This window comes from Rissa tridactyla, chromosome 7 (assembly GCF_028500815.1).
Source record: "Rissa tridactyla isolate bRisTri1 chromosome 7, bRisTri1.patW.cur.20221130, whole genome shotgun sequence".
Classification (NCBI taxonomy): domain Eukaryota; kingdom Metazoa; phylum Chordata; class Aves; order Charadriiformes; family Laridae; genus Rissa; species Rissa tridactyla.
The window spans coordinates 9360060-9648417 of NC_071472.1; the positions used below are offsets into that span (position 1 = coordinate 9360060).

Here is a 288358-nt window from a genome sequence, read left to right on the forward strand (position 1 = left end):
GACCTGTAATCTGAATCATATGTTTTTCTTTTCTTTGTAACCTTCGCATTAACGCAGTAATTACTGGGTGGCTGGCATATAACAGAACAAGAACGGGTCTCATTTTTTTTTTTAGAATTTATGCCCTTTTCTTGCTTGGTATGCTTAAATATTGAAGTTGCAGTCTTAAAATAAATTACCTGACAAAAGCACCGAGGGTTTCTTTCATTGCTTGCTTGCAGGGTTACCTAAATATGCAACTAATAAGCTCAGGGAATGCATAGAAAACGGAAAATAAAACATTCTTACTGCGATGTGTTGCAGTGTGTTGACTACTGACACAGCTAAATTCAGAGAGAGGAGGTCAAGGGGAAGGAGGTACATTTCTTGGTAGAGGCTGAGTGGTGTATAGACAGCTTTTGGGCAGACTGCAATTTTTGATTGCCTCTGGAAGAATGAATATATGTATGTATAACGTATATATTTCTAGTAGCTTCATGTTTCAGAAGCTTACATGTACAACTACTGTTGATGCAGTCGTACTTTGCAAAACTTGTTCATTATTCTCTTGAATCTTTTCAGATGTCTAGTTTTTTAATTCCGTTTCTCTATTCTTTCTTAAAAAACAATCTCGCTTTCTGCTTGTAGTTAAGATATTAATACTCATCATAACTGCACAGGATAAAAATACTCATGTGATAAAATTACCAAGTCCAAAGGTCCCAGTTCAATTTTGTTGCAAAATCCTGCTTGCCGTATGCATTCAAAATTATTTTAATCATATGAAGTATCAAATAAAATAATGTATATATTCCACTCTCCTAGTGGAAATGTTGGAATAATTACCAACAACAACTGCTTTGCTCGGTCAAAAAATGACTGTTATAAAATTGCCCCAGCTTCCTACATTCCAACTGTGTTACATGCAGCCATTTTGATGTATTTTAATTAAGAATAACATCATCAATGTAGATATGTGGTTGTTATTATACTGGATGAGAAACTTCAAATACTTCTCCTGTAAGATGTATTGCCTCAATTTCTTTTGCTGCATCATGTTGAAACATCATGTGATTAAAATATCATGTTGTTTTGCAAATGACTCTCCTGTAGAGAGGTAGTCTTTATGAACCGATGGGATTAATACATTTATTTCCCTTTCAAATGTGTGATAAGCCATGCTTTTTGCCCTGAAGGACTTCTGTAGGAAACGTTGAAGGAAATAGGACTCCAGGTTACTGACTGATTTAATTCTAGAAGCTGATCTTTTTTACTGACACTAGTTTTCATGGAAAAAAAGTCCACTGTGTATTATCCCCATTCACCCCCAAGAAAGTCTAGGGGAAAAGACCATGCACAGAAAAATGCCTTGGGCTGTTCTGTCGCTAAGCGGTATGATGGGGTTATTTGCAAGGCTTGTGGTGACCACTGCAGCCAGGGAGGGGGAATTTCAAGTTTCAAACTAGCTGGTCCATCAGACCAACTTGGGTGAGAGTCAGTTTTGTCAGAGCCAGTTTCATTATTTTTTTTTTGTCCTTTCCCTGTTTTTTTTTTTTTTCTATCTTCCAGCTGCATCGGAGGGGAAGTTAGAAAGGATGATGTTCAGTCTCTGGGCTTTGTTTCCCCACTCAATGTGCTGCACAACAGCCGCTTCAGTCGTTGGTTTGTGTTTTCAATCTGATGTACCCAGCAGAGAGGCACTGGGATTTGGCTGCACATCTCCACAGTCTTTCACTTGAGGAGTTGCTTCCACCAAGGGCCCCTACGGCCAGAAATCATGGGTGCAGGGTGTAGCCCGCTGCTCGCTTTGTCATTTGGTGTGAGCTTCAAGGATCTTTGGGCTAGTTTTAATGTTATTCAAAATTTTGATCCCAGGGGAACAGCTAGAGCTGCCTAAAGTTGTAGCCTCATCAGTTGTAATGTAGCTGCTCCCAGAAAATTTAATAAATTGTTTACGCAAAGGAGACAAGGATATAAAGGATTACTCAGTTATTCAAGAGGGGATAAGGAGCTTGCGGTACTGTGAGCTGTTGAAAACAGGAAGAAAGCCCACAGGTGTAGAATCAACAGAAAATGTGAGGAAGGACGTTTTCCTGCAAAAGTCGGATATTAACTACACCAGTACCTTTGATACCATTCCCTTTTCGTGAAGCAGATAAAAAGTAATTCTTGGCAAGTTTCCACAAATTTGAAAAGACATTTGTTAATCATTGCCACTTATCTGTGAAGAAATCCACACTTAGTTCTGTGGGTGGTTGGTTTGTTTTGGTTCATTTTTTTTCCTGTCTCTGCACTGAAAGTGGTTTGTATTTTATGAACATTCAAGATCAGCTATGAACCCATTTTTGCATGGCATGAATCTGGAAAAACTCTCCTTTTGTAGCTTATTAAATAAGTTATTTAGATTAGTTGTCTATATAGGTCTGGATTCTAACTTCTATTGCCTTGTTTTTGAAGACAGACTGAATATGTTCATTCAGTCTCATTGAAAAATAAGCAACTCCCAGCAAATATTTAGGAAAAAGGAAAATAAAGGCTGATGCTTCTTTAATTATTAATCTAGAGAATCATGGAGTATTCCAAGAATCCGTTACGGTACATCTACAGTAAACCTACAGTACATCTCTGTAAGTATATATAAGAAAGCCGCGGTATTATAGCCTGTTTTGTAGCCCAACACCTTCATTTGAGTCAAATATTGTCCACTGCCTCCAGACATTTCAGTGGGAGTTGTTGAAATGGATCTGAAGGAATTATTTGGCTCTTATATTAAAGCTCAGAGCCAAGGAGAGATTTTGAACTGAGTATCTGTTGTGAGTACTGTATCTGTAGGCAGCAAAGTACCTTCAGTGCATTAATGGAAAAATTCAATGACAAGGCTGTTTTGAACTTTTCATCCAATTTAGTGTAACAGCTCTGCCAACGGCCTGGTACCCACCTTTACGTCGGTCAGATCGCTGTCTACTTTCTCTAGCTTTGTTTAACTGACTTCTAATTATAACTCAAAATGGCAAGAAACCAAAAAGAAATAGATAATATGTATTCTCAAAAAAAAAGTCATTCTTGCCTTATTTGTCATGAGAATCAGCTAGGAAGAAGACATTCAAGGCCAGGCTTGATGAGGCTCTGAGCAACCTGATCTAGTTAAAGAAGTCCCTGCTTACTGCAGGGGGGGTGGACTAGATGACCTTTAAAGGTCCCTTCCAACCTAAGAGATTCTAAGATTCTAAGACGTTACTCTGGAGAAGATGAAAGGTGCCATTCATTTCTTGCTTGAAGCCAAAACTCCTACTTTAGATGGATTTCTGCCAAAATTTCTAAGATATTCAATGATACGCTCTCGCTTTTATTAGTACAAATATTAAAGCATGCATGGAGTGCATGACAGTATCGTTGCTTTTCAGGGCACTGTTATTCTCATGTTAAGAGTAGAACAGAGCCCCTAAGAATATTCTTTGTTTAGTACTGCCCAGTATCCCTTTTAATCACGGTGCTCTTCTGTTACATTGACTTTCCAAAAATACACTAAACCTGATTTCTCTGATTTCTGTTGTTTGCTGTTTGTCATGCCCATGCGGTAACCACTATGCAGGAACGTGTCTCAGAAATGGTTTTGTTCTGGCAGTGATTGCACCTGCATGGATCAGTAAGAAATGAATGTACTACAATATAGGTAACTTTGCTTAAAAAGCTCTGTACACTTCAGAGAAAGCTGTGATTGCTACAGCAATTACTAATGCCATGTTTGTCTTGCCTGTTCTAATCATCTACATTTTTTCCTCCCCAAAAATGTGGTAAAACACAAGTGGAATATTACTTTCCATATTTCCATACCATATAAAAGGTTCATTTGAGTTGTTTCTCAGATTGTCCAAGCTTTGCTAGAGCAGACCTTAATGTATCTACTCATTTCTTTGGCTTTCAATAAAAACAGCACACGGAAAAGCTTGCCAACAGGAGCATCTTGACTCTTAATCCACTCTGTTTCAGAGAGACTGCAGTTTCCTGCTATACTGAGGGTGGTACAAAGTGATCTCATTGAAAGGAAATAAAAGATAATGTGGCAATCATTAAATGTAGATGGCAGAGAGCGTTGTGAGAAGAGGGCATATGAGCCTGTTGTGGGTTGACCCATCCAGCAGCCAGGTACTGCACAGCGGCTTGCTCATTCCCCCCGCAGTCAGACTGGGGAGTGGATAGGAAGAGCAAAAGTGGTCAAGATGAAGACAGTTTGATAAGTGGAGGAAAGAAGTAACAGAACAAGTGATGCAAAGGCCATCATTCACCACCTCCCACAAGCAGACCCAGGCCCAGCCAGTCTCTGAGCAGTGGCCACTTGGAAGACAACCCCTGGTCAACCTCTACCCCCAGCTTGATTGCCGAGCATGGCATTACATGGTATGGAGTATCTCTTTGGCCAGTTTGTTTCACCTGACCCAGCTTCTGTCCTACACGACCCCAGCCTACCTGTTGTGGGGTTAAAAAAAAAACAGAGAGAAAGCCTTGACACCGTGCAAGTGCTGTTCAGCAATATCCAAACTGTTGGTTTGCTATCAACACCGGCTTAGCCGCAGATCCGTATGGTAGCCACATGGCACCATATGGGCTTCTGTGGAGAAAGTTAACTCCATCGCAGCCAGACTCGCTACAGTATGCTGGTCTGAAAATCCCCCTCCATGCATTACCAAGCTGGCAGCAGAGGAGAACCTCGCAGGATCACCGTTTAACACTTCGAAATCTTTCAACTGAAGCAGATGAGATCTGAATCAATACTGAGAAAAATCACGTGGGTAGTTGGAAAATGTGTTGATGAAACAAATCTCAAAACCTGAAGTGATGGACTATTTTAACTTATTCTAGTTGAGCCAAAAATAATGTTTTAAAGATCTTAATGTTTTTTTCCTACTTCCTTTAATGAAGCTTGCCTTAGGCTAGGTGCTGATGGGCATTCCCACGTGGCAGAACTGCCTTAACATCTAGAGAAGAGAGTGCTCTGTCCTACCAAGAGGCATTCCCATTTTCCTTAAATTAGTTGAGAGCTACTAAATTATTGGGTGGCTCACATTTCCCCATGAAACATAATGGATAATGGGCCTTTGAAGTGTTTTATGTACGTAGGGTTAGCTATTAAGGTAAGAAGAGTTTGCAGAGGAAAAAAAAAAGCTGGATTTTTACATTATCTTGAAGGACACTGTTGAAATCAATGAATCCTGTAAAACAGCCAAGAAATTCCTGATATTTTTTTCTTCTCCTACTGCATTTGCTTTTTAATTGAGTGGAGTATATGTAAGGAGGTGATTTGCTGACCCATAGTCTTTCTAGAAATGCTTTTTTATAAACTCTCTGTGTGTGTATGTGTGCGTGAAAAATGTAATGTCGTTAGTGCTGTGAAGACTTGCATTGTTTTTAAGTGAACTGTGATCTTGATTACACTGGTTTATTGTATGTATTATCTCTATATAACACAGTATATAGTGTCCCATCTACAAATTTCCTGATCATCTGTCTGGTCTTTTTCCCCTAACAAAATGTAGGAGAAAACCATATCTTTATTTCTGATGAATTATAGTATTCCTCTGCTTTAAATAAAATTCCACTTTTCAGACAAGCGGGTAACTTAATTATGAAGAGGACTGTGAAAAACTAAATGATAAATTCCTAATCAGAGCCAGGTGATAACGGCCAAATAATTTTGTTTGTTACAGTTTTGTTCACAAATATTTACATAAACAGATGCTGGTTTACCATTCTCATATGACCTTGGGAAACTCATCTGACTTTCTGCTACCTTAGATCCCCCCAAACGCAGAGAGATTACAGTGTTCCCTTTCCTGGTACTGACACTCTTTGGCTTATTTACATTTTAATTTATTTATAGGAATTTTGCCCTGAATAATATTTAGCTGTATATATATTCGGTGATACGTGTATATGTGTACATATATATGTGCACGCAAAGGCTTATTAAGGCACGTTTGGATTTAAATTACTTATTTTATTTGCAAGTAACTGTGTAAATCTGTAAATCTGTGTAAATCTGAAAACAAATAGAAAAATATTGCTGTAAATTTGCAGAATAACCTTTACAAATTTGTTCCATATTTTGACAACTCCTGATTTAATAATGCTGATCCAGAAAAAAAAATTAAAAATGTGTCAAATCCATTCTCCAGGACTCTTAAATGGCATAAAATGAAGCATGTGTACAAGTACCTGAACAATAAGAAACTCCAAAAGGCGATTTTGGTTCTTCTAGTCTAACAGTTGTCTTACTTTAAAGTTATGCTACAGTGCAATGCTTGGTGTTATTCCACTAAATATAGGGGCACTGTATTCAATTTAAATTGTAAAATTATGTGGCATAAACCTGAATTTGCCTTATGTGAGGTTACTGCAGTATGGTAACCTTTCCTGTTTTTCTAACCTTCAGAGATGTGTAATGTTATGTTGTCAAAAAATCCACTCATTAATGCCAAAATTGACTATGTCAGTTTAAAAGTCATCTGTTACAGGACCTTGTAAATATATTGAGAAATAAAAATACATTTAAAAGCTTTTTTCTTTTAAAGAAAATCAGGCAAAGTATAATTTAGTTTCTGAGTAATGAAAAGGACAAATTCTAGCAAACAACTTTGTTGTATCTGTAGAAAGATCTGTAGGTATGCATCATGTATAGCCTGTGTTCCTCCATTTTTGTATGCCTTTTTTTGAGATAAATTATTTTACTTGATTGGGTGATTTTTCTTCAATGTAATAAGAATGGAAGAAACATGTGACGTTTCATTAAAGTTTGGATCAATAGGAATTTGTAAAAATACCTTTTTGGCCATAAATGACTCTGCCAGTATTCATATAGGCGCCTTCCTTTATATCATAGTAACCTGCGATAAAATCATGTTTGTGCCTGCTGCTTTGCTGTCTTTTTCTGTCCTTGGCATTACTTGTTTTAGTAAAATACATTAAGAATTATCTTCAATTATGGCAAATGAATTGTTGATTTCTGCTAGATACTAATGATGCATGGGCTCACTGGAAATGAGCTGCTTGCTTGATTTCCGCGTAATCTTGCAGGCAGTCTTCAAGATACAGAGATTTTCATATTCAGGCAAAAATCTCATTAGCTTCAAGATGAGACTTGTGTGAGGAAGAGAAGATGTAGCACAGTGTGAATATTGGAGCTTTGGTCTGATGAGGACACCGGGAACATAATCTGGAGTCACAGCAGGGCTAGGAGCGAGCCTCAGACCTTCAAAAGGGTGACACCTCTTGACAACCGGCTTTTGAGAGGTGAGGTTTGCAGGGGAGATTGGGTGAGTGTTGCAGATAGACATCTTTAATAAAGCAGGTGTTCTGTAGCTGTTCTACTTAGGAACTTGCAGAAACCCCTGTAGGTGGCTATCTGTAGCCTCCATGTACATAAGTACTTTTGAGTCTCAAGATACTTACTGACAGCTGGCCAGAACATCGTTATTCTCCTTAATTCTCCAAGTATTTCTGCTGGACTGGAAAAAGAGTACGGTATTTTTACTCCTGCAACTTTGTTAGAAACAAACTCTAAAAGATTGTGAACGCAGGGTGAAAAGGGACAGCAACTTCGAAATACTGAGTCTGAATGAAGTTGCCTCTGATGCTGCAACAACTCTACGTGGCGTTACACCACTTGGTAGAAGTGTGTTAACATCCAACTCAGCTCCCAAAAGCCAGAGGAATTCCCTGGCCTGCTGTAGCTTGTCTCTACATCATGCCTGGTTTTTATTTCAAATATGAACCAGTTTTGTCATCCATTGTTATTTTATCTAAATCTCCTTCTGCCCCAGCGACTCAACAGTCCTTATGGCAGTATTTTCCATCACCTGCATTTTACCTATTTTTTTAATATTGTGCACCATGACAGTTTGGTTTTTCCCCCTTGCTTTTCTGTGCTGCAAATGTGAATACTCTTGTGTTCATAAAAAAAAGTGGATGGCCACAAATTTTAACTTGTGCATGTGCCATGCTGTTTTGATCAGTTGTCCTGATCCCATTTTTCTCCCTGCATTTGTATTTATTGCATGCATAAGTAATGACCAAAACTTTAAACTCATCTACCGTGATTAGACCTTGAACAGGGATTTCAGTAGAATGTTTTAGAAGTTAAGCTTTTACTTGTTTGTCTAGTGTAATAGCTAGCTCGTTGTGTTTGAGTAAATGTTAACAAAGTACACTGCAAAATGAGATGGAAGATGTGAAATGTATTCTTAATGCTGGCCGTAATGCATTAAATAGATTCCATAAATGTTTCTGACCTTTTTTTGAGCAGTCAGAACTAAGGATGTTGATGAAGCTCTTCCAGATACCAAAATTTACCAAAATTCAGTTTGTGAATGGGCATTTGCAGGTCCAGGAGAAAAACATCTCTGCTTAGAACAAAAACGATCAATGCTGAAAAAAAGCAAAAATGTTTTGCAAGGTTAAGAAAATGCATAACCAGTGTGGGTGATTAACACTTTTCAGAATGACTTACGTGTGCATGTTTATTCTTTTCGTTCATTTTTACTGAGACAGGGTGGGTTTTGTTTTGTTTTAGTTGTTTTGGATTGGGCTGGGGTTTTTTTTCAGTTTGGCTCTGCAAAAGGAGGGGTCTCTCTTACCAGTGCAGCCCAGAGAAATAAAAATATGAAGACAGATGGTTCCCATATCCAAATCCTGCACCTGTTCTAAGCAGGGTAATTGCTAACAAGCTGCTCTCTTTTTAAAATGCCCGTTATCCACAAAGCTGACGGAGAGTCGTGCATTCCTGTGAAAGTGGCATTTTACAATGACTCTGAAAAGAAGCGCCAACATTTTGATGAATAAAGATATTGACCAGGGAAAGTAATTGTATGACCATAATCATTCAGATAAGAACTGGAGCAATAGGATCTTATAATGCGGCAAATTGTAAAGGGAGCATGAGGGATGAAAACGATAGGTACTTATGCAAATGGATTATAACTGTCCTGTGCTACTTTGCGGATCTGTCTTTTAGTCTCTCTTGATATCCAGGCCATGGGATTACTCAAAAACAGCTGGGAAGGAATGGATGCAATCATTTCATCACAAATTCTAAATACTTCCTGTGGTAATTTTCCTGCAAATTGTACACTGCAAAATCAAGGCAGGTAATATTAAATATCAGTTGCAGGACGAGCTATATAAAGAACTCTGGAACGACTGCAATCTTTTTATTATAAGTATCCTGGGTCCGTCTTTTAAAACACCTGAGATACAACCTGAAGCTGTTTGTCTTTTTACGTTTATCACTTTTTCTTCATGTTTGGGTAATGCAAATGCATAGTGTTTAATGAAGTAGATTCTGGAGGAGTCAATAAGTGATAGTGTCGTGATTACATCTAAACTACAGAGTAAGATTCATTCTCATTCCTACTGCAAAGCAATTACATTTACTTTTCCTACTCTAATGCGCTTTTCCCCTGAAATTCTTGCCAAAATAAGAGAAGACGGTGATTCTTCTTAGAGCTTTCCTCTGTAGGCTTTGTCCTGGTGACACTACAGGAGTTTAAGTAAAAATAATAATAATAAACAAAGACAAAAGAAAGAAGACGATTCATTCAAGGCTTCAGAAGATGCTCTGCTGGCAGAAAATACAACATCCTGTGGCTCTTCTAAGAAAGATCCTTCGTCTGCCCTTAGTGCCCCAACACAAAACCAGGCAACCACCAGCCGCTGCTGCAGCGCAGTGCTGCTGGGTTTCCTGTTTCAAATACCCACAGGCTGGGGGTAAACACCAACGTGCATCTGCACGCTTGTACTATTGAGCATGTCGACCTGGTAAAGTTCACTCCAGACTGCAGAAATAACGGCAGAATCTCCGCTTTAGCTTTGAGCAGTATCCAGCCGCACCCAGTGGAAATCGTTAAAACTGGTGGAATTCTTGTTCTTAATTTTGGTAGATAAATGCATATTTTCTATATTTGGGTCATCGCACCATTTCTCAGCAAGGTCGATTGCAGCACGGGCAGGTAGTTCTATGAGAAAAAGCAGTTTAGCGAAACGCCAGCTCTCAGGGTTAACGTGTCTCTAAGTTTGTTTTTCGTTTCTACTCCCAAAGGGGATGCTGCATTTTAACTAACCTGCCCCTTCTGGAAAAGCCTGGCAGAGGCTTCAGCCAGTGCCCTTCAGTGTGCCTGCTTGTACCTGGCAGTTCCCTACTGCTTCTGTCATTATTTCCATCGTAGAAATTGTACTGTGGTTTACATAAATAGTTTTCCAAGAAATCAGGAAAATGCTATTAAGATAATTCAAAAACCTGACTTATTAATATAGCATTTTACGGAAATATTTGCTGACCTTTTGTTGTCTCCTTAATTGTACATGCTTGCTAGAAAAATTATGTCATAAAGGCTTTTTATCCTCATTGATTAACAATAAAGCTGTGCAACTCAATAAGCTTTAGGAAGGAAGCTGTGATTTTTTTTCTGGTTATGGTGCTTACAAGAAAGATTGCAAGTTTATTCAGGTAAAAATACAGAAATATTTGAGGTATTTGTTTTTAAGGTACCGTATCTATTAATTTAAGTGATTGTTTTTCCCAAATCGATATTCCCAATACTATTTAAAAAGAAACAACACTCTTAAATTATAAGCACTTGCATTTCTGTGTCAAGGCATAAAAAATATTTCTATATGAAATAAATCAAATGTAAATTAGTTTCATGTTGTTATTTCTATTGTAATAGGAACTTGGGTTATATCTTCTTGTTACATTCAGGTGTAACACAGCCATTATGGAAGTAATTTTGTAGGTTTTTTTTTCAATATGAAACATCCATGTCAGACTCTGTATTCCGTCCAAAAACAGAGAACAACTCAGAACTGCTGGATGAGGTTACATGCTGTAGATTTTGAAATTCAAAGCTATGTCCTGCTAGTACTTAAAAGATTTTTATGCTTGTAGTGAATCAGTTCATCATCAGTCAGTAAATTGTGTTTGGAGAGGGAGTATATATTTAGAAATCAGCCTAGAAAAGGAGAGAGAAAAATGCTTCAGTGTATTTGATTTATATTTGCTTTGTGTATTTGCTGGATATAGTTTTTCAGCATTTCCCTCTGAAATATCTCATTTTACAGTGGCGAGTGGGATTTAGCATAGAGGGATGCTGAAGGGTTGAAATGACTCATGCTGTCCTTCGACAACCTCAGCCTGTCATCCCTCTCACATCTCTGCAGATTTTTGTTTTAGCCTTTTTTTTTGGTTACTATTGCAAAATTTTTCTGTGATCACTTAATTACACTATTTGCAAGCTCTGTAATACCTGTTTTTGTAAAACCAGTCTGACAGCAAGTTACAGCTTTTTTTTTAGGGGTCTTTTCAACAGAGATTAAATGGAGACAATCACAGAGCAGAAAGGTCAGGCTCTTAGTCTAGAACCTCCCTTCAGTTGCGTACGTTGAGTTCACGTATGATGGTAGTGATTAAAAGCTCATGGTAAAATGAGGTCTTTAGCATTTGGCAGGAATAGGCCAAAAGTATCACATTGTGTAACACTGGTGTACAGTTTGTTGGGTATGTATGGGTATGTGGCTTTTTCTCTTTGTTGCTGTGTGTTAGTAAGATATTACTCAATCATAAATTACATTCAGAAATATATATTACTTAAGGACCGTTTTTGGCAACAGTACAATTAAACGGTTTGTGAAAAAGGTACTTTAAATAATGAGAATACTTGCAATTGTATTATGCTTTGAGCAGCCATTTTCTGATTCATTAGAGTTAGATTGTAAAATCTATATTAATATTACAGATAGTATTATATATAAAACACCACCTTCAAAAGTTGATATTTTTTCAAACTGCTTTAATAGAAGAGCCTACTTAGAAGATTAGATCCTTAAATCTCCATCTGCCTGTTCATTGTTGTTATGTGCCAGTTAGCAGTTAGTTATGGGGAAACTATATGATGTCAAAAGCTTTTCATTGTGTGGCTCTCTGATGTTTCCTCTTGAATGCCTCTATGTTCTTGTCATACTCAGAAGTGACAGCTTCTGTCTTGCCAATGATACATGGTCTAAAAATCTGTTTTACTGCCTTTTGCTTATGACCATTTTGAAAAGCAGTGCAAGGCTAAAAATATTTTATTGTTGAAGAACAGCAGCTTACTCTATTTTAAAACTTTGTAGATGATAGTCCAAGAGTTGCATTGGTTAACATCAAGAGAGTTGATTTGAGATGTGCATGATACTAGTTGTACTATGAATTAACCTTATTATAGTATTTTTTCTAATATATCATTAAATCTTTTCTGTTAGCGTACATTAACTTCACAAATTTCTTACCACAATGTTGCCACTCAATATCAAAACATCCTCATGACTTTTTAATAATTTCTAATCTAATGATTTGGAGCAACTCATAAATTTTACCAAATTATTAAAACCAAGTACTTTGTTCTTAGTCAGAAATAAGTCCTTTTTATGCCAGTCTCCCAAGACTTTCAACTAGCTGGAAGCCCCCTTCTTTCTTACTGTGGGTATCAGTAAGCTTTGTATGTTCAATACTAGATTCATACATTTGATACTCTCCTTGCAAAAACATGCATAAGTATTTAAAATGGAGCTCTATTTTTAGAAACTGAACAATACTCATGTCTGCAGAGAAAAACCTCCTGAATAATGAGGACTTGGTACATTTTTTTTAGAGGCTTTGGTACAGAAAATATTCATCAAGTTGCCCAGCTTCAGTCGTTTTAAGTGAATCCTTTGGAATAGGGTTTCATGATTCTCTGAGGGTAACTACTGTTTTTTCACCGCCGCTTGTTGGTATAAGCTACTAGTTCTTCTGTTGTTACAATTGGAAAATTCTTGTAAAGAATAAGGCTTATACTGTTACGTTTTGAATAAATTCATATTTTCTAGGCTGTGCTATTAACATTAAAATAATAGCTTAGATCTGAGTTTACATGCAGGACATAAAAGTTCGGTATTCCTGTGAAAAGGCTGGCTATCTTTGCCACATCAGCATGGCCAGGACCGTCCAGAAAGGAGTGAACAATGCAATCCTCATATCCTAGGAACACCAAAGGGGCTTGTGAAGCCATCATGGAGGCCTGGAAGATCAACCAACTTTAAGGCTAGTCAGGAAGTTGCTGTGGTAATTAGTATTTAATGAGGTGGGAGTGAATCGGAAGGAGCCAAAGAAAGCAAGAGGAGCAGGCAGGTTTACAAGGGTTGGGAAACAGGCAATGGAATGGGGAAAGGAGATGGATGCCAGGAGCTCCTGCTTACACTGTTTTTACCCCCTGCCTGTGGAAGACAGGAGTACTGAACTTTAGTTAAAAAAAAAAATGCAGTCATCAAAGATGCGTTGTTGGTTATGGTAATCAGCCTTCTCCTGCATGGCGATCCCCAGGAAAGCCGCACAGTCTGAGGGGTACACCCGCTAACACTGTGCTGCAAATGTCCCCAATAATTTCCTTCAGTGTACCATAATTGAACATCATCCATTATCTGCTATTCAAGGCAGATAACGTATCAACACCAAACAGGATATTTGTGTAATAATAGAGGAGTATGATTACTGTTACAGCCACCAGGAGGGAAGAGCTGAGAGCAGCCCAGGCTGTCTGGCAGCCATTTACTACTAGGCCTGAGTTGGCTTCAGCTGTGGGGAGGGGACAGCGAATGCCTGTCAGGTGAGGGAGCTGATCCCGTGAAGACCAGCTGTGGTGTAGTGTTTACGCTGAGGAGACAGAATGGCTGCTTTTTTTCTCTGGTGAGGCTACCGATCTCTTAAGAGGAGCAAGCTCAGCCAGGCCCAGGCCAGTGAGGAGGATGGGGCTCCATGGGTGGCAGCCATGTCGGGGTGGCAGGGGGCTCCTCGCTGGGAGCTGCGATGGGCTGAGGGCTCCCGTGAGACTTCCCCTGTGAGATTGCTTAGAGACTGTGTAGGGGAATTCCCCTCCTGGAAATGAGACCCAGGAGAGAAACTCTCTTTTACAGGTAGAAATGAACAGATGAAAAAATAATTAGACCCTGTTAGTGTCATTAGAGGTGCGGTTGTGGGTGGTGTGTGGCGGTGAGGTGGGTACAACAACCAAGTAAGCACAAGAACCTTGTCAGTTTCTGTTGTGAAAACATCCTTATTTCTCACTCATTTATAATTCAGAAAATGAATTAATATGTATGTGAAAAAGTATTTATATGCCTTTGGAAGCTTATAAAATATAGCAGGAGGTGCCTTCCTGTGCCATAGTCCTCCCCACAGAATGAGATGGCTGAGTTGCCCCCATCCCTCTGCCCTTCTGTCCAGCTGAGAGGTGAAAGATAAAAGAATATCCTTCCTGTGCACCTGCAAGATTAAGAAACCCAGGATCGCAAATCAAATAGGAGAGACTCCAAGTAATCTCTCGTGTTTCGTGGCAGTCACTCCCCGTGCATTCAGCGGAGCGGCAGCCTTGCAGGGCTGTGCTGGCAGCAGGTCCTGAGGAGAGGCTTTTACGTGGTATTGTTTTCCAGGGCAAGTGTGGGCTAAACCCCATATTTTTTACCCCACCTGGCATTTAGTTGGAGCTTAGTGGAAGTTTGTGCAGGCCATGAAACACATGTGTAATGTAACATAACTTTGTAAGCAGCCTGAAGGGAGATCTTCTCAGAAGTTTTTCCCAGGTTTCTTTTCACAGAGTCTTACCACAGTAATTGAATTTGAGATAGTAAAGGCATGGGTAATTGTGGCAAAGAAACATTCAAGCATGCCTGCTAGAGACAGAAAAAATATTGTTTTCTGTGAGAGAGGGTTAGGATTGTATGAAGCAATTGTCATACTATTATTGTCATTCTATTGTTAGATGTTTACATGTTGTTTGGACTCAAACTGTACCGTGAACACAGGTAATGCATTGCTACAACTGACAAACCTGAAGGGCATCTGGCTGGAGTTAATAGGAGTTAAACATGTAACCACAAAGAATGTAGTTTTAAGTGTACTAGTAGTTACAGAAGCATTCATTTAACGTTTGTTGTAAGTTACTGTTGTTTTTTTATGAGTAATAGGGGAGCAGTTTACAATGGAACTACTGTATAGAGAAGAGTTGTGTAGTTTCGGATGGAATACTTGGAGCCTCAGGCAGTTTTGTAAATGTTTTCTATTACAAATAAGTTTAATAGTGTACATTAAAAAGGATGTGTATTTAAACCTTTATGGTCCATACCAGGTTAGGTGGAATTACAGTAAATTGCTACATTTCATTTCCGTAATGATCTTATAAACTGCTAGTTGATATTGTCCTGGAGTTTATGTTCAGCACATTTGAACACCAGTTGTATTTTGGACAGCTTGTATAAGCTCATTTGATTGTCACTTAGGGGTATGAAATTACATATATATATTTAAAAAAAGAAAGATATCTATTAAAAAAGCTTGAGAGTTACACACCTTTGGATGACTGTGTGTACTATTGAGAGGGGAGGGATCATGATCACCTCCCATGCTGTGATTATGAGTATTCACAGAGCAATGTTCCTATTGCTAATAGTTCTAGAAGTATATGATTATGAAACATGGTCTCTTCCTTTTATTTCATTTTTTTCCATTCCTGTAGGAACTTGGAAGTAACAGCCCTCCGCAGAGGAACTGGAAGGGAATTGCTATTGCGCTGCTGGTGATTCTAGTTGTTTGTTCACTCATCACTATGTCTGTCATTCTTTTAACCCCAGGTAACCTACTTCTTTATTTTATCTTTCTGAAGGTGTATGATTCATAATGCAGTCATTAAAATGACATATAAATGTTAAAGTATCGTTTGCCCTTAAGCATTTTTGTCTTCTGGCAACAATAAATTTGGTGCCTGTAGGGACTCCAGAGTTAGTGGAGGCCTTGGGGAGCAGAAGCGTTTGGCTTTGGCAGTAGGTCCTTAGGATTGTTACAAGAAATTCTCATTAGCCTCAGCAGCTGTGAGCTGACTTTAAGGTTTTGTCAGTCGTGTAATTTCAGATCCACAGATGAGCTAAGAGAAAGCTGTATGTCTTGCAAGACTAATACTGAGAATGAAACTTCTCACTGAACAAGAAGCATGCATCTTTCATATGTACATGCACATGCACAAACTTCTTCCCTTTCACTCAAAAACAAAGAGAGGGGAAATTACTTAACGGTTCAGTTACAAAAAAAAAGGGGGGGGGAGGGAAGTAGTAGACAAAAAAAGCAGTTGAACATATAAAATAATTATGCTTAATTATTTTTTTTTGTGTTCTAATTTGATCTGAATTATTTTGCTAAAGATTTTCTTTTTACTGCTGGGGCAGCAACCATTTAACTATGTCTAGGAGCCTAAGAGAAGGAAACTGTACAGGTTTTAAAGGAAAAAATATCTTTGAATTCTTTTTGTCAGATTTAAATTTATAGTGTAAAATACCTGATTTGGATGGCACGCCTAGATAATAAATATTGGTTTGCAGACGTTCTGCCATGCAAGTGCCCAGTTCGTGTAAACAAAAAGGTTAATGAAATGCTTTTTAGTTAAATAATGGTTCCAGACAATTTGGCCACGGATGAAATCATCAAGGGAAGCTGCGTGGGTCTGTGCATGAGCAAGTACAGTAGTAGACTGCTGCTGCTTGAAAGAAAGGTGGTGAGACTGGATGGAAGAGGGTCAAAAAGCTTTTCTTGTCAGAGGGAACAAGACAGCTGGGGAGAGTAGGTAGGAATACTACGTACTATTCTCCTTCCTCTGATTTGTATAAATGTTTACTACGTATTCATGGTGCTATCCAAGGAATGATAAAAAACTACTGTTTGCTTATTTCACTTAGAACATTTTGAGAAAAATAAAAGCAAAGTTGTGCTGCTGTAGTATCAGTGTATAGGATTTTCTTCAGGGAATAATAAAAAACAGACATTGAGGGCAAATGGTGGTTTATCTTGGTACGCGGTACGACAGAAGACTGGTTTTCTTTTCAAGGAGAGAAAGGTTTTGTTTAAGGCTCGTAAAATCTCAAAAGTGTTATGCTGGAATTCACAATAATAAACATCAGTTCTGGCTCTTATATCTATATAGAATTATTAATGTAAAAACCTAAATTGAAGTCTTTGAAAGCACTTGTGGAAAAAAGAATAAACAACCTAGGGAAATGTTAATTTTTGTAAAAATATGTTAAAAAAGCTCAGTGAATTACATCTCTGAGGCTGTTTCAAAATCCAGAGAGCTTGCTTGAAAACTTTATGTAAGCTGGGACCTACATTTCAGTTCAAGTCATGCGAGTGAAAACTAGTTCTGTCAGCTCAGATGCTCTAAGATATCCCATAGAGACTATAGAGCTTGATATAAATAAAAACCTTTTTCCCAAAATGATCTAGGTCTGGAAAACTGGGATTTCTTGCAGGTTGGAAATGCTTACCAAAGAAAGCTTTGGAAGTACGTTGTAGGACAGCTAGCTACTTTCCCTATTTTGTTCCTAATCGGTGCTGTTCCTCCTTCACTGTCATGATTAATTAATATGTTTTTTGAAGAAAATATTATGCTACTCATCTGGTTTGCTGGCAGGTACTAAGCACTGTAGCTAAAGTTATCTGGTCTTGAATATATGTAAGATCGCTTTGGGATATCTAGAATTCAAGGGGAGGAAAAACTTGGAGACACTTTCACAGGTCTGGCTATTGCAAGGTGCTCAGTTCTAAGGTGCCAGCGATCTGTTACTATAAACACCTGGCTTTGCAAATTCTCCTCATAAAATATAATAGATCTGAATTAAGAACTTTAGTGCAGTAGTCAGAATTTTGTCCTCTCTCATCAACGTCTCATCATCAAGACGTATCTCATCTACTGTTGATCTGTGTTTCAAAACTGGAAAGTACTCAATTGGAAGTACTGGCAACTTAAAGCTTTTATATGAAAAATCACCTAAGAACAGCCTAGGAGTTGTACAGATGTTACCACCCTTGTACAGGTGTTTTGCCACAACACTTCAGGCTGATGTTCATTTTGGGAATGACCGTAGTTCTACCTTCATGTTAACTTACAGTTTCTGAAGGTGTGGCAGACTTGAATACTTTATGTGGGACTCTTTTACTGAGATATTGATGATAGCATTTAAACCATACATGCCGTTCTATGGTAATTACTGTTGAGCAAGTGGCAGAGTAGAGTTTATGAACTCTACTCATAAACTCAGAGTTTGCTTTGCTATCTCTTGCTGAAGGAAAAAAAAAAAAAAAAAGAGACAGCTTTGCAGAAAAATTCCTGTAGGGAACAATTTAGGGCAGCCAAACTGACAGAAAATGCTTTTTTGAAATTGTTTTGAGTAAAATCAAGCTCTAGGAAGAGGATCTGGTTGGATTACGTCCAATACATAAATACTCTCTTTAGAACAGGGTTGGGACCAACCCCTCCACACCTTCTCTCATGCTACTCTTAAATGAATAGAAAGCAAAATAAAAATTATTTTGGCTGAAGTGGAGAGTCATTACCAGAAGATTCAGGTTTCTGTTCAATGCTGTGTAGGACCCCTGTAAATGCTCTAAATAGGCAAACAAGTTTTGATATCGGACTATTTTCTGGCAAGTTGTTTTTCCTTTTTCATGCAAACATAATATTAATTATAGTAATTGCCAGTTATAGCTATACCCGTTAGGTTGCACATAGTTTACTAGTGGTGTTTTTCCACTTTTCAGACTGCATTTAACATCAAGCCTTTATCCTAATTTCTAGTGTTAATTTTTTTTTCCCGCAGAACATTCAGGAAGGAGTTTGCATTAATAAAATACTATACTACATCATTATTAGTTTTATTTGCTAAGTTAGAAGGTAATTTTTATGAGGTGTTTAGACTACTTTTCACTACTAACCTGCAAAAAGAATATCCTATAAAGTAATGAAAAGTAATGAGGCTATTAATTTCTACTTTTGCAGTCTTCTAGTTTAGTAAACACAAACAGGTTTGTGCTTTTGAATAAATACATACCAGTTATTGAACTGTTGTTAGTTTGATATATCATTAAAAAGTAGCCATACCGTTTTTAACATTTAATTTCATTTGTATTGTCTGTAATCTGTGTTCATTTCCTGTACCTAATATATGTAATTTCAGACCAAAATGTAGAAATCCATGGGAAATAGTGTGAGAACATTTGAAATATTATTCCTTCAAGGAGTAATTCAATAATTTAAAACGAAAATGAAAAAGAGATAGTTGGCTATTTGGTAATGTGGTAATAAACATAAAGAGGAAAAAGGCAGTTTTTAAAATAAAGCCGGTATTTTGTGAACTACATACTAATTTGTGTTTGTGCTCAAGAAAGATTAACCTAGTATAGTGTTTTGAAAGTTCATGTCATGTGCAATTTCTCTTGGTATGTATAAACTAAGCATTTTAGAAATTTAAATTACTATTTTTGAGTCTTTGATGTCAAATCAACATTTTTCTTAAAAATTATACAGTATGAGATATTGACAGAGTAGAAAGCTAGTGTCAGAGATTATGAACAAGGCTCTAGTATGGTAATGACTTAGCATTAGAAAAAAAATTACTTTTCAAACACCTAGTAAAGTTGCTTGAAGATGGTGGTTTTTTCAGCTTAGAAATGCTAACATAAATTTAAAAAGTTACTTTAAAATCCAGTTTATATAGAGATTACTTGGCAGGCACGTGAATTAGATAAAAGACAGAAAGAAAAGCCAGTGTACCTTTCTTCTCTAATAGGCTGTCTGTACACAGCTGATGTATTGTTTTAGTGATTTTTATTAAAGCAGTTAATAAAAAAATAATCTGTGAAAACTAAAGTGTCTTGGGTAACACAATTTTTGGCAACATAGCAGCTTGTGAGAGCTTGATTGATAGTTGGCACAGTGGCAGGATATAAGGGGTCACAATAAATAGAAACAGAGTGAAGAAAAGTTAGAAGGGGAATCCTTTCGGGATCAAAACCAGCATCAGGACAAGGGTGTGTTGAATCAAAATAGGTGATGGAAAACAGCTTGTTGAGGGTAGATAGTCAGCGAGGTTGTGGAGAAAGGGCAAAACAGGCATATGAAGAGCCCAGTATTTGATGCTGTTAAGTTAGAAGTAGTGTTTTGAAGACAGGGAACGTATTTGTGGAGCTGAGTTGAGCATATATAACCACATGTGCTTACTTTGAAGATAAAAACTCAATGTGTGGCAGGAGCGAGAGCTAACAAGGTCCCATGATGTGTAAACAGAGGGATTAGGTGTAAATCAAGAGAGAGAATGTTACTCTGCTGTAAAGCTCTGGTAAGACTGCAAGTTGAATATTGTGTCCTATTCTGGACTTGGAGACTTAAAAAAAACCCAAAGAGGCTATTTTGGTCCCTGGAAGATAGGAAGAGGGCAAAAAGCTTATTCAAGGATTAGAATGTTTGTTTTACGAGAGAGGATTCGAACAACTCTGCATGCTTAGGCTTACAAGACATTAAGTGCAAGAAGAGTTGATTACGGTCAGTAAATGCTTACGGGGACCCTGCTGACACCTGGGAGGGAGGCATGTGCAAAATGCAGCATCACCGTGGATTGAGCAACTCTGATGGCCTTGTGTCTATTGTAAATTTATGATGTGCATTAAAAAGGAGTTTCTCTCAGCAAGGATTCATTCTCAGCAAGGATTCACCTTATTAATACTAACGGAAGCGACTGCAGCAGTCAGTGCTGACATTTAAAGGCAACAAAAATCATATTATTGTTGATTGCAGTAAGCTTTCAGCTAGGCCTCTATTTGAGAAATTTGGCTAAATAAAGACCAATAATGAAACTATGATTGACTTTATTCATTGTGAAGGGGCCACATTTTCATCTGAAATGTATTACAGGATACGACATCTTTAAAGCACATCTCTGTATTAAAAATGTGCTGGTAACATATTGGGCTGGCATAAAGATAACAAGATTTCTCCTTGTCTGCTGTGATTCTAAATATTCTTTTCCAATTGGCTGTCATCAGGGATGCTGTTTAATATCGGCAAACTGTAAGGATAAAATCTGACTAACAAAAAGATCCTCTCGTAGAGAAGGTGGATGCCTGACACATTGGAAAGAAAGAGCGGAGAAATACTGTAGTAATCTATGGCAAATAGATGCCCAATAATGATAAAAGGATTAAAAGACCTGACTGGGCATCTGTCTGGTTCATTGTATAGGAAGTGCGTAGGTGCTTATTTATGCTCATGCACAGGCAATGTATAACACAGCTTTTGGCAGCTGCTGTTCTCCTAAATAGCCTAAAGCAGTTAGGAGAAGTGCATAGCTGCTATCAGTGAATATTCATCGGAAACTATGTGTTCTGACAGCAAAACTTTTGCTTTAACAGTACCTCTGATTTCACGTCTTAGTGTGTTAGTTCAGTATTGTGTCTCTGCTACTTATTATTTATTTAAACTACAGCACAATAAAAGTAGAATTTAGCAGAGCTTTTTTTTTTCTTTTCTGAAGCATGGAGATGATTTTAGGAATTGGCAACTTATTTTTTTGTTTTGAAAATCAGTGTTGGCTAATGTTCAGAAGCACAATATTCCTGGGATCTATCATGTTTGGGGAAAAAAACAAGGCTGTTAGCCAAATGTTATGTTTTGCTTATCAGTGGAGAGCAAGCACAGACTATAAAATATGCATATAATTATTTTTTTTTTTTAAAAGATTTTAATTTGTAGAATAGGTGAAATTTGTTCTAAATTTACTTACAGGAGTATTTGCTTAGATTCTGTCTGTCTGAGGTGATCAATATGGCCTACATCCTTTGTCTGTCAGGAAATTTTTGTATTGGTTTGTAATCAGACTTTTCTTGAGGTGTAGGGCTGTGGGAAGAAGGAGCTTTCCCACTATGGCCCCAGTATAATAAATAGCCAAGCACTACATTGTTCTGTTGTCCTGTCCGTAAGATACCAATGCGATGTTTTCTGAAGCTTTACTGAAGAAAAAAGAAATGTCGTCTTGTAGTGAAAAAAAATGAGAGCAAGGTATTGTTGTTGATTTTGACAGGACCTTTAAACTATGTATTCCTGTTCTGTAATTCCAATGGTTTGCAAACTACATTGAAAATATTGTTTTTGATTACTATCTAAAATGATCCTGTTATATTTATTTTAGATGAACTTGCAAATTCATCAGAAACCAGATTGTCCTTGGAAGATCTCTTCAGAAAAGAGTTCATAGTTCATAATCCAGAAGCCAAATGGATTAATGGTAAGTGTATAATTTCTCACGTAATTTGAAACTAGGTAATAATTTTGAATATTGAATGATATCACTATCTAGGCACTGAGGAAGAATCAGTTAAAATTTCAGACCCTCTTGAAATTGGCTAGTGTCCCAGTTTTCCTTGTAGTTCGGCATCATGTCTGTTTCGTTAATTTTTGAAGTGGCTTTCTAATTTTAAAGCTCTGTCTAGTACAAACCCACTAAAATTTTCTGTTTATGCTACTGAATCAGTTGGAAGCAGTGATGTAGAATTATTTTGAAGACCTGGGTCTTGTTTATGGAGTCACAAAAAAGATAAATTCAGAAAATTAAATTGTTCTATTAATATCTGAACTTTGGGATTAGAAGTGGTTCTGACTTTTCACATCTGGAATGGATTCTTAAATATTTCAATATACTTGTACAGCTCTTAGTTATTTTCTGATGTCTACAAATTGTATTTAATGTTCTACTTCATTAAATTATTTACAAATGGTATGCAGATTCCCAAAGAATTATGCAGTTTTAATGTGTAAAAGAAAACAAATTTGAACTCTTTTTTTCAACCGATTGAACTCCTTTTCTCTTGATCACTTGAGTTGCTCACATTCTTTCTGTTGGCAAGAAACGTACAAGTAACACAATAGCGACCATCTGTTTTGTGTCATTATAGTCAGATCTTTGTATTACTCCAGGTGTTATAATCAAAGGAATAACAATAGGCTTTGTGCCAAATAGAGTATTGTTAAGGAGTGCTCTGTGGAAAGTAAGAGTTTGAAAGCCTGGCGAGTGTGTATGTGAATTCAAAAGAACTTCACACAGGAAATAATGATTCAATTATACTGATCAATGTCGGTGTTCAGTAGTAACTAGAACTAGTTTTAATTTGTAGGAAGTTATAAGGTTGAATTGAATTGTTGCTTTATGTTATACTCTGAAGAATGAAATGGGTGTAACAAAGGTAAGTGCATTTTCAAAAAAAGGTGAAGGAGGGAGAAAAGTGTGGTTAAGTCTTTTTTTTCCAGGACCAGCTCTGGTGTTGAGTTATTTGTTGTCCAGTAGTTTAGGGGTAAGAGAGGGGAGGCTCAATTTAGTTTCCTGCCACTCCTTTTCCCCAGCTATTCCAGTGACCGTACAGTTGCTGAAATGCCCTTAGTTTCTTCTTTGGACTGGTTTCTGTCTGCAGTCAGTGCCAAAAACTCTGGTACTGGGTGATGCCAGAACCATACTGTTGACAAGAGGAACAGTTTCTTGTGTTTGGCAGAAAACTTTTTCCCAGTTAAGACTGTTTGGCTAATTAAATCCTGAAGTAGTTTTTGATTCATTTGTTTTTATCTGTTAAGTGCACAAAGCAACTGCCTTTGAAAAATATTGCTCCTTATTATCAAATGAAGTTACTACAGATCCAATATTGTCAATTAAAGTGGTCGCTAAGAGCAGGCCAGTGCATAATGGAAGAAAATCCTTCTGCTAGTTCTGTAGAATGCTCTTGCTACTCAAAAAGTCCATGAGGTTACTCATCTAAGAACATTAGTAGTCATTAATAACGTGCATAATATGACAATATTATTAATTTCGAAACCCAGGACAATAAAACTAAAGGGTTATGAATTGAGTTATATTAAATATTGTTGATACTATAAAACATGTAGTTTATTGTATTTCTTGACTATGTTCTACAAACACTTGCTTGGGTACATCTTTCTTTTGTGGTGTTCAAGTCCATCTTAAGAAACTCATACAACGGAAGGTAATTTTATTAGTATCATGTGAAGAACAGAAATTGTAAGCAATCTGGTCTAAAAGCTGTGAGATTGTACAGTTCTGAACTCTTCCATGTATTGAAAATAATACTAGAAATACTATTTAATAAAGACAGACCCTGTGTTTGATTAGCAGTACTGTTGTACTAATATCCAGTCTTTCTGCAGTGGTGTTTTTCTCAGACAATATGAGAACTCCTAAGCTTGCAGTTAGATGTTTTCCTGTGTTTATTTGACAAAGAAGCAACGAAGTCCAGTGGTACAAAAAAAGGGAAAGAATGGGCTTTTTATCTTCTTATAGTATGTGTGTGTATGGGAATTGAGGAAAAAGCTGGCATAATTAAGGGTTTTACTAATTGTTTAGTATTTCTGATAAACATAGAAAAATTATGTTTAGATTTTTTTTTTTTTTGCATTTTCTTTGAAAATTCCCAGTATGGTCAATGAAATCAATATCTTAGATATAAACAAAATGAGGAGGAAACTTGCAAAGCAACATTTTGCTTCCTGCTTCTATTTTTTAAGACTTAGGGTAAGATTATATTTTCTTTCCTGGCGTGGTAACATTGCAGTGGTGGCATTATATGCATGGAGAATGAAATATATAACTTAATATTCAGCATTCGTTACTGTGGAGCTGGAGGGGAGCATTTGGCACTTTCTTTGGATATTGGCAGGGTAAGTGCTTCTGGCCTCTGCACAGGAAGATTTTAGCGGAAAATAAGTACCTACTTACTACCACTTTTTGCTCCTCGTGGGGTGGAATAATTTGTATCCATCTGAAAGTTTTATCATCTTGACCTCCTGTAAGGGATGGGAACAGAGATTGAAAAAGTGAACCCTGCTGTAAGCCGTTTCTGCAGGGTCTAGAGCATATTTTGTAGAAAAATGTCTGATTTAAGGATTTGGAGTGCTAGATGAATCACTGTGTTCTTAGGTATGGTCTAGTATTTAGCTACTGACATTTAATGAAACTTTCCATACTGATGTTTGAATTTCTCTGGTACTATCTTCCGAACACAATGTTATTTCTTCCTTGTTTGCCAATTCCTCCACTACAAAAATCATCCTCGGGTACTTGTTTCTAGTCTATTCTTTAATAAGAAAAGCTCTTACATACAGAAGTTTTTACAGTCTGTTTCCTTTTCTGCTTGAAACTGACTCCACAATTTTATGTGCTTGCCACCAAAGTTAATAATTATGCAAATGTTTAAAGCTGCAGAAGGAAATGTTGTTCTTTATGTGAGATAATCAGCTCTTGCCAAAGAAAATAAAAGAAAAATTTAGAGCTGGTTTTAAAAGGGACAAAATATATTCACACTTAATGTAATTTGAAGATGTACCTGTGCAGGTACCTTTCAGATTTCTTTCTCCCTTCCTTTTTTTCTTCTTTTTTTGGTTTTACTTCAAAGGCAAATTTTTTTAAGCCTGACTTGGATTTTTGGGGTTTTTTTTTGTAATAATTTACAAAGGAAAGAGAAAGAAAATATGGATAATGACTAGTATTTTTCTTTAAAATAATAACTCAGTAGTTTACTAAGCTTTTTCAATTACAAGTCTGATCACTTCGACTGTATTTAAAATGACATGGTGGAGAGCATATACGCAACCATCAGTCAGTTCAATCCGTGTTACCTGAAAGAGCATTTGATTTCAGAAAGCCTTCCCGTTGCTTGGCATAGTTTCGAAGATGTTAAATGAGAGTACATCTTCCCTTAGCATTATCGATCTTCAGGTTTTCTAATAGGAAGTGAGAATTTAAAATGCTGCCAGTGAATTATAAAAGTACTTAAATCTGACAGCACATTGCTACTGATAAGGGCTTTGCATTAGATGGCAAAACAGCTTGGTTTACTTAAGTCTAAGTACAAAACTGCAATGTAGTTTAAAATATCCAGAGTAATTAAATTTAAGAAAGCACTACAGTAAAACTTCCCCTATGCTTTCCGTTGCCAAAAAACTTGTTAAGAGACTTAATGTTATCTATCATGTTGCTTCTGTCTTGGATTCTAACCATTTTGCAACAGCGACCAATCTCTGTTTCAGGTTGGGCATAGCATCTCATTTCATGACCACGGTTTGCTTTAGGAACATGTCTGCTGGGTGCTGGCACAATACATTTAAGGGAAGGTCATGATACGTGGTGTATTAGGGCATAGTTCTAAAATAGCTGTATCAGTGACAGCAACAACTGTATCATCGCTCTATTAATTGTCCACAAACCAGTGTATGAATCATTGCTTACCTACCAATATCAGCAATCTGCAGCTGGATCTTTGAACCATGCTGAAGCATTATTTTAGGATATTTTCTTCATTTTCATTAACTTAGAATATGTTTGCTGGCCTGTGAGAAACACTGGGGGCTCAAAAGGTTTGCAGTCTAATCACTAGATCTTGTTGTACTTGAATCTCTTATTATCAGGGACTCTGGCTGTACATTTGTACATCTTTTGTCGTAAACCCCTGTTTTTGGACTGAGGTTTATCACTTTGTCCAGCATAAAATCCCAGCAGGTTGTGCCAGCAATCTCACCAGGTATAAGATGTTTGGATTTAATTTCCAAAGCAAAGAATTTTTCATGCATGTTTGTTTTTAAGGCAGAAACTCTTCAACACTTGTTTTTTTTCCCTTTTACAGTTTTAATGTGTTTCTTTGGAGATGTTAGTAATAAACCACTCCATCCCAAGTCACAAATATTTTCCCTCTGCCTTGAAAACAGCATCAAGGCAATAGATGTCTGGTTTTGTTTTAACTCAAGCTCTTGTATTTACTTGTTTTATTTTTGTTTTTATATTGTTTCCAGATTTCCTGTATTACCTTCAGCAGGGGCATGGCTTTCATTTTCTGAGTAATATTTACTAGTTCTGAGGTGGGCATTTTTATGAAGCTTCACACATCAATTTTATCATTATGGAGAAAAAAAGAATGGGTGATGCCTACCCTTTCGAAACGTCAGTGAAACCAAGGGACAGGTTTATGGAAGAAATCCCTCTCCCCGTCCTTTACATTTTATTTTGAAAACATTCATTGTGTTTAGTAGAGTCTCTCTAAAAAGGAAAAAAAAAAGGAAATCTTAAACCACTTTTGCTTTACAGTTGAATGGTCACTTCACTGCAATATTTTGTAGATATTGTATTAAAGTTAGCATGGAAAGGTATTACCTGTTTGAAGAAGTATTATTGCTTGGCATCACGTATTTGGTCTCCTTAGAGAGCAAATGAGACCGTGGCTTCCCATAGATTTATTTGTGGTTGTCCCTAGCACCTTTCCTCTTGGTGTACACTGCCTTTATCACCTGGGGAGTGAAATGTGTAGTCAGTGACCTTTGCTTGAGCTCGTGCTTTTCTTGAGTCTCTTTTGGCTCTTGTCTATCTTGAAAAATTAAATAAAAAGTGAATCTGAGAAACCTGGCATGAAGATGGTTGAAATTGCTTTAAAAATTGTAGATGATAAAAATGGAAGTGGCTTGGGAAGCACAGCACACAGTGATTCCAAAGTACCACCTGTGCCAATTTTGTGCAGGAAACTATGGTTTAAAACATTTGGCACTTTTTAAAGGAAGCTTTTCATGTGCACAGGAGGCAAACATGAACTTTATTTATCAGAGCTGAGCATGTTGTGATGTTTGCCCATGGGTGTGGGTCAAGTGCAAGAAATCAGTCCATCACTGACCAACAAAAGAAGACAGATTCTGCTCCAGAATATTGTTGCTGAGTTGGAATCAATAAACAGACAAATATCTCTATTAGAATTACCTATCAATATATATTGGTATTACTCTTGTAATTTATGATGGATATTATTAAGAGTGAAGTCCTGTATTATTTTTTCCCCTCCCTTAAATGAGGTGAGAGTCTGAAGTGGCCGGGTTGGAACGTAGCCGTTGTGTACAAGTACATTTTCGGTGTAGCAGGAGCTGTGTTTGGCATTCAGATATTTAGGCTGTGACCTGATGCTCTGTCAGGGACTTCAGCAGAAGTGAAGAGAAGTACGTACAGTGGTGCTCTTGCCAGCTCTGCATATAGCTTTCATTATTTATCTGAATCTATCTGTGCAGAGCCTGAAGCTGGAAGCCAGGCCAGGGAGCTGTTTTGTTGCCTGTGGTTCAGTGTGAAGGGTTTATTTCTGAAAGGCAGCAGAGGGTGGTTGCACTTTGATTCCCCATGCAGGGAAAAGCAGCACGTAAAATAAAAAAAATTAAAAAAATCCTAGATAGGGCTCCAATCTTTGGAGGCTTTTAGCTAAAAATCTTCTTTCATAAAACTGTAGTGGTGGTGTGAATTACACACCCAATTTTTGCCAAGTCTGAAGACTTAGTATTGGAAAATCCCCAGAAAATTTGAAAACATACATAGAGTGTCTCCAGGCTAGCTAAAGTTTCTCTCAGAAACTGCTAAAAAGGGGTATAAAAGTTTTTATTGATACCGTTCCACTGATTTATTGAAATACCTTGTTAAACAAAAGAGTTTAAACAATGTTGTGAAATGGATTGAATGATTCAATTCTCTCATTAGGGAATTGAATGGAAGAGTTTAACACTGTATTTGCGCTGATGCTGAAAACTTCCCTACGAGTCAGCAGTAGATGGATAATTGGTCATTCAGGCTATGGCTTTGGAGGTACCACCCCTGGTACCAGGCACAACGTTCCTTGTTGTGTTCCTTGATGCAGGAATTGTGGCTTCTCAAACAACGGCCAATCTTGGTTTAGGAAGAATTTTGATTTTCTCATATTTTTTTTTTTTTGGGGGGTTGTGTGGGTTTTTTTTTTAAGTTTAGATACAGTAGTTCTTTGGTTTGGTTTTCTCTAGGTTTCTGGTCTTACAAAATGAATTTATTCTTAAATATTGCATGTGAAGAATGCATGTAAAGCAGAAGATAAATAATGTAAGGTGCATAAAGGAACAAAACTGTTAATGTGAACAGGTAATAGAAGCTGAAACAAATTACTTTATGAAGTATTGTAGGTAGGATTGCAAATAAGAAAGCATGAACTGATTTGGGTTGCAACTGTGCATGAGTGTAACACGTGCACTTAACAACGATGCGGAAAATCCTATACTTTTTTCTGCACGAAAGTGGCATCTCCTCTCATTTCTGTAGGGATTTATCAGAAAACAGGTGGTCTTTTTCATTAATAATCATTTATCACAAAGCAAATATTCATTTTCTTCTGTGAAGCAGTGATGCTTTTGTGCTTCAGATTGAGACTTGTCCTTGTGAGTGGAACCCACCTGTTTCAATGTTGTGGCTCTGCAGCTGTGGGACACTCACCAGGGTGGCAGCAGAGCTTTCCTCTGTGGGCAGGAGGCCAGAGGATTACTGTTCCTTTCATCCTCTGCTTCTCCACCCTGAGGATGAGCCGTTGTGTAGCCTATTGCTCAGAAAGGCGTTTTGTCCTACTCATTAAAATTCTTTATTTCACTGGTCGTAACACAAGAGAGTTTTTTCCTCAGTTATTTTCTCCTCTGGACTGTATGCAGTCTAGTCTTTAAATAATTTTACTTTGTGGCTATTTTAATGGATCTTCCCTGCCCAACCACACTATTAGGATCTGCTGCATGCACTACTTTCTGCTCTCGTATTATTGATGTCTCTAAGGTGCCACATGACTTGCTTGCTTAGTAGTAGATCTTGGGTAATTTCTGCTCAGATCAACTATGTTAAGCCCCATTGCTACGTCGATACTGGTGCCAGTGTTAATGATTGTTAACAAGCATTAAATAGTGCTATGTATTCAGGGCCATTAACTTGTGTCAACATCGTATTTTGTAAATGGCTTCTTAGCACACCTCTCTAGAAATCTCCCTTCCTTCACCAATATTCTTTGGATGCTAATACAAAATTGTATTAGTCGTGACCTCTACACTGTCTTGTAGCTCTCTTCTTCACTTGAGCATTACCATTATTGATTGCAAAAGTTTTTTCCTGGGCGTTTGTTTTCCGATTGTTAGTTTTTGGTTTTGTTTTTTTCACTAGGCATGTTATACTTCCTCCACAGAGTACCTGAAATTTATTTTCCTGAAGAGTCTTCACTTCTTGTAAAAACTTACTTCTAGTTGTATTCATTAAGATGTAGACTGATTCTGTGCTCGTTGAAATCTATGGGGATGGGATAAAATCCACAGATTGGGACATAAGTTAGGAAAAATGAAATCAAGCATTCCAACTAGTGGAAGATCAAACTACCTTTTGCCACCTTTAGCTAAAAATACAGCTAATCATCACAGTCCTTCTTAAAATTTATGTCTCTATTCATTTTTTACTTATTCCACAACCCAAAGCATTAAGAATTTAACAAAGAGACCAATATACTTACTTATGCTCTACCTATATAAATATTTTGTATCTGTTGTATAACATATTGTATTTTGAAAGAGATTAGCAGAATAGTTCACATTTTCCAAGCAATATTTATAGATAGCAACCTAATGTTGAAGGATTAAGTACAGTAATTCTGTCTGTGAAGCCCTAGGAAAGTGGACCAGACACTTAATAAATCTTGGTTCTCCCTGTTTGTTGAAGCAAAAGTCTCCTGAGTGTAGTGCACATATTAAGGTTACTATTCCAGTTACCATAGCAATGTCCATGAAAGAGGGAGACCTTTTCTCAGTAATACATTTTTGACTAAGAAAGCAGTCCTTAATATGAACGAGTATAAACTGGATGTGCTACATCGTTACTCTTAGGATGCTACCCTCTAGGACAAATATTTTTACTACATGAGCAAACCTGAACAGTGTATTGAGACTTTTGGAATGATAACAGATGGTGGGTGCTATACAACAGGTTTGTGAGTTCCCTCCAGAATGCCACACTTTCTTCTGTCATACATAAAGACTTCAGAGATGTATATACGCATCAGCAGGTTTATATACATGTGAAGTGTATTCTTTTCGTCTTGTGCCTCCTTGTTGCGTTTTCCCCACTTACCATCACTGCTCCTGTGCAGAAATGTACCTGTTGCCCAGCTGGAGCTGGGCAGTCCTTTCCTTATGGTTTGGATTTGTAGTGACCTGTTAACTTTTCCTTTGGAAACTGCTGTTCCTACATGCAGCTGGTTTTACGGTCCTTCTTACAAGCTCATTTAAGTCGGTTCTAATTTACTCATCAGCAATTCAGTTCTCTTCAAAGGAGTGCTGCATGGGAGGGGGATATACCTTCAGTCGTAGCTGCACGCAGCAGCGCTGTTGGCTGATTCTGCCTTATTCCCGTTTACTGAAAACATCCTTTTCATTTTCCTTGGTTTTCTTACTTATTTGTCTTAATAGACAGTCCCTTAACAAGTGCTCAGTTGTATTTTGTCACAGATTAGTAAGCTGTACAGTGTTTAAAATAGTTATCTTTAAACCCCAAAGTTTTACATTTCTAATCCTTATGTTTTATTGTCTGTTTGTTTTTTCCTTGAATTAAGAGGCAGTAAAAGCAGTGCTTTGTATACCATTCTGTATTGATCCATAGAAATTGCATTTTTAAAGCATATATATATATATTACTATGGACATATATATCTGTTTATTACAGCTTTAGTACTTTTTTCTTTGCTGTCTTTAGTTGATTGTGTATTCTCTGATTTATTTATTTTTTCCTGTTGAAATGGCAGATTTCAGAGACACTGACTCATATTCGCCATTCTTTCATCCATTTCCCTGGTCTATTTTGCTTTCTGTACTGTGTGTTCTTTTTCTTAAATGTATGAACTGATCCTCTACCTCCGGCGTGGTTGTTCAGACGCACAAAAATGGCTGCAAGGCCAAGGTTATTCTTCATATGAAAATGTGGTTGGTATTTGAATAATTTTACTTGTTATCTCTTTCAGTGTGATGCAAAAGGACTTTTTGTTTTAGTGTGTTTGGAAAAGTGAATATATCTATATATTTAGGTCATATATTTAGGATTCTTTCAAGTGTTTATTCAGTGCATTAGTTGTGTTAAATTCTCCCAAGAAGTGTTTGTGTTGCGCAGGAGGAGACGGCAGAAGTGTTACATAGTTTTGATCCAAACTGCATCCCGTTGAACCTGTTCCTTTTAGGTACATCAGGATTAGAGGGGAAAGAGGCCGGAGGGAGAAATCTACAGAGTAAAAGCATAAAACAATTAATAACAAAACCACAGTAGGAAAAAAGGAAAACAGCTTGATAAAGAGAAAGCAGAGGCAGGAACAGAGGAGAGAAACGAAGGGACGGTCCAATGGAGAGCACAAAGGCCTGTGTTAGAGCTTCATCGGTGCTGCAGGACACATGAGTTTCCCATTAAGGACATCTCGTTACTCTGTAACTCCAGGCAGCTTCTGGGAGTCTTGCATGAAGGGGTGCTTCTATAGAAGCTTCATGAGAAAGGTTCGAATAGTTCACTTTGGCTTTCTCACATTTTGGATAATGTGATTTTTTTTGTTTGTTTAAATGTTGAAATCTTCTCTTTAGTATAATCGTTTCATTTTGACATTTCTATTTTATTTTAATGTATTTTATATCACTTGTGCACACTATTAATGCAAAAATGCTGTGGTTTTTTATTATCAGAGTGAACAGTTCAATGTTAAAAAACAAGTATTTCCATATATTCTATTTGAAATTCTGAGGAATCTTTTCTTAAAAAAAAGTAGTAATATAAGATTTTCAATTTATTCTAATTTGGAATAAAAATACTTGTACTCTACAGTAGTTTGTTTCCTGGTCATCTCTATGGGCAATTTAGAAAAGGAGGCTATAAGCCATATTATCAATTACAGCTCCAAACCACATTATAAATTACCCAAACTATGCTGTCATGTTCCATTCATGGAAATCAATTGCAGAGTTAATACTATAACGTACAGTATTTCCATTGATTTCTGATTGATTGCAGATATACGGAGATATGGAAACAGGCTCTTGTTATGAGATGATTCAAAGGTGTAACTGCACATGTAAAGATATGTATGCAAGTTATGAATTTTTATCTTTTTTCCATTTTCATACCCAGTGTTGTACCTTGTCCTCTTAGAGGCAAGGAGTCACTGTTCTACCAACTTAGGCCTTTCTTTTTTTAGCAATTTAAAACGAGCAATTTAAAGTGTTACGTAAATGTTCCTCTCTGTTTTAATAATCCGTTCTCTTTTCTAGCTATTTCTTGAGCTCCTATTGTGGTAAATTGTTAGTTGAAAACAATTTGGTCTCAAAATTCTATTTTTGAAGACCTTGATTAGCCCATGCATGTTACTGTAATGGAAATTATAACAATAGTTCTACTGTATTATTTCAGTAGAAGTTATAAAGTTAAATTATATTTTTACCTACTTAGCTAAAGTATGAGGGCAAAGAGCATATGGAAGAAGAACTGAAAGTGAAGATGCACAAATTTTTTACTTCACGTACTGTCATTGTGCCCCCACCCTCCCCATTTGGTATATAGTATATGGAGGTAGAGGCAGACAATGCGTCTTCCAGGACTAAATGCTTTCTGTCTCATTACCATCTTCAGAGTGATCTGCTAATTTTAAGCAAACATTTTTTTAGTCTGGGGTGTATCTATCCTGACTACCACTCACAGCCACTGGTTGCCTCACCACAAGATTAAAATATACTCTGAATTAACAGTAGCTTTTATTCTGTTCCTTGTTATGAAAACGAACAAGTCTGAGTGCTCAGTAAACTGCATTTGTGTGACTGCTTGTGGGTTTTTTGGTTTTTTTTGATTAGGTAAGGATAAACTCTGAGGAAATAAAATTACATTTGAAATATAGTTTGTTTTTATCTGGGAGTAAGATTTCCAGATGACAGCAAGAAAACAGTATTATGAATAGCCTGACTCCTGGCTGGTTTGAGGGAGTTACTGAACACCATGTTGAAGACAGTAGCTTTGTTGAAAACCATTAAACTTCCTAATTCCCAACATTGTTAACGTGTTGGATGAAAGTTATTTTAGTTCTTAGCTGAGGGTATTTGTGGAGATTGACTTTGTGTCCATCTTATTCTCTGCTTCTTGTTTTTGTTTAATAAATATAGAAAGCTTCAGAGCAAAACTTCTCAAACAATTTTATTCAATAACTTGAACCGGGTACGTGAATATATCTGTAGATACTCAGTGAATACCTGTACTTTTAGTAGCTAGTACTGAACTTCAGTACACTAGCATAATGAAATATATTTTAAATTTTTTATGGAGATTCAAAAAAGGATATTACAGTTTAAATGAAGTCAGAATATATGGATATTAATTTTTAATTAGAATTTCAAGAAGGCTTGGGATTTTTTGGTATTTCTAGTAAACGTAATGCCTCTGCTGAATAAAAGTTTATAATGTTTTATTTGTGGAATAAAAAAAATTTTTTGCATGTAACATGAATGGATTTTTTGGGAGTGCTGAGCACCCACAACCCACCGTGATACTCTTTATTTGCAAAATAACATTTGTTCTTTCTTAGGTATAAAAGAGTTTAGGGAGTTCCTTGTTTGGGAGTTGCCGAACTATGCGTTAGTTGATGTTTAGACAAGTGTGAAGAGCTCAGGGCTCAGAAGAAGCATTTGGTCGTCTAGCAAGTAGGGAACCTGATACTGAGAAACTATAAACAGCCACTGATTTTGACAGTGCTACCAAGTACACAATGCTGAGCATAGGGAAACTCTTGATATGTCAGGCAAAGACGGGTTGTTGCATGCCTTTTCAGGAGGGTTTTTTGTTATGTTTGGTCATGTTCTTTTATTTTAAACAGTGGTAGCTTATGCCGGAGTAAGAACTGGGCTCTGATTTTTTTGGCGCTGGTTAATTTTGATGAACAAATAGCATCATAAAAGAGATAGGTATCTATAAGACTTCTTGTGCTTTCCTTGAGGGTTGATCATGCCCTCCTTCTTCACCACTCCTCAAGAAGGGACAAAGCTTACCACTTTGTCAGAGTATTTACTGAGTAAATGAAAACAGTAAATATGAACTTGTTTTTTATTTCAGAAGTGCCATCACTTCACTGTCTTTATTAAGACATGAGTAACTGCATGCTCATAGAATCATAGAATGTATTGGGTTGGAAGGGACCTTTAAAGGTCACTTAGTCCAACCCCCTGCAATAAGCAGGGGCATCTTCAATTAAATGAAGTTGCTCAGAGATTCCTCCAACCTGACCTTGAATGTTTCCAGGGATGAGGCATCTAGCACCTCTCTGGGCAACCTGTTCCAGTGTTTCACCACCCTCATTGTAAAAAAATTTCTTCCTTCTATCTAGTCTAAATCTTTCCTCTTTTAGTTTAAAGCCATTGCCCCTTGTCCTATCTCAACAGGCCCTACTAAAAAGTCTGTCCCCAAGTAGATAATAGAGATATACCAAAACAGTTTGCTGGTGGACGAGATCGTAACGATTACTTGGGAGAGTATTAAATAAAGGAGCATAGACAGGAATAACCTGATTACATCTTTACCAGAACAGCAGTGAAAAGTTCTTTAAATAATGGGATTTTTATAAGCATTTTACAATGACAACCTTTAATTATAAGGGTAATTATTTTTATTGCATTTTGCGGTGTATTTTTTTGACATAATAGCCAACTGATTTCCTGCATTCAGTCCTTCCAGTGAAGAAAAAATCTTTTATAAGTGCATAATTTGAATTTAAATTAATGCAAACCTTTGTACTCAGCTTGCATAGCATGCGAGTGATAACTTAAGAAAAATACAGCTTTGTGACACACTGATTACTTTCGTAAAGATAGAAGTATATTCTCCCTTTGATGACTGTGTCTGACTTCCATTAGTGCTAATGGGAGTTATGCATTAATGCTTTGAAGAATCTACACTCCAGTTAATTATAACACTTTAAAGAAAATGTGAGATGTTACTGAAGGTAGAGTTTCTTTGGTGTTGAAATGTTTTTTTTTTTCTAAATTTCTATCCGGTTTCCTCTCCTTCTGGGAATGCTATTGTGTTGACTGACATATTGTCATGAAATCTTGTAAATACTAGTATCATGTTTAGTTGAAATTACTTTGTGACATATTGATAGTTAAAGTCATCTCACATCTAGTTCTTAGATATCTAGCCTACCTCCTGTTGGTCTTTTTTTCTGTTTACCTTTAGCTGACAGCTGAATAACTGTTCCATTAAGTTATCAATTCCAAGGTTAACCTCAGATCAAGTTTTATCTGACTGAAGTTGAGATAGACAGGTGAGCTGTGTTTCTTGTGCCTTTCCTTAATTTTCCTGTTGTGAGCAGAAACCAATGAGCATCAGAAAACAGCTAAATTGTCCCTGTATTCTGTGCTTCAAATCTGATTGCCAACAGGAAACAGCACTTGAGAAAAGGCTGAATGGCTTTGAGGAAAACAAGGATGAGTTCTTCACGGTAGTCACTCATATTGAAGGTGATGCAGATGCAATAGGTTCATCTGGAAACTAAAAGCAGTTAAGCAATTTACTCTTTAAACAGAAAGGTAAACGTAGATCAGCACAAAGTGAAAGAAGATGAATCAGTTTGACCAAAGAGACGTAATTCTTTTTCCCAAAAGTAGCTTATTAGTATTAGTCTCTGTCGACTCTTAGAGCTGCCCAGGCACCTGACATCCTCTATAAGACTGAAATCTCCCTGTGAGCCACAGAGGTTATTTGGGGGTGGAGGAATAAAAACTGCATTCAAACTCTGATTAATGTATCTCAGACCTGAGCAAGATTGATAAGGATGTAACAGTACTTTTTGTATTTATTATTGTTCACCCACAATGTAAAATTTGCAGCTCAACTTTACCACAAGCTGGAGTTGAGTCATCAGAAGTCTTTTTTGCTCTTGGCCTGAGGAACTGTGTTGGTGTCAAATGCATCACCTACAGTATCTGGTGATAGATAGAGGGAGCAGGTTTATGGCATCTGCAGAGCAGAAGACTAACTGTTGAGTCCAGAATATAGAAATAGACAGAGGATGTACAAAGAAATGCAGACAAGAAAGCAGACTTCTGCTAGGTTTGGAGAAAGAGAGAAAGGCTTTGGATATGGATAAATCATAGCAACTTCACATCAAGCCCAGTAAACTGGGCAACAGAGTGGAAGGGCAAAAAGAAAAAAAAATTCTCCTTGCGCTTTCATTTGATGGAGAATACACATTACTAATTACCTTTTAGTTTGCATATTTGTTTGGGTGCAGCTTCCATTTAGCAGAAGAACAGAATTTATGGATCCAGACTACCCAGAAGTTGTCAGAAATCAGCTCATTTGACAGCTAGAAGAGAAGGCAGTCACTGCCTCCACTGATGTGAAAGGAGCAGACGGAAAGGCTATTATGCACTCCAGAAGCCTCTGATAGCAGCCTCAGTGAAACAGTGCACAGCTGAGGTTAGATGGGACTGATACGTCATGCTTTCCTGAAGTGAAATACGCAGAGCAGGAAAGTTGCCAGTCACACAGGAGAGAGTGACTCTCCTGCGTGGTTTCCTACCTGCTCTTCGTGACCTTTTTGAATATGGCAACTACAGGCAGGTGAATGAGAAGTTACCAAAGATTTGGGATTGAGGATTATGAAATTGCCAGACTGCAAAGTTAGTTTTTGCTGCAAGGGCAAAATCCTCAATCTGTTGAAATGCAAGGAGACACCAGAGTAATCTCCATGACTGACCAAACCTCTGGCCAAAACCAGTTCGAAGCACTGAGGTTTTTCTTCATTATGTTATATACCTAGAACCACAATATTTTATATGTCCTACTGTGACTGTTACTTATTCTTACTTTACATTTAATGCTAAATTTTTATATAGTACCAGAGTTTTCTAAAGAGACTACAGGTTAAAATTATGATGCTTCATTACTAAATTAATTCCGCTTCTTTATTCTAACATTAAATGAGAACTACATTTTGATATTAAACGTTTTGTCTTTTCATGACACATTGAACTCCATTTATGGATACTGTTTCTTTTTGTCTCCAGTATCTCATTATCCAGTACACGTATTTTCTACATTTAGAGAGATGTCTTTCTTTTTTTTTATTTGCTTATTGAGTTTTGTGAGAGAATTGTTTGCTCATATTGGCTCAAGTCAGGCTATTACTTGACTACAGAGTTGATGATGAAAATCCTGACGTCCTTCGCCACAGCAATGTGAATGTGCTGATATGATAGTTTAGTTTGAAAACATGTAATTATGATAATGGCAAAAGAGCAAGTCTCTATGGGGACTTAAATTTCCTTCCATAATGCAAACAAAAGACACTCTCAAAATGTAAGTTCTGTTGTTTCATCTATTATAATGGGCAATTAATCAAGACACAGTGAGAAAACTATGCTGATAACAGTAAAAGCTGGCACGTACTTTTCTAATTTGTGTTGCAACAAATTGAGAGATGTAATCACAACAGAGGAGGATGTTTAAATAAAATTAGAGCTGTGATATGAAATGACAAAGGGAAGAAACTGAGAGTTAAGGATGACATTTTGTCTTATTTTAAAGCAGCTGTGAAATGGAAAAAGACCATCTCAGTGGCATGAGTTCTGCTGAAACAGATGAGCTGTCAGCCCTAACTACAAATTTCTGGCTTGGCATTTGGTTATGATCTATCAATTGCACTAACAGGGTATATAGTTTCTTGCTTTTATTGTGCTTCAACACAACTGGAAAATGGATTAAAATGCTTTTATTTAAAATGGGAACAAGCTGGCAAAGCTTATTTTCTAACCTTCATCGAGTCTGATTTATTAATATACATATAATATATGAATTATTGTCGTATATACCTGTCTTTGCCTACAGATACTGTGTTTGATTTAACTTAAGCCATTTTTGATTTTTGTATCAGAAACCAAGATTGCTACCTATGGTTATGGGTATACTAGGACTGTAACATAAACAGAAATCACTTTTTTCTTCTACAAAATTGACAGTCATGCCTGAGTTTGGAGATAAGCCAGCCTTTTTTCCTGTGCATGTAAACTAAAACTTTCTCTTAAATGAAGAATGAAGCATGAAATAAATCTCTGTTGGGCTCTTCATTGAGTGCCATATGCTACTATAATCCTTAGGCTTTAGAGAGCACTTGGGTGTTAGAGTGCATATTTTCATTAAAAAAAAAAATTATTCTGTGAAACAAAGTTCGTGTGAACTCGTAAGTCATTACCCAGTAGTAGGCTACAGTTCTTCCCTTTGCATCGGTGCAAAAAGAGCTGCTTCCTTTGAGCAGAAGTCTCTTATTTCTGGAACCATGGAAATAATGACCTCAGTGAAGATATGCATCATCTAGATAGCACGTTTTCCTCCATAGATACTCAGGTGCTTTATCAATGAGAAGCACAATCTCTATCCCTGGTCTGACGTGAGGAAATGAAGGAATAGCACTGAAGAAATGAAAACAGCAATTGAAGAGAGAAAATTATAAACTCTTTATTTCCAGGGTTGAAATGGTAAGAGGTGATTGATTTAGTCTGTGCCTGTGTTAGCGAGTAGTGGGGACCTGTAGGAGAGGATTTTCAGAGTGAATCAGCTGGTGCTGAGAGCAACTTCCACCCTATATGCTAGCAGGGATGTTTTATGTCAGACCAGCTGCAGACTGGTCCCATAGATGGAAGGATAACTGATGCTGAAATGCATCAGGTGCTCTTCTGGAGAAGTTCCGTTTCACTGTGCAGGGGTCCAGTTTGTGTGCTCCAAGATTGCTCTGTGATGTGAAACAAAGTATGGTTAAAGGGGGAGAAATTGAATGATGAGACAAGTATCTGCCAGGAATGGTTTAGATATAACTGGTTCTAAGCAGGGCAGGGAAAGTTGAAGGAGGAGGAGATCAGGGGAACAAGGAATTTGAGGGAGGGAAAAAATGCTTTCTTGGCAGCTTTTCTGGTCTATCTTCTCTGAGTTTTAAGTTCAAAGGCTTTTCCTAGCATCAAAGGGGAAGGGCACGTTCCCGGGAAGTGAACTCAGCTTTCTTCACTCCCTGTGTTTTCATTATTGCAGGATGTTCCTCCCCATCAGGAATATTGATTAGCCTACGAAATCCGTCATGAAACTTGTTTTGTTGATTTATCTCTGTATCTCTTGCCATATTATGGTGATGACTACCTTCCAATCCCAAACACTGAAACACATTCCAGTGTTGAAAAGCTTTTCCACAAAACAATAGAATGAATTTACCCAAAGCTCTTGGGTAGCAATTAAGGGTAAAGTTTAATTAAAAAAAATCTGCTGATGTAATTTACATAATATGTATATTAAATCCTAAAGGATATGCTACACTGCTGGTCTGTTTTAATTGGACTGAATTGATTACCAAGAGTAATTGCCAAATGTTTGTGGTATGTCTAGACTAACATTTACAGTTGTGTGCTTAACTCAGCGTAATGGCCATTTAATTAATTCGAATTAAAAGGAGAACTTGTGCTGAATGGTCTTTTCCCATTTCGTCTCATGGTGGCTCAGAGGTGCCGAGGTGTTTAATCTGAAGCCATGCAGTTAATCACACAGTCACCCAGGGTGGGTGGTTTTCATGAAGTGGAATGAAAAATCTGTGCTGCATAACCTTCTCTGATAAAGCCCAAATATTCTGAATTACAGTATGTTGTGGTTTAACTCCAGCCAGCAGCTAGGACCATGCAGCTGCTTGCTCACCCTGCCTTCCTCCCCCAGGAAGGGTAGGAAGAACAGGAAGAAAAAGAGAGGAAAGGAAATAAACCCAAACCTCATGGGTTAAGGTAAAGACAGTTTAATAGAACAATATCAGAAAAGGAAAATAACAATAATAGTAACAACAATAAAAATAATGACGATTATAAAAATAATCAACATCTAGATGTGGCACTTCAGGGCATGCTCTGAAGGGCAGAGATTGTAGGTTGTTTGGTTGGACTCGATGATCTTAAGGGTCCTTTCCAACCATGAAGATTCTGTGATTCTGTGACACAAGTCACTCTCACTGTCTGGTGAATTGGTACCTTCCCGAGCAGCGATTGTGAGTCCCCACCTGCAGCTAACCCCCATTTATATACCAAGCATGACGTCGTAGTACAGAATATTCCATTGGCCCTTCCATCATTCTGTTTAGGTTTCTTCTCAGCTTCTATGGGAACCTGAAAAAACATCCTTGAAAGCTATAAACATCATCTGGCAACAACTAAACCAGTATGTATTATTGATATTCCTTTCAAACCAAATCTGAAACACAACAACCACTAGAAAGAAAATTAATTCTGTCTCAGCTGAAGCCAGGACACAGTACAGGCCACAAAGCATATTTTTCTCTAGGCTGTTTTTTTCAGGATTGGATGCAAAGAAGAGGAACAGGCAATGGCCTAATGACGCTTTGTATCTTGTTGGGGTTTGTTTTTTAGATGCTGAACCCTGTATGTACTTTTTTCATGCGTGTGCCCAACACTGCATGAAACTGATTTTTATTTAATAAGGTTACTTTAAACTATTTTTTAAGTAGAAAGTTATTTTTTAAGTACATAGTAATTGACAGACATTTTTAACTTGAGTTTCTTGAAAAGTGCTGATTATTATGATGCTTTTACAAAGAATGTAGTCTCACAATCATGTTTCTATTGAATGAAGATTAAATACATGTTGCCAGAAGGGAGCCACCTCTTACCCTAGCCTCAATACATTGTAATTTCTTTTTTTGTGTGGCATTTTTAAATAAGCAGTTCCCTAAAAAGCTAAAAGCAAAAAATGTCAAGTCAGTATAAAAAAAATAAAAATCCTGTCATCTTTGAATAATAATAGCTTACAACATCATCTAGACCTGTAATTCTTCTTTGGTATCAAAATATCTTTTCGATGACCAATGACCTTTTTTTCACATACACCTGTCTTTCAGTGTCTGAATGCCAGTATTTAGTACTTAATGCCAAAAAATGTGATTGTGCTCTAACGAATGGCAAAAATATTCAAGGAATTCAAATGAAGCTCTTTGAAGGGAGTTGCTGTAACAAACGAATTTCAGTAGCCTTATTGAGCCTCCATATTTTCCCTTGCCCCAATGTGCTGCCTTAAAAGTGAAATGGTGAAGTTTAGATCCAACATAAAGAAATGTGCCGAAGCTGGAGAAATTAGTAAAAGCCGTAGGGATTCAGAATCCGTGTGTGTTATTCAAGAAAGAGTGTTTCTTCCTGAAAAGCTAGACCTTTCCATGCAGATCAGCACCAAATGAGGGGATCACAAATTAAGAGTAGTCTGATTTTAGATGACAGTGGGTCCACACAGAAACAAGTGCAAATTTAAAACCCAGGGATAAAATATTTTAAATTGGGGTTTCTTTTAGTTTACAACTCTCTGAATAGATTTGCGGGATATGTAAATTTTGCCTCACAGTGATTTCATAGCAGCACATCTCCAGGGATTTTAAGTGTTACGTTATTGTGTGTGGTAGCAATAAACTTAGACTGAAATATTCTTCATCTACAGGCTCAGTCTTGCCTGTTGTTGGTATGATAGTGATCTTAACCAAGTCTGACTGGTATTTTTTAATTACAAAGCTGTGTGAAGAAGTGAAAAATTCAAGAGTCCTGTCTTCCATCATGCAATTGAAACCCTAAGTATGCAGGAATTAGTTTTCTCCAGCAGCTTAAGAGTTAATAATTTAAGTTCTTCAGTTAGAAACTGTGATGTCATCTTATGAATTGGGAAGAAAAGCACAATTTCATTAATCCTGATTTCTTCAAGCAGCATGCGTGAATGGAAATGACCAAAGTCCTATGTTTCTGCAAACAAACTGAGTCCCATTTCTTTCTTTCCTGCAAGCTTTTGTTATCTCTACCTCAAACCTGAGTATAAACTTCCTTCCTTAGGTTTGGCTTTTGTTGGGTTTTCTCTATGGAAAAGTCTCTTTTCCAGTTTGTTCAGGTGTAGGTACCCAAAATGCAGCAGGTGGAAATCCTTGATAGTCGTGTAGAGCTGCAGGGTAAGTGCAGGCAGGTGAAAGAGATGAGAGAGGTCAGCCCTTACAGCTCTTACAACTCATTGCAAGAAGCTTGAATCTGTTCCTCAAAGCATAGTACGACATGCTACATGCTTGCCTATTGAGAACTACTGCGCTGACAGCCTTACTCCATCATATTTAATGTGGCAGGGATAAGTGCGGAAAATCCTTAGGTGAGTATCCTGTTCAGATACAGGATTAGGGATGTGCTTCATGGTTGGTGATTCTCCCAGAGGTTATTTGTTTTATAGGCTTACTCTTTACAATGGGAATCTTTAAGTATTATTTTGCAGGGGAGATAATAGTATTTTTTGACAGAAGCAAACATGTTGATTAAATGGGTAAAGTAAAACCGTTAGTGCAGCGGTAAATTTTTAATTCAGGAATTCATGTGTGCTGCACGTGGCCATGCACTGTAGGGATTTTGGATTCTGTAGGCTCAGATCAGCCACCTCATTTATCTGTTGGTGTCCTAGGATGTTGGTCGTAGCTGGTGAAGAAATTACTGTAAATCAGATTACAAAAATTTATTTGTATTGATTATCTTTCTTTTCCCCATCACATAAAGTGGGGGGAGGTAAACGTAATCTTTGTTTCCTAATGATCTGAGAGCAAAGAAGGATCACCTCCTTACTCACCTGGAAGCCAGGTGGACTGAACGCACATTAACACCAGTTACATGATTGCATCCAAACCAGTAGGCACCCGCACAATCAGCGGTTTCCAAAAAAAAGACAAACTCTTTTTTTTTTTTTTTTTTTTTTTTTTTCCCCCACAGGATAAATTTAGGGAAAATGTATAACACTAAGAAGCATGGAGAGCAGAAGAAAAATCAGTTATTAACTAACACACTTATTTTTGCAGCACCTGTAATGGGCAGCATCTTGCAGAAACACCTGCAAAACCAGACCTCTCATAAACGCCTTGCAGCCTAAATTTAGTTGAAGGTCAGAAGTGATTGATCTGAGGAGCACTAATGAGTAAGACACATGGTTACTTAGGCGGCTGTGGTTAGGAGGGAGAATACCAGGCTGTGCAAAAAAAAATACTGGTAAATAATTCTACATTTGTGAATTACATCAGTCTGAGCATATTTGGAAATGTGACAGGTTGTACAGCTTGGTCTTCTGAACATACTACTCCGTTTTCTGTAGAAGTGCAGCTTCCCTTATTGAGAACAGGTCCTCTGTGACATGAGGTGTAACACATATCTGATAGAGTGTCACTTTCTGTCCTGGGTTTTCATTAGAATTTTTAGCTCTCCATGGACAGATTGTTGAAGGACTTCTGGGCAAGTATTTTTCTATTTCCTCTGAAAGTCTGATGATTATCTCATAAGACATTTGTTAGAAGCCACACATAAATCAGAGTCCTACAAAGGTGTTTGTAGCTTTTGTCGTGATACCTCAGACTTGAAAGTTGTGGTGTTTAGTCCAGACTAAAACCTCTAGTGAAATCTAAAAAGAGCTTAGTTCTAGACTTCTGAAGCACAACAATTGTCTTGCATGGATAGTTAGTACTATAAAAGCCATTGTTAAACAAATGCATTTTATTTGATTTAAAATAGATGTACATCTATTATGTATGGTATTATGAGATATGCATATGTGATATATAATATAAAAGATTATGTAGTATAGCATATATATGAGTTAATGAGGTCACTTAAAATCATGTCACTGGTGTTCCAATACAAATGACTGACAATTATAAGAAGGGAAAGCGCTGGGCTCAGTCTTTCTCCCGCTTTCTCCCACAGACTTGCGGTGTTTATTCCCAGTGGGGTGGAGGATGGTGGCAGTGAAGCTAACGGGCGTCCTGTGCACTTCAAAGCACAGATGTGATAGAACTATGAGCTCTTCCAGAGATGGATATTGTTATCGTTGGAATTATGGACTTTCCACATGATAAATATTTAAAAAGTGTGTACAAAGTGCATGCTGGTGGAAAAAAAAAAAAAAATTACAGAGAGCATAAAGGTAGGCATGTAGTAGTCTGATCTACTAGAATTCCAAAACTAGTTAAGCTCCCCTGTTTCTGGGAAACACTTTTCATTCTGATTTTGAGAATGTTATTATTTATACAGCAGCTGTATTAAAATCAGTAGGACTTCTGCCATTTTACTCAAGGTTATGCTTTCACCATAAATCTAACTTTGCGCTATGAAAGCTTTGCTCAGTCTAATTACCGCTTGCCTCAAGATCTCCTATGACAGCAAGATCAAAAGGTTCATTATATGTTCTGAGAAAATCTTTATTCTATATCCATATTATGTCTCCATTTTAACGTAATCAAGGAAACACTTGTCTACAGAGAAGAAAACAATATAAATGTTGTTCGTTACTCTACTTGAGGCATTATTCCATCATTTTTTTTTCTGAATTGAGTATATTGTCTGTAAATTTTTTTATAAGTGGAAATTTGTGTTTCTAACTGTATTCTTTTGCTTTCCATGGATTCTTTTGTGTCATATGTATAGAAAATGAATTGAAGATGTACCTCTGAAATGGCTATGTTTTAACATGCCTTTCTCAACACATCCCTGTCCTTATGCAGTTTGATTGTCACAGTCGTATCCTGTACAGCATTGAAAACACAATATATTTTGGGTTTTTTTCTGATTTCTTTTCCTAAGAAATTACAGTTAATTCAGAAATCACTTTGGTAAACAATTTTTTAAAAATATTCTTCCCAGCATACACACGCTTACGCTTGTCTCTGCGGATAGTATTTTGTTCCTGTTTTTTGGGGTTATTGCACTTTACTCGAAAATAGAAGGGGGAGCATTGAAATGCACTGTGAATGTTGTAACATAATCCGTTGCCTGGACAGAACTGTCAGGTGGTGGCATATAAAGCTGGTCTTCACAGCACAAACTTGAACTCAGATCTGTGGTTCTGCCTGAAGACCAGCCACAAGCCCAATGCAGATGTAGGACGGGTTGGCTACCTGACACCTATGTAAAGCTTCTGGAATGGTCCCTATTTAAAAGAGAAAGAGGCTGTGATTTTTCCAGAGCTGCTGTGTGAATTGTGTGCTGCAGCAGTTGTGAACTGAAATTGTCTCTTTCCGTACTGTCCTGTATCTACTTTTGGCTTACATTCCCTTCAGTGACAGACGAGTTCCAAGAATCTCTCAGAGACACCAATATCTCTTCATTTGTCTCTACTTTTCTCGTTTTGTCGTGTGAGCTATTAAACTGTTCCTCTAGTCACCTTGAGGGAAGAGGCTTACTATGGTGTAGTCAATGAAAGGATGAACTGTTTTCATCTTAAATGCTCTTCTGATTTTCATGTTTCCCTGCTGGACCTCTTGCTGCTCTTGTGGGGCTAAGCAAACTAACACTGCCGCTTTAACTCTGCTGTCACTGATGCATCTGGCGAAGCACGTTTCTTATTGATACATGTAAACTTTAGTGGTGGCTTAACAGAGGCTTATCGGCACCAAATCATATGCTTTGGATTGGGTGAGAAGGAATCACACTTATGATGGAGTTTTGGGAGTGGATTCAGGCAACTTACTCTCTTCTGTGTATAGAGTAAAGCAGAAGAAATAGATCAGAAATGGGGGTTGAAATAAGGATGGTAACCAGGAAGGTGAGGCAAGTCTTGATGTGATCACCTGTAGCAATCACCTCCCCTGTGCATAGCACTTATATGGTCTGGCACTAAGAGGGAAAACCTTTTACCACATAAGTCTTTTACTTTTTTCTTAAAAAATCCGAATGAAATCCAGTGTGCCCTGGGGGAACTGGTGAATGTCTAACTACCAGATGAACAAAACCAAGGGAATTCTGAAAGCCTGCTAGGGTTTTCTCTATGTCAGACTAATTCAGATTGATATTGAACGTTGCAGTGATGAGAAGAGACACAAAACTCATAAACAGGTGAATTAAGTATTTAGAAAAAAACTTCACAAGTTACATCTCCACGTTAAAAAATGAGATTCAGAAAATCTAGGCTCCGTTCTAGAGCTTAGTGTTGATTTTTTTATTTAATTACTAAAATAATCACTATTACAAAAGACCAAGTGCTGTAATATTGGTAATGATGGACTGTCACCTTGGTTCATCCATCATTAGTCCTTGGAGTTTGACTTTTAAAAATGAAATGTTGTCAGTGGTTAAGTCTGCATAAATATAGTTTGCTAAAGGTGGTAGTCCTAAAAGATCTGAATTAACGAATGTAGGAAGGTCACTTCACTATGATTGTGAAGGTCAGTCTCATCTTTTTAATTACATTAACTTTTATATCTTTCTATCTGCTACTGTATCTGCTTCATTATTTTATTTTGGCAATGTCAGATCTATAACTCCTATTATATACTTTGGATAAATAATTATTATGTTGCAGAATTCAAGATCGGACAGTCCTGACTCTTTGAGCATCCTCTGTCCACAACGATGCAAATAATTTCCATTCATTGTCATTAGCATTAAACTTCTGAATTTATTCCAAGGTTTCTCAGCCCTTACTTCAGCCATTTGTCAGGAGGAAATAGCAGGAGCTTTTGATTAACATTCAGATGACTCCTCTTTTGTTTTATTGATAGTTTCTATGATCACTCACCCTCATCACCTTTGCATAGGCCCAATATCTTGCCCTTCCTTGGAAACTGCAGAATCAATTTGGTTCAAAGTTGCATCTAGTGCTGTGCTGTCCAGAGGTGGAACACTTGCTTGGCATGGAATACACAATGAACGTTTCATTTCATCCTTTACAGTTCTATGCAGAGTTGTTTGGGGTTTTGTTTCCCCCCGGACTCTGATGTGACTGTGATAGCATGAAGGTTGCTGGCATCAGATAGCCAAGGAACCTCTCTTGTTGTTGGGATTTGAAACTGACTTTTGTTTCCCAGTTAAATGACAAAAGTACCACCATCTGGTATGTTCTGGAGCAGGGATTTTTCAGTGCTTTGTGCTGCAGTGGTTTCATTTTGGATAGAATGATTAAATATTCATTGATCCTGAGTGCTGCACAGTTTATAATGGACAAAGTACTTGACTAAGAGTAAGGTATTTAACTCCCAAAATGGATGTCAAAAGTCTGCAATATATTTTATGCAATCTGCTGCTGCATGACACAGAATTATTTAATTATACCATTTCGGCAGGGATTCTAATACCAGTTATTTGATCATCTGAAGTAAGAATTCAGTAAGCATGGATAAGAAGGGATCTTTGAGAGGTTTTTAAAAAGATTGAGAATGATAGTGAAGGTGAGCCTGAGAGCCTGTTTGTTTCCACATTTCAGACAAGTGACATAGAAAAATGCTGTTGAGCTGAAAGAGGAACAAGAGGAAAACAATTCATGAAAAAAAATATTGAAAGAAGAAAAGTCTTCATGATTGCGGCTGTGAAAAAATGCTTTTTTGTCTTTTCTAGTTTCCCTAAATTCTGGTTAGCTAAGTGCCTGCATGCTGTAATGGAAAGTGGTTAGTAAGAAGCTTTTATGTAATTTAATAAAAAAGACAGCAACATAGTGCTGAAGTAGAAAAAGCTTCCTAGGTTTCTTTTTGCTGGAATGTTTGATTACAGCACTATTGTACAGTATTATCACGCTGTAATTACAGGTACGTGAAATACCCTTGTACATGGTAACACAGTCCTTTCATCCAATTTAAAATCTGTTCTAAAATGGTTTTTGTTTTGTAAGGCTCTTAAATACCTGTTCTGTTTTCAGACTAAAAGTTTCTGAGGTGAGCTGTTTGACTTACAGCCTAGTTCCTACTAAATTTAGTTATTTGCAAGATGAATGGTGACATCTAGTCATAAGGACTTAAAATTTATTTTTAATGTTGCTGATAGATGAATGCTGAGTAGCTGCGCTTGTTAGTTCCTTTCAGTCAGCTATATCTATAAATTTGTGGGGATGAGTGTTCTGTAAATTGATGGCAAGTGTGTCATCACAAGGTTTCTTCACCTAGGCAAGGTTGTGCCAGATGCCCCCAAAATAGTCTTGTGGGTTTTTTTTTTTACTTTCAGTGTTAAAGTTTCACACACAGTATGGTATGTCAGGGAGTTGTAAAAGGAAGAAGAAAAGGATCATTTTAGAGGCTAATGTTGAAAGTGTTGAGATTAATTGCTTTAGCTTTGTGCTTTCTGCTCAAATGAAAGAAAGAGGCTCTTCCAGTCTGTGATCTGGGGTGCTCCGAGCTGGCTGCTGAAGGGGCTCATTTCTCTGGATTTCATTTCAGATGGCATCTCAGGATTTAAACCCCCATATATTAAAAACATCTTTTTTAGATACCGTCCATAACCCGTTGGTGTGTCTGTAGTTCATAATAACAAATTTTAAGCCTTTAGGTTTTCCAGTTTGATGCTAGGAAAAGGACATATCGCAAATCTGAGTTTGCGTGCTTTGGAGGGAGGCTTTGTGCCTGATTTGTATGGAATATGACCAGAGCTGAGGAAGCCTGTGAGAGAGAAGGTAAAGACAAAAATCTACTTTCTGCTGTCTGACAGACCACTTATAACAACATTAATGTACCAGAGTCCCAAGACTGAACTGTGAGAGGAAGCTGCAGCACCAGAGAAAAATGTCTGATAGCCCTTGGCAGATCTCCACAGCTGCACAGTTTCTAATGGCAAAAAATGCTGTGCATCCTGATCATCCTAGTCCCAGACTATTTTTCCTGGGTTGTCTACTTATTTGTAAGACCTGAGAGTCTGTACACTTTTTTGTATCTAACGTGATATTTTTATTTTAAACCTTTAAAGCAAGATTTTTTTTAGCATTTGCGTGTAAGCCCGTATAAGCAGCAGTAAAATCCATAAAAATATTAGTGGAGGAAATAGTCTACAGGTTGAAACACCTCTAAAACTTGGCTTAGGGAATATGCCTCTCAGTGTCTGCTGTAATTTTTTTGTTTGAGTCCTGAAGAATCTAACATAGTCAAATATTAACTAGCATTTGTAGATTTTGATGTACAGAAATTTTATGACTTAAGTTCATCAGAATTTTTCTTTAGGCTGCATGGCAGTTTCTTAATTTCTAGAAAATGAAACAACTGTAACATGTGAGATCTATTGGAAAAAAAAAAGTGATGATCCTAAAGCGTGAGTTCAGACTTTACATAGGAGTTTTGGTATTAAAGTATTTATTTGGCTCTAAACTAAAGACTTGATTATATTGTGATGTAAGCCTTCAGTTGTGGCTTTTAATTCGACCGACAGAAGCCTCCTTAGATCTTTCTCAGGATTTAAAAGGATTTATTATCTTTGTATTAATCTAAGAATTTAACTAATTTGATTATTTAATTCAAATACAGTATTGAAGTTAGCTTGCTGGTTTGACCTTGGTTTGATTGCTATACTGCTTTATTCCTGATTTAATTTACAGTTATTGATAGTAGTTCTTGGGGTTGTGTTTTTGTTTTGTTTTTTTCCACTTCTCCAACTGATTTTTTAAAACTGATATTTATAATGTTGGGTTACATTTCTTGGAAGAAAAGTGGAGTTTCTGATTACCTGGTTAAAACCCTGAACCAGTTTTGTTTCATCAGACACATGCTTTCTCATACTTAATACCAAAAACCTGGAACAAATTCAGTAGCAATTTTGGACATAATTCCACTGAGTAGCAGGTATGTCACAGCTTATAAGTAGTAAAGAATTTATATCTCCTGGTGTTCACTGAGCCTGCAGACATCAAAAATTTTGTCATTGACTTCATTGGAATGGAAGCTTCATCCACTCTAAAGTCAATCCATTTCTATATAGGGACCTCTTTACTAATACCTATTTGGGTTTGCTTTTTTTTTTTCAGTTTCTTTTTTCTTCAATAGAAAATTACTGTCGGGGAAAAAATGGATAATATTCAGATATTTATTATTTTAGGATAAAAGTATACAAAAATTTAATGTCAAAGATGAAGAAAAACTTTAACCATAACAAAGAATTTATATTTACTAGTGAGGACATATCATGCTGTAGCACTGAATAGAAGCTAATTTTTAAAGTTAAAAAAAAAGTTCCAATTGCCCTTCTGAAAAAAATGGTGGAGTGCCCTGTTTGTTTCCTTTTAATCTATGGGATTTTCACCAATTGCAATTCAGAGAAATCATACTTCAAAAACATCCCTCCTTTCTGGCTTCTTTCATATGTTTGTTTTAACTTTTCCTTTTCCACAAAGTAGAAGTGACTGAAACAACCCATATCTTGCAATTTTAAGCGTATATTGCACTTTTTACTAACAAGCTTTTGTTTGCCTTGAGTAAAAATAGTACATTTGCATGCGGTTACCAGTGTGGAAATAGTGGCTTTTTTGTTTTTTTCTAAATCTAGGTTATCTATCAGAGCAAAGATATAATGGAAAACTTCTTCCTGTGACATTTTAAATTTTATTCACTGTAATTTTATTAATTTTTAGCTTTAAAAAGCCCAAACTATTTCAGATTTCACACCCTCCAAGTATTTTTCTAGCCTGAATTTGACCTCAATATGTATTATCATGGCTAAAATTATGAAGTAATTTTTTTTCCCCAATTCTGACAATGACTAGAGATTTGTTTGTTTAACAAATACTGGAGAGTTCTACGTCAGGATATCTTTGTATATGTCAATGGGATCCAGACAATTTCCTCATCCCACAGGAAGTCTTAGACAGTATAACATTGCGTTATTGGCATTTTGACCAAGAAAGAGTGACTGGGAAGGAGTTTACCTGTATGCAAGGGATCTGAGCCACAGAGTGGCCTTGGGACTCAGGAATTTCTGCAGAAATTAGGGTAATGCTTGCTTTACACTCTGGCTAATAATCTAGCAGCTTGTTCATGTAAAAACTTTTGCTTTTTCCAGTGGTTTACTCAGTTGCTAAAATGAGTTGCTGAAAGAACTATGAGAAGAATAAAACAAGATAAAGCTATAAAGAAATCATGCGTATGCGCTAGTGTCTACAAAGTAACTCCTAGCTGGCTTTGTTCTTCTCAAGACTAAACCAAGGATATTGAGGAATATATTTCGCAGGAAGGTTACATCGGCCTCAGTGGGCAAGAGATTTAGATTAGAGGAGGCAGGGAAATTACTAAAAGTTGAGCACTGCTACAGTGAAAAGCTTTTTGGGGATTTTCTTTTCTTAACTAGGTAGATAAGAACTAGCAGGAGGTGGACAAAGGCAAAAATTACAGTAGAAATGTTCAAGTTCTCAAAACCTCTGAATGGAAATAACTGGGATGGCTGAAGTGTTTCAGCTGATGGTTGAGGGAAACTGGGATGGGAACTGCAGATTTGAGGGAGGGGGAAAATTAACTCCCCAGCTACTGATCGACAGCAGTCTTGAATATGTCTGCTTCTCTGGTTTAGGTGATGTATTCAACGTAAGAGGAAAACATACATTTGTTTTTCTTCCTGTTCCTATTGTACGTGGCTTATCTGAGTTAATAGATAGGAATTTGTTTACAAAAAATATTTCCAAGTGGGTCTACTTACCTTTGGAATCACAGGTCATGCAACTGAAAGAGGCAATACATGTAAACAGTATGGGTCTGGTAACCCAACAGTGCTTGGGACGTGCTTGGATATTTGAATTCGGGGTAGTCTTACAGTTTTTAGTCTTCTTTGAGGTGCTGTTGCTGCACTGTGTCCGTGTTTGTTCCATGAAGGCAGGATTTCACTCAAGAAGTGCGATTGTGATGCAGTCTTGCTCGTAAAGTGGGAAAGGAATCTAATAGCCAGGAGTCCTATTTCTTATATCACACTGTTAGCTTTTCTGAGTCTTTTAGTATTCACTATAACATTGAAAATGGATGAAGAATATTCAGGTTCAGAGGGGAGGTTTTACAACCGACTCTGTTCATAAATCCAGAAGAATCTGGCAAAAGAATTTGCTGAACAGTCTTCTGCATTAAGTATTCAGTAATATAAACTTTCTTCCCTCTGCCCTGCAGAGGAAGGTTTAGAGGAGTGTGATCCTAGCTGAAGTGGCATTATGTCAACGCGACTTCCTTTCTGTTGCTTGTGCAGTGGCTCTTAGAAGTTTTGCACTGCCCTCGCCAGAATAAATAACCACTTCACTGAAGAAAGAACAGTTTATAGTTCAATATTTGAGTGTGTGGTGCTAACACCTCGTTAATGTTTCCTGTTTGAGAGACAGTATTTGGTTGCTACTACTGATGACAGTGAGTTATAAATACTAGACGCCCAATAAATATTGACAGTTCAATCCTAGGCTGGGGGGGACAGATTTTTTTGATGCATAGAGAGCTTCATAACTATTAGTTCGAAGGTCACATGTCCTGACAGCATTGAGAAAGCAGACTGTAAGGGCATATGGATTGAGAGAATTTCAGAAGGCTCTGATGGAATGTTTTGTTCTCAGATTCTTCTCCAGCCTCGTAGTAATTATCTTCTGAGTGAAACAAGCATTTATGATTCAGAAGCATTTTATACTACTGTATTTTATTTTGTGGCTTCATTGCAAGCAAGGCAGCTGAAAATTGAACTTTTGTTGAATTAAAGCAGAAACATCTGAAGGGTAATGAAGATTTTGTTCCCTTAAAGCTTGTCTTTTTTTTGTTTCCAGCTATAACAAAAGTCTAATGAAAGATACTCTTTCTTGGTATAGAAATTTTTTTTTATAGTCTTTCACTATTATGTCTACAGCTATAGGACACTTGATTTCAACATAAGAATTCAAATTCTTGAAGAAAGCATAGTGGACTTTCTTTTGCATGGTTAGAATAAGATACTAGTCAATGAAATGCTAATAAATGTTTAAAGCAAAACCTTGAAAAGATGCATCTCAAGTGATAGAAAGAGGTTCTTCAGCTGCAGGTTTTGAATTAGTTCCATTGATGTCAAAGGTACATTGATTTATGTCAGCTAAGGTTCTTTCTTATATACAGCACTCAATCTCTAAAACATTAACTGTTGTTTTTCAGAAAAAGTAGGGTACTAGTAGCTGAAAGCCAAACCCACACAATGAAACCATGAACAAAGAGAAGTGCTGTTGCTCTATAAGAATTTGGAATTCAGAATCATAGCATTGCTGAGATTGGAAGGCACCTCTGGAGGTGGTCTAGTCTAACCACTGTTTCATCCACATCAGGTTTCTCAGGGCTGTCACCAGTCAGGTTTTAAATATCTCTGAGGATGGAGACTCTACAGCCTGTCAGAGCAACCCGTTCCAGTGTTTGACCATTGTTAACAGTAAAAAGTTGGTGATCTGTATATGTCCCTTCCAACTCAAAATATTCTATGATTCTGTGATACTCATTGTAAATCTTTGTCCGCTGCTCTCAATGATCATCATCTCCTTCATAGTTTTGGAAATGGTTACCAAGATTAGTTGCATCACCTTCTCAGGGATCGAGGTGAGGCTGACCAGCCCATGGTTACCTGTGTCTTCCTTCTTGTCCTTCTTGAAGATGGGAATGACTTTTGTTTTTTCCAATTTTCAGGAACCTTCTGCAATTGCCAAGATCTTTCACAAGACTGTGATGTTTATATATAGATTTTTAAATATATAAGAAAAAAATAGAAACATTCACTTTTTACCTTTTAGAAAATGTTTTCTTAAATCAGTTGTGTCTCTCCAAGGTATAGTAGCATATGCACTATATATAAGAGGTGGCTACAGTAATTAATATTAAAAATTGAATAATATGACAACTAGTTTAAAATGTGTAGGGCTGCACACAATGTCTGTGATGGTTGAAGAAGAGTTTAGAAAAATAGTTTTATAAAGAAAAATAATTATATTTACCTGTTGTAAAGTTGTACTTCTGTGGGTGGTTGAGTTTTATAATTGGTTTTATTATCTTTTTTAGCAGAAAGGCTATTCTTTGCAATTGCTAACCAGTAGCTAAGTAAAATAATTGGTTCAAATTGTTTTCTAATTAAAGATGATAATCTTTTCTTACCTTTTTACTTACTAAAGTCATACAATATACTGCTTCAGAATTTGGTGCTTTAAGCAATTGGGAATGTATTTTTCCCCCAATATTTTTTTCATATCTTTTTTAGGGAAGAAATGGGAAAAAATAGAATCAGGTGTCTGTGAATTCCCTTGGCAGTTTACTTTAGATAGAAAGAACTTTGTTTGACAGTGGACAATATGGTCTTTTTCAGTATTAGAGTCAGTTGAAGGAGTTGTTCACCTGCATGTTTGCTACCAGAACCTTCTTGATTGCACACCCAGTAAGTTTAGCAAATAGGATTCACTGTGATTGAGTTTATTTAGTACTTTTAGTGGTGCAGGTGATTTAGGCAGACAGAGGGGACTAAAAATTTGGTAAAAGCGATCTCTAAGCAGCAATTGCATTGAATACGCCTTCCAGTACCTGAAGGGGGCCTACAGGAAAGCTGGGGAGGGGCTGTTTGCAAGGACATATTGCAATAGGATGAGGGACAATGGTTTTAAACTAGAGCAGGGTACGTTTAGATTAGACATTAGGAAGAAGTTCTTTACAATGAGGGTGGTGAAACACTGGCACAGGTTGCCCAGAGAGGTGGTGGAGGCCCCATCCCTGGAGACATTCAAGGCCAGGCTTGATGAGGCTCTGAGCAACCTGATCTAGTTGAAGATGTCCCTGCTTACTGCAGGGGGGTTGGACTAGATGACCTTTAAAGGTCCCTTCCAACCCAACACATTCTGTGATTCTATGATTCTATGAATATCATGGATATGGCAGGGGTTTTCATCCAGGGGTGAAGGGCCATGTTTGCTGTTCTGGGCAGAGCTCGGCTTGCACGGGTAGAACTGTAGCCAAAGTTTTGTCAGGAGTCCTGTGTGTTCACCTTGCCTGAAAAGAAGATGGTTCCTCTCTGATGCCCTGTTGAGTTGTGCCTATCTGGAGTGATGGTGGTGTGGGTTAGTTCAGAGGATGGAAGGGTCACCTTGGGAAGTGTTGCTTTTGGTTTCCTTTCTGTGAGAGGATGCCAGTTGCACAGATTTTCCTTCATTTCTGTTTGCTGATTCAAGGAAGTACAATGCCAAGAATGCAAGAATGGATTATTGTTTTGTTTTTTTTTTTCCTTGCCCTGTTTTATTCCAGACTACAAGAGATTTAAGCTAATTAAACAAACCCCCCAAAATAACTCCAGGATAAATAAAGAAAAAAAAAATAATAAAAACCATGCCCATCATTAACAGTAAGAAATACAAAACCCCCACAAAAGAGCCCCCTAGTTTATATTTCAGGACATTTTCTGTTCCTGTAGTTTAAATGTTAGAATGCAAGACTGACTAGGAGAGAGAACAGCTTTGGAACAAGTGGGTGAATGAGTTCCATATTACATTAGTGAATTTTACATCGTTTAGTGAAATGCTGTGATAAACCCACATTATTAAATATTATGCTACATAAATGCAATGAGAAACTAGTCATGTGATTAGCATTTTCATATTGCATACTGAGAACTACTATATTTTATTGAAAAATCTCTACTATTACAGAACAATTTTCATTTCATAAGAATACATCCATCAGAAAAAAAACGCTATAAAGGTTAGATATGACTAAATGGCTTGAAATTTAGAAGCTCGTTATGTACAGAAGAAAGGATGGTGGGAGATAAAAGACAGGAAAGGGCAAAGTGATTTGTATACACAAAGGCCTAAACAAAGTCCTTCTAGAACGCTCGTCAGAATGTGAAATACCTAAAAGTCATCACACTTGCATTTCTCCTCCTAGCCATTTAAAATTTGATGAATTAAGTAGATTTGTTGAAATGATTCCATGAATAAAATACTTCCTTTATTTTTTCTCAATTAATGGAGCTGTGGTTGTTAAAATACTTTATCTGAGATTGTTTTAATGCTTTTAGGTGCATCATCAGACTGTTAATGCTGTGTTACATCAGCAGTTAATGCTGTATTGAAAGCACGGGCGTTAAAGGTTTCTGGGGGGAAAAAAAGAAAAAGAGTTACCAAGTGCCATTTTTGAAATTGATGAATGAATGTGCCAGTCAGCTCCTGACAATTTCATATCAGGGGAGCCCTGCCTGGTTCAGCAAAAATACATACCTCAGCTTCTTGGGATGTGCTTAGAGAGCTAACAGACTGAATCTTCTAGAAATTCGAGACTCAAACAGAAAGTAAGGAAAATACTGGAAGCAAATGCAAATGTAATTAAAGTTGTGGGGTCTTTTTATGAGTAGGTGAAGAATAAGGATGGATTTTCTGGTTGCACAAATTCTGCATCTGCTAAGACAATGCAGCAAATAATCAGGGTAGTAAATTCTCATACGCAGAGAGAGAAATTGTAGTATAGGACATTGGGGATATAGGCCACCTGAGCTTTTGTCTTCAGGTATATATGAGGCCTTATGAGGAGCATCTGAGGGAGCTGGGGTTGTTCAGCCTGGAGAAAAGGAGGCTGAGGGGGAGACCTTTTTGCTCTCTACAACTGCCTAAAAGGAGGTTGTAGAGAGGTGGGGATCAGTCTCTTCTCCCAAATAACAGGTGATAGGACAAGAGGAAATGCCCTCAAGTTGTGCTAGAGGAGGTTTAGACTGGATATTAGGAAAAATGTTTACACTGAAAGGGTTATTAAGTGTTGGAACAGGTTGCCCAGGGAAGTAGTGGAGGCACCATAGAATCATAGAATCATAGGGTTGGAAGGGACCTCTGGAGATCATCTAGTCCAACCCCCCTGGGACTAGGACTACCCCCCCCCAGCTTTGTGTCATCAGCGAACTTGCTGAGGGTGCACTCTATCCCCTCGTCCAGGTCATTGATGAATATATTGGAGAGGACTGGACCCAGTACTGACCCCTGGGGAACACCACTCGTCACTGACCTCCAACTAGACTCTGTGCCCCTAATCTCTACCCTCTGAGCTCTGTCTTTCAACCAGTTATCTATCCACTTTACCATCCCTGAAGGTATTTAAAAGACAGGTAGACATAGTGCTTAGAGATACAGGTCAGATTAATGATGGTTTTTGTTAGAGTTAAGTTGATGGTTGGACTAGATGCCAACCTAGAATTGCCAACCTAGGCGATTCTATGATTCCATGATTCTATATGAGTGGTTAGATATTATCAGAGACTGAATACGGTTCCTCATCTCTTCCTCTCCTACCTCCCATACTATCAGGGCTTGAAAAATACCACAATACTTGGGGGAGGAGTGTATGCATCGCAGAAAAGTTGTTTCACCAGGGGCATGATCAGCTCTGGAAAAGTCCACTAGCTCAAACAACGTCCTACCTTTAATAATTGTAGGTATATATATTTATCTTTTTCTATCAGTAAAAGTAGACAAGGATGGAGAATCCATAACTATGCAAAACCAAATTAAACCAAAGTAGATTAAAAGGAATCATAAAATGGGGATACTCTTTATTTTTAATGGGAATTGCTCTTCATTGTAATTCAGTTTTCTGAAAGCAGTGGTGGAGCAGCTACCAGGCTGAATGGTGCTCATTTTAATCCTGGCAAATGACAGCTCCAGTACAGTGGTCCTAGCTGTACACTGGGGGGGCCATTCATTATTAGGTTATTGGAGTAATCTCCTGTAGGAAGCAATTTGGAATGACTGCAATCTGTCTGCCTGTCTGTTTTAATTTTTAAATAACATTATTTTGTGTAAGCTGCATGAAATCATTGCATGCATGGTAAGCTGCTTACTGAAAAATCCTTATAAAAAATAGATGCTGTGAATTTGTAGTAGGCATGCGGAAATTTTCACATTTTTCACTCATCTAAACTCATTTAATAAAAATAATTTTCTTACCAATGAAGAGACCTTGGAGGGCAAGTTTCAGTGACTCTTAAGACCCTTAAAACCAGTTTAAATTATAAAAATATTGTTCCTGGCTACTTGGGGTCCTTGTGGCCCAATCCCATCACACAGCAGTTCGTCCTGTCTGTGCAATCAGGGGTCAGGTGGGAGACCAGCTTTACCATGTAATTAGCTTTATGTTTTCACGTAAACTCCATTGTCATATTGCTGGATTGCCTTACAACTGTGAGTATATTTACTATGGAGGAATGCAAATGCTTTCTTTCCCTTTTAATAACTAAGGAAATGAGTCAGAATATAAGCGATATATCTGCCATCAGCCAATACCTCTACTTTAGTATAAGAAGCTAAGCCATGTTTTTTTACATCCCAGACTCGTAACTTTACCCAGGGGTGATGCACCTCTTGAATTGACTTACTCTCCTAAACAAGGAACAGCAAAAATGTGTTAATACACCCTTTTCTCCCTCCCACCCCTGCTAAGGAACAAATACACTAGAAATGCCAGGTAGACTGTATTGCTTTTGTCCCATGTCCCTGTGGGGAAAAAAACATCCAACCAGGAAAACGTTCCTGGTTTGCATGCACAGACAGCATGGCTTTACTGTTTCTCTTTCCGATCTTGTCTCAGTGACACATTGCAGCAATGATAAGTCTGTAGAGAACTGAGACTCGAGAAATACTACCTCGCTCTTTATGAGGACTGCATTTATTGCAAAGCTGCTTCTGGAAGAGTGTTACGTATGTATAGTACTAGTGGTACAAAAGTTAATACAGAGAACTCTTGTTATAGATTTCAAAGGGCTCTTAAAAAAAAGGGGGAAGGAGGAAGAAGGTAATCAAAATCAGTTCCCAGAACTATTAGTGTTGGCTCTGACCATAGAGGTCACCACGCTATCAGTTTTCTTTCATCATCATCTCTCAATCAGGTCTGCATTCACCTTTACAAGAGGAGTGAGTTGTATAAACCACATTGTAAGGTAAGTTTGAAATCTGGAAGCCTTTTAATTTAATGACAGCCTTTTTTTCCCTTTAGGTGACAAGGTTAAAGGGCAGTCTCAAAACTCCAATAATTTTACTTTCCTTTACTTTCCTGCCTGTTAACTGAAAGGCCATTATTTGGGAATCAAGTGGCTGAACCACGTAACAAACCTTATTAATAACCTCTTTGTGAACAGGACTGTATAATACAATAATAGTTAAAACATTTTAGCTAGGTATCAGAAATTCATTTGATATTAATTGTGATTCCAAGGTCATAGTAAAATCTTTTATTTGTGTATAATTAGTATTTCTGTCTGCCACTAGGGACAAGAAAAAAGATACAGCAAAGCAAGGCTTCCACAGCTTGATTTGTATTCATGACTACCAGCTCCAGCCCTGTCTGTCTTTGATTTTAGTGGAGTTACTCTTGATGAATAATCGTATATATTATACATTGCAAAGCACCTGGGAACAAATTTGTGGCCATTCTAATCCAGCACTTTGCAAACATCTGGACTAAAGGCTAGGCTTGCAAACTCTTAAGCAGAAGCATAACTTTTCATGTGAATCGCCGTATTGATATTTGTGAGCCAATTTAGATGAAACATTACAGCCCTGTCGCAACACTCAAGATCATAATGCAAGTGCTGTTGCAAAGGACCCTTTTGTAATGGCAGAAGTCTTCAGATATTTCCCCAATGATGATCACCTGTTGAATATTCTTGGGGGAGGTGGGGCACTATGATCTAAGTTAGTCTCACTCTGTGAAGGTACAGGGACAGTCGTGGGCTTCCCAGTTACAGGTGTCTGTGGGAGTTTCCTCAGGATGGTGATATCTTTTGGATGCCTCTACATCCAGCTTTTTGCTTGGATTAAGTTTGCACTTTCAAAGTGAGTTACCCCATTGGTCCCACTTACTGTCCTTTAGTTTGCATTGCGCGTTGGTTGCAAAGCATGTGAAACGGATTCCTTTCAGATGAAGCTTGGCTTGCTTGGTCTGTGGGATCCAGGCGTACCTCACATGTGCTTCAATCCCTGAGGGAAGTTCGGTCCATGGGGCCACTCTAGTGCAGGTCTGAAGTAAAAGCCTGGAGATACAGTCAGATCTTCAGCGCTCTTTCTATCTACAGATCAGCTCCTGCTGGGCTGCAGCACTTCCTAACATACATACAGCTTTCATTTGTTTTCTTTTCTGCAGAAGAGTAATAAGCTAGTAAGAAAGAGAAATTTGCATTTTTTTTCTTTAGAGGAACATGGTAGGAGACTTGATGACAGGTTGAGGCTTAGCTTGAAAGCCCTTACACCAGTGGAATTGGAATCTTTTTAGACTGAATTTCCTGAGCTAATTTTGTCTTATAACTCAGGACCTTAGCAATGTGCAAAGAGTTACACCTTAATTTTGAGTAACCATTGCATGAACAGCCCTTCACAGAATCACAGAGTGGTTCGGGTTGGAAAGGACCTTAAAGATCACCTAGTTCCACCCCCCTGCCCTGGGCAGGGACACCTCCCACTAGACCAGGCTGCTCAAAGCCCCATCCAGCCTGGCCTTGAACACCTCCAGGGGCAGGGCATCCACAAGTTCCCTGGGCAACCTGTTCCAGTGCCTCACCATCCTTACAGTAAAGAATTTCTTCCTGATATCCAATCTAAATCTACCCTCTTTCAGTTTGAGGCCATTACCCCGTGTCCTGTCGTTACACTCCCTGATCAAGAGTCCCTCCTCATCCTTCCTGTAGGCCCTTTTTAGGTATCGGAAGGCCACTATAAGGTGATGATGGTCCATTTGATGTTTACTTGCCACATGAACGTGGCTTCTGCAGCTCACCAGTTCTTTTATTAACAGTGCACTTGACTCAGCTTACGTCTTTTCAAGAGATCTGCCCTTACCCAACATTTAAAACTTACATCTAAGTAAAACTTTCAGATAAGCCACTGTACTATATCTGATTATAATATATATTCTAGAGGGGGACACGCATAGCAAAAATTGTCCAGGGAATTAACTGAAACAGCCGACTGGTCTATGTTTATCATTGTTGTCTAATATTTGCAAGTAGTGTTGAATTAAAAACAATACAGCAGACAGACTCCTCTGCTTCATCGCCTCAAAAAGCTGCATAAACCCAAATTACATTTGTTATTTGGTGAAAGACCATTATCAGACAAAATGGATCCATTTATCTTGGAAAAACAGTATTTTGATCCCTGTTTGATGAAAAATGTATTAAAGATTTTGAAAAGCAGTGTCTTTTTTTCTTCTGTGGATATACGTTTGTCAGTGCCGTATCTACAGCACAACAGAACACAGTGAATGATATGCTGTTGCAATTGTAAAAATGCTTATTATATGACATTGGCTCTTACAAATTTTATTGTAGTATGTTTGTTATGCCAATAAAGCTATTATAGAATGGAGTATATAAACCAGATGCTAATACTGAATTCAATGGCGACTGTTAAATTAAAATATAATCCATAACTCCTAAAATACATAATGGATTTTTTTTTTTCTTTGGAAGATTCACTAGTTTGGCACTGAAGACTCTAGACTTGATAGATTTGGAGGAACAAAATGTGCAGAGAGGTGTGCACTTGCTTCATTGAAATTTAAATTAGTTATGAATTCTCAGGAATGAAATCAGCTCTTTCCGTCAGGAGTGTCTTGTGGAATTTCATACAGAAATGCAGTTGCAATTGCCTGTGGTTATGTGAGTGTTTGTTTTGTGTTGTGAAAGAACTGAAATCAAATCTTAACGCAGTCAGAAGGTTTGCTATAATGTATATTTAATTGAGATCGTGGAGGCCAATTATCTTTTTATATATTCGGCGGCATATTTTATGGTTAATTTGTTTCTAAGCATACAGAAATTCCAAGAAATTCCATTGCCTTCACAATCCCCATATAAAATTGTTGGTGAGATGGTGCACAGGGAGCTCCCTTGAGGTCAGGAGGAAATTAGTCTGCCTTGTCTGCAGATTGAGTTTTTGAGTGGCCAGTATTTCATGTTCAGGGCTATTGAAGCCTCTAGGAGCACAGTTTCTTCCCAGCCTCTCTGTCAAGGATGTCTGATTCTGGGAGCCATTTGCCCACATGCTGTTATTTTTCATTTCAAAGAGCTTTTCTAACCATCCTGTCTTGCTCTTTTTCACACATTTCTGTAACCTGTACTTGAGATGGAGGATTTTGGCTATAGTTTTTAGACTTTACCTCAGACAGAGTAAGAGACAAACTTTCATTAGCTTTAAAGGTTTGTGGTCTCCTAAGACATATTTTTAAGAACTTGAATTCCACCCAGTTTCTGGATGCTAATCTGTTCTGTAGTTCAAAAGGTAGATTCGAATGGGAGACTTGAGGCTGTTACCACTTTTCAATGGAATATTGTTGTTTAGAATTGTGCAAGTTATTTCACCTACTACGTTACACAGAATGGCAGTAGAGAAGAGCATTAGAGTTCATTTTAAATGGATTAAGAGTTGGCTGATTCACAGATCGTAAAATCTAGTTGTTGGTGAGAAGTTATAATGTCACGAGGGTGGTTCGAATGATGTTCCCCATGGGTGAGTTATGGGTCCCACGCTAGCTGGTGTGTTCATTAGTGAACTCAAAGTAAATCACTGCTGCTAAAGTTTGCTGTAAATGACTCTGAGATCCTCACATGAGTAAAAATAATCTGTACATCTGTCTATGTTATATATAGCAACAATATGGACCTATGTGCACTCAAGATGATTTTATATCTCTTTTAAGGCAGCAAAATAAATAATAATTAAAAAACCTCAAAACAATACCTGTATTCCTGGGAATGAAATGATTGTAGTACAGTAATACCACTCATGTGACACAATTGTATTTTAGAAAGCGGTAATCCTGACAAAAGCAAGGACGCATGAGTTCCCAGTGTGATGGTCTGGCAAAAAACGTCTGGGGGAAGTGGTACCATCATACAGCTCCTGCAGCTGTTTAAAGCAGGAGTAGAAGCAGAGAGATGACTTCTAGCTCAGGATGTGGAATGGGCAGGATCAGTTCAGGAGTACTGTTTCCAGTTGAAAGGTTCCCAGTTTGGAAAGCTTACTGCAAAATTTTAGGTGACAAAGGAGAGGCCACACGTAGATTTGCAAGACTTGAGGGCACCCAACTGCCTTTGGGTAGTAAAGATGTAGAGTATCTTGTGTTTGCACTGGACAGTTGTTGGTTAAAAAACATAAATAAATGTTTGCTTCAGTCTCTCCTCCAAGGAATCTCCAAGGGATCTCACATTCCCATATGAAAGTCTGAACTACTAAGCTGCAGAACTGTGCCCCTGTTAGTCCTGCCCACTTACCTAAGTAATTTATTTCATATAATTTCAATAAAGAAGGAGGAATGCTCTTCCTAAACAAAAATAATCTAAACCCTGCTGCATTGGCAGCATTTTCAAGGGGAAATAGGGGATGGAATACAATATCTTTTAGGAGAACATGGATTAAGAAACTATTTTCCATATCCTGGCTGCATGTTACTAGATAATAAGTGTTCTGTCAAACTGACTGTGAACAGAAGCTCCTGCTACTCAATTTGGAAGGATCCCACTCCAGTTTCTGTCAGTTTTCAAACGCCTGGATTAAGACCCACAGACTTCAGCTGTGGGACAGCTAATTTACTGATCTATTGATCTAATTTATTGATTTATTTGGAAGACTGAAGGCTCAGTGTTCCATTCTGATGGTCCAAAAGAAGTTGATTATACTCTCCTTGTTATTCTTCCATATCCACTACGAAGTGAAGCCCTATTGTGTCACGTTTTAACAATTAAATAATTCTGAACAGTATTCTCACAGAAAATTAGGAAAGAAAGTGTCTCAGCATGATTGGCACCTCTCTATCTACTGATTGCAGAGCACATTAAAATGATAGCTGACTTTTCCACAAACTACAGAAAATGGAAGGTTCATTAAGGGAATGTGGACAACAGCTCAATGTGGTGAAAGGCCAGGGTCTTATATGTGCTTTACAGCTAGTCAGGTTTTTCAGGAGCATAGCTTAGCCTATGTGATCTGCCCTGGACTTCGTGAAAAAAATAGAAAAAGCAAGCACATGTACATTATATTGTCTTTATTATTTTTATAATTCACATACTGATTGTTTCTTCAAATTCACTAAAGAAGTCATGGGTTAATGCAGGATGTGTAAGTGCCAAGGTGCATTTTGTGGTTGTCAAAGTACATCCCCTTCATCTTACATGTTTACTGTGCCACACTTACACAAGGCTCACGGAGTAAATGTATGTTCTCTGAAGAGTCTACCTGAATGGGTGAAGGAAAACAAGGAGGAGAAACTTGTAACCTGAATTTATATTCAGGTTCTTTACGTCTGTGAACTTCTTTTTTAAGACAAGGAACAATTGAATTGTTTTTACTTCATCTGAAACTTGGCTACTCTTAGCAGTGCTCATGGAAAATTGCAGCTTTTGTTTTTTATTACTGAAAGATCTGGGTTGTTGAATAGCTGTCAGACTTGCGTTTATCCTTTTACATGTTCTCAAGGAGTTGAAGGTGCAGTTTGACATTTAGGGGGAAAAACCTAAAACTTCACTCTCCAGTGTGTCTTTCTCTTTCATGTTTCCAGAATTCCTTTTTTTTTTTCTCCTTTTTTACTTAAATCATAACAGCCATGTAGAGTGTATTTATCTTTAGGCCCGATCTCTGTATATTTGCGTGCTAAAGTATTGCAGTGATAGTCAGCAGCCAGTCTAAAGGTGGCTCTGGATACCAGTTAAATCACAAAAAAAAAGTGCGGTCATTTGTCAGTGAACACATTGGAACTCTTATGGCTGCTTGGCTGAAGGATCATGTCATTGCTCCTAATGGTGCTGGGGGAAGGCACCTTTTCATCTTGCATGTTCACAAACGTTATGTTGTTCCTCATGGGTCTCTTGGTTTTGTCAATTAACCTTGAGATCTAGTGCACTGTCTGAGAGTTGGAAACAGAACATGGATTAGTTATACTCTATTGAAGACTAGGTTTCTAAAGAAATTAGAAAAAATCCCAAACACTTGCATCTGCAGTAGATTCTGGTGTTGTACTGGCATGTGAAAATCTTTCTTCAGACTAACCTTGGTGCTTGATGAGAGTGGGCATATTCGCAGAGATCAGCAGTTCCCACAGTTGGTATAATAAGTTATTTAAAATCGTAATTCCGTTCTAATATCAGTCTGCAATGTATAGAGACCAGGCTGAAATCAAATTATTGGAAACTTCCTGGTTGCAAACTTCTTCCTCTGTGGTGTTGCACGCTGAAGAGACAGAGCTGCATAGGCTTGTCTCTTGGAAGGCAGTGACATAACAATTATACCTATAAGTATGACTAAGCTGAGACATAAATATGGGAATTTAACATTACTGCTTAGAAAATGTTCTTCTCTAAAGAGTGAAATTCACTCTTCGGCAGCAAACACAAACACTGCTTAAAATCTACTTAAAAGATGCATATGAATTCTGTATAGCATTTCTACCAGCATGTAGCACATAGGTAAACATCACCTGTATTTCAAAGGAAGGTACTGGTGATTTTTCACCAGGTTCTTTTTTTAAAGTGCGTCTTGTAGTTTTAATTGATTGATTAAACCCACTTAAACTGCAAGATTTATTCTGGCATGGTTACTGTTTGCATCTTTAAAATAAAAGCCTATAAATAAAAGGCATATCCAGAGCTAATGTAAATTTGCATAGTTTCAATTAAGCTAATGATAGCATTATAGTGAATTATATCACTGATCTACTTCTGTAATTTATTTTTATCTTTGTACCTTTATTTTTAAGTTGGCAGAGGGAGGGATTTTTTTTTTAACTATGATTGGAAAAGTTCTTAAGTGTCAGTGGAACTAATAGCATCAGATCATCATCTTAGACTGTCATAGACATTTAAATTTGACAAGATCTAGAGCTCTGAACATTCCAGTGATGGAAATGTTTGGAGGCAGAGACGTTTACACTTGCTTTTTTAAAAATCCAAAGTCAAATCAATAACTATATTGAGCTTCAGCTTGAATCAGTCTTTGTTGATTAACTGAAATTACCATAGCACTGAAATCAATTCCTAGCGTTGAAAAGTCTGTTTTGTTCTTCTGTTGGTGTCTGTTTTAAGTCTGTCTCAATGGCTTCTGTCAGAATCGAAGAATATCATCACTAGTGATGATAAAGTAGATTTCACTGCCAGTGAGAGACTAAGTGATTAATATTTAGTAGTGAAGCGTGCTCTGGTAATCCATGCCTTTTCCCTTTTTAAGCTTGGAATACATCATTTGGGAGGGAACTGAAATAGAATGAGGTGTAAAATCGTAGGAGATACACATATTGGGAAGAAAGGAACTTGCTGTAGTTTTTTTAAGGTCCAGAGCTTGTACAGTAGATTTTTCATTATTCGTGACAATTCTGCAAACAAAGCTGACAGCAATAAAATATGTGGTTAATAGACTGTTCTTTAAGAAGATTACTAATATGAATAAATAGATAATATCTATGTTTTATTCCCATCTGCACATACATATTAAATATTATTGAAGATAACTTTTTTTTTAATCTCTGCTTTGGTTGCATTTCAAGTAATAAAAGAGCCCTCAGCTTTAGCTCCCGCCTCAAGTTTTCCTCTATCTGTGTGTGCACTTGATCACTGCAATGCTAATATTATGCTTGATACTGAGCTTTGCGTGATAGATCTCAGCCCACTTATTGCTATTGATCAGAGTGAACAGGGTTTCAATTGTGTTCAGAGTACTTGTATTCCCTCCCAATTTGGGACATCATGCATGTCTGAGTGACATAATAGCTGCATTATGCAAACACACTGTAGTTCTGCAACCGTTATCATGGATGGATCGTAGTGGTTTTGCATCTTAGTTTGTGACATAAAACTAGTAGGGAGAAACATAACAAGAGTAGTCATTGTGAACAACTGCTGTGCTCTTCTGGAAACAAACAGCAAGAAACACGATGGTTCCTTACTCTTCCATGTTACAGCGCCAGTATAAATCACTGCAGTGACTGGGATAATCGCTGGTATGCATGATGGCCCAAACCTACTCCCATTATAAGACCCTGAGATTTCAAGTCTCCCACCGTTTTTTGGAAGATAAAAATAATACTGCAGAGAATTCAGAAAAGGTATTCTTCCCTGCTTGTTCTGGTAGCTGAACCCGTGTGTGATAATTATACTTAAGAATCCATGTGTAAAACTATGTTATCTTTTTAATGTTCTAAAATTGTCTGTTTTAATAGCTATAAGCTTGTAACTGATTTTTTACAGCTCTATCACAGCTAGTATGCTGTAGGATACAGCGGTACTGTATTATCTTATGGAGGAAGATCTTTTTCAGGATGAAAGTAAAAACCTGCTAAATAACAATCTTTGTAAAATAATTGCCTTCCCCACAGCGAGTCAGAAAGTGGCATATATAAAGACACTTTTTGAGAAGGAGAGCATCAATACTTGCAAACTTTATCCTTGTAAAGGATAAGAGGTAAGCGTATATATAGGAGGCCGTTCTTAACACAAATGTCATTTCAAACCTTTCTGTGCTCTTCTTCGTTATAGTGGGACTGTCCTTGGAAATACTGAGTGTTCAGTTCTCACTATCTGTCTACTCAAAGAAACATTCCATCATTTGTGGTGATTGTGTATCTAATATACAGATACGAACTTTACTTTTCTGTGTTCATGGCCATTTTCATGTATTATAGCTGAAACTATGTCTGAAAAGCTTGGTCATTATTCATTCTTCTGTGTTCATGCTCAAAAAAAAAAGGTGATAATCACTTCTGGTAGTGGAATTAAGTGATGTACTTTCAGACAGCACAGCCTGGAAGTCCAGGGAAAGAGCCCAGCATACTGTGCAGCCAGCGTTTCTGAGAAGGCGTTATTGCTAGAAACAAAAGTAGCATGAATTATTTACCTAGAAATATTAAACTGCCTTGAGAACACTGCTGGAAATAGAGGAAAATCTGGGCCTTGTGAATCATTCATGAAGCTTTATTTAACGCAGACTACTTCTTCTCTTCACAGACCAGTGAATCGTATTTTATAACTTTTAGGATGTTTCTGTGTGTTTCATTCTACTCATAAGTAGGTGGGTTTTTTCAATGCCTTCTAAGGAAGTACTGATCAGTAAAGTTATAATTTATGTTGACTCCTGAGTACCTGTTAGCTTTTTTCACAAGTAAGGAGGTAAAAAGAGGTAAAGAGGTTTGGTGAAGGAAGAGGAGGTGTGTGATAGTTTCTGTTTGATCATATATTTTTCCCATTTTTGTGGATACTGGAAGCTGTGGCGTGCCAGTAACTTAACCCATGGATAGTATGGTCTTTAGCTACTTCTGAGATTTGCTTAGCAGCTCGCACAAGTAGGCCTCTGCTTCCTTTTCACAATTCTAAAATAATGTTACTATTTATATATCAAGATTTTATTAAGCAGCCCATTAAAATCTATCTCATCTCCTTCAGTGGCAGTGAAAAGCTATTTGTCTCAACAGTTTCCTTTATCAGGCCATTCCAGACATTATCCCAAACAGGGATGAGGTCTGTTGCACACTTGGGACAGTAAAGGTAACACTAGTGATATTCTCTTTTCTTGTAAATAACATGTCCTGGGTTACATAAATAATTTCTTAAAACATCTTATTTTAGTGGTGAGGCTTAATCCATGTCTCCAAATGAGGACAAAAAGAATCTTTCCATTAATTTAGATACAATCCAGATTAAACTTTTAGAGCCATGTTCACACCACAACTGTTATTTGTATGTAGACGTTAGAACAACTGACATGAAAAATGTTTCAGGCCAGTCCTCCATCATTATTATGAAAAAAATGCAAACCAGACAACCCTAAAGTGGTCTAATGTTTACTTATTTGTCAGGAGATTTTATAAAGAATGCTGCTCAATATGACCAGAAATTTGTTTTCATATGTGTGATTATTTATAGTGTTAACATTTGGAGATGCATCAGCTACTGCTGATTTGGTAAAGTTCAAAGGTGAGCTTCTAATAATCTACTTGGGACTTTAAAATGTTTAGTAATTTCAAAGTCTGAAAGTTATATTGATGTAAGAATAAAAGGAAAAATAATGAGTTGCTTTGGAACCCCAGTGCAAACATTTGGTACTTGACGTGGTATCGCTGTGGGCAGTGGGACTTTTCCTCATAAATCAGTGCTCCCTTCAGGAATGCTGTTTGTTCAGATACGTGCCAGCAGGTATTAAGACTTCGGCTTTCCTTACTAAGGAGATGCAAGTGAGGGCCCGTGGGACTGAATCAAAGCTCGCTGAGTTCTATGGAAGTACTTCTGAAGGCTGGGCTTTGGCCCCATGACTCCCAGAGATACCGTCAATGCCTGATTTTACGTATGTGAGCCTATGAGGCCTACTAGCTAGGGTGATGTCCTAGCTCATAATGTATGTTTGACTGCCATTATGAATCAAAATAAGACGCTCTTTCATTTACATGAATAGTGGCCCTTTTGTCATACTCTTCTAAAGGAAGTATGGTAATATAAGGAAAAAAAGAAGGAATCATAGCTGGATTTGAGGAAAAGAAGATAAATGCTAGAAGTAGCAAAACCTCTGAATTTTCAGTAAAATTCCTTCTCTTCTCCCTGATCAAAGAGGAGTTATGACTGCTGTTTACTGTGAGAGGCAGAGGTAGTATAGATCACAATGACATCCTAAGTCTTGCTTGTGGACCTATGGTATATACGAAAAAGAAACATGCTGAAAAAGCACTTGAATCTATTTAAAGGCAGTCTAATTTTTAGAAAGAGTTGCTGTTTGTTCTCTGCTGCCACTTACACAGTTGTTCTTCCTTAGGCTTGTCAAGGGAAATGTCACTACAGCACAAGGCTTTTAATCATACAAATTAACAAGGGAATATAGTCACCTATATAACTCTCTTAACAGAAATTTGCAGGTACTACGTGTGTATATACAATAGCGTATGTATTTATGTTGCCTATGGAAATATACTGGTTTTTTATCCTAAAGCTAGTATTAGACTTCATCATAGCTTTTTTTTAGTGCATCTCCAGAGAAGCATATACATTGTATTTTTGCATGCAATGTATGTATGGTGTTGCCATCTCTATGAATTAATTGTTCCTCTTGAATAAAACTGAGAAAATTAGGGTGACAAGTATGATTGCTTCAGCAGCTGTACGGCTGGAGCCTGTCTGGAAGTCCTTTCTGCCTCTCCATTCACAGGACTGATTGATTCAAGGCATGCTAGCAGTTCTCAGTTCTTTTTCAAGAGATGTGTGCAAAGCACACGTTGGTGTTAAAGCAAGGTTTGGCTGTTGTTGGTGCTGAAGTGACTGTGTTTTGTCCTTTCTGGCATTACTACGAGGGTTTGCAGCAGAAAAACTGACTGCAGTGAATGAATGTTTTACTATAGCAGCTGAACTAAGGCAAGACAGAGGGATGTGCGTGTGCACGTATGTAAAATGCTGATTGTGGATCAGTTCAAAGATCAGGATGCTTAAGGATTTTCATCAAATGCCAAACTTTATTTGAGGTAAACAAGGCTTTTAGTTATTTTGAACAAATGTAAAGATCTGATGCATAAAGGGTTTTAGGAACAATTCATGAAGCAGGAAAGGATATCTTGTAGTGTTTGGGACATTTTTTAGAGATGTGGTAAACATCTTGTAAGTCTTTTCAGATCAAGCAGTCTGAAAAGTTAGGACCCACCCACTCAAAGATTAAGAGAGGGACAGATTATCTGTAAGGTCAGTTGTATTCTGCTTCCTACAATAAAGCCACTGCACTTGGCAGTGAGGTTATTTGAACCTGAATTTCATGCTTACCGGGTGACTGTTCTACCTGATATGTTAGAAGGCATAGTACTAAAACATTTCCATCTGAAGCAAACAGCTTGAACCCTTTATTTTCAAAAAGCTAATTTAAGTGTTTTTTTTTTTTTCCTCTTTCCTTTCTGCAAAATACTTTCCTAATGATCAGACTCTAAATTTGGTTCACCCAGTTCCAAGGTACATCTAACTTCTGCTATTGAGATAACTTCTCTTTTAGAACTACAAAGTAATCCTTTGGCAAAATTTATGAAGACTTCTAACTCTGTAAATTTATGCTATGCTACATTCTTTCTTTTTTTTTCTTTCCACCTTGTTGTCAGTTATCATTGTACCATTTGTGCAGCTTTTTCAGACTTCTGTCTTCAACCTCTCAGTCAGTATTGATAGAAATTCAAGGTGCAGGAATCTTCGGTCATCGCTACATGTCTAGGGAAAAGTCAGGTGTCTCCTCTATCTCTATAAAAATATCAGTAAAAATAGGGCACCATTAAAATAAAAACGGGAGTTTAAAGTACATTACAATGGCACTGCTTCTGTTATACTCAGTGCTAAGATTGCTGTTTTTCACACCTGGGGAAGAAGTGCTAACAGTATATCTGCTATACATGTCATAAAAGATATTCCTTCCCATTAAAAGAAATATTAAAGGCTAGCATGTGAATGATATGCAAATCACAGTACACAATCTGCAGCGAGTAAAACTCAATTCTGTGGATCACCGGAAGGTTTCAGATAATGTCCTCAGCATTTCAGAATGCCAAAGCTGAATTGCAAGCTATAAGCACTTATTTGGGCTCTCTTGGACTACCACTGTTACCTGCAGGGGTTATTGACACGGGTACTTAGTTAAGCTGGATGTAGTATTTTGTCTCAAAGCAAGTTTAATCTCAGTGCCCTGGGTCTTTTACTTAAATAATTATAGCCTGTGCTGCTACCTTAAATCAATACTGGGGTAATCTGTGCTAAGAAATACGATGTGCAGTTAAGAACTAAACACCAAGTGATAAATACATGTATTAAAACCCTTGAAATTGCGTTATTGAATGGGAAGTTTGCCTGGTGATATCATACACCATATTAAGTTGATTAGTATGTATCTTTAAAAAACAAAAATACAATGGAGATATTACATGTAGCACTATATAAAGTGCTGCACATAGCAAATAATGAGGTTCAAGTCATTGCAAGATTACAAAAAGCCAGTGAGGAAAGTCACTCAATTGATGTGTTATTGCTTCTGCAGGAAATGCCCATTTTCATTTTCTAGCCGTAGCAGCATGGAAGTCACCAAACTTCCCTTCTTGTCATTTGCCACCATAATTCTATCAAAGCAACTGTTACATGATTCAAGAGAGAATATTGCTTCCCCACCATTTATTTATACTTCACGTACAAATGCTATCCTTGTGCAGCCACCCACTCTAATGTGTTTATGACTAAGTCCTTGATTTGGCATGCAGACTCCAACACCTTCATCTTTGCCGAAGGTTTGCTGGGATCTGTTCCAGGATCACTCCTGACGATTGTCTAGGGGAGACACTCAGATTATCTTTTCCATTTATTGAAAAATTGCAGTATGAGAAAGGAAAGGTTTGTCAGCTCATTTTGTCTCTTTTAGATTTGAAGAGACTGTGAAATGTTTGCTTGTAAGTATGTATTTGCTTTTGAAGTCAAGTTAACTGACTTTTTACTTTAGCGCCTTCTATTTTCTGTCTGTGAATTTCCCGTAATGCTTAGACATTACCTGCAGGGATCGTCCATGACCAGCAATAGCTCTTAATGTTGACTGAATGCAAAATTTAAGAGTTTTTGAATTTGCGTGTTTCTCTGTGTTACAGGAATCACCAGTTGGTGAACTGAAACAGTCTCTTATGTCTTCTGTAATGAAAGGAAAATTCTTTCTTAGTGTTAGTAGTTTCCTTTGAGGGGAAAAGATTTATTTAAGGAAGTGACTGGTGAACTTAACAACCAAATGTATGAAAGAATTTTGCCACGTTGTGTATAGGAGCGAGTAAATACCAAACTTTTATTTTTTGATCTGGATTGTAAATGTCCGTTCTGGTTCTGTCACAGGCAATGATAATTATCTTCTGCAGCTTAGTCCCCAAATCTTTTCCAGTCTGCATACAAATAAGAGAGTTCATCTATTGCTCCTGTAGAAGATACTGCTGACCAAGAAGCAGCACGTTTGGAAATGCATTTTGTGCACTGAATGTACTTCAGTGTAGGGGCCTCTCCTTTTCTTCTTCTATATGATGGCTGTATAACATGATACAACTACTGACTCTCTGCTTGTGATATGGAATTTCTGACAACTGGGTGTTCTTTTTCTTTTTTGCACGTGATTGTAATTCATTTCCTTCCAGCTATAAGCTTTAGAGATAAAAACTTAGACAAATCCTTCCTTTATTACTATATTTTGTTTATATCTGATTAAAATTTTTCCTTATCAGTTCCTGTGTCATCTTTAATAAGTTCATATGATCTTCTCCAAACAAAATTGAATCTATGAATTCCTCCATAGTATTAATGAGGTATAGAAGCATGCACACCGTTTATTACTGTTAAATATGTTCCTCTAAGGTACCCTCTGCTTTGCATATATATGTCTTCTTACTTGTTAATGCCTTTTTAGAAGAATTTCTGGGTTTTTGATACTATTGTTTTATTAATATCATGATGTGGAAGAGGTCAGGCTAGGTGACTTTGACAGTCTCTTCAACATCAGTGTCAGCGTCCCTGCTCTCTGACTGCATGAGTTGCTCTGGAATTGTCTTCAGGTAACGGACTCAATAAAGTGTTTCTTCCCATTTAGCTTCCAGCCTTCAGTTTAGCTGGAAGAAGTTGGATGTAAATGGCATGAAACTTGGTGAAAAAATAACAAAAGAATGACAAAAAGAAGTGATCCAAGAGTTAAACTAACAGTAAACGCTTTAACTTTCTGCTTGGTGAAACCTAGGGCTATGGGAAAGAGCACCTCTTACGGCAAAAATGTCTGCAGAAGAAAAAGCTAGAAACATGTTTTCTTACGTGTTCTTCTAGACTTGATAACAATTTATCGCATCAAATGCAATGCAGACTTCCTCTTCTAGTTCCACTTTCACGGGAAGGAATGACTCTAGTCCTCCTTTGTCTATCTGAGCTCAAGTATTTTGCATATATCAGTTCAATCTTTATTACAGTATATAGACATAAATAAATATATATAATAAATAGGCATAAATAAACCTATCATAATAACTGATAACACCACGAACAATCATAAAATAAAGTACTATGAGAGCTCTGTTTCTGTGCCCAAGCTGTTGAGGCAATCTTTTTCTAACTCAAAGGATGGAAAGCTAGGCAGGGTGCTTTTATAGCTGAGGTTGCTCAGAGTGACAGGCAAAGAACTCTGGATGTGAGCACCGTGTAAGTGATGTAGAAAGTACTGCCCTTGTCTGTGTTGGGGTTTACTCTCAGTGTTTTTTGCTTCTGACTTATCAGTCAGAAATTGCCCCCATGTATTAAGTATTTTAACATTTCCTCTAAACCCCCATATTAGTGAAATGATTCATTTAACATTTACAAAAACAGTCATTAAAGTATAATTAGAAAAGAAAAACCTATTTAAAGGAAAAACAATCACTATTTTTCCACTTTTTGAAACATGTTGTTAATTATATTGATTGAATACATATTAGTTTGGTCAACCATCTCTAGTGCACGAATAAATCCATCTGAATTCATGATCTGGATTAAGTGACCAGTGCTGTGCTAGGGGGGCGCAGGTTCAGGATCTGGTCTGAGAGATGAGCCCTTCCCGGACAGACGTGCCTGGGCCACTGCGACTGCCGTCCTTCTCCTCCCCTGTGAGCCCGTGCTCCTGCCTCTGCTCCACCAGCCACCTCAGAGGCTGCTTAGTCTGATGATGCTTAATGCTGCTCTGGCTTCTTTTGCATGAGAATCATCATTTTAGTAGGAATTACATTTTAAAATCGCTACCTAGAAGAGAATCATTGACTTCACGTTAATGTTATACGAATTGTATTTTTTTAAATGACCTGTACATGAAGTAGTGGAATTGATACTATTTTCTTGGTATGTGATGTATATTCACATTATTACATGATGCGATTGATGTTAATTGGACATATATATCGAATATTTAAGGGTACCTTATTAGGCAGACAGTAAAAGAACTTCACAACAGGATGAGTATCGTCTTAAAGAGGATGAGTGTTATCTTACCTCTTCTACAAGGATGCAGGAAATCATGATGTGGTCTACACAAGGTACCTAATTACCATTCGGTAGTTATTTGTAGGGCCTTTTTATTGAATTTATAATGCTGTATGTTAATTACTGATCAAATGCAATGTTGTAAAAAAACCCCAGAATGGTACAGTGTTAGATGCCACAAGACTTTAACATGTAACTATGTTAGGATGTGCTAGCATTGTGCTGTTTATCCCACCCTCAGGTAGATGTATAACCAGCTGTCTATTTCACATGTGAAAAATAATTGTAATGGAATCTCAGATACTAATTAAAAGTAGTACCAAGAAACCCAGTACTTGGAAATAACTCCGTTCTGAAGGATTTCAAGGGCTTTTTGTCTTAAAAAGCTAGCATGTTAAAAAAATGAAATGCAGGTTATTTATTACATTAGAATTTTTTTTTCATTGCCTTGTGGTATTTCAGAAGGAGGGTGTTTAATTGGCTGTAAGACTGCAGAAGCATGGATGATAGCTTTTTGCCTGTTTTTTCAGAGCTAGAAATAAAATTATGTCCCATAGGTACTCCTGTAATTATTGCTTATTTACTGAAAATACTGAATATATTTTTCTTTGCATGATTTTGTGTATACTCCCAATATTTTTCCTAGAGGTAGGAAGAACAGGGATTAAGTCCTGCAGTGAGAGCCAGAGCCGAGCCGTGCCAAACTTTGCCAGTGATGAGTTTCAAATATTTTGAAAGTTACCGTTTTCTCCCAGCTGCTTTCCTTGCTGTAGGGAATAAGTAACTTGCTCTTGCCAAGAGCTAGCTACTTTCGTTTTTTTTTTTTTTTTTTCTTTTTGAAGTGAGAATTAAAGCACTTCTCTCCTCTCCTGTCATTTCCCCCAAACCAGGTTATGCCGAGGGGAGCCTGGAAGCTTCTGGAAGCTTTCTTCCTCTGCCCTTCTGCTGAGTAAGAAACATGAAAATTCTTTCTCAGAGTCATTGGTATCAGGCCAAGGGTTCTCGGCCCGAGCTTGGAACAAGACATCCATCCTCAAATACAGTAGCTATTTTCTTCCTAGCAAGTAGTTTCTTCCTAGGAAACTCCGTTTGTGGGTTCTTTTCTTGGAGGTAAAAAGTGGAATATCTCTGTTGCCAGTGTGCTGTGCAGCTGTGAGACGTAGCCTGTCCCTACAGGTGGTTACAGCCCTCTTGGCTGGATCCTATTTACTGAGACTTTTGAGTCCAAAACCCTCCCATGGCTCTGAGCAGGGCAGCAACAGCTGATCATAGGTATCTCTGCTGTCAGTGCTGGGTAGGGACATTTACAGGAAACCTCTTCCATAAATTTTTAAACTGTATTTCTCTGAGCCCTTTATCATTTTGGAAAGCACAGATCCTGATGGACTTGCAAGTGTAATCATTTGCTTTTTCTTTATATGTGTAATATATAGCACAAATATGTTTCTTCTGTGCAAAGTTATGATAATCAAAGGGGAAGTATTTGAGGCTCTTTCCTATAATGGATTAGGGGAAATGAAGCGCTTGAAGTGATTATGCTAAGGCCTTGAATGGCAAAACGCTGAAGCAACAGTGTTGGGCCAGTTCGCACAGGTATGTTTGCAGTACGCTGGATAAGTTTAGATAGAATTTTGTATTTTTACCCTAATAGTGATTGTTTCAGTGACACAAACTGGATTCAAAGAGCAGTGCGCTCCACGGAACAGAACAGAGCAGAATAGGCTTTAAGTTCTGGCATTTGCTTAGTGTGTTTCACATTACACTGTAAAATTAAGTGGATTTCTTTTATTGATACTTCCCCCGGGTATTACTATAGTGAAAGGTCTGTCTTTAGGTAAGGTGTTAATGGCATCATGGTAGGGTTTGTTTTTCTCTTTTGTCAGGTCATATTATAATATCAAGAGATACAATGGATTCTGCATTAAAGTGTTTAAGCAAGTCTGCATGCTTTTATAAAAAGAAAACCCAACAGGAAATTACAGGCCTGGTGCTGGAATTGCAGGTCAAAATCCTGTAATCTGTGCTCTGCAAGAATTCAAGAGAGCAGGCCATAATGGGCCCTTTTGGCCTTGAAATCTCTGAATCTGCTGTGTATAATGAATGCAGTTTATTCTCTTTACATCAGTTCTGGCTGTCCAGCCTTTATATAGTTGGAATATTTAATTTGTAAGACAAAATCCACTTTATGTATTGGAGGTGAGGACACGGAACTGCTAAGTAGTTTCCCTGCAGTGACTTAAATCTAAACCTGTAAACTAGAATAAAATTTGTGTTTAGAACTACTGAAAGTGATCTGCATTTGGAAAAAGTTGGAATATTTCCATCTATGTCCTGATTTGTTGCATGAGGGGTTTTTTTAATTGCATGGAAAATGAAAATAATAGAGCAAAATCTGTTGGACAAATTCAGCATGAGGAAAATGTTTAATAAAGATGATAAAAATTAATAAATGTAAATAAAGTTAATATCTCTCATTTAGCAAGGTACTTAATATTCTTCCAAAGCAAAATATTTAGGTTTGAAAACCGGGATGTTCTGCCAAAGGCACAGTTACACCAAAACAAATTTCATTGCTGTTAATGTTTGTGGATCAGCCCTTCTTCGATGCCCTGTAATAATACATCCTTGGTGATGGAGTAGAGGAGAAAAAGCAAGGGTTTCTGTTCAGGGATTCCTCATGACATAATGGTGCTGATTATGGATCCATGTATTTTAATAGTTATAGATTATGAGCACTGGGTATATATTTTTCACTTTTCATCATCTATCTTATCCAATCCTTCCAACTATTTTCCTGGGTTTTTTGGGTGTAAAAATTAAAAATATACGAACAGGTGTGTTAAACTTTTACTAGAATAATTTCTACGTGTCTAAAGGTGTTATTAAGCAAGTATAGATTAACTAATGAAGTTAGCATTTCAATTGACACTTCTACTTAGGGAAGACCAGAAACTAATAAAATCAATAACGATGTTAATCTGAAAGGGGAGCATAATACAAATGGAAAATAAAAGATTAATTGCTTGAATTATCTGATCAGAAGCAGGTAAGTAGCGTAATTCCCCAGAATAATTGGTCGGATAAATTTGGAACCGTAATTTAAATATTTATTCTTTGAAATTAACGTATGACTAAAGTATGGAGAAAAGTTCTATTGTTTCACTTGTATGTCACACCTGGAGCAGATCTGTGCTGCTCCTTTTGTGGGCAACATGCAGTGAAATTGCCACCAGATGTTCACGCTGTTAGAGAACAGTTGTTGGCTTGCCACGAGTGCCATTGTTCAACCTTTCCTTGATGTTCTTCTTGTTGTAATATTGCCATTGAGCTACATTTTATTTTAAATTAATTGCATAGGTGAGCTGCACAAAGTGTCCCTAACTAACATGTCACCTTTGTAATTTTGAAGTAAAGCACATTAAGATAATGTTAAGACAGAAACTTAATTGCTTGTGTCTTTTTCCCTTTGGAACTAAGACTTCGTCTTTGAGCCAAATAAAATCTGCTGACGAGTGCTCCAAAACACAACCAGAATCCTTTCTAGGCCAGTATGAGGGGCTTTAGTTGATCTGTTTTCATCAGAAGGGTTGTTTGTATGAGTTTGAGCTTTAGGTCTGAGTTTTCTGTTTGCATCCTGAGCGTGTGACTGTTTCCTAGGTCATTTCATCCTCCAGACCAGCTTCCTACTTTTACGAAGCTTGCACTGAGTGTGCCATGTGGGACAGGACCCTCTGGATCAAGATAAGCACTGTCCTGGTGATCCCCCAGTTACTGGCACTGCCTGTCTAATTCCCCACGCTTCAGCAGACCAGTGGAATTACATGTCCAGACTAGACAATGATATCCAAAACAAATGAATGCCAAAGGAGATTCTGCCAGTGTTTTCAAATGTTGGTGCCAAATCTGCGTTTCCATATCTATGTTGATTAGGGACCTACACTCCCACCATTTAATTTTCAAATTAGCTAGCATGGGTATTTCACAAGAGCTCCAATAGTATGGTAGGTAATGAAAACGTATGAAAACAAGGCCTCTAAAATGCTTGCATTTCATAAGTTAAATTTAGATACACAGGATTTAATACTTCTAGGCCAGAAATTTAATGGCACATGTGACTTTTGAATGTCTAATTTCTATTCAAAGTCCAGATTACTGATCAGTAGAAATAATTTAATATAGACTGGTATTTTAGGTTCATAAAAAGATGCAAATAAAATCACAAAACAGTGCCTTGATGTGATTTATATGTTACTGGTTGCATGATAATTATCAAGAGCTAATGATCTTCATTTAATCAACATGTTTTTCTCGTAAATCAGAATGAGACACCTGCTATTTTGGAAAAAAGCAGGTTAAAAAATTAAGTGTGAACAGAAAATTGCCTGCTTTTGTTTATTTTTATAATGACTTAGAATGTTTTGTTTATCCTTTGATAGTATAAAATAAAAAAAACCACAATTCCTGTCAATTGTGTATTTCTGTGACATTTAGCTGCACCTGCTAAATTGTGGGTCCACTGCACTGTGAAGCCAAACTCTCATTAACTCCAGTACAGCCAGGATTTTAACAAAGATGTCGAAATTCTAGCAAAGCTGCTGGATTCAGTGCAATGAAATTGAAGCACATGGTAAATATCTCACTGAAAAGCGCTGAGAGTAAATGCATTAGTGGCTTACTGAATTTTTTGTACCTACTGCCATAATGATGAATATTTATTAAAATAAGAATAATTTCTGTTGCACACAGATACTTAATTTGCTATTCAGCATCGTATTTTTAAATTTAATTTCATTTTCAGTGGCAGCAAATTGATAGTTGTGAAATATGTCTTATTGTTTTCCATATGTCAGAATTTCAGAGTAGATTTAAATTACATATCTAAGATAACCAATTTTTACCTTTTGCTACTCAATAGTTAGCAAATACTCTCACAAAGTAATAAAAAATAGAGGGCATTGAATTTCACAGATAATTAGCAATCCCTTCTACTGCATGTTCGCCCTCTCAAATACTGTACATTATTACCATCCAGTTGATATGATATAACTATTTCTAGAGGTAGAGGCTCAGACTTTGAGCTGTGGAGACGCCTTGTTCACACCTAGCCAAAATAGCAGCATTTAACCCCAGTGGCAGTGTGTTTGCGGCACTGGAGGATGCTTGCATCCCCATCTGCAGGCCCTCAAGAAAGAGACCGTGTGTTCATAAAGGAACCATCTCTATTTCTGTTATTAATATCTTTTCATATTAGTAAATAAATACAAAGCATTTTTGTCTGTTGAATATTGTCCTTGTTTTGATGAGGACTGAAGATCCAGTACCATTTGTGAAAAGGGGATGCCCTCTGTGATGTACTAGTCATGGAAGAGGCAGTGGAGAGCCATCCAATTAGTCTGGATAGAATTAAATATTCTCCTGGTCGTTGAGTATTATGACACACTCCAGCAGATAATCAGCATTATTTTCAGTCTTAGATTATTCTCTCCCCGTATTGACTATGGGCCAAGGTTCAAGACAGTCAACCCATTCATTACAGAGAAGAGTTTGCTTGTCTAATGGCTAATGAGGTAATTTTTTTGTGTGTGTGATGCAGTCTTATAATAGTAATGCCAGGCATGGTAAATTTGGTGATTGTTGTTTCCATTACAGTAGAATGCTTATTCTGAAGAAAGGAATAGTCATTAAAAATTAAGGACAATAGAGCACTGAATGGGAATGTTATTTGCCACCATCATACTCTGCAAATTGGTATTTAATGGGATTAATAGGCATTTTTGCTTTTGGGACATAATGTATTGTCTTCTGGTTTCATTGACTAAAGTTGGACAGTTATGATACATTGGTGGAAGTTCATCCCGTCCTGAATGAAACATAAGATCTGGGTAAAACTAATTTGATAGTATGCATGTATTTGCTTCACCTTTCAAGTGCCTGTGAATACTTGTTTTCCAAAAAAACATCTGCACGTTTCTTCAGTAGGGAATAATCTGACTCTAGACTATCCTTCCTCTCACTTAGGGCTTAGATATTACATTGCATAATCACATGCTCTGTATCCTCTATTTTGATTATAATTTCTTCAAGATGAAGTTTACTTAGCACAATTTCCATGTACTACAGAAATTAGCTGGAGAGTGGTAAACAATAAGCATCAGCATTGTCAGCGTAAACCTGGAAATCCTACACTATAACCTCATTTACCTGATGTCCTCTGCTGTGGGTGCTAGATTCTTAAGGGCTACATTACGCAGCTTGTGAAGGACAGTCCTGAGGACTCTTCAATATTATACTTGTGATCTCTTCACTGCAAGCCCCAAGCTTGAGCGTGATGGGAGGCACTGAGCCATTGGCTCTGGCTGAATGAACCCGCTGAGACGCCTTCATGTGGACAAAAGGGCGTGAACAATCTGCAGCCCCACAGTTGCTCCAGAGATTGGTCTTTTACTGTGATATGTACATAGCCCTTGAATTTTATTTTTCTCACTTGCGGGGCTTGTCTATGAAATGCCAGTCGCATCTAGAGCACCATGGAAGTAGGAACGATCATGAGCTCTCAGGAGTGCTTGAGAGGCACAGGAAGTTCACATTTCTATTACAGGTTGAAATTAAAACTATATAGGAGTAGAGACGCATGTAATTGTTTAGTCCTTGAAATCATTGTATCTTCTCTGAAGGTGCAGTCTTGCCAATTCAGTAATCTGTGTGAAATCTGGCCTGGGCCACGCTGCTCATTCCAAAGCAAAGCCGTCTGTGTCCCGTCTGGCTTGTCTTCTTGAGAGTCTCAGCAGAAAGGTCAACTCCTGAGGCTGTCAGAGAAGTGCTGCTGTATTGAGATACCTTGTTATCTCTCTGGGGAAGAGGCTGGTATAGAATGCGTGACTGAGACTGACAATTTGTTCCCTAATTGTCTCAATAGTCCAGGGACATGTACATTAACTGGGGAACAGCTGGGCGAGTCCATAGCCAGGCTGGCTTAGTAATGGTCCTCGGTGCAATGCAAGAGAGCAACCAGAGATTATTTTTTTATCCATGACCAAAAATGTTTCCATGTAGTTTGAAAGCTGAGCAGTTTTATGGGAAATTTAGGAAATGGTGGAATGTTCCAGTCTGGCAAAATTACATCTACACCAGTGTCTGAGGTATCACCATCATTGCACAATGTGGGGTGAGAAAACCAAAGTGCTGGTACAACTTTCCTTACTCTTTAAATTTTTTAGCACCTTAAGTACAGCACATTTTCCAATCTGAAGTCCCTATATTTTTTATTTTTTTTTTTTACAGAGAGAACAGCTAAATAAAAGTGTAGGTGCCATCAGGTATCCAGGAGTAGTAACCCAGTGGACCTCACTGGGGTTGCATGGCCCATGAGCAGTGATGTAGCCTCTTAGGAAGGCGCTGTGTCTGCCATGAATACTGCCCCTTCCCCTCCCCTTGGTGATGATTTACTGTTAATTGCATTTCAAACAAATTGGAACAGACTAATAGACTCAAGTCTATTATCCTAGCTTTTAACACCATGAAATCATGTTTAGTGCTTTGCTCTAGGGGAGAAAATGAATATCCCTAACATTTTCCTCCCAGTAATGACAGAAATACAGATGGAGATTTCTGCATCAAAAAAAGTAGAATGGGGAAAGTGTTGAGGAAGAATGGAAAAATAGTCAAATCTTGTGCTTTAGTCCATCAACTGATTGCCCTTTGGGTTAGATAGCTGCTTCCCATTTATGCTAGTACACACTTAAATCTTTGCTTTTTCATTTATTTTTATTCATTTGCTTTGTAGTGCTTTGTCCAGTTGTGTTCTAAAGTGAGGGAGACTTTTATTACTTCTGATAGGAGATTAATTATAGGATAACTGCTATTTTCTTTCAACTTTTTGCAATTGTTAGACAGCTCCGTAAATGATGTAAGTTAACATCTTGCTGTGACGTGGTGTATTGACCATTTCAGAAAGCTGGAACTCCGCTATAGCTGTGTTACTCTGAGCGTGCTCTTGAAATCGAGAAAATAAGACAGACCCTGCTGGGGCAGCCTGGATTTGGGACTTCTGAGTGAGCAGATCTATGTGGAGGTGCTGTGCTCACTCCCAAGCAGAGTCCCAGGGGAGTAGAAGAGAACTGGAGGAAAATTTCTCCATCCAGGAAGACTGGAGAAGAAATAGCTTCAGCAAGCTATTTCTGGTATCTGCCGTGGCTGGCAGGGCCAAAGTCCTCACGGGGTGGCAATTTACGTTACCAGTTAATAAATTGGTAAACTTGTAGGAAAAACTTTGGAATTTCTAAATTAGAACAGCTTTGTGTTATTGTGGCAGTACAGAGAAGAGGAATGTATCTTTCAAAACCCTGGGTGTGATGATTTAGTTTTGCTGTGAAAACTAAACTTACAGCATGCCTGTGTTCCACAGCGTGTCTGGGTAGAGCCCCAGTACAGTCACTGGGACCTTATTACCTACATTCTCCATGATTACATGCATTCAATACATCTAGCTATATCTTTGTTGTCCTGTGAAGTAATTGAGCTCCTTCCCTTGTGTTTACATCTTTCTAACATGTACAGAAATGACTTGTTTAGGCAGCAGACAGTCGTGTTCTTCCAGCTGAGCTGGTCACAGACTACCTGTGGCTGGTGGTCGCTGTACACTTTATTGCCTCCCACAGCTCTGCAGTGAATTTTTCCTCACCTGCTTCGGTTCAAACTCAAGAATGCAAGTTTAACTCCATGGTATATTTCACTGTTGTATTTTGTTCTTGTAAATCAATCCCTCAGCGGATTTATTAATATTCAAGAGCTGTCTACTTCCTTTGTCCAGTCTGAAGTGCTGGCAGGGGGATATCAGCAGTTGTAATAATGAGGCAGGATCCTGTGCAATTGCATGATAGAGAAGAAATCTGTGATTTTGTAAATTAATAGTGACTGTTGAGAGTGTTGAAGATTTTCATATATTGATATACCAAAGTAATCGGGACCACTGAAAACTGGCATGAGATGAGCAAGACTCGGTACGATATCTGACAATAAGATTAGGAAAAGAGGAGGATACATTGGTTAAGGATGGAGATTTGAATTATCTGGACCAATCCAGAGTCACTTTATTCTGGATTTGAAGAAAGAAGGAGCATAGGTTTTGTGCAAATGCCTGTGCTCCCAGTTTGTGCTAGTTACCCAATTCCGCACAAATATACAACATATCATAAAGCATAATTAAAAAAAAAAAACAGGTTATTTTTGATTAGACTGATTATTCCATTAATATTAGCATAACAGATCTGCTCTCTCAGGCTCTTGTCTTCATGTTAATTTAGCTCCATGTAATAACTGAAAAGTCCACCTTCTCAGCAGAGCTAATTTGCTTGTCTCTGGTGGGATGCTACTGTGCCTGTGCTGCTTCTGTTTCTGTAGCTACTGTGCTGTAAGATCTCCACCTGGTTTTTGGTTCATTTGTGTTGGGCGTTAGAAGGGAAGTAGAAGGCCTGTAGAAGTCAGAATGTACAGGAATTAACCGTGCCTACAACTTTGCAAGGTATTTTGAACAGGGGATCTTCTATATAATGAAAGATTGTCTAGAAGAGTCACAGTTTACATTATAAAACTAGTATAGAATAAACATTCTTTTGAAAGGACTACTATGGAACGTGTCCAGAGAAAGGCCATGAGGATGATCAGAGGGCTGGAGCACCTCTTCTATGAGGACAGACTGAGAGAGTTGCGGTTGTTCAGTCTGGAGAAAAGAAGGCTCCGAGGAGACCTTATAGTGACCTACCAGTATCTTAAGGAGGCCTACAAGAAAGCTAGGGAGGGACTGCTTAGGATGTTGGGTAATGGTAGGACTAGAGGGAATGGATTAAAATTAGAGATGGGTCGATTCAGACTGGACGTTAGGAAGGAGTTCTTCACCACCATGAGGGTGGTGAGACACTGGCACAGGTTGCCCTGAGAGGTGGTGGAAGCCCCATCCCTGGAAGTTTTTAAGGCCAGGCTGGATGGGGCTCCGAGCAACCTGATCTAGTGGGAGGTGTCCCTGCCCATGGCGGGGGGGTTGGACCTAGATGATCTTTAAGATCCCTTCCGACCCTAACAATTCTATGATTCTAAGATCAAGACCCTAAACTTCTAGAAAAGCAGTGAAACTCTTGCTCAGCTGACACGTGACTTATTTGGCATATTGAAATTTGGTCTGTATCTGTAATATCTTTGTAAATTATTATTTTATTTAATTAGAAAACACTTAATTAGACAAAGATTTGTCTAGCACCTCCTCTTCATTAAATCAGAAAGCATTCTCTATTTTAATTAGCATGACATTTTCTATAATCAATTTAATGGAATGCCATCTGCAGTTCTAATAATATCGTGTACAGCAAAGGCTGATTGACATATGTGTTGACAGCAAGGTATCAACTTTCTCTTATGTTTGTATTTAAAAAAATGTAAAATATAAGGAAAAGGAGAACTCTGATTTGCTAATGCTGCTGTTTGTGCTGCAAAGCAGTATTTTATTTAAACAAACCAAAAACTAGTAAATATTTTCAATGGGAAAACAAGCATTTATGGTCTTCAGGTTAACACTATCGGTAATTTCAGAAGACTGCCCTGAGGCCTCCTTATTCTAGATATTGTGGAGCAGATTTTCAGCATTGCTCGGATGTCTGTCCTTCTCTTTCCTTCACTTTTTAGATGCTACTTACGCTTTTGAGCCTGATGGATTGCCTTAATATCCAATGTTTTCTGTGCAAAAAACTGCCTGAGAACTGATGCTGCTGTATCCCCAGCAAACTCCTTGGGCCCTGCCCTCGAACAGGGTCCCCATCAGTTGCCCTACTTAATATTAATTGTATCCTCGTGAAGTAAGGTGCAATGGCTCTCTTTATGAAGTCTTGTCTTTCACGTTGGTGAAAGAACATTTAGTTTTCATTTGGGGAATACTAGTGAAAGAGAATAAAGAAACAGCTCGGTGGACTCACATCGCACAACTGTTGTTTGAAATACTTAGAAGATTTATTTGGCAAAGCAGTTGCAGTCTAGATACCACTTCTCATAGCATTGCTTACAGATACAGTAATTTTGAGAAAAGATAATAGAGGCTGGCTCTAAACAATGGTAAGTGTCTGGAACATGGAGGTTTAGTCACAGTTCAGGTTTGCTTTAAAGTATGTGGTAACTTGCCCTTTCAACCCAGTCTGTGTAATTTAAATTACAGGACGAGCTGCCTAAGTTCAGTGACATGTGAAATAGGAGTTTATGCTCATCAAGTAAACCACCACGATTCAGTGTCCTGCTTTCAGAAAGCGAAATCATTACAGGCCATATAGATCTTGGTCCAAATTCTTACACTAGCACAATTTAAGGCTTGATTTTCAATGATGGTGATGTAATTCAGGATGGGAGTTAGTCCATTTCTTCCCCCAAATAATACATAATTTTTCATTAGAATGTAAAAGGCCCTGAATGTTTTTAGATAATGTGAATATATATGGAGCAGTGAGTGCTGCGAATGAATTCAGTAGCATTTTGGAAGTGGCAGAGCATTGTCAATTCAATAGATGAAGGTAGAGAAGTTATTGCAGAATTGGTGGGGGTCAAGCTGTTTGTCAAATACAGAAAGGTTTGCCTTGATTTCTTTGCATTTTATGGTATTTTGCCTGTACTCTGGCATTCCCTGGAACAATATATATTAGGCCAAGCACAGTATAGAGCTGCATCTCCTGCAGTTCTGATCTTGAGCAGAACCTTTACCACTGTTGAACCTAAAACATGAACAATAGCCTTAGTAAAACTATTTATATGAAATGCTACTTTCGTCTTAAAAAACACCCGAGATGATGATGATGCAATATTTACATAATAGTTGCATCACTGAGGGCTGTTTTTATGATATTGATATATACATCCAAACTATGATTTAAATTGTATGGATTAATCATTTCAGCAGAACATGTGTTCCACATTCTTTGCCTAGAGATAGAGCACATGATGAAAAGATTTACTTCTAAAAACATGCAATATCATAAGAATTTGGACAATTAGCCTCACAATGGTAAATTACTTTATTGTTGGTTCTATATAATTCTGTAAGAGGGTATAATATTTATGTTACTGACTCAGGTAAAATTATTATGCTGCAATAATCACAGAATAATTTTGGTTTTAAAGTTTGTTTTCATGTAATGTTTTATTTAATGATGCATTCTTTGTGAAAGCCAAATAAGTTGCAAAGAACCTGTTGAGCAGCAGGTTTGGTCTACAGAGCTGCATGTCTGCTAGTCAGGTTTAGAAATAAGCTCGGAATCAAGGTGGAATAAAATCTTCCCAAAGACAGTTATCTATAGTAATAGCTGAGCCTATCCTGCCTTTTTCTGTCTGTTTATATCAGAGTGACTGCTGAATCACCAAGGTTGTTTCCTTATTCTAACAGTCATTAAGTCTGTCTTCTAACAAACCCAATTAGTTTAATTAAACTAGACACTACAGTTCTGATCAAAAACCTTGAATATGTAAACCAGAGAACAAGAATGATATTTATGTCAGTCTTTGTTGAAACCCCTGCAATCGAGTGAATCAATTTGGTAAGCTGTAACCCGAACCATCTGAGCAGGTAAACTAAACCACCTGCTGCAGGGTGAGGCAGGGAGAAAGAGCAGAGCGGTGGTCCATTTTGCCTGCCTGGGAAAATTTCTGTTCTGAGATTTGTGGAATTTGCATACTGTGCCTTTGAGCATCAATCCAGGCATGGACCCACGTGGATTCTCTGAACAAGGATGCTGCACTAACCAACCCCAGTATCCCATCTGCAGCTGAGATCAATATTTGATAGTTTGTAGGGAAGTGGAGTAGAAGGTGCAAACAGGAGACAAGTTACGCATCAGAAGGAAAAATAAATATCCCTTGATCCCACAAGCAGTCAACTAAAATACTCCCGGTTTGAGATTTTTATTAAAATTCTCTTAGCACGGAGCTACAAACACAAGTTATATTGTGCAGTCAAACCTGTATTCCCAAAGATTCATTGCAGAAGAGGATGAGAAAGTCAATAGAGGGAGTTAAATCCACAGATTCCAGGCCAGAAGAGATCTCAACAGCCATCCAAACTCAACCTTTTATATTTTTACCCACTTTCAGACTAAACTAATTCTTCACATAAAGATCTAAAGCATGTCTTTAAGAAAAAACATCCCAGGACTGCTGATTCTGTCATCTCCTTTGCTGAACTCTTCCACACATCCCAATGTTCATACTTGTCATCAACTCTTCCCTAACTGTATATAGGTCATATATATGACCCAGTTGTCTTTGAACTTTCTTCTCTTGTATTTGATGCTATAAATCTTGTTGGCCAAATGTACGTGACATGTAGAAAAGTAGATAACTGAAAAGCAGTTACATTCTGATGTTGTTTGGATTTGGGTAGCATATTAGTCTCACAAGTGCATTGTTCAGAGCAGCGTTCAAGCAGGGGAACTGAACATGGCTAGTTGTCTCAGGGTTTTAAGTGCCATTTCCCACATTATGGTTTACTCATAACTGGGGACAGCTCTTTGTCCAGACAACTTTCTTTTTTCTATAATACTGCTTAGCACTGTGGTATGATATCATTGGGGATTTTCAGTGCGGGGGTACCTAAAAGAATACATGCAAAAAACCCTAAAAAAGGTTGAAAAGACTTTAATGTTCTCATTAGCCAGAAACCTAAAACCAGAATAACTTTCTACAAAGTGTTACCTCTTTATTTAAAATGAATATTTGAACTCTTTTTCTTTATAAGAAGGTGCTATTAATTCCGCGTTTCACAATCTAATTTATCTTCCTAAACAACAGCTCCGATAATCCAGTCCTAAACTCCATCAATCCCACCCCACTTCCCAGCCATGATCCTAAAATAAGCTCTTAAAATGAGGTTTGATGAATTTTATAGAATGTAACAGAGGACATTCAGTAGTGCTGTATATCTAGAGTTTCTGTGGACTCAATTAAAATACAGCTACATTTTTCTGAATAAGTGAAGCATATTTTTTATGATAGCACAAGCTTGTTCTCCAGTCATGTTTACTTCCCACTTGACAAAATTCAGGGATCTGTAATGAACTTCTCAACATTACTGAGGATTAGTAAAGTTCTTTTCTGTTTCCTTTAGGCATAATTTAGAAATTTCCTTATGCTTTCTACATTTTTATAACAAAATAGTTTCATTTGATTAAATATAAATCTCTTAATTGGGTTTTAAATGACATGAAAGAATCAGCAGTCAATCCATTCAGTCTCGTATTATAAATAGTGGGAAATTTGGAACCAATTTTTTTTTTAAATCAAGGCTTATGTAGTTATTATGTATTTCTTGGTAATTTTGCAGGTATTGGTACAAACAGACACAAAACCTTTTTCATAGGAGCCACAATTAATTCTGTAACTTTTTTTTTCTTTAATTCAGGTGTATTTGATTGTTTTTCTTACAGAAACTTATTAATCAAGTAAGTGGTAGAAGGAAAAAAATACGCCAATTCATCCCACAGTGTTTTAAATGTTCTACAAATGGACCTATTCAGCTTTAACCATCCTTTGCTATCATTCAGTTTATGTGATGATCTCGTATTCTGTGGCCCAGCACTAATCATATAGGACCTTATAGGACCATAGGTCTTAAGATATGGTACATATCTTTGTCAATCCAGTTACCAGAGATACAGAATAATACAGAAGTTTTGTTAGAATCTCTTCTAAGGAGCTATGTGAATATGTTGTCCAGCAAAAGCTTTTTTCTTTGCAAAACTTTACTTTGGTATATGGCTCTTTTCATAGTGAATATGGTTGGACTTTAAGGTGTCAGAGTCACAGTGATATCTAGGAGAGAGCAGTTTTATGTTCATTCACAACAATCCCATTTTTTGCTGCAGAAAATGTTTCCATTTAAGTGAAATCATATTTTTGAGTGAGGTGAACATGTTACATGGCATTGAAGCTCACGAGGCAGATCAACAGAACTAGATACTATGAGTGCAATTCTTCTCTCAGTCTTGTTTAGTTATTGTAATGAAGATATTGTAATGACTGTAATATGCTGGTTTTCTTTACAGATGTTGTATTATACAGATGTTGTATTATAAATACATATGTTGTATTATAAATACTCAGTGTGTTTCCTAACTGTTAATGCCTTTGTTGTTGCAGATACAGCAGTGGTGTATAAAAATAGGAATGGACATGTTGTTGAACTGAATGTAGAAACAAATACAACTACGTTATTATTGGAAAATACAACTTTTGTAAGTAATATTTACTCATTTCTTAGTGTAAGTCTGCTAGCATTTTTTCCTGCAACAGGAGTGAGAGAGTGTTATCTTGAAAGGTTATGGAAAATGTTTATAACCTGGAGTAGATTACATATAAATGCAAAGTATAATCCATTCCTCTGTCAGTGCACAATTTCTGGCTGAACTTATTTGTTGTTTTATTCAACCTACGTGTAAATAACTGAGATATTGGAGGATGTCGTTGGCTGTAGTCCATGCTTGGTTCAGGCCACTTGAAGGATCATTCCAGGCATAGTGCCTGTGAATCTACCTGATGTCTATTATAATAAAAAATTTCATAGCATGGGGGAATGCTACTCAAAATGTTGACAGCTTTTCCCTGTTACAAAAGGGGAGGAGTGTCCAAAAGTAATATGAAGATTTTCTTTTAAGCAGTTGAATATGCAAAGAAAAATGTGTTTCCTAGTCCTGTTAATCTCTGTTTTACTTGTTCCTCTGTGCTTTAATGGCAAACTAGATGGTTGGGGATTATTCCTCTTGACCACTAAATAGTATACACATGAATGGTTTGCATATATTTCTGACTGGCAGTAATTGCTAAGAAATGCTTTAATGCTGTAGTCTACATTTTCTTTTCCTTTGCTTGGTGCTATTGTTCTCAGTGATACCACTTTATATCCTACCCTGTAATTCTCGTTTATCGGGGTTTTGCAGCATAAATGCGTGACTTGTCAATCTTTCTTCATAAATACTCCATACAGACCACTGGCTGTTATTGTTAATCCCTGTATTTTTAATTTAGTAAAATGTTTTGCACCTGCAGACCCAAAAGGATGACTCATTTTCATCAGCGGTCTTTGACAAAGGCTGATTTTATTCCTGGTCTGTTCCTGGCCTTTGTTGATACAGATTCCTCATTTCAAAGCATAAAGTCCCGGATGACCTTTTCTTCCTCGAACTAGAAAAAGGAGAGCAGAAGTTCAGGAGAAAGAAGTTGATGCTGAGTACCTAGGTCAATGTAAAGATGAAGGAGAAGGGAGGAGAGAATTATATTTTCATGGAGTGTGCGCGAGGCTCCCTTTCTGTACGCTGCACCCTTCCATATGCTGGGATGTGCCTCAGGGTACCTCCTAGCCCTAAAAAGACTGGCAGACACAATTAAAAGTGGGTGAAAAGGTGATTTTCTGTAAAGTACAAACCACAAAGTATTGCAGAAGCATTTTCCCTCTTACCTATGTATGTGTGTCTGAGCACTTGTCTGGCTAAGTAGAGGATTAACTGTGTCAGGCCTACGTATTGCCTTTAGCGTATAACTTGAATGCAAGCAGCTGCTTGGACATCCCTGGCTATAAAACTTGACTTTAATGACAAGCCTTGAGTTTCCTCACAGATGAATTCATACACTTTTGGCTGCAAGTATTTGGCTCATGCAATGTCAAGTGTAATGCCAGCATGACAGGCTCATCAGGCCATTATGCTAAACCAGTCTTGCCAAGTAATGATGGATCAGTATGGACAGGCTGCTTCATGCTGCGAGTCTCGCCTCTTTTTGGAAAGTTGCTCTTCTCAGGGATTTTTATGGAACTGATTTATCCTTAAGTCACACAGACTGAGAGAGCTCTAGACAGTAGATATCTACTCTGAATTAGATGTGGGAAACTGATCCAAAATGTATAATAGTCGAGCAACCATTTAACAGTTGTGTATGGAACAGAGACAAATAAACACATAAGTGTGTTTTATCCTGTGAAGCTCCTCTCTGTACACAGTCAAAAGCTTAGAATGTTAGAGGTAAATAAAGTGAATTCCAGCAATGATTATTCATATGGAAGTAGAATAAAAAGCTGAAAACAGAGCAGAAGACTCAATAAGTTTGCTGTTATATGTTTGGCAGAGAGCAATGGGAAATATTGCTGTGCCGAGTTCCCTGTTGACAGGGTGGCCAGCGATCCTAACAGGAGATCGTAACGTTACAGGGGCAGACTGTACGGCTGAAATCAAAAGCTGTCCTGTTCTTCTAAGCTCCATTGTCTCCAAATTCACGCTGCTAAATGTACTCTTCCAAAGTTAGACACCTGGATCGTTAATCAAACATTTTCCTTGCTCAGTGTCACATCTGCTTAATCACTGGTCCATAATTAGAGTGGTGCTGGTTTAATGACTCTGCAGAGCTGTCTTGTATTAATAAAAAATACAACACAGATCCAACATAGGCAGTGGCAATGCAAGTCCCCTGTTTCTTCCCTATCAAAGGGTTTTAGTCATGGAAGAGTCACCTTTCGATGGGAGTTATTAGTCTGCTTTCAGTCTGTGTTCCCTCTCCTGTTTGCGCCTCTGCTCAAGCAGCCCGCAGAAATGCCAGGTTTTTCTTAGTAATGTTGACAATTGTCCCTTGAAAATTGAACTGCCATGATAAACTCATTGCACAGAGGCAAGGGGCTAGTAACAACTCTTCGTCACTGCTGATTGGGCTGCATTTGAACCAGCAGCTCAAGAGATTTTCTTTTGTCCTCATTACTGGTCCCCTGAAGCAGTCTTCCATTGTGTACAGATCACTGGCTCTTCTTTTGCATCTTAGAGACTGCCATTTTTGTGCAAAGTACATTTCTTTCATCCTTCTTTGCGTTGCTTATTGTGTAAAAGTCAGATAGCCCTACTGAAGAGCTGCTACGCTCACTATGCGTGTGTATCAGCAAAAAAGCAGACTGCATTTTTAAAAAAAGCCCCATATATGTTATAGATATATAAGATTTAAAAAGAAAACCAAACAAAAAACCAAACACAAAACTTTAAAAATAACTTTAAAAATACCTTTTAAAATAGTCATGCACCTGGAAAGAAGAAAGGCTAGTGTTTTGTCATTCTCAGATGCCCATTTCTCTTCCATAGGAAAATAGCTATCCAGAGTTGCTGAATTATTTCTTTCCAGTTTCATGAGGTTTTATTCAGAAGCAGAAGAAATTACTGCACTTCGTTTATCCTTTTGCAATGGAATCCTTTTCTGTAATCAATCTATTAGTAAAACAATCTGGCTTTTATATGATTAAACTATTAGCAAAGCAATACTGTGGATAACAAATACAGTGACAGAAGTGAAAAGAGTATATTGTAAAGCACAAAGAATATCTGTTGGCATCTCTGGAGATAATAATTTAAAGAAATTTTCTAATACATATTTGGCCTCTGAGTGTATTCCTGTAGTGCATCCTATTTAAGCTGTCTAATAAACAGTTAATATTCTGAGCCAGCGGCATATAAATGTTAACAGCTGGAGGCTGGGCAAGTCTTCTATTAAATGGAGCCAAAAAAAGCCCTAGACATTAATCACTGTGTGGCATCCTGATGTTTGTGATGCTGCCTCGATGTGTGATTACAATATGTTCTCTATCATGTATCTGAGGTGCCTATCACCATGATCGTTAAGTGACATGCCTACTAGTTTTTCAGCATTTAACAATACTTTATTGCACATTATAGTTCCAAAATAAGTAACATTATGCCACATTTATCTATGTAATTTCAATGTTTAACAAGCATTTTGTTTACACTTTTTGCCGTCAACTATTACATAAGGTCACTAAGAGCAGGTTACCAATTCACACACAGGGTCTGGCCAAGCTGGAGAGGAGAGCATGGAGGACCACATGGTTTCTTTTGCTCAGGGGACGTTGTCCATCTGGTCCCTTATCACGCCTCTAGCTCAGCCTCTCTAGTCTGTTTTACAATCCTTAAATCCAAAACAAAATGCAAAAAGCAAACACAGAGATGAGAGAAAAACGTACGTAGGGACTGTGTTACGGTACTTTCCAAATGTGTTAATTCCTCTGAAAGAAGCCTTTAGAAGTTTTGCCTTCGTTTCTCCCTCTTCATAAAAGCTGCAGTAGTTATGAAAGTGGTAAGACTGTTGTTTGTTAGCTCTTAGTTCCACTGATTTTGTGGTGGATGTATGCAAAATTATTCAGATGCCATGCACACACCCTAACAAACACTCGGTCCAGGATCCTGGGTCAGAAATGAATCTAGCGTGACTCCTTAAGCCTGTTGGCTGTAGATGACGGGATATATTTTGAATCATCAAATCAGAGGCTTTTGATTTATTTGTAATGCCTGGTCATACAAGCATAATTGTTTTCAGTTTGGAAGCTCTAGAATAGGGTATTTATTTACAACAGCTTCCCTCCAAAGCTTATATGCTTTGGACTTCTCTTAAATCCAGCAGTTCCTGACTTGCTCCTTCCCTTGATTTCGGTGCCTTTCCACAGCTCTTTTCAAGCTCGAGGGGAAACTGCATCCTGGTGCAGTTAAATAATAAGTTGCAAACCCGTTTCCAGAGGCTTGCCAGGAATATGCCCTGAAGTATGTCGTATTGTCGGATTGCTGTGGACCATCTTTTACACAAGGACAAAGAGAGAAGGGTTACTTCTTGCAGCCTGCTAATGAGGGGATGGCATCAGGAGGGTGAGCGGAGCAAGAGTACTATGGGCTCATGAATCATGGTTAGGCTGTGGCAGCCCAGTTGTGAAAACCCTGTGGAGGCCTTGCAGCCAAAAGCAGAGAATGAGAGCGCTGGTCTGAGCAGAGCTTCTGGCAGGGGCGTTTGGTGGAGTTTTACAGAGCGTTGTTCAAAACCAGCCCTTCTTGTTGATAGTTCTCTTCTTTTTGATGTTTTTTTTTGTTTTTGTTTTTGTGTTCCCCACCACCACATCTCCTTCCTCTTTTGATGGGAAACTCAGTGCAGCATCTTAATGCAATTACAGTTCCTTTGTTGATTAATGTAGATTTAATTGCAAGAGTAGTTCACGTGCTTATATTTTAAGAGCCTTGTGTAAAAGATTAATGAAAGGGTGAATAATGGTAAATACATTAAACAACATTATATAACCACATAAATATTAGTAATTTTTGCAACACTGGACATTTTAATGACCCAGACATGTTGTAAATAGGTGGTTATGAACATTGTAACATTATCTCTGCTCTTCCATGCTCCTCTTAAATGTTAAATAGCCCCCTCAGCAAAACCTTTTCAGTATAGGGGGTTTTATGAGTCAGGGTTTATTGTTGCAGCACACCACTATGAATAGAGATGGGAAAGTCCGACAGATGGAAGGGTTTGCAGTCACTGTGGTTTGGTGGTGGCCATTGGTTTTTGTCCAAATGAAGGCGGTTTCAACATACAAAATGCAGGGGACAGTACTCCAAAATTTCAGGTTAGGGTAGCTCTGTGTGGGATCTCTCTAAATAATAGTCTTGATGAGATCATTCCTCGATATAGAAAACAGTTAAGGATTAACTATTTCAAAGATGGGGAATGGCAGGGAGAAAATTATGTGATCTACTGGCTAGAGGTTATTTTCTACTAGGGAGGCAATGATGCGAGGCTCCGGTGAGCTGCACAGATCTGTTCATGTCTTTTTTATGTCCTACAGTCACCTCCTCATGTGTGTGAAAGTATTTTGGGACTACATGAGGAGTTTCAGGTGGGTTTGGGGAATTTGGTTTGTTTTTTTGAGAACCACCCATCCAGGATGGCCCCCATCCATAGGGTAGAGTTCAGCTTAGATCATGTTTTAAAGCCACACTCATCTTTTACACTGGATAGGAAACCTGAGGGTTAACAGTTACAGCACATAGCATTGCAGCATGTTTGGATCTAGATTAAATGCCCAGATGACACAAGAAATGTAACCTTGGAAACCCAAGTTTTTCAACATTCTAGTTATCGTGCATTTTCCTAATTACAACCTGACTCCCTTCTCAGAGGTCTCCTGTTTTTACTGCTACAAGGCTTCCTCTTCCGCTAGGCTCCACTCTCAGTTGCTCTCCCATCTATCCTCCCCATGGTCCATCTTCTCCTTTCAGTCGCAGCAGTGGTAATGGAAGGAAAATCCCATCGTTCCCTTGATTGCTGCTACCACCCGAGGAAACGGCTACGTGCCAAATGCCTTCTCATTTTGGAGCTAGTGTAATTCTGTCCCATCTGATTCCTGTTCTGCATTGCCATTTGGTCAATGCCTGTCTGATAATTTGAGCTGAATACCTATGAATGCTAACGAACTCCCATACATCAGTGTTTAGTTATACCATTAGGTTAAAATTCTGATACAGATGTAGATATGTAATACAGAGAGATTTATAATTTCCTAAGTAGTAGTATTGCCACCAGGCTTTAAAGTAACATTCTAGAGGTCTTGAAATATTTTGTCCTGGATGAATAACAAAAAATTTTAAAGTCTAAATGTGTGTAAATTGAGCACTAAACAATAATTGGAGAAGGATAATAATAGGAGTGTGGAAGATGTAAGTTTCTGGGAAAAGTAGAAGTACAGGGAACTGAAACAGAAGGAGGGGTAAAACTAAAGGAAAAAACCCAACAACAACAAAGGAAACTCCACAAAAGTGAAAATTTCCTCTAATCGGTTTTAACTGTGATGTATTATTTCACTTAAAACTAGACAACTTGAAACTATGAAAAAAGAGTACTATGAAGTGTCTGACAGATGTTACGGATACGTTCTTATAGCTCTGGGCTACACTATATTATAGGTAACTTCCATCTGTCAGCTCTGTGGTATATTTTTGAAAGACTATGAATAAGGCACTGATTTAAATGTTACAGTAGTTAAAATCCACAAAAATAGTAAACACAACATTTTATAGTAGGTGAAAGAGTTAGAGCAAAGATGAAGGGAGTAGCCAGTATGTCAATAATTCAGAACCAGGCTTTAGGAAAAGAGAAGAAATAAAAGGGAGCTGATACTGAGAGGCCCTTGCTGAGGATGCAGAACTTAAACCCAGCTTAAAACTTCTCTTAAACATAATCATAGCAGGCATTTCTGTTAACAGCAAAACACACATGCAAAATGAAAAAAAAAAATTCATGCACAATATTGACAATGGAAATCAAACTTGAGAATATATTGTTCATCAGAATTTTGTTTTCCATTTTAATCATCCATATGGAAAGGTGGAAGAAAAGCCAGTTGTGGGTGGGTGGGTGCTCCTTTATATTTATTTGTTGCAGAATTGGTTTTTCTTTTGCTTTCAGTCTTACTGTCTCAAGCTGTTCTCATCTTCTTTTCCTTCCATGCAAAACTATGATTAGCCAGACATAATTGGAATGTGGATGAAGGAAGGAAGCTGGAAAGCTGAAGGGCAAAAGGCTGTTTAAATGCACTGTGTCCTTTTGCCTCCGTTTGGCTTTTATCTTTGCGATCTATGGCGACAGTGAGACTAGCAGTCATTGCTTGTCCATGGGATCATCACATCAGGCATCACTGTCCAGGAGAAGAATTAAAACTCTTATCCCATGAGGTATTTCAAAGAAACCTAGAAATGCAATGTTTAATATGGTTAGATCTAATTATACAGTCAGTGGGGGTTTTGGTTGGGTGAGGAATGCGAGATTAGATATAGGATCATTCTTTTATGTCTGAAGAAGTGAAATGATGTCAAATTCAGCTGTATAGGAAAAAACAGATGACAGATTCATGAATTAAGAAGGGAAGACAGTGTACCGGCCTTTAAAAATATTTTTTTTTTTTTTAGTTTGGAATAATGCAACAGTGTGAAATGTAGCTAATTTAGGGATTCTGGCAATTTATCTAGTCTAAGTGTTTTCTAGTTGCATACAGCTGGTGGTTTTCTTAGGGATTTTAAGTCTTGATGTGTTTAGGTAGAAGTGACGGATATTAGGGACATAAGGAAATTACCTTCACTTTTTCCTTCTCTTTTGCCTTTCCTCTGTCGTGGTTTGGAAGGGGGATAAGCGTATATATGGAGTGCACAGTGCAGCACTGCGTTGGGTTACCCCCAGTCTCCTAACTAGCTGAGACTGTGCAGTGATGCAGAGGGAAACTAGCCCTCCTTCTGCATCCGGGGACTGTGCCTCATTAGCCATCTATATTTCTCCCTGTTTCAGAGCTTATTTGTCCAGAGCTACCTTTCTTAGAGATCAAGCACAGATAAACCATAGAGGCATGGTCATAAGGGACAGCATTTAGGTCTGTCTTCCTGAACGAAGGCTCGGCAGCTCCTGATAAAGGAAGAAGCTTGAAAAGAGTCAGATATGCAGATGTGCTAGTGGAACAAGCATCCTCCAGATTTTTGATAACAAGATACCCAAGGTTCTTTAATTCCCAATATGATATTTTTCCAACACTTTCTTTAAAACTCAAAAATACATTATCCTGAGAAGAGAACAAATCCTTGGGGCCAGAATCTTCACAAACTTCTTTTTAATGAATAAATATATCTAATCCCTGTGGCAAATGTCCCAATAGACAATCTCCCAAGGGCTTGAGTGGCATATGTCTCACCTCCTACAGCAGGGACTGAAACTTTCTTTTAAGCCCATCACCAGCTGATCTTATCTCCTCCATCATAGAGTCAGGCATCTGTTGGTTGATGAAATACCTTAGATGTGTTTATGTGGAAAAAACCGAAATCTGTCTTTTTTTAGTGAACTCAATGATTGTGAGCGTACTTGCTGTATTAGGCAGGAGGAGTGAGTCAGGTAATTTTTTTTTTCCTGTTGTTAATCTAGAAGGGCTTCTTCTGTATATACAAGTAGACTGTTTTCTGAATTTATTGCCAAAATTGTGCTTGTCTTTACCAAAAAATACCCCAACAGAACTCTAAGGAAATTTAAATCACTTTCAGTGACTTTAAGTCACTTAAATCTCTCTGAAATTCTATTAGAGTTAAATTTCCTTAAAGGCTTGATTGTAAATCCAACTTAAAAAAATGGGTTAATTATGTTTTTATGATAATTTAAAGAAATCAGCATTGCTATCAGCTTTGGCAATGAACACATGATTTCTGCTGGTCTAATTTTTATTTTCTTGTTTCTTAAGTGAAACATTAAAAAGTATGAAACAGCTTTATGCTCCTTTTCACAAGAATAATGCCGTTATACTAACAAAAAGAAAACTATTTTGCCAAAACCATTACCTGCAAACAAGAGATTATAGCTTATTGGCATTGTATGTACACGATGTGTCTGAGGTATTTCTGGAGGCAAACAGAATTTTGCAGATGAGCGCAAACTGAATAAACAAGGTCATCTTCAGCAGGATTCAAATGATTTTAAATGCCAAATCCACAAGACTCAGTACTTGAATATAGACTATCCAAGCTGTATAGCGAGTAGCTCTTGCTGGTGTTGCCTTGAAATGCCAATAGCTTGCAGCTGAGCTACTCAGGTGTTTGCATTAAGTGCATCATTACTTTTGTGGTGGTATCATCAGTGACTGAAGATTCTTACTAAATGCATGAAATGGTGAACACCACACCCCCTGAGAATGAATTTGGAAAGCTGCCTGGGTTATATATTGCTGAAGATTGAGGTAGTGGGGCAATAATTAATAAACTGCTAGAAAGCAGAGAAATTTCACATCTAAAAATGTTTTCAATGATGTGCTAAGAAAAGGGAATGTTATTCATAGATCAACATTAACATAGTCTCTGCTCAAAGTTGGTGAACTCACAAAAGGTAGTTTGAGCACAGTAGAAATGTGTTCTGAATGCTTTGTAGATATAAAAGGATGCTTTTAGATTTTATTTTCTCTTCTGTCACCAAGACTGCAGATTTATCTTCTAACTTTTGATACTGTCATGCTCTTGCATCAAGCTATTACACAGTTTATCTTCAAAACTAATTTTTTCCCTTTGATTTCTTTGGATAGCCTGATTCTAATTATATTATCCGGGAACCCGAGTTTAATCTGTATATCAAAATGTAGCATCTTTTCAGTTTATTGGAAGACTAGCTTTTTTTTTTTTTTAGGGATAACTACTTAGCTGTTCTGAATATTTAGTTTGTGTACCCTAAACTTCTGTCGAATTCATTAGCTCAGCAGTGGGATTAGGCTAAACAATAAGCAAAATAAGGGAAAGCCTTCCTTTGAATAGTGGATAGATCTTGTTTTGCATAGCTATTTGTTTGTTTTCTTTCATCTTGTACCTTTGCAATTCTGTTATTTTTTCTGTCCTACTTTTTCTGTTCTTATCTGCATTTTTCATTTCTTCACCCTTTTCCTTTCATTCTGCAAATAGATGTTTGGAGATTCATTTAAAATTATTTCCTTCAGTGCCCTTTAAAGCACATTCTTATCTTCCTCATACATTAGATGCATTAAATTATTTCTGACATCAACATTACCCCTCGATTAAATTACAGCCCTGAATTCAATTGGGTGTCATGTAGTCAGGAATAGATATAAAGCAATATTAGTTTTATAATGCTACCTTATGTTTCACTTTACTCTCCACTAAGCATTTTCTTTCTTATAAGAAAGAGTTTTTCTTTAGTGCAGGTTGTCTTGCAAAATGTTTATGTGTGTGGTGTTTAAAGAAAAGCAGCACCCCTATTCTTTTTCTTGTACATTCTTGTTAGGCCTAACCTAGTGATGCATCTCCCTTGTAACCGTTCCTGAAGTACACACCGACCAAAGTGTCTCCCTTCATCCTCTGTAAATGAAATGGTTATAGTTGTTATCCTCGAGCTTAGTGCTTGCAGTCATGATATAAAACTCATCAGCTTCTTAACTGGTATTTAGTGTTGAAGCCAGATTCATCTGTTGCTATTGTACTGATACCAGCAAATTAGGCGAAGAATTATTTGAGTCCTCCTTTTGTTAAAGTGGTGTAGGTGTTGTAAACCAGATCTGTCATATGAACGGGAAGTTCTTAAATTACCTATAAGAAAACTTGGAAAAAATTATCCTCCTTTTTGCAAGCTCACTTTTATTCTTACTTCCTTTTAGGTAACATTCAAAGCATCAAGATACTCAGTTTCACCAGACTTAAGATTTGTTCTTCTTGCGTATGATGTTAAACAGGTAAGCCAACTATTCGTAATCAAAGAGCCTTTAAATTAAAGCTCTGAAACCCTTGTTGTTTTGTTATTTCATCTGCAATGCCACATAATATAATGTGATTCATGTACTTGATTTCCCAAAACCTTCTGATGAAATGATGGTGAATTGTGTATTTCGGTGCGTACAGAAATACTGCGAGGTTCTCAGTTGAGGTAAATTACCATGGCTTCTCTGAAATGGCATGCGGGTTTTTGTAGTACAGGTTTCATAACCCTTAAACTGTTCTGTTACGACCTGATTGTTTGAAAGCCTATCTTTTGATATTCCTTCCTGTTTTAAACAGTTGTACGTGTAATTTATGGACTATATTAACAAAAAGATCTAGGCTGATTCAAGTCATGGAAATTTTATTATTGTCTTCAGTAGTCTGAAACCTGATAGTCTGAAGGTCTCTTGGACTATATAATGCAGTGTATTCTTTGTTTCTCATAGTGGTTATTCAAGCAAGTTTGGGTTGTTTGGGGTTTTGGTTTTTTATTTTTGAACAGGAAAATTTACAAATACCTGTGACCTTAATATCAGAAGTCAATGTTCAGAAATGATAAAAGTTTATATTTTTTTATCACTTTATACAACAGTATAGAAGTTTACTTATTGTTATGTGTTGGTAACTGATAATGCAATAGCTGTGCGTAGTGGATTGAAATTCTTAGAACAAAAAAAATATTAATTTCCAGTCAGTATACAAACCTTTCTGGTCGCCTGGTAACATTGCTGTATTGATCTGTATACCTGCAGCTTTAATAATTATATCTGCAAACCTGAAAATGTGCTGAAAGGTGATCTGAAGTATTCTAAAAGTGTTGATGTAAAATGATTTGTTTACTTGGGACTAGATTCAAGTAGGTGTTCTTCTACTAATTCTAGTGGATTCTGGATCAGGCTTTTTTTACAGTACGTGTTGACCAATAAACCAAGAAAGAGCTGCTTTTGTTCAGTTCAGTGTTTTTTTTTTGTTGTGGAGGGTTCCAGTTTTATTCCTGTCTGGAAAATATTTGCTCCTTGCTGTTTACCTTCTTGATTGCTTCTTTTTGTGTGAAAGACTTTAATAATCCCTTATACTGTCTTAATTTCCTCATTTGATGTACTGAAGTTTTAATTTTGGATGTGTTTATTTGTTTGGGATTTTCTTACTGTTTGCATTTATAGCTGATATAGAAATACAGACAAACATGAAAATATCCATCACACTTTATTACATTGAAATGTAGTAACATCAGGGATTAATCCCTGCCCCACAGTAACAATGGTCCATTGGCATGCAAATTGCTCTCAATGCATGATGAATATATCACTTTCCATATTTCATTCTTGGTTTTGTTGCAAAAAGAAACTTTTCCTGCCTTTAACAGTCCAGTTGCTGGTAGTTCCTTAGAGGGATGGTGTTCGCAGCATTTACATTTTGCGTCTAGCCATTTCCTTTGCTGAAGTATAGTGAAAAGAAGTTATTAAAATGAGAAATGAACGGGGTTTGGCAAACAGTTTGTGGTGGTCGTCCTGGATGGCTTTGGATGAGGCTTGTGATGCTTACTTTTAAGTGCTCCACTTGGGCTCACGGCTTTCAAACCAAAAACATACTGTGATTCTTGCATCCTCTAGAAGTGGTGGTGACGGTGCTAAAAGTGGTTAATAGCTGGATGTTGTCAGCCGGATCCTCAGTTGATATAAGTAATAATAATGCCATTGAAGTCTGTTACCTCCTGAGAAGAAACTGTTCCTTAGGGTGGAAGGGAAAATCACCAAAAAGAGTGTAAACCAATTCTTTCAGACGTTATGGAAAATATTCTTGTGAATATGTGGTACAAAGCCTTTCTTCCTTGAAATTTTCTGCTTCTTGGGATATTTTTAGGCGGATGAGGCTCTTCTGTTTTCTCAAAATCTGTTGGTGAAAGGTATGCAATTCTTTATTTCTGCATAACTAACGTATGTAACTAGTAACATGAAGGATTAAGTTAGTGTCCATTCTTCTTGGGCCTTCTCTTTTTTTTTTTTTTTTTTTTCTCAGTCAGAGCCAGACTTATTTGGTCTGGTTGAGAGGAAATCCAACTGTCTGCCTTCGTCCTTTCCCCAGCTGTTAACTACGAATAATAAAATTTATTGCCTATAAGATTCATATTAAATGACATAACTGAATTGGAGTTTTTGAACTTAGTTTCAGTAGAATCAGGCCAGAGTATTTCTTCATGTCTCATTTGAATGTAACTTTTTACAGAACTGAGGATTTTCTTGTGTCACAACACATGGTTGAGTCTTTAGTAATACCCAGTACAAGGAACTGCAAATAACTTGTTGTAAGCGTTTAGATGATCTCTCCATCTGCTGTAAATTGCCACAGACCCCTTGACTTTACGACTGATGGTTGCCGCCTTCTAACATTTTTTTCCTTCTTTGTTAAGATTTAGGTGTATAATTGCACTGTAATGTATTTGATGGGATTTCTGCTTTTGTGGACTTTCAAAGATTTGGGTTTTTAAAAATATAATGGTTGTTTACATACATTAATCTGTGTTCTTTGTAACATACAGTAATACAGCTGTAACCGATTTATTAATCAACAGTTTTATAAATAAGCTAGTGTGTTTCAGCTGAGCAGATTGGAGAAAAATAGAGACAAATGTTTCTTAAGACATTTTGTCATGAAATTGTAATTAGAAACAAGGTTATTTTGATGTTTGGATTATAAAACAAGTTGAGTTAAATTAAATAGTTGAATATTTATTTTACTGTTGTCAGCATTTTTCTTTAATCTATTTTATGCTTGGAATGGCAAACTTTAATTAAATTTGCAGTTGTTTCAGCACAATTAAGAATGTCCTCTATGCATAACGGGACATAAATCTGCATGAAAATAAGCCATCTTTGAATACAAAAGTAATAATTGAATGAATCATTTAAATCATGCTTAATAGAAGAAACAAAACCATTTCATGTGGCACAGCAGCTGTTTTGGTGTAGCTCTATAAAATTCATATGGAAGAAAATTCCTTTGCTAAGGAATTCAAAGTGCTGTGTGGCATGGCTGTGGCAATTTTAGAGGTACTTTCTGTTCTTTGCTGCAGTACTCCATAGCTCTCCATGCTTCTGAAATGCTTCCGTTGATTCTCCAAGTTTTTTGACTTTGCTGAAACTTGCACGGATCGACTGTGTTGTAGTTCAGACTTCCTTTCTGGCACTCGCTGTAATTTGCTTGGCATCACTGAAAAAGTCTCATTTTGCAAGGCAATAGATCAGTAAGTAGGAACTAATTTGAGAAATGAACACATACATTCTTGGTGAATGTCCTGCCATCCTGGTTCGTCTGGGACAGTGTAACACAGCAGCAGGGAAGCCATTGTGCGTATTGTATGCAGAGAGGAGAGTTTTGCAATGCCATTTCTTTTTGATTTTGATTTTCCTTTGAAGATTGTCAGGGTGTGAGCACAGAATGTGATGCTCTGAGAGGCAGAGCATCTAAGCCAGTTGAGATTTCCAGAGGAAAGGTTATTTCACTATTGCTTTTAATAAGGGTTGTGTTAAAATGACATTTAAATTTTTTCTCACTCTGCTGGTGGTATTATTCACAATTGCCAAAACCTGATCTATGGTTTGGATTAGAAAGTGGAAATAGGACACTGTTCTTGCATTAATGGCAAAAGATGGGTCAGTGAATTTGCAATTTACAGTGCAGTGAGCACTGAGGTCCTAAGAAGTTCTTTTTGCCATTGAGGAACTTCGGTGTCCCTCAGCAGAAGGTTATACCTTGTGAGTTGTCCCTGGAGTCCATATGAAACGAAAATAAGCTTTACTCTGGATATTAGTGGGCTTTTTGCTCAGACATCATAAGCATGTTCTCCCCATGCTCTTGCTAGAATATAATATGCCACAAAAGAGTAAGTGAAGAAGTAAATGAGATCAGTTCTTTTTCTTTGTAACTCCCCTTTTTTTCCTCATTTGATGTAATAATCCCTTCCTTGTGATTTTGGTTTTGTCCTACGAACTGTCCTTTCCTTCTCCCTGCTTTCAAATCCCTTTTGAATACCAACTTTCAGGACTTTTTCCTACTTTATTCTATTTTGTATTACTAGTGCATCATTTTCTGCTTTCAGTGCAAGATGAACGATGTGCAGGGGTTTTTAGTTCTTGGTTCAGAAATGTGCTTAAAAACCAGATTAAAGTTCCACTCTGGTTTAGAAGCACAAGCATTTACACACTCTCTAAAAAAGAAAATATTTTCCTGAATTAAGGCTTCAAACTGTAATCTTTTTTAGGTAGGGAATTTAATAAAACAATGTATTTAGTTTAAAGCACTGTGAAAATAGCTTTTAATAATTCTTACGGTAGGATTAGGATGAAGAATAATCCAATCCCCTTCAGAAAGGTAGGAGAAAAATATTTTTAGATCTAAGCGTCACTCATTTGGTAGGAATGAAAAATATTGCAAAAGTGTTTCTGGATATTTGTAGTTTAATGTATTGAAGTAAAGATGAGAGTCCAACACTGTCTGAAACAAAGAAACCCTACGAGAAAGGAGTTACTTTTCTGCTGTGTGCTGCTGCCCGTCACCCCTTTGCTGCTGTAATATCTATTTTTAGAGGTTGCTGATAGGGTGTAGTGACCACAGTCTACAGCGACTGGAGGTTGAACAGCAACAAGTGACAGGCTCATCAAGCTTTTAGAGATTGGCTCTGATACTGGCTTATTCGAGTGCGCTGAAAAGATCTGCAGGAGTTAGTCTGCAGATTATAAGAATCCATGAGAGGAAAAATTCAATGAAGTCTTAAATTATTATTGTCTCTTCTGCATTAAGAGATTATCTTTCTACCAATTAGGTGGAAACTAAATGTTCAATTGTCAGTAATCTTCTTGGTCAGTGTAATTAATTGTGGGTTTTGGCTTTTGTTTTTTTTTTTTTTCTGCAAAAATTAAAGGATAAATAAGTTACCTTACATTATGTCTTATTTTTATCTTACTGTGTCTTATCAAGACGCTGTTTGGTGTTAACATGTACAGGTGTTTTCAAGAAGATAGTTTATAGAGTCCTCATGAAAATCTGATTTTGAAGAGCATTATATGGAGTACCAGCTAATGGTTGGAAACATACACAACAAAGATGAAATGAAATCTATCTTCTAACACATGGAAACAATATTTTCCCAACAAGATTATTCTATACAAAAGAATTACAAAATACTTCTTAAAGCAGCAGTGATCTGGACAGCAATATTTTATGTAATGCTGTCTATGAAGTAAAGATCCAATATAAATGTCGTGCTATCAGCTTTTTCCTCCAGAAATGCACGCTGCTTTAGATAAATCTGTTTTTCACGTGTATTTCCTGAGGTTCTCAGGGTGATCTTTCATCTTTCATTTCTTCCTTTTGAGATGAGTCCAGAAGCCGATCATGCATGTGCATACTCCTCAACTTAGGAGATCATAAATAAAAGTCTGATCCAGACGTGACTTTCCCATTCATCTGTATCTGTAATCAAGAACACAAAAGACCAATTTTTATCAGATTTAGGGCAGTGAGAGAAAAATAAGAAGGGAATTTTGAGTGACAGCCGCTCCCCAAAATTTGAAGTTACTTCTTGCAGGTATTTTTGTGATATATTTTATTCCTCTTTTAGGTATGACAAGATTAGATGTTTAAAAGGTCAGCTATTGAGGAATTCATGGAAGTGGGCTGCTCAAATTTTCCCCCTTTAAAGGCTTTGAGCTGAAATTTTAATGGATACATTAGAATTTGCTAACATCATAGCTAGGCTGTAGGTGATCTTGGCATGCTACACATACATATATTTGACTTTATTTTATGTAGCTCCACACCCATGCAAGGATTTTAGAGATATAAAAAGACAAGGTCTTTGCCTGAGGAGATGATGTGCTTTGTAGTAAAATCTGGCAAAGGGCATTTGGTGACACTATGTGCTGTCTTGAATTATCCCATAGGAGTGAGTGTTCATACGAGCACACCGTGTCCCACTTCTGTCCACCGTTTCGTCTAAATTATGTGGCAAAACTTAATAACCACCAGTCCCCATAAATAGAATATGGGGAAAATAGGAAGAGTGTATTTTATGCTGAGAATCACAGGCATTGATGTTTGTTTAGTATTAGTCTGATAAACAGCTTTTTCTTATTTCATCCATGTTGAATTGCAGTCCAGTAAGTACTTGCATTCAATTCATTAGGCAGCCTCCCACGTACTAGAAGTAGCAGAGTTATACCTGGAGTATCTGCATGTCTTTTGGTTTGTATGTCTTCATATATGCATTGTTATATTTACATTATTGGTTTATTTGTGATGATATGACGGGCGTTGCTGTTGAGCACCTGCAGAACAGGGGGTGAACTGTCATAACTGCTTGCTTTTAAAACATTCTGAATTAAAAAAGAAGGGAAACTGGGGTGCTATTTTGGTGCTTCAGCTGGGTTTTTTGACTCTAATATGAAAGCTGTCGTGTCACATACAATCTGCCTATCCATCCACTTACCTGCTTTTCAGAAGGGTTTAATTTAATTTCTTCTAGAAAAGTGGTTGATTTAATCAGCTGACATGTTGATTCATATATGCAAATTCAGCCTTGTGTAACTGTTAAAAAAATAGATCCCCTCCACTTTTCCACATAGCCAACATGCTGCTGCTGTTCACGTAACTTAGTGGGTCTCTGTTCCAGTGCTGCTGTTCAATCTCAAGTTTTATAAGTAAACAAAATAAATAAATAATTCTATTTTAGGTACAAGATGGCTCTTTTTTTCCTCATTCAGAATCACCAGAGTTGAAAAATCGGTATTCGTGTTTTCAACTTCTTGTTCAATGATAGTATTGAAGGAATAACATTGTGCTTTGCTATTGTTCAGTAAAAATGGATTCTAGGGCATTTAGCTTTTCAAACAAAATGTTTATTGACAGAAAAGGTATTTATTTTCAATAATATTGTCATTCTTATCAAGTGTAAATACTGTTATTTCAGGAGGACTTAGGTAGTGTCCTGCTGAGTTTCTAAGATCCAGCAGTTTAGAAACATCTCAGGATAATCCACGGGGACTGGAATTCCTGTGTGCTAATGCTATATAAATAGTCAATGTTACTCTATTTAAGTGAGCAGCTCCCTTAATCTATGAACAATTTATTTTATACAGCACAAGTTCTAGCTTCCGCTGTGAAACTGCCAACCCTATCACATCCTCCCTATTTCTCTTCTGTGCATTGACAATATGCAGAAATGTCCCAGAAATGTTCATTGTAAGTGAAGGGTTTGTCCATCATAGCCCATAGACAAAAAAAGATGTGTATAAAAGGTGGTTTTTTGTGTTTTTTTTAAATTCCACTTACCTCTTGCTACAATCAGTTGTAGGTACTAATGATGTTTCCAGAAATAGTGTACAATTGAAAGCTACTTTTACAATCATGAGGTACTAGTGACATTTTTATCAAATATCTGTGACAATAAGTCTTCCTCAGCATTGCTGCATGGAAAAATAAGTTTAGTTTGTTGTTGTTGTTTGGGTTTGTTTGGGGTTTTTTTGTGGTTTTTTTTTTTTTAAATAAATAAAAACCCAAAAACCTCAAACCAGGACAGCCAGTCCAGGGCAAGGACTGTTAGGAGTCTTCATTGGAGACTGTATTAGTAGCTGCTCAAGGCTGGAAAATCTGACCAGAGCTTTAATTTGGATTAAGATCTGCCAGAGTTCACCACGAGCAACCAGAGTCAACTGATACACCCATCTGTTTTCAAAAATTCTTTGTTCCATGCTTCCAAGAAATAATGGTTCCCCTCCTTGCTACAAAAGAATATGAACTAAAAGAATATTTTACACATCTCTCAGTTTTGACAGGTTTTTACCCTGGGCATGAATCATTGTTAGTTCAACTGCTACACTTATTAATTTCTCAAATACAAGAGCTGGCTCACATCTTCAAATACAGGGAATAAATGACTTCTGAGGAGCAAAATCACTTCATGGATCTGACTGACCCATTATGGTAAAACATTTAACTGAAAATGCCATGTATTTTATTTTATGATGTAGGTGTCAGCATGTTCCGTAATGACTCATTTCGAATCTAACTTAAAGACATACTCTTTCTATACGTAGTGAACATAAACAAGATTGAACTAAAGAACAGCCCTCTTAACAAATGCCTACGGTCCAGTTCATGTGTTCAATACACTTAGAAAATCCATTTTAGAAAAACTTTTTTTTTCTTTTATTTAATTTTTCATAATATCCTCTATCTGAAATTCAATAATAATGTATCTTACTGAGGAATGTGATACGCATTATAGCTTTCTCATTAAACTTTTAAATAAGATACCATTAGTATTGATGAATGTGATCCCAAATGGTCACTTAATCTTAAAATAGTCATTGATCAGACGTTCGGAATTTTAGTCTTACAGCCAAACTAGTACATGTTGTTAGTGGTCATGAATTTTATACCAAGAGGAATAACGTCTTTCTTTTGCTGCAGTGTAATGAATTAGATTTACAAACTAGGGATGACTTAGTGAGTTTGTGTTTTTTTCTAAATGCAACAACATTTGCTAAAATCTTTTCAGAGAACTTTGATATATGAAATAGAATGCACAGTTTAGAACCCAAGGTTTTCATCTTTTGAAATATTTTGACTATTAAAAATAATTTTTAAAACAGAAACTAAGAGGCAGAATTATTCCACAATATTGATTGATGTGCTAGCATGTCATCGAAGTCACATTAATACCAGAGATACTAGAGTGGTTTTTTAATATCTTTAAAAAAGCTAAATCAAATCTCTGTGTAGAGGAGCCCTGCTGGTTTTCACATTTTTAATGTATATAAAGATGTATTTAAATATACATATATAAGAATATATGCATATATTTAAATAAATATAGATTTAAATATTTATTTTAAAATAACCTAGAATTTAAATAACAACACGGACAAAGTAGAAGCATATACAAAACAAAAAAGTTGAAAATTCGCTAGTTCTGTCACTGTTATCGTCCAGCTTTTGACTGAAATCTGTCAGTGACGCTATTTTGAAATCAACCCCCCCAAACATTACATGCATGTCTTTTTTCATTTGTTAAATGCAATCAAGCTTATTTAAGCTTTACCCAGCGAGGCTGTGCAGGTTGAGGACCCAGCTGGACCAAGCCCGGAGCTAACTGGTCTGGATTCAGCGTTGATCCTGCTTTGTGCAGGAAGTTGGACTAATGACTTCCTCGGCTCCTTTCAGCCTGGGAGAGTCTCTGAGTCGGTATTGGCGTGTCAGCAGTATTCCCCCTGAAGATAAAGATTCCGAGGGGGGGGGGGGGGAAATCTTTATTTTTTAAACAGTTCCCAAAAAGAAAGCAAATGTTAAATGTCTACCCAGATGTCCATTTTCATGAAGTGCCAAATAATACATAAATATTCCTTAAACCGTTCTCAATAGTATCATTCATCATTTTCTATTATGTTCGTTTAGATTCTTAATCTCTGGAGGTTTCTATACCTTTGTGTATATGAGAAATCTCATCCTCTGCCTCTCCAGATGCATGAACAGATAAAATTCTCGCTGCGGCAATCAGATTTGGTTGGAAGAAGTTCTGAAATATTTGTGCTATGCAAAATGAGGAAAACCAGATGAAGTAAAAACCTAAACTCTGACTGAAGGTTCACAATTACTTCTTATTATGATGATGAAATAGTCAAACAGGCTGGCCAGATCTGGAAACCAATTATTCTAAAATGTGAGAGGGGAAAAAATAAATCTGCTTTTTCAGTTATTCTGCATAATTCTTTCTCTTATCAGCAGCACACATTGAATAATAATTAAATTTTGCTTAAAATAGAAAAGTTGGGAAAAAAATAGTTACTTGAAAAAAAAAAAAAAAGTCACAGCAGTGGGTAAGACTTGCAACAGCTTTTTAATTCCAAATTGCAAGTTCCTGGTCAGAAGAATCTAATGCACAAACTAAAAGTGTAACTGTAACATTCTTAATCAATAAATGTTTTTAGTCTTGAAGGAGAGGCTTTTTGTATTGTGCATTTTTTAGAGTTGCTTGCGAGGTTTTTTTTTGTTATGCATTGGCTTTTTTTATTTGCTTGTTTTCATAAGCAGAAAAAAACCAAGTATGTCGAAATCTTAAAATCCTGGCACCTTTTTGGAAAAAAATTAGTCACTCCAAGGGCAAGTTCAAGTGTCAGTACCTGTGCTAAGGACAACCTGTAGCAATGGCAAATGGTCCAGAACGTGAGCAGACATGGTTAAAAGCTGTTCCACAGAGAATATTTGCGCTTCCAAATGCCTGTACAAAAATGATCTTGAAGCTGGGGGGTGTTCTGTGCTGCGGGAGCTCCAAAGCTGCTTGTCACATAGCAGAGAATGAGTGCAAACACATCAGAACTTAATTTTCTTCCACAATCTTTCGCTTTCTCTGTGCAGGCAATATCATTAACTTTATATTTAAGTAGCAACCTTTATCTAGCAGGCACCTAAAGTGCTTATTGCTTCTGAACTTGATGAAAATGCCATTAAAGTCAGTGGAACTTTTTCCATTGACTTTAAAATGGGCTTTTGGATCAGCTCTTGTCCACCTATCACACAAATGTAATAAAGTCATCTCCGTAGTGTGACAGCAGCAGGCAGGTGGACAATGAATAAGGCACAGCGTGTCACTAGGATTTTCAGCAGGATCTTGTAGAGAACAGATTTATCAATGTTTTCAGAGGCTCATCTCTGCTGTAAGTCAGCCTTTAGGTCTGTCGGTTGTTTGCTCCTTTGTGAACATCACTCGTCTTGATTCCCACGCCATTCCCTCTTTTTAGGAACAGCCATGGCAGAGACTTTTGACAGCTCACTATCATCATTGTTATTTTCTGTAACATTTTGGGTACCGTTCACTTGGCCCTGGTGCACTGTCAGCTTTTAGTAGTTCTGATTGCTGTCTGCACTGTCATTATCATAAAGATATTTTAAAACTCCATTTTCCTCCAGTGGGAACGTTTCCTGAATGTGACCTTCAGCTGCTTCTGGTGGATGCTGAGATAAGAATTGATTCAAGTTCTTTTCACTGTTGCCTTTCATCTGTCCATGGTTTCTTTTAAGACCCTTCCTTCGCTGTGTGTGCTGACACGTATGTGAAATGCTGTGTTTAACACGGTTAAGACTAAGAGGCTGCGTAGGGGAGTGAGAGCAGGTTTATTCTTCTCCTTTTTCCCTCATGGGGAGTTGGGACTGAATTGGTACCACTCCTGTTCATGTCAGCTCTTCTCTTTTTGGGATTTGTGATCAAGGAGCAATGAGAAGATGAGCAGGGCCATTGCACCCCTGCCTGGGCTTTGCCAGCTGTGCTGGCCAAACTCACAGAGCAGGGAAAATAAGTAACCGAATCTCTATGCTAAGCGCAGCTGGATGTTGGCATTTCCTATGGTAATTCCTTGTCTCTGTACTCCCCCCTGGGGATGGCTGAGTCTGGAAATGTGATCTAACAAATTCTGCTCAACAGCTTGAACTCCCGTTCCAGTTCTGATGGAGGATTTATGGCTTCATATAGTTCATTCCTGCGAAAATTCACCTTTTTCTAAACTTAGCTTGGAGGAGGATTAGTAGGAAGAGGCTATACCTAGGATTAGATCAGCTGCGGAAACGTTGGCATGTGGAAAAACTCTTCTTGTTTTCATGCTGTATCCCTTAGTAACATAAGCAGTTATACACCTTGTTTGTTATTTGTTTATATGTTTAGATAATTTTCAGCGGCAACGGACCTACTAGCTCTAGTTCTACTGATGTCACGTAGTCCTCAGGTGTTCTAAAGGTGCATCTGGCTTTTTCAGTTCTCTTTAAGCCTTTGATTTTCTGTCCTGAGTAAGATATAGAAGATCAAACTGGCAGAAGTAACTTTGTGTCTCTTTCTAGCATATGATGCCAGTGCTACGTTTGGTTTTTTTTTTGTCTTGGATGTCTTCTTGAGTCAGCAGTGCTACAGTAATGGAAGTTTTGGTGCAATGGTATAATGAAGATCTCAAAGGACATGGTGTTAAATGTGCTTTTAGCTCATCAAAATGTCTCTGAGGTTGAGGGTAGGTCATTGGTACTAATGTAACCTTTTTTTGGAGCCTTCTTTCAGATAGTGGATTGCGTAAATAGTTTAATTTACTGTATAGGTCTTTACACTTTGTTTTAAGTTTTGTATTTATCATGTAACGATGTCTGTAAATGTTGGTCAAAGCTGAAGTCTTCTCTTGAAAAATGTTGTGCTATCTTATTATCTTACCAGGAAGGCTGAGGTTACCACCATGGTTGAAGACCTTACTTGAAAGCCTGTAAATATACTGTAGTTAGACCTAAATTTGCAAGTTGAAGTGGTACATACCATTTCCGTAGGGAACATATGGCTGTTTCTTTGTTAACTTTTCTGTAACTTGAACTCATATCTTTTAAGTTAAGTAAGAGGTTTGTGTGAATTGTTAGAGAACTTAGATCAGTTTTATTTTTGAGACGGAGGTTCTTTTTTCCATGTGCCTCAGTCTTAACCCATGTGTGATCTCATAATGCTGTACTTGAGGCTCTCGAGTCTCAATGATGTGAAAAAAAGATGTTAGGCTGATCATAGAAATGCTCACTCTATGGTAACTTTCATCCAGAGATCCCCAAGTGACAGGAAAGCGTTCATGAATCATACCTCTCCAGAGTCCTACAAAGATGTTTTTAAAGGTGAATATATTTGGTGTTTATATACTTAAATATTTTATATTTTAAATGATGCAGAAAGTTATTCTCTATTAGCGATATATCCATATTATATTTAAAAAAAAATATTAAAAAAAGCTCAGTTGGATGCTTTCATTAAAAACTTCTGGGCCATTCCGTGATGTATTATTTTCGCTAATTATTCAGTTCATTAAAAAATTAGGAGCATTTGGAGTGGACAGTTGGTAAGACTTACACATAGTAAGCTTAAAAACAATTAAGCATGTATATATACACACATAAAATAAAAACATAGCCATTAAATTCAAGGTTTGGTTTGCAACACCTTGAGACACATAAAAACCAGTCCTTCCCAAAAGGGTTGAGAAAGGAAACTTTTATATTAATAGTATTTTTCATCAGTGGAGTTTCACTGTGACTCTGAGCTGTGGTATTCATTACACCAGCCATCTGCTTTGGCAGTGCCATAATTTCTTTTTTCAGCATCTCAGATGAAATTAAAATAATCATACAGTGAACACTGCTAGGAAACTAAAAAATCTAAATATGAGCTTCGTATTTAAGTTATTGTAGCTCATTGCAATTTATGTTCCATTTGTATAGTGTTCCAAAAATAGAAGAAAAACATTTACTGTTTTGAATATTCAGGGAAAGGCCATCTATTTTGGTGGGTTTTGCTTATATTAGTGTTCCAATAGTTTTTGCAACCTTACAGTGAAATAGGATTTTAGAACTTGTAAATGCTACAAGCAAATGAATGGGGAGAAACACAGAATCCGCCAGGGTCGCAGTGAGGAGCAGATTGATCTTCTCTCCCACTCCCTTCCCTATTACTGATACCCAATGGTATGTCATTATTAACTCTTCTTTTTACTATGTAGCTTAATAGGCTTCAGCTTACAGGTTTTTGCATTTATCCTAGTAATTTGTTGTTATGTTCTGCCAGGGAGCATTTCCCAATTGTTGCTGTGTTTTATGTGTATGCTTCCATAATCAGAACCTTTTAATACCAAGCTATCTGAGAAATCTCACCCCTCCTCTTTTGCCTTTTCCAGTTCTCTGGCTTTTCTCTTCTTTCTTCTACCTTGTTTAGTATTACTGAGACTTTAACTTTCTATTTCTTAATTCCATCCCCTCACAGATGTAATTATGCCCTCTCTTACTCCCTTCATTTTCCTTTTATTTCTGTCTTTTCTTAAGACAGAAAGTTCCCTTTTCAAATATATTTCTTGATCTCGAAAAATCCTCGCTTAATCCATATTCTGTCTACTTTATTATTTTACGTTTTACACTTAGTAATATCTACTTTCCTTATTACTTGTGTTATATTTGGTAGTTTTATAGATGAATCAGTCATAACAATCTTAGGAAGTGTGAGGTAAGTATGTTCCAGCGAAAAATGGGAATTCAGAGCACACAGTCTCGGCAATTTCTTGTGATTGCGCTACGCTGTGAGATGCGTATGCTTAGGAAGTGATTAAACATGAGAAGTTACCTGATTACAGAACTCCTTTGCTCATTTTGCTGGCTGTGTCTCCTGCTTAGAGGTGTTATATGACTGAGACTGGAAAAATCTTCTGATGAACTGGACAGACGGTCTTGTTCATGCCAAGTGCAGCTGGGTAGTGTGAATTAGAATCACAGAATCGTTCAGGTTGGAAGGGACCTTAAAGATCATCCAGTTCCACCCCCCTGCCCTGGGCAGGGACACCTCCCACTAGACCAGGCTGCTCAAAGCCCCATCCAGCCTGGACTTGAACACCTCCAGGGATGGGGCATCCACAGCTTCTCTGGGCAACCTGTTCCAGTGCCTCACCACCCTCACAGTAAAGAATTTCTTCCTGATATCCAATCTAAATGTGCCCTCTTTCAGTTTGAGGCCGTTACCCCGTGTCCTATCATTACACTCCCAGGTAGAAGCGTAGCCCATTTCATTCAAATTCCTATAGAATGCTTGCCATTGTGATGATCTATCAAAAAATTCTGAGACTACAAAAAGTTCCCATGTATAGAAGTGAGTTTAAGTAATATGCAGAGTAAAAAATGGATAAAGTAGATGACAAATGCTGGCAGTTAAATTTGGTCCTCATTTCCACTCTTTATATCTGATAAGGTACTCCAAATGGATAATTATTAGCAACAGTGACTAACATGTCTATCAATCCGTACATTTACTTATCTTAAATAATGGAAATGAAAGTCAATTCCTGAACTAGATCTCTTTCAGAAATGTTTGAGACCTTTTTTTTTTTTTTTTTCTTTTTAACCTTGAGATGGTATGCATGGTAGTGTATTAAATTAGCATAAAATGTTATGATCATTGAGAGTGATATATGGTTATGTGTTCCCTTACAATACATCAAGAATAATGAGTGGTAATTGGTTCAGGACATTGATTAAAGAGATATTGAGTAAATTGGAGATGTGGTTTACTACACAAATGGCATATCAAATTTAATCTCTGTTGTACTTACTATTTTATCACTCTATACTGAAAATATTTCCTGAAAGTATGGCTGCACACATATATATAGCACTTTATATAGTTCTTCAGTCAAACTGTGGAAAAAAATTTTTGTTCAGAGGGATTGTTTAAAGGGATTATTCTAGCATCTCCAAGAGAGTTGCCAAAAGAGTTGCCTATGGATGATTTTAGTGAAACTAGATCTTTACGTGTCACGTCTTTAGTTGCATGGACAGCACATACTAGTCACAGAAAGCCTATTCATACCATATGAACAGAAATTATTAAGTTGGCCTATTTGGTATTAGACATTAACATCAAAATGAGGCTAAAATAAAGGAAACCACTTGGAAATGACACATTAATCCTTTGTATGTTTTAAAACAGTTTGGAAATAATGATTTTTTTTTTTTTTCTTGTACTTAGGTGAGGAAAATACATGGAACACACAGTACAGGAATAGGTTCTCAGAGATTTGCGTTCCTGACATGTTTCTCATTTCTTTTCGCAGTATTTTTTTCTGTGTTATCCCTACAAGGTGTAAATTCAAATATGCCAAAGATAAAACATAATTCACTGAGAAGCTTTTATTTTGGAAGTGTCATCGCATGTTAGAAAATTATATCCTCAACTTAATAATTTACATTTTTGGAATAAAATGCTTTGCCAGCTAGCTTTCTGCATACATAAGAACAACACAGTTGTCTTGAATAACTGTTCCCTTGCCTTGCTTTTGAGCAGCGCATTAAATTACAAGACTGTATTAGAGGGTTTTTGCTCTAATAACAATAATGGAAAAAGGACAAATCACTCTTTATCCATACTTACTAAAAAATTATGTGAAAGTATTTTAAGAAAGGAGGAAAAAGAGGGTTTGATTACCCTAAACCCTCTGCACACATCTGCACTATATCAATCAATATGGGAAGGAGATCTGCAAGTCAGTTGATGTGGCCTTGCACAGCGGGGAGCAGAAGTAGTAGTCAAGATCCTGAAAGAAAGGGATAGTTGCGTCAATGTGTCTTTCTCCTGACAGTTAGTCTGCATTTGATATTCTATATTTTCCATGACATGTTTTTAAATGCTCTGAGCAATTTTGCTCACCTACGCTCAAGATGTGTAAAGGAAGACCCTGAAAAGATCCAGGGAGATTGATGTGCTAGCTCATAAGAAGAGCTAAAAATGGTTTGATTTGTTTTATTAAATGGAAAAAGTCCTCTATATACTAAAGGACAATGTTGCCATGAGCACAAATAAATGAATGTAAACTACAAAGTGCCAGGATAAGTAAAAAGTGTTAACTTCCAGAGGAAGGGGTCTTGGGCCAATCTTCCAACAGTAGAGCGGGCACAGAAACCTACTCAGTTTGAGGGGAAAGTTTGATCGGTTTTTGCGTGAGATTCTGGAAGAGTGTTGCACATGACAGCAGCGTGGGATACATTTGATAGAGGAGAAGTCTTTTTAAATCTTCTTACTTAGTAGTTATGGTGCAGCTTACAATAAGTGGTTCCAATGATTAAAAAAAAAAATAATTGTAGAATTTTAAAAAATAGGAGAAGCTGATCAGTAAATACTTTCAGAACCAAAGAGAACATAATTCAAAGAAAAAAACTATAATGAAAGTGGAACGATTCTACGCTATGAAGTAGGTGGACTAGGTGATGTATGAGATGATTTCCATGTCTAATTGCATTTGATCCCTTTGATCTTAAAACTCCAATATATTTCTCCCTGATGAGTTCCTCCTTTCAACTGACTTGCTTTCATTTATTTCCAGTCCTACACAAAACATTCTTGCCCACCTCTGCACTGTTCATCTATAATCTATTACCTTTCCTTTCTTTTTTTCTTAAAACATCTACGGTAAAATATTTATCACCCAGAACTGTGCACCATCAAAGTGAGTTAAGAAAGAAATGTTTACAGGCAGACTTTTCTGATGATGTTACAAATTTTCTGGAGCTGTGGTCTGGTGAATTCCTGCCCTGTGCCACTGTTGTCACTGGCAGAGAAGAGAACCTCTTGTTTGCAGGGAATTTTAGACAAAAAAAAAATTAAAATCCTCCAATTCTATTATACTTGACCGTGTTAGTTTCAGCAGCTTAAATGAGACAAAAGTAACAAATAGTGATTTGAAGTCTGTACTAAGGATTTTTTCGTCCATCTCAGGTTTTGGCAGTGGATGAAAGAGTCTATATAATGGTGAGCTGAATCCAGTCAATAGGTTCAAAATACTCAAAGGTACCTATGCAGATTAAATAAGTCTGCAATCAAAGCTTACTCAGTAACAGACTTTAATGTAGACAGTGATTTGCCATATCCATAATACACTGAAAACTGATGTCTAGATGTTATCTTGAGTAAGAAGAGACATTCATCTACTAGAATATGACTAGAATTAGGAGGAGTCTCCTCTCATTCGAAATATTTAATCACTTATAAAGGTTGCATTATTATAGTGTTTTCCAATCGTGAACTTCAAATTATGAAATTATGATCAGGGTAAATTTTTTTTGTTTCTCTTTTCATTTCATGCTTATTGCTTAAATGTGGTATCTCTAGTTCTATATATGGCAACTAAAACTTTTAGTGGCACAGTAATTTTACCAATAAAATAACTTATTAATGCACTGATGCACAGTATTTGTTTTGCCTTTTGTTCATGTGCTTTGGAGTAGCAAATATAATATTCTAGAGGACAATATTTTGTATTGATTTTGCTTACAAAATCAATAAATAAAAATAACTTGGCACAAGAGGGAATTCTATTACAATCTTCATGGAAATTGTTGGAAGACATAATAAAACCTTAAAATGAAGTAATATGTATAAGTAATCAAACAGTGTTGACTACATCATTATGAATGACAAGCTTATGATATAAAGTACTTTCTTAGTCCTGAAGGTCTATTTTATTTGTGACTCTTTTCCTATTCTCGTGGGCATAGCACATAAACATGATCTATATTGTTTAGAGAAGTGTCAGAAAGGCAGAATCTTTCAAGGAAGTCTTAAAATATGCTCTTCATTTCTCTTCTGCTTGTATTCAGCTTGGTCTTCTACTCATTATACTTCCCAGCTCTTACTGATTCAGTGGATGCAGTAAAAACTATTGTACTGAACTAATTGGCAGTGGCTTTTACTGGAGCTGCTCTGTGGTATTTGGCTGGAGTGAAGCCACTATTAAATAAATTAAAACAGCTACTATGCATAGTACTCTGGCAAAAATTAAGGTGACTGAGATCTAGACTCGCCTAAGTGAAAGCAGGATTAGGTAAAGAATATAGCTGGAACAGCTGACTCATTATGAACCATTTTGGAGCTCTTTTGGCCAGTTTCGTAGACTAGAAATCAGGAAGCCACCTGCATAATTGTTGTCCATTTTTACATTATTTTTTTTTCCACTTCACACCTGAATTATTACTCTTTACATATTTATTATAACTACTTACACAAAGAGGAAAACACGTTTCTCAGTTCCATATTACAGATGAAGCAAAAAGATCTTGTTACTTTTGAATATTCTGTTTCTGAAAGTGTGGAGCCTCAATAAACATATGTAAAGATTGGAAAGATTTAAGGAGAACAGAATACGAAGAGTTAGGATCTCCTTAGCATATCTGCGGAACATGCTCCCTAAACTTTTTCTGTAAGATTAAAATTACCTGTCTCTTAATTATCATTCTTTTAAAAAGTCAGTTAGTACATCACAGAAATCAGGAATTTGCATTTGATTGAAGATTATGTGGTGTACTGAAGTTTGCAGCTTCAGATCTTAGTGATTTTGCAATCGGGCTTCCTGAGAACTACTTTGTACTGAAAGAGAAATACTATTATGTAGTTACAACCGAAGAAGTTCGTGTAGGTAGCACCAGTTTATCATTGGCCTGATTTCTTTCAGGTTTTCACTTATGGTGCACAGAGATAAAATAAAACCCTTTCAAAACTGTGTTTTGAATGAGGTTTGAGGGTGGAAGACTTTACGTGCTTTTGAGCAGCTCTTGCTGCTACTCCAAAGGGTCAGTACAGAGTGAATACATGAGAAACCTATAAGCAGATCTTCTGGGCTCATTGCCATTTTTTTACTACAATGCAGGAGAAGCTACCAAGACCCTTCCTGTAGCTGGCAACTTGACTTACCTTTCTCTTACCCCTAACAAACATAATAGACTCTGATGTTTGAAATGTGGTTATCAGTTATATCAGGAGTGCATTTTTTCCCTTCCCTTCCTTATGTAAGTTATGAGACTGATGCATACTTAAAGAAAATGTTTTATGTGGGCTCTTCTTTTACTCCTGATTGAGGAATAATTTGTCACGTCCCTGAACGTAATAATCTCCCCTTTGGGAATCCAGCGATTTTGACAGGAAGGAAGGAAGGGGGGAAAAGGTATCTGAAGAGTGCGAATATTGCAGCTTCCACCACTGGATCCAGACGTCCAGTTTTACAAAGTGTTTTATTATGTGGATCAAAAGAGCAGGGGCAGGGGTGCGGAAACAGACAAATAGGGGATAAAGATAAGAAGAACAATTACATGATTCAGCATTATACTTTTATACTTATATTAGGCACTGTTTTGCATACCCTCCATGTCAAATACAATAATTAGATCCACAGAGATCTTAACCATGACTGTTCTGAATGTAGAAAGCTGCTGGAGAGCACAGTTATTCAGGCTTATTCAGAAAGAAAATAATGCAAAATGTAAAAAGAAATGCCAAGAGTTGTAAATTAAAAACCAAGATAAAAGAGCATGAAGTTCTCTTATGTTACAATCTTTCACTTAAAATCTTGTCCTGACAGTTTAAATGTACATTTAGATATGAATATGTACATTCAAATAGGAATATGTGGAAGCATTTGTAATAAACATGTTTGCCTAATATTTCTCACTTCTCACAGAGCCTCCCACATATAATGTTACTCTTGCATTCTATTACAGTTTTCCTCTCTCAGTTTTGACTTAAATATTATATTTTTTAGATTCTTAATATCTTACTTTTTAGTCAAAAAGAAAAAAAGATATTGTCGGAATTGGACCCGTTTCTGATCAACCCCTCCAAGAGTGAAATTCACATAGAAAGGAGTCTTTAAGAACTCATCTCAGTTGTACTGTGTAAACAAATTGGGTCTGCCTGAACAACTAAAATCATCAACTAATCATGCTTACATAACCACATCAGATAATTGAAGTGAAGCACCCATATTTTTTTATTTTATTGTTCTTTAACTAAGAAATCGGTGGGTAAAAACTACCTCTAGTGGATTGACATAAACTACCATCTTACTGACATTTGAAAAAAATTTGTGGTGCTAGTTGGAACCGAAGCAGTTGTGAGGACAGATAAACATTTCAGCAAATTGTTAATTGTTTGGGTTAATTGATTTCCTGAAGGTAAATTAGAGAATCTTTAGAAACATCCAAATTCTGGACAGCAGATGTGATAAAGATATGTATTTTCATATGCATTTACATAAAGCTTTAATGAAGAAAAACCATGCAAGTGTCTGCATAACTTGTGTTCAAAATCTGGATAGCCTGTTGAGGAAAAAAACCGCTGAAATTCTCAAGTTCTTACCCAATCAAGAAACTATATTTCTAATCCATTACTTTTTTTTTTTTAGGTTATCTACCATGTCAGAAAGACTTTTGTTTGCTTTAATTACAACTGAAATCACGCTATCTGTGCTGGCTGCAGAGCTTTCAGGAGCTGTCACTCTCATTTTCCAATTTATAAATGTGCCAAGACAGTATCTCCGCTTCCCCCCTCTCTCTAAATTCAGAGCATTATCAGACTCTCAGGCAGAGAGTACTTTGCTTTTGAACATGGCTGTTCTCCATGGTCGCATGCTCATTTCCAGAGTGCACTTCCACATAGCTATGCAAGAAAATTATGTTAATTAGAAGTAAACCTCAGGAAGATTCAAAGTTTAGTTCCAAAGTACATTTGAGCTTTCTTTCATCTGTGGAATAGGTAGGAGCTTTCAGATGACTGAGGTTTTTCGGTTGTGTTTTTTAAGTATTTTTCACTGGTTTTCCCATTTTACCGTTACTTGCAAAGTGATAAGAATGTTCAAGTGTCCCAAAATGCTTTTCCATTTTCAAGAGTGAGGAGGTGGTGCTTTCTTTCTATGTCTTTTTTTTTTATTCATCCGGATCATATATTTAGAAATAATTCTGTAATCCCCTTGTGCTTGCCACAAAACGAGCTGTAATGCTGACAAGGAGGAGAATTAGAGGTGGTGAAAATTGGAAGAATTAAGCTGTACAAAAGTGGAAAGAGGGGACATTAGAGCTGTGACAGTTTTGCAGTTTTGAGACCTGCATTTTTCAGTTTCTTTTTCCTTAATTGAAAAAAAATGAAAACATTGATCTCTTGCTAAGACACTCAAAACTCCAAAGTGTCTCCGTTTTAAGGTAGCGCCAGCCAGGTGGTACATCTATAAAGGCACGTAGCTGAGATTTTTTGGTTTTGTTGTTGTGGTAATAGGCATGAGCAGGTATTTAAGGTGCGGAGAGGCCGTACCGAGGGGGGTGATGTGAGAAGCTGGAGCCCTGAGCACAGTCTACTCTGGGAGAATGCGACTGAAATGAGACACTGCTGCAGCTCTCCAGCCTGGTTGTGTTGTACTGGTGGACATTGAATGAAAACGGCGGTAGAAGGAATATTCAAAATGGGCATTTAGTGGCTTTCATGTTTCCTTTGACTTCTAAACTGAGAGTGGTTGGTTAGGGAGGGCCCTACTCCATCATGTACGCCTATCACGTAAGGATGCTGTCAGTTCGTACGAGCACAGCAAACAGTTGTCTTAAGTCCTTTGCCCACCACCCCACCAACTCCAGAGAAACATGTACTGCAGAGGAGAAAGTTCATAATAAAGAAGTAATGCTAAAAAGTGTTTGATAAACACCAAAATTAGAAGAAAAAGCATACACAATAAAATGTATTCATTTGTTTTTGAAGCAATGTAAACCAGCATAGGCTAATTACACCCTTAATGTCTGTGGTACTTACACAGATATTTGTTCAACAGAATACACGTGTTGCTATGGCAATCATTTTGTTTGTCAAATATTAAGTAAACTTCAAAAAAAAAAAAAAAAGCCTTGAAATGTTTTTTTCTGTTGTGACTAGTGTCTCCAACCCACACACAGCTGTTCTGAAATAGCTAATAGTCTCCTAGTGTACAGGATTCGTATTCTAAACTGGCAGTAGCATCGCTGCTGTCAGAGGTGATCTCTGCGTTGCCAGGTGTCTGTACGCTTGTCTGCAAGCACCAAGCCGGCAAAACACCTTCCTCCACCCGTCCTGCTTTGCCGGGTGCTAGGCACCACTTGCTCACACTGCATTGCACTTGCCTGCCTGGGTTCCGAGGGCAGAGCCCTCCTTCCCCACATGCCCATGATCACTTTAGGAGCCCCCCAGGATAATTCACTGTTTTGTGAATTTATGGTTCAGGGATGAAGGCGTAGTTTCTTTGGAGAAGCTCCTATTGCCTGGCTCAGCTGTTTATGTGGTAGGGTGGGTGTTCAGGTTGATGTACTGCCTGCATTCCCCTCCAGGAGTGGAGGAACCCTGACAAGATCTACAAGTGCTATTTACCCATAGCCATTACTGGCATCATCTCTTCTCAGAGAGCTACAGCAGTGGGAAAGGATGAAAACTAATGCTTTGCTCTCTGCCTGTTTTTTTTTTTTTTCTCAGAACCTGTGAATACTAGTGGTATGGATTCTTTTTTCCCCTGCTGTCCAGGTCAATGCTTTGCAAGGACATACCTGACAAATGCTGTCCATAGAAAAGACCTTCTTTTTCAAAGAAAATGTTACAACTCCATTTTTATGAGTGCCCTCTTAAATTTTCATCTGTGAGCAACATGCTTTTATAACCTGTGGCAACACATTGAGAGAAAGACACATTTTGTCTATTTATAACAACTTATGATGGACATAGAACAGTGACAGCACAGTTAACTATGTGCGTTTTTCAAATTCATGCATTTCAATACAATTATCTGTTTCTTCTGCGTCACAGCCATTTCGAGATGTGTGAGCGTGATGGCATTTTAAGAAGGAAGAAGTAGGAAGCTGCAGCTTAAATCCCTTATATGGATTCTGCCCTTCATGGATCACATCCAGAATCCTCCTTAATTTGATGGCTATCCAGAAAACACTTCAGTACTTTCGCTCCTTTTAAAGTAATAGCAACTATGTCAGCACTTCCTCGGTTAGAGCACCATTTTTGACACTTCTATCTCCATGACTGTGCCCATAAATTTACAACTTGATTCTGAACTTTTTGGGAGGTGAAAACTTTGTCTCACACAGAGGAAAGATCCTGCCAAGAAGTGGATCGACTGCAAAAAGAGGTGTTGATATGTCTCACTTAGGCGTAACTTGGACATCTGCCTCCCTCTTCTCCTGAAGATTGCAGTCCTTGCTCCAGGCTGCCAGAACTCTGCAGAGAGCAGCTGTTGCCTGGATCTTGCATCTCTGTGAAATACCACCTTTGTCGGGGTTCCTGCAAGACCTGGGAGCGCAGCCTGAAGCCAAAAGGGATCATGCTCGTAGCCAGGAATAGCTGCTATGGAAAATGAGGGTTAAGTGCAAAGACAGATACTGCTATTGAGCTGCAGGAAGACTAAAGAGGAGGTAGATTGAAAGGCAGGGAGACAGAAAAAAGCGTAGAAGTAGAAAACTGACTGTGTTTGACTTCTGCAACTCCAATTTATGTTGTAACCTCACTGCATGGAGATGAATAGCGATAGAGGTGGGCACAAACCCAGAACAGGAACAGACCTGCCAGCTCTGACAAAAATGATGTCTGTTTTGTGTATGGGTGCTTTAAGGATTGCTTTAAGCTGTAATTTTAAGAGGAAGATACCTTGGGATAAGAAAATTTACTTCGAAGGAGACTTAATTGATGTGATGGTTCAGAAGAAAAAGTTAAGTGCATTTATATAGTATACATGAGAAGTAAACAAAAACATATTGCCCAAGAAAGACATAAATAATCTCTCTGTTCCTGCATCCTACCTTAATTGAACTGCTCAGAAAGCTGAATTTGGAAAAGCACATTTTGCATTGTGCTCTAAAAAAAATAAAAAAGTTTGCTTGGGAAAGGAAACCTCGTAGAATTCACCATATGGCGAGAACTAGCACACTTATAATCTCCATTTAATGTCAGTATTGTCTGCAAGTCAAATAGAAAACAGGAAAGGTGAGAGCTGTGCGTTAGCTAGGCTTAGCTAGCCTTTGGCCTATACCTACTGGAATCTTGATCCTACTCAAGCAAAATGCCATAGATTTCAGCAAGATGATTATTTCAGTATTAAACCTTTGAGTATGAAGGCAAGTCCTAGAATTTGTGGGGAAAAAAACTGAAGCACCCTGGGTATCAGGCCCTCTCTGGTTCATTTCACCAAGGAGATCGTGCTGGATGCAATTTCAGCTGAGATTGTTACCCAACTTTCATGGTCACACACAAGTGCAGCCTGTTTCTGTTGTCAGCCTTGACCTGACATGTTTGCATTTGAAAGGGATTTGGTGGTTAGTTGGTTGCTGCTCAGGACAGCAGAAACGCCTTTATGGTGGCTGATTTTTAAGGGTTCTGATTCAGATTTCAATATGACTAACAAAAAGATTCCTTCAGCAGCAAATCAAAGACCATTCAAGGATTTGATGACATTAGGCAGCCATTGAAGAGACCTTTTGTATTTTTACCAGAATGGATTTTTAAAATTTATATGCTAATAATGGTAGCTTTGCCTGTAGTGCTTTTCGGTTTTAGACATTTGAGATGTTTGGACTTTTTTCCCTCTTACTGGGATTTTGTTGCTGGTCAGACAGTTGCAGTTCTGAGACACTCTAGGTGGTCGTATCACCCTTTCAAATCCAGTGGAAAGCACGAATAGTCAGTAGCAGATCACCCGCAGCTTCTGGGCTTTGCAGAGATGAAATTAGTACGGAGGAGCTTTCCTATCTCTCCTGTCAGCAGAGTTGCCCAGGGGAACTGCAGACATCCCCATCCCCAGCCTGCAGGTCAAACCTCTGTCTGCTGCAGTGTGAAGGCTGTTGCCCTTCATCTTCCCTTCTATCCTCTCCCCCCTCGTTCCAAGAAGTTCTGTTAGGAAAACTGTACAATATTTTGGCAGTAAAATTTTGAATTAAATGTGCTATTTCTCTGACCCATTAGTCATTCAGTCTGCTTCATCATTATCATTTTAATTCAGGAGCCTGAAACTTTTGTAAACAACACTTGAAATCTTCAGGACAGGGAATAAGAACAAAAAAAAAAGTTTACATAGATTTGATGTTGCTTAATGGTAGCATGATAGTATGTGTTTTACTGATTTTTTTTTTATTTTTTTTAATCAATAGCTCTGGTTTTGGTGCATTTTTAGTGAAACGCATAATTCCTAGGTTTTATTTTTAAAAATTAATTAAAAAAACAGGAGCAGACTGTAATTATAAGAACTTTTCTCCCTTCAAAGCACTCCCTCTCCCTCTAAACTCTGAACACGGTGGCTGAACTTCAAAGAGAAATACTGTCTCCCTCCGTCCAGGCCAACCGCTGCCTTCAGCCACCCTAGAAAATATCGGAATGACTTTCAAGTTTAATTACTTAAAATGCTGAACTGGAATTGCTTCTGATTAACTCGCAATTGTAATGTAACTTTTTTCTTCTTCTTTTTTTTTTTTTTCCTCCCTGTTTTGAGCTAAAACTTCAGAGTAATTTCTAAAACGCAGTTAATACGCAAGCGAGTCAGATCTGTTGGCGGGAAAAAGACTCATTGGGAAATGTGACTTTACAATGTAATTCTTGCTGAAACCTCAAGTATTTTTGATAAACATGTTTTCGGTACTGGGAAATAAATTTTACACATTTTTTTTAGTTTTTTTTCCTCATCCAGCCCATTTATGTCTGTCTGCACCATGACATATATAAGGCAAACGGTCTGATGACACATGACCTGCATTTAATCCGAACGTGCAACAGCGACTTGACTGTGACAGCATGTGTTTGCTCTGAATCATACAGCAGATAGAACACAACAGAGACCGCAGATGGGGTTTTCTTCTCCCAGTTACATTTACACCAGCAGCTTTATTGCATTCACTTCGGGGATTGTTATTCTCAGATCTTCTTGTTTTGTTTTTGTTTCACGGTAGCATTGCAGATTTGTTTAGTACTTAACGTAACTGGCAGAATTTCAAATGTCATACAGGAGGCTTTATCAGATAAGCTATTAGCTGTGAAGTTGAAGACTTTGAATGCACATATGTGCATAAATAAATGGAGGCTAAAAGAGGAAAGATGTCTGTGTAAAAGGATGGGTGCAGTGTGTTTCAGCTGTTTATGTGTGAATGCAGCTTGCACGTGGTAAAGATTTCAAGTTGGCAGAGCTTTTATTTCTTTCACCATTATTCCCAATTACCATCATCAACCTCAATACAGCAGTGCAGGAAAGCTTTTTACGTTTATCTCCTGAGCTTGTGGACACTAACAGCCTGTTTATACGTACTATCCGTTCTTATGCATAATATCTGCAGGTGTGGTTGGGTGCATTATAACATGAAACACTATTCCATATTGCTCAGCTCTTGCTTACAGAGTACCTTTGGAGTGTAGACTATAGGACTGGGGAAAATTTGTGCATGACATGTTATGTATTTTACAACATTATTAGTGTACTAATCTTTTAAAGGTTTTAACTTGTTTCACAACTCCCAGTGTGTACGGGGAAATGAGCTTGAAGGTAAGACAAGGAGAATCCATTCTGCATTTGAGTTAGCTATTGACTATTCCTCTAGTCAGGTTTTCTGGTTTGGCATCAAAAATTGCTATTCATCTGATACTTTTTTTTTTTTTTTTTTTTAAATTAGTGCCTCCATAATCTGCTGTGGATAGTGGACTCTGGCTTTCATGCTAAAATACGATATAAATATTCTTGGCTTGAGCAGAGATTATTCTTCTTAGCACCTTGTGCGGTTCCACACTGTGATGATGTCCTTGAAATCTGGGATTGTTTCAGTGCTTGAATGCTTAGCGTCTGAGCTTTTAAGAAATAACGTCATTAAGAGCTTGCTCCTGATTCCATTGTCTTCATTGACTTGACTCGGTGGTGACGGAACAAGCTTTTCATGTACAACCTACAAGATCGAAATAAAGACTTGAAAACCATTATTTCTACTCAGTTAACGGGAATCATTCTGAGACTAAATTTTCATGAGGAGAAGCTTGATGGACAAGTGAGAATTAGAAGAATGTCAAATAGTAAAAGCTAATAAACCTGCTAATGTAGCAGATTTGAATATGTCTGTAGTACTCCAAGCTGCTATGAAAACATTTTGGAGACAGCTTGCAGGTTATAAATTACTGTATGAGGTGAAAGTAATTTATTTTAAATGGCAATGGCACCACTTATAATCCGTCTTCTCCCAGTGTGATAGCAAATTTTGGAGAGGTGTTGGATTCCTAAATTCCAGACAACTGATACCACCCATGCTCTTCTATTGCATGGGATTTTTGATGTGGCTGCATCAAAAGAAATGTGGCCAGCAGGCTGAGGGAGGTGATTCTGCCCCTCTGCTCAGGAGAGACCCCACCTGCAGTGCTGTGTCCAGCTCTGGAGCCCCCAACATAAGAAGGACATGGACCTGTTGGAGCGATTCCAGAGGAGGGCCATGAAGATGATCAGAGGGCTGTACAGGCTGAGAGAGTTGGGGTTGTTCAGCCTGGAGAAGAGAAGGCTCTGGGGTGACCTTATTGTGGCCTTCCAGTACTTAAAGGGGGCCTACAGGAAAGCTGGGGAGGGACTCTTTATCAGGGAATGTAGCAATAGGACCAAGGGCTAACAGTTTTAAACTGAAAGAGAGTAGATTTAGATTAGATATTAGGAGGAAATTCTTTACTTGGTGGGTGGTGAGGCACTGGCACAGGTTGCCCAGGGAAGTTGTGGCTGCCCCATCCCTGGAGGTGTTCAAGGCCAGGTTGGATGGGGCTTTGGGCAGCCTGGTCTAGTGGGAGGTGTCCCTGCCCAGGGCAGAGGGGTTGGAACTAGACAATCTTTAAGGTCCCTTCCAATTCTAGTCATTCTATGATTCTATGGTAAGTCCCGTTGAGAGTGGGAGCTGCAAGTGTTGCCATCTAGAGTATTTGGGAATCCACGTTTCCCATACATTGTAGACTTGTGTCATACAACAACGAATTACTGTAAGAGCTGAACATAGAAGCCCTTGTGTTCTGGAATAACATGGGTTGTTGTAGGGGAAAATTTCTATTAAATGTTTTTCATCAGAAGTTTGTTCACGGGGCGGTTGTTGATTTCATTTCCAGCCTACTGGAATCTTACTACGGAATAAAGAATCTTAAATGAAATCTTAATTTGAAAACCCTCGGCTTATCAACCAGTAATAAGCGCAGGTCGTCAGAGTTAAAATTTTAGATCTTTTACCAGAACTGGAACCTAGAAAACAGTGCTACATACAGTTCTTTTAAGTTGACTGTGCAACAGAAACAGCATATAATGCTAAATATATAAGAACTTTAAAACACAATAAGGTTTTATATTGAAAAGTTTGTGTTAGTGTGATTCGTCAGGTTCCTTGAGGGATCTATCCTGACTCCCAAAAGCAGGTGTTGACAAAGTGCAATAAATAAATAAGAATAATCAAGATGTCTAGGTGTTACTCTTCATTTTGATTAACAGTGGTCTTTGGCATAAATAAATTTCCATGATGATTTACTCTAAAATGGTATAGTTTGTAACTGAAAATCAAAATATCTAAGGTGGGTAAAATGTAAATGATTATAAATCTTACAAGACCAAATTTCACCCTTGATTTTGTTAAATATGCATAAGCATTTCAGATAAATGTGCCTTCATGAAGGTTCACTGCTTCTAAATGTACTGAATCCTACATTGTAACCTGGACAGATGAGGTGCTTGCCACAAGGCTGCTCTGAAGAAATAGGTGGAGATTCAAATGCCCTGTCTTGCATCTTTCTCCCGCCTGAGAAATCTGAAAGCTCAGTCTTCCCTTCTTTTAGTGAAGTTCTGTAGACTGTCAGTTCTATGGGATTTGAGGGTTTTCATGAGGAAAGGTGTTATGTAGATTGTAAGGCTGGACTTCTAAAAACATAAACCAAAAAGCTGTCCCTTTTTGTCTCTAAAAACGTGCAAGGGAACAAATCACACTCATCAGTGGAAATGAGAAGGACAAGAGCAAGACATAAGGCATTTCAGTAGAGATGTGGAAAGGATACTAATCAACAATTTTAGATGTGTAAATTAGGAGATTTGCCTCTCTAGTGTCTCGCTGTTTTCCATAGAGAAGACAACTTCTCCAGAGGTGATTCAGAGCAGAAGTTTAACTTAGAACGGTAGATTAGTAAAGTTAGACTTTGTGACACTTCCAGTATCTTTTAAAAAATGATTCTGCTATTATAAATGCTTAAACAGATCATTCCAGTTTTGTCAAACTTGACTGGAGAAAATTAAGAACGTTGATTATTAAATGGTTATTGTGAGATTAGCAGAACGCAAATGTCAGGTTTGTGTTTTTTACTTGGAAGATGCGTGTGTATTTTGGGTTTTTGTTTGTTTTAATGTCATATTAAACAGCATGACGTAACTCCTAAAGGACTGCAGAACACTTTCAGGTTTCATTCAGCTTGAAAACTCAAGCAGATTTCAAATGCTTGAATGTCTTTATAGAACAGGAAGTGTCTGATTTCTTAAGAATTTTACCTAGATGCATATCTCCTCTTGCATTAGGTAGTTTGCAACATTTTAGCTGTAAATGCCTCTTTGTAGTAATAAAAGCTGACTATGAATCTGGTTGCTTGGGCTATTCTGTAAATTCCCCAGGGGAGGTTGGTTATCATTTTCCTGTGATGACTTGGTAGTTCTGTATAACTCCATCAAAACTCAAAACAGTACGCATGAGAAATATTTATAGTTCTTATTTTCTTGGTAATAGCTTGTAATCATATGGCAGTCTTTCTTCTTCCCTGCTCTCTTTTTTTTTTGTAATATATTTCCATGATACTGTGCTCTGATTGTTGTTTCTTTCGTTCTTTCCTTCCCTCCTTTTTCTTCTGGTGTAGTGCTGCTAAAAACAATTGCAATTTTCAAGATAGGTTTTATAGTCATTTCACCTATTTTATTTTCCCTGCTGAGTTTCAAAAGTTTATAAGTGGTCAACATTTCAGTTTTTTTAGACTGATTTCTTAAATTAATCATGTTTCTGGGAGCTGACTGTCAGTTATTCCTCCTCCTCCTCCTCTCCCATCTCTCACTTGAAACTTCAGCACTTCTTATCCAGCTTTGGCTAAATAAAATTAGGAGGAGTATAAGTGTCAAGGTTACGAACATTCCTTGAGTTTTCCTCTACTTGTCTTCTCATTTTTAACAAGGGATCCAAATCAACATGTGATGGAAAATAACTGAAGTTATAATATAACTGAAGTTTCATAACTGAAATTTTGTCTGGATGAGCATGAATTGGTCTGAGAAACCTGCAGGTTTGCCTTGCCTTTGCAGTTCACAACGTAAAGATGACAAAATCTCCCTGATCGGATCACTGTTAAGAAAAGTCATTTATTTGACCTAACAACCTTAATTGAATCCTGGTAAGCCAGGAAATTTATTTATTTATTTTAACTAGGTTCTCTGGGGTTGTAACTGTCTGTTTGCAGTTAAAAGCCTGTGGGGTTTTTTATGCATAGGCTTTACTGTTCATTGAACTAGCCCTGCAGGTTCATCACCTCTGGTGCTACTGTAGTGTTCTCTGAACGTTCTTGTGTATGTTAAGCAGTCAGTGTTGGCTTTGATGTGGATTAGAAAGTAAGTCCCGTAGTAGGGCCTGTGACCTATTTGTATGATGTGAATAGTTACGTTATTAACGATAAACGCATCCACAAATTAATGATAAAGTTGTATTAATTTGTAAGGTTCTATTAAGCAACACAATACTTTACAAAGTACATACTAGGTCCCAAGAGCAAGGACCTTGGAGTTAAACTTTTAGAGGCATTGAGGACATATCATAAAAAACCCTGTTCTCCCACAGTACTGATTATACATTGGTTATAGGTATAATTTGGTATAATAAAACCATGCACCTTGGTTTTCCTGAATGCAGGTTAGACTGCATCTGGATGAATTGACTTCCAGAGATGCTCAAAGTGAATGAAAGATAAAACTGTGTGTGAATTTTAATAGTAATTTTGTACAAGTTCTGTTCTCATTATTCATTATGAGCTGTATGTACTTAGGCATTTCTACCTGACTTTTTTTTCAGTGTTTCTATATGTTTATGTATTTTTAATGTCTTCTGGTTTAAATGTTTCAAATAATCTGTTTCATCATCACCTGTTATGGGAAAAGAATCTGTGCTTGATTGAATTTGAAATAGAGTTCAGCCAAATTTAAATTACTTTAAGAGTCTACAACCTATAACCATCACGTACAAAGACATTTTTCCTTTTCTCTAGCAGTGATTGCAACTGCAGATTCTGCATAAATGGCAGATTACATAAAGTGAAAGTTTAATTATGAGGGGAAACTTAATTGAATATTTCTGTTTTATTAATAATAAAGAAGCAGGAACATCACGTTTGATTTTAGACAAGCCATGTAAAGGATGTTGAAGTACTGCTGTCAGTGAATTAAACGTGGTACAATGCCAAGATGTGCTTTCTTTCACCGCATGTCTCATGACTGAGCGCGGACTGTGACCTTGCTGCTTGGATTTCTGCTGTATGTGGTACTAAGAGCATCGTCCAAGGCAGACGCAATATAGGTCATAAGGCTTTTACTGCAAATTCTCTCAGCTGGCTGTCGATATATACCACCTTCGGTTTAGTGAATGTAGCACTGCTGCCTAAAGGAGCAATACAACAGCTTTATTTAACTAAGTGAAAACACACTGAAATGGTGAAAAGCCTGAGTATAGTCCTTTCCTCAAACTACCTGAGGAATAAAAGACGCAGGAATTTCAAAATCAGTGGGCCCAATTCACATCTTACATAATATTATGTGAATCCAAAATAACCACAGAGAGCTCAGTAAAATCACCCCATGGGGAAGCACCAAGGAGATGAACAAGCTGATGAACAAAATTGTGATTTCTTTTTTTTTTTTATATACCTAATTTTCAGCTTTCTCAATGGATTACTGAAAACTGTCCATGTTATTTCAGCCACAGTAACATCTCCAATGATTCCTTGCTGGGCTTTCTAACCGATAAACTACCAGCTTCAGAGGAAGTTTGACCCACTGCCAGATGGCACGTGCTTTTCTCTGGGCAGACCATTTATGGCATGTATTTCCCAAGTTGTTATTGTATTACTCAGCAAAGAGTTGTTCCTGAACGCACACATTTAATGCATCTACAGGATTTTTTTTTTTTTACCAGCAAAGATACTTTACCTAATATTTTGATGTACAGGAGTTAAAACACAAAACGCTACCGAAAATTTAAATGGGCATTAATTGACAAAATATGCCTAGTACTTATGTCACTGAGTAAGGATCTTCAAATATACCTCCTCCTTTCAACAAAACAACTGTACTGAGTTGTAACTGGAAGTAATCAGTGTCAGGCTTTACATGTTGTAGAAGATGCAAATCTCCAAAAAGCGATGTATTTTACAACATTTTTATGGAATATTGTTTCAATAATTAAGATAAAATCCTCCTGAGTAACCGAAACCACTTTTCAGTGCTTTAGTTTTCTATCCAAAAAGTTATCTAACTTTGTACTTGGGGCTAGCATCTCACACAGCTACAGATGTAGATGTGATGTGATCATACCCAGCACAGTCCCATGTGGGTTTTGGGGTTTTTTTTGACTCATTAGGTACAAAAAATGAGCAGGGTCCAATTTCTAACACTAAAAAGATGAAAGAAGAAAATTGGTTTTGATTTTGAAGATATTATTCAGCTTCACAGGCTGGTGCTTGTAAATTGGTACTGGTTTTCCTACAAAGTTTAAGTATTTCTGGAAATGACCATATTTGGTAGAGCATTAGCACTGCTTGATATTTTGATAAATGAAACTGCCCTCGTGATGAAGCTTTTGAATTTGCACCTTAGGAAACTTGTACTCGCTAGTGTATCTGCACTATATCTAATCCATACCTTTTTGCTGTAAAAACTGAAATAGAAGCTTCATATTTCATCTGAAATGTGTGCCAGGAGTTCCGGTGCATAAGAATATCCTGATGGTGCTGTGTGTGAAGGAGGAGAAGCTTCTGAGCATTTCGGTAGGGGATTGAATGTATATTATGGCAAATAGATAATTTTAAATTAGTGTTCTGTACATTTAGGATAGAGTGTAGTTTTACTCATGCATAAATTGCCTCTGAACACAATTCAAAAACCCAATCTTAAGCTTAGCAATGAACATCTCAAAAAAGCAAATTAATATCTTCACGGGGAAGAAATACAGCTTGTTATAGAATCACCTGCTATTGCCACTATAATTATGGCTTTGTCGGTATTTCTGTGAGGGGGTTTGGAAAAACCTCTTTCATAATAAGATGTAGTGCAGCCTGCAGCTCGGCAGGCAATGTCGACACCTGAGGTCTGTCCCGTGCTTAGTGCTCTCCATAGGCAAGTTTGGCTTTTCTCCTGTGAAAGGTCACACCCGAGTTGTTGAGAGATTCCCAGAGATGCTGGCTTTTCTTTTTAAGTAGCCTTTTTATTATCTTAAGCAGGGACCCATCATACCTAGGATGCCTTTAACATAGATCTTCTCTTGCTGCTGGTATCGGTCGCTGGAATCTGGGTCGTACCCTTTCCTGCAGGGCTGGCGGTGGCAGAGCAGTGGCTTTCGGAGCCTCTGTAAGTTGTTTGTGTAGGAATGACCCTAAATCAGGGTCTGCTCACTACAGGGGGTGGCTGCTGCCCCTCAGGCTCTATTACATGTTTCTGTTTCCAGCAAGCACCCGGGCTTCTGTTGGGAACATTATATTCTTTATATTTTGCAAGGTAGTGGACCACTGTCTTTTACCTGCTTTCCCGGCACCTTCTAACAGAAAGCACCTTGTAGCCGGCGTTCACATCCTGCATGTTTTAGGGCTCATTCTCAGATGTTTCCATGTCGAAGAACCCTAATTTTGAGAGTGGCATTGGCATCTGTGTGGAACAATACAGAAAAAGGGCCCTAGAAAATACTGGCTGTGTAATTATAAATAATGAATAAGGAAAAAGTAGGAAGAGTTTACCATGAAAACCATTTTATTTCCTTGCTTTCCTTATGATAAACTAAGGAGATGGCATGTTTGCAATTAGCTACTTACTGCTGACTTAGCTTAAAAAACTATAAACTGTTGCTGTATCCACTGGAATAGAAAAGATACATAATTCGGTCTAATTGTATTTTCCTCAACAATAGAGCATATTTGTTAAAAGGGTAGTAGTCACTACTGTAAATTATAATTCGAATTTCAAAGCTAGTTATTAGCCCAAGAGAAGTATATAAGTTTGTGAGAAAATTTAAATATATTAAGCAGATGCTGTTTGACCACACCGACTTTCTGCTTTAAAATGGTTGACTTTAATTTTCGTCTCGTCTGTTGGCGATCTTGACTTTGTAGTCTGTAATGGTCTTGTTGTTCCTAAGAAAATCTTCTGAAACTAATACAATGAAAACTGGAGTAAAAAGGAGTTCAAATAAATGAGATGGAAAACCAGACCTCCTCAAAGAAAGATTACTGGAAGTATTGACAAACTCACAGTTAGTCTGAGTGCCCTGATGTCTCACAGTGTTCTTGTAATGTGAGCAAAATTAAAAGCAGGGAAATAATAATTAGAAATTTAAGAAAAACATTGATCCTTACTTCTTTAATCTGCAATCAGGCTAGCAAAATTTAGTGAATGTTTGTCAGGATAAAAATAGGTACAGATTAGAAATTTTATTGATTGTAGGATTTGTAAAATAAGAGAAAAACAATCAGGGAATTCTGAGTAATCAACTAGTCCAAAAGCTATTTTGCTTCATTTTATATTTGCTAAACCTGCTCCGGTTGCTGGGGTTTGGTCTCACTGAGTGGCCTAAACTAAATGTGAAAATTGTACACAGTTATCCTTCATCTTTAATCCAAAGTCTTCATTTGTGTGGTCTTATAAACAGGGAGATTCATGTCTGCGTCCTGCTCCTGCCAGGAAATCCCATTCGGAGTGAAGGTCTTGGGAATTCTAATACGGAATGGAAATTTTTCATCCCCGTCCATGCTGCTGTCTCCTGGTTAATTTTCTCCCAATTTCTACATTGGCCAAAAATTGTGTGTGGTCATCTTGGTGATAAGGTGCCAAATGAAGGATATCAGGACATTTCCCTTGTTTTCCTGTGAAACTGTGCCCTGGTCACTGGGAGCAAAACGAAGTACCTGCGTCTGAAACGTGTTACCCACAGGCTTCTTCAGAAGGGAGGCTGAGTAAGCTCAGAAATTTCTAGAAATTGTTTTTCACTCTCAGCAGGCCTGTGTTTCAGTGCAGAAGGAGCCTACCTTTTCTAGAAACTGCTAAAAAGGGAAGGAAGGGGTTAGCAGGAAGGAAAAAAAGAGAAGGAAAAATAAAAAAGAGAATAGGTGCAACAAGCATCATCTTTCTGCGGGCAAGTGTGGGCAATAACTGAGAGAAAAGAGGAAGATAAAACTGAAAGAAATAAAAGAAGAAAGGGACCTAAACATGAGAAACTGAGATGGACAAAAAAAATGAAATGATGGAAGGTTAGGGCATAGAAGTAAAAAGGATATGGTGTAGAAAAAACTCAGAGACTCTGAAAAATGTAATCAATGAACTTAATTTCCAAGTCATGTAATTTAGTAAAACTTGTAATAAGGCAATCAGACTGCAGCACCTTGGTGTTCTCATCATGATGCATTGGGAGGAAAAAAAAAAAAAAGGTTTGGTTAGAATTGGTTTGTTTTCTGTTCTAACCGTAATCCTAATGTGAGTGGATAAGGTGATAGAGAAGACTGTCTTCAATGCCTCTTCTCATGGCTTCCTAAACACTTTGTAACAGTGATTTCAAGAAAACAGAGTGACCGTTACTATGTTACTGTTTGATGAGCCTAATGCCCAGTGAGATAGGCATTTCAGGCAAGATGTGTGTCCCACTTGGTCCCTCTATGTCTGGCTGCACGCTGTGTGGTGCTGCGGGGATGCGGATGGGCTGCAGGTCGTCTCCAGGAGACTTCATCCGCAAAGCCCGTGTCAAAGCCTGGGGTCAGCAGTTGATGGGGGGATGCAGAACAGCATCACTGCAGTGTCTGGAGGAGTCTTGCAAGAAAAGAAAGCTCAAATAGTATGACTTTTGCTTGTTTATTTTTAGTTATTTTTTTTTAGTAGTAAAATTGATTTGAATGAATTGAGGAAAGGCTCCGTGTTACATGTTAGCATACAGCAAGGTGGCAGGGAGGCAAAGGAAGGTGCAGAGTTGTTTTGAGAGCGAACATACTCCATCCTGTCCCGGGGGGCAGAAGGGTAGGGCAGGGAGAAGTGCCTCTTCTCCTCCGTTGTGAGCTTTGCTTCAGGGAGTGAAGAAAGAGGAATTAAAATTCTTCCACCCCTCCATCAGAGATCATTACATGTCAGACATCCCAATAAAGCAGTTATTTCTTTCTGGAGAGCTAAATGTGAAGTTATAAAGACATTCACAAGTACAAATTTCCCCCTCAACTGATAATGGCGTTTGAGTGTTACCAAAAAGATAGTTAATGAGTGATTAAAAATGGGCATAATTTAGCTTTTAAAAGTCCTATTTGCTCTTCAAAATTTGCAGCGTGTGTTTAGATGTTAGTAAAGCTTAATTAGATCATGAGGAAAGGATTTTAACTCAGAGGAAAGGAAATTCTAGGGAGGAATTTTCAAAACAGAGATGTGAATGTGTTTGGTTGATTTTAGCAATTCCCTAAACGTGACAGGATTCATTGATGCTGTAACTCTGGCTATAGAAAGAAGATGGGCTGACTCTGGATTAGGATGGTGACTTGATAGTTTCCTTAAAGGGATGTTCAAAATCACACACAAATTATGGGCGTGATCTGTCAATTGCAGAGTAATGTCTGCCATTAGCGCGAGGTTGGCAGGAGCTCAGAGTATATGATTATAATGGTCACTTTTGGCTGTAAAAATAGAAAAGTGTAATACTATTCTCTGTATTCACACCTGGCATGGAAACTCTAATTTCTGAGCTCTACTTAGTCCTCTAAAATATCAGAAACTGGACTCCTTTTCCAATTCTATTTGTTGCCTGTGAAGAAGTGTGTTTTCTAACCTCTTAGTAGTATGTCTTGAGATCACAAATAACCAGTTTGTACAGTTTATCTTTAGTTCTAATCTTTAAATTACACTCACACTCTAAGTAAAATCATTCGAAGTGGCTTTCATGAATACAGGAGAGTACAGGTCTGTAAAATGGCATTGCAATTTAAAAAGAAAGAACTTGGGAGAGAAAATGTGTACTGTAAATGGTCAATGCTACTTCCCCATTCTGTATACCATGAGGAATTTGTTCCCTGGTAACACCAGCTAAATAAGCAGAATTAGTAGTTATTTAAGATACTATTACAGAGTCACAGAATGGTAGGGCTTGGAAGGGACCTTTGGAGATCATCTAGTCCAATCCCCCTGCCAAAGCAGGTTCACCAGAGCAGGTTGCACAGGAACACATCCAAGTGGGCTTTTAGTATCTCCAGAGAAGGAGACTCCACCACCTCTCTGGGCAACCTGTTCCAGTGCTCTGTCACGCTCGAAGTAAAGTTTATCCACGTACTCAGATGGAAACTTCTAGTTTGTACGAATTGCCCCTTGTCCTGTTGCTGGGACAATCTGTCTGGCCCCATCCTCTTGACACCTGCCCTTTAGATATTTATAAGCAGTGATGAGATCCCCTCTCAGTCTTCTCTTCTCCAGGTTAAGCAGACCCAGGTGTCGCAGCCTTCCCTCATAAGAGAGGTGCTCCATTCCCCTGTTCATCTTCGTAGCCCTCCACTGGATTCTCTCCAGCAGTTCCCTGTCCTTCTTGAAGTGGGGAGCCCAGAACTGCACACAGTACACCAGATGTGGCCTCACTAGGGCAGAGCAGAGGGGCAGGATAACCTCCCTTGACCTGCTGGCCACACTCTTTTTAATACACCACAGGATACCATTGGCCTTGGCCACAAGGGCACATTGCTGGCTCATGGTCAGTTTGTCCGCCAGGACTCCCAGATCCCTCTCTGCAGAGCTGCTTTCCAGCAGGTCAACCCTTACCCTGTACTGGCACATGGGGTTATTCCTTCCCAGGTGCAAGACCCTACACTTGACTTTGTTGAACTTCATTAGGTTCCTCTCTGCCCAGCTCTCCAGCTTGTCCAAGTCTTGCTGTATGGTGGCACAGCCTTCTGGTGTGTCAGCTATTCCTCCCAGTTTCATATCATCAGCAAACTTGCTGAGGGTACATGCTGTCCCTTCATCCAGGTCATTGATGAATATGTTGGACAAGGCTAGACCCAGTATTGACCCCAGGGGAACACCATTCACAGGCCTCCAACTAGACTCTGCGCTACTGATGACAACCCTCTGAGCTCTGCTATTCAGCCAGCTCTGCAGAAACCTCCTGGACTGTGCGTGCCTGGCGTGTTCCCTTTCCAGCAAGTATCAGGGTCGTTGAAGTCCCCCATGACTTCACAGTCACCAGGGCCTGTGATTGTGAGGCTACTTTCAGCTGTCTGTAGAAGGCCTCATCGACTTCCTCTTTCTGATCCCGTGTCCTGTAGTAAAAACCCACAACAGTGTCACCCATATTAACCTGCCCCTTAATTCTTACCCATAAACTCTCGACTCAGTCTTCATCCAGCCCTAGGCAGAGCTGCATACGTTCCAGTTGCTCTCTCACACAAAGAGCAATTCCACCACCTTGCCTTGCTGGCCTGTCTTTCCTAAAGCGTGTGTCGCCATCCATGACAGCATTCCAGTTGTGTGAGCTATCCCACCATGTCTCTGTAATTGCGATGAGATCGTGGCCCTGTGACCAATTGGTATCTATTACGTATGAATAAAGCTGACATAACCTGAATTTGTAACAGAATAAACGGAAGACAGAAAACATTGATTGAAAATGGAACATTAAAACTTCTAGGGCTAATACTTTGATGGTCAACAGCTTGTGCTCCCTTTTGTCATAGATTAAATAAAGACTGATACCACTTCTGAATAGTAGCATTTTATACTTATTTTCTATGAGGAAAAGTTCTTATAGTAATCCAGCCCTAACTTACAATGTAATCAGAATATTTTATGAATATAGCTTTAATTTCTACAATCACCTTCAAATTTATTTTAAAACCCACAACATTCTTTTTTTAAAAATGTTTTAAATATTGGGGAAAAAAGTTTATACTAAATGGGTGATTTTAATTTTTTTTAAGAATTTTTACATGTTCTGGTAGTAGATAAGAATAAAAGTGAATAATCCAGGGCTTCTGTCAAGCATGTGAGGACAATGAGCTTTGTAGTACCATTAAGATAAGAAAAAAGTACTAGTATTTTAAAGTAACATTTCCCAACATTTTCCTAATTTTAACATTACCTCACATCGCTGAAATCATTGCCATGAACTTGATGGCGATTGTATTGGTACTGGCAATTTTGTATAGACTGTTGGTAAACATTTGAACAAAACCCCAGGATGTTTGGGCAGCTGACGGATGACACAGGAGGCAGACTTTTCCCAAAATAACCTTAACCCCGGTTCCATTTCAACCCCAGGTGTGCCATTGAAAAGACTTGCACAGGAGGTTGTGTGCAGCTGGGGGTACGCGTAAAGGAGTATTTCTGGTAAAACACGGGAAGCGTCAGGTATATGCTACTGCTTTTCCCCATTCCTGCTGTAGGGGAGAGTCAGGCCATACCTGAGCCTAGACTCTTAGTAAAATTGTGAAATTCTCTCCTTCCAGGAATTCATTATTGCATTTAAGATATTTCAGCTCACAAGAAAGGCAAGTGAGCATCTTAGGCGTGGTTACCACAGTAATACTTTAAAACCCAGAATGACATTTGAGTTTTTTGCATATTCCTTTCATCTTCTGCAAAATGGGGTATATCCTGTATTACTGCGAGTAACCTATGGCAATTCCACATCTCCCTCTGATTTCCTAAGATCGTAAGAATATGCAGAGAATGTTTTACATAATGGTTGGTTTAATGAGTATGGTGTCATCAAAGATGGATCTTCAATTTCTCTGCAACTACTAATGTTTCACTCTTATGGAACATTAAATATATATATCCTCAGTTTTCCCATTTTTCTTTATTTTTTTGTAACTGTTCATATCATATTTTCAGATGTACCCAAAATGAAATGGCAGCTGGTAAAAAGAAATTAAATCATTTCAGTAAAAGTAGTCTGACCAGTTTGTGGCAGATTGCGTCTGGTGAAGGACTGCAGAATATGCGATGATGTGAGCGTATGCATATAGGTATGTAGGGACCCCTCCTCTCCCCACATTGTCCTTTCCTCGAGAAGAGGTTTCTTAAATACAGTTTCTTTTTTCCTCTCTGGAAAAAAGGTGAGTTTCTTAGTCCAACCCAGGCAAATCTGGAATCTCATTTTGTTAGGCTCCCAGCCACAGGCTCGCAGCCGCGTGCGGGCTTTTAACAGGGGTTCAGCTAACCCCGAGGAAACAGTGCTGCTGCTGGTGCTTTGAGAAGTCTCGCTGCTGTGCCGCAGGCTGGGGGCTGTCCTCCTCCGCTTCAGCAAGAGAGTCCTAGAGTTGTTCTCAGAAATGACAGGACTCTTTTTCTTGAAGCCTTCAATAATAAGGAAAAGCAAATCCAGTACATTTTGGTGAAATGCCCTCACACTGAAAAAAAAAAAAGGTCAATGGAAATATTAATGTTCAAGCTCTGCCAGTCCTAAGCACATAAAGCAATGTTTCAAGAGGTGCCAGCAAACTGTAACTACAAATATTATATAAAGCAACTTCTACACCTTTGTGAAATATTTCAATATGTTTGAAATTAAATTTTTCCTCATAATGAAGAATAAATAGCCAACATACCCGCTTTACTTTACTTTTTTAAGTTTGAAGGGTCTTTTAATTTGAAATCAGATGCAGATTGTTTCTTGTCTCAGTGTCAAATAAAAGAGCCCACCCAACTATGGGCAGACCCCTAGACCTTATCCTTTTCTTATTTTCTCTACTTCCCTTTCAGCTCTTTGTACAAACTTTCACACTTTGAGTGGATTTAATACTGGAAAGTTATGAACTTTATTACGTAACTATGGGAGATATTTCTCTAAATGTCAGGTATTATCAGAGAAGAGCACATTTAGAAGAACTCGGACTGTATAACCCCAAGGTTAGATGTATTTAAATCTGACTCCATTACATTTTATATGAGACAGAGTATCTCTATCTAAAAAGGCCTGTGATGGTTTTTTTCTCACATTAGTTGCCATACTTTAAAATCAGTAGAAAAAGCCACAAAAGGAGAGCCATGAGGGCCAGGGCTGCACAAAGCACATAATGAGGTTGTATGTGTTTACTTAACAGTGAGATATAATACTGTATTAATCATTATGCAAAAAAAAAAAAAAAAAAAACCAAAAAAACCAAAAACCTCTTCAAGAACAGACTAATTACTAATTTGTTCTCTGGTAAGGACAGACAAAACAAGATTTAGTTATTTATTAATATAAAGTCTTTCCATTTAGTATTATAAGTTGCCTGGCTTGAAAGTAAATTTGCACAGAAAGATGTCCTTATGAGTCCAGTTTGGAATTACTTGGGTCTTTGAAATGTCCCCAGAGTGACTCAGGAAGCTCTCCTGAGGCTGGCTTTGAAAGCAGGGAGAGCTAAACTCAAAACAGGCTGGAGGAGGCATATCTGAACCACATCCCTGGCGCCCAGACTATCATTGCACGAGCTGCCTCCATCTGTGGTCTCCAGCTGAGGACCCTGCTCTACGCTTTGTCTCTTGCTGCAGCTGGTTGTGAACCACAGCAGGAGCCCTTGAAGTCCTTGTCCCGTTGGGGGTGTGAGCAGTGGTCTCTGGGGTGGGCAGGTCTCTGGTGCAGCAAATCTTCAGATCTCAGCGGGCAGGGAGGGAGCATCTGCTGGAGGCAAGGAGAAAACCCCCCTTCCTGGATACCCTGGAGCTTGTGGCAGCCAGTGGGTATGGCACTACGGCTGCCAGCTTTTTGAGCAGCGTTTGAAAGGGCAGCAGTGATTGCTGGGGCATGGCATGGGAAGGCGCAGTGAATACTGGTTTAAGGATGTTCAATAGAGAAGAGCAAAAAGTTCAGCTGTTGGGGATATCAACTGTATTTTATGTGTGATAGCAGAGCAGTTTAGCACCTGTTTCAAAACTGTGTTGTTTTTTTTTTTCCCTGTGTGTGAAGAATTTTAATGTAAAAAGGACACCTCTAGGAATAGTCAATAACCGAGTTTCTTCCAGTGATTCCTTTTCCCCCAGGGCTGCAATATTGGGTTGCAGCCTGAATTTTGCCTATGATCCACTTTACAAACCTGAGTTCTATCTTACATCTGGCTCTTAAATGATACTGAAAAAAGCATCCTGTATTCACACAGGATTCCAGCTGAAATTAATAAAAAATTTGACCACGTGGTGCAGTTAAATATTTAACTTCCATCTGAATCTTGATGCATGGGTTCTTAGCTGAGAAACAGAACATGAAGCACAGTTGCTATAAGCTGCGTGACTGTCCTATAGTTGCAGAGTAATAGCTGATTCTTTTTCTCCCCTTGTTCTTTTCTGTGCAGTTTATTGGAGCAGTAGCTAGAAATCAGGGTGTTTGCTGTTTTCATGTATCATCGTCTTTGTTCGTGCATGGGCCTTGCTGGAAGTTTGGAGAAAATGTATGACCAAAAGAAAGAAAAAAATGCCTTATGCTTAACTTTGTTACAGACACAGAATAATGGGAGCAAGTAGAGAAAATCAGTCGAATACTATAGCCAGGGATGTGAAACCTGTGTGTGAATTGCACTGCAGATGGTGGTCCTCTGAGCAGGGTAGAGGATGCTTAGGAGAGCACCACACCTCCCTACGTGCCACCTTGACTGTCTCTCCTGCAGTGCATGTGAAGGTACAAGAGAGGGGCAGGAGGAACATGGGAATTGTCGTTCCCTCAGGTTTTGTGTCAGCGTGGTGTTATGGCATGGCCAGCACATAGAGCACCTAGCAACTGGGAAGTTCCCCTGGGGTGACAGCGTGAAGGTGAAGAGTAGTTAGAAAGTACTTCAACAATAATGGAAGGAAAAATGAGGCAAAAGTCGATCTGTATCTCGGAGAGAGAAGGAAGAGCTAATAACAGTGAAGTCTAATGTTGATTGTCTGTTTTGCCCCAGTGTTCAGGAGCAAGGTTAGCTGGGATCTGATGGTTAATGCTTTTAACATCAGCAACAAACGGGTAAGAACTTAGCTTAAGATAATGAAACAAAAGATTAGAATTGTGCTCCTGTCCCTGATAAAAATTGCTGCAGGGAAGTAGTTGAGGTAATGTAATTGTGATTATTTGTTGTCTGTGAAGACATATGGAAGATAGACAAGATTCGTAAAACTGAAAAGAATGAACACTGGTCTTCCCCAAAAGAGACCAAACAGGAGATTATGGGGAATTTTAGTGGAGAATGGGAGGGAGATGATTGAATTGAGGGGGGGAGGCAAGAAGGAGGGAGAGGGGGAGTTAAAGTTGAACTGCTTGAAAGTGCCTAGAAGATAACAAGGCAGCAGGATGCCAACATCCATCTGTGAAGTTCAAATTGTATCAAATCAGTCTAATTTTTCTCCGTAGTTGTACAAAAAGCCTCGTGAGTAGATAAGGAGTGGCAGGTGTGGTACATCTTTCTTCCAGTAGCGTCTTACCTGCTGTTTTCCATGGCGTTGCCATTAGGGAATTGAGGAAACACGGTCTGACTGGGACCACCATTGGTAAAAGCAGATTGCAATTCTGTGCTTAGAGTGAATGCTGGTAAATAAATGGTCCACTGTCAAAAAAGATGGATTTATGGTTCATAAGGCTCTGGCCAGAGACCAGTGATATTCAACATTTTCATTAATAATTTGGATAATAGGACAGGGAGTAAATTTATTTAAACTTGCGGATTATAGCATACTGGACTACCAGCAGCCTGAGGGACAATGTTAGAATCAAAAGCTATATGAACAAATTGGAGAAGTGATTTGAATATGCGGGTATTCAATAGCTACAAAGGCAAGTTCTTACACTTACTTGGGAATAAATCTAGTAAACAAATACAAAATAGGCATTGTATTCTAAAACAGTAGTATTGTAGAAAAAGATACAGTGATTATAGCAGATCACAAATTGAACACACAAAAATAATGTCCTACTCTTTAGGAAAAAAAAGTATCACACTTCCATGTTTAAGCATGTGTTTTCTGTAGAACATGCGAAGAATGTGAGGTTAAGAAGGAATTGGGTTTCCTTAGCCTCAACAGGAGAAGGCTGGGAAGGTCAGTCTTAGAATAGTAAGGTGATAAACCTTTTTCTTTTATATACTTTTGACATAGGAGAAGTAATAGGATTAATTTGTAGCCAAGGAGATCTAGGTTTGAATGAAGAGAAACCTTTCTAACTGTAAAGATAGTTAAAAACAAAAATAAATTTCTTAGAAACCTTGTAGAGTTTCCACCCTTAGAACCTCTTTGTAACCTGGTTAAATGAGAGTCTTCTGTATGCTTTTGGGGCAGATAATTCTGTCTTGAGGTGTGACTATGGCTGGTTCTCAGGTTTTTCTATCATTTTTGCATCAAGCATTGATATTTTGGATACTTAGTCTCATCCTGCTTAGTATTACCGTCCCCTACTCACTCTGTTTCACTGCAGAGGATAATCCAATAACAGAGAAAGTCTATTTATACACATCTTTGAGACTCTAACAAATTCCCTTTTCCTTATTGACTACAAAACCTGTTTACGTTGCATTAAGTATGATGAGAATGTTGATCAGCTCTTCTACATTAGCAGACAGGGCTGTAAGATTCCAGTTTCTTTAATACACCGAGCTCTCTTCTTTCAATAGCATGTTGGAGAAATGCATATTAAGCCAAATCTGATACAGCATGGAGAAAAAACACATCGTGATTGGGAAAATTAGGTAAATAGGAGGAATAAAAAAATTGCCAAAAGTAGTAATTCAAAAGATCATGAAGTAAGCACTCTTTGCCTTCAGATAAAAATGGAAAACTGAATTTAAAGCTAATGTTCTGTAATGCCAGTTTCTAAATTTCTTGGTATCTCGCATACTGAAAAGTAACATAATTTGCTATAGTGATAGAACATTTTTGTTTGTGAATTATGATAAGTAGGTTTTAGTTAGCTCTTATTTTTTATTACTAGCAAATATTTAGTTAGCGTAAAATGAAGTTGCACATGAAAAGTTTGCTGAAGAATATCAAGTTTCAAGCATTTTTTAATTTTTTTTTTCAAAAAGTGGTTTTGTCAGTTTGCACACAACAACTTAGTACACAGAAGTAATTGCACGCTAATTTAATTAGTCAAGGAAATATCTGTCAGTGTCAGAAGGGTACCGATAACACTTCTTTTTCTTAAAACATATCTATGGAATATAATGCAACATTTTGCTCTGTGGTAAAAATCTTTGAGAAGATGTTAAAGAAGTAAATGTGTTGTTATTAGTATGGAATAAAAGGGCTAGCCTTGCTAGCCACAGTCTTGCTGTACAAAGCATTACAATGTCTTTATCTCATCTTTGTAGCTCAGTTAAAATCACCAGCAGGGTAATTGCTGGAGAAGCGCTGTGGTCAGATTAGCTGCAGTGGCCACAATGGGAAGGCTGGAGAATTTTAGTGTTACATTTTACAGCTAATGGTGGTCTAATAGAGATTCATTCAGGTAGGAGCTATGCCAGAAATGCAAATGGAAATTTAAAAGGGTCTTCTTGGGAATACTGGAAAATGCAGGTTCTCCTAGATAAAAATAGTAATAGGTTCCTGGGTGTGAGTCCTGTTAGATCAGCCCTACCGGAATAATACATATGTAAAGAAAGCAGTCTTCTGTAGGGAGCCTCATCAGTTAATAACTGGAATAGATGATGAGAGTGTTAAAATTTCTTCTATGAAAGCAGGTCATTAGCTGCCTAACTTTACCTGCTTCCTAAGTACCGATAGAGAAGTGTCTGCTAACAGAAAGAACTCAGTAGCATTTAGTTATATATATCTTAGTTGTCAGGTACCACTGACCTAATTTGGAAAGAAAAAAAAAAAAAGTTGAGAAAAAAAGAAGACATGTCTAATAAAGAATAAAGTTCTTAATAGACCATTATAAATTCCTAACCCACTAAAAGAATGTGCAATTAATCACATAGCTTGCACCCATGTATAAACCAGCAGTAGGCCACAGAGATCTGTATGTGTCCTGTATTACATCAGTAGCGCTGTGCTTGTAGGGCACGCTGCTCTTGCTGATTGTCATTCTTAATATTGAAACAGAGAAGAAGGAATGATCATCTTTTTAACCAGTACTAATTCTTAGGGTCACACTTAATCTCCTTCCCAAAGCATTCATGTGTAATCATAATATGTCTGTGCTCATTTAATATTAGTGGGAACAGGAATGGTGTGTAGTAAGGTCACTCTTATGAAACATTTATTTGTTTAATGGCAAGCTGAGGTCTACATGTGAAATAGATGCCTTAAATAGCTCTTTATGTTCCTGAGGATAGCTGTGCTCTGTACCGCTGAGGACCACGGAATTTTGTTACTGAATTCAATCAGAGAAGATCTAGACTTTGAGAGAGTGCTGAACTGGTTACACCACTCACACTCAGACCACAGAACCAGATGGAGAATAAATCTCCATCCTGTGAGAGGGTGGTTTTACCATGAATCCTATCCTTCCTCCTCGCTGTGTATAAACCTTTGCTGCTTGCTTTAATCTGATACACGGTTATTATCTTTGAAAGAAGCCTGGATCATTGCGTATCTTTCTGTATTATATTTTTTTTAAATCTCAGCTTCCATATTGGATATATAGATCTTGTAAATAAAATATGATTAAAGGGAGTTGAGTAGGAGTCATTCAAACTGCTGCAACATTATTAGTAACAGAGATTCTGTAACAACTTTGCTAAATTGATGATAAGTTTCTGTAAGGGAAGAGAAGCTTCCAGGTAACTTGATGGTCAAGATACAGACCAAACAGAAATGGCTGTTCTCCCTCTTAAATACGTGGCCTGTTGTGTATCTTTATGAAAAATAAACCACACTTTAAAAAACAAAAGACAAAATCAAATATTTTAAAAGAGGATATAGGTGTTCAAAATGGACATAGCACAGTTCTGTGGACATAGTCCACAGTTGGAAAACAGTACAGCAAATGAGAAGTGGATTATAATAAAATAGCCACTGCTTACTTGGGAATCTAAGAAGCTTAATTTGATTAAAGTCCCATTATTATTTTTAAAAGGACACAAATGTGCATTTTATTAGGTAGTTCCTCATATTAAAGGTGCTTAAACATTTTTATAACCCCCACTATTGAAATTAAAAAAAGGATTGATCTGTTTTTACTCATTATGTACATAATCACTTCAGGTTTAATCATTTAATTCTGCCCACTGAATTACGAGGAAGAGGAATTAAATGTCAAGTAAGTGGTTATATCATGGAATTTGCTCCACTTGAGTATATGAGAGTAATATAAGCACTTTATATCAGGTATTTGATGTAAAATCACTTGGTTTTCTTTATTTTTTTGTTGTGATGGCTTTAGCACACCTGGAAAGGGTAAGGGTAACAATTTCCAAGGGCTTACATGTCAGATTTACCGAGGTACTTGAATGCCTAGAGGTGCAGATAAGCACCAAAATGATCTTTAAGAATCATGCTAAAAGTTTGCACCTCATTGACTTATTGACGTCTCATTGACTTCATCTGACACCTAAACGCATCCATCTTTAAAAATTTTGGAATTCTATTCCCACATACGTTTTATGGAGAAGAAGCATTGAAAATGATGTCAGATATGGCCATGAGAAAACGCTGGTACTATTGTTGTCCCTGTAAGAGAGCTCCAGCATAGAATAGGCTGTTGAAGGTATAACCTGTCCCCATGGGTTGCTGACCACTTAGTTCATCTCTATGAACAAATAACTCTTCAGGGTGTCATTGTGCAAATAACTGAAAATCTCTTGTTGTCACTTCTTTTGTGTATATTTATATAAAACCATATACATACATATATATATATGTGAGTGAACTACTCTGGGCATATATGTCAACTTAATAGTAGTGCATATTTAAATTTACTACTTATTTGTTTCTAGATACAAATCACACATTAATGAACTAACCAAAGTTTGCAGAGATCAAAAGATTTTCATCAGAGAGATAAGTTTCCTTAGGCGTCTCTTTGCAGATACATTCGCGTCAGAGGTGGGAATTTTTAACAGGATCAGGTAGGAAACTCTTTTTATCCAGACCTAGATTTGAAAGGCCTACAGTGAGGACAGGCTTCCGTAACAGAGGATTTCTTCTGTCAAGTATCTTTTCCTTTCAACTTTTCTTTGTCAGGTGGTCTGCCAAAATCTGAATCTAGATTATTTGCTTCAAAATATAATCTGAAACATTTATGTTGGGTTTCATGAACGTATTTGAATTCGGTCCTCGCAGAGTGGCTGTTAAGCTTGTTAGTCTTCGCTATTGCAAACCTCACCAGAACCTTTTCTTTTTTCTTGAACTATATTCCTTTTCTAATTATTACGGGGTTGGCAGAGGGTTTATGTATAATTTAACATTTCCATTTATATAGGTCTCATCCAAAAGTCACAGTTCCTACATGAAGTTCATAGGCAGAGCTTTTTAAATAAAATAGTTTTGGTCATTAGTGCAGAGGCTCACAAGAGACAAAAAAGTCCATCTGCAGATCACATTCACCTCAGCATATACAATGATAAATACATTTGAAATTAAGCATGCTTACCAGAAAAACATTGCAAAACCAATTTTCTATGTAATAAATCATAGATAGATCTAGTTTGTTTGTCAAACATTTTTTTTTTATTTAGCTGAAATCACTCACTTTCTCACAAACATTGTGGGATTGGAATAGAAGCTCAGACAATGTGTAAGTGACCTGTCAGAAGGTTTTGAAAATTGACTTGTAGCCTGTGCAGCAGTGTTAACAGAGCAACCCCAGCTGAGTCCTAAACTTGGTGTAGTAAAGCTGGATCATGGAAATGTTTCATCTATGTATGCGAAAATACGTAGTGTTATTGATACTTGCTTAGCTGATGACTGGTGTGAAAGATTTTAAGCACACTTACTGCAGCTTTTCCTCAGTGATTACTAGAAAAATCCTTTTAAGGTGTAATCACTGATGCAGTTTTGTACTTGAGATAGCAATCTGAGATCGCATCTCATAGTAAAAGATGTTCTACAACAGCTTAAAACCAGTTCTGTTCACTGTTCACGTGCCTAGCAACCACCGTGAAATGCAGTCAGTTCGTAAGCATGATGCACTACCTTGTAAATCTTGTTTGCACAGATTATCAGAACAGGGCTTTAATGAAATACTTGGAACTGATGCCTCTGGGTGGAAATAGGGAAACTAGTGAGTTGACAGATGGGGAAATCTATAAATACGATCAACAAAATTATGAAATGTTGAAAGACAGGGAGGAAAAGTCTACCATCACAACAAAACTAATTCTCAGGGGAGCCATATTAATACAAGCAATACCATCTGTACTACCAGTTCTGCAGAAATGTCTGTGACCCATACTTTCAGTATGCTCTGTACCAACCAACGTAGATGAATAAAATGTAGACAGTTTTTCCTATACTGCTCAATTCATTGTTAAAGTTAAAGTTGCCTTTCTCTGCTTTGACAAGGCAGTATGTGAAGATGATGAATGGCATAATTGCCAGTGCCCTTTTAAATGTTTTAGCAAAAACATAGTGTCAAGCAGAAAGCAAACCGTACTGCGTTTTATCAGATACGTAAACACAAGAGGAACAAAAGCCTGTTACATACAGGTAATGGAAGGAAGATGTGTGGCAGTAATGAAGAAATTTTGCTTCAGAGATTCTGGGAGTAAAAAAGCTTCTCAGTAGCCATTGCTATGTACACCATTAATGATGAGCTTCTGTGAGAGTACTAAAAAAAACAACAAAAAAAGCTGTTTTGCCATTCCTTAACAAGAGCTAGTATCTGATGCAATCTAACTAGTGGTCTGGTATGTCCTGTCACTGAACAATCAGAGCACAAAATAGTTCTCTGGGAAATATTTAACATCAAGAACAAAAGAAGTTGTTAATTATTTTGAAAATAGAACAAAAAATTTGGTAAGAACAGTCTACAAAGGAAAAGGATGAAAATAGATTTAAAAAAAAACAAAACAAAAAAAATCAACAACACTTCACCACTCTACCAGTCACTTCCCCAAAGAACAAAAAACCTAGAGAAATAAGGCGTGAAGTATCAAGCTAGCTCCTTTATCACTGGAATCTGGAATTTGCTACTTCTTCATTGAAGCAGGGACAGGTAGCCTTCATGGAAAGCCTGTGTCTTTCTAGTAATACAGAATTACTTAACCTGAAGGAAAAGGGTCAGCCTGACCCAGGTCATAGCTAATAAAATGCAAAGGCAGAGCTTCCTTTCACCAGGAGCACCATTGCAACAGCAAAATTGAATCCACCGTGCAAGTGGATATCAGTGGGGATGGTTGGCACTACTTTGGCTTTTAATAAGTAACACAGAATCCTGTAATGGAAAACTTTTTTTCCAGAGCAAATGCCCAAAGACAAAAAGGTCTGTTTGTTTTTCAAACATTTTAACCGTACTGTCTTACAATTCTCTTCTTGTAGCTCATTGTATGTCAGGGGTAACTCCCATCTACATTATGAGTGAGGAACCCATCCCATCTTTCTCAGAAGAGGCATTGGCTGCATTCCTGGCTCCTTGATCAAAGAAAAATTGGCTGACTATCTCTTCTCTGACTAGGCCAACAGGTCAGTCAGAAAAGCAGACAAATCTGCTGGCGTTTGCATCTCAACAGTGTTGAAAGGAGAAGTGTTGAATAAGTGAATTCCTGCAAAATGAGACTTAGCAGTTAGTTTGGTACAGATTGAAAGAAAGATCTTTTAAAATACATACACAGAGAGAGGTGAAATACCTTGAAGTAGATGGCAAAGACTAGACCTTTATGTAACTGTCCCAGAGAAATCCTTTAAGCATATCTTTGCATAGTTGTCTTTGTTGCACATTATGATTTAAACCAAGCTTCGGTCTCATGCTCTGAGGAGCACCGATAGTGTGACAGACCTAAGAGATCAAATGGTTGGGTCCACTTTTTAGAGGAATATTAAGACGTACCCCTTTATTATCCAATTTTTGCATTCTTTTTAAGTAAAGACAAGTCTTCTTGGGTATTTGAGCATGAAAGGTTGTTAGCCTGGGGTCTTAGCCAATAAATTAATGTTTCAGTGAAGGCAGTCAACCACCTGCACAAATCTAACCTTTTTAATTCTATTTATTGTCTGCAAATATAGCACCAGATTAGATGTTTCCTGGAGAGCCGAGTTTGGTGTGAGGTATTCATCACTTTGTTATAGCTGCTTTGAGATCACCATGAAGGTAGTGCCTTGTACTAAATGAATAGCTCTCTTATCATGACCTTTTAATGGCTTGATCATGAAGAGGTCTTTTATTTGCTACAAGACTCTACTTCATGTTACCCCTGTCAAAGGAACTATAATACCATAAAACGGCCACAACAGAGACTTACACAGAAATATGTTACAATAAGAGAAAATTAGTGAAGGTAGGCCTAGTTGACTACAAGCGGCATCATGGCTTGCTAATGGGAAGTACTGGAGTGGATAACTAGCTCTGAGCTCAATTGTTGGAAAGTGCATATAGAGGTGATATTTTGCTCAGTTTTGTAACAAGGTAGTGGAACAGAAGGGGAACAATACAAGCCAGTTAGCAGGACCAGCAGCACCAAAGAAATCATAGAGATAAGGGAGATGAATAGGGCATGACCAAAAAGGAAGTTTAAAACTAAAGATGAAATTTAGCCGTAGTGATCCTTGTGGAACTTACTTCTATGGACAAGATTTTCTTTTCATGCTGTCTTAACATAGGTATAGTTTATTGAAGATACTGGAGCTCACAATTAGTACAGAACTGATGTAAGAAGGGGAGAAATCTAAATTGCAGTGTTTAAATCATTTGAAGAGTTTAAACAGGGCTTCTAGAGAATGGCTTGGAGGGATGGAGTCCTGGCCATGTTGGCTGCCTCAGTCATAAAGGTTTGATATCAGTACAAGAGCATTTAACCACATGGATTTCAAAAGCAGTTGGGAAACCTGTTCACAGCTCAACCTACAACCTACAAGCAGATAAATACTCAAAGTCAAGATAGACAAACAGTCATTTTCTCACAAACACTCTATAAAAGACTAAATAAGGAATTGAATGCTATTGAAAAAAAAATCCACTAGCATACAAAAAATTCCCTGGAGAGTCTAGCATCCAGAAATACCATTTCAGGTATCTTGGTATCACTCTGGGAGACTCCCAGAGAAGAGAATGTGACTTATCAGATGTGAAACACCCACTGCATTCCTGATTTTCCATGTGGCATATCCATTCTAAGCAATTAGTGATGTTGCCAAGCAAGGCAGTGAAAGGCAGGAAGTTCATGTATTCAGGTACTGACCTGTCAGATTCCAAAGAAAACCATTTGCCTTTTTCACTCATGACTTCCATCCTCCAGAAGAGGAAGGTTCTACGTGCCAGTCTGCTCTGGATAAATTTCCATCATTAGTCCCAAGAGCCTGTATTTTCCAGCCACCATGCCCACACACTGCAGATCTGCTTATTGCTTTCCTTCCCTGCTGCCTCTTCTCTTTTGATCCGCTTCTCTTCAGGTTCATCCGCTTAAGGGACTCAGTTCTGTTTTGTTCTGAACTTGTTCTGTCTTTTTATTATTTCTCCTTTTTCCTATCCTGATATTTTTAGCCCTATCTCTTTGTCTTCCTTCTTCCATCTTGCATGCTTGCTGGTTTACCCATCTGCTTCCCCCAGCCCAGTTTTCTTTTCCGTTTTCCCTTTGCATTTCTTCAGACCCACAGGCCATTTATCTCATTGCTTGTGCTTTCTCCAGCTCTGCAGGGTCTTTTCATCTCCTCATGTCATTTGTAAGCAAACAGCAGAGGAGCATCCGGTATCTGCGTTCTTACTGCTGCTGGAGTCAGTCAGATTGTCTGGAGAAGAAAAAGACATATTGAGAGTGTAGTCTTTACTTCAGAATTGTCCCATTGTATGCCTTGATTTTATTTTGTATCCTCATCATGTCAGGGCATTTTCAGTTCAGTTTTGTGCTCAGAGCCTGGACATTTTATTTTATATGGAATGTGATTTTAGAAAATAATTTCTAAACTTTTTTACCCATTTCTTTGCATGTAATTTTTCACTTGAATCAGCCTGTGCACATTTTTGTAAATACCACCACATGTAGAAGCGTGTCTCTTCAAAACAAGGTGGCATTTTTTCTGCATTTGCCAATTTTCTCTTTAGCAATCTGTTTGAATAAATACAATATGTGAGGAACATATTACCTTGGAAAAACTGAGAGAAAAAAACAAGTCTTGGCTCAATTCTTTCTTCCACGGTATCCCAAAGAGCAAACTAAATTAAACTATCACAAAACACTCTTAAGGAGACATGAAGTAGCTCTGCCTTCAAGAATCAGTGCTTTAAAAAATATTTTGGTTTCAATTAAGTTCTCAATGCGTGGAGGTACTATGGAGTTTCCCGTAAAGGATGCCTCTCATGGGATTCTGGTTATACTGGAATCGGGCAGTATTGAAGTATTTAAATATATTTTTTTCTAAGACAGATTTAGTATCTTCAGCTGCAATGAACAGAAGAACCACCCTCACCAGCCTCGTATTTCTATGGAGATAAAGTTCTTGTTGTGTTGTCAGAATTGATATCTCTCGTTTCCTGTTACTCTAGTCCAGAACAAGATACGCATGCACATTGTGCAGCTGCCTGCAAATCAAATCAGGAAAAAACAAGTTTCTATAAATCCCGAAATATTCGTTACGTCAAAATTTTAATCATACTGAATACAAATGTGAGCATACACTCAAGAATGATGTGCATGTACATGTGTATCAATATAAAAAATGTGCACGTTATGCTTGAGGCTTGAGGCTTACCAGCTTCGCCGTCATGTAACAATGATGTCGGTGAAGTCAAACCTGGTTTTTAATGCCGAAGGTGAATAAGCCAGAAAAAATTCATATAAATTTTTGTCGTAAGTCATCTCCTACAAGACTCAAAAAACATATCTTATGTGATAGTGTAACTAATAGAACTTCAAATGACAGTGATATATGAGGCTTTCAGAAGTAGCAATGCAGAACATTCTTTTTTGAATAATTCACTCATCTGAAGTTATTATATATTCAAAAATGATTGAGTTGCATATGGAAATATAGGGTGGTCTATCTCAGCTCTTGATGTGGGAGATGAAAAAGAAGTTTCTGCAGTTATTCTGAATTGTGGTTTGTGTCATATTACTGTTGGTTAGATGAACTGAGTTTAATTGCTTGTGAATTAATTAACATTCTGCAGTGGATGTCTTTTTCTTGAGATAATTAATCTTAGTGAAGAATTATATGTGGAACAGTTGAAGCTTTAGCGGATTTTGTAGAGGTGCTTTTTTGTTTAGACTTCCTTGATACCCTTTTTTCTTACAGATAAATTACTTGTCTGGAAATGTCTCGCCTTTATATTTATTTGGTTTGGCAGCATATAGTTGTTATGGCTGGCAATATTTCATACCTCAAAATATTAATGCTAACCATAAATTATTACCAACGATATGCAGTGGTTCTTATCAATCATGACAAGTAATTGATGTTGATTGAAACAAATAAATACAATGCTTTGCAAAGTTATAGCCTTGTCATTTAACTTCAGTACTGCAAATGCATAAAGCTATCTTAGATTAACTCTTGGCAATTAGATACAGAGCTTTCGGAAATAAGATATTCCACCTATAAAGGCCAAAAGTTATGCAAAAATGTATACAGATTTAGATATCAGCATTGTCAAAAATTACCTTTTTTGTTTGTTTGTTTCCAGAATTGGGTAGAAACAAGAGGATTCAAAGATGTGTGGAAACTCATAATCTCATTATTGTAGACTCTTTGATTCGTTGTTTCTCAAGGTTTACTCTGAAACCCACTGAAGAACACATGGGAAATCTCTGTTTGTGTGTCACGCCATTTAAATTTTGTTTCAGATGTAGGAGGTCAGGCACAATGATGGTAGCAGTCCTTTCTAGCTGTATGAGCTATGTATTAATGTATCATCAACTGCAGTTTAAAATTAAAGTAAACCAAAAAGATTTACTAGATTGTGGTGCAAATCCACAATTCACAAAGGGGTTAAATTACGTGCCTCTCTCTGCACCAGATGTAATCCATATGAAATTAGTTATTCATTCATGTGATTAAATTCTTGCTGAATCTAGGACCAGAAAAATAACAGCCAAACTCTACACCTCCCAAGAACAAAAGGTACCACTTTACTGAATCATGGTGTGAACCATTTCTGGTGTGTACCCCGAAGTGGGTTGAGCTTTTGTATCAATACACAGTCTGAAGTTTCACGGTATTTTTTGCCATCGCATGAAATCAACAGAATTCCAATCTTTAACCAATACTATTTTCATAAATATGCAGAGTCAGTCCCTTATTGAAACAGTGTGTGTTTTATTCAGACTCTTCATTTGTAGTGTGTTATATAGTGGTTTCATCTGTCTGTGCCTCAAAAGTTAATGCTGCAGAGCTCTCTTCACTTTTCACATGCTCAAGCAGCCAATTACATGAAACCCAAACATGACCATCCCATATCTAGTTGTTTAATCCCCTTTAGAAGCAGTTCCTTTGCTGGAGAACACATGGAGTCAGACTGGACAGACAAATAGAGGACACTTGAAGTGAATGATAACGGAGTTTTAAAGGAAGGTGGATTTCACCTAATAATGTTATTGATAACTTTAGCATTATTAATTTATTTAGCATATAAATTGCAAAATGGATGTAGGATTCATCCAGCAGCTGTGCTTTTCCTTTGGCAGCAGTCATGCTGCTACTAATTTCTTAACTCCGTCACAGGGTTTACTAACAGGGGTATCACACATCTCGTAATACAAAGGGAAGAGAAGAATATATAATTTTTATGGTTTTGTCAAAGTTCTGGCTCAGCGTGTTAGATACTGATTCCATTCTCTTTTGCACTGCAGTCCTAGAAAAGTCACATGTCTTACAGCTCATAAAGAGGAAATGAGGAAGATAAGTTTGTTATGTGAATGTTGATCCTTTTTTTTTTTTTTGGAGAGCAAGAAGTTGCTGCTTGGAATCCTGATGGCACAAGGCAAAGACTGACACCCTCCCACGGTAACTCATTTGCGTTCAGCAGGCTACCACAAAGGATGAAATCTGGCTACAAATAATTTGATGTTCTCCAAATGTGTAGCAAAATAAAGAGTTTGTATATGACCTGCTGAAAGTCTTTTCTCATTTTCAGTGCTGGAAATCTGAGTTACACCAATGTACGCTGCACAAAACTGAGAGTAAAATATCACTAGCTAGAGGAAAAATAATTTAGATAATAATTTGCATAATTTACATAGCTAATATGTATAGACTTTGTATAATTCTGTGTAATTTATATAGGCTGTGATTTTCTATGGAGAGTGAATTTGAATATATAGTAACTCGACTTACTGAAAATACGTAATATAGTTATTTGTTTTGGCTGGCTCATTTCATGCTAGCTGAAAATTAAGTAAAAAAAGTCAGATCTCTACCACATACAGAATATGTTATACAGCCATCCAACCTCCTTTTAGTCTTAATTTGCATGTTGTCACGTTGTATGTAGATACTAATTGTGATCTGAAAACGCTGTGGCTGGAGTGATGCAACGTCATGCTTGAGAAGCCGTGCCAAAGCCCTGTGTCACAAGCTCATGCACAACTAGCTCAGCCTTGCACTTACTGCACTCCCACTTAACTGGGGGTAGGTCACGTGGAGTTAGGTGGGTTGTGTGCATCTGTGGGATGGACTTCCCAGAGTCATCAACACGGTCGCATAGTGTCTGCTATGTCACTTGCTTTTGATGAGGCTGTCGCAGGCACAGTGTATTAATTTCAGGAATCCCTTCACAGGGATTTAGTAACCATCCCGTGCATCTATATTTCATTACATTCTCCTCGTATTCTCTCCACTCTGTGTCTGGTACTTGACTTATTATTTGTAGTTCATGGTGTGTTCTGCGGGCTCCATTTTTCTTCCAAGACACATTTATCCCAAAGGCAAAAGAGGAAGCAATATATGTTTGCATTTACTTGTCTAAATTGAATTTTTGGGTCTTTAGTGAAGGTTTATTGAAGGTTTGATCTTGGAGCTGTGAATGAGGTTCTGCATATTGTCGTGTGGGAGTACTTCCTTGCATGAATGACGGGTGAATGATTGGTTACCTTTTTATCTTGGCCTTGTAATCGCTTTACCATGGCAAAGTCTTTTGGTTTGGTTTTGAGCATAAGTAGATTTTTCAGTAATTCTTCAAATGCTTAATTCAATTGTAGAAAAGAGGATGAAGGCAAAATCCTACTCATGTTGCTGTTCTTCAAGCTGTGTACAGCAGCCAGTAGTTCCTGTGTCTGGCACCCACCACGGCAGTTTGAAAACATGCCAAGCCATTTCACTAACGTGTTATGAAAGATCTTAAGAAGTGAGGACTATGGATGAATGAAGAAGTGAGCGTCCTTGACAAGATGTATTCCTGTTTATTTCCCTGCTTCATTGTCCTCTCCCTTGATTTCTCGGTTGACATGCATTTTGTGAAATATATTGTAACACAGGTTATTAACTAGGAAGGATCATTTTTAGTTTTAGGTAGTCCTTTTTTTCAGTGGGGCTCAGGAATGTTTGTTTCTTAGTAACATTGTATTTATAGATGTGGTGGCCTGAAGAAATAAGTGAGATAAGATTTGTGGGAAGAGTTCTTATCTTTTATTAGACCAACTGATATAGCTGGAAAAAACAGAAGAGCTTTCAGGCACACAAAACCTTTTCCAGGTCGGGTTCTTAGCTTGGAACTGCCAAATAACTGACTTGTGCCTGTGAAGCAGTGAAAGGAGTTTCTTGATCTTTGTCTTTTTATACTGTTTGGGAGGCAGCAGTTAACACTTCCCACAGCTACAGTTGATCATTCTGGTTTTAATTCTAATTAATTCTTCTAATTCTTAGAACAATAATATGATTTTTCATGCAGGCTAGTAGTCTCTTAAAATACTAAATTTTGTTTTCCATGTGATCAGAAGTGTAAATTAACCCATAAAAGATCCGATACCTCACTGGTGAATCATAAAGTTCTGTACAGATTTGAACCTTATCTGAAAAACTGCCTCTCTTTCCAAGTCAATGTATGTGCTTTGAGGTAAGTGGGATGGGGCAAAATGGCATAATCTGCGATTTCAGTTATTTAAAGATACTCTGCTGCATTTTTTTTTTTTATTTAATGGGAAGGGCATGACTTTTAATTAGTCTCTTTATTATTTGCTAGGTACAATACAATTAAATAGATATCTACCGTAGGAATATTGTGTGTGAGATATATACCCCATTGGACTGGTAAACTTTGGGATAACTGAAAGTTACTGCAGATGCTAAAATTTTCAGTGTATTTCATTTACTGTCACTTTTTATCGTTCTTGCTCAGACTGAGTGCTGTTGTGCCTTGTGAGAAGTCTTATTTGAATCTAAAAGGAGAATTTACAGAGTCTGGCGGCACTGAGAAATGCAGCGACAAGTTCAGAGTATGGGTGTCTGCATAGGTAAAAACGAAAATGTAGGACAGTCTGTTCACTACCTTGCAAAAAGCTGTGCTAACAAGGAGGGGATCGTTATTGCTCTAAATAAATAACATGTGAAAGAGTATAACGGGTATATAATACAGGATATGGATAAAGGATGCATCAAGGCGTTTGGCATGCCCGAACATTTTGTGATTATAGTGCTGTAAGGTTCTAATGTCGTCAGCTCTCCTCCATTTCCCTGCAGCTGAGGGCCCTCATCATCCCGTAGAGATACTGCTAGTGAGGTTTTCTTGGCAGCTTTTTAGCACAAACACTATTCTGCCAAGGGATGTTTTCCAAATTACCCAAGGACAGTGCGCTGAATATTTCCTGGAGTGTATTACAGAATTAGTGGAGGGTATTTGGCTAAGTGTGTATTGCACATTGTTTTCCTGCACCTTGCTGGGCTGTACATTGAGTTCCATGACAGGATTTCATTTTTAGGAATCTTAGAAAGACAAAGACATTCCTTGAAAGGTAGAAAATAGAGGTCATATAAAACCCAGAACAATAAGTTCAGATCATGATTGATAAGTGTGTTGGTTTTTTTTATTGTCGGCTGTTAGCTGAATAATAGATTGTTATTTCAATAAGTTTTGACTGGAGCAATTTGTCTTGAAATACTTTTTTCACCTTTTTCTTTTAGCTCCTTTGTAATATACTTCTGTAATTTTATTTGTTTCATACACAAATGCAGCTAACTTTCAATGTTGAGCAGCATCACATAGAAGCCTTTCTTCAGTTTATAAATTAATTAAAGACTGAATTCAGAAGAAATATATGATATGCAACAGTAGTTACCTATTGCATTATGTGGCAAAAGAAAAATTAAATAAATTATATGGAGGGGGAGGTATGCTGTCTTTCTGCTCTAAAAAAGCCCTGAATTGTGGGGAATATGTTCCAGCTTATTACAACAGAAACAGGCAAGTTATTTACTTGTGAGAAAGGCCTGAGCTCTAGCACAGCACGCATGCCACTCTTGGAGGTAAGGCTCCTCACGGTGTCCCATCTTAACATGTATAGTTATATTATTAAATTATACAAGGCCATTTTCCTTTCTTCATTTTCCTCCTCCGATAGGACAGAGCAGAAATTACCATAAAGCATTTAATATTTTAAAAGGCTTTGCTCTCGTACATTGCTTCACTTCTTAAAAACCTTCTCTGTGTCTATATTAATTGATTCTCCTCCTTGTACCTAGACGATGAGTCTTTTTTCACTACAACCTTTCTCCCTTTTCCTCAGTTTCACACTAAAGTATGTAATTTTTTTTTTGTCAGATGGATTAATTTACAGTCCATGTTAAAATATTAGCCTGAGTTTAATCTTTTGATACCACCCGAGTTTGAAGGCATGGAGTACGAGAAATGTTTGAACATGTTTTGGGATAGAAATGATGTCACTTTGGATTTGAATGGTGAAGATGACGACCAGCCTCTACTGTAAATACACTATGAGAAGGGCCAGTGCAAACCCAGCTTCACCTGTGTGAGCTCTCAATCTGTATCTTTGCAAACTCCATCATAAATTACCAGATTTTTTCTGATTGGTGCTCATCCCACAAAACAAGTCGCAGGGTGGAATCCCCTAAGCCTACGTATGCCTCTTCCAGAAGGGGGACAGCTGGTGGCAGCGTTGAAGGTTTCATTCTGGTATTTTGGGAGTCCCTGGTACTCCCTACACTTAGCATCAGGCTTGGTGCCCTCAGCTGGGCTTCTCTTGTGTGATGCTGGTACATCAGGGATCAGGAGACGTGGTCTCAGCCGCTGACATGCCTCTGTGCAAGCTAAGAGATACTGGAGGTCCTAAAAAGGATTTCCACAGGTAAGCCCTTATACAAAACTGCAAGAGCTTCCTACGAATATGACACTGACTATATAAGCCAGACTTGAAGAAGAAAGACTTTTCTATCTCTTTTTTTTTATTATTATTTTTTAATTTCAATAATGATGGTGTTTCAGTATGTGGCTGTTGCAAGCTGTATGAATTAGGAAACTTCCTACTTGTAATTTATTCATGGTGTTCCTATTAAGAAATAAAACTAACATGAGTAATTTGAGGAAAATATTGGCATCCCATCTGAAAGTGATTTCATTGTAATGTTGATCTCCTGTGGTTGTGGAGCTCTTTCAAAGGCATTAATGCTTTTAACACAAAGATACTAATACTTCTACATGAACATTTAGATAGGAATTTTACCACAAGGCAAGAGGAGCATTTCCACGTGAAATATGAAGTGTTCTTTTTGTTGTTATAGCATATTTTCTGTTAAGGTGTCATTACTTTACCATTTCTTGTTGAAATATATTCTGTCTGATAATTTACTTTTTAAATATTTCTATTCTAAATACTTATCAGCCCTCCACGTGTTATCTGTGATAGACCTTTCCCTTTTCCCAGAAGGGCGAGTGACCCATTCCTCTTCCCTGTATCTGGCTGTATGAGGCTGTCCTCTTTAACAGCTGCTGGCAAGTCCCCCCTGGGTAGCCTCTGGCAATGTACGCCCTGTGCAGAAACCACCGTGATTTAACCGTTTATGGCCCTTTGATCTTCTGTCTTTTACCTCTAGCAATATAAGATTTTTAAAAGAAAGCAGGAGCTTTGAAGCCAACGGTTTGTCTCCTTGTCTTACCAGTAGTCCTTGAATAATTCTGTCTTGATAGGTCCTCAACCGTGTTATTACAAAGTTAATTTTTCCCAGAAACCCCACTGAACTGTAAACATTATGGTATGTAAGCAAGTAGTCTACTTCTACTATGTATGTAATTTGATGTATATGTGTATATAGTATAGAGATGTGGTAGTAGATATGTTTATGATAGCTATTTAGAGAAAATCAATCAAATTATTTAGAATATTCTTCTTGGTGTCTTTGTACCTCCTACAGCAATCATAATATTATTATAATTTCTCTCTATTTCTGTCACACTTAGCACTTCTCAGAAGAGGCTGGTACCTTGCGTGATCAAACACTTTAACATAAGCTGTAATACAAAAAAAATGAACCGTTTGGAGCATACTTATTAATATATGTGTGATTCTTCTCAGTGAAGCAACACTTGCGATGTTAATCCTGATAGGCTTGGAAAATGGAAGTGATTCTTGTCTAAAAGGCAAATTCCATAGAAGGGAAATTCAGCTGTTGCACAAAGTACAGTTACTAATCTGACAGACATTTGCATGCGTCTTGCAGCGTGAGCCAGCAAAGGTTTAGGACATGCTAAATTCTTGGTGTGTGTTGACAGGGAACTAATAATGGAAACAGGGTCAGTGGAAGGATGTTTCAGATGGTTCTGTTACTGAATGACCTCCAGGCAAAATAACAACCGCTGAAACCCCTCTCATGTGCGATAGCGGCAAATTCCGATGGTTCTGTCCATCCGTGATCCTCCTTTGTCTCTTCGCTTTGGAGGAGATACTGAAAGATTCCTGGTGCAGACAATATAAACTAGAGTTCCCAACACACATATCTATATCAAGGTTTCGGCTTTACAGCTGTGTCTGTTTCCATCTAACTAGAACTAGCCTGACACTGTCCAGAAAGAAGTCCTTCATGCGCCATGCAGAGATACTGTAAATCTGTAGCCATGAAGCTACAGTCAGTCTAGTGAACGCCGCCCGGTGTTTTTTTCTGACAGTAGCTTACATTGAAAAGAGTTTCTCTTAGTACGGTTATAATTACTCACAAATATATTTTATATTCCAAGACCATGATTTAATTTCAATTTGTAATAAAACTAATAAATACAATGGAATTATTTTATTTTCATAATGCAAGACATAGTGGTAAAAAAGGAGGTAGGTTAAAACCTAGCACCCAAGCCTGGAAGACAGCAAAATGTCTGTTATTCACTACATGCATATGTACATAGACTAATGTTTGGATTTAGAGAAAGCATGTAATAGTTTGCTTTGATTTTAGCCCTTTGGTGTGGTGGTACCTCACATTACATGCTGTACTAAGCTGTTCTTCACCATGGATCTTCTCTCCCATCAAGAGAATCCTGGGGTTTCTAAGACCAGAAGGTACTGGAAACTTCCCGGTCAATTAGGAAGGTTTACTGACAAACAGCTCTTTGTTTTACCCAAAATGTTGCATATGGAAAATCTCAGATAAAACAAACTTTACCTTAATTTCAAAGAAAGTCAGTCAAAATCAGACTGAAACACGTTTAAGGAAAATCACACCAAACACAGTCCCAGCAAACATTCAGTTTTTCTATTCTATTCTTTGAGCAGTAGCCCAGAAAGTTGTTCAGGTTGTACATAGCAGGTGGTCAGAAAAATATCATACAACCCGGTATCTGTCTGCATTTCAAGTAAAATAACTGTGGTGCCTGTGCAATGATTTTGACCATAACTTGATGAAGAAATACAGGAAAAAAATATTTATTTTCTTCATGTATGTTCTTGGGTTTTTTTTTTGTGTTTGGTTTGGTTTTTTTAATCCTTTAGTTAAATAGGAATGCAGATTTTTCTGATTGGGACCTTCTTTGCAGTTATTGGAGAGATTAAGTGTCTGGTTAAATTTATATGTGATTATGTGTGCTTGTCATACAGTGTTCAAACCCTGGTTCGATCTATTGTTTAATACAGTAAAATCTTTCTATCAGTAATAAAGATGTCAATGTTTACAGGGATTGAAAGACTGTGACTACCATAATGGTAGTCTGTACTTAATCCAGTATTTGTTTTCGTAATTCTTATGCTTTCTTTTTTTTGTCACAGGTTTTTCATTATTCTTATACGGCTTCATATGTGATTTATAACATACACACAGGGTAAGTCACTTTGTTTTTTCAATATGATATCATTGTCAGCGATTCTATACATAAAGTGATGCCAGTGTGTTCAAGTGAAAATGTTTACATTTTTTCAAGGGAAGTTTGGGAGTTAAACCCTCCAGAAGTAGAGGATTCAGTTTTACAGTATGCAGCCTGGGGCGTCCAAGGACAGCAACTGGTAAGCCCAGTCATTAAAAATGCTATGGTGGGAGTAGTTTAATAATGTATTTACTGCAGACAGGCTGAAGTAAATAAAAGAGATTAAAAACCTTAAGATAAGTTTTCTCAGATATTTCTGCCAGGTGCTAGTATGGTTCTGTTATACCTTTTAGAGGATTTATTTATTTAGTTTTACTAAAAAAATGTAAACATGGTTTTCCGGTTTAATCCCAATAAGCAAATTGTACAATTGTTGAAAGAATCACATCTTCATCTAAATGTGCGCTCAGAATTTTCAGAATAGCCATGTTTATCGCTACCACTATGAGAAGGAAAGCTGAAGGTGAAGAGAAGTTTTCAAGTGCAAGATCAATGAAAACCCCGGGCGTAACATCCAAAAGTGGATGTGATGAGTTCAATGAAAAGTGGTGTTTTCATTTCGGTATGAAAATTACTGCCAAGGTCAGTTGTGCTGCGTTGAAGTCATACTAGTGAAACCAGAAAAGCTATGTTTTGTATATGGTTTAACCATTTTTTATGAACACAAATCATCCATGATCATCATGACGAATCTCAATTTGAAAAGAAAGAAATTGTGGGTTTAGAACAGCAGTGATTTTAAGCTGACCTGTGTTGGTAGTTGAAGGCAAGAGAAAGATTTATAAAAGCTTCAACTCTCTGAATAAGAAATTCAGATAATCCTTGTTACAACGTTCTAATAATCTCAATGCCCGCAGGCACGATCCCGAAGCCTCTTTGCACATCTGACTTGTTCATGCAGAGAGGCTATAACTTGAATGTCTAGAGAATATACCCTGTTGCTTATATCATTCATCAAGATGGTGGGAATGTTAAAAATGCTTCTGGTTAGAATGTATTGCATTAAGTAAACGGAGGCAGGAAGGAAAAAGTAATTGGAACATGCTTGGCGTGTTTTAATAACTAAACATATTAATTTATTAATAACAAGAGCATGGTGACAAGACAAATACGTAGGTTATTTACCAGGCAGTATCACGGAACATGGCAATCTATGTAGGTTGTAGCAGAAAGGTGATGCCTTTGCAAAACTGAGCAGTATTTAAAAATATTTTAAATTAAATTGCAGTTCTTGAGATTTGTCTGTGCTATACCTCTGATTAGTAATATAAAGTACAACTAAAATTACATGCAGTGATTACTGAGAAGTGAAATTTTTTGTTTTCCTGAGATGTATATTAAGAACAGGGGCAGACTAACCAGTCGTAAAGTTCAGAAAAATAATAATTCAGAATAAAGCTATCTTTATCTGTTTTCCCAGGTTATCATTCTGGGAATCTGTATGAATACGTTCAGATATGGGCACAGGTGGACTCCTATTAAGTCTCAGATCTGCAAAAAAATAAGTGGTGATTTTAGGTACAACCTTAATTATCCAAATTTGAAAACGGTAGCATAATTTATACTTCAGTGAGGATAACATCACTCATCTTTGTTAATGTCCCTAGTAAAGTTAATGTCATGCTTTAAAAATATCTGCCTTACTGTGGGCTTTATGGTGCCATATGGTCTGCAGAATTAGGAAATAATAACTTTGATTAAAACACAAAATCTTCTGTGCATTCTGAATGATGCCAAGTGTTGTTATATAGATGTAAACCTGCAATGACGGTACACTGAAGGTCACTTCCATAAGAATTGCCAATAAGAAGGATGTCCTCTTGAAGCTGTTTATGTCTTTGTGGTAAAAGGAGGTTTCTAAAGTGACAGAAGTGCCTTGCTACATTACCCTCCCACTTCAGCAGCAAGCCAAAAATGTAGAAGCAGCATGAATGAATAAAGACTGTTGTGAATAATGGTTGTTGCAACTGTCCAAAGGAACAGCTGCCTCTAGCAGAAACGGGATGGTGGAGATCATTCCAGCAGAATAGGTTAAGCAGAGAAAAGATGTGTGACTGAGGACACATTGCAATAATGGTTCTCAGTTATAAAATTTGTCATTAGAAAAAATGCTTTATTAGTGAGTTTTGAGTAAAGATGGTACAGGAAGCAATTGGCAGTGAATCTGGGTAAAGAAGAAGTCGTAAAGGGAAAGATCTGAAGGATGGTAATCCAGCAGCAGCAGCTATTGATAGCATGTATCTGGATTCAAACAAAGATGCGGTCTTATGCATCCACGTTGCCAAGGACATGACCATTGGTTTACCAGAGTCCCTTCCTAAACAATACTTACGTGCCTTTGGAAATAGTAATAATTCATAATAAGCAATGGAGTACATACTCTAAACAAAATAATCATAGCGTATTAACCTGAGTAATCTCCAAGAGCCATTCATTACAAGTGAAAAACAAGAGGGGAACAAATTATCTTCATATACAAAAGTTTCATCTAGAAAGACCCACGACACATACCCTGTGTCCATCACATAAACAAAATATATGCAGACCTCTAAAACGAGGAGGAATATCACCCTTCCAGGTGCAGTGCAGAAAGGCATAGCAATACTATGGTCATGACTAGTCAGCAAAATTAGCACGAGATGTGAAACACAAGGCACAGGTATGCCTGATGAGGCAAAGATCCTAATTTATGCCATAGTTATTTGGAAGGTCCTGGATTAAATCCAAATGATGTGGGAAAACACATGGACTTGGATCAACTATTTTCAATACGTTGGCTGTAGTGTGAAATGAGATGTTTCCAAGCCTTAGTTCTGCACAAGACCTAAGTAACACTGTAGCCTACACAGGAATCTTGAGCTCTTCAATGAGGGGAAATTGTCAAGAGTTTCAAATAGATAATGGAAGAAGATGAAGAGGAAAAAAGAAGTTAAATGTTTGAGCAGGAAAATTTGTAGGAAGCTAGGAAGTGCTTATTGCACAGAAGAGGGAATATGGCTGCAGAGAAACCAAGTACACAGTAATACTGTACATCCTTGTGAAAATCAGGCATCAGCCTGTCATCTACTGTTATGGGTAAATTCTAGGGCTGTCTAATGGGACAGCAGGCCACATGTGGCTAGTAACAACAGAGTTAGGTTTGTATCAGCTACCAGGTGACTGGGCCATAATACCACTGTTTTGAAGCTACCGCGGTGGTTGCAAGTTATTTCAGTTTCTTGCTATTTACCTAGAGTAGAGGATTTTGTAAAGATTAAGAGAAAAGCTCAGAGAAACAGCTGCTGTTTGAGTCATGACATTTTGGTGCTGAAATTGAAAATGTTTGCCGTTGGGGAGAACAAACTTTTATCTAATGAATTAATGTATTTTAAGGTCAGAGAGCTGTTATTTTTGAGAACTGTTTTCAAGGTCACACTCTTTAAATTGCTATCTTTTAACTGTGTTAGAACTATGCCAGATCTAAAATACCTTTTTTGTATGTCTTAGTGTGTTAGGGAGCTGTTTATGTATTTGTTGGATATTTCCCATATTTCCTCGTATTTGATTAAAATTTTGAGAGAGGTCAATTGGTCATCTCTTTACTTTGCCGCTATAGAATCCCTTACTGCAACATTAAGTACTTCCAGGGAAAATAAACCAGCACAATGAGATACCTAATTGGTTTCATCAACATTTTTCTGCCTCTTGTTTAATTAGTTAGAGACGTCATTGCATGTGTCTGAGAAAGAGATATCGCGTACCTGGTAGCAAGGCTTTACTGAGGAGGAGAATGCTTTGGGGGATTTTAAAGGGCCTGTGGTCTTGAAAGACCCAATTTTTATTCAATGTTCTCTCTTCTTTGGCATCATCTTCTCCAATAGTTTGTAGCAAAGGTTTTCATGTTTCTGTGCTGGACCTGGCTTGTATCTGACACGGGGGAGGCAGCCTTTTCTGTCTGGATCTGTCTGTGGAGATGTATATCACAGTAGAAGCCTGAATATAAAGTCTGACCTCTGGTCTCCAGTGAATGCAGAGTGTTCTATGAAAGATGTGGTGTTTCTCTGCAGTGCTTCTTGTGATACAGATAGTTCTTCCGATTAGTCATCAGATGGATTACCTCAAGTAGCTCCAGTGAAGTGTGGTTAGAAGTTGTTCAGTTTGACATAGGTTTTTCTTAAAAGTTTTACATAAAGTTTCTTCTGCCTGGGAAGTAGTATGTTGTTTTATTTTGTATGAAATACTTTATTTTCACTTTCTTCTATGAGCATATAACCACATAAGTCACTTTGACTTTGTATTTATAATGCATATTTTATGTTATTTATTGCATTGAGATCATTTTTCTTTTGATATATTAAGTGTTTTTGAAGGGAGCTTGAGTTGTATGTTTGGATGGATCAGCAGGAGTAATGATTGATGGATTTATGTATGAATGTCTATGCATAAATAAATGCATATTTTAACAAAGCAGAAATCAAGAAAATAGTAAAGCTATTCAGAATACTAAAAATATCATTTTGTAGAAGCTTGATGGCTTGCTTTGTCAAAATTTGATGCCATCAACAAAACATAGCATTGTAGAATGGTAGGACTGAAGATGAGCTTTTACTGTGCTTTAATGTAATTTAGGTCATAATTGTGTAGAATTACCTATTATCCTGTATACACAAAGAACAATTTGTTGACTGTAGCTAAATTGTGGATTCAGGATGCTCTCATCAATTTTTAGAAAATATTTTAAATATTAGAAAACAAGAAAATTGCCCTCTTGTTCCAAAAAAAATGGAACAGGGTACTCACAGATAATAGGGCTTAGAAGCTGAAGCTTTTACAAAAAGAATGAAAAAAAAAAATCTAGTGAAAAAGGACCTCACCTTATATTAAAACTACCTAAAAACAAGCATACAAACAGAAACCCAGAAACAAAACAGAGAAAAATCTGTTTTAATTGTTATTAATAAATGTACCAGTTCAAGAAGTCTCTGCCCCTCTGCTTTGTCATGAGTCACCTTTTTCCTGGCTTCTTGTTTGAAGGTTCATCTTTCCTTCCCCTCCCTATTGCCCCACAGAAATGCAAATATCTATCAGACTCTCAAATTGCTGTATTAACATGACATTTCCTTACAATTGCCTTCTCTTCAAAATTTTAACTGTTTTATATGACTTTCAAATGCCATTTTAGATAGTAGAAATACTGCAGGAGAAAAATTCTTTGATGTTATATTATTTGCCAGGTACCCAGTTAAAGCCGTGGACTAATTTTAGTAAATGAGAAACTATCAGGACTATGCTAGACACATGCCTTGCTCAACAGATGCTTTATCAGCCATTAGTTGCTGAAAGCTTCATTTACTATTTGCTCTATCAAGGTTCAAAGTCCAGCTACTATAAAAATTGGTAACTTAACTTTCTGTAAAATATTTCCCATGTGTTTTATTTTTGCGTAATTAATGCCATGGCTACTTGGCACCCCCTCCTGGCAAAAACACTTCCATTTGCAAATGAAGAAGAAAAGATCTCTCAGGGTTCATAAGCCAAGTAGAAGCTTAATTAATGCTAATGAACTAAGTCCTAAATAAATATATTTAATCTGCTGTTATTATTTTCAAAGTCTTCTGCTCTTTTGACTTGCTGTATTTTTATATGAGTTACTTAAAATCACATATGGAAATGTCAAGGCTTTATTTCACCTTTCCTTTTAATCATGATGCTAATGAGGCAAATGGCAGTAAAACTGAGAGGAAAATGTCTGCTTGAATTATTCTGAAAACGAGAAACAAGCAAGAACGTTTTGATGTGACACTAACCTCAGGTGTGTTTTCTTGTTTAAAATGTATGAGGGGTTCCTTACAGAATTCTGTACTTCAGAGCACCTCGGAGATCCTTTGTCTTGCTGAAGAAAGGGAACCTGAATGGTTGAGCATTGCCCACCTAGTTGAGTCTTCGAGGGATTTGACCATAATTCTAGCAAATGATGAAGTCATGTCTTTCTGAAGGCAATGAGAAATTAAGAAGGCTACTAAAGCGTTTTTATTTTCTCTTCTGAATGTTTTTATTACGTTTCTAGATTCCAGCTGGGAAACTTACTGTGTCAGAGACTGAGGATTTGAATCAAAAAGTGAAAGTATTTACAGAAAAAAAGGCACAGAAAAAGACTGTTTTAACTTTTTGGCCAGCAGCGAAAGTTTGATTGTGTATTATTTTGCAAAACTGGGCATTCTGGTATTTTATGTCAGATGAAATGTGCTAAATGGTCAGATCCTGTTATTAAATGATATGAAAGCCACTTACTGGCATACTTGCAAAAGCTTTTTCCTGCTTTACTTTTGATACAAGAACTACTTTTTATCAGGGTCATGGTGAGTATGGAAAATATAATATTCTTCTTCACATAAGAATTAGAGTTACGCAGAAGTCTTCGACAAAACCTAAGCTGCTAGTACACATTGAATTTCCTCTTGGATTTCTCGAACTAGCATTGTAAAATGTAAATATTTTTTGCCTTTGCATCTAAATAATTCAATCGGAACTATTCTTCAAAGAAAAAATTAAAGTATTAGCTTCTCTGAAGGTATTCTACTGAACTAATTTCCATTTTTAATTATTAATTTCTAGGTGCCCACTCCACTTAAATATAGAAGGAGTTGGAGCAGAAGATAAGCATTAAATGCATGTTCCCTAGTTTCAAAAGTGATAATCAATACAAAAGTTTCCTCCATCTTAGAAAAGGGGAATGGAGGATGTAGCCAGAAAACACAGGCAGTTTTGGAAAACAGAGAAAAATACATTTTTACATATCAAGATTTGATATATTCAGTAAAACTTTTGTGAGCTCTAGAGAGCAGGAACATTTATAAATGGAAGCAAGGCTAAGCTGAGCATAGACGAAGTTGCTTCATCATTTTGCTTAGTTAAATGCAATGAACACGTCCTGCTATGAAAGGTAACTTAAAAATATTAACTATTAAGGATTAGATATTGCCAGCCTTTTGTTAAAATAGCTACTTGGCTGTATCTGAAAAATGTGAAGAAATAATGGGAAAATCATATGTTTTATAGGAGCATTATTCCTCTACTACTGTTTTTCATGTGGAACAATAAAAGGCCCAGCAGCTTTATAGTGAATAAATTGAGTGGGGAGATAAAAGATGTTTCCTTACCCCTTTCCTTGATTCTTATTCTATTATCACTACTCTAGCATGCAGCTAATATATGAATCAGTATGTAAACTGTGCGTGCAGGTAATGCACTTTTCTATCCAATCTCATATCAATAACTCTTTTGTATTGGAAATTTGACATATCTTTGTGCTAGAAAGTGAATTGTTTTTTTCACATATATATATTTTGTGTGTGTGTATATTTACACTCAGTCCCACAAAGACACGTGCAAGGAAGCACAGACACACATGTTTAACAGGAGCAATCATCAGGGGTTTTCTGTGCAGCAGCCTGCTGGCAGCAATGGAAATAGAAACACGCCCCTCTCATCTAGACTATCATGTTGTTCAACATGTGTATGTCTAACAAAGCATATCTGAATATTCACGCTTCTGTCTGTTAGCTAATATTAACTGCAAGTCAAGTGACTCATAAAATAGGACTGCTGTGCTTCTTGTGTGAACACTGTGTAGCTTTATGTAGTGCGGAAACAAGAAAATTAAACTTCAGAAGTCTAGAGTTCTGTAGAAATAGCCACCCATAAAAACTAAATACACAGTCAATGAGAAGAGATGTCAGAATCCGATTGACCCTTTTGCTAAATCAGAGTTGGGAAAGGTTAGGTAAGAAGATTTATTATGGACTGTATTTTCATATAACTCAAAATTCCTGTGCAGAAACATTGCAGGTTTACCTGTGGCCATGGATCATATAATCACTTCATCACTTCATATTTGATATTAAAAAAAAAAGGTACGAAATACCACAGGATGGGGTGGAAAATTTGCCTGTGTTCATCTTTTAGTAAAGTAACATAATGTAAATGTCAGTTTTATCTGTGAAATAAGGAAACCAGATGTATTCTATTCTCTATTACCTCCTTAACACCTAGGCAAAAAGAAGGGTGAGATTCACTATGGCAAGGTGACAAAATGTCAAAACATGTCAGTTTGAAGAACTGACGTTTCTAATGCCTTTGTGGTTCAGGTTCTAAGCCGGAGGTCGTTTTAGCCAATGGTGAACGCTTTTTTTTTTTTTTTTATCTTTTGTAAAACTTTTTCAGAAGACTTGCAAAAGACTTCTGAGTCTCTGTGATGGTACCAGTGCCTCCAGAGTTCAGCTGTGAACGAGCAAGGGATAAAACCAACTTGGCGGCAAAACCCCCTGAACTCTTGCTGTGTGTCAACGTTCCTCTGGCTCTTCTGTTGATTGGTTCGGTTTGCTGTATGATAACATTTAACTTCTCATTTGATACACAATGTCCATCAAAAATATAGACGGGTTTCTGTCGGTGGAAGTCACAGTGACCCCTCTTCAGTGGGGCTGAACCTCCTTTGCCTCTATGATATGTGTCCTTGAAAGTTTAGTTCAGTTGTTCCAGTGGTCAAGATATGACATTCTGGCACAGTTTAGGTCAATGGACTCTTTACGTCAGTCAGCCAGGATTTTACCCATTGCATATGGGTAAAGATGGAGTAGATGGTCCTTGTTATTATAAAAAAAAAAATTAAAAGCTGTACATACTTCATAGATGATGGTGTCATGACTTCCTGTTGAATCTCCATCAGCAAGACAGCTGTGATGAGGAAAAAAAAAAACCAGCTTATGACCACACAGCTTTGGTCATGTTCAATGCTCTTGTAGGTTCTTTCTCTCTATTTCAGCCAAGTCCTTCTTGAAAAAGAGACAATAAATTCCATCATCACCAACCTGTAACTGTCCTTGCATGGGTTGGTTTTTTTCCCCTACAATGGGGTTATGACTTCCCCACTGTGTTTGCACTGACGGATCAGAGCAGATTAAACTCCTGCCGCACTGTGTTAAAGTGATTTAGGCTTTCCTGCTGACTCAGCCTGAGCCAGAGAGGGGAAAGCAGGGGACTGCTTGCAGACGTGTAATTGTGGGCAGGGTGTGTTCACTGACAGCTTCAAGGCCAGGACAGCCCTGGAGAACGAGGATTAAAAACTCAGGTGTACTGTTGATTTGTAAAAGAAAATGAAGCATTGGTTGGCAGGGAGGAAAGAAGGCTGAAGGACCCAACAATCACCCAACACTTAAAACTCTTACTTTTGTGGAAACAAACTGATATTAGAAAGGTCTGTTTTAAGCTGGTAGAAAGAGCGTTAATGAGGAAAACAGAAGCCCGTGTAGACCAAAGTATTTATTGCGTCAACTGGGTGCTATAGTGTGGTGAACTCATACGCTAATAGTATTCATGTGCTCATATAACCATTTTATGTATATTAGCAGGGTTTGATCAATAGTGACTAATAGGTATTACTTGATCATATGGATAGTATTGCAGAACACTGCACATTTTTACTTCATCATTTGTGGCAGATGCCAGTGCATTTACAGAAATACAAGAGAGAAGTTTTGCATGGAAGGAAAGCAAACAGTTCTTTTCAAGTGGTGCTTCACGGACCCCGAACTGTCCTAAACAGAAATGCTATTTTAAGAGTTAGTCAGAATTTTCTCCTTCCTATTTGTCTCATTCCTAATGAGATATTTTAAGACAAACTGACTTTCTTGTATTGAATGCCCTTCCTGTGTGAAATGGTAAATGGCTGTGGAGTCTGTGCAGACAGATATCATCCGCTAAAATGTTGGCCCACCATAAAGACAACCGGCAACTTAAAGAGTGTGTACGGTGCGGGAACAAGGCTGATGTACCGTACGACAAGACGGGCTGGGTCAGCAATAGCAGCTGAAAGGACAATGCTTTGTGTTAAACCCTGCCTGGTTTCTCATGTAGAAGATGCTCAGAGGCATCCTGGTATTCTTCAGCATTTGAATAATGTGCAAAGTTCTCGGGGATCATCTACCACTGTAGGAATAGTAGAAAATGTAAATATGACTTTATAGCACAGCATTTTCCATTCTGTCTTTTGACTTTTGTCCTTGCTGTTAGGATGCTACTTTCTTACATTTTGTCAAAGGAAACAGAGAAAATTCTTCCTTTGGCACCAAGTCCAGACAGTAATCTTAGATATTATCCCATCTCCCAACATTGCCTGTTTTCTTACAGAGTAACTAGGTTGAAAATTTTTCATGTTATGGATTGATCAGTCTGAGCATAATTGAAGGCTTGATAACAGCGTGAGATGAGCCTTTGAAATACCAGAGATCATTTAAAAAGGTTTTATGGTAAGGGCAGATTATGATTTTATTGTAAGTCCGTAGGAGCAACCCAGGCACGTAAGAGTGACATTTCTGTCCACGCTCTTCCACGCTGGTTCATTAGTCAGAATCTATCAGTAAATGTGAGGAACAAGGAGTGTGAGTTCCTGGGCATACGCTGTGTATAGATAAGTCTGTTATACACATCACTTACACAGATGAAGACCAAAGGGCTGAGCAGCCCAATCCCTCAAAGACGTTTTGCACAGTGCTGCAGCCAGCGTGGTTCTTCAGGTAGCTCCGTGGGGAGGGAGCAGTAGATCCAGACTATCAGCTCAGGGGCAAGCCAGTCTTACTCTAACCTTCTGTGCAATCACAAAGATTTATAAAATAGCTTTTTGCGTAGGTCGTAGTTCAGATATTATATGTGATTTTGTTTATACAACATACAGCTCAATGTTTGCACTCAGGAGTAAGTTATCTCGGGATTAGGCAGGGTGTGAATTTAGTGAACGTCATGATCCAATATCATTGGAAAGGCAACATAATTAATGTGTGTCTAAACAAGAGGGCAATGCTTCCTCACTTTTATTGGAAATCAAGGACAAAAACATCAGAGTTATCGTGGAGTTGCTGATACTCTGTGAGTTCATGGCCTGGTTTATTCCATGACATTACTAACTAATCTTGTAGCTGCATTATGAGTGCATCCTCGCTATTGTTTACAGTAGATTTATAAACTATCTAAAGAGCAATTAAATATAATAGCCTTGTAGATTGTTTGCAGTTGTTCAGAAACCATTGTGCTAACACATTACTGTGATGCAGTGGCATTAATCTAGACCGTAGAAAAGTGGTGCATCAGTGTTCTGTTCATGCTACATCTGGCAGCTTGATGACTGCAAAAATAAAATCAACATATTGTAACTGATAAAAAAAGTGGTATGTGACATTGGGATGTATGTGTTTTGAGGTCTCCATGTTTCACACCGATCAACAGCTACTTCCTCGCTGCCTTAATTACAACATAATCAAAAGGTTTGAAAGCTTCCCCTGAGAAAATTCCTGTCTAGGTCAATCACAATCTTTAGAAAATTGGTACCTTTGAGAGTGAATATGGTTATTATTGCTTACAATTATAATCATTTTGTTATTATCTATTATTTTTTTCTGCCTCATTTGCAATGTATCTGATGATTTTGAAACATAGATCATATAAGGGCAGATTTTTGTCTACTGCCATGCTTTGCTTCGGTAGCTGATGGTACCTGCTGTACCCAGTATCTGCATAATTTAGTGGTCTGTGCTGCACATGGAACTATGGGGTAAGAGCTGGAGCAAGTCAGAGCTGAACACCTCTGAAAATTCTGTACCAATATAGATTGACTGGCAAAAGAAAAAAATATCTGTAGAGGGGAGATCAGAGGCATTCTGCACTCTTGGAGACTTGCAAAGCAGCTGTATTGCAAACTCTCTCCGACTTTTTAGCCTGCAATCCGTGTCCATGGGAGCTCACAATCCAAACAGACTACAGATATAACGCAGAGGAAAGAGATATAACGTAAAGCTGCTTTGCAATACAATTCTGTAAAACTTTCCTTGAAATTGGTATTCTGTGACATATGTGATCTGGATAGAAAATTTGTAACATGTGGGGAAAAAAAGGGATTTTGGAAAAAGTCTGCGTAATTTTAACTGACAAAGTCACTAATAAATACTCTAACCATCTAGAATTTACACTTGTAAAAGCTTTGTAAGCCACTTCCTTGTGTTTTATATTATCCAAAATACAGTAATTCTCTCTGGTTCTGGAGATCGCTGCAGGACCTGTAAGAAAAACATCAGCAGAATAATCAGTCGCACTGGTGAAATGCATAATAACTGTTCTGGGTAATAGTTTGCCACCTTGCATTTTACTTGCCTCTCAATGTGTGAGTGTCCCAGTTCATTACCACGGAGCTTCTTCCAGAGCTTATTACCATGGGCAAGAACAGCAGGTACTGACCCTTCATCTTGCTACTTCTCCAACATGTGCAAAGTATCGCCTAGAAATCCGGTTTGTCCATGTGACTTTGTGCGCAGCAGATCTCCCTTTCACATGTATGGAACAGTAAATCAACACCTAACTTGGAAACACCCATGTATAGAGCATTGTCACAGGAAGATTGGTGGTGTGCCCATCGTTCTTACCATGCATGCAGCCCATGAGCAGTTTGAGTGACCCCTGTGCTGGCACTTAATTAGAGTTATGTTGAAGATGGGTGTTGAGTCTCAAGCTGTAGGTAGAAACAAGCCAAACGACATCACAACACCAGTTCATCATAGAACACAGGAAAAGCTACCTCTTTCCTGTAATGGAGACCTGAAGGATTTCTGTGGATCACTACAGCATGTGCTTTGTGGCTCTGGGCCATAGAGGAGCTTTGATATGGACCAGGAGAGGAGTTTTGGATTGCCATCGTGGAACTTCTAACTGGGTTTAATAAACAACTGTTCCTATATAGCACTGTATGTCCAGTTCTTCTGGATGACGTTAGAAAGTGTTTTCTTTCCAAAATGTCCAAATGAGAGGAAAAAAGAAAATAGGAGTCATACAGTTGTTGCATTGACACACAAGGCATGTCATCTTAAGTACAGCTTGTTCTTCAGTGGGAAGCTGCATCAACTAAATGAGGTTTTGGCAAGGGAGAAGGGCAGAAAAGGGGTACTCATCTTCTGCAGCAGTGGGTATAATAATGGTCTGGCAATCTCAATCGTCCCAGGGGTATAGTAAGGGGAATCATAGATGACGAGAAAACGTTTGTTCAGTTTGGACCTGAAGAAGAGAAAAGGCATTGCACTGACTACGAACAACATAATCAGTGGCTCTATTGGAAAAAATGTGTCTATCAGGGCTTTGGAGGATGTTGAACAGTGGTAGAGAAGATGTCAAGCCAGGTCTTTATTTGCAACGGTAATTCATAGACAGATATGGTGGCTGATGTGCAATATTTTTGAAATTGGTGAAACTGAATTGTAAGTTGCTGAAGTAGAGCCATTTGTATAATTTTTCAGATCTGTGAGCCAGAAAGTGGTAACAAGTATGTTAAGTACTTAAATGAAAACCAGACTTGTTATCTTGACAGCAAGCATTGAAAAACCATAACCAAATGTTTTCCATGTGGATGCAGGAATTTGATTTTAATTTATTCCTGTAATCTAAAGTTAGTTCCAATATTATTTACAAATCAAAAGAAGTCCATAATTGTGTCAAAAACAGCAGTAGGAAATGAAAATACTTTTTTTTTTTTTTTTTTCTTTGCTAGGTTAATGGTTGGACTCGATGATCTTATGGGTCTTTTCTAACCGAAGTGATTCTGTGATTCTATTCTACGATTCCCCCTTTGCTGTGTGTTTCGTTCCACTGCATGCTCCGACATGAGTTCAGGACTAGGAGAAATACAGCTGCTGTGTGTGTCATGGGATGATCTTTCTCTTCCCAGTATGAGGTTCAACTGCAAAATAGTGCTGTGCCAGCTTAGTGTTGTACCTGAAACTGGTTTGATCTCTGAAGAGCAAAGTACAAAATTTGCGGAGGGACTAAGAAAGTATTCTTTATTTGACTTTCTTCTGTCTAATGAATAGCTGATATTATTTGTATTAACAGTTGTTAGGAAGAGAACGTATTTCATCTGGAAATTTTAGTGACTGACCAGGGCAGTTGGATTTGGCCCTGGTTAATGTATGGTAAGACAGGAGACAGAACAAATGGTAAGAGGCAAGCCCAGATGGAAAAACATCTTGAAGCTTTTGAAGAATTAATTATCCAACTAATTAGCTGGAAGTCTCAGAAGAAGAAGGGATGGAATTTTGCCGTATGCTTAGGAAATGAAGAAGTCTAATAGATCCTATGCTGAGCGGTAGCTATCGGCCGTGGTGATGGTGCAGTCAGCTGGTTAGCCAGACTATCTGTGTGCGTGCACAGGACGCCACTTGTTTCTGCATCAGTAAAAATACTTATCCCTCTGCATAGAGCAAAAAATGCACTTGAGGGGTCTGTTATGTAGAACATTGGTCTCTGAAGACACCTGTGCTAGTCCAAAGAGTGGTGAACTGTGTGTCCTTGCCAAGGTCACACATAAATATAGCCAGAGATGGGCTGCCTGAAGATGCTTTAGGTCGATGTCTTTAGCACTGTCATTAGCAACTGCCAGAGTTCTGCAGCAGCATTTCCTGAATGCCTGAAGGTCTCCTTCTGGGCATCATCAGAAATTCCTTATTCTTGTCGTAGCTCGTATTCCCTACGTGAAAGGTAATAAAGACTGTCACGTTCTCTGGGGTGTGAAGTGGGAGTGCTGAAGTTGTTCCAAGTTGGAACAGTTATTTATATATTTGTTGGTCAGAGATTCTGTGGATGAATCTGATGATTTCCTTGTTTCACAGGTATGACATTCACCTGCACAGGAAGACACCAGTGCTTCTTGTACAGATTTTTTTTTTTTTAATCAAGCGTGCATTGATACGGATGCCTTCTTTGTTTCCTTTCTAGCTGTGTCTGCTCAGTAGCTTTAGAGTTTGGTCAGCACTTTCCTTAAACTGATTTGTCCTGATGAATCTGTGTAATGACAAACCATGCCATTAGTCACACTCCACCATTTCATTCCTTCAAGACAAGGTGCTGGATTCTGGGTATTTTCTTTTTATCTTGAAAAGTTAATTTCAGGAGCTCTTAAAACTTGTGTAAGGGCAAGTCATGGCTGCAAAGCCCACTGACACTTGCAGTTTGCATTACCTATTACTATTATTATTGATGGCAAAATGTATTTGTGCCGATGGTATCAATCAGGAAGTCAAACAAATCTGCCATGCTGAAACTCTGGAGGATTAATTAAGAAGATTCACTCATTAAGTTAGGAAAATAATTCCCTGATATATTAACCATTATGGGATGGATGTCCAAGTTTTTCCTATGATAAATATCAAGACAATTTTAAAGGCCATGCTAACTGATTTTCTTCAGTTTTATTTGTTAATTGTTAGTGATTTCTGTCATTTCACATCAGGTAATGTGGAAATATTAGACTGGGCATCTGCAAACTTCTGCCTTATAGAACACTGTACCTTCTCATGGCTTTTAAAAGGTGGCCACACTACAGTAAGAACTGAGACACAGGCCAGCAAGTACCTGGTTGTGGTACAGAGCGGGGAGACATACCTTCAGCTTGGGCAAAGCATGATGTGAGTGAGTAATGCTGCTTCTAGACCCGAGATAGTTCCCTCTCGCTTTGGGGAGCAGCAGTGGCAACACATTATAGCTATACGGTTAGTGTTTGTATAATCTATTTTAAAAACTTGTTGCGTGGTAAGCTACCTTATCATATGCATATGAAAATAAGTTTATCCATGTGTAAATTAGAGAAAGGACTAATGCTAGATTGTTAAGTCTACCTCCTTAACATCAGGTTTAAGACAAACTTGCCTCTCTGGTAGCTTTTCTCTGCAAGTGAGACTGATAACTGGTTCCAGGGAAGGTTTCCGGGGAAGGTTTTGTCAGCAAGGGCTGCAGCTCTGTTTCTCCTCCACCTGAAGAAAACTGGGCTTTTGGATATACATACAAGTCTGAACTTTGGTGCCTGGATGAATTTCTAGGACACCTGCAAATACCCGGTAGTGACTCTTGTCTCAACTGCCAGGGCTAACCGGCTACTGGCAGCCTCTGGTAGAGAAGCTGCCCCTGCTTTGGTGGAGAGCTCAAAGCCCAGCTTTGCACACACTCACTGCTTCTGTGCAGGGTAGGCCACCTCATGGTGACCTCCACGCAGCTCCAGGCAAACTGCTGCCGCTGCCCAACTGGTGAGGAAAAGGCTTGAACTGTTGCCGATAAGCTGACCTGCAATCACAGGAGTGATTGAGTGTGGGTATGCCCATGCAGAAGGCTTCCGTGGAGCACCTAAAGGGAAAAAGTGGTGTATTTTTCTGTAATTTAGCAGCTTTTCTCTGCCTGTAGTGTTTGAAACGATTAAAGACACACAGGGGGCCTCTCCAACTGTTGGCACTGGGTTTGCCATTCAGCTGTGGGATTAGATGTCTCTGTGTTTTCACAGCTGTCTGCCATCTGGAACTAACTGCTTGGACTGGGTGCTCTGCTTAAGACCTCAGCCTGAAATAAAATCATGTAATTGTGAAACATGTTGCAAACAACAAATAAGTGTTTGGGAAGAAATTAATTTAGAAGAAGCTTTATGAGAAGATAGTTTAGAGGCTGACAGATGTGGAAGAAGGAGGATTAGTGCTGTAGGTAGAACATTAGAGCAAGCAGAGCCTGAAATTCTTCACAGTCAGTTGAAATAAATGTGATCATTATCAAGAATTAATCTCTCACTAATCCAAAGCATTCTTGCAGATGTTTTTATTAATTAGGAAAAACTTAATAAAGTAATTAAAGAAACGCTGAGTTTTTTCTTCATTTGGCTTAAGTCTTGATGTCATCAGCTCTGCAAAATTTCTAAGAAAACAAAAAGTCAAATAAATTTGAGGGCTGAAGATTTTGATATATATCCCCATTTCCAGCATTATTAGGTAAGGGTCTTAGCTAAAAAATATATTTAAATACTTTAAAAATACTTGGGAAACAGGTGGTGAAGAGGTTAAAAAAAGCTCAATAATAATTTTCATATAAGATAGCATAGCCTGGTTCCACTTTGTGCCTTTTTCAATTTATTTTCTTATCGTCATGACTGAAAGCTGTGAAAGCATTTTGGGCACAAAGCCACTGATGTATTCATGAGACTACCTGTCTGATACACAGTTAGCAACTCCTCTTTTAGCAGTTTTGGAAGATTCAGTAGTTACAGTCAACGTTTTAGTACTCATGATGTAGTAATTAGACCCAAGTGTATATTAAGAAAAGTCCTTTTACTTTTACTTGCTCCCAAATGCCTGAGTGGAGATAGACTCGCAAGGGAAATCTTTGGTTTATGTGACATTGCCCAAAACACGATGTACAAAGTGATGAAGTATGTGAAGTCCCCACCCTGGAAACCTTTGGGCACATGTTTAGTTTTACTTACTGGAGTCAAGATTTTAGTCACATTAATTTGCAAGATTCTGCTCCAAGAATATTTTTTTATTTTATTAATAATTCTTGTCCCAGTGTTGTTATTTGCTTTCTGCCTTGCAATATTTGAGAGTTTAAGTCTCTGTTGTAGGAAAAGTAGTAGTTTGAGTTCTCTCTCAGCCACTTGCTCTCCCTTTCACTCAATTTTAAAGACCAAATTGTGGCTCATAAATTCAGCTTCTTTGTATTGCTGTACTGCAACTAATCAGCAGCAGCAGCCGCCACCTAAAAAATAAAAATTTCCCCTTAGCCTTTGTGTTTTTGAAATAAAAGCTTGGAAATATATTTTAGAGCAGCATAAAGTAGAAGTGTAAGGAGTTTTCTACAGATATTGTTTTCAACAGAAAGCATTGGTGGCAATGTTTAAATTGAACAGGAAGGCAAAAAATGCATGAACCAAAGAAAAAGAACTCGGGTGTTTTACAGGAAGAAGCAGCCCACTTCACTGCTCTCTGGTAAAACCAGGGTTGTTGCGCATACGCTTGGCTCTATTTGCGGCTATTTCAGAGGGACATAAAGACGCTTAGCTGCTGGTCAGTCTTGTGTGTGCAGATGCTAGACAAAAGCAAGCAAGATCTATTCACAGTCTCGTGAACAAAATTAATTTCAAGTGGTGATCTATTACAATTTCAGTGGTTACATTTGTACCATATGAATGTTCTACTGGGAAGAGGAGTTTGCAATGACTATGTCTCTTAGAAATGTCTTTCTTGGCTGCATTGCGCTGGCAGTATTGTAAGATGGGAGACTGGTTTCTGTGGCTACACAAAGTGCTTGTGCTTAATTGAATTCACAGCCTGGACTTCCAGAGAGCAAAGCAAAGAGCCTCTCGGGCCATGACTAGTAGCCTTCAAGATAATGTCACTCCTGTTACAACTCTGCTGTTTTGCTGCAGAAATCAACATTTTAACTCGCAAGCCCTTATTTCCAAGAGGTGAAGGAGTTAATTACAGATGAGCACTTTGGCACGGTCAGGAATGGAGGGGAATGCATTCCTGACTGCAGGGGTTAGGCAGCATCATTGTAGGAAACGTGCCCAAAGCCCTTCCTGTCGGTACAAACAGCAGTTTGTGGGCTTTATGTGGAAGATGTCACCTCCTGCAATATAACAAATATTCAAAATTACGGGTGAGATTAAATGACAAACCATAGTGGTGAATCTTTCTAAGATGTTTTTACAGCCTCAAGCATGAGGATATTGATCTTTGGAAATGCTGCAGGCAGTGCAGAGCGATACTTGCCAGTACGCCAACCCTAAATCATCGATGTGCATTTACATGCCGTTCAGTTATATGGAGGAACATGAGCGGTTGTATTTCATAAATGTTTTGCAAAGGAACGTAAATTCATCATTTTTAATGTTAAATTCAAGAAAGCAATGAGATCGAGGCTTTCTAGGGAAAGAGCTGCTGGATGGCTTTGAAGTTTTTCAAGAACATAACAATTTTCCAATACATATCTTTAAGAAAAACGTGTTCTTGGGGTAGTTTTCAAAGTTGAAAGAGCACATTTTATAAGTGATGAGGGAAACTTTGGATGACGGAGCAGATTAAGAGGATTGTGGGGATGTTCAGAGGGTGGCTGAGGACTGGCTGAGGAGGGAAGACAAAGCGGCTTTAGGAAATGAATGGGGGATAAAGCTGAGGAAGCCAGCAGTCAGGCGGCACAACAGTGAGTATTCCTTCTGAGATATTTACTTATCTGAAATGTGTCAAATGGAATTAGCAATGCCTGCTAACTAGTAATAACAGGATTAAAGACCTTTTCATCGTCTGGTCATAAAACAAGCAGTTCTTAATCCTGTACTTTGGCTGGCGATTATGGGTTTAAATGAAAGTTTTTCATTGCAGAGACTAGACGCTATGGGTATCTTCAGCATTAAAAATACGAATGGCCTGAAAAGGGGGGAGAAAAGCAAAAATGATACTTCTGATCTTCAAAACTGAATTAGATTGAGCTCATTTAATTAAAGAAGCTTAAATAAAATAGAATCATTTGATCAAGTAGGCTTTTTTTGGTAATCTCCTGAAAGCAGTTTTTTATATGAGAAGAGATTGTCAACTGTAAGAAATCGCTCCTTACTAAGCAATAGTCAATAGAGTGGTTCCCCCTACTTACGCTATCTGTAATTTAGTCTGATAGGAATATTTTGAGCTCACTTCAATAGCAAGTACTTGGCTAAAATATTTTGGTTTTCTTGGTTAAGCAGTTAACCATGCCTTGTTATTACTTTATTTGTTTCTTTTACCTTGGAAACAAAAAGTACATTTTTACTTTGGAAACATGCATTGACAAGGAGTGTTTGTCGATATTATTTCAAAAGCTTGCTATGTCCAGCTTTCTCTAGTCCTTACTTTCTCTTGGTGTTAACGCTGGGTCATAAATCAGCTTCCCATAAATTCTCAAATGTACCAAATATTATTTTTAGAACTATAAATTTAATTACTAGTCAGTACATTTTGGACTATTCAAACTGGAGCAACTATTTTTAATTCAGTTTTGAACTCACTGCTGAGTTTTGAATTTCTGACCATAAAGAACTTTGTTCCAAGTCACCCTTGATTCCCGGTAATGGTTAAAATCATTACATTACTCATGGTGTGAAAAAACCACAGCTTTATTGCTTTATGCAGCAGAAACCATGAAGTGGCTACTGTTAAAAATCAAAAAATGCCATTAGTTTGGGGACTTATAGGGAAATCTATTTCAGATGGTAATTTAGAAGCAAAGAGAACAGCAGTAATAGTGATAATACTTCTTTGCTCTCTGGTTAGAATTTCCCATACGTCATTTATCATAGAAGTATGAGAGAATGATAAATGACCAGGCTTTTAAAATGGTCTTTGGTGGAAATATATTTACTTCGTGTTAGCAGTCCCTGAGACTCCGTATATCGGTGTACGTTGATGGAATCATGTAACATAAATTTCTGTTGTGTGTTGCTTCTCTAGTGCTGTTAGCTGAATTTTCTTAGTGTGAATCAAGTTTGGTGCGTAACAGCGATATTAGTTTGACTCCTTTGCTAAGCTGTGCAAGCACATGTGTGGCCATTGTAATTTAGCGATAAAGTAAAGAAAAAGGCTAGAACTCTGAGACGATTATAGCTAAAATAAGAGTCTAGTCACAGGCATTGACAACTCGGGAAAATGAGGTATGCAGGAATACAGACAAAAAGAATTAAGAGCATTATTACCAGAAATGCTAGTAGCTGTGCTGAAGTTTGTTTCTTATTAACCCGGATTGGGAATGATAGGGCCAATGAAGAAGTTTGGGAAAACATGTACCTAAATTGTGTTGCAGTGAAATGTTGGAAGGTGTCCTGGCTGATAGGAGAAAGGCAGGCCTACGGCCCGTTGGGGCCTGCATCTGAGTACGTAAGGATTTCCATGTCATAAAATTTCCTCATCATCACCTGCCCTTTTTACCATCCCCATGCTCCTCCAAAGTCTTTTATTATTCTTTTTCTTTTGTTTAGGGTTTTTTTTGTTGTTTTTGTTTGGGTTTTGCTTGGTTGGGTTTTGGTTTTGTTTTTTTGGCCTTTATCTTTCTTTCATTGCATTTTGTCATGGAGCCTGGAGCTCAGTCTCACAAAATGAGTGAACTTGAAATCCTTTGCAACAAAGTGAGCGGGGAAAGAAAAGCGGAGAAGACTGAGAAGTGGCAGTGGAGGAGGAAAGGACTGTCTGCCTCGTCTGTTACTCCCAGGAAAACGAGGAGGAGCCTAGACTTGAAAATAAAGGGCATTTATATAGTATACGTGAGACAAAATGTTTGTGTGTCAGAGTCAGAAATAGTGTCAGCAAGCTGAGAAAAGTTAACGGCAGTCTGCTATTTATTTTTGCTTTTCCAGTAAGTTCTCACACCATGATATAAAGCTGTAACTTTCATTTATGATGTGTGTACTGTGTTGTATGTACTTGCAGAAGTGTGTCTAATTTCACAGCTAGAAAAACAGGTGATTTTTTTAGATAGAATGGAATTAATGGAATATTTCTGTATCTATTTAACTGTTACAAAACTTGTCTCCTGTATGATTCTGAGGAATGTAATAATATTTCTTAAAGTGAATAGAAACATTGCAACTATGAAGAAAATTTCAAAGGAAGAATTTGGCTTGGCATAAGTATTAGAAGTTTGCTTAGTTTGTCCAAATTGATAATAAAAGGAAATATGAAGGCAATGTCAGTGAAAACTCATGCTGAATTATTCTGTAGACTGTTCTGTGCCTGAGGAAATTACGTATTCATTGCTGAACATTCATTTATATGTACCAAAATGTTCTTTTTTCTCTCCATCCCTCTTACCTCATCCAGATTTATATTTTTGAAAATAACATCTACTATCAGCCTGATGTAAAGAGTAGCTCATTGCGCCTGACATCTTCGGGAAAAGAAGGAATTATTTTTAATGGAATTGCAGACTGGTTATATGAAGGTAAGCCGGACAAATATATCTGTTTATTAAAACAGATGAGAGGTTCTTGTACAGACCCAATGGCACAAATCTATTCATTTCAGAAAATGCTATCTACGGTTGGTTTTGCTTCTTTGCCTTCTCATTTTCTTCCAAGATTGGCTTTGTATATCTATTCTTACTTTGTATTGACTGCTGTTTTGCATATAACAATATTTTCTGAGAAAGAGGAATTTATTTTCAACCAGAATGTATCAAATGCATTATGAACACTAGGTAGTATGTGAAAAATGCTATAGTAGTCAAATCTTGATGTGGGATTTTACTGCCAACTTCAGTGGGGCTGGCATTTCAGATAAAACTTAACACCCTGTATGATTTGCTTATCTAGAATGACTCCATTCATACCTTTGGAGCTCTTCTGGGTGTACCACGTAAGTGAGGAGGGAAAGGACTCAGTCTGTTGCTTGTGTGAACAACAGCGTGGATCTGTTTACAGTTAAAACACCCTAATAGAAGGAGGCATGGAAGAATCATAGTGTAGAAGCAGAATTGGCTACATTTTCTTCTTTACTGCTGGATACATAGCAAAAGGTGATCAAAGGTGACACTGCCTGGTGCCTCACTTTTGTTTTTAATCACTGTCTCTCCTTCAGCATCGGTGGTGGTTGGTGTGCTGTGTGTTAGCACGACTCACGAGACACTCCAGCCCCTCAAGCCAGGCAGTTACATTGAGCTTGACTTTAAAGAACATGCTTGAATCCAATTTGAGTGTTTTGATAAGATCGAAAAGTGTCATACTGTTACCTCAACGGTGGCTGCTGCTTTGGGTTAAATCAACCTGGGCAAGCCTCCTGGAAGACTTGCTGTTGCAGGTTTCAATGCCAAAACAGAGCGGAGGACGGCGCAGTCTGTGATATCCTCTGGTTCTGAAGCCGTCTTCTGCGTAGTGCCACAGAATGTTTCTCTCTGCTCACAAAATGCTTTTAACATAATAATAAATAAATTAAAAAAAAAAGGGGGGGGAGGAGATTATCCAGCTTGGTACAACAGCTTAAAATCAATACACGTTTCAGTTATTCTTTCTATGGGACTCATGAATTTTATGGATAAACAGCTCAGTGTTAAACACTCGGTTACCTGAAGTATGTAATTTCTCGTGTGTAGAGTTTTACAGGGCAGAGTGGTTTTTAGGAATGATGTTATGCCATACAGCAAGGAACTTCAGTGTGGCCCTCAGAAACGATCTGTCCATACCTCCTGGCATTTCAGTAGTTGTGAGCAGATAGCTCACATGGGGATTTTTTAAAACCTCTGCCCAAATAAACCCTGACATAAGGATGTTAGTTTGCATCCCTTAGCCATAAAAATGACTGTGTCTGATAATTACCCGCTTCCAAGGTTTCAATTAATGTTTTGAAATACTTCAATGTGGTGGCATATTTCAAAACTTAAGGACAAAGGACGTCTTTGGAATGGAATATAGTTTTATATGCACTTCATGTTCTTCAAACCCAACATGACTGCATGCAGATTGAAGAATTTAAGCATATATAGCTCACTGAAGTTGATATAGTATATCAAGTTTTTGCTAAAACAAAGTGATCTTAGTAAGAGTCACAGTCATAGATACAACAAAGCAATTCTGGCTCCAATTCTGCAAGCGTTTTACTACACTACACTGCACTTGATCTTAGCCAAAAGGCCAAGAAGCAATTTTGAGGACACTTGTTCAGAAGCAGGCAGCCTCTGTTTCTCTTCTCTTTGGGCTGCAGCTGGGTGCAGCATGGAGCTGCAGGGAACGGCATACGATGAAGGATCATTATACAGCTCTACTCCACAGAACAAAACGCAATATGAGATTCTTTAAAAAACATTCCTTCCTAGTCTGCAAAGGATCATAAGGATACCGTAGGATAATTCAGGTACTGGGACCATAAAAGGTTACCTAATGCAACGGTTCGGTACTGGTATTCCAGGCATGAGCTGTCTGGAAGGGATAGAGTAGACCCCATCTAAGATTTATACAGATAGATGTTTAAGACATATTTTAATGGAAGAAACGTCAGGGGGGTTGTATGATTTGGACCTCTGCATTCATGACAACTACATTTAGGAACTAAGGACAATAAAAACTAATCCCTTTTATTTGAAACATGCCAATATGCTAATTTTTTAATATATTTCAGCTTACCTATGCATCTCAGAAACAGTATCTGAGGTTGATGTGGATTTTTTTGTAACTTTATTTGTTTTAAAGATCAACAATGCTGTTAATAAAACAAATGACTGTTCCTTTAAGCTTCTAATACTTCATGAACAGAAAAAGAAAATGGGGTACCTTGGAAAGGACAAGAGCAGCCAGCACAATAATGGCAACAATGCTTGTCCGAGGTTATGCTCCTGCTTCTCTGCGTGTGTCCATCATTCCTACAGACACATTTTATTAATTAATGATTGGGAACTGAAAGGCTTTAAAGCTTCATGGAACTTCTTTAGCTGACAGCAAAACACAGACCTCTTCATATGTGCTGTGGGTGATTTTTGCCTGCGAACACACGGATTCATAGGTCTCATACAGGGCTGATTTTCAAAAGGGCCATGAGCCTGCTTCTCCATTTTTGGAAAGGGAGCCAGGCGTATTCATCTAAATATCTTATACCTCCACATCAGTTATTGCCCCAGTTTGTTCCTCTTACTGCCTGTCTCTACAGCTATACACGTATCTTTGTCATGAGAAGGAAAAGCAAAAAGTGTCCAGTCCAGGACTAGAAAGTTTCTGAAATGGTGTGAGGGGTGATACACATCCCAAAGCCTTCCTCCTGATCCATGTCCTAAAGCCTTCCTTAAGTGATTTTACCCGTCCTTTTCCAAGTTTTTTTTATCCCTGGCCCAAATAGCTGTTGCATTTCCTGACTTACAGAGAACTCGTGGGGCTCCCAGGGATGCAGGCATGCAGTGAGCTCTTCTCCACAATATACATAATTAAAGTCAAGATAAAAGAATTCTCTCTATGCATTGGAGGAGAAGAATCAGTGTCTGTTGGCATGGATGAATATACTGCTTCTTTCCCATTAACCATTGTTTACATTAGAGCAGTCCTCCACTTTTAGTAGTGTTTTTAAGCTGAGCAGGCTGAATATTGTCCAGCTGAGGTTAAGAGATTTTCAGTTGAATTGAGAACTGTTCCTCCTTTTGACCTCATTTGTTTTCTGTTATCATTTGCATGAGTTTGTTATCAGCATTTTACCTTACACGAGCATTTGGGAATAGCTTTTCTTTGTGTGAATAACCTTGTTTGAATGCAAACAGTAATATTTTAAAACAAACACAGTTGGGATTTTTGCTATCTGATATTCACCATTCATTCTCTGCTGTTCTCTTGTGTAAAGGGTTTTAGTTTTCCAGCCAGCGAGAGAAGCATGACACGGAATATATGACTTTGAATATAAGTCCCAGCTTTATTGCACCTAACCTTAGATAATTCAACCCATTAAGCCATTTCAAAACTTTCAGAATCTGATTAGCATCTTGGAGAGTCTTCATTGACTAGTTTTGTAGGTAGGCTCTTAAATTAAGTGTGCAGTCAGGCCTTTGTTCCCATTAGTATACAATTCTCAATTAGTTTTCCATCAAAATTCTTCAAATTTAAATACAAAATTCTCACCAAACAAGCCAACGTATAAAATACATAACGCAAAAAATCTAAGTCTTTTCGCAAGTGGAAGACACAAGACCTGTACAGGGTGAATTTGGAACTGGTCAGGAGCTGCTTTGCTGAGATTCGAGGAGTTTGGGTGCTGCTTCTTTCTCTGTTTCCGGTTTGTTTCTCTCTAATATGAAACACAATGACAATATACGTAAGAAAACATTGTATGATATTTGGGAGAATTACATTCATTTGGAAGTCAAATAAAGTTTGGATAAAAATAAAAAGTTTTGTTTGGATTTTCAAGAAGTTGCATTGCAGAAAAACTGAACTTTCTAAGAATTAAAGCTGACCATTAGACTGAGACAAGAAACCCAAAATTTTGCACTCCAAAAATGATTACAGAAATACCGCTGTGTGAGGATCTGCATGTTACCAGGCCCCACAGCCCAGAGAAATTGGGTATACTAAAATTTTATATTAGAAGAAAAAAAAAATATTCACAGTCCTTAAAACCTGTCTATTGAAATGGTTAAAATCATTTAAAAATTAACATGTCTAATGGAAAGTAATGGAAGTAAATATATGGCAGTAACAATCATCTTTCAAGTTTAAATGATTTATTGACGTCAATGAAAGTATTGATTTGAGGAAAATGGTTAAAGTTTGGTCTTTTGATATGCCTTGTAATCCAAACATTCAACCCGAGGTAATGTGAAATTACTGAAATTACAACAAACGCATTTCAAGTAGGCACAGAAAGAACAAATCAGTGCCAGCTGAATGAACTGGAAACTAGTTATTTTTATGGACCCTAAGGAGATCTGGTTTTGCAGAGGAAATTCTTCATTCTCACATTGCCCACTGGTGGTCTCCAGACGGTGAAAGACTGGCGTTCCTGACCATAAATGACTCTCTGGTACCGAACATGGTTATTCCCCGGTTTACTGGAGGTCTGTATCCAAAAGGAAAGCAGTATCCATATCCTAAGGTAAGATGAGTGTGAGTGCAGCCCCCACCTCCTCTTCCTTGTTCAGTGATAGTATCCACCGTATGGAAGGAGTGTTTCTAGGTGGTAACAGAGGCTGATTTTGTTCATGTTGCTTTTCAGGAAATATTAATTACACTGTTTTTCAGCAGACTGTAACGCCTTTTGTTGGAAAGAAACTATTGGGTGAGGGAACAGCAGACTGTTTCGTAGTAGTTTCATCATTGATATATGGCTTGGTAAAATCAATCCACCACTTCTGAGAGAAGAGTAATACGTTTGAAGGACGGCACAGGAAAAAAGATACTGTCACAACCGCAGTGGAGTCATACACACGGCGTGCAGAGTGCAGGGAATTGTATAGATCTCAGTAAATTACGCTGTTATTAATAAATGTGAAAGGCTGGCCTTGGATAAGATAAGCCCCAGTAAAATCTTTTCCCGGCCATCAAAATGAGGACAAAAAAATAGTAAAAAAATAGAGCTATCACTGACTTTCAGAAGATTTAGAGAAGGGTTTTTAGATTTCTGTTGGAAAGCAACAGAGCAGCCCAGGCAGGGATAATGTCTGAAATCGCTCCTCGTTTTCTGGGGATTTCCTGATTAGGTGCCTCCCTAGCTGTCATTCTTGTGCTGAGCTCCAGCACTGGTATTATCTTCCAAAGTCTCAGTTTATCCATCCCTTGCGCGCGGTTTCAAAAAGCCTGAGTTCCTTTCTGATGGAATATGTAGGTCCATGGACGTGGTACTCCTTTGACATTTCAAAGGACGTTCATTGAGGGCTTTAGAAACTCTTACTGTTACCGTATTCTTGTTACTGTTTTTTGGAGGTGACCCTTTGTTCTTTATCTGGGTGGACAGTTGGATCGTACCAGATACTAAGAAAGGATAACATGCATGATATAAATATAATGTATCTGTGCTATGAAATAATGAATTAACAGCATTTTTAGAGGTAGTTTACATACTTGGGTTGGCAAAAGACCTTGAGTGACAGAGCAAAGAAAAAAATTAGGAATATTTTTAAAACTCAGCTTTGTAAACAAGAAGTGAAAAATTCCATTTCGTTAGCAATTCAGCATAAAAGTGATACATGATACTACTTCAGTAATCTCATTAATGAAAAAACATTATCTTTATTTAATGTCTCCTTTTAATGCCAATTTAGCTACCCGTTAAACATCATTAATTGGTAATGAAGCTTGTGGTATAGCAACAGAGATGAAAAAAAAAAGGCTTGGTCTTTATTATAGAATGAAACCATTGGAGAAAATCATATCTATGATTAAAAAATAAAATTAAACCCACATGTGCTTGTGAATACTTGATAAGGCACATCTGTGTGTGTCTTATACACAGGCTCTATTCTTAAAAAAAAAAGCAAGTTAAAATTCTGTTAAATACATTGAGAACAAAGTGAGGTTTCGATGTAAAGGTTTCTTGCACTACTGTACAAATGTTTGAGGTATTATACAACATTTATGCTATTCAGCTTGTCTTGAGGACCCCGAGGTGGAAGAGTTGAGGCTGTTCGCTGCCGAGGGAGAGGTGTGGATGTGAGAGTTTTCTGCTCGGGTAGAAAACTCACCTCCATCTGTCTGAGTCCGCTGCAGGCTGCGGGAGCACTCGGTGTTCGCCCCACTGACCACGGCACCTCCCAGACATAGGACAGACCCTGTGTCGCGCTAGAAGCCACTGCTGGGGAGCTCTAGCTCTGATGTGCCCGCGCAGCAGAGTAGGGCATGCCGTGGGTATCCGTAGGGCACGCTGCGGGTATCCGTAGCAGAGGCAGGAGGTTGGGGCAGTACATCCCTGAAGGGAGAGCAGCTCAGGCTGGCAGCCCGTGATGCTGGCTGGTGAGTCCAGAGCTGGGGTAGTGCCGCGTTTCTGCGCTTCGTGTTCAGGGACTAGCACGGATCTGGCCATGCCCGCTGTGAAGGCGTGCTTTAGAGTGTCTCTCTACATCTCCTACTCATGCTGGATAGTCATTACTCATGGCAGCCCTCCCAGGGAGAGAACTTGGATACCACTATGCAGCCAGTGTAGGGTTCAAAGGATAGACAGAGACTGCAGCTGTGTCCTAAGGACTTGATCTTTCAGGGGTTTTCTTCCACAGTTTTGCATTTGTGTAAGCTGTCTTCAGGCAAAGGATGCTTTTGAAAGACCACATTGCTTTTGAGGCAAATGTAAAAGTTTTTATGAAAAATAAAATAAAATTTCAGGAATCTAATTACATCCGTTTTTAAAACTTTTTTTTAGCACTTGTAAAAATACACAAATGCCACTTTCTCGTCCCCCAGAAATGAGCGACTACAGCATTCAGACTATATTTTGAGATAAGTCAAATTTCTAAAGGGAATTTGTGGGTGTATTTCAGCCAAGCTATTTTGCATTTCTAAATACCCCTGTGAAGAGCCAGATATACAACTTTGTAGTTTATTATGGTTAAATCTGTCGAATCAGTGATTTTACCTTATCCTTCCAACATTAAACAGGAGTCAGCCCCATTGAGAGACATGCTTTTCATCCCCCGTATCCCAAGGATGCTATATAGTGTTGTGTGACTTCTGTGACTTACATGGAAAAGAAGCTTGAATAGGATATGGCCGGGACAGGGCTGTGAGACTAGTAGCCAGCCCTGCAGAGCCTTGCCATCTATCTCCAGTCCTTTCTCTTCATCTCGGGAACCTCCCTTAGTAATGAGCCGTGTTACCGGGAGAAGGACAAATCCCAGTATCAGACTCTTCCCAGTGGATATATATCAAACTGCCATTTTATTCCCCTTTAGCAACAAGAAGCAGTTTGTTTCCCTTAGAGCTGGCCTGCCAAAACAGCTGCGTCCTGAACGGGGCCAAAAATAGAGGTTTCCGTCTCAACAACCCAGGGATGGAAGACTGGGGGAAAACAGTAAAGAAAGAGGAGGAAGAGGAGGAATGTTATCCCGCATACAGGACAGCTTTTTGAAATAAGGAACAATAGTGTTTGGAAAAAGACTTTGCTGGAGGCCGGGTTTAACTCCTGGTTTAGAAGTGGCTGTGATTTTGCAGCTGACTTTACGGAACTGGGCCAAGCCACTTCTAGTGTTGCGCTCTTGCTCTGCGCAGGAAGGTCTGCTGTCAGTGAAGGGCAGTAAGAGAATTACTCAATGCTTCATTTTTTTAACTATGTAATTCATATGTCTGTGAAAATTCTTTTTTTAAATTTAAGATTTCTAAATTGTAATGATTTCTCATTATTATAAAGATAATGAATTATGTTAGTGAGTGATTCTGTTTAGCTGTCACTGATTCAGTGCCTCTAAAGCTCCTATTTTCTTTTTTTCAAAGGCAGGTCAAATAAACCCAACAATAAAGCTGTTTGTAGTTAATCTGTATGGACCAGCACATACACTGGAACTGATGCCACCTGACAGCTTTAAATCAAGGTATATAATTTCATTGTTGTGAAACTCCTGTTTAATTTAACCTGACTGTCTCTGAGGCTAATGGTTGCCTTTTTACATCAGCAAAACACTTATCTTTGACTGAAATGCACTTGATCTCTCTCCCTGTGGCTGAACATAATAATGATAAAATAAAATACAACTGTATTGGATTGCTGCTCCTCTTAAAAATCGCAGGGATCTGGGATTTGCTCATGTCTGACGTCATGAGAAGGTCCGATTTACTTGAAATATATGAAATTAAGAATCCTAAGCTGTGGTCAAAGGGGCTGAACATTGCCCTGGTTCTGAAGTTGCTACTGCATTCGCTCCCAGCCTGTCTTGGCTGTGTGGCAACTTGCAGCTTTCAGTTTCTGAAATGAGATTGCAGAATACTAAAGTGTAGTACAAATGCACAGAACATGTAATGAGGGTGTTCCCTCATTTAGAGAGAAATATTGTGAAGTTTTCAAATCCAGTAGGCTATGGAAAGTTTAATTTCTCGTCACGGCTGACAGACGCAGTAGGGTGACGGGAGGTGAGATGCGATGCCACCAGATCACGTAGACCAAGAAGGGCTGTGCTGTGTTTTCCAGGAGAAGCTGCTTCAGAACCGCTGAGCCAATTTAACAGTCCCTTTGACTTTGGGGCTGAAGAGTTGAGGTCTGGCTGCAGCTGGTGACCCTCCTGCTAAAGTTACTACCTTAAGCTGAGCTCCCGATTACCTGTCCTCACTTGAGATGCCTTGAAACTTTTGTTGAAGGGCAGGAAAATTTTCATCCCTTCCCATATGTCTATTCCGGTTTGTCGAACTGCAGTTGTATTGATGAAATTCCCATTGTGGTTTCATTGCACATGCTAATGATCTTCTAACCCTAAATTATTATATAATATAGGTAATAATAACAACACAAGAGTTACCACAGTCCAGACCTGGCTGCAGCCTAAGGGCCAGGGACGTGCAACTTCCTCTCTTCCCTGAGGGCGTTTTCAGATGGGGAAGGACGTGGAAAGGATTGGCAACCATAAAGCTACATCTAGCTAAAAAAATCCCTCTGAATATAGTAGTTGGTTTTGCAATTCCTCCAAAACCCAAAAGATTTTTTGGTAATCGTTCCCAAAACAATGAAGATGTTAACATGGGCACTGTTTCACAGCCATTGCAACTGATTTTAAGCTGGCGTAGCTCTCCTCTACACAAATTGAGGTACCTCAATTTATTGCAAGAATAATTTAATAGTCAATTATGCCTTGCAATTATTTATGTTGGCTGAAATGCTTACTGATTGTGTTAGTGAAAGGAATGATTTTGAATGATTTGTGCTTTTTGAAGTATTTTCTTTCTGTTGATGACTGAAAAACATGATAAACCACTGAAAAACATAATAAAATCTCCTGCTGCTTACTAACCCTTCTTTAATTTAAGTGATAGTGAAAAATCCGAAATAGACTCCTTGCCTTCAAGATTTGCATCTTAACTCTCTTAAACAGCATTAAATCGGTCCTTTAAATATCAGAAGTTGTAAAGAAGTGAAATGAGAAAGCAATATGTAAATCCCCAAGAAAAAAAAAATCTTGAAAATGTTGTTCAGATGTTATGATTTCACTCTAGATTGTTCGAATTCATTCCTCCTCCCCAGCAGATTGAAAATAAAAGTGAATTGAATGAATATTGGTATCTTAAAAACTTTTTTGTGTCTTGAAGCCAAAGGCTAGCAATAGCTGAATTAGTGCAATTTCTTTTGTAAGACTTAAGGCGCATCTTTGCCAGCTTTTTGAGTCCTTGATAAAGATACGGTTGCTGTTTAATGGAAATAATAGTCATGTTTAAAATTCCATTTGGTGCTGTGTCAGAAGTCTGAGTAAAACTATTTAAATGTGGAAAAAAGTTAGTTTCATCTTAATTTTAGCTATTAAGGCATAGTGTCCGTGCTGTAAAATTTAGGATAGTTGTATGGTTGTGAGCCACATACACTGTAAATCTTGCATTCTGACTCTAGATTTGAGTAGCAGTCAGTCATCACACTGGTCATCAATCCATATATACGTCTGTCCATATATCAATATATATACAGGTATGAAAATTACCTTTGAACAGGCCTTTCTAGAGTGGAAATCTTTGGAGTTTGTAATGGTTGGGATTTTATTTTTTTTTTAAGTATTAGCTTTTTTAATAAAAGTAGTAACTACTTTTAGCGGTCAGTTTTTTTCAGTGCCTTTCTAATCGGTTCCTTATTGAGTCATTAGTTAATAGGTCACGGGAGTCTTTCAGAATTAAATGGGATGCGACACCATCATATATAGTTTCATGGATCTTTCAAGGCAGAAAAGTTTTGGAAATACACATTGTACAAGGCATAACTAACTGCTGTTATGGGAGAGATTTACTCCTACACAGAAGAACCACACAAATGGGTAGGGAATGGGGTTTCTGTTATCTATAACCATAAAAAGTAACATTCAGATTCTCAGCTCTCCCCAGATTGCGTGCTGTGCAGGACCTCTGAAGACAGAAAATTGTTTCTGTGATTTTTTTGGGCATCTGGGAACTTGATGTAAGATTTGGTAAATTCAATGTTCTGCCTTCATTTACTTCTTGCGGTGATTCTATGAAGGTGCTTAGTAATATTTCCTAAGTTTTGTTCAGGTTATTTTGATACAAAGACAGCAGTAGCAATTGTAAATTTACTCCTGAAAGTTTTATTCTGTGGAAAAATTTACCATCTACTGTGCACAGTTAATGCCACAAAAAGACTGACAATTTTCCTTTAAACACGTGGTTGTATTCTGTGCAGTTACTGTTTCCCCCTTGGTGTTTCTATTCTACGTGTACAATTACATTATGTTTTCTTCAGCGGCAAACATGATTTTGTACTGCGGGGTTTTTTTCTCATTAGTCCTAGAAAGCCAATGTACACGAAAGATGAAATATGTGTGCATTCATACACCGCTAGCTCTGGAAGTTCCAGTTGGAAAGCTAATAATCGCCTGCTGCCGCAAATCTTGAAAAAGCGATATGGTATGCAAGCAGTCAGTTCAGACCACTCTAACTTAGGCCACCTAAAGAATCCTTGTAACTAGTAACATTTAGATACAAGATGCTAATATGATATTAAGAAATTATGTAGGCTGATTTTTCAAAACCCATGATTGAGTTTAGACCTGCCAGACAGAAAAAATTAATTTCTTTTCCAAAGTGGAAATCGCTAAGACAGAGAAAAAGTGAAATAACACGTGAAAGAAATTGCAGCTCACTTATTAGAGTAGAGCTGCGCTTCCGTACAGGATGAAAAGAATTTTCTGCTAGAACCGTGTGTTGGCTCTTGAAAGTCTCAGAGTGGGGATCGTCCGCTGCTGTCCCTATTCTCAGCCACAGCGAGCAAGCTGCGTTGGCTCTGCACGGTTCCCAGCCACTGCTGACCAGGTAGTTTTAAAATGCACTATAAGAAAATAAGTCAGTTTCTTTCTCTTACTTTTTCCTCTTTCAACTTTTTCCACTGAAAAAATACTATACGTCCACATTCTCATTTCATATACACCTGCTTTTAAAGAGACTGAAATATACAATCAGACCCTTCTGAATTCGTATGATCAACTTAAATATTTTTTATTGATTTTAATTAATCTTTTGTAATGGAACTGAAAACACTTAAGAAATTGAGTTTGCATAAATTCAAATAATGCTCTTACAAACGTTATCAATGTTTCTATTATCCACACATTTCCAAATCAGCCAAATCATTTTGATATTTCTGTACTTCTAGTTTTGAAATCACCGTTTGAATCTAGAAAGGCTGGGTTTTATACTTCTGGCAGCCAGTTTATCTGAGCCTTGCTTTGGAATAGAAAGCTCATTTGATTATTTGGTATGACTGGAAATGGGAAGGATGGGGATGTGTGCAATTTGGTATTAAGAAAACTGGGGTTTACTTTCAGCTTTTCTTAGATTTGCTGTGTTTAGTCCCTTCTTTCACGCTTCTGCCCCTCCCCTCTTCTGTAACTTGGCAATGACTATACCTATAGGTTAGTGTAAAGAATTAATTCACTATCATACCTTATGGCAAATGGCTGTAATCTATTCAGTCACAGGCTGCAGGATAAAAATATGTTCAGAGACTATTTTATTGAAGCTTTCCCACACAATGCCAAGGTGTTTGTTGGGTATTCCCTTCCTTGATCAGTGGGAAGAAATGCAAGTTCTGCACGTGGGCCAGGACAAGCCCCATGGTCAGCAGGGGCTGGGACCTGGCTGCTGACGCAGCTGTCCTGCCGAGGGATTTGTCCTTGGGGCTGAATGGAAGACAACAGCGCATGCTTATTGTCAGCAAGGCTGGACCACTCTAGGAGGAGCGTGGCGGGCAGACCGAGGGAGGTTTCTCGCTCCATCTCTGGTAAAGGCAGAGCATCACCCACACCAATCTGGGGATTCAAGAGGGATGATGAGAGTCCGTCAGTGGGCTACCAAGATGGTCTTTGCATGGCTGCAAGGAAATGAGGAGCAGAGCTTTTTAGCCCGGCTAGGATAGTGGCTACCAGCACCTGTGGAAAAAGCTCCTTCCAACCAAATACCTGTGGCTTAGTCCCAGAAAAAAACTGCAGTACATCCATTGGTGTGTGCATAGATAAAGTTGTGTATAGTATACCAAAACACTAACAAACTGTTAGCTATCTCGCAGGTCATGCCTCAATGTGTTGTTTTCCATGTGTGTTTCTGAGAGTGACATTTTCTATTAGTATCTGTAAATTCTCATATGCTTTTCAATGCACAACAATATAAATAATTTAAGAATATAGTAAATATTCTAGAGCATTGTGCAAGGGGCAAGTTTCTGTTGTTTACCTTCTTCGATAACAACCTGCCAGCAAACTAGTAGAGCATGATAGGTTGGCTTGTATTTATTATCCAAATCTATTAAAACCATCAACAAAAGTAAGGTTCCTTTTACTATTGCCATGAATGTTAAGTGTCTTCCAGCTATTCTTATGACCAGATTTCTTTCACAATCAGCTCATTGGCTTAAAGTCAGAGAAGATTTCTTCATTATGATGAATGCTACGAGTTTGACTCTCTTTCTTGAACAGTTTCTTATTTTTAAGTTTAATACTGTGGGCTATTTTGCCATGGTGTTAGGCTGTCTATTTCAAATCTAAGTATCTAATGTTCAAATTTAATTATGATTGTAACTATGCTTCCAGTGTAATGCAGTGCAAATCCCTTTCCTTTGTTCAGCTTATTGTCTCTGTTGACTTTGCTAAGCCCTTACAATAACAGCCACCAAGATACACACATGTATCTTTCTAGTCACAAGCATCCCAAAATTTACAAGTGAAAAAAGACGTGCAGGACATTCTTGAGTGAAGAGAAATGTATTAGCAAACTGTTAAACTGCCTCCATAGAACTGTGTATCAATTGAGATAATCAAAATAAAGGAAAACATTCTATAGGAAAGAAAGATTAAAAAAAATGTGGGTCTTCAAGCTTGGCAAAGGACGATAAACACCTTTGCTATTTAACATGTGTTTTAGCAGCAGTGAAGAATGAATCCAGATTTGATCAAGTTACAAGTCTTTGGAAAAAAGTTAATTGCCATATGCTCAGGAAAGACATTTGCCTTCTCAACACCTGCAGTTGGAAGTTTTTTTCTCACTGAATGTCCTCCATCCCCCTCAGGCCCCAAGTCCTGACCTTTCTTGGTGTGCAGCATCTCCTAGGCACACGTGAGATGTTCCAGCTCTTACTGTTGAGCTGACAGTATACATGTCGCGTTCCTGGTTCACAGGCCTAAGGGAAAGCTGTACGTTCTTTATGTACTGATTGCCTTACGTAATTGCCTTAGGCCAATTTGACGCCAAGCAACAGATTTAAATACCAAACGTGGAATCAGAAGTAGCTCTCTGTCTGGCCAAGGAGCTTGAAGCTCTTGGTTTTATGCGTTGCCTGGTTCAATACAACATAGAGTAAAGCAAGTGATGCTCACTCACAATTCACAATACTGAAGCTCCTTCGATATTGCCTGATCATGGGATGCTGTGGAAGGAGACTGCCTTTTCTGTGTTTTCAGTGTTTTCTGTCTGTTTTTATACAGCGTAAAGAGGAAAGCTATCTCTTTGGAATTCAGAAAGGAGAAAGTCCTAGGGGAGATGAGAGAGGAAAGAGACTTAAAACCAAAAAAACCAAATTGATTAGACCATGAAATGGAGACTGGCTAAAAAACAAAAAGGCAGGTCTATGAGGCAGGGATTGAATTAAATTTTCTTGACAATCAGGGATTTCAGTGGGAGCCCTGAGATCTGGTCAGATGTTGGGGATAGAGGAGATGGGTATCAACAAATGGGTTTTATGGTTCCTGTGATCATCTTATAGTGGCCCTGCTGTGAGTAAAGGGATCGATAAGGAAAAACCTAGAACTGGCTACACAAAGTGTAGGAAAAAGAAAGTTAGGAGTGGGGTGAGGAGACACAGCTTGAATAAAACAAGTCACAGCAAGAGAGAAAAGTCTGCTTACTGGGCCAACTGAATGCCGGATTCTGTCTCTGCCACACAGCCCCTCTGTGACACAGTGAGTTTAAATTAACATTGCACAGGCGGTCAGTAATCGTGTTTCTTACTCTTTGGACATGCAGTAAATTAATCCAGAGTCTGATTTAAGAAACGTTCCCAAACAGGGATGAAAGTTCTGCTCTGAACATGCAAAGTGCTGTAGAGCACCTAATTAAATGGGTATCAAACTGAGGATCTAAAACGAGTGTAAATTTTTATTTAATATCTTGCTTCAGTCCTTTGTCCAGAAAGCGATCACAGTCTTTCCTCTTTGAAGTGATGTTTTGAGGAAACTTAATGTATGTACAGATGCGGACGGTCTAGTAATCCCAGTACATTTGCGTATTTGGATCTGGAGGGAAAGAGAGAGTGCCTATTTTCATTACTAGAACAAAAGATTAGTTGCCAAAAAAGCCTGATGCATTTGGAGACACAAACTGATGGCAGCTTCCTCAAAACTAAAGCAGGTTTTGCCCTGCAGGCTTCTCTGTTTTTATTCAACTGTATCAGCTAATCTAATAAAACATACGATTTTCTTCAACAAACTTCTACTTGATTATATCTGTTGACCTGCAACAACACTATTCTGTATGTGTGTATGTGCACTGTATCTATGAAACAATAGATTAACTGCAAAACTGTGAATTACAAAGGAAAATTACCTGGAGACAGTATTTAATTTCAGAAGGGTATGTGCTTCTACATATATTTATATACACACTGCACGACATTCCTGATAAACAAGTCATAATACAGTGAAATTTGAACACATTTTTATGCACAGTTGATGGAACGGGGGGAAAAAAAGGAATTTTTAAATGATCTTTTGCTTTCACTTCAGCGAACAAGGAGTTTATGTTACTGATGGAAGATGATGTTATGGTTTGATTTGGCCTATTAATTAGTATATCAGCTGGATTCTGAATGATTAAATCTCCTGTTTCCATCCCTCACTGAAGCTTTTTCAAATGGAACAGCTCAGGCTCTATTTTGTAGAATTTGGTTCTGGGATAACTTGGGCTTTGTTGTCAGTGGATGCTGTCTTACTTTGGTGTCCAAGTCCCAGTAGAGGGAGGAAATCCTTATATAGATGTTTTGAACATTTCCCTTTGGCTCTTTTTGTGCTTCTGTATGCACAGTTGCAATGGGTTTTGATGGCCTTATGAAGGCATGACTGCAGAGGGAGAAGTTTTCAACTCTCGTTTCTTGAGTTCTGCTGTGGGGAACCAGTTACCTGAGATTTGGTGTTGCACTCTTTGTTTTTTTTGTTGGATCATTGCTTTGTTGTCTGTGTCATCTGATCTCATGTTAAATCTTGTGTTACTTTTGGCATACCTTTTTGCTCCTCAGTAAGTTAAAAAGCTTTTTAAACCAAAAAAACCTAAGTGTTAGACTCAGAATATACCTGAAGTCACCATTTCTAGTCATCATTCTGGTATCCACATGTGAAAATACCTGTCTTACCTAAAGTCAAACATGAAAGCCAAAAGAAAGTTCTGCATATTGGGTAGTTCAGCTATATTCTTCAAACATAGCGCCAGGGCAAGGCTGGGTGAAGCTGCAGTGAATTGCTGTCTCTGGGCAGCATCAGAGTTGTGCACAACTTTACTGTTGGCGCTGCTTAGGCTCTTTGATCTAGTAAGAAGTCTTTTGAATGTATAATTAAATATGTGTTGTCAAAGAGTAATAAGATCTCCATCAGCATTAAATTAAAAGCCTAATTATATGCAAGCTACGACCCTTGTTTTTAAGGGGGGCTGAGTTTCCAGACAAGTTCGCTCCACTGCTGCACATAACTCAGCTGGACTGTGAAAGCTGCCAGCTGCCATCAGTAGAGAAGCGAAGCAAATAGCCTGGCTGGGATGACAAGCTGCAACAGGTCTTCCTCTGCGTCGTCCCCAGTCCGACAGCCTAATGGGATCTGGGGAGGAGGGAGGCAGATAATCTATACCATGAGCCTCTGCCTAGGAAGCTTCCCTTGCTCAGCCGAAGTCGCTGAGGGACAGACAACTTGGCTGATACTACGAGCTATTTGTTAAAACGGAAGCTGACACACATTGATACTGAGTGTGACTTCCCTTTGTGCAGAAATCCCATTATAAAATACTTGTTATTTTATAACAAGTGACATTTTGAAGTGGTCTTGCCTACCATCTAATATTAGAGACCTTTTTTTTTTTTGGTTGTTTGGCAGTAGGGCTGGATTCTTCTGCAAAGACGTGACTTCTGGAGGTATTTGGTATGGGAAAATACTGGCTTCTGTTGGAATCTAGTGTTCGTTTTTAAGCTGGCCAAAAAGTACATGGTTCACGTGTATTTGCAAACGTATGTTTCACGAGTATGTGTTTCTCAGATGGTAAAGTTTATATATTACAAATGGGTGAGAAGGAGGTGCTAACAGAGTACAAATCTCCCAGGGGAACAGCACACTAGGACTGAGCCTTCCCACTTGTAGGAACACAGATGCTGGGTGTTTGGGGTTATTTTCTCCATCCCTCAGTACTGATACTGTCACGCGATAAAATTCCAGCAGTTGATGGACTGTATATATGTTTTTTTAAAAGAGTCTAATCTGAAATAGGAATGATCCGAACGTTGTGTTTTCAAATGTTTACTTAGGGAATATTACATCACCATGGTGAAATGGATAAGCAACACCAAGGCTGTGGTGAGATGGTTAAACAGACCTCAGAATATCTCCATCCTTACCGTTTGTGAAACCACAACTGGGGCTTGCAGCAGGGTAAGTTGGATTTTTTCCTGTGCTCTCTTTTCAAGGTTTCTTCCTGCATTTTGCTTTCATATTCAAAAAAAGATTTTTGGAAATCAGTTTGCAGATGCAGTAGCTGCAAGTTGAATATAATTAGTCAACAGGAAGGAAATGGATGTGAGAAAATTCCAAATCTGGTGAGATGATTTCATGCACTTAGCAACTTTGAGTGACATTTTCAGAATTACTAAGCTTTGTTCATTCATTAACTTCAGTGGAAACTGCAGTTGCTGAACATGGTGTACTTTGGATATAGCTAGCGCAGTGACAAGCTTGTCTTCCGTCAGATATTTTCAGCTGCCTGGTTTCTCCTCTCTCCCCCTACAGAGTTTAATTTCAGATCTTTCTGTCTCTCACAGCTTACCTATGTTTAAGGAAAAGGTGTAAAATTCTGATAATTCCTGCAAATTCAATAGCAGAATTCAATAGCTTCAGAAAAAAATAAATTTGAAAGGCAACAGGGATATTTCATTTTGAATGTAAGCCAAGCTGAAATACATTTTTCTATGTGGATCCAGCCCCATCCCATCCCTTGACTCAGACTTCGACTTCTGACACTCCTGCATTACATCTCTCCATTTTCACAGTCAGTCTTGCATCCTGAATGCAGTTGGCCACTTTCCCATTCTGAGTCACAGTCTCTTCCCAGAACTAGCTAAAAGTATAAATATTTTCTAAACATGCTAATATCATTACCAACAGATGCTCCAAAGTAGAGGGTATAATTTGGCAGTGTAAATGGTTATGAATGATTAATGTAGGTCTAAGTTTGCCCTCTGAGTCAAAAGGCTCCAATCAGTGTCTGCTACTGAAGTCAGTCATGTTGAAGTGTTAGGAATTATTTCCGAGCTTCTCTGCTTTTTTTGCTACTTAGTGCGGGTTGCTTTTCCTGACTCAGAAACTGCGAATAAGTCCCCATACTATGGATTAAGATTGTGAACATGGAGATTTGTTGATTGGGTTGCTTTTTACCTTGTTCCTGCAAGCTTTGTGCCCCTTTATTAAGAAAGTCGATCAGGAGCCCCTGTGAGCAGTCACTTCTGAAAGGAAACCCTTGTGTGCACCAAGGTCAATTGGACTTGCCTGAAGCAGGTATCCAAGGAGCTGTGATCCAGGACATAATAAAAGAGAGGGAGATTGAGAATCCCACTCCAGAAGAAATAAAGTGCAGCGAAGGACCTTGTAGGTGGGTGAGAAGGGATAGCGATGCAGCGTCACCGTGATGAGCACAGCTCAGACCAGACTGACGCTTGTAACCCCGTAGAGTTCATCTGCTGGGATAAGGTGATGCTCTTGAATTCAGTAATGGATGAGGAAAGGCCGTATTGTGAGAATTTAACATTGTATCCCACCATTTGATTTCAATTGTAAACCTATTTTTTTATTATTTTATTTTAGCATTTTGCACATGTTCTCAATTCCAAAAAGTACTGCAAAAAAGCAGCTGCTATAGTAGCTACAGATTTTTCATTTTCCAGGCCATATATTTACAGATGCTTCTAAAACTAATAAATTTTCATTGTTTCAGTGTGACTGTGACAATTTACAACAGTTGACGTATATTCTGTATTTTTTCCAACAATGTATGCATGGTATTTGGGGATTTTTTTTAGATGGCATGATATGAGTATGACCAATAAAAACAATCATTTGCATTTATTTTTTTTCTCTTCACTAATGCCACGCTACAACCCATTAAAGCAAGGGATTGTGATTTGAAAAGGTCTCACACTTTGAGCTTGATGCTGGCTGGTTGCCCAGTGTTGATGAAGGACCTAAAATATCCAGTTGTCAGATGATGCCTAGAGGTAAAAAACAAATAGAACTGCCTGTGTAAAGCTTCTTGATAGCTAATCAGAAAGGACTGAAAAAGGCATTCTTAGGTCCCCTGTGGTGTTCTACCAAAAACTCTGAATAAAGCAGCTGACTTTGTAATTAAATTATCGTTTGTTTCAATGTAAGTGCCAAGGAAGAGATCTGAAGATTGTAACAAAGTAGAAAAAAACCCATGAAATAGCTAGAGACCTTTTGCTGAATGTGTAAAATATTTTTGATCTCTAGCTACTCCATAAAAGCAATTTTTTCTTTTTTAGAAGTATGAAATGCAGTCAGACCTGTGGCTTCCTAAACAGGTATAGTATAAATGCTGTTTCTGGGCGTATAATGTGTAATTACTTCATTGTCATTTTTATCTAATGTTATTTTATAAGCTATTAAAATCCATTCCTTTTAAAGTTGAATAGTTTTTAGGATCCTAAATTAATTGAACAGCTGAGGATTATAGCAGTGTCTGTGTAAACATTCAGATGGCAGCTTGTTTCTCTGTTAGTGGGAATCCTGTCCCTTAGCATCACACAGAGGACAGTTCACTATCTAGCTGACCGTGTCAGTGATGGAAAGAGGTACACGCTTCCAGCGAGCAATTCAGCCTTTTGAGCTGAGACACCTGTCTGGGTTTCAGAGCTAATATTCCCTTCAGTTTCCAATATCTCTGCATTCAGTTAAGTAAGCACTTAGATGACCAGCCGATTAACTACCTAAATCTTGGATGGTTGAAGATAGATCAGATGAATCCCATTCCAAGCATGTCCTATATACTCTGCTGGTTTTTTTCTGATTAAAAAATAACATCACCAAATTTAACCCAAAGGAGTTCAAAGATTAGAGGTCATATGGGCTATAACTGGAATGCATAAGAATATTTCTGAATTCATACCCTGAACAATATGTTGAACTAATATGTCAGCAAATGATTCCATTTTCATAGCTTCAGAAGAGCTATCCAATAAATGGATGAAACACATTCTATTTAAAATACATTTCAGGCTTCATTTTGCAATGTGCAAATGAGAAATCATTTTAAAAAATCTATGCTTTTATAGCGAGCCATTTTCCTTTAATATTTCTGTGTAAAGTTAGACATGGAGAGATGGTATCACATCAGGCTACAATTTATGGTAAGATCATGATTCCAAATATCACTTCAATGTGCTTATTTTTTTACATATGACTTTATCAAAATCAGTGAGCCTTAAGCGTGTACTCAGTAATGTTTTACTGAGTCCAGACCATGGAAACATTTGTTCTTCTCATCACTAGTAGGACTTATCTCTGTCATTAATTGGATGTCTGGAAAGGAATGTATCCTGGAAAGTCCCGCTGCATTAGGGATCAGACTACCAGACCTTTCATTGGGAGGGAGAGTTCTGCAAGGGCTGTAACCCATGCTTTAGGACAGGATTGCACAATGGTACCTACTAGTATGAACTACAGTTACCGTTAGCCACCATCTTTTTGTTAATCTTAGCAGAGTATGTTTAAGGATTTTTCTCCGGTTGTTTTATGGGCATAGCAACTACCGAAACCGAGGAGACAAAACCACCGAAGCTGATGTTTTGTTGAGAAGTTTAATGGAAAGCGTCACAAGCTAACACAATCTTACATTTGTAGAATGAAGAACCAGTTTTCTCCAAGGACGGCAGTAAGTTCTTCATGACTGTCCCAGTGAAGCAGGGAGGCCGGGGTGAATTTCACCACATAGCCATGTTTATTGTTCAGGTAAGGTTTTGGTTCAGGCTATTTTTAATATGCTAGTGGTCATGTAGGACTTTTGCTGGGGACACAAGACCCAAGGAAAGGCTTGTGCTTCCGTAGAGTCTGAACACTTGTGTCGTGGTCATTTGTCCTGTCCAGGTTGTCACTTGGTGCAGAGGGACATATTTATAACTTCTTGCAGAGTAAGCGGGGTGCTCTCTCTTTTCTTAGACCTCTGCTGTGGTGGCACGTAGAGTCTGTAAATGAAAGGTACTTCCCGAGTACTCTCTCTGGAAGATTTCATGTTTTCTTTGTACCTCTATAGACAAGCAGAGATGTTTTCTTGTTAAACCCTTCCGTCAATAAGAATGTTTTATAGGCACAGAAATTCAACAGACCTGCAGAAATGCACATTTTACCCTCTTTATTACACTATATAAGCATAACTATAATTTTAAATGTCGATTCAGAATATTCATAATTCTGGTCTTACACACAACAGTAAAGGGAGGCAATACTCAAAACTTAAAATTTTGCGGAAAATTAGGACTCTCTTTTTACCCTTTTCCAGTGGCTTCCATTTCCCAGGGTCATTGCTTTTTCCAAAGAAGAGTCTGAAAGAAGATAAATTTGCACTATGACTTTGAAGGTCACCAATACGAAGATGTGATGAACAAATAAAGGAAATTATGCCCTGGAACGGAGCACTCCAAGGCATCTATTTAAATCAGCAGAGCATTAATCCAGATACTTTAGCAGAGCCATATGATATAGGAGAGATTATCAAGGTACCCAAAACATCAAAATAGCAGACTTGGCACCAGGCAAATCTATTATCTCCCTTTATGACAGTGTTCTGGTACGAACATTATTAAGGCTGAAATATGTTCACGGTGGCTGCAGACAGAAAAAGAGCAAAAGAACCTTAATGAAAATTTAACCTGAAGAAGCAAGAACAAGATACTCATTCCCTAGGGTAAATATATCAAGAAAGAATCAGACAAGAAAAAAGGGATCAAAGACATGTAAAATTTTGTCTTCTAAAGGAAACAGTAACTCAGATGATGATCTTGTAAGGTGCGTTAATATAGTAACCACACAAAAATTCACACCAGAACAAAACCATTTAGTCAATCAAGTCTTATTTTGGTTTCTTTCCCAATATGAATAAGTGTCTTTAAAATACATGAAATAACAATGGCGTAGATCTAAAAATTAACTTGGAGCATTCCCAAGGATGTTACAGATACAATCAAATTAGCCTTAAACCTGTAGGCTCTGACATTTTTCACTACTAAAGAACTCGGGAAACTTGATCCTAATTCAGAAAAATATTTAAGCAAAAGATTAAACCCGCTCCTATTCAATATGATAATTAAAGATACACCTGCTGTTAAATACATGTTTTAATCCCTCCAGAATAACGTTTAAAGTCAAGCTTATGATTAAGAATTTAGTATTCTGTCCCTTTTAGGCAGAATTAGAGCTCCTGGGTACTGTACAGCTTCAAAAACCAAAAATACCTCTATTTTGACCACCATCACCATGAATATAAATGAGTCTGAATGGTATCACCAATGACAGATTCAGCTTTAAGTATATAGCTGCTCCTGAGAAGAAGAGGAAATGTGATATCCCATGTACCAACCATTATTCATCAATAAGCAACATTCTGTGCGGTAATGGGGCTGATACAGAGCAATAAAGGACGGGAAATGTGTTTATATGATGTGTTTTACACACTGCATTAATCTGATTGTCCATTATTTCTAAAGCAAACATGGAGGCATAAAAATTATATTAACCGTTGCACATAAAGTCTTTTGTCACATCAGATGTTTGTCACACCTTGTGAGAACCACGGTGGCATAACAGGTGCCCTGCAGAATTTAAAGCAGTCAGCTGGTCGCCGGTACTCAGATGATCACAGTTTATTCGTGATGGAGCTCGGATAACTTTGGAATTTGGCATTCAGATTCTTGTTACTTCTCTATACTACTCGGTACAGATAGCAGCTTATTAACAGAAATCACCCTCCAAGAGCAGGAAAGTTAAAACACAGAACCAATGTGAACGTACAGTGACAAAGAAGTAAATTTCAGTGGCTCACTTTAGATTGACTTAATCACTGAGGCTTATTTGTCAGTCTTGCAACGAGTGATGACAAATGGTCTTTCTTGGGCTGCTTTTCTTTGACTGTACCTTAGAAAAGCATGTGTCAATGCTATAATCAAAGCAGGTTAGCAGAAGCATCTAATGAAATCTTTTTGAAAGGGGAGGTTGCTGTTGAAAAGGTTACTGTGTGTCATATATTATTTACTGTCTGAATGTAGAGGGCTGGATGTGTGTTATTATTTTCAAATGCTTTTAGTAACTTATGAAATATTTAAAGGAAATTGATCTCAAAATGGGATTGAATTGTGTTATGTATCTAGAATTTTCTTACTTGGGGTTTTGCAACTCTAGAAAGTCTCTTTTTACCAACCACAAAATAAGAATTATAAACTAATTTTAATGGATCAAGGCAAGAACTTCCTGCAAGCTTCATAAATTATGTATTATGGCTGTAACCTTGAAAAATAACCATGTTTATTAACACTTGGCTGGGTTTTTTATTGCTGTTTCTTTTTAGATTCTGTGATCTCAATATTTAAATATCTCTTTCAATAGTTACAGCTTCCCTCTCTCCAGAGAAGAAAAAGTCACTTATAATAAATCACTAATTTCTATTTTAATCATTCGCGGAGACAGGACTGAAGTTGAGAACCTTCCTGAACAAAGGAAGTGTTGTCATAAACATATGTACAGCACCTAGCACAACGTCCTGATTTCAGTTGGTACTTGCAAGACTTGTCATAGAGTTACTACATCGTTCTTTTTTCTTTTTTTGTGGATCTGTTAGAAAACAGATCAGTTCTATGGGACTTATTTCCAGACATGTCATTTCCAGACATGTCTCATAGGTGTCCTTGAGCATTTCTGCTTTCTAGTTATTGCTGCTGCTGCTGTAGAGCTCAGACAGAGTTTACAAGGTATGGTTCAGGAATACAGGGATTCAAAAAAAACTCTTTGTCTTTATGACTTTTTGTAGGCCACAGACCCCCTGAGGTCACTGTGATTAGGTATGGACTGGTGCTCCGGATTCAAGGCGCATGAGGCCAGAAAGCACCATTAAATCCACCCTCTGACCTCCTTTGTAACTACAGCTGCTCAGTGTCACCCACTAAAGCTGAAATATAAGCTGAAGTATCACTTCTTTTCTTTACAACATTTATCTTGAATTTGAAAACAAGTAATTTCTATATTGAGACCAAGCATCGTAGCCCTAGTACAGAAAAAACGTTCTTCGAGTATGTGCCTGTCTGAAGTTTGAATCTACAGAAACCTAAGCAAGAATTTTATCTTTTGCACTAGGAAGCACTCTCAAATGAGCTTCTGACTCTTCAGGTTTCATTATTTTTAACCTGTGTTTGATGACGGATCTGTTGCAGCTTCCAGCCAAAGAGTTTGGTTTTACCTCAAGGTAGATGTGCATTGCATCCCCATGTTTCCTCATTGAGTCCCTGGAGCATTGGCTGAGAGAACCGCCATCACTTTCTTTGAGAGAGGTTTTGAATTTCCCCTTGTAGCAGTTATTTTCCCAGGGTCACACTGGAATAGAAGCCATTTATGCTAGGGAGCAAGGGATGCTCCCCAACTTGTAAGCATTTGGTTCAGTTGCCAAAATTTGGAGGCTACTCTTGGACTCTCCTTATAGACCCTGGATAAGGAGGGGCTGCTTCTGAGTGCATAGTGGAGCAGGGCCTTTAACTAGCTTTAGATCCTGTGAAGTCCTTTGTCTGAGTTTATGCGTTGCATTTCTCATAGAGGTTGAGGTCCCTCTTGCCTCCTCGGATGAGAGTGGTGGTGGTGCCCTGTCTTGGCATAGCGTCTTTGTGGTTATCTTGGCTCAGTACATGGTTTAGTGGTGGTTTTGGCAGGGTTAGGTTAACGGTTGGACTCGATGATCTTAAACGTTCCTTCCAACCTAGACGATTCTATGATACTATGTGGTAAAAGTGAAAGCTTGGTGAGCGCACTCTGGTGCAGAGTTTTGGTTACAGGGGTCTGAGTTAGATTCCCCTGTAGGAGGGGAATCTAACTCAGGGATTAGAGAAACAAATCTTGAAGTATATGGCTTGTATTGTCTCTTGGCACACGGGCAATGGAAAGAAAAATTGTGATGGAAATTGGGATCATTTTAACGACTTTGAAAAGTTTATATATGGGAAGTAAAGGATTCTTGAAGTTCAGGCCTGTCAAAATGTGAGGTTTGTGATTTAAAGGTGTTATGTTGCACGTTAAAGTTTAAAGAGATGTAATCAGTAATGACATGCGGACAAATCCTGCCAGGCAAAGAAAAATGTAACAAGTAAGGTTAAAGCTAATATTTTCCATCTCTCTCCAGCCTAAAAGCGAACAAATCGGTGTGAGACACCTGACATCAGGAAACTGGGAAGTTATCAAAATCCTGGCATATGATGAAAATACTCAAAACATGTAAGCACTATTCTCTTTGTCTATTTATAAAAATACCTGAGTTATTAAAGCAGAATCCGTTTAACTGGAAATAGTGTAGCTAAAATTAAGTAACAATATTTCTTTCATTTTTGAGCATTACCATAAATTTTACGCTCCCAAGTACATTAAATGCGTTTGTCAAACAATTTATCTGCCAATGTATTACTGCATGTGTTTTTACGCAGAGGGAAAAGGAGCATACCGTGACATCAGTTGACTCACTGTATTTTTTAAATAAAGAAATCAACACACAATGCAGCAGTAATAACATTTTCGTGGCCCTTTCCTGGGTTCCAGAAAAAAAATCATAGTAAATTTTTCCTTGATGAAATCCCTGACTCTTCAGTTTTCATGCTTGCTTGGTTACTGCATGAGATCTCTGGACTTTGTTGGGGGATCTGATTCAACCTCATAAATTCAAATTATATAGAGCGATTATCCAAATCCTCAATTTTCACCGACATCACTCCGAGCGAAACCTTTCCAAAGCCCATCTTAGCACTGTAGTGGGAAGGATGTGCAGCACACACTTGGTGATTTTTTGGGAGCAGTAAAGAACTGACACAAAAGATCCGAAGGCTCCACATAACTTGGGTGGGTCTTGGTTACTCTTCAGGTGTATCTGCACATGGCAAAAAATAAACAGATGTGTCTAATTCTGATTTTCTTTAAAAAAAAAATTATATTTCAGCAAGGACCTTTTTGAGGCTGCTACAATGCCCGTCATCTCCACTGGTACTGGAGAAACTCCCTTTCTGGCCAGTCCTTCCATGGGTTTTGGAAATTTATCTGTCAAGAATTTCTTGTTACTTCTTCAAGGTTCAGATGAAAAAATGAGGTCTGGATGCACTCAGCCTGCAGAGAGCTGGCAGACTGCACGTGGGGTGTCTCAGCCACTTGAGAGGACATCCTTACCCTCCTTCTGCCTCTCAAGCAGAAATTTTATGGGAATCTCATCTGGGACACACCAAGGACTTGTCTTGATATACTTGCAGCAGCTCTACTAAGCCTTTTTCTACCCACACAACATTGTCTGTAGACCATTGCCTGGGGTGCTAGCTTCTGTCTCCAGGTAAAAGAAAAAGTCATTCTACAGCTCAAAAAGGCTTTCAGGTATCATAAGGCCTATTGTAATTTATGATATAGTTTCATTGTGACCTTTTTCTGCTCCTTGGATCCTTCTTGGAGCGAAGGAGAAAGTTCCTCTTCTCTATTTGTAATATGCAAAAAGGGGTCCTGGTTGCTACTGGAGCTCCTGGGCATTATGGAAATTAAACAGAAACCACGAACTGCTGCATTCATCACTGGTTTAATATGAAATCATATAGTATCTGAAATAACTACTCTGTATACTGGGTCTAAATTTAATTGCAGGGCTTAGTTTTAGATATAAGTATTTAATCTTCATGTATAGTTGGGAGATTTTAATTTTAAAAAATGTTATTTATGGTGTCTCTCACTTCTCTAAACATCACCCAAATCAGACAGTTTACCAAACTGAGTTTAACTATGTTCGTCTTTTGGGCACAGTTATTTCTTAAGCACTGAAGAATCCCCAAGAGGAAGACAGCTACATAGGTAAGAAGCACCTGGGGCTGCATTAACAGCTTCTTCATCCCAAGCCATAAGTGCTATGATGACATTCTGTGAGATTAACTGCTGAGTTGGGGCTTGCGTAATCATTTCTATTATGTAAAAATTAGTACACTCAAGCTGTAACAAGGAAAGAATCACAATTTTTCAAAACTAAAAATGACGATGATATTTTAAATTTTTTTAAAAATGGAAAATATTTTAACACAAAATGTTTTTACCACTTAAGTCTTCACTAGTCCTTTATAAGCATCTAAAAAGCTAAACCTAAATGCGAGCATGTAATAAGACTGTATTTTTAAAAGTAGTGAAAATCTTCTAGATAAAAATAATATTTATGGGGTCTAATCTTGCAATTTAAAGTGTGTGGGCAAAGCGCCTCCTCCATATACAAACCTCAGTGCTTAAATCTGAAGTTAATGAGGCTTTCCACATTTTCCTACTAACGTTGTTGCCCCGCAGCACTGCTGGTTATTGGAACTCCAGTCCTGCTTTCGGCAGGTTTTGGATCCTGTCCACATTGCCCAGTTTACAGAACCGTAGTCCACTGAGTCATCTGAAAACAGTTTGCATCAGGCACAAAATAAGACAGTGATATTTTCTCAAGTTTAGGGAGTGAAACAAATTTCGTCACTCTGCTGAGCTAATTATTGGCTTATTGTATTTTACCCCCATGGCAAATGTTGCTGACCAATTTTTTCTCCAGCGTATCAACAGTGGGATCATTGAATCGTCAGTGTCTCTCGTGCAACTTCTTGAAAGATCAGTGCACATACTTCAGTGCAAAGTTTAGCCCCATGAATAGGCATTTTTTACTGCACTGTAAAGGTAAGTCAAATGCACGGTATGTAATAGTCCTGTGTTTGCTTCTGAATTAACGTATTCCCTTGAGAAGTGCATTGGGCTGGAGTCTAACATTTAGCTCAGTAGTGGATTACTCGAAGTTCTGTGCAGAGCTTATTGCAGGACTGTAAGTAAAGATGTTCTGTGTAAAAGCTAAATAACAAGTGATATCAGAAAGCTGCTCCAATCCCAGCCCTTCAGTCCTAATAAAGGACATCGACTTTTAAATTTACCCTGAATAAAAGTCCTTCACCAAAAAATGTGAAGTTTATAGTGGTGGTACACTGGTTAGTAACAGCTTCATTATAATATGTATTGGGATTGATCTTGTGCAACTATAGCTAAAAAATGAGTGCCTGCTTTCTGGAACACTGTGTGTCTATGTATGTATAAATGTATGTGTACAGTGTGTCTATACACACTCACCCATATATGTGTATATATGTCTGTATGTGAGTACCTACCAAAAAAAAGCTATGGTTTAGTCCACATAGACAGGTCCTCTTTATCAATAGAGTTGCAATAAATAACTTTTTTTATTGTTAGCTGCATTCTCATAGCACCAAACAGCACCAATTGGGTTCAGACCTGGTGTATATAAACGGAAAACTTAGAACCACCCCACACTGAGAAATTTATAACCTGTACCCAGGAAATAAACACTGATAAATAAGTAAGATTATAAAAAAAAGGTTCAGAAAAGCATGAGACAATCAATAATGAAGTGTATAGCTAGACCTGTTGACCTTGAAAGTTGCAGTGTTTTATAGACAACATTTTCCCAGTGTTTTTGCTCAACTACCATCATATTGAAAACAGTAGAACACAATTCATCTGAAATACATGCGAATAGCCCATTCTATTTGCATGCATTTTTTTCTATTTCTTTTGCAACTGTACCTTTTTTTTGAACAAAAATAAAATATATGCCTGCTTGAGAATTGAGCCAATTCAAACAAACAAACTATGAATATATATTGGCTAAAATAAGGTTGTGGTTGCTTTGGTTTTGTTTTTTTGCGGAAGTGCACCTATAGTACATAGCTGATTGGAAAACACCAAAACTGTATGGTTTATACATGGTTAAAGCTGCGGTAGAAGTTACGGAGTTATGGAGGCCCTTATCTGAGTAAAGACTGCACTAGTAATGAGCTCCTCGTGGTTTAAGCAGAGTTTTCCCTTGTGCTTGACGTAGTCCCTATGGGGAAAGTCTCAGATTCCTGCAAGAAGGAGGCTTGGTAAATTGGGAAGAGTTTTTTGCCCTAACTCAGCAATGTGCTAGGGCCCAAAAACATAACTTCTTGTTATTATTTTAGCAAAGTATATTCAGCCTGTAAGTTTTAACGTGTTCCTTTGATATAAAAATGTGGATGCCAGCAGGAGGTTGCGCATGAAATCGCTCACAAGCTCATGACTTCCAGTGACTTTGGGGATGGCAGTTCTCTGTTTGAGCTGGTAAGGTTGTAGATCATCCTCCCGGGATGAAACCTACACGAGTTGCAACCAGTAGACTGCCCTAAGCTGCAGGTGTTGGGCAGGGATGATAAAACACCGTCATTAAGTTTTCCTGCCTCTAACATTAATGTATAGGTGTCAACTTGGGGTTATTCAGAGATCTTCTCTTGTGTTTCGTTAGAGCTTGGCAATTACGGCAGCAGTGTGGCCCCCATGTACTGCCACAGCTCTGCAAAATCCCTGTGGGGGGCAGATATTTGACAGTATCAAAGTTGATTATGACATCACCATAGAGCAGGTATTAAAACTCTTCTGCGGGGAGTTGCTTCTAAGAGTAGGAGGTAAACTGCTTCAAGGAGACAGATGACACCACACCTATGTGCGTACGCACTTGTTTTCCGACACAAAAAAGCCTGACTGAATTGTTACAAAAGCAATTTGCCCAGAAAAAGCCCTTGGGGGACTCTGGCCTGGTTTGATCTATACAAGTTTCAATTCTTCCACCTCCAGTTTACCCGTGAGCACCTTTATTAGGATAGTTTTTCCTTCTTAGTTACCCTCAGCCAGGAGCTCTGTCTTGGTATACAGGCTGTATCAGCCTCCAGAGACTCTCCTGAGTGAGGAGTTCTTTCTAGCCTGGTAGGCGAAGGACCGGCTCTAAGCCTCTCAGTTTTGGCGAGTGCGTCCTTTACACTTACTTTCCACACTGCTTGGGAATTTTTCCTTTAGCACTTCATAAACACTAACAGATACTAATCTCTCCACTCCAACAAGGTCTTTCACAAAGGGAGTAATTGTTTTTCCCATTTTATACAGCAGGAAATAAGTTATGGATTTAGTGTTAGTTACAGAAGGTCAATGGGAAATCCAAGTGCTGTGCTTAATTCTGATGAGCAGTAACACAAGTCTGTCTTTCTTTTTTCTGATCAGCTTTTTAATCTACTGTAATCTCCCGTTTTCAAAATCTGTCATCATCCTTCTGTCTTTTAGTATGGGAAATAGAGCTGTCCTGGAAAATGCCAGTGCTTTCCCTTCTAAAACGGTCATTCTTAAATCAGAATTCAAAGCAAAATGACAAAATCAGAAGAAGAAAAAAGGGCTGGAAAAACAATGAAAGAAGAAAAAAAAGGACAAAGAAAAAGAGACAGCTGAAGAAATTATCTTTTGAAGAGCTAAGGCAGAAAGCTTTGATTTGTCAGGAATCTACCTGTAAGATTTTTGTCAATAGTGTCCCTTGAGGCAGCGAATGAAATTGATAAAAATCTTTAGTGGAGTCTGTCAGAGGCTGTGAGTGGCATCATGCTATTTATTTCAGGTATTTAAGTTTCCCTAGGCTCATGCCATAATTAATCGAGAGAGACAACCTCCTCAGGATGACTCAAAATACATAAATTAAGCTCTGTCTCTGAACTGCTCTCAAAGGGAATCTGTTTTTCTCCAAAAAAGAGGAGTCTTAACTCCTAATTTCAGAGGGTCTATGCCTTCATCTACCATGGGGTCCTCAGGGACTTCAGCTGTTCTGCATCATCCTTCCTAGACCAATAGTGACTGCCTGCATGTAATTCAAAATCTTAAGCTAAAACTAAGTTTCCCGTGCACAAATTCCACGCTGGCGCTGGGGACACAAATGTTCTCTTTTGCAAGTTTGCATGAGGGGCTGTCCTCAGAGCAGGGACAACAGTCTCAGCCCGACTTCTGAGTGTGATGAATGTTTGGTCACCCCAGTTTCACGTGCCATCTTGTGCATTTGCACAGTGCCCATTGACATGGAGAATTATTCCTCGTGCTTTTAGTTTCTTAGTGGTACGGTAAAAATACATCATCGGACATTACCATGAAATAAGATTAGATTACATTACACCTAGATTTAACCGTGATGCTGTTGGTCTTGCAGAGCTGGCATACTAAAGGAGCTTCTTAAACAGATAAATAAGTGAAATATGTAATAATTTTTCAACACCACTGTAGCTTTTCCATAGAAAATAGAAGCGAATATTATCATTAACTCACTTCCCAGTCAACCTGAAGTCACTGTTTCTGAATGTTAGACTGCTGTATTTTAGACAGTGCCACTAAGTGCCTCCATAATTTTTTTATTCTTCACTTATAGCTAAAACACGAGATGATAAAAAAAAATTAAAAAATGCTCCTTTCAGGTGCAGAGGTCTAGAGTGCTTGCTGAACAGGCAGAAGGCAGTCTCCGTTTCCCGCTTTGTTGGTACCGTAGTCTAACCTGTGTCCTTCTGAAGAGACACTAGTGGAGTTACTGCTGTGTTTGAAGGGAAGCATGTCTACAGGGCATCCAGGATCTGGCCTTACGTGATCACTGGCGTTCTCATTCTTTGTTATTGACTGAAATACTGAGTACTAACTCCCCCACACTTACTCCGTTTTCCTTCTCTCCTCAAAACAGGGCCAGGCGTTCCAGTTGTTAGCGTGCACAGTACAAGTAATACTGCACGTGAGTATTCCTTATGGAAGAGGTATATTTTATTGTTGTCCTTGATTCTTTTGGCAAGCGCGAGGGAGAAGTTGCAAGGAAATGAAAACTAATAGATGGCTTATTCATATAAAGTTCTATTAATTACCTTTTAGCAACATCCACGTCTGCAAATGATAAGGAAAGAAGTTAATCAAATGACTAAAACTTTCCCTGGCTTTTTGGATATGTTTTATGCTAAGTGCTTATCATTGATCTTCTATTTACACTGGAGTTAATTAGATGGCAGGTTGGTCTTCATCCATTTCACTTTCTATGTAAATCATGCTGCCATTACAATACACCTTCTTCATTTTTAGAGATGTTTTTAAAGTTACAGTCCAATTATGTTTGGAAAATTGATCATCAAATCTGACCTACGTGTGATGAACTTAGTCCTTCTCTTACGTTTCTCAAATCAGAGCAACTCCACTGACATTTTCAATGATGGCAAATCCAAGAATAAAGGCTTTTTAGGAGGGTATTCAATACCTCTAATTTTCAAGCTTTACTCATTGCTTTCTGTATATTGACCCCAAATCTGTTGCTGTTTCCTGGCTGCCTGAGGTGCTTTGCAATGGAAGACTATCCTTCAGCAGCAGAATTTTCCTCACTTAAGTATTTCTGTGGTGCAGCAGAGGTGACAACTTTGCTACCTCCAACGCCACTGTGGCTCCCCGTAGCACAAAGGTGTGGATTAGAGGAAAGGGGACGTCTTTTCATTTAAAACCGCTAAACCAATCCTTACCTATTCTAATTTCGTTCAGCAGGTTATCCACAGAATTTTTCCCAGAATCCAAAAGTCCTGAACTGCAGAACTGAACTTGTCTGCATCCCTGTTGTCGTGGGCCAGCCACTGTTCAGCCGTGACAGTGGACCTAACATTGCATGTTGAAGTAGCAAACTCATCCATACTATCATGCTATCGAATGTTAATTGATACCTGCACTTTGGTTTCCTGTTTGGTGTTTTTTGGTTTCGTTTTAATGTTGCTGTTGATAGTCTTCGCAAAGCTGAGTGCCATAGCACACCAAGAGGGGGGAGTTTTATCCAACTCAATAAGGGGTAGCTATTACTGCTCAAAGTAAATGCATTTACTTCTGTAGAGCTACTCAGTTCTCTGAAGGTAGACTTTTGCTCTTTATTACTTGCATCTAAAATACTGTTGGTAGTGAATTATTATAAAAGAGATTTACATACAGTATCTTAGAGCAAAACAAAGCAAGTCAGGATAGAGGGACGTTGTTTGTTGTAACAACAAGAAACCAAATAATAAAAGAGATAATTTACCGTTAACGTTTCAGTGCAAGATTAGATTATCCTCTTCAATTCATAAGCGAATGATTAAGGATTACTCTAATTATTCCATCCTCAGACTGTAATTACACCATTTTGGTTGACTGCCCAGAACAAACATTCTTTTTAGATTACCCGTTTTGGCCCTACGTGGAGGGTTTATTGTTTAATTAAAAAAATTACATTTTGGAAGCAAGATCAGTAATTTGAGTAAAAAAGAAAAGGGAAAAAAAAAAAGAACTAATTAATTGTTCTTTCATGTGCAAAGGGATTGCTTCAAATCTATCTGCAGCTTTAAACCAAACTGAAGTCTTGCTCTTGGTTGAAGTGTAGAAGACAGAGAAGGATACGCGATGATCAAGTAGAGCTGTGCTGGCTAAATACTGACTTGGAATACGTAGCTTGACGAGGATGCCTGCTTGAGGCTTCGGATATCACCCAGCAGACCAGCCTTTCCCTGTAACAGCTGCTCTTAGCATTTGCCACGGATACTAGTATTCATGTTGTTCATCAGCAGTTTTGTTGTTAGTGCTTAGAGAAAACAAAGCCTACTGAAGCCAGAAAATGGAATAGATGTATATGTTTTGAATTAAGCTGATTGCTCAGTTCCTGAATTGCAAAGCAGTTGCATTATAAAAAAGTATTTGCAGAAGGAATTCATTTACAAGACTTATCGTTGCACGTTTGTCTCTCTTTCTTTAATTTTTTTGAATCTTGATTTCTCTCTGATGTGGTGATTCTCTGTACCTTTCAACTTGCCTTTTCTTCCTGTTTTCTACAGAGTTTTATATTTTGGAAAATAATGCTGTGTTGAAAGAAGCTGTTTTTAAGAAAAAGAATTCCAGGACTGAAATTAAAATGCTTCACATTGAGGATTACGGTAAATTTGGCAAAACGTTATTTTAACAAACCAAAAATTTTCTTACAATGTTACTGTTTTCCATCTGTGTAACTACCAGCCTTTAATGTTTTGCTCTTTTCTTAAAAGAACTCCCTTTACAGTTGTCACTACCAAAAGATTTCACGGATCGAAACCAGTATGCCCTTCTATTAATAATGTAAGTATCTGTGTAGAATCACTCCAAATAATAAAAAAGTACTTCACAGAAAACATTTAACTCTGTATTAGGAAAATGTTTTTTTACCTTGTGTAGGAAAATTACCTTATGGATTTGAGTTGATAAATCAAAAGGCTTGTTTTCGGGAAAATTTTGTTGTAGGTGCTATGCGGTAGAGATGCCTGGGGTTTTTTGAGCTTGGGAAACCTAGCTCTGCTTTGTAGTACTTTTGTGTAGCAGAGCATGTGCTGCCTTTTTTTTTCACATTTTATTCCTGATAGAAACGGGTAGAGCTTGTAAGAGGGACTCAGCTAAGATGCATAAAGCAAAACTGCTTTTTGGAGTACTGGAAAGAAGAAAAAATTATTTTTGAGCATCAATGGCTGAAGGCATTACAGGCGTGATCCAAAGTCTGTTGACGTTTGTAGAAAACCTCTAGCAACCTGCGCTGTTCTTTGGAAAAGAAATAGCGTGTGTATTTCTTTCAGAGACAGCCAGCTTTTAAACTGCATGTCTGCAGAACGTATAGCAGAGGAAGAGAGCAGTCATCAGCGTACCTTCATCCTACCTAGGCAAACCCGTGGCAGCCAGCTCAGGGCATCATCCGTTGCTCTCCACCTGAGCTCAGCATGGGTCTGCCATGGGTGTAGAGGGCTTTCCTGTACCTACAGATCTTCTTCCAGTCCCATTTGGAAGGAATTGATGTAAATTTCACTAACACAGATGTAGGAGTGCACTGTGAAATTCATGAAAATGCCACATTAGTGGGGCTGTATCACCTGGAGTAGCCCTCACCTTAGTGACAGGAGACGTTGTTGCACATGGGGTCAAATTTACAAGCTTGAGCTGCTGAGTGACCCCATATTCCTCTGCTGAGATCAGATCTTAGATAAGAGGACAAAGGGCCATACAACTGCTTATTTTTAAGTCCTGTTGGTGTTTAAAACTCATGTTTTTCAGTTGTATTTATCTGCTCTGTGTAGGCTCTCTGCTTTTTGAGTGGCTCAGGAACACTTTGTCTTTTCTTGTGGAGAAACAGGACATGTGAATTATTTTATCTTTGCGGTGTTTGCTAGCATGATCTTGATTGTATTTTAAGTAGCTCTTTTAAGTGTGCCAAAGGCAAACGGACTCTGAATTGACGCCAGCAGCGTTCCAGGGAGTTGCAAACGCTTGCACTTATTCTGTTTTCTGAGAGCAGGGAAACACTAAGGTGTGAGCAGTGTAACGCTTTCCGTTTTAAGTGTCCTAGTAAATACATAATCTGCTATATACAGTTACGGTAGAGTATGCGGTTATATGCTCATGTAGAATCTAGAGAAAACAGGAGGGGAGGATCAGAACATGCAGATAGGCAAGGGCAAAAATGACAGGAAAAGGGAAAAAAAGCTAAGGAAGTACTGCTGTGAGAGGTTTTTAGATACCAAGAGCTGAAATACTGAGAACAGTATTGAGGCGAGGTCTGTATTTAAACTTACCAAAGTTGTCAGTACCTGGTGAGCAAGTAATGTGGCCAAGTCATAATGTACGGATATATTTTATAATAGTTTTATTTTTTTTTTATGATGTACATGTGGGATAAAAAGGAAGTTCATCCGCTTACGAATACAGATTGTGTATCTACATTTATAGTATGGAGACTTTGCTTCTTTTTAGTCCAGTCCTCGTCTTTGCAATACTGAATTCTCGATGTTAGCTTTAACTGGAGTTATTTTTAGAAAACCCTATACACTAATGAAAGCATGAAACTGAAAATACGAAATCTATCCTGGCTTATGTAAAGTTGCATGTCCTCTCCCTTAGACGAGAAAAAAAGAAGTTATATTTCTTCAGCAGCTTTTTACAGACTTTAAACCAAGGTTGCCAGCAATCTTTTTTTGTGCTAAAGATGTCCCCAAATAAGATATAAAACTGAAAACTGTCACTGAAGTTACGGGCGGTTCTCTTGTGGGATGGTTATTTGAGCCTAATAAATTCTGCCTAGCTCTTGAGAGAGAACGATTGGAAATCTGTGTGCGTGCAGAGGGTAATTTTTTGACCTACACAACTACAAATTGACATCTTAAAGTTTATTCCACTGTCAGAAGTACTACTTTCAAAACAAAGTATTCAGGTCCGAGAAGAACATGTAGCTCTTACAGGAAACACTGATTAGTTGTATATATGGTAACGTTTCCCAGATATTTGACTTTCCCGAATGCCGTGGTGATACTGTTGGGACTGATTGAGAAACACTCTGTTCCTACTGCTAGAAGTGTTAGACGGGAATTGTATTAGTGGCTAATAACATGCGCTGCCTTTCATGTTATTCAGCTGCACCTGCTTTCTTGCTTACATTCTCAGCCATGATACAATTATTATCTTCCAGCTACCGAAAGTTTGGAAAAGAATGCGTACCAATGTCCTTGGTCAGAATATTGGTTTAATTGTATATCCATTTTTTGGAAAGGAGATTCTATATAACATCTTGATCCAGGCAACATACACTTAGATGTATGTAAAGAGAAGATATATATCTGGAAAAGTGAAGTATTAGCAGATATGAAGTGGCTTTTGCTTTACATCTCAGTAACACTGCAATTTGACAAGGACTTAAGAAAAAGAGAGGGAGGGAAGGAAGGAACGTAGGTAAGGAAAAAATAATGTGAGTTTAAACTTGAAATTCACCTAATATGCAGTCTCTGCAGCGCAAATTAAATGCTAGTTAAGTGCATATAAGCTTCTAAATGCCTATAGGCTTTGTCCCTTAAGCTGGAGGGTAAAGATGGCATTATAAGATCTAACATGTTCTGACTGTTTGGCTGCAGGGGTTGCTACAGAGTCACAACAAGCCTCTGGTGAAGACTGATCTTCCCAATGTCATACATTTTGCCAGGATTCGGTTTGCCTGTGTGGTCTTGGCTCTGTCTGTAGACCAGACTGCACTGGTGACTAGTTTCACTGGCTCAGAATAAAGTGGGTTTTTCACGGCTGAGGTTCATAATTTTACTGTAAATTTTCAGCAGTAGCTTTTGTGTGGTGTTAATGTGCTCTCTGGATCAATAGGGTTACAACTGCAATAACGGAAGTTGGAAATGGATAAAGAGAAGAAAGTTTGGTAATTTTTTTTTTCAGATCACCGAAAGCTAGTAGCCGTATCAAAGGTTCCGTGACTGTAATAAGGCTCCTGTATTCATGCAAGGATGCCTACAGATAAATTTGAACTCCCAGCACATGGCACCCAGGTATCTGAGTGTTAAGGCTGAATCCTGGAAGGGAACCTGTTCCAGTGGATTCTGGTCCTAGTGTGAAACCTGGGTGTGAACTCACCACAGCTCCATGTAGTCACAAGCTCAACTTAAGGACCAGGCCCTGAATATCCTGTAACCTTCATCATAAGGATTTTGTGAAGATTCACCCATTAGCTTAAATCATTGTATTACTGGGTTAAATTTTATGTCCTTCTGTATGGCCAGACTGTCTCATGTAGAACCCAGTTATGTCAGCTAGCACTATTTTTCTTTCCAGAATTGTGTTGCATAGGCCATAAAATGCTAAATAGATTATAATACTCTCCTTTCTTCCATTTCTTCTCCTAAACCACTAATAGATTTCACACTCAGTTTCCTTCTGATATAATACATACAGTGTAGCTATAGATTAGAAAGGTGTACAGTAATTGCCTGAAAGAGTGATTATCATCTCTTTTCTATATAATTAAGATCAAAGTTTAAATTTCAGATCCTTGATTTTCTCATTATGGTTCACCTTACTCATTAAAAAAGTTGGAAGATACGCTCCTTGGTAACGCACAGGAAATGATTAAGTAAAGACTCTGGCATTTAATCTGGATAATAAAATGAGAGGTGATAATGATTCTTTATTTTTTCTTGAACATAATTAACCTCATTCCTTCAAAATCTGTAGATAATGTATCTTAAATGTCAGCATTTATTATTTAACGCCATTTAAAATTGTCCAATATGTAAGTGGATATTGTAAAACTGAATCAGTGGAGAGATCGTTCTGATCTTTGAGGGGGAAGAAACCAACAGGTATTCTCCAAAGTAACAGTGAACTGTCTCCGAGAGGTTGTTTGTTTGTTTGTTTACTTGTTTTCTTCCACTTTGGTAATAAAAAGGAATCATTTCACCTGTTATTGAAATGCTGAAAGTTTTGGGCCTGGCACAGGCAATCAAACCTGTTTATGCCTCCAGTTAATACACTCTCAGGACTGATCGCAAGATAAGACGGTAGGGTTGGAAGTGAAGGGTTCTTTTTACAGCTTCGGGACTAACTCATTAAGAGACTAGAAGAAATGTAGAGAGGCATAATGCAAGTATTGGGAAATACTCAAGATCTGATGTATGGTAACACATCGCGTATTAATAGCTGTCTTGTGTACCTTTCATTTGTTGTAAAGGATTTCACTTGTTCTAACTGGCAGCTGTTGCAAGTGAAGGAGCAACGCTTGGCAACATGGTGAAGTGTAAAAATACGTGGCGCATTCCACTGCTTTGCAGTATGTTTGCAAGGAGAGCATCCCTGAAGGCCTTTTTGTTAGGCCAGTTCTTCCTCTGTAAAATAGCTGCAAAATGTACTTTTCTGGGGATCCCTAAGTCATGTGAAGGATTCACTGATTGCTTTGCACGCCATCCGTGTAACGCCTGTGTTCATCCTGCCTCTGCCGAGTGTGGCAGTATTTTACTGCTCTGTTGTGTTTATGTTACATCCAAGTTTCTGCTGGAGAGGCTTTTCCTTTCACTCTTAGGTTTTCTTCCCCATTCTTTGAACTTTGTAGCACATTTCAAGGCCCAGAGGGGAAATTCATTTAGCTTAGGCTAAAAGGGGGATAGATTGGAGGGTTATTCCAGCTTTTTAATTGGCAGGAGCAGTCCTGATGCTATGGGCGGTGATAAACCTGCTCGCTCCCGTTCTCTTCAGTCTTGTCCCCAAAAAAGGCTGGGGAAATAGTTGAGCTAAGATCCGTCCTCTTTCAGCCTCCCCTGCCTCCTGTTTCCCCCACAGCAGTACACATCTTCCTGTGTGAATTAAATGCTCGTTTAATCTTCCTTAGAAAAAGACAAAAGGAGATTCGAGATTCCACCTCCTTTTCTGATGACACAGGACAGTGTTTCATCTCTTGTTCTCAAAATTGCATTTTCAAAGTCTTCTGCCTCAAGGGTTTCAGAAAGATATTTTAAGAATAACAATTTTAATTTTTGTACTACTGTCTGCTTCATTCCTGTCTGTCACATGATTCTGCCCTAGTAATGGAATCACTTCTGGTGATGTGTTTTAATTTGCTTGGCCATATCTGTAGGGAGGAGTTGTAAACAAAACTATCTGTTCTTAGTTGCAGTCTGCTATATCTAAACAGGGTATATGAACAGAGAGAAAACATTTGGGATTTTTTTCTCCTCAGTGTTTGAGGCTATTCAGATTCTCTAATTTTTGGCCAGTAGTGATGGGTGTGCTTGAAAGCTGGTGCTTGTGAAAGAGATGCTCATGAAATCTGAAAATGAAGTGGATTTTTCTATTACACCAGTTTTGCAAAATGATCTTCTTTCCCCACTCAGTTTCACCGTAAGCAAAAGATGACTTTTATCAGTGATATTTCTTTGCATAGGTTTCATCCTCTGAGTTGTAGTCTTCTCATATATTTGCTGTCAGGATACCTTTTCCATATGCTGGATCAAATCCACTATTTTGCAGAATCGGAAAGAGAGGTACTGGAAATTAAGGAATGATGATAGCAGTTATTTGCCATGTATCTTTTAAAATTGTTTCCCTCCCCTCCTTGATCAGCCCTGTAACTTCTAAAATTCCTATTTAAAATCTTGCCACTTAGTTTTTAAATGGTGCAAAACCTGGAACAAATTTTGCTGCAGTCACAACAGCGGAGCGGCAGAGGAGTATTGCTCAGAGTACAGCAGCAACAGCCTCTCTGGTAGCACTCTGTTATTCCCTGTAGAATGTAACTCAAGTCATGAACAGAGACTTTAGTTTAAGCTTTTGGATATAGAATCTGAAAGAACAGATTCTTCTCTTTTCAGCAATGTATGAACTTACAATGAGCTGCCCCTTTTCCCAGACAGTCTGAGATGTATGCGACTGCCTTGCAAGAAGCATAGAAATTACTCACTAAGGTCAATGATATCCGTGTATTATTGATGGCTTCTGTCTATTTAAATGGTGCCTCAATGGTGAACTTCAGCAGTATGCCTGAGTCGTCAGCAGTTGCGCTGCCACGGTGGAATCATAATCCGAGTGTAGTTGCTGTCGAAGACACACACTGGGCAGCTCTGAAACAAAAATAAAAAAGGGACGGTGCAAGTGCTGTCACTCAAAAGGAAAAAAAATTATCAGGGAGAATTAGTCACAGTCTTCATTTGAATCATTCTGCTCTTCTTGTTTGACTCCGGAGATGATGCTCCTTAAGGAACCCTTGGGGGATGTGAAGAGCCTGTAGCTTCGCATGGCCCCTTTGGTGCTGGCTTTGTTTTTGCTGTAGTGCTTTGGCTAGTCCATGGGTCCCTTACGGCCATCCATAGTCAGGTGGGACGAAGACTTCTGTGTGTGTGTTACATCCAGGCATAAATGGCACGGACTTTCTTCCAGGCTTACTAGTGGGGTTAAGAAATAATTCTATGAAGAGAATACCACTGAAGAGTAGGTAATTATAATTAGGCTGTAAGTAGCGATGAGCGTAAAACAAAACCTGACCTTTGAGATAGCTGTAATCCCAGGACAAACTCCCCAGATCAGGCTGTGCATCTAGTATTGCACTGCAGTAACAAACTTGCTTTGTTACAGAGCCCTCGGGGTGATGTTCAAACTTGCGTAAAGGATTAATACCTTGCAAAAGACCCATTTAAAAGGTTAAAAGTGTGTCCTAAATGGTGCATAGGATATATGCTGTGTCTCTGTGGAGGACAGAAGCACACCTCAGATAATCAGTATCATTTTATAGCAGCAGCTGAAAGAGTAAAGAGACCTTCTCATGCTAATAGGAATTTTGACATGTACCTCAATGGAAATGGCTTTAAATGCCCGTCACAGACTACTTATGTGGACATTCTTGAAATAAATTAGCCACTGGAAAATTGCTTCTGAAAGCAATACGTCAAACAGCCTATCATGCAGGAGTGGAAGATACGTAGTGTTTAAAGTCTGAGCCTAAAAGCATCCCAGCTATGCCCTCCGGAGAAGGAGCTTGGGAAAACATCACTCTCAGTTCTCGACCACTGAGAATCCTCCTGAGGTTCTGTCTGTTGTTTCTTTCTTAATAAAAGAAATTATCTGAAGGTATTATCTTTCATTTAAAACCCTTTTTGGTTTTAAGCACTTTCTGGTATAGAGAAAGGCTTACAAATGTAATGGTTCTTCCTCTATTCCCAAGTGCCTCGATAGGTAACATGTATGTATGTATACACACATGTACATATTACCTAGATGTATAACATGCATAAAACACATGCAAACCCTGTATTTGTTTTGTTTTTATGTTAGGTAGGGAGGAAAGCAGGCTGACTCAGGATATTTTCACTTGTGAGGGGTACATTACCCTGTTGGAAAGGTACCTAGACAGAGAAGGATATTTCTGACATACTGTTGTGGAAAGTTAAAAGAACTTTAAAAAAAAAAAAAAATTGTGGCTGGTCTCAGGCTGCGACTATTGGAAGTAGTGGTCAAAGCTCTGTGAAAACACCTATGTCAACGTAGAGTGGTTCTGAAAACCTTGCTCTGTTCAATAGGCATAAATTGAAAGAATTGTTCTGCTCCTGCTCTTATTGTAAATAATAATGATAATATACTTCTGAATTTTGTGTTTGCTGCAGAGCTCACTTGATAATCAGTATTCCCAAATTCATTGCTCTGCATTGTTAGCAGTTAGTGTAATCACAACTGAATTGGTTAAGCAAACAAAAAAAAATGCCCTTCCTTTCTTTTTATAAAGCCAAGTATAAACTTGATGCACAAGATAAGAGTGAACGAAGCATAACATGTTGTGACTGGGTCTATAACCGAGTAACCCTGATTTCAGTGCCTGATACAGCAACTACATAGGTAGGTCTGACTGAATTTGAGAACATAGGTATTCATCATATGCTAGCTAATTAATAGGGCAATTACCTTGAAGATGGTCTGTGTTATCCGCAGCTGAAACCAGATATTGAATCGGCGCCTTATTGTACGTATAAGGCAGTAGTTACTGTAGGAGATTTTTACCTCTCTTTCCTCCCCCCAGGTTTATCTAAGTCTCTTTGGCAAAATAATAATTTCTGCCTTCATCTTTCTTTCACCTTAGACAGGATATTCCCACAGACACTGTCCAATCTAATTTCCATACAGCCAGCACAGACACTTTTACATTTTGATTTGCATTCCACTGGCAGATGCAGCCTGCATAGGAGTATTTTGCATTTAGTACAACTTCATGGTAGCCTGCTCTCTTATTCTGTGTTTATTTTGGGGGAAAAATAATGACAAGCTTCCGTTTTAAAACTGACATTTTATTTTCTTTGGAAGGAAAATAGTATATTTGGCTTCAATAGAAAATGCTTATTATTGTTCCTCTATAAACTGCAGTCTCCCATTCTATTCCACCTTTTCTGCTGTAAAACACCTTTTTATTTTTAGTCAGAAAATAAATTTATCACTCCAGCCTGCATCCATTTCTTGCTATGAATTTGGATGGAGAAAATATGATTTTCTCCAGTGTGTACTTTGTACCTATTCTTCTTTGTACCCTATTTCAAAAAATCCATTCAAGGATACAATAATGCAATTACTTTTGTTTTCTAAGATGACATCTTTCTTAATAGAATTATATCTCCTACAAAATCGTCATCAGGGTACTGAATGAATTTTCCGTTTTGTCTGTTTAGTGTGACTTAACAAATTCTACACGAGCCTTCTCAGAACTGAGCTAACCGTTAGTGATTATGTTATTTTTTTGCTTCACTTTATTAACCTATAAGCAGCACTATGTTTTTTAGTTTTCTCTCTCTTTCTATAAAATATTTTCAGGTATTGGAACCGCTGCAACATAGTGGTTATAAAGTTAAAGAGCTTATTTTGCTTACTACTACTGCAGGGATACCAGCACTAGCTAATGTGATGGTATCGGTGGAAGTGACAATAATTCAACAGGATTGCATAACCGACTGAACTCTCCAGCTAGGTTAAATAAAATATCGGAGAACGGCAAAGTGCATCACATTGTCAATAGTCTTCGTTTGTGTCTGGTGTGTTGGTATTTGCAGTGATGAAGCTCCAGGCAGCCAGTTGGTTACAGATAAGTTTCACATTGACTGGGACTCAGTGCTTGTCAACTCTGATAATGTCATCGTAGCTCGATTTGATGGCAGAGGGAGTGGATTTCAAGGCCTTAAGATTCTACAGGAGGTCCACCGATGCTTAGGATCAGTGGAAGTGAAGGACCAAATAGCAGCCGTAGAGTACGTATGTGCAAACTTTTCTTCTCTTTTGCCCTGCTTCCACCTTGATGAATAAGCATTTTTAACTGAAACTGCCCCGAATGTTTTCTTTGCCTAGTGAATACCGTTAATGTTTTTTTTTAATGCAGTTGCAGATTTTGAAACAATAATCTTTTCATTTCAAACAGCAAATAGAAGATCAAAGAGGTGTTTGCTTTTTGTGGTGGTGCTTCCCTTTGATAAAGCTGTCCTTCTGTGTGCAATCTAAATACAGCATCTGAGCTAATTCATATTTGTCTGTATTCCTTACGAAAATTCCTTGTAGTGCACGTGTTAATGTTTAACTGCATTTATGTTACAATATTTTGGGCCTATGCTACAGGACACTGTTCTCATTTCCACCACAGTGTTCTGGAGTAATCAGACAAAGCAAATGGAGTTATAATGGTGTAAATGAGAGCAAAATTTGGGCAAATGCCTGTTATTTCTCATTTGCATTATCATTCTTAGACTGCACCGGCTGCAGAAAAAAGTAATTTCCATCTGTGGAGTAATCACACATGTGTTTGACAGCACGCTTTACTCAGGGTGCACATGCCAAAATGGCTAGTATCGAGGTCTAGATGGACTTTTTCTAGGGATTCTCAAGAAAAGATAGATTTTAAGCCAGATACTTTATAATTTCTTTTCTTGTTTTGAAAAGGGATGATGCTTCAACCATTGCATGAGTAGGCAGCTGTCTCTTGCATGTCATACCCGGGCAATAGGGCTCCTAGAGTTCATGTTGGTCAGGAATGGCCTGCTTTGAGCAGAGCAATTCAAGGTAACCCTTGTGAAAGGGCCCTCAAAAGCAGGCCATACGCTGTGTGGGGAGAACTGAGCTCTCTGCTCAAACACTAAGTTGTTTTAGTCTAAATTACATCTGGCATCTTTTTGGATGCACTGCATGGGAAAAAGGGAGTGTGCCCTTGGCCGAGAGGAAGTACTGCGTCTGATTTTGTCTCCTCAAAAGCAGTTGGATTTTGCCCTCAGGTTATTCTGTCTTTTCTTTATGAAATTCACTGTTGCTGATTAATGGCCTTGATGAGAGAATTAATTGTTGGGATAATTATCTAGATTCAAGAAGTTGCATTCATCTTACCTTCCTTTAGCTGTCAAAAAAAACTAGGCACCTGGTCAAAATCAGTCATTTAAGCTCTGGTCAGTGGAAAATCCTGGCACTTCTGGAGGGTGGTTCTCCCCAGACTAAGAGGAGTTTCCAGTAGGGGAAGAATGGCTCTTTGAGGGTGTCCCTCTTCTCTAACTGAAGAGCACATGTAAATGGGCAATTTAGACAAGGTGCTCCAATTCAGGTACCTAAAGCTAGGTGAGATGAGTCCAACACTGTTTGCCACATAGAGAAGGAATTAGAAAGCAGATCACATTTCCCAGTACAATAATTCTTTTATTGGCATAATTTATTCTTCTGCTTGATCTGCGTGTATGACATTTCCTTACTGTACAGATAATTTTCTTTACATACTAGATCCAACAAGTAAAATTCACCATTTTACTTTACCAAGGTAAAAAACCCCCACTTTTTTTCTTGCAGATCACTGTTGAAACAGCCCTTCGTTGATCCTAAGAGGCTGAGTATATTTGGAAAGGTAATGTGCAAAATAGCAGGATGTGTCATCGTGATTGTTTAAGAACATGCTGTCAGTTCATAAACAAATGTATTTATCTATTTTCCAAAGGCAATTTGAGTTATTAAAAAGGGGGGAAAAACCTGCTGTAACTTACTTTATGTTCTGTATATTCTGAATGGGTATTTGAGATCAGTCAGATCGGTTTTATGGTACTGCAGTATTTGTGTTTCAGAATCTGCAGGAGAAACTATTTATCTGCTTTCATTAGAAACTTTAATACGGGCATAGATTTTGAGAAAGTTTGTTTCTTCAACTTTTACATTTGTGCTGCAGTTAAATTGACAACATCCTTCTAATACAACTTTTGCATCTGAAAGTTTTACTGACCCTTGAAGTTAGCTGAGTTACAGCCCTGTGCTACTGCCAACAACGTCCTTTTTGTGCCATCTGCTACAAGTCTCGCCGTTGCTGTTTTGTCAGCTGGCTTCACCGCGTGGCATGTCGTTGCCTCTAGCATGAGATAGAACAAAGCAAAGGCTTAACCTTTAGTAACAAACTGAATAGCATTTTACTGATGTCTATTAAAAAACAGCAATTAGAAATGCCACATAATTGCTGCTGCTTCTATGAACTAGCATGTGCGACGTTTTTTTTTTCTTAAAGTGTTTTCTTAAAAATTGAGATGTTTTGTGCCTTTGACCTCAAAGCAATGACAAACCATGATCGAGTACCCAGACAGCCCCCCCAGTCATAAGTTATAAGAGCAGCATGCGTTCTCCTATGAAATTCCTTAGTTCCCATCCCCGCTCTGCTACTGACTGGCTGCGTGGCCTGGCCAAGGCCTTTAACCTGCGCGTCTCTGTCTGAATGCGAGATGAGCATATGGGTATTTACTTCCCGTATGGCAGCGTTTTGAGGACTAATTGATGTTTGTCGAGCGTACTGAAAACGAAGTATTATTATTAGCGTTCCACATGAAAGTGGTCTTCCTCAAAGATCTGAGATCCTGCCACTCTCCTTGAGCTAAAGAAACTGCCGTCGCGAGAATACCAGTAGCATCAAAACCGGTATTTGGCTCATAGGGCAGCAGCCACAGATTTTTTCGGGGAGGATATACAAGTAAGGCTGATTCCATCCACCAGATGATCATCTCCCACATTTCTGTTTAGGTTTTAGTCCCCCTTACCAATGTATATGAAAGTATAGATGCATGTAAGCATCTACACTTCTCTATATCCTCTTCCCACAAACGACTGAAAATGTTATTTCTGAATTGAAATCACTAAACCCCCTGAATTTCTCACTTGTTTCTGACTTCAGAAATTCTTTTCATTGCTACTTGGAAATTTCCACTTGTTCTCTGTAGGAAGTTCAGCAGCATCTTGTTTCTTAACAGTGACATGATGAGACAGTTACCATGGACCATATGTATAAACATGGTTTTACATATCTGCCAAAGGCTACATTTTTTTTCTTTCACAAAATATTAATTATGGTGGTGTTCCTGCATTTATTTTCTGAAGGAAAGATGGAGGAATGAAAAGTGGCAAGTGAGAAAGCAAAGAGCAAAAACTGGGAAATTCGATAAGCTTCAATGCTGCTTTGGATACAGGGAAATTTACCCTTTCCAAGTTGACCTCTCAGAGTTGTTTTCTACTGCCATACAGAAATTCATAGAGTTTAGAAGTCAGTTTTAGAATTAGAAAAAAAAGTCTATTTAACAGCTTCTTAGGGTTAATTGTATTTCCCTCCACTCTGCTTATTTTAGAGTCAATTAAAAATCTTTAAAACTCATTTTCTTTCTACTATGTACAATGTGACAGAAAAATTATTATTTTTTTTTATTTCTATGCATTAAATTGAGCTTACTGATGGAAATAGAATGAATGTACGCTATGCTTGAAAATAAGAAGCCTTTGTAATTGCTTAATGCTGATCCCATAAAGCTGGGCTTGTGCACACTGTCATGGAGCTCTTTAAGAGATTTTAGAACTACACGGAAATAAAATTCTTGCCGCAATCAGTAATGTAAACTAGGAACAAGAGTAACGAGACTGCCCAGAAGGGCAGAGTGTGGAAAATACCTACTTCTGACTGCCAGGCAATCTGCCAGTGCCACTTTGCTTATCTCCGTGAGGGGTATGAGCCCAAGTGATGCAGGATCCAGGGGCCTTTCTGAACTGTTACACAGCGAATTCCGTTTCCCTGTAGTTTGAATTTTTCTCATGGAAGTAGAAAGAGAGCTTGAAAATAACTAGCGGCTTCACAGCCAAACAGCTTCTTGAAAATACAGCAATTAGGTTGTAACCACAGAAATCCAACCGATGGGTGAGGCACCGTGTATCCTTGCATCCGAACGTGTGAACTATTTTCTGCATTGTCATTGTGAAGTGCTTCTAAAAATGTGATCTGACTGTGTAATGTTTCTGTCCTGGAAAGCCTGGCTGGAAGCAAGGGCATAAGCACAAAGGAAAGAAATTCCCAGGAGAACTAAAGCAAGCTCTTAATGAATACAAGACATAAATAATAAATAACCTGGCAACAGCTATCCTAGGATTAAAATTGCGCTGTGTAGCTAGTGGGAAAGACACAAACAGAATATTAAACAAAAGCAAAAGTAGATAACCCAGAGGCAGAGGAAAGTTGCTATTCTCTTAAACTCTTTGAATTATACAAGTTGTCGTGCCCACTCAGAAATTTTTCCTTAGGCGAAATGTACTCCTGCGCGTGGACAATTCTGGGCAGGTCTTGGCCTCCTGGGCTGGAATTTCTATGAGGAAGGGATAACTCAGTTCCTCACGCTCCCTTGAAAATCCAGCTCTTATTCTGTATTTCCGTTAGTGTGTCCGTTTGCATTTTCTGCAGGCTGATTCCAAAGAACACTCCCCTTTGCTTATTTTTCTTAACTAATTTAAAAGGGTTTTCAAATATTCCTGTTCGTCCACAGAAATCATCTATTCAGTAAATATTTAGACATGAAGAACAGGAGCAGGCAGGATTCAAAAAAGTCCATGAGAAAGCTCTGTGAGCATTTTACGCACAATATTCTTTTTTTTGGGTTGGCTGGTGTTTTACATTTTTCTTTGCCCTGTCATGGGACAATTTCTTCTTCCTGTAGTGTGTTGTGCCAAACACAAAACAACAACAAAATACCTGTAGAAATCAATTTTCCTGCACTGATGAAGGGAAAGCAAAGATGGCAAATAGAGAAATTTGAAGAGCCCATAATAGATGAGAAAATCATTGATCCCAGACTGCACAATTCAGAATTTCATTTTCTGTGGGTCCAGAGTAATTGTAGGTGTACAGATAGGCATTGGCAGTGTCATTCGGAAGAAACCCGTGGTCTCCAGTTAAAGCGTTCATGTTTTCATGCAAAGCAAAGCTCTTTTGTGTCGCAACATTTGCTGAGAAGATGTATTTTAGACTTTGCAGAGGAGATGATGAAGAGGTGTCCCATAAGGACAGGTAAATGTGGTGAGGCAAGGAGAGCACTTCCCCCCTACTGCCCCATCTCTCCCAGCTTCTTCATGCCGTCTGGGCTCCCCTCTTTTTAACACAGACGCCTGGTGGGTGCTCTTGTGCCCACAAAGTGCATCCAGAGATTAGCATAATATTGAGCAGTGTGTTTTTATTTCTGCAAAGCAGTGCAGAATCTGTACCCCTCTGTGGCATGTTTGACAACGCTGTAGCAGAAACCTCTTTAATAGCAATTGGATTCAATCTGTGAAGGTTCAAGTGTCAGGGGGAGGACACGCTGCAACGACTTCACAGGTTTCCTCCATTCTCGTACTCTCTGTTCTGTCAGCAAAATGCTCGGCGTTTCCTGGTAATTAGCAAATATCTACATTAAAGATATTAAAAACTCAGTAGAAGTCTTCCCATCTAGGCTGTGTTCCCTAAAGCCGTACCTTTGTTTTTTTGTTTTGTTGTTGGGTTTTTTTCTTTGTAATTTTCAAGTCTTTTGCTAACTGTAGGCTAGTCTGCCCTGATGGATTTATGGAGCTTAAACTGAAATATACTCATTATTGTTAATTGCGTCGTTTAAAGATCACGACCAGGCCATGTGAAGTCTTTATTCACTCTTGACCATAGGTTTGCATTTCCTTTAAAAGCAATTCTTGCAATACAAAGTGTAAAACGATACCATCAGATTAGCACAATGGCCTTTAACTTTATTGTTGCTAAAAAGAAATGAATAAACAAAAATCTCAGTGTCATTTCCATTGTTAGGGATACGGTGGCTACATTGCATCAATGATCCTGAAATCCAGTGAACGGCTCTTCAAGTGCGGAGCGGTGGTGGCACCAATTACAGATATGAAGTTGTATGGTGAGTATTCCCTGCCCTGCACCTGGTAGTCCGCTCTATTCAAAACATCTTTTACTCATGGAGCTACTATTCATTTTAACTAAGGGCAGATAATGTAGCCATGTCAACTAGGTTTCACCTCACTCTCTCGTTCTCTCCTTTAAATGAAAGGGCAGCTAACACAGGGACGGTTCACCAAAACAAGCAACAGATACATTATTATTAACACCATTGATTTTTGCAAAAGAGTTCTATTTCCCATTTCCCCCCGATATTCAGTCAGCTACCCTATTTCCTAAGAATCCTGTAGGTATATCAGCCTGAATCAAGACTTCTAATAGGAATGATTTTTTTAAGGTTAGTAGGGAATGCCTTGCTGTGTCAACCATGCTGTCATTCAGTCGCAGGATATTTGGTTCTGTATGTGAAGTGTTGGGCACAGGCTGTGGACTGTGATGCACAGGAAATCAGACCGGGTTATTTTAATGATCTGGGGGGGGTGGGGGGTGGTTGTGGGTGGTTTTTTTCAGCCATTTAAAATTATTTTAAATGGTACGGTCTGGTTTTAAAGGAACATCTCTTTGTTGACTTAACAGGTTGAATAGCTTCTCCTGACTCCAGGTCAGAACTGATGAATTTTAAAATAGAAGTAATTTTGATGAATTCACAAGTTTCTGTTTTCACTTTCACAGCATCAGCTTTTTCAGAAAGATACCTTGGTACTCCATCAAAAGAGGAAAATATGTATCAGGTAAGTTAGCCTAAGCAAGTAGCTTAAAATGACAGTTTTACTCTTAAAATGCAATTCATTTACACCTCTGTGTGTGTTTGTTTGCTAGGCATCCAGCGTATTACACAACCTTCACGGTTTAAAAGAAGCGAATTTGCTAATAGTTCATGGGACAGCTGATAGTAAGTATTTACAGATGCAATTACATTTGGAGTCAGAGTTGTTAATAGGCAGGCGTTCAGAGACAGATTCGGCACACGCCTGGCATGTACGTGTTTAGTTTCGTTATCCCTCCAACAGGATTTTTTATTTTATGTCAATTGTCACTTCTAACTCTAAACTGATGACGCTTTTCTTTGCTGAATATTTGTACCTTTTAGGTGCTGTATGTTCCAATTTGCTTAAATCTTGTGGACTACTGTCTTGCTAGTGAAAGGTATTATATGAATTATTCATAGAACAACATACATTTTTAATGGTATTTTAAATTCATAGAGATTCTGCAATTGAAGAAAGAATTACCAGTACAGTTGGTGAAGTACAGCACCAAACGGGAAGCTAAACTTTTCAGCTAATTAATTACAAGGTAGTGCCAAAGCATCTGAAGCTGAAGCTATAGGGAATCTTCTAATAGCACCAGTACTTTTAGCAGTACCTTAAGGCAGAGAACAAGTAAAACGGAGTAAGTTCTAGCACTTTAAATGAAATCATAAGATGTGTCAATCAAGAGGTAATTTGCAATTACAGATTTAAATTTAACTGCGGTATATTTTCTGAACTTTCTTAACCGATGTAGGTCTGAAGAACGAGCTGTGATGCAGGCACAAATTACAGTGCTGCAACAAGCTCCTCTGTACAGATTCACACGCGTACTTTTTTTCCCTGGCATTTTCCTGCTGAAGGTGGGATAATACAAGTTTTCTTACTGCTCGTTCTGGAGGGATAAGTACCTCAGCCTGACAAGGGCTGAGGTGAGACTGCCCACAGGCACGGTTGGCACAGTGAGGATGGCACCCACCAGCCTGTCACCCTGGCATAACTTGTCAAACCCGCGTTATAGATCCCAAGTGCAATCAGAGGGGTGCAAACACTGTCCAGTGTTTCTTCCCAGAGCAGGGGGAGAAGGACAGAGGAGATATACTGGGTGACTGAGCAGGGATGAGGGTCTCAGACTTCGCTGATTGCAAAAGGCAGCAGCAATTTCTGCCCCTCTGAACTTGGCACTGGAGGGAATTGGGATTCTGAGAGATGTCTGAGCAATAGAGTGTGTTCAGGACTAGGACTGTGATTGCCTGCTGCCCTTGCTTAGTATCACATCTAGTGACACCACCCAGCCCACTTTGCAGCGTAAGCTCTGCAGAGTTAGGTTAGGACATGGTAATAAAGTTGCCTAGTTTTACCACACAGAGATTAAGTTACTGATATGTTGCAGAAAGTCCATTAACTAAAGAAGTATGGGCTGTAATAACCCTGTGCAAGCAGTAGAAAAACCAATGTGCTTTCCTTTAACACAATTATAAACTGTCATGATGTTCAAACAGAATGCTTTTACACACATCTAAACTGTCGCAGTGTGTGTAAATCAAGGGTGGAGAGAGGAGTCCTCACAGAGTGCCTGGAAAGCATAGCTTCCCGTGGGGCTTCCAGCTCCTTCTCCAAAACCTCTGCTGTTACACCCTGCATCGCTTTTATTGGTGGGGCTGTGCGCTTCTGGCCAGAGAGATAGTCATCTTCAGATCCGGTAATTGCAGAGATTTGAAATGTTTTCAGTCCAAGCTGTTCAACAGATAAGCATTTTATATTAGCTTAGCTTTTTCTAATAATATCCAAATGTCGTTGTCTTGCAGCTAAAGTCCACTTCCAGCATTCAGCGGAATTAATTAAACATCTAATTAAAGCTGGAGTTAATTACACTATGCAGGTATGTGCAGCTGTGACATTTCCTATAAACACAGATCAACATTTAACCTCATATTGCTATTTCTTCCCTGAGAAGGACCCTCCCTACCCCAATGCACCGCAATTACCTCAGTTGGCAGTTGGAACTCCATTTAATACCATTTTCCTTAGTGTTAGTATGGATGTCAAGAACCGTATCTTCTTCTGGGCTCTTTCTCCTCTCTCGCATCTTTCTTCTTTCCACCTGTTTATCCTACAACGCTATGAAGTGTTTTAGAGTCCATATGCACTCTTTGTAACGTGGAGATATCACTATTTTAGTCCCTTTTGACCTAAAAAGGTATTGGGCCACATGAAATTCATTTCCCCTTGTTCCTTGTTTTCAACATTTACATTTATTCAAAGGCAGCTAAAAGGCAAGAGCGCTGTTCCTCTCTCCATAGCCATACGGCGGGTGAGGGTGCTGGGGGGGACAGGCTGGGCAGAGCAGGACAGGGCGTGCTGCTGATGTACAGACTTGCCTGCGAGCCACCACTGAGTGTGTGGATTTTGCTGGCCAAGAGTTCCGATTGCATTAAACCTTCTTGAATGTCTTAGATGATGTGGTTTTGGGTCACTCCTCCAAATATCTCTGATGTTACACGTTGCAAACCTCGACCTTCCTGAACTTTAGGTGAACCTGGAGTTTCCACTGAAACGTGTGAGATCACGTCAGGGACGAGGTGGTATAAGGGGGTTGACATCACTTTTGAATGGAAAAGGACTTTATGTGTGAAATCTGAGTGGGGCAGGGTGGGTCCCCGTGATTTCAGCTGAGATGACGTGAAGGCCTATGGCGAGAGGAAGAAGCAGAAATGACAGAGGTCTCTCAGAAGAGCCCCGTTGAACCAGTCTCATGCAACCTTGTGATAACCTGGGTTTGAGGAAGCAGCTGAAGCCTTTTGCCTCAGGCCACCACAAGTCTCTTGTCCTTAATCCTGTGGCCTGGATTCCTTCATTCAGCCTGGAAATTTTCGTTGAGCCTCACGTGGGAGAAATTTCCATTGGAGTATGAATTAAGAGAGAAAATTGCCCACATCCACCCCAGGAGAGAGAGATGGCGGGCTTTGGATAAGATAGGAAGATAGTGAAAAATATGAATAAAAAGGATTTTCACTGAACACTTAGAAGCTGGGATATTGAGACATCCCTAAAAGCATGCAGTAATTAATCCTCATTGACGTTAATGGGATTTGGATGCCTAGGCACTATTGAAAATGCCAGCTAAGTAAACTGTTGTAAGCACAATGAGTGAGAATATAAATTCTTTTCACTTCTGCAGATCCCTCTGCAGTGGTTGGTTTATGTAAATTCAAATTCCAAGAGAATGAGTTTTACTTTGCATTTTATTAGCTTTCCTTGATGCCATAAAACTAATGTTATCATCCTGTCGTCATCTAAGACATTTCGAAGATCAGAGAAAGAAAATTAGAGCCCTAAATATGTGAAAAGCCTTTTAAAAACTATTTACTTTTTCCTTTCTCCTCTGCTAGATCTACCCGGATGAAGGTCATAACATTGCTTCTGAGAAAAGCAAATATCACCTTTACAGCACAATCCTTGGGTTTTTTAGTGCTTGTTTAAAGGAGGAAACACCAATTTTACCGCAGGAACCTGAAGAGGATGAATAAGGAAGCCTATTTGTGTAGTACTGAAGGGGACTTACTTTGCGGCTCGATAAAACCTTAAATAAAAGTGACTGTAAGATTGCAGATTCTGCAGAAGCTCAAGGGCAGCTAAAGGATATCACAGTGGAACAGCACATTTACAGACAATGAGCTAATAAACTGGAATTCGACTACAAAGTCCAAACATATTACCAAGGGACAAAACCTTTACCTTTGTGGAAGGTCAGCAGTTGGTTACAGTTTCCTGGAAGAACTTAGTTTTGCATAAGTGTAGGGTTAGTGCATGTTTGTTATGTTAAGCCTCACTGTTGGTTCTGTAAGTGGTTGCTCGTTTTTTAATTTAAATGCACATCTTTATTCATCTTTGCGTAATGCACAACCTATCATATGTATTATGGCCACTAATATTTTAAAAGGTGAGCTGCAACCTAACACTTTACTGTAATGTTACAATAAGTGCAATTCTTTCGCTGTCTATTACACATAAGAAACCACAGAGATAATAAAGGGCACGATATTTTCTCTAGTTTCTGCTCAAAGGGGATATATTGTCTAGTGCATCGTATAACATTGATATTGAAAATGATTTTTTTCCCAATTTCAGCATTTACTATTACTGTACCTACTAGTAACCAATAAGGGAATTTTTGGTAGCGTACTCTTGGTCTTTATGTATATACCCAGGACTCCCTAAGCAGAAAATCTTTCTGAGCTTGAAGAATTTTTTTCAAGACGTAACTAACAGCTGTATTTAAAACGATATCTGCAATTGAAATCTTTCCCCGGTCCAAAATGTATCTATCTATTGTTTCCTTAAAATATGTTTGGGTTGTGTTTTGGTATTGTTTATAGTAGTTAATAGTTTGCTGGTTATACTCTAATTTTAGAATATGCTACTTTGTCACATGTAAATTAGATACATAAATATTAAATTATAGTTTCAGATAAAGAAAATTTATTAACAATGTATAATGCCACTGAGTAATACTTTACTCCTCAAATGAAGACATATTTTGTATAGTGCATCTTCCTTTTCTTCCATCTGATCTCAGATGTAATTCTAACGTTCATCAAGGTGGCCGCGTAGCTGGAACACTCCATTAGTTTTCATTCCAGGGATGCTCATTAAGTGTCTTGCAGCAGGATTTAGATTCAAGAGCATCACAAAGAAATGAAATGTTTTTCATTCAAGGCAAAGGAAGCTCCTGACAAGTTAAATTTTATTATTTATTCAGAGGGCGAGCCCCTCATACGTCCATTTATTTGCCAAGGGGAATTACAGCAATAGAAATTGAAACTATGAAATAAACAAGGCAGCCAGTTTGGGTTTGCAGAATATTAACTCTGATCACTGAAATCAAGTACAATGTTGACTTAATTTAAGGTATCTTCCTGAAGGTATGTGAAAACTCTTGACAGATGCTGTGCCACTTACATGAGAATAGCTGTAGTTTTTTTCTTTCTGGATCTATTCCAAATACTTTCCTACCCAATTAAGGTTTCATTTCTTGCAAGATTAAAAAGAAAGTAATTTTTTGAAGGTAACTTATACTATTTAAGATGCAAAGTTCTGCATATTTTATGAAGAATGGGAATTGTTTTTAATGTAATCAAAAATCACCTGAAGCTTTTTACTCATTACTTTCTTCTGGAATATTTTCTTTCATGGTTAGAGTTTTTTTATGATGCAAATAATTAATTTGTCTGAAAGGTGTGGTTTTATGGAACACTGGAAAGTCTCTGTCTTTTAATGTTTAGTATTTATCTTGTTTTATTAGCAATGTTTAACTATTTTTCAATTAGTTTAATACAACTTTAATGTGCAATGATATCTTGTCTGGGTCCCAGTGTCACCACAAAGTATGGAGTACATATGTATAGTGTAGGTACAGTATATATGTGTGGAGGCTGCTATGTGCGCTATGATAAGACCATATGGGGAAAAAAAAGTAAGAAGAATTCAAACAAGGTTTTGCAAATCCTGTTTTCTATAGAGGAGCAACGTTTTAGTCTTCTATTGGCTGGGACTTCTAGATTGTGATTTTATAAATTACACCCATTACTTAATAAAAGCTCACCTGACAATACCGATGCTTCTCCTAACCAAACACGGTAAACGAGGTTCTAATCCGGCGTAACTCAATGAGGTAGTTTTCCTGATTTGAGCCAAAAGCACACGAAGAAATGACGAGCCGTGTGTGCACGTTGAGCATACCGCACGGACTCGGCGTGCAGAGGCTACGTGAAAGGGTTAATTCTCAGATGCATTGTCTGTTTCTCTGTGAGACAGCCGCTTTGCGTTCATACTGCGTTTCACATCTGTAGCCTTTAGGAACCTGCAGAAGAAAACAAACAAGGCTCGTGTCTCAGCAGGAGGATTCTGCATGCGCTCAGGAAATATGTTATCTCAGACCTGTGGAACCCACACCCTGTCTCCTCCTTTCCCCATAGCTCTCTGTTTCATGCCCCCATTCCCTACTCGTTCTGCCCTTCCAATTTTGACCAATTTACCTGAATATGAAGGTGGCATGAGGACAGGGCTTCTGTAAGAATGCTTTTGCCAGGACTGCTATGTTTAAAAAGTGTGTTATCTGAACTGTGGGTTATCTGTGTGGAAACGTGGTATGCTTTTAATGTTTTAATATTTCTCTCACTGTCCTACAAATACAGGTATTTTTCTAAGAACAGGTATATGAGGTTAAGCATCAGTCCCAGATTAATTGGTTTCACTGAGATTTTTATGTGCAGCCTCTGATTCTAGTTAGACTAAAGAATTTGGTGCAAGGGGACATCCAGAGCTACCTCTACTCGTGCTGACCAGTTCAACTATTTCTTCCATTTCCAGCACAACAGAATATTGTTATCTGTTAGAATCTATGTACATAACTAATGGCAATCACTCATTAATTAGTCTGTGTTCTGTAGCATTGATCAAGAATTAGTACACATTGCAGAGAAATGGCATGAAAAGCGTAGATTTTTTTCGTAGCTTATCATTGTTAAACACTGTGATGACATTTTAGGTCTGAAAAATTACTGTTTGATTCAGCTGTCCTTAAAATATGACACTTAATAGACTAGAGCTATTAATTTGTGGAAAGGTAGGGAATCAGCATATCCATTTATTGCTTGCTAGAGTTTATCTCTGCCTTCTTGATTTCCTCTCTCCTTATTCTGCTATTAGGACTTGCAAAACTATGAAACCTGTAGGTCATATTGAAATTTCAGTTGTATTACAAAATCGAGAGTAACTGCGTGTCAATTGGAATATTTTTTTCCAGATTGTTGAGTACAAAGAAAGGCTGATTATTTTTTAATTTTTTTTTTTTTTAATCTTTTTGCAGCAAGGGGAGAATTATTTATCATCTGGTTTGATCGAGCCTGCTATGATTTGCTATAACCAACTGCTCGTTGTTCCTATGTTTTTGGCATATGTAGATCTACCCATGTCTGAAAATGCGGATGATTGCCTCTGTTGTCTCAGCCCTGGCACTTCTTAGGAGTATGGCGTCAGTTAGGTTCATTTAGTTGAGAAACTGTGCCTTTTAAGACAGAAGAGCTTGTGTTTGATCTGAAGCCAAAGATTCTCTGTGGAAACTTGGGAGTGTTGAGTGTCGGCTCCTTTAATAAAATGCAGAGGATACAAGGCTTGACCTAGTATCCCTCCTTGCAGGCTCGTTAGATGTTATTGCAGAAACTGAAGCAAGAGAAAGACTGGCCCAAAGAGAGCGAATACAAGTTTCTTTTGCACAGCCTGAAAACGCATAGGCAAGGCGCAGTGGTCCTAGCATTTTGTATTTACTTCAAGTAACTCCTGCTGTCAAGTCGGTTGCCTCTGGGGAAGGAAGAACCTCACCGGTATTGATTACTGGTGCATCTTCTTCAAAACATCTTTCAGTGCCGTTAAGATCACTCCTCTTTTTCCTTTGAAGGATTTTGAGAGTGCTTCAGAGAATGGGGAGCTCGTGGGATGTGGCTAAGGAGAGTCACAACTACCAAGGTGCCTGGAGCTTTGAAAAGAAACGAAAGGATGTAGTTAAACTTCTATCTGTTGCATTTCATACATGACAGTCGAGAAGGAGCCTGGCTTCAAGGAGGTAGGTGGATTACAAGTGTTGGTGATTCATTCACAACATGCTTGCCACAAACCTAATACCAAAATTTTACAGTGGTAAGTAAAATAAATGCCTACTTTTTGATGCCTGAAAATTACCTAAGGCTGTTAGATAAAGCTGATCAGGTATTTTGATAGAATTAAGGAAATTAAACCACCTGAGTGTATGCGGTCCAAAGTTTCCATTAAACTTAGGACTAGACTTCTTGCCTGTATAATTAATTTAGAAATCCAATATCCTACCTTTATACAAGTCTAACTCAACAACAACAAAATTGATTTAATAACAGCTTTACCCCATGAGGACATAAAGATACGTACAATTCTTTTTAATTAAAATATCCCATAGAGTGCTAACAGCCCATTTTTAGATTTCACGACCAAAGAAAAGCTTTTGATTGATAAAACCAGCAGAGGCAGTTTGATGGGTAGGAAGATACTGAGGAAGTATTTATCTAAGGAAAGTGATTAGAAAAATGTTTTGTGCTAAAATGCATTTTGTGTCCCAAGTAAACTCAGAGTACAGCTGTCAGGGTGCTTTTAAGATAATTTAGATGTTGACATACAGCTGATGTCCAGAGGGCTCAGGTGGGAAGCGGGTCCCTGGAGAGGCAGATGGTCCTGCCCTCCACCCAGGGCAGAGCCTTTGCAGCGCTCTCTGAAGGAGGATCATAGTCTGCGAGTTTAGTCCACCACGGTCCCCTCTGCATACAGCTCTAGTCTTGGGCTTCTCTGATGGTGAAGGAGCACTGGAACAGGAATGCAGTTGATAGACAAAGACATGAAATTGCTACATCAGGAGTAAGAAAAATACTTCTTTTAAAATGACTAAGCAGTTTGGTCATCTTGCTATTCTCCCCTTAGTCAAAGGTGAGGGTGGGGAGCTTGGGCAGGGCACTCTGTGATTGACTCAAATGCACTCCAGCTGAGAGACCACCTGGATGGAATTACAGCTCCAGCAGCGTCTAAATACTCCAACAGCAGCATGAAGAAAAGGAAAGGGAATATATGTGAGGACAGAATATTTTTGTTTCGATATTGCAGAAGAGTTGCTTTAATAAAATGAGCAGACCCTTCCAAGGTCTTGACAAAGAGCAGAACAAGCCTGAAGAAATGCTTTGGAGTGTTCCACAGCAGGACCTGTCAACCTTTTCCCACAAATACAATAGCACGCAGGATCCATTCTTGAGAAGGTTTTCACCACCATTAGGAGAGAGGTAAGAAAGAAGAGTGTTGTGAGGAGACAAGCAAAGAGATATTTTATTCTAATATCTTGCTCTATTCAGAGCTTTTCTCTAAAATAAAGTGGTGTAGCGTGTACCACAAAAAATGGTAACCTTAGAGACAAATGTAGCCAATGTTTGATTCAATAAACTTTCAACTAAAGCAGGAGAGCCAGAGCATCCAGGAGAGCGAGAACATTCAGTTATTTTCACAAAAGAATGATGGTTTCTTATGGATTTTTAGTCCTGTATTGAAGTTTTATATCCTGCATTTCCCATAGTCATTATAAGGTAGGAATTGTTAAATACAATTCCACGTTTGAAATAAGCAGTTACAGTGAAATCTTTTGTTTTGCAAAACAGTGCAAATGGTACATTTAAAGCTTATTTACATTGTCAAGTTAACTGTTCTTCCTTTTGGCTTGCAGTAGGCACTACATTTGTTGGGCTGATGGGTTGACTTTCTTTTAGTTGGAATGGAAACGGTACTGAACTTGGACAGAAGGACTTCTCTGTTTTTGTAAGAATAGCTTGTGAAATACAGTGAATCTGAATACCAGTGAAATATCTGAAGGAGGTTTTATAGAACATCATATGAAAAATATACGTTACCCTGGGAAGCTGAGGACCACAGATGAAGGAACAAGTATGATCATTTGGCAGTGTAATCAGAACTAAGCAAGGCAAAAGAAAAGGCAGTGTGGAAAATTGATTTAGGCAGAACTTTCAGGTTTAAAAGGAGCGTTGTAAGAGAACGCATCAAATTTTGCAGCTTTGCTTTATCCTATGTTTTTGGGCTCAATAACTTGTTTCTGAGATGGGTCTGGAAGCAAGTTAGTGGTCAGATTTTTCCAACACAAGGACCCGAGTGGCTATCAATACATTTTCTTTACTAAAAAAAAAAAAAGTAAAAAATAGAAGCCCAGAGTGTAAGATAAGAGCTTAGCAATAACAAATTGGAAGAGAAGGAGGTGCAGCTAATTGCGGTGAGTGGCACAGTGCTTCTTGAAGAGGCCTCACCGCAGTGGGAAAACAGAGCAAGGTGCTATTTACCCTGAGTGTAGAAATTAAAATGTGGTTCTTAAACAGCATTAGGACGAGACTCTTCTCTTCTTAATATGAGGTAATGAGAATAGGATGAGAAGACTTAATTTCTTTGGTATGCTAATGAGTATTCAATAATTACAGCTGAGACCAAACTTGTGAGGCTGAGCGCCAAACATGTCTGGTGCTACGTACATGCACATCGTAACATCTGACAAAAAGACTGTGTCCGAGTCTTCTCTTAAGAGTTGACTTGCTTTCCTGTGCTGTTAGAGAAGAAGGAGTTAAAGAGCGCCCATGGTGGGAGAGCAGCAGCCCAAAGGCCTCCTTGGGAAAGGGGGGAGAGACAGGGAGCTGCGTAGTTGAAAGGAGCCTCCTCCTCTGCTTGCCCTCCTTGGGGAACAAGGAATCTTTCAAGGGAAGGGTTTGGGGCGATGTTTGAGGTTGGAGGAAGTTGGTTCTCAGATCTCCTCGTGTGCCCCTACGGGGCTGTTCTGGAGAGGGTGGGTGGTGAAGTCCTGATCTTCAAAGGGAGAAAGGAGAGAGTGGAGTTTCCTGAAGTGGGCCTGGGGATGTGCTCGTGACCCTGAAGTGTTTGGGAAGTAAGTGGTGGTGCTTGACTGTGGGAGAGGGCAACCCCTCCAGTCCTTCACTCCCCGTGTGCTCTGCAGGGAAGGAAACCTTGGTGGAAATCACAGAGCACCATCGCTTCTCTGCCCTGCGTTGTGACCCAGCCAGAGGCAGAGCGCTGTGAGGGAGCTAATTCTTACCTAACCGTGGATCAGTTATGGTTTTTTTTCCTCACTCTTAATACTGTTTTTTGTTTTCAATAATTATGTTTTTTCTCTGAGCCTTAAGACGCATCGCAGCTTTACATATGTCAAACTAGTTTTACACTTTAACTGGATCAGTGTGTGTGAAAGCAAGTAGTAGCAATTTAAAATGCAATAGGTGGGGTTGTGAAACTCTGCAAATATACCGCACAGGAATCTGTGTGGAGCAGAAGAATAGGCTGTCTGCTACCCAGTATAGGAACAAATAGGGCTGATTGGAAGGAGGAAGCTTAGAAATTTCCAACAAAGAAAATTTTGAATTTTCCTTTTATTCCAAACAGGGCAAAACTGAAGGGGAGAATAAATAGACAGACTCAGGAAACCTTCAAGTCTGATTTAAATAAGATTTTAAATATCAAAAAATGGAGTTAAAATGCTCCTGAAAGAAAAAGGGGCGGTTACGAGTTGTTTCCACCCCCCCAGCACTTGTTTTAAAACAGGACGAGCCCAGCAATCTGCTGTCAAGCTGGTCTGTGACGAATCCAACCTGCTATTCTTTGGCAGGGTATCAAAGGAATGCTTCGGCGAGGAGAGGAGCACAGTCCTTAAATGCCAGCTGTCATGGATGGACTAAGCCATAGTGAATTCTCGGTAAGGGACCTTTGTGCAGGGTATCTGAAAAGTTTAAAACCTCAAAAACCCTAGTTGGAGGGTGGTAAAAGAGAACTACAGCTGGACTGAGCCATCCCTGAACAGGCGGCTTCCCCCTTCTCCCTTTTAAAAACAAAACAAAGCTTTGATTGGGGTATTTGACAACTAAACCTCTGTTTGAACATAAGGACTTAAACTGCGAGTCAGGATTGCTCATGGAAGATATTTCCAGTCTGTCACTATTCCGCAGTTAACTGTTGATATTATTATGCCCACCAAAAGTGGGTAATGGGCAGAGGTGGCAGATACTTCCACTCTTGCTCTCTAAGGTGGATGCGTTTCAGCCTCAAGTGCCACTGGTTGTTACCCTGCGTGTTACTGGTTGTACCCACAACTGATAACACATGCAGTGCTGAAGATTTGCCAGTTCTTAGATTTTTTTCCCTCTGTATAACCATTATTTAAAAGCATTCTGGGTCTGGTGGTGTGAGAGGGGGTATGGCAGGGAAGGTCTGTGCCGTGGTCTTCTGTTGAGGTGAGCAGATCACTTAAATGCTGGCTGAAGCCCCTCCTTTCTCCTCCAGAAAAGCTGCTACCAGGCTCACAAGGATGTGCTGCAATAGGCAGTTCAATAATTTATATAAGCAGGTTTTGAAATACGGTGATGGCAAGGCAGAGAAATGTGCGGTGCATCTTTTACACGTGATCCTTATGGCAGCAGAACTGTCAGAGCTAAAGGCGTGTTTTGGAAAAACAGCTTCCACGCTTAAATGGCATGCGGTGCTTTGACTAGAAACGTTGCTGTGGATAACTCCCATAAGTATAGTGTATTTCAGGAATGTTTCAGGTTTATAAATGTTAACTCTTCTGTTATGGATTGGTTTCCTATCCCATTGAAAGTCTGTGTACGTACTATTAGAGCCGGACTCTCCATCTTCCCAAAGAAGCCTTACCGCTGCTGTGCTCAAAGTATTGTTTATGTGCGAGGAGGAAACACCTCGTATACAAAGACCAAAAACTGAATTGTTAGTGTCTCAGTAATACGTACCTCCTCCCGATCACACCGCTTATTCAGCACTGGGGACTTGTGGTATCTTCACCCAGGTATGACCAGAACTGGAGCAAATCTCGTCTGTAGGGACATTGTCCGGGGGAAGAGGGGTGTGATGGTGGTGGGGGCTGGGGCTGGGCTGGCTGGTGGTGCCAGGAGCAGGGAGCCGAGGGGAGGTCAGGCTCTTGCTTTGCCTGCCTCTGCCCCTTCCCTTCCTCGGGCTGCTGCCGTGCACCCTCCAGTGTCCCGGGTGCTGCAAATTAAGCGCCTTTCCCCATTCCCCACCCGCTCCAAACACCCTTTTTTTCTCTCCAGAGGCTGCTGTGCAGGGCCTGCCTCTTGTGCGGCGTTGATGGGTCTGCTCCCAGGGCAGAGCCTCTGCCGGGACTTTCAAAGGCTCAGCAAAGCGCCGGGCTGTGTAACACCCGGGATTTATGCCATGTGCGTGAGCTTGTGAGATGCCTGCGCTACATGTGGGATGAATCTGCTGTGCTCTCTACTTCTGTGGGCACAGACACTTGAGCTGTGCCTCTGGATTAGTCACTGTAAGTAATGCCTTCCTGCCTATATACCACTTATCTTCCCTGCCACAGCTCAGTGCATTTTTCCTTAATTGAATTTATAAACATTCTGGGGTGGTTTGCACACAAACACCAGGTGTTGCAGCGTCTCACTTTGGATTGGGCTGAGTGTGGTGCTTAGGAGCATGTTAATAATGAATGTAAATCTGCAGTAGCCCTGGGGGGTAACGATGTCCGGCGTGTTTGTGCAAAGGGTGGCAAATACTACTGCCGCATGTTCTAGTTATCCACTGTTGGACATGATACAAATCCCATAGCCTTTACTCATGTTTTTATTTTTAGTGCCTTCAGAGAATGCGAATTGCAAATTTATTAGTGAAGGATTGTAAAATTGCAAATCCCCCATGAGCCAGGCTGTTTGCCCTGCAAACAGCATTGCTGCATGCGTCCTGCATGAGGAGGTCTTTCCAGCTGAAGTGGTACGGAGTAAAGAGTCCTCAGATCCTGCTGGTAAGGACCTGTCTGTCAGCTGCTTGATGCTGGAGAGGATGAGCCTCTCCTTACGTGCTTTGCCTCTACCAAGGTGATGGATTAAGAGTATCTACCATGTCTAGCCCCTTCAGTCCATGAAAGATGGAAAACAAAAAGCAAACCCAACCTCTTCCGGTAACTCAATTTAGGATTATGCTTTTGGGGGGGGGGGGGGGGGGGGGGGGGAAGTAAAAATAATGTAAAAATAAATTGAGTGATAAGCTTTTTGACAAAACGATGTCTTTTATACTTTAATCCATCTGCAAAGCTGACTTCGACTTTGCAGCTCTGAGGAGAAGGACCTGGGGGTCCTGGTAGACAGCAAATTATCCATGAGCCAGCAGTGTGCCCTTGTCGCCAAGAAGGCCAATGGCATCCTGGGCTGCATAGGGAAGACTGTGGCCAGTAGGTCGAGGGAGGTCATTCTCCCCCTCTACTCTGCACTGGTGAGGCCACAACTGGAGTACTGTGTCCAGTTTTGGGCTCCCCAGTTCAAGAGGGACAGGGAACTACTGGAGCGAGTCCAGCGTAGGGCAACCAAGATGATTATGGGACTGGAGCACCTCCCTTATGAGGAAAGGCTGAAAGAGCTGGGACTCTTTAGCCTGGAGAAGAGAAGGTTGAGGGGGGACCTGATTAATGTTTACAAGTACCTAAAGGGTGGGTTTAAGGAGGACGGAGCCAGGCTCTTTTCAATGGTTCCCAGCGACAGGACAAGGGGCAATGGGCACAAGCTAGAACATAGGAAGTTCCGTTCAAATACACGGAAAAACTTCTTTACAGTGAGGGTGACAGAGCACTGGAACAGGCTGCCCAGGGAGGTTGTGGAGTCCCCTTCTCTGGAGATTTTCAAGACCCGCCTGGATGCAGCCCTGAGGGATGTGCTTTAGGCAATCCTGCTCTAGCAGGGGAGTTGGACTAGATGATCTCTAGAGGTCCCTTCCAACTCTGAAGATTCCGTGATTCGACTGTCAATTAGCATTTTTCAGCATATCAGCCTTGGTTCCTCTGTAACCCTCGTAGTGTGAGTACAGCACCCTGGGAAGGTAAGGGAGCATATCTCAGAAATACTGATATGCAAATTGTATTTTAAAATATGGCTAGCAATTTGAAAGATTTAAGAGCACTTTTCTAGAGTCCTAGCTGAAGCTTGTAATTTCTACAGATAAACATTGATGTTGTTGCCATAGAAGCCTTCAGTTCTTCATCCACTCCTGTTTTGGGTTTTGCTCAGTGGCAAACTGAGTTGTGGGGGAAATACATGAGTTTACGTTAACTGAGAGCCAGGGAACACTGTGTAACACGCACTTAAGGTGTGTCACCCCTCCACTACTGGTTCCAGCTTTCATTAGTTAAAAATCTGTCTTGAACCAACTGTTGAACCCAAGCAAGCTATATCACTAACTTGCACTTCATCCAGCTACTGCAGTAGCAGTCTGGAGCAATAAACATTTTCTTTGTAGAGGAAGAAAAACAACTTGATGCCTGCTGGGGTATCTTGGTATATTTCCGTATAAATGTATAAAAACATCCTGGTTACTAATTCAAGGTATCTGCTTATTCTGAATATTAGTTTGAGAGGGGATGTCCAGAAGGAGTGGAAACAGGTTTTCAGTTCTTTTTCCCTTCTTTATATCACTGGTACAGGCTGCTTATTATGGATGCTGCACTGCATTTGTGTTTTGTCCCAATTAACCTGCCACCTTCTCTAAATGAAGCTTGTACAAACGTTGCCGTGCATGACCACCAAATGTCACTGCAGCTCAGCACACTTGACAGAGAGTGGGCTGGTTTATGTTTTCTTTATTATAGCATTAAATTGATTATTTATACATTGATTATTAGAGCAAGGTCATCAATTTAATGCTGTAATGAACTTAGTATTGAGCATGGTTGAAGACATGTCAAAGTATAAAAATATGCATATGGCTGGACATTTCTGAATTGCAGGAAGGTGAACGAGACAGAGCAAAAACTGAAAGCGATTTGTGACATTTAATGACCATATTAACATCCCTAGTAGTAAATGAGAAGGTAATTATCTTGGAAAAAATGTCCCAACAAAAGTGGTTTAGGCAATTACAATAATGTCATGAAAGTAAAAGAATGCATCCACCTCGAGGGGGATCTTGGCTTGTCCGAGTAAATTGATTATTCAGATTATCAATGTCTCATTTAAGTATCTCTAGCTGTAATGTAACATATGAACTGGCACGTATGACTGTTTTAAGAGATGCTGAGAATTATAAACTCCACTGGGTGGTGCAGAAATGTATCTACAGGTGATACAGGTACCGCAGATGCAGAATAGATTAACATGGGTGAGGGAAAAAAAAAAGGGGGGAATGAGGTTTTATATGGTTGCTGCTCTGTGGGAAATCTGTGCTGGACCCAGATTACTACAGTATCTGAATCCAAACCTAAGGGGTTTATGTGTAGAGAGGAAGGTTATACTTGATGTAATAACGTATTTGTAAGAACTATCAGTTTGCAGTCTAAAAGGTTGGATGATCTTGTAGGAAAGTTGATTGACAAGAAGCCGGAGATATGGAGATCTAGTTCTGCTACGCTGTTGTAGTGTCTTTAGATAAAAATATGGAGAAGCTCCCATGTCGCAGTATCTGCTGTATCTTTATTTTCCAGATAGTTATGGGCATAATATGTCCCTGCGATGTAGAGGTACAGGACATAACAAGCTCAGGTACGAGGGGCAGGAGGATAAGACAACGGTAGTGAAACTGGAAAGATACACTTTCTTTTTTAAGTAATGTATCTCCTCTTGTGGAAAAGGGCAAAAATCTGGAAAGTGAAGCTTCTGAAGGGTGACTCTGACAACATTTGGAGCATGAGACACATTTGTGTTCAGTTCTGCGTGCCGCTGATCGCTCTTTGCAAAGGAAGGAGGAGGGATAAGACCTGCCCTGTACTTGCTTCCACGGGACCAAGCCCCAGAATACACCATTGTAGAATAGGTTTCTTTTAGGCTTCCAGCCATGATATTTTTCTGCCTGAAAAGGAGAAATTCTATGGCTGTACTGAGTACAGTACTGTGCTGATGCTAAAAATGGATTTGAGGACCAAAGGTAAGTGGTGCAACTTTTTGGGTGGGCGACAATGCCTTGACGATCAGAAAGAAGGATTCAAAATCCTGTGTTCATACGCAGAGGAAAAAACCAGACTTAATATAGAAATAAGCCAGCTGTGCCAGCTGTTTTCAGCTTCTATCGCCCAGCTTTTGAATGACAAGCTGTTGAAAGGCCGCAAGAAAAGCAGCGTTTCAACTGAAGTCAAAGGCAGTATTTAGTGCTGTAGGGATTAAAAAATGCAGCGTGGGTGCCCAAAACATCTCGTTTTCTTGATTTAAAGCTGGGGCCTGAGTCAGGGGACCTGAAGGCAGCAAAAACCTCAGCTAAGTAGGTGGGCAGCAAGTCTGCAAGCTAGAGAGCCTTCTCTTAATTTTTTTTATTATTTACCTACCCCCAAAAAAAGGCTCCCCAGGGAACCAGAGAGACTTGGTTCCTGTATCGCTTAAAACTTGCAGCTCAGAGGTTTATTTCTGTAGTAATGTTGATACCACGGGGCTCATTCAGAGCTTACATCCTGCCCTTCGCCCCCTGAAATTCATTGATTGGACTTGGCCAGGTCCTGTGACGGACTTCTCCATACCAAGATGAAAATGTTACCTCAGCCCATGGGAAACAGCCTCGTGGTCAGGACCCAAGATCCCACGGTTTCCTGTGCCCTTCACAAATGTCCTGTTTATCCAAACCACCCTGGTTCCGCTGCTCCTTGGATTCCTCCGTGAAAACGCGCGTCATACTCCTGTCTTGTCTTCTCCTTGTTCCTCACACGCGGTTTTGTTTTGCAGCTCTGGAACAAGATTACCTCTTGCTAAATAGCTGGAAAAATACTTACGAGTTGTTTATCCCACTCACCTCCCTGTCATTGCCCTTTCTCAGTTTTCTTTCTGTATTTTAATTATCCCGTTATTTGACATCCGTGTTTTTCCGTAACGTGCATCCTACTCCTTTTCAGACAAAAGCTGAACTGTTGTCTTTATGGGTGAAAGCATTTTCACAAAGTTTTTCAAGAGAACATGGCTAAAACAAACTTCTAACTCTCTCCAGGTGGATGCAATAACACTTTATTGCACATCTCAAAATGCCTACAACGTGAAACTAAAATTCTGCTGGAGATCATAAACGGTAAAACCCCTACTTTTATGACAAAGTACGATGCCAAAGAAAAATATCCAGAGAATTGGTCTGTTTTGTTCCTCCTCCTTCTCTGCACGCACACACGCTCCTTTTGTCCTTCAAAACCAGAGACGGCTCTGACATGAGCTCCTTAGCCTGTTACAATGCAAGAAATACATAGTACAAAGGCTTTTGATGGATAATTCAGGGAAGAGATAATCTGGCAACTTCATTTGTTTCTATAGCAATTAGCAAAAAAAAAAGGCAAAAAACATTAAGGCTAAATTTTTCTCAATATAATTTCACTGAAAACATTCAAGCAAAAGATTATCCTGCCTAACTGCTTGTCTTGACATCTTTGCAGTTGGATTTCTGCACGTTACTAATAGCTGGGTTTCCTTTCCAAGTCTCTCTTTCCTCATGACACTTAAATTTAGAGCAGCTAATGGAGGGAGTGTGGGAATTGTCCTCTCGCTCCAGCTCTGTTAACCCTGCTTAGCGCCGTGCTTGTGCTTTCTGCCGCGAAGGTCGGCCCTGCTGCACCCCACCGTCAGCTCGGCAGCGAGAGCTCTGTGGCGGTGTTTTTAGCGAGCGTAAATCCTGCTATGCCTGAGGTATGTGGCTTTAGAAGAAGTCTTGTAATGGTGTCAGTGGTTCTCAAAGGGCTGCATTGGAAGCCCTGTGATGTCATAGAATGTGTTGGGTTGGGAGGGACCTTTAAAGGTCCTCTAGTCCACCCCCCCTGCAGTAAGCAGGGACATCTTCAACTAGATCAGGTTGCTCAGAGCCTCATCAAGCCTGGCCTTGAATATCTCTAGGGATGGGGCCTCCACCACCTCTCTGGGCAACCTGTGCCAGTGGCTCACCTCCCCCCTTGTAAAGAAAGAATGTTGTAAAGAATGTCAGCAGGTGCCTTTCAGTTGCCTTCAGTGCGTTTGGTTCAGATCTGTCCCACTCCCTTGTCCTCATGTCCCTGCCCTAGTTTGGCACAGATCCTACCTGACAACACAGAAGGAACCACGTTGGTCTTAGTACAAAATATGGAGCAAATACTACAGAGTTCTTTTATTTCCTTTAAGAGGAGAAAATCACCTATTGTATTTACAAAGGTACTTCTCCCGCCATCTGAAAGTGCTGGAGGAGGCCAGAGGTTCAGGATTTTACTGGGCTGCACTCGAGTGAAGCCAGTGTGAGCTCTGACGGGGATTTGGGGCATTGATGGACACAGTTTTGTTCTCTCACTCCAGATACTTCATGTGAGACAATAACTTCTTACATAGTTTCTTCTCTCCTGGAGGTGGGGAGATCTCTATTGCTGTATGCTCTGCGTACGCTCTTTCTGCCAGAATGAAAATATAAAGCGTGGGAATCCAAGTCTTGCTTACTCATTTGTGAATAACCTCTCTAAAGAGAAATGATAAGGTTTAGTAGGGTTCGAGCCAATATTTGGGAGGTTTGTCTGACTTGTGTTAACAGTCTCCCTAATCCATTTCTGGCCATATCGAAGCACGGCTCTTGCAGCCTGAAAGACCAAGGTACTGTATCCAGTGAAACTGCCAGGATAACTCAGCTTGGAAAAACAGAGTATGCATCATAAATTTCCAAATGTATCACAGATCTACTATTGACATTTTATATTACAACGCAGTAAGAAGAGCACCTAACTACCAGGACTTCTCTTTGCCTATATGTGAAGCAGAGGAATAGGCACACAGTGCTGTGAAAAAGCACAAAAAAGGGATGATTTATTTACCTTAAATACTTAACTCTAACGTATTGGCATATTACCTACTTATGCTGTACCAACAGAGTTTTTGGGGGGGCAAGGGCAAAAGGATTAAGCGAAATAAACTGTCTGCATTATACGTATGGTCAAATAATTATTTGTATTGATTCTTAGAGCATTTATGTTCAGCAGTGCAGTGTGTTACCAATGTTGATTGCGATCTGGTTTATCAGAAGGTGGGAATAAAAAGCAGGAGAAACTCATCGCTACCTTGCAACTCCCAGCTGAGCATCTCCTCTTGGGTGCCTGGTGAGACGGGGCTGTGGGGTGGAAGTTAAACACGCCGACGTGGGTTTCTCCTGATTGATGGCCGTCCTCACCGATGACAAGGTTGAGTGCTGTGTGGAATAGCAAATGTTCAGCAGGAGATGAGAGGTATCATGGTAATTAAGCGGCCCAGAGAAAACTGGGAAAACCAGAAAAAAATATTCTTTTCCTTCAGTGGCTGCAGCATTTCATCCTGTGTCTGTTGTGGTTGTTGCCTGTTTCGTTCCTCTTTGTTTTAACATCTTCTTTTGAAATTTTACCGTAGGCTCACTGGAACAGAAAAATAACTGCTTAACTTTCTCCCTCTTGCTGCTGTCCACGTTTTCCCCCCTCCTGTTCACTAGTGAGGAGTCAGGTCCTTTATATTTCTTTGCCATCCTGGTGGGGTTGGTAGGACATAGCTAACTCACAGTGCTAGCTTCTGTTTAACTGCTTTGATTTTTCCATCTCCATCCTCCCTAAAACATTTTTTTTTTTTTTTTTTTTTGTAAGGGACTGTACTTGCCAGCTCTCACGGGTGGGAGGTGACCAGGAAGAATAATCAGGAGTGCAAATGCTTAAATGCTGTGGGAATACCTTCTCCTCTCATTACTCATGGATAGAAAATGACTTCTAGTTGGTATTTCTGATGCTGAGTCACTGCTTAAATGAATCCGTTTTGCAGGTGAACTGTGGCAGCGCCACTGCAGTGTAAATGGAGATTTTGGCTCCCTTTTGCTGTATCTAACCAGTGACTAGTTTTGTAACAGTCTCCATGGAACCAAAATATCCTCCCCCCTGGCAGCGTCAGGGGCAGTGGCACCTACCTGGGGTAGAAGCGCGTGCGGGATGCAGAGGTGAAGCATCCCTGGGCAGGATGTCTCCTTCTCTGTCGTGCACTGGAAGCGTGGCTGCCTTTCGCGTCAAGATCCCAACTTTAAAAATCGACATTGAGTCTGATCTTGAGTTGGTCTAGAAAAAGGAAGATTGTTGCTGATCTGGCAGAGAAATTGTCAGAGAGCGGATCTGTTTGGTCTTGGTTATCTGAAGTATTTTTATGTTCTGTGCAGGTGGAGGCTTTAGCTGGTGTTTCTAAGGATGCTTTTCCAGAACGAGTAGGAAAAAAGTTCTCTGGATTCATTGTGGATAAACTGGTGTTTCATCTCCAGACTTGAGAAAACCCCTTTCCTTGGTATTTATATGGACAATTCTGACCATATTAAGAGACTGAAACGCTGTCTCTTCAAAAGACGGATGGTCTCTGACACCAGTAATCAGTGGTATAAAAAATGAAGTATGGTTTTCAAGACCCGTTCATCCTTAGCCTTCTCTCAGTGACATCCCTGCTGTCTCTTTAGGAAACATCTCTTGATGAACACATTTTTTTCGCCTGCTGTTGACAGCTCTGTTTCCTGCCAAAAATTTATTTTCAGGAAACGTATAATATTTTGAGCTCTTTATCCTGATGAAAACTGAGACATGCTAATGCTCCCTCATTTGTATCTGATGGGCATTCGAAACTTGTAGCATCCTGCTGTATTCATTTACAGTCTCCGCCAGCAATCGATACCACGAGCCAAATTCCCTGGGCATTATGGCCACTTTGTACTGTGCTGCTACTATAATCTTGTCCTAAATCCTGCTTAACTTTGGTGGATCAACTGCGTTGATTTGCCAGAGCCACAGGGGCTCAAGGTAAGCCACCTCTCTACTCGTGACACGGGTCGATCAAGGAAAGCGAAATAACCAGAATACTTGTGGGGCTGCGTCAATTTTCAGCTGTGCTGGGAGCACCTGCGGGGCTCTGTGTCCTGCTGCTTTGCAGAGGTGTCCTCAGGGAGGCGGTGGAGGGAGGGCAGTGACAGGATTTGTTCTTTTAGTAGAGATCCTTGAAGACGCTCTAGTTTGCATGTTAATCTAGAATTGTCCTACTGTTTTAGTGGCTTAGGCTTGCTCTCGCAGGACCACAGGTACCTATGTGAGTGAGGTCTCTTGTACAACAGGGATGCGTAAACGCAGCTTGGTAAAAGGTGCAGTAAAAAGAATCTAAAACAGCAAGTCAATTGTTTGTTTTTGTTTTTTTTAATAAAAAAAGTGGCAGAGGCCCTTGGGGGCAAATTCACCCACTCTTATTTGAATAATCCATTTGTCAGATTTTGATATCTCATTCGTTCTACATCTACCACGCATAGTACGAGTTTATATGCAGTTTTTTTCTGTCTCACTGCTGAGGGCTCGACAGAAAGGAGAATAACAGACTCATTCCTATGAAAACTGGTAGCAGCCCTACGGATTCCCCTTTTTCAAAGTCTCGCTCAGTGTTTTGCGTGGATGTGAATTAGCTCCATAACCAGCAAAAGGAGGAAGTCACGTGCACAGTCCAGCTTCTTCTACACATGCTGTCCTCTGCTCTGAAACAGTCCCTCCTGGGCAGGGTGCAATTACTCCACTTCTACCTGCAGGTCTGATTACGGTACGAGTCTCGGGAAGATAGCCTGTTATTACCGGGTAAGTAAAAAGGCTAACCGTGCGTTATGCACAGTTATGCTGATTGATGAAGTGACACAAATCTTGTTACTCGCAGTCAATAGCACGGACGTGATGGCTCTGAGTTGGATTCTCTGCTTTCCACCATCTGCTGTAGGTATTTCAGGATGCAAAATCCCAAAAGCAGAAACTGCTTCGCCCAAAATGTCTACAACGGTTAGTGGTGTTGTGTTATAATTTACGGGAATCTAAATGAGCTTTCAGATGGAATATAAAGGAAATCTGATGTTCCCAAAAAGCAGAATTCTTTCCAATGCCATGTCATAATTGCTGCTCTAGGGCGGATTTGTGAATTTAGGCCACTAAACTCTAATGCGTACGTGTAACATACTGATTCTGTTAGCAGTTTGCCTAGTATAATTTTTCCATTGAGTTCCCTTGTTACCCAATTTGCAAATGCAAATCCCCGTTTGGGAAAGCAGTGGAGATAATGGAAAGAGCACGCTTGGAACGTGTGCGCCCGTTTCATTCCAGCGGCCAGGAGCAACGCAGTTGATTGTACCCTGAGGTTTTGCTTTGCTGAATCACCTTCAAGAGCACAGCGGCAGGTGTGACACTTCAGCAAGCAATTTAGATTCTCAAAGTTTAGTGTAGGACGAACCATTAATCTGGCCTTCTTTTTATTCTCATTCTTTATTTTACATCCACTTACCGAATAAGTGGACTTTAATCCAAATAACTTGGGGTTATTTTAAAGATAGGATTGTCTAGAGAATGTACTTCTGGAAGGGAACCGGTCTTGATTTGCAGGGATCAGGAGATGCTTTCTGTTCCAATTTCCCTAAGCAAAGAGGATAAATACCAGATAGGATTTGGTGAAGAGGTGACATTTTCAGAGATGTTAATGCTTCTTTCTTGGATCATGTAATCAGGGAAGCTGAAAGAGGAAAATCAGCTGGTGATTTAGTTGTGAGTAGTTCATTGAACCTTGCATATGATTTGACTGTAGAAAAGTCAAATCAGTATCAGTGAACATACTACTTTTCTATTCAACGTCCTCAGAGATGAAAATTACATGCACTAAGACCCCGATGTAGTAACTTTTGCCTTTTGTAGGGGGAACAACATAGAATGAAGGAAAAGCAATTAAAGGAGCAGCTTGCGGGGGCATGGAGTTTGTTTAAAGATGCTTTACTAGGTGTCTGGAGTAAATGTAAATACCTTGTTAAAAAAGAAGTTTGTTTAGAAGGGGAAAAAAAAGCTGTGCAGGTAAAACAACAGTGTAAAAGATGTCCAGGTAAAAGATGTCATTAGGAGTAATACAGACACCCTTTAAAACATGAAAATGGGAACGGGAAAAGTAGAAAAAACCCCTAAGCGTACTGGTAGCTGAAATGTATAACCGCAGCAGATGGATCGGAAAAGGTTTCGAGGCATGGCTTCCTGAAGGCCTAAGAGCTGATGACGGGAAGCTTCACAAACCCTGGCGAGGCAGAGATCCCGCAGGACGCCGCCAGTGTGGGGGTGGAGGTGGCGGAAGGGCTGTACGGGAGCATCGTGGGGCAGTGCGATGGATCCTTGCACGAGGCTTCCCGGCAGAGGTGGCACCCGCGCGGGGCTGAGACCTCAGGAGAAATGTTTCCAAAGCAAATCAATAAAATTTACAGTTACAAATCGCCGGGCCCAGATGCTTTTGCCCTAAAGCTCTCTGAGGAACTTAAGTGTAAAACTGATGAACTATTACTAGCGGAATGTAATGTTTAAATAGATCTTAGTAGCAGAGGGGAAAGTGGCAAAATGTGCCAATCTTTAAAAGCCCGTGAGGAGTGGTGGCTGCATTGCAGTGACCCGATTTCTGCATCCGACACAGAAACATGAGCTAATGGGAAGACTCGTGGATACGGGTGGTACGGTGGGGAAGAGGTGCCATGAATTTTGCAGAAAACCCTACTGCAGTAAGAGCCAACCTATGTCCACAGGACCGTTCCATCCAGTCCTAGCATCACGTGCATGGATTTTTAGCAAGGCCCTTCATCAAATTTTCTTACTGACCTGAAGTTTTATGTCACAGAAGAGCAATGAAACTAGTTAAAAGGTGGGAAACAAAGGTGGTGATGAATTATCAGGTTTTCGTTATCCCACAAAAAAATCTGTTGGGATCTGTTGTGCTCAAGGTATTCTTAAAGGATCAGAAAAAGAGGCAAAAAACAAAGCCAAGAAAACAACTAGGCTGATGATACAAAGTTGTTTTGTTCTGGCAAATCCAAAGCTGGCTGCCAACACGTACAGAAAGATCCTGCAATCCTGGATGACTAGGCAATAAAATTGCAGATGAAATTCAGTGGCAGTAATGCAAATTAATGCATAGAAGGGGGGAAACTGTTCTATTTTTGTGCGTGGTAGGCTCTAACTGCACTATTACTGTGCAAGGGAGAGATCATGAAGCCGTTCTGGATTGTTTTCTGGATGCTGCATGGAGTTCAACAGCAAGAAGGGCAAGTAAAGCACTGGGGGTTATAGAGGAGGCAAAAGGCATAAGGAGGAAAACGTTCTTATGCAGATGTAGGTTTTTAGAAAGCCATCCAGGAATCTTGAATGCTCTGTGTATTGTTATCCTCCCTCAGAAAAGATGTGATAGAACTAGAAACACTGGTAGTCAGAAATTTTGAATACTTTATAAAGATGATGCACGAAGGAAGTAAATACATATGTTTTCAATAACTACATCTTGAGACCTTAGTCAATAAAGATTTGTTAGAAATATTTCCCAGAAAGTATATGTATCAGAATTGGCCAACACTGTGAGTACATAATAGTCAATTGTTATGACTGTTACTAAAACAAGTGGAAATTTGGTCTAACAAGGTTGATTATTGTCCCAGACAGAGTTCGTGCATTTTTTAGCCAAAATTAATTTATCGGTTTGTGCCAGTTCTTCCAAAATTTTATACCAAGCAGGCATGAAGGGTCTGCTGTGAGAGAGGCGATACGTGATGGATCGATGGAGAGCGCTGGCATAGCTGGCATTACACGAAGAGTTAACAATTTGTTAAGGAAGAAAGGAAGTAGTTGGTTTGAGAGATGTTGTACCCTACAGATTGTGGCATTTTCGCGTTACTTTCTAATGGCCCAGCACTGTTTTCCTTGCTGTTTGTTTCCACAAATGCTGTCTTTGAACTCCTGCTACGTCAGGCACATGCCAAGTGATTCAACGATACTGCTCCCTGGAGTGTCACTGTTGGAGGGTCTAATCCCCTGTGTAACAGCACAGTAAATGTCAAACTACTTCACTGACATCCGAGGACGCTCCCAGTGCTGTATATTCTCATGGAATTTCCAGACCTTTCAGCACTTTACTGTGCAAAAGTCCGATTTACATCAAAACAAAACAGGAATACAAAGCAAACCGCAGAGTTAGTCATTTTGCTATACAATGGCAGATAAACTAAAATTAATTAAAGTTAACTTTAATTAAAGTTTTTTGGAGGCCAATAAAAATTGAGGTTATGAAACATTGTTTAATACCAGGATTTGTTTGATTTTATTGATTTGCATGGTATAATTTATAAGAAGTCCCCAGTTCTGGCATGGAATCAGGTGACAAATCGCAGCTAGATGAGGCAAATTGGAAATTAATATAACATTAAATAATTGGAAATGTTTTCCATTCCATAAAACTAGAATGGAGAAATGCTAAAGTGTGCTCTAAACTGCCTCTTTCACCATGCTGTTACACAGTGTTAATACGTTATTAGAGTAAAGTGGTAATTTTTTCAAGTACTTTACTGAATAGCACCTATCTGTTATGGAACAATGAATGAAATAAGGGAAATGAGATACAGAAGCAACGACTTTCCAAATGAACAAAAAAAGGTCATTTTATATTGCAAGTAAAAGTAAAACAGACATGGTATATGGCATTTGGACAAAATATACACACCCAGACATGTGAATTCTCATTAATCCGCCAGGGCTCTGGAACTGAAGCCCTGATGACACAGAAGCAAGAAAGAATTGCTATTCAGCATCCTCTAAGGGAGCCTGGGCTGCTTAAAACTCCTGATGGAAACATCTCAAAACAGGAGACCTTATAGCCAGGGATCTCGGGTACAGCGCTTAGAACCTCAGCAGCTCAGCAAATCCTCATGACAAAACCGTAATTTCTGTTCTGCAGTTTAGAATCAGAGTTATCTTAAATACCTTAAAAGGACTTATTTACCTCTTAAAGTAACGAGGTACCCAAAGTCTTCTAGAGACCACAGGTATTTCCGTGGTTCCAGTTGTTGCTTATCTCTCGTGTGGGAATTTGATTGTCTGTTTGTCTAGCGGTATCTCTCTGAGGCACGACTTGCCGAGAGATGGGGTTGACTTGGAAGTGCAACGTGGGTGAGAATTCAGTTTCTCATTCAGAAAACAGTTGTTTAGGTGAGTGGATGTGTCTGTCCAGTTGAAAGTGTATATAATTTAAAAAGATTTTTGGTAGAAAGCACTATATGATATAATTTATTTCTTATTGCTGCCGAAAAGAGGGAGAGGCGCCCAGTTTGCCCTATGCATGAATCCTAAGAAAGTAAGTTGGAAAATTACCGAAGATGAAAGACAAAAATAAAGCTTATGAGCTTTACTTTTATATAGGCTTAAAAGCAACTACCTGTTGAAAACTTTTGCTCTCGAAACCAGATTTATTTTTTTTTCCTGCACCCTGTTTCTTCAGAGATAAAGCATAACAGCATGTCTTTGGCTTGGGTCATTTCTTGAAGACTAAAGGGATCAGGAAAAAGTTATTTAAAAGGCTTTTTCAAAGGGATCAGCTTTGGCCCAGGTAAAGGCGGTTCCACAAAAGAAACATTCCTAAAGTCACTCCAAATGAAACAATGAAGAAAGAAGTTGCTCAGGAATATATATATATCATTATTCACGGGTGCTTTAGACCGAAGCAGAATTGTGGGTAGTGTACAGCAGAAATGGCTTGCGGCAGCAGAAGACCGTGGGGCTAATTCTGGTTCTGGTGAAGTGCTCTTAGTCTCCTCTGGGAGCACTTTGGTCAACTCTGCAGTGTGTTTACAGCTCCCATTGGGAGACAAACCGTACATACGATGCTCTCTGAAGCAGCAACAGGCCTAAACTAACATCTCAGCTGTCAAACTGGTTTGTTGGGGCCTTTCAGTACCTAAAGGGGGCCTACAGGAAGGATGGGGAGGGACTCTTGATCAGGGAGTGTAGTAATAGGACGAGGGGTAACGGTTTTAAAATGAAAGGGGAGATTTAGGTTAGATATTAGAAAGAAATTCTTTACTCGGTGCAACCTATTCCAGTGTCTCACTACCCTCCAAGAAGCTGTGGCTGCCCCATCCCTGGAGGTGTTCAAGGCCAGGCTGGATGGGGCTTTGAGCAGCCTGGTCTAGTGGGAGGTGTCCCTGCCCAGGGCAGGGGGTTGGAACTAGATGATCTTTAAGGTGCCCTCCAACCCAAACCGTTTTATGATTTTAAGACATAGGAAATGCGCTTACATTTACAGTATACATAGCCTGTTGTCCTCTGCCTGAACTTCACAACAAAGAACCAGCCTCCTTAAAACCCCCCCATGGTTGCTTAATTAAAGAAGATGACAAGCCAAGGCCCTAGAGAAAACGCATCTTGGATGTGTGTTCTCCTTCTGGTTTGTACTGAAGGACAAGGCAGGACTGAAACCTGCATTAGAGTACAGAAACAGTCCTTTAGGTGAGTGGGTAACTTAAAGTGCCTGCACAAAAAGGACAAGATGCTGTGAAATTACTGCCTTTAGATACATATTTACAAATGTCAAGAAAGAGAAAAATGCATTTCGTGAGAGGCACTTGAAGGAAAATTAAGTGGCCTGTAAAACAGAACCATGCCAGGTAGTGTTATTGCTACTGGATACATTAGAGTAAATTAAGGATTTTCTTTAATGGATCAAAAATGAAAAATAAACCTTGGACTAAGACATTTTAAAAAAATCATTACAAAGTCTCATGTAACGATGGGAGAACAGGTCTAGTTTCTTCATCTGTGCCATGAGAGAATTCTAAGGCTTCTTGCAGAAATTCAAGGCATGATTACAAAATTCTTGACTTTTGTCCTCTTCAGGAAAGGGCCTGGCTGTAAAAGCAGTGAAAATCACCATGTTTTGTTGTTGGTTTTCTATTTAATGACAGTTTGGTGGCTGAGATTAGGCTGTCTGAAGATACCACCCCAGCTCAAGATCTGTACAAATCATTGAAAATTGCTTTTTTTTTTTTTTTTTTTTTTTTCCCAAGAGATAGAATAGAAGTCCTTGACTATTTAAAATTTTAGGATGATTCTTATAGTGCAGGGTGGCAATCTGGAGTGAAATATTTGTGTTTCAAAATCCCCTCCCTCCTTAAAAGGCAGCTAAGGGAGCTCCGTCAGCCTGCTTGCTCTGTGCTCAACTAAGGAACATTCAGCTAAATTAAACATTGCATTTTTTTAAGCGTAACTCAGGAATGCAGGCAAGGGATAAATCCGAAACTGCCTAACAAAACTAGAAAGCGAGAGCATTAGAGGCAGTCAAAACTCAAAAAGACGACGTGGATACAATAAATTGTTCAAACCTCTGGTTTTCTGTATAGGACTATCCTCAGAGATCTGTATCTCGACCTGCATCTAACAGGAGTAAGGAAAACAAACCCCAGTAAATAAGATTTTTATTTTTTAAGGGTTTTAGATACCCTTAAGAATCTTTGTAAGGATAAAGTTTGCGTGAGGAAAACCAAATTGTGTCCTCAGCAGTATGTCTGTGGCCCCCACTGCATCCAGGTCTTGCACTTTTTTTCAGATGCAGGGAGACTTGTAGTGCAGAAACTACAAACACTTGTGAATTAGGAATATTTTCTTTATTCTCATGCTCATTTAAAATATTCTCTCAAGCGGTTAATAATGTTTATTTGGTTTTGGTTTGATTATTAAAGTTTATAATGTTTGAATGCTTTAGAGAATGGGTAAAGCTGTTTCCTCAGTGCAGTGAAGAGTGGAAACGTAATAGCATAAATTAAATGAGATGTGGAAAGTTTATCTTTTGTTTTGTGAATCTGTTCATTTGCAATGGCTGAATTGGTTCATTTTGCATTTTGATAGAACGTCTTGTTCAATCTTGGAAACCACGCACAGTACGTTGTTTTTTTTTCTTTATTAAAGATGCCTTGTGCAGTACACACTGTTAGAGTGGAAGATGGGATTGTCAAAGGGAAAGGTCCAGGGACAGATTCTGATTTGACTTTGGTTTATATATTTATATACATCTGTCTGTGGAATTGTGGAATTACTCTGTTTTTTTACTGTAATTCATAGAGTCAGACTGCAGTGAATCTATTTGCTTATTCCATCGAGCTTGTGAGCACTTTACCTCGCTGAATGATTCTTACATATGTAAGTCCTGCAGGTCACCAACTGGCCCATCGTGCCTGGCTCTTCTACTTGTATTTTGCATCAGATTGGACTCTTGTGACTATATTCCTACCCAGGATCCTCTACAAATATACTTCTTCACATTTCCCTTAAGTTTGATCAGTCAGTCATTACCAAGGTATACGATATTTCTATTTCTGGACGTTTAAAGGGTCTCGGAGAACTGTGATGTGTGAAACATTCTTAGAAAAAACCAAAATGACTTTATCAAATAAATGATGCTTGACCTAGTTGTGTTGTTATCCTAGTTTTTTTTTTTAATATCTCTATCTATCTATCTGTTTATATCTCCTATATATAAATTTAGTATATGTACATATCTGTCTCCTAGTTATTTGGCCTAGTTGGTGGTGTTATACGTGCTCAATGTGGACAGTTGTAGTTGAGGATGTAGAAAAGAAAGTTTTTTATTTTTATAGGTTTTTTTATATATATTTTTATAGTTTAAAATTTTATAGTTTAAAAATAGAAAACTATTTTTATAGTTTTCCTGATGTCCTTTGCCTTCATTTTTTTGGTTTATTTGTCCTTTGAAGCTGGGAACTGTGTCATTGCTGCTGACTTGCTGACACAAAATTTATTGACAGCCTACCTAAAGGAAAAGGTGATGGATAACAAGAATAGGAGGAGGAGTAAGTTTGATGGATGGCTTGGATCTCAAAAGTCTGTGATCAGTCCAACAATCCTCTTTGTCCATTATTTGCATTATTCACAAATCACGTCAGCCCTTTCCTTTTATCATAACTAATAAATCAGATGCATTTGGATAAATGCATCCGGGTAGTGTGCCCCCAGCCTGCTGGAAGGTGGGATGGGGTCAGCAGGGCTAGGGCTATGTTGGAAAGAAAAAGGTGTCCTTTTCAGGTTTTGGCCACCGGCCTCATTTATCCCATTATATGTTTTATAGTTCTCATAAGCATTTTACACAAGCATTTCTAGGTTGCTGCTGATGGAGGTATGTGCCAGTTCTTACTTGGACAAATTTAATAGTTGGCCTAGATCGGGACTGCTGAATGAAATCTCTTTGTTCCCCCCATGTTCCATGACTTGCTTTGATCGGTTAATCCTAGAAGTACAGGAACACTCATGAAACTTATTTAATTTTTTTGTGTGGAATCTAATTCTAATTTGCCAGCTTAAATATCTAAAGCAACCACTCAATAATTTAAGGAAAGCAGCACGAGAAATGGGAACAAACCCTCTGATTTCTGTCTTTCTGAGGGATCTCCCCTCGCCGGGATGTACGGCCTCTTGCTCCTTCTTCGCCTTTCTTTCCCCTGACCCTTAAATGACTTTTTGTCTGTTGGTATAACTTTACGGCAATAACTGGAATTTGTTCATACGGCTGGCCCCTGCGGCTGGCCACGCGGGGCACCGGGAGGGAGCCAAGGGATGCAGAGGAGCATCTCTGGCTGCCCAGGGGGCTTCTAAATCGGCTGATGAGGCTCAGGGGGCGAGACTGAGGCCTGGGCTGCCGGCTGGGTTGGTTCAGCAGTAGGTTTTACGGGGTAGTTTTTCAGCTTCTCGTAGACCCACAAGTGCTGAAAAATTTCTTATCTCAGTATTCATGCAAATCTGCTGGTTTATTTGCTGTACTGAGGTTCACAGAAACCTCAGGAATTGGCACATTTTAATGCAGCTGGCAGATTTGTAATTTGTCAATACAATGTGGATGTGGTATACGATGCTATCTTGCTTTGCACAACACCAGCACATCCTTTATTTCTTTTTTTTTTTTTTTTTTTTTTTAGATTGGTAACAGATTTCCAAAATCATCTTTATCTTTAATTTATCCTAACAGATCTTACAGAGTTATGTTGTTTAAGCTTGGTATGCAGTGGGATAATTATTTTTGAAATATTCCTAAATCATATTAGCTCACAGAGCAGAGAAAAGAGGAAAAGATTCTCCCACGAGCAAGAAAAAAAAAGTCATAGAATCTCTCCTTTCTTCTTGGTGCCTGCTGCAAGTTTTATAGCGATGCATATTTTGTAACATCCTCTATAAATTAGCTGTTGGTGACTGCCAGCTGTTAGGACTGTGCGAGTGAATAAGATATAGGAATAAGTGATCCAGAGGAATATGAAGTCCCTGTTTCTTAGGAACATTCCAGTGTAGATCACAGTTTTTTAACAGGTTTTCTCTTCCCTCCCTGGGCGGTTAATGAAATTAAAAGAAAATGCAGGTATAGTGAACAGCTGTCAACAGTGCAATAAGTTCTCGATCACGGACCAGAGGAATGTGCGAAGGTACCAGGTGAAGGGACTTGGCCAAGCACAGAAGTGGAAGATCTTGTTTGTAAGAGGCACACTGGTGGCCTGTGGGGCACCACAGGCTGTAGCAGAGGTGCTGGAAACACTTCAGGGTAGGTAAATCCGGGCTTAGGATGGTGGTGGTGAAGAGTTGCGAGGATGCTAAGACTGTGTGTGTGAACACCAGGAGCTGGAGGGACAGGGCTGCCCAGCTCTGCTGGTCTTCTGACAGCCCGCACCCACCCTTCCTCTGCCTACTGCATCTAAAAGGGATGCTTTCACAGATTCATCCATCAGCCCCAGGGGACCAGCACAGCCTAATTATGGGGAGCGGCGTCAGATGTAGTGTTACCATAGGCGGCTGTAGGTGTTCCTGGAGCCTGGGCTGTTCCTATTAAGGCAAATCTCCTCCTGTGTAGTGGTCACCATACTGTGCTTCAAGCCAAGGAGAATCAGGTGGAGGATCAGATCAGTGAAGTACACCTGCAGCACCCCGAAAGCAAGCCACCAGTGCTCTCTGGCCAGCGTGATTCCGTCACGCGCGTAACTGAGGTGTGCTGTGGCCTTTCTGGTGTGTGTGGGGACATGATGGGATGTTCGAGGTGGAAGGAATTCACCTGGTCGTGGCAGTGGTCCCACTTACCGCTCCGTGCTGCTCGCGCTTGGCGTGGTACACAAGGTGCCTTGTGCTGCTGCCTTCCCGAGCTGCGTGGTGAGCCTACAGGGGCTCATTAGTCGTGTTTGTACAGAACACAGGGCTCTTGCCTGAACACCAAATATAGTGTTTGTGCATACATTAAAGAAATAAACCTTCCTGCCTTACCTTTATTGAAATTCATTCATGCTAAAAATATGGGCGCATCCATTGCCTGGGCATAGTTCAAAATCTCAAAAAAAAAAAAAAAAAAAAAAAAAAAAAAAAAAAAAAAAAAAAGAGAAATTGAACTGTTACTTTGTCAGAAAGCACCCAGCAAAACCAGGCTGGAAGGGGAAAGGTAGAGGCAGGGACAGGGAGTGTGCAAGTTAGAGGTCCTCCTTGACTGAAAAACTCAGGTTCTCACCCCAGAAATTCCCCGTGCTTCTCCCTGACCCTCCTGAGAAGTAACAGAGGGTGCTCTCTGCAGACCTATTACTTCCTCCAACACAAGCAACATGAAGAAAAAGAAATTCTGTCCCCATTTCTTTCACCAGAGCAAGAATTCCATATCTGGGCACTCTGCCTCTACACCCGAGCCTGTCCTTGCTCTCAGTGACCCAAACGCTCGTGGCTTGTGACCCTGCTACTGATGGGGGTCCAAGCTTGAGGAGTGATCTCCTGGTATAACCTACCTCGTCTCAGAGCTGTCGTACTGCCAGGGAAGGGCCAGGGACTTGATCGTGATCTTCAATATTGCTTACAGTAAATGACAATGACAAAAGTAAGTGCCATCCCTGTTACCAACCAGATGCGCTGGTGATAAGATCCCAGTGTATTCCTTGGGGGTCTACTGTAGTCCCCTCTCTGTGACCAAGGCCACTTGCACTTCTCTTCCCAAAATGTCCCTTTACACCCTGTTTGCCTGCACGCAGTCGGCCTCCCTGGGTCTGTACAGCCCATCTGCTCTCCTGTTACAAAAGCAATGCTTGAGGATGGGGCCACACGACACCCCATTTTGTTCTTCCCTTGGGATAATGATGAGCCCTGCTCATTTGTGGGTGAGGTAGCATGAAATATGGAAAAATGCTCCTTTCAATTTTTTCCCTTCCTTCACCTCCCTCCCTTTTCTGCCGTATTCATCCTTGTCTCTGGGAAAAAGGACTAATTCAAAGGTGGTTGTGTGCAAAGGGCAGGCTGGAAGATGTGGTGAGGTCAGCATGGCGGTCTTCAGTCACGACAAAGCCAGTCACACCAGAGGAAAATAGGAGAAACCCAGGCTTGAGAGTCAAAGAGATATTTCGCAATGCTTTTTAAGGCTGCACAATAGAAATGTGATAGGAAAGGCAAGAATGTTCTGGACAGATGCAGCCTTTCTCCTAAGTGTGTGTGAAGTTGTTGCTGAATCTGGGGAGTGATTAGAGAATTCAAAGCACCGTCCATCACACGAGAGCAAGAGCACAGGGCTCTGTGCCGAGCAAAGTGCTCCGGGTGGGAGCTGAGAATAGGCTGAGGTTTCTGTGATGTGAGATGGATATACAGGAATTCAGACTTTACTGGTATACAGCTCTTCCCCCCCTCTTTTCGTAATTCCACCTGTGCTTTCTTTGTTCGGACTAAAATTCTCTCTCTCTCTTAAAAATATAATAATGAATCCATTGTCATTTCGATTCCTCCAGAGGCAAATAATTCATGCAACGGTGAAAATATGTCTAAGTTAACAAGCTGGCTTACCCTCTGCCGCCGTCTGGCTTACACCGTGCTTGGGAGCGGAGGAGCGCGAGCAGTACTGTTGCTCAGTTTGCTGTGAGCCCTTCTCAAATCGAGAGTCATGTCAGGAGTTGAATTTTGCAATTATTTTTTTTTAGCCTCTTATTTTTGCTGGTTCAAAATGAATCACCTTCTGCCACTGTGTCATTTATGACAATGGCACAGGATCCCAGAAAATCACTTTCTGCTATCTAACTGACCCAAGATATTTATTAGAAAAAGGGAAACAGTATTAGCCCTACAGCTATTTTCTCTCTGCTTTTCCTTTTTCTGAACAAAAAATTTTTTCATGGTGTTTTTCTCTGTTTCATTTCACTTGACTTTCTCATACATGTTTAAAGAAACAGCCACACTCAGAATTTACCTTAACTGGGCTAAATGCAGAAGCCATACCTGTAAGCATAACCGGTCTTTCTGATGAGTCCTTCAAGGATTACACTTCTAAAGAAGCCATTCAATTTTTTTGGTCTTTCCCACTTAACATCATCTTTAAAAATGAAAATTTTAGAGGTCAGTGGCTGAAAACTTTCTTAGCTGACCTCCTTAAATCCCCAGTGACTTAGATGACACTCAAACCCTAGGACGTGTTGAAGGCTAATACAGCCTTTGAAATACACTTGCTGACAGTAAGGCAACAGCTAACCTCGGTGTAACTTTTGAAAGCTGTTATTCTGTTTGAGTTGTTTTACTAATGGGAAAAATAATCTAACTGGAAAATGTGGAGGAGGTATTTTCCATCACAAGGCGTATTGGGTTTGTGTGGCAAGGTTTTGGTAGAAGCGGGACTAGAGGGGTGGCTTCTGTGAGAAGCTGCTAGAGGCTTCCCCCATGTCCGATAGAGCCAATGAGTCCGTACTGCCCTGAGGAGGAAGGAGCGGCAGAGACAATGTGTGGAGAACTCACCGCAACCCCCATTCCCCGTCCCCCTGCGCTGCTTGAGGGGAGGAGGGACAGGAATCGGGAGTGAAGTTGAGACCAGGAAGACGCGAGGGGTGGAGGGAAGGTGTGTTATGGTTTAGTTTTTATTTCTCATTACCGTACTCTGATCGGACTGGTAATAAATGAAATTAATTTCCCTGAGTCAAGTCTGGTTTGCCTATGGTGGTAACTGCTGAGTCATCTTCCTGTGCTTTTCTTGACCCATGAGCCTTTCATTCTATTTTCTCTCCGCCTGTCCAACTGAGGAAGGGGAGTGACAGGGCAGCTTTGGTGGGCACCTGGTGTCCAGCCAGGGTCAGCCCACCACACAAAGGTGGTTGGACGCAAGAATGGTTTTCCAAAGCGGCTCTGCTGGTCCTGCTTCGGGCAGGACAACTTCCAGTTGTCACTTCCAGACAAAGTTATTCTGGGCTTCTGTCAGATCTAATAGGTGTAAGATGAACAAGCTGTGAAAATTTTGTCTTTTTCAACCCCTTAGACAGGTCTGTGAATTTCTAGAGCCAACAGATGACAAGACCAAGGCAAGACAAATCCTGTGGCAGTTCCGCTGTGATTTAATGAGCTACTTCCAGCCTACTGATGATAAGACAGTATTTCTTATTTCCAGTTTCACTGTGAGGAGGAATGAAGAAAAATATTAACATATTTGTCACTTGGAGAACACTGTTTTAGGAACCAAAGGGCAGCAAAAGCAGTTTTTTATAGTCATCTTGCAAAGCTGTTCTCCAAGGGTAGGCAAAAAGCTGCCGTCTCAAAATGATTTAACTGCTGTACCTGGGCCATGCATAAAGTTGTTTTAGTGATCGAAATAGACGCCTGCGTGTGCTTGACCACACGTGCCGCCTTCTGTAGCAAAGGGAAAAGGTGCCACACAGCCAGTCAATACAGGTGAAATAATAAAGCATGTGGCTACTGTGCCTTCTGGGGTACTGGAAGGATCAGCGCAGCCTTGGGTACGCGATGGTTAGTATTTGCTAATTATCTCCGATTTTAGAAGTGAGTTATATCTTTTATAGTGCCCTAATGTCAAATCTAGTCACTCTCTAGCGTGTTAAAGAGAACATTGTGGTTTTCGCTATTTGCAAGGATTGGTTGAGGGTTGATAACACTGATAGGCACTGTAGGAAAGGTATAACTATTAAAATTTGCTGAGATGGCATAACTTAGCCTTCTGATAAGACCACAAAGTGAAAGCTTTTGCATGCCAGAACCAGTTTCCTGCATTATGTATCATGCGATAGCTTGAAAGAACCATCTTTCTCACACAATACTTGGTGGAAAACTTTTCCGTGGGATGAAGGACTGAGATACTGCAAAGAGGGAGTCAGGGAGCTCTGCCACACGTCCTGGGGAGCGGTGATGTGATGGCGCTCATCTCTCCCAGGCTCTGCCAGCGGTCTTGCTACATGGCTCCATTGGTGACTTGGGTCCCTTCTGCCACCTGGAGCTTAGATTTTCTAGTGTGAAACAGGGTGGGTAATCTCCTATGCCCATCTGTAAAGCATGCTGGCGTCTGGAAGACAAACAAAAAAATGGTAGTCAAATAAAGAAAATATATGTGATCAATACGAGGTCATCAGTTGCTCTGCAGGCAAAACAAACAATCTATGTTCTTTTGCAGAAATATAGAAATTAGTGCAAGCTGCACCGGTTTTGGATTGAGGCTTCTTCAGTGAGTGCTGGTTTTGACTGACAGGTGTAATTTGAAAGAAGAAAGTATGCTATAAATATTTTTAAAGCTGACATAACTCCACCTCTGAGTATTCGGGTCTTTCTGCCTCACAAACTGCATATAAAGATGTATGTCCTTAGGAGACAGTAAGTAAAGTAGTAGTGAAGCTTTTATCTCTCCAAACCATAAAATACGATGACAAAAACAAGGGTTATTCACATAATATCTTATAAATGGAAAATGGAGGACCACTTAAAATAATGCTGTGAAATATACGCATCCCCTATGCCAGATCTGTGACATTGAATTTACCACTTTTTTCATTGCTAATTTAATCAATCAGACGTTATCATTTTAATTATCAGGAATACCTGAAACGTTTTAGTGTTTTTTGTTGATTGATGTGATGAATGATATTTTTCAAAGGTCGGCTCGTTAACATTAAAGATGTTCTTCTTTAGAGCTGGGTTCCGTAATGTCACCTGGCACCTCTGGTTGAACTACTTGTTTTGTGCTTTGTGATGACGGGGCGACTCTCCCCAGACAGCTTTATCGCCCTCGAGTTTCTGACGTAAGCAATAGGTGCTCACGTGATGAAAACCAGAGCTTGCCGGGGAAAAGATGTTATGATTTACCGTATGAACAACAGAGTTCGTTCGCTCTCGCAGGGCACCTGCTTGTAATTGATTCTTCTAGAAAATCCTCCCAATGCTTTTTGAACTATTATTGTTTGAAAGGGTCAGCCCAAGGAAGGGGATCATATGAATGTAAGCTTGCCTTTCGTAAACAGAACTGACAGCTGTTGGGCAATATTAGGCTAGTTTCTTACGAACCCCTAAAAGCCCGCTGTGGCTAACCCGTTACTCACCACCAGATGGTCTGTGTATGGTATAGTCCCCCCTGAGAAAAGATTAAAGACGACCAATAGATTTCACCAATTGAAATTTAATGAGGAGTGGAAAGAACTAGGTACAGATTTGAAAGGTGCTTGCCTGATTTTTCCCATTTTCAAAATGACCTTGCATTTTTAATGGGTGTAGATTAACACCAGTTATGAATCCCAAGTGTCTAATGCACATACAGGCTGGGTTCAGAAAACATTAAGGAGTACCTAGGAAGAGTCATAGATTTTACACGGAGCATAGTAATGGTCTTGCAGACAAAAAGTTAATTGTTTAAGAAAAACCAGAAATGTTGTTCTCATTCCCAAGGTTAAGCAAAATAAATCAGAAATGGTTGGTTTCCCTAATTGCTTGTTTTGGGATAAGAAATGTGAGATGGTTTTAATGATAAAACATGAATGGACTTGGGACCATTGTCAACACTCATCAAATTCAGTGACTGGTGGCTCATACCATAATGACTCACAAGTAGAGTGCCTTCGCTACATTTTATAGCCAACTCCGGTTGGAGGGCTTACATCCTTTAGAGAATTAATGGTGAATATTGAATTATTAATTTGGAAACAGAGGTGTGTCTGTTGCAATGAAACACTACTCTTCAAGCTCCACTGAACAAAACATTTTCATTTCAGAGGAGGAAGCGGTAGACAGGGGAGAGAAACCATCCGTTGGTACATGTGAGTACAGCTGTTTGAGGACTTTCCTGCATCTGGGCAGGAGCTGAGACTCTAGCGTCTCAGTTTTAGGCTTTTACTTAAAAAGCTGTGATAACTGCAAATTACATCTTCTCACAACGTATGAGTGGTGTCTCATATACTAGTAAAAGAAATGAGCTGAGGCTTTAGAAGATCATCTGCCTGGGCTTGGGCAAAGCACTTGACACTGTCCCGCATGACAGCCTGGTCTCTAAATTGGAAAGACATGGATTTGATGGATAGACCACATGGCAAATCTTCATCAGGGACATGGACAGTGGGATTGAGTGCACCCTCAGCAAGTTTGCCAATGGCACCAAGCTGTGCGGTGCAGTTGACATGCTGGAGGGAAGGGATGCCATCCAGAGGGACCCTGACAGGAGCGAGAGATGGGCCCGTGCAAACCTCATGAAGTTCAACAAGGCCAAGTGCAAGGTTCTGCACGTGGGTCACAGCAATCCCAAGCAAACAAATACAGGCTGGGCAGAGAATGGATTGAGAACTGCCCCCAGGAGAATGACTCGGGGGTGTTGGTTGATGAGAAGCTCAACATGAGCTGGCAATGTGCGCTTGCAGACCAGAAAGCCAATCACATCCTGGGCTGCATTAAAAGCAGCACGGCCAGCAGGGCGAGGGAGGTGATTCTGCCCCTCTGCTCTGGTGAGCAGTGTTGAAAAGTTTTGTTGTACAACGTCTTGGAGCAGTGACAAAATATTCCTTGAAGTGCCACAAAAACAAGGTGGTGTTACACAAAGTCTGGCGCTTTCGCTGACTCCCATTAGAGCTGCTGGTCAGGCTGGGAGTGCTGTGAGGAACAGTCAAGCTGGGATGAAAGATGACTGAAACAGGACTCTGCTCCTAAAAGGATTTCTCCTGCTTGCCTGAAAACGGTAATGATCTGGATTATATTATTTTTTTTCCCTGTGATAGCTTTGGCTTATCTGTGCTCTGGGAGAGAAGGGATTTCCTCGGCATGTCTCTCAGCCCTGCGCAGTCTGGGAAACCATGAGGGTACCTCACAAGTGCCCTCCAGGTTGTGCACCCCGGTTTCTGTTGCATGGCGTACCTGGTCTGAGGAGGAGGGTGGCAGGGACAAGGCGCGGGGCCAGGTCCCACAGCATCCCAGGCAGGTAAGCACCTTCATGAGCTGAAGGGAGAGGAGCTGCGCCTCTACCAGGCTGTGAGTTTTTAGTTACAATATGTTCAATGTTCACTCAAGCCCATTCATCTTCCCATCAAATGAGACACCTTTTCCCGCTCTCCAGGAAATGTTGTTGCATTTTATTGTGTTGTGTTCAGAGGTTGTCTGTGATCTAGTTTAAAGCACCACAGAGGCTCCTGCGGGGAACTGCTGTAGTTTCCGTGGGGCTGATAGTGAGAACAGATGTGTCACCTGGGGAAAGCAAAAATGTGATTATTGGTTCGGAATAGCTTGTATACTGCTGGATTCAGTGATTGGGCAGAAAAAAACCCTTAAATTTATTGCCATGTGCCACAGAGATACAGCCAGGATGACAATAATATGCAATACATCAAATATGCAATTTATTTTCTTAAAATAGGAAGGACAAAGTTCAAATTCAAATTCATTGTGCAAAAATCAGAGATGCTTTTATCTAGAAAACAAGCTGTTTCAGTCTGTACCAAGTCAAAATGAGAAGAAATTTGCTGCCCCTTAGAAGTGAGGCGCTGGGACAGCCAATGTGAGCAAGGAGAACTTGAACTAGTTTAAAAAGTTTGTGGCAGGAGGGACACAAAGATGATCAGAGCCTGGAGCACCTCTGCTATGAGGACAGGCTGGGAGAGTTGGGGCTGTTCAGCCTGGACAAGAGAAGGCTCCAGGGAGACCTTATAGCCCCTTGCAGTACCTAAAGGGAACCTACAGGAAAGCTGGGGAGGGACTCTCGATCAGGGAGTGTAATGATAGGATGAGGAGTAACAGCTTCAAACTGAAAGAGGGCAGATTTAGATTACATATTAGGACAAAATTCTTTATTGTGAGGGTGGTGAGACACTGGCACAGGTTGCCCAGGGAACTTGTGGATGCCCCATCCCTGGAGGTGTTCAAGGCCAGGCTGGATGGGGCTTTGAGCAGCCTGGTCTAGTGGGAGGTGTCCCTGCCCAGGGCAGGGGGGTTGGAACTAGATGATCTTTAAGGTCCCTTCCAACCCGAACCATTCTGTGATTCTGTGACAATACCTACGTATTCAGAATATGGCAAAAGTCTAACTGACCCCTCAGCACAGTGTGCCTGACTGTGGCTGAGTGTAGAGTTCAGGCTAGAATTTCACTTTGTGTAGATTTAACCAGTTTCTTATGTATTGTTTCATATACATTCCTACTGGTTATCATCATTTATCTTTTTTTTTTTTTTTTTCTTTTTGGATGGGTAATTCCTTTTTCCGTATGGCTCCAGTCATTAGCAGCACCATGTGTTCAGTCCGTGCTGTACAGCCATTACGCCGTGTTTGTATGTTTCCCAATCTGTGCATCCTCCTCTCTGTGCATACAACCACCTCTGCATCTATAGACCTTCATTGACATTATGGTGGACTATGATACCTTGTTCTGTAGTGTTTAAACTGTTTTTCTGTCTTTCACTTCCCTCGTTACTGCAGTTCGACGGCCATAATAGTTACGTTTGGCATTTTTCATAACAATACTTAAGCACAAAGTGAATGTCAAGCAGCCTTAGATAGGTGATAATTTTAAATTTTTTGTGCGTGCTAAAAGGATAGTTATGAAACGGCCGTTCTCAACAACAGGATACTGAACTATACGGCTTTCTGCTCTGGCCCAGGAGGACCATTCCTATGTATCACTGACATGAAAAGGGATGCAGATGCCCAATCCCGGACTTGCCTTCATGACAATCCCGCTTTAGCTATCTGGTCTCATCAAGATGGCATGAATTTTTTGAATCACCTTTGCACATAATCTGACATCACTCAAGAAAGGCGCTAAAACCTGTGTTTGTAGCTGGTGGAATATGTTGGATCAAACCTTTTAGTGTACTTTTTAGATACTTTTTTTTTTTTTTTGTCAGCTTCAGTTTCTACTTGACTCATCAGTGTCACAACTGAGGGAATGTTAATTCAGATTGTATTCCCAGTGCTTGGTACTGTCCTCATTCTTTCTCATGGTCCCTTCCCTAAAGACCTGCCATCATATTTTTTATGTGAGGCATTGAAAGAATAAGATAAAAAAAATTCTTAGACAGGCACAGTTAAAAGATTAAGAAGCGCTAAAATTTTATGTAGGCAAAAATAAGTTATTGATGCTAAAGTACAATCTTATTGGAAAGGACTAATTTTCAGCTAATTTAATGTAGTAATAGCATGTGCTATTTTATGCGCAATAGCAATGCGCCTTTGATAGAGTTCTCAAGTAAAGCAGGAGGTTGGTTGTTTATTCTTTCGTGGCAGCCCGTGTCATGCCCGAGCCCAGGTATATTGCATGAACGTTGTTAGCATCAAATATATCTCAGAGAAGTAGCTAGATGATGAATCATCCAGTTGGAGAGGTCCCAAGCCACCGTTTATCTTTATTTACCTGCATTTTTTTACAGACATTTGGTGCTTTTGCCTCTGCAGAGAAAACTTTATTATGTGTAGTGTCTGTCTTTTTTTTTTTTTTTTCTTCTTTTTTTTTAATATGTTAACGGGAAAAAGACTTGGCAGATATTGAAAAAGGCATAGCAGGCATGGGAAAATAGACATTTCCGTGACAGAAATTCTGTTCTACAGCAAGAGTTGGACAAATTGCCTTTAAAAAAAAAAAGTAAATTTTATTATTTTGAAGTATGGGAGATAATAATTTAGAACCTTTCTTTCTAGTTTGTCTTATTTCCTTGTTTGTATCCCAAGAGACTTTTGGAGAGTAACTGAATTTGGCTTCTATAGGAAGCCATGTGTACTTATCTAAATTTATATCAGCATTACCTGGACGCTTTGGCATTGGGACACACCCTGTGTGACAAGGCATGTGATAAGTTGCCTAATAGCATGGAGCACCAAATTAAGAAAGGGAAAGACATTTTGTCCATAAAACCACCTGTTTGTGATCCCAAATAAGTCACCACGGACTTACGAGCTGCACCAGCGGGCGGTAGGTGTTCAGTAAGAGGACGATGCCATTGCATGCGCTTCCCCTGTGAACCAGGAGGAGCCTCGTGGTCCCCAGGGCACGGCTCGTGAAGGGAGGTGCAATTCCTTATGGATAAAAGCACTGCTGTAGCTTCCACATCAGCCTGACTTCCAGAACTCGAAATGAGGTCCCAGGATAAAAGTATTCAAAAGCTGGATCATGAAATTAACACTTTCTGAGGCAAAAGCCTTCACTGGACTGACATAATGGAGAAAAGCAACTGAATTGTTAATCAAGAGAGCAAATGATAATGTAAGCTCTTCTCATGGCACTCCTCAGTGCTTAATTCTAAATTTAAACAGACTGATTCATCTGAATGATGAAAAACTTGAGACATAGCTAAGAGTAGCCTGCATTTAAGAAAGATGCAAGGAGGAAAAAAATCTGCTTTTTCAAGGTTGTCTGTTTTTGTGGTGAAAAAAGGGATTTCTTGAGAAAATAACCAGCTGCTCTCTCCTTACCATTATACCCATCTTGGACTGTGATCTCAGGGTATCTTTTGTGTTACTCCCTGCCACCTTCTTTCTGGGAACAACTGAAGATATGGGAAGTGGGGAAATTTTCACCTGCTCAGGCTTGCAAATGCAGAAGCAGATTTAAACCAGAAAAAAGTCAATTGTGTGTCTGAGGACAAAATATCATCAAAGCAGAACCATTGGCTCCCTTGCTCCTTATGGTATTTCCAAAGTGCAAATATCTCGTCGTACAGCCCATAGGCTAAGTCCTTCTTTGGGTACTACCCCCGTGAATGCAGAGCACCTCTTTGTAGATCAATTCAGTTATTCTGAGAGCAGAATATACTCCTTTAGGAACAATTTTTATAAAACTGAAATCATATTTTTTTTTCCTTTTTAGCTGACGGCGCTTCATTCCCTTAAGGTATAACTGAAGTCAAGAAAGCCTCTTGTTCCTAGCCCTCAAACTCCAGAAGATTATCATTAAAATGCAGCACATCATCTTCTAAATCTGTAATTGAAAGAACTTTTGATGCACTAAAAATGAAGTTCAGGTAGATGAAGGAATCTGAGGGGAATTGGCAGCACAATCCCTTCGGTATGGAGAAAGGCCGGTCTGTTTTCTGCACGTTGCTTAAACCCAGGGTAGAGAGAGCTGGTATTAGGTGAGTGCACTAATGATGGCTGATGTAGATTGGGTCTTGAGCTGCGTATGAGGTTGACAGGGTGCAGCTACTGATGAGTCTGAACAATGCAATCCTGGGTAAAAATGGTCCTCATGAAATCAAGTCCAGCAACAACCGTTCGTGTCACTTTTGCAGTCAGACATTCAGTGGCAGAGCCAAGTCCACCGTGCAGTGTGGTGTACAGACACTCATCTCTGTCTTTAATATGTGTTTTGAGGCACTGAATGAACACAAGTACTTCATGGACTGTGTCAGTGACAGTGATAAGCTTACTCTATCTCAGAAATGATGTAGAAAAGAGGCTGTACTTGTCCGGCACACTTTTTAGTTTCGGAAGAAGATATGCTTTCCTCTGCTCTTTTACCATTTGGGGAGCCAATCAATATTCATTAAGATGATTGATTTTACATGCAGAAAAATTTAATACGTATCAGGATTTAAAGTTTGTTTTCTGCTTTTGCAAAATGACAAATGACTTTCTATCATTGCATTCGGGTCTACGTCCCCAACAGATTTACTTGCTGATGCAGTGACAGTTGCAGCACCCATTTTCTACATATCTATCTCTGAGCTGAACACCGAAACCAGTTTTAAGTATCTCTGCACTTTGGACAGTGGATGAGAGGAACTAAACTCTTCAGCACGGGATCCAGAGGCATCGAGGTGAGGTAGCCATAAGGAAACCTGCAGGATGAGAGAAGGTCCTTGCCTCTCTCCTGGCCTTATGTGTCTTATGAATGATGAAACTAAGTCTCCCGTGTCCTGGATGAGTGCTCAAAGCATTGATCTTCTCCCTAAGTAGCGGCTTTTCTGAATGCTGCCATCAGAGCTGTGTTTTATGTCAGGGTCATTCATGCCTGCTAAGCAGGCAGAGGGAAGGTCTGACAGATCAATGATTTAGGGAAAATAGGAAGAGAAATTCCAGACTTCTTGGGTTTTGGGCATCTCAACCATAAGCTAAATTGTACCAATTTAAAAAAAGAAAAAGAAAAAGTAGCATTTCCAGGTTTTGGCTCTTGATTTCCAGAACTGTAGGGAGATATAAGTATTATTTGTTTATGTCTGTGCGATGCCATGCTTTGTAAGAGTGTGTCTCCAAGCTGTCCTCCAGTTCCTGCAGAGCCCTGCTGGCTTTACGTGGGGGAAGATGAGTACTCACAGTTTTAAACGCAGCCGGGAGACTGCAATGAATCACAGCATCTGACAGCTGGCCTGGTCGTAGCCTTTCTCTGTCTAAAGCGGTTCAATTTTTAGTATAAACTGCACCCACTTCTGCATACAGCACACATTTTTTAAACGCTGCTGAAAAATGGAGAGGTGGCACAGAAGAGCCACAGAGACATTATTTGCAATGTCTAGCAGCGAGAGACAAAAAGAACCCAATCTGTCGTACTCACTACCCTTAACTTGGTAGCGAAAGGCAGAAGAAGAACCTACATTTATTGGAGAAACATAAATTGGACATTATGCAAAGGTGAAAACCTTAAATTAGACATAAAGGTGTTTTTTTGGGGGTGTTTGCAGAGATGGAGGGAGAGAAGAGGCAAATAATTTTATGTTTGTGGAGGGAATTAACCATCAGGACAAACTATTACAGGCAATGGTGGGTACCAGAGCCCTCTGTCTCTTCAGATGACAAATGGATAACTCCAAGAAGATGTACATTAACCAAGAACAGGTTGTACTTTGACCAAAAGCAAGCTACTGTGCTCAATACAAAACTGGTATGTAATGCTTAGTCTCATGGAGAAGGTGATTTTGGTGATTTTATGGTCCTATCAGGCGTTAAATTCTTTAGATATATTTATCTGAGAGAAGCTCTGACCCCCATTACTCCTTTGTCTGCCAGCCCAGCCTCTTCTTGTGGTAGAGTTTCTACCATGAAGGCCCTGTGCCAGGACTTCTTCCAGTGAAAGCAAATGCAAACCAAAGCTGAATCTATCTGAGGCTGTGCAAAGAAATAAACCCAACAAACTAGCCATATATTAAGGACTTATCACTATGTGTCAGTAATCGGAGTATCTGAGCTCAGATCTTGAACTGAAAGAGGAGGTACTACTTCCAAATATCCGTGAGGAACGTAGCCCTTGTTCTGCCTGTAGAAAGATGGCAAGCAAGTAAACCACAGTAACTGCAAGTGTGCTGCACCCAGGTCTAAAGAGAGGAGGCAGACAAGTGGAAGGGAATGCAGAAATTTCCAGCTTCAGCCCTCACTTTCCTCTTTTTTGCTTTTTACCATCCCCGTGAGGCAATCAGTAATTTTCCCTCTGCCCAGTATAGCTGTATGGCAACTAAATATGGAAAAAATTTGTACCAAGCAGTCCAATACCTTAAAACCTTAAACACAAAGAAAACCTAGAGAGTGTCACCTTTTATTGTAGTGTAATAAAGAAAGCTCTGAGCCTGACCTATGGCCAGGGAGGTCAAAAGAAATATTCCTATTGTGTCTCGGGACTAGGAGATAATTCAGTTTTCCAGTAAGGTCAGATTCTCTCCCCCATCAGCAGGCATAACACAAATGAAGTTGGTATCAACGATGTTGCATAAGCCTTAAGCAGAATAAATATTTTTCTTGTATGTAAGAGAGAAGATCAACAAATCTGTCACCTGGTGTTTCTATAGAAAGTACTTTGTACATTGGAATCTCTCAGCCTTTATTATGTCTCTTTGAGTTGGTCTGTGCAAACCCTTAAGCTAAATATTGACTTCTTACATAAAGCATATGGTGATATATGTAGAAGGTGGGCCGTCAGGCCAAGAAGGAATGCAGCCTGGGCAGCAAATCAATGGTGAGCTTCAGTTCTTCAGGGCATAGGATGAAGCCAGGTGTTTCACTTGTGTAACTCCTTGCTTTTCAGTTTAGAGATGGATGGAAATTAACTGTTTCTCCAAACGCGGTCGCCCCATCTGAATGTTGTTGATTCTTTAATGCCCATTAGCCTGGACTGCTGAAATCAATGCATTTTATTATCAAGAAAAGAAAGATTAAACCTTTAGATGAAAACTATTCCCCCATCTTTTTTTTTTCTTTTTTTTTTTTTTTTCCTCAGCAGTACATCTACTTTTAAGCAGCTAAATTTGAGAAATACATTTCTTCTCACATTCTTGGATGCTTCTTATATTTCCTTCCAGCCTCTGTTTGGAAAATAATGTCATCTTAATTTGCCTTGAAACAGTCTTTATTCAGCTACAGGTATTATGGGCATAAATACATGTGCATATATATTATTTATATTTGTACAAAAACCTCTTAATCCTCTAACATAGTATCTCATACTGAAAATTTACTCTGGCTATTTGCCTAGTGTGCTATAACAATAGAAATAGATAAGGACAATGCACTTATCGACAATACTGCTAAAGGTCAATTACAGACCTTTATCATGAGAATAGCCACCTGAAGAATTTTTCATTGATATGTTCTTGATTTTAACAGATTTTGACACAAAATATATACTGTAAATCTGTGGCAGTCAGAGAGCTTTACTGGAGTCTAGCCCAGATTCTTTAATTTCTCATTACAGATTTCTCTTTTATCAACTCAAAAAGCCATGCCACTTTGTGCTTTCAGGTAGTGAGGAATTTGAGCAAATTTTGTCTCCATTGTCCTTTTCCATTTTTGATGCTCAGATGGAAAACCGTGCTTTGACATCATGCATTTTAGTACATCCAACTTAAAAGGATCTAAGGTAATTGCAAAAGTCAATTCAATTTGTTCTCCCAATGCACTAATGGGACAGTAATGGCTTTTTAACAAGACAAAATGTATCTGGAAAATTTTGGATTTCGTAACCTGATTTAGATATGTATCATGCACAGCATTTTCCAAAGCAGAGTTAAACGGTCCTTCTCCCTAGAGCTCCAAACACTGCTTTTTTTTTTTTTTCTTTTTTTTCCCCAGGGATCTGTGAGAACTAGAGATGCTGAAGAAGAAAAGGACAGACTTGATCCTTTTGTAGGGTTTTCATCCCGCAACAGCCACGGTGCACAGCAATGTCACCTACGCGGATGCTGTGAGTGCAGTGCACAGCCAGAGGTAGGCTTCAGAGAGGAATAATTCCTCCCCTCCTGGGGACAGTGGGAAATACAAAGGTACCTGATGGCTAAGCAGGGTGTCTAAATGTCCAGGTAGTTGCTACAGCTACCTGCGCCCTTTTGAATATATCGCTAGATTTTGGTGTTATGGCCATACACACAACATATGGCTGAGCAAGAACCCGATGGATGAGAACCTGCACCTCACCGCCAACCTCCTGTAGCACAACCTCACTTGGAAGAAACTTCCCAGGCCATGGTGGTGCTGCTGATTTAGCAATAAATGGGGCTTTTCCTGACCCCCAGGCTGCTGGAAGCCACCAGGCTGACCTGGGGGTGGGCAGTGGAGGTGCCAGGGTGGTGGGTGAGTGGCTGCCTGGGGTTTTTCGAGCTGAGCAGATCCGGAGGTGCACATCTAACTTCCTGCATCCTGGAGTCGGTGCTGGTCCTGGATGTGCCGGCGCGGGTGAAGGCACGGCTGAGGGAGCGTGTGGTCCTGGCTGCTGGCCCCATAGTGCAGGAGGAGGTCTGAGCCACCGTGGCTAATCTGGAGGCTGAGCTGCCGACTGGTGAGGCTGGGAAGCCAGCCTGAAGCCAGGCGGTGAGTTAGAGGCAGGTATTTCATTACCTTCCAGTCCCCAAAGGTTCTCTATATTCAGACTTTATGAATCTATTACTACTTTCCACTCAGAAATGAGGGAAAGTCATTTTTAGAGATACGCGCAGCCCAGGGAAGTAATTAAGCATCAGCCTCATGTTAATCAATGTGCTTAAGTAGCTTTCTTACTCAAAATCATAATAGCCATCTACATATGCAAACTAAGCATTACTTCCATTTTCATGGAGTAGCTATAAGTTCAGGAATTATTATTACAGCCTTTTTTTCATAATCATGTTTATTTCATTTTTTTGGCATTTCTTTTTGGCATTTTATTTATAGGCATTTGTTGCCTTGTGTCTCACTAATTTTGGATCACCCAACTGTAAATACATGGGAATAATACTGCAATTACAAAGTAAATTCACTGTGATTATCCTTCTTGAGAATTAATTAAACTAAAGAATTCCTTAACACAGCTTCATATTTTATAAGTATAATTTTTAGGAGTGGAACTTATTATCTATATTTTATTTAAGCTGTGATAATTTTCAGTCAGTAGTTAACCTTCCAATTACCTGATTTAGTTGAAATTAAAACCATCAAAAAGCGTATGTGGTATAATTAGAGCCATTCTAGAGTTACTGCAAAGAGAGGGTAACAAATTACTCTCCGCGTCCACTTAAAATAGTATAAGAAATAACGGGATTAATTTTCAGCAAGTGAGATTTAGGTCCGACTTTAAGAGAAATTTGTAAAGCTGAGCACAGTTAGCGGTAAAAAAACCCCAAACCTCTCTGCTTTCTATCATCAGAGATACCAGGTTAGACAAATACCTGACACCTCTAGAAATTCTTTTCACACCATGTTTAGTGCTTTTCTGTTCTTTGCCTTGAAATTTCAGTGTCATTTCCATCTTTTGTGAAGTTGTTTTTTAAAGAAGCTTTAGGAAGGTTCATTGTGCTTTTATTTTATTAAGCATTTTTTCAAAACATATTTATGACTAGCAGCAGATTCTTGAGAATAGGGAGGGTGATGTTTTGGTTTCATTTATATGGAAATTTTGAGATTATAAATTTTCAGTGCTGTTCCTGCTTAGTGAAAAACGTTCCCTAGAAATGTTATTTTAATGGAGAGCTTCAGCTGATCTTTTAGTCTCTTTACCTCAGTGATGTGCAAAGAATACGGAGAAATTTTGCCCTTGATTTAGCTTACATTGTTTTACTGAGGAACTTCCTACTGACACCAAGAGCTTCAGAGTGAGACACTTAAAGAATAAGGCAGCAACTGGAATAAATACACATTATTATTAAAGACACTCGTATGTTCAGAGCATCACTTCCCAGGTTGCTTACTGCTTATTTTCCCCAGGCAATATTTTTCCTGTGTAATAGATTGCCCTATCATTTCCTTTCTGTTCTCTTAAATGGGTATTACAGTGTTAAGGAAGTAATTATAGAACAGAAGCAACAGGGGGCAAAAAAAGGAAGATGAATTTCCACTTAGGTAAATTGTGGTTCCTTGGCAGTTTTCTGAAAGCTTTTCAGGTTTTGCATTACGTAAGTAATTCAGAGCAGAAACGGGACTTGATAAGCTTTCTTTTGTGCAGCGCTGACAATGCGTCTATTCGCTGCAGTTACCAACAAGGGCCGAAACTGGTTGCAATAAATTGTTGCCTTTTCATAAGACAAAATGTAAGAATAAGATTGTATTAGTATGCAAAGTGCTTTCCATTTATTCATTATACACTTTCTAAGACTTGTGCCTCTAGAGATTCTTTTTTGTTTAGGCTAGAAGAAACACAGATACTTAAAAGATATGCAAATTCTTTCTAAAGTGGACTCAAACCACCAAATGACTTCCAAAATATCTTGTAGTATATTAGAAGCCTGTAAGTATAGGATTATACTGCATCTATTACAGGAAGTAATGCAGACTTCAAAAAACTTGTGTTCTTTAAAATAAAAATCAGGCTTTCAAAATAGCTTCCATATAAATAAGTTATTTCTGATTAAGTCTAGAATCTCCCCGGGCTTATAGTGTACCAGCACATTAATCAAGACCGTTATAAACACACAGAAACATTCAAAGGCTGATAGTGACAGGTTTCCATATTGCTGGCAAAGTACCAGAAAAGGATAATAAAGAGAAATAACATGAACTTTTGTAATTATCACTAGAGCATGACTGGATATTTTAAAATATTAACAATTTTAATCCAAGGTTAAAAAAAATGAAAAAACTTTACAGAACTATGTTTTTTCTTAGTTAACATTTACCACAGGACACCTTCTTAGTGTAATTAGAACTGTTTCTAATTTGCAAGATGGCCTCTCATTTGATATTAGAGCGGAAAGGATGAGAAGCAGATTTTACTGCTTGA

General features: G+C 38.7%; 1 protein-coding gene across 3 annotated transcripts; it reads left to right on the forward strand.

Moving 5' to 3' along the window:
• The first annotated feature begins 15595 nt into the window (after positions 1 to 15595).
• On the forward strand, positions 15596 to 241125 carry DPP10 (dipeptidyl peptidase like 10). 3 transcript variants are annotated; one of them, XM_054208858.1, is made up of 25 exons: positions 15596 to 15669; positions 22045 to 22140; positions 90639 to 90733; positions 101488 to 101562; positions 165414 to 165466; positions 165566 to 165647; positions 187177 to 187297; positions 191762 to 191916; positions 195240 to 195337; positions 204496 to 204619; positions 206740 to 206778; positions 208097 to 208204; positions 212628 to 212719; positions 214271 to 214318; positions 215040 to 215161; positions 219045 to 219092; positions 221188 to 221286; positions 221395 to 221464; positions 230713 to 230907; positions 232478 to 232532; positions 236748 to 236847; positions 237519 to 237577; positions 237666 to 237738; positions 239404 to 239477; positions 240988 to 241125. In XM_054208858.1, the coding sequence occupies exons 1-25, from the start codon at positions 15645 to 15647 to the stop codon at positions 241123 to 241125; spliced, it is 2244 nt and encodes a 747-aa protein (XP_054064833.1). In that variant the 5' UTR covers positions 15596 to 15644. The 3 variants fall into 3 exon arrangements, with proteins under 3 accessions (XP_054064833.1, XP_054064834.1, XP_054064835.1); XM_054208859.1 differs by lacking the exon at positions 206740 to 206778; XM_054208860.1 differs by lacking the exon at positions 22045 to 22140 and having other exon boundaries at positions 15630 to 15669.
• The last annotated feature ends 47233 nt before the right edge of the window (positions 241126 to 288358 follow it).

What these genes read in the sequence shown, in the direction of transcription:
- DPP10 (XM_054208858.1), top strand. Translation starts at nt 15,645, where the DNA reads ATGTCTGTCATTCTTTTAACCCCAG. An exon ending in TACAGATATGAAGTTGTATG is followed by an intron (nt 236,848 to 237,518) that starts GTGAGTATTCCC and finishes TCACTTTCACAG; the next exon opens with CATCAGCTTTTTCAGAAAGA. An exon ending in GAGTTAATTACACTATGCAG is followed by an intron (nt 239,478 to 240,987) that starts GTATGTGCAGCT and finishes CTCCTCTGCTAG; the next exon opens with ATCTACCCGGATGAAGGTCA.